This window comes from Podarcis cretensis, assembly GCF_951804945.1.
Source record: "Podarcis cretensis genome assembly, chromosome: 12".
NCBI classification, from domain to species: domain Eukaryota; kingdom Metazoa; phylum Chordata; class Lepidosauria; order Squamata; family Lacertidae; genus Podarcis; species Podarcis cretensis.
In genome coordinates, this window is record NC_137181.1 from 23370087 (window position 1) to 23623620 (window position 253534).

Sequence of the window (253534 nt, forward strand, 5' to 3'; positions counted from 1 at the left end):
GCACTTTGACGTGCTTTCGAACTGCTGGGTTGGCAGGAGCAGGGACCAGCAAGAGGAGCTCACCCCGTCGCGGGGATTTGAACCTCGACCTTCTGATCAGCAAGTCCTAGGCTCTGGTTTAACCCAAAGTGCCACCTGTGTCCCACCCTATTCCCCTAACAGAGTTACAATTCCCAGCATTCTCTGTGAAGAGGGATTGATTGCCAAACCACTCTGGGAATTGTAAGTGCACACTTCTACAAGGGGTGTGGGTCTGCTGCAACAGCAGAGGAGGTGTTGAGATCTCAGCAATGGGATGGGGGTCAGCTGATGTGGATCTTCCATTTCCAGTTGTGCAGCCTCCCTTCCCACCTGGCTGACACGCCCCCCCCCCGCCTTGCTAGGGAATCTCACTGCTCCATGAATGGGGCAGAACAGGGAACCAACGGGACTGTCTCCCTTCTCCAGACCTAAAGGCAGAGGGAGCATCCTTTCTGTCAGACTGCTCCCTGCCTATTGTGTCTTTTGCACTTTCCTCCTTTCTTAGCAGACAGCAACTCTGGTATCTTGTAGCAAGAAGACTCTCATGGCAGAACCAACCAAACTTTTCAAAGGTGATGGGAGATGCTGTTGGTGGCAAGTTATAAACAGATATAAATGAAGAATTCCCTGGATACCAAAATCCAGGTTTCGGGCAAGTACTTTTTGGTGAGAGAACCCTGACAGAGATTTAAAATATGCAGAAAAATAAAGTGTGGAAATATAGGCTGTTAGACCTTTAAAATATGCGCTTTATAAACTGAATTAATATGTTTCCCTCTTCCCCTAGCATAGCAAAAGACCACATGTTTGGTAAGTTAAGAATTGGTTTACTTACAAACTCTTTTCCATATAGCATTCAGAAAAACCTCACAGGCATTAAAACTTGGTGAAAGTTCCTAAATTATTGGTATGGGAACTCAAGAGTAACTTGTGTGCACCATATGGTCTGAACTGGAGCGGCCGGCTCAGATGTCCTCAATTGTTGACCTTCTCAGGTAGACTGGAGGGGAAGAAAAACTTGATTAGCCAACCCCTCCCAAGGTGAGTTAAGCCTGGCACGACAGCTTACTCTATGGTCTTAACCTCTTCATGCATTAATATGATCTTAACTCCTTCATGCATGCATGTTGGTTATATGAGGCTGGTTATTCCACAGATGCAGTGAGGTCTCACCAAATATCTCAATGGGTAGGCAAGTTAATCTTCCCCTTGCCCTGCTTTCTTCTAGTTATGTATGTCCTTCTTCCAGCACAGACAAATATATGCTGTAGTCCTACAGTTCACTTACCTTGGGAGTAAGTCCCACTGACCTCACTGGGGCTAACATATGAATAAACATGCATAGGCTTGCACTACTAAAAGGCAGCCAGAGAGGGTGGAATAAAGGCACTGCCCCATAACCACTAACCAGAGTGACCTTCATCTTACATGAACCAGTCTCCAAAATTCCATCACCAAATGACATACTGCCACCCTCTTACTTTGCAGCTGTATCTAGTTGCCAGATGGTGACTGCAGCTCAATATATCCAAGACAGCATCAGAGGGGCCAGAGGCAAACCTGATACAGGTCTGGATCTCATCTTACATCAAAGTTAAGCCATGAAGGCACTTGTACTCCCTGTTACTTCTTGCAGTGTGCAGAAAGGGACTCTGGAGTGAGGCAGGCAGACTCCAGATGTGTGTGGAGCACATACTTATCCATCCACACAAGGGAGAATAATGGGCTCCTTTTTCACAGGTCACAAGAGGCTCTGGGAAACAGGTGCACAAGTCGCTCTTACACTTACTTTTTGAAGCTTCTTGCAATGCCTGAAGCAGGATGCACAGCCCTGGAAGAATGGCTTTGGCAGCCGGGGGTATTTCCAGAGGGTCACTTAATTTGCAAGTGGGTCATTGGGATATCATAAACAGGTTGTCCGCAACCATTTTGGTTTTGTGTATTTTTTCTTATTGGATTCCCACGCAAAAGGGTTAATCCACGGTAAAGGGGGCAGGGAATAAGGACTAACAGAATGATTGGAAATGTAACTGTGGAAAGCACTTGGATTTTTTTGTACTGGTTGCTGAGTTGATATTTCTGCCCAGATACTCTGAAAAGGCCTCACGTTGGGAAAATCAGGCCTGAGTTACTGCTTAGGTGGCTAGTCAGCTAGCTGTAGTAGGCACAGAAGTATTGCTATTTCTCTAGGGATTTTTTTCATCCTTGGCCACCAAAAGAAGAAAAAAGAGCCACTATTACTATGAATATAGTGAGTACTTTAAAACTGTAAAGGGTAATTTATTTTTTCAGGTCACTTTAAGCACAGCTTTATTTTTCAGCTCAACAACTTTGGGTGGGTGCTCCCCTAAAAAAAAAGGGAGTTCTGGCACCTCTTTTTCTAGAAAAAAAACCTCTAGACTTTAAGTTATCTATTTTAAGTTATCTATTTCCTTATTGCTGGCTGGGTGGAGAACACAACAGAAAGTGAAAATCTAAGAGGTCAAGTCTAACTGTAGCTCATAGTACAACATTCTAATATTTAGCTCTTTAAGGGTCATACAGGCTTATTTTTTTCAGGACCACAAGTAATTATGGGGTGATTGCAATCAGGAAAAAAAGCATCTCCATCATGAAAGTCTTGAGTGAGCAGGCTTTTCAGGACTCCTCCAGATGATTTTTCTGTTGCACACTTGCCTTGCCTTATTCAATGAATTTTTCAGAGGGTCTTGTTTTTAATTGGCTGCTGTTCTTAAAACAAGCTGTCACTCTTTAAATGGAAGCTGCCATTGTCTGTCATGCCACAAATTAAAAAGACAATAAAAAACAAACAACCTAGGCAAGGGTAAAGCACAGCTTCATTGCCGCACCATGGCTACAAGTCTGAATTTAAAGCACATTTAAATAGCCTTCCCCAATGTATCATGGGGTAGTTTGCTTGCTTGCTTGCTGGGAATTGTAGCTCTGCAGCTGCCACAATTCTTTAAGGAGAGCTATGTTCTTTTACATGTATGGTGTGGATGTAGGAGAGCAAATAGTGAATCAACACTGGATCCCAAGTGGCAAACTCAGTTACTCGGACAGTAACCCGGGGCAGGCATGCAGAAGGATCCCAGAGAAAGCAAAAGACAACACAAGGCAGAGGGGCTGGAGATGCATCTGTGCCTACCCAACTACAGCAAGAACCAATACTGTAGTTATCCTGCACAGCAGAGAGAGTTTTAATAGCATCTCCCACTGAAGTCCTGCTGGCTTGAGAATTAGCCTGCTCCTCTGGAGTTAAATGGGGTGCGCTTTGCAGTTTTCACTTTCCCAGTAAATGTCTATTGCAGTCTTATAGCTTGTTCCTACGCACGTGGTCTTGGCTTTTTAATAGTCTTTCTGCAGGCTGCAGCATAACAATTTCTTTAAGAAAAGAAAGGCAATTTATGAAAAGATGAAAAAAGGACTGTGCCTCATCGCTGTGTACTAATCCCCCGGTCTGAATGTATAAATAATACTTCGCTGTCGGAAACGATCTTAAGACATTGCTGTGCTATGTTTAGGTACAGCTAGATCAACTCACTTTGCAAAGCAGCCTTTCGCAGGTGTCTCTGTGGCGCAATCGGTTAGCGCGTTCGGCTGTTAACCGAAAGGTTGGTGGTTCGAGCCCACCCAGGGACGGTTTCTGTTTTACTCTGCTAGCCGTCACAATTATAATACTTCGTTTTATCTGGGTACAAGGAGTCGGAGAGGGAGGAGGAGGAGCACGGGAGGGGTCTGCGGCAACGGGGCAACAGCTGCGTCACGTGCGTTCCCGATATGCGGCGGGCTGGGCGAGGAGACGCACCCACCCACCCCGTGCCTCTTCCTTGCAACACCCGTGTGCAAAATGGATGCGTGCATAGGGAGCCCCGACTGCCCAGGGAGCTAGAGGAGAAGCTGCGGTTGCACTGCCGGCTCCCTCCAGAGCAAGCCTTGGGCGCTGGAAGCTGGCGCTCGCCTGCCTTTGCAGCTCCCCGGGGAAGGGCCCCGCAAGGGGGGCTCCCGCTCCCGGGCCCTGCTCTTCCGAGGGTGCCTCGTCGCAGGAGCCACCGCTCCTCCCTCGCCTGCTCTTTCTGCCCTACGGAATCGGGGACGTTTTCTTCCACTCGCCTTCCGCGATCGCAGGCAGGAGGAGAGGGGGACCTTCTACCCGGCAGATGCTGCTGCTGCTGTTGCAGCTTCTTAGGCAGACCTTTATTCCACCCCTTTGCAGCAAACGGTCCCTCCGGGTCTTGGTCGCCCAGCATTTATTTACCACCTTCCTCGGTGTTGGCTAGAGAACGAAAGGAAACCCCCAGCCGGCCCTCCCTCAGCCCAATACTCCTCCCCACCCCCCTTTGAATGCATGGCGACGTTAATAATTATTGGCATATTGATCGAAGTGGAGAGAGCTGCGTTTAGGCGATGGTCGCTCCGCTGCGCCCGAGCTTGGCTGCAGCCCCGTCACGCAGGCAATTGATTCTCATTACAGCGATCGGGCAAATAATCAGCTGCAGCGCTCGGTGGGGCACGTCGCGTGTCACAGGATACGTGTGTGTGTGTGTGTGTGTGTGTGGAGAGAGGGAGGGGGGGAGGCGGAGCAAGAAGTGGGTGCCAAGAGGAAGAACACTTATATAACAGGATCGATAGGAAAACCGAGCCAAATTCGCGTTCAGTTTCGTTCTCTCTCTCTCTCTCTCTCTCTCTCTCTCTCTCTCTCTCTCTCCCCCCCCCCCTCTGCCTCAATTCTGGTTTGCTGCTGCTGCTGCTATTGACTGCCTCCTCCAGGAGAGGTTGGGATCCCGGCTGCACTTTGCACAACGAAGCTGCAGTTATTTTTCAGGCCAGTCGGCCACCCCTCCCCCCACTTTTTTTTCCCTCTTTAGCAAAAAGTTGGTAATAGCACAATTCTATGCGTGTCCACTCTGATGTAAGCCCCTTTAAGTTCAGTTGGACTGTAAACGTTGCGAGAATTGTAGGTGTCCCTGCAAAGAGTGAGGGAGCTCCGTCTACATTTTGCAAGCTTTTATCCCCCCAATATTCTTTCAGTTCGCAAAAAAAGGGGTGTGTGCGGAAAGTATTGTCTTTTCTGGTCCTCTCCATTCCTTTGGCCAATTTAAAATTGCACTCCAGGTTGTTGTTTTTGGCTGGGGATGAAGACGGAACTGAGTTCCACATTCGCATAAGATCTCGTTTACGCCCATGGGTTTTTATTCTTCAAACTTCAACCCGTGCAAAGTAAAGCTCTTATTTCGCTCAGGAAAAAATGCATAATTTAAGAAAATTATCGGAATTCCCCATACAAATCCACTTTCTCCCTTTACCAGCCTCCTTTTACTTTTCTTCCTGTTTTATTTAAAATAATAACACTGAAAAGGAAGTCGAAAGGGCAACAGTTACAAGTCTTAAAAAGTCTCGACCTCTCATAGTTTCAACTTCCTATTTTTTATATTACAGTACATTTGTTCTCTAAAAACAGTCTTTGTAGGGGAAACTCCCCTTTTAAAGCAGAGGTTAGTTTTGTTTCTATTCCTTCCCTTTTTATACGCCTTTTTTCACCTTGGAGAAGAGCTATACTGTCAGCGCACAAAATGTTTTTAAAAGTGTCTGTTTTCATAGAATTCCAAGTAAATGGAAGGATAATGATTAACCCATGCATCCAGTCAGAGACATTTTATATTTCAAGAGAGACACCGAATAGTTTTGACACAAGCTTTCATGGACGACTGTCTTCTTAATCAACATACAGCTGCAATGTATATAGTCCAAGGAAGTTTATGCCATAACCAGTAGGTTAGGCTTTCAGATCCCACAAGACTCTTCGTGGCTTTTGGTGGCGCAACAGAGTAGCTCTGGATTTTGAATACTTGGATCGCCCTATCACGCTTACGTGTTAATTTCAGCAATGGGGCAAGTGTTTGGCACCGCATAATGCTCGCATGAGACTTAACCCAGCCCAAAGGAAGCACCTCTGTGTTCAATGAGATTTACTCCTATGTTAGCATAGGTTGCTTCTCCCACTGAAACCTGCTGGATTTAAGAGTAGCTTAAGGGTAATTAAGTTACATAGGAATAAGTCTCATAGAACACGGGGTTTACTTCCGAGTAAACATGTATAGGATTGTGTTGTGAAGTGCTGAAATTTGGCAGGATATTGCCTTTGTAGTTGTGCAGTACCATAATAAAGGTATCTTTATTATATAACGTGTTTAGTTATTATGGTGCATTACTCAACACAGAAAGCTAGAACTAGCTTCTAAATCTCTTCGTGACGAATAGAAAAGTAGTTGGGAGCTTGCATCGGAGGAGCAATTTATTTTCCATATGGATATTCTCCATTTCCCAACCCCCCCTCAAATCAAATGTGTTTTTTTAAAAATAAAAACATCGATTTTGATGGAAGGGGTTTTACTCTCAATGAAGAATGTAAAATGAAAATTCTAAACTTTTGAGGTTTTCTTTTACTGCTTCAGTAACAAGAGTACATTTTAAATATCTGTGTAATGCTGGTATTGTGAAGTGGAAAATTCTCCACCCATTGTCTGCATTATAAAAAATAATGGGATAAGCGGTTTTAAACCCAGTTGATTTCACGGACTTTAACATGCTTCTCAGAATCATAGGGACCCAGGAAAATGATTTGTACCGAGGCAGATACAAATCAGGGTCCATCTAGATTCTGTATTATCTTCACTGACCGGCAGTGGCTCTGCAGGGTTTTAGAAGAGTCTTTTCTCCAAATCTACCTGGAGACAGCAGGGATTGAACCTGAAACCTTCGGTACAGAAAATAAGTATTTTGCCGCTGAACCACTGTGGGCGTCCGTTTAGTATCTGCCCATAGTTTATTTCAAGTTGATTGAAGATGTATGTGCCATTGCAGTGTGTGTGTGTACACATACAGATATGTTCAATGCTAATTAAAACCTTTTTAAAATTGCATTTACAAGGCAAAATGCTATGGATCTCCACTTTCTCGGTCCCCCCCGTCAGATTTTAAAGGGATATGACCTCCCTCACACCACTGTGACTTGTGACTTGGCAGATGAAATCGCCATTTTCCCCTACCTAGATGTGTATGTCAAAATTGCGTTTGGGAAAAAGGTGTTGAGATATATCTATATAAGTAAAGTGATTTAAAAAGCAAGTTTCAGGTAAAAACACAAAAGAAAGCCCATCTTTCCACCTGACATTTGACCAGTGTGTGGTTGCGAGGGTCCCCATTCATTTCCACTGCTACCCACCTTCCAGGTGGCTTTCCTCCAACCCTCTCGCCTCCCTTCCTCTTTCACCTGCCTAGGAATCCTATCCCCACGCGGCAGCCTCCAGTTATCTGTGAATTCTCCTGCTGCAAGTCATCTTCTGCTGTCACCGCAAACGCAGAAGGCGTTTGCAAGTCCTGGATCGCCAAGCAGCAACCCAAACTGCTTCCAGGGACGAGCATGGCAGGGAGAGGATTCGATGAAGGAAGCTTTCGCCCTTCGCCACTCCCAACCTGGTGCCCTCCAGAGGTGTCAAGATTCCCACAGGCTCCCCTGAACCCATGCACATCGGGCAACACCCCGAGGAAGAAGCCCTCTCCCCCAAGCCCCACATCTCAGCCTCGGGTCAAGAGACTCCAGAAGGCTGTGTTGTTCATTGAGAGCAAGAGATCATATGCGATCAGGACTGTGTGTGGGTATGTATATGTGGGATGCGTGCAGGGACCCAACACAGCGAGGAGCGAGCCAGGATTCCGGGGGGGGGGGCAGCCCGTCGGGAGGGTAAACGGTACTGAAGTGGGCTCTTTCCCCCATTGCTCACTTCGCTTCCTTTATGGGTCCACCCAAAAAGGCGCACGGGAGCACTGGAATGGGAATGGGACCCAGTGTTGTCATCAGCTCCCTGGAAAATCCCATTTTTATTTTTATTTTTTCTCTGGGTAGCTTTATTAAAGCTTCATGTGTCCCTGTCCGAAATGTGGCCCTTCTGCGCTGTGGGGCCCTCTGTGGCTCATTCCGACTGCGTGGGGCGCTGGTCTTCTGCCTCCCCACAAGTCCTCCTGACCAGATGGCTCCCCTCGGCCAGCAAAAAGAAGAGCGCAGCGCAGGGCCCAAGCAGCGCCTCGGCCAGGCCGGCCGTTCTATGTGCCGCAAACCCCGTGACTGCGCGTTGATTCGCTGCTCCCAGCCCGGGAAGGGATCGGATAAGCCGCGCGGCCTGGGGAAGGGCCAATGGCAGGGGCAAGTGCTTCTTCCCGCCCTTCTGGAAAGGGAGCTATAAGAATCCCGTTCGAAGATGGTGTCTCTTTCCTTCCCTTAATCGAGGCCCATTCGAAAAGGGCGGGAAGCAAGGATCAAAGGAAAGAGGTCACGCCGGCCTTTTCTTAAATCCGGGTTAGGCGAAATCAGTGCTTTTTTAATGGGGTACGTAGGGGTACGCTTACTCCTAAACGTCTTCTTTGTCCATTTAGTGTATTTATTTTTCCCAATTTGAATTATACAGTAAAATGGTGGTTTTCTTGAGTCAAAATGAAGTACTCCTAAACATTTATTTTTTTTTTTTAAGAAAGCACTGGGCGAAATAGTTTTGGTTTTGCTCCAAGGTGCCCTAATTTTTAACCCCAAAAAATAGGAAAAGAAAAAGTATAGTTTCCTTTTCTCCTGACACGTTGGCCTGGAAGTTGTTTGGACCCTTTAAAAGGTGCTATTAAGGATGCAGAATAATATGCTGAGGGTGGATAGCAGTGCAATTTGGTTAAGAAACAACAACATCTCCATCATTTTGACATGTTAAGCTGGGGGTGGGGGAAGGAGAGAGAACTTTCCAGGAACTCTTTAAGTTTCGCGTTGTTCCATGCCAAGAAGTTGTGTGGCAGAGAGAATTCAGCTTTATGATAATCAATAGTAATAATATAATCACAATAATTATTACAGTAAACAGCCATTTTAAAATGGCTTTTTCATTGCTTGTGTTGCTGTTATTCGGTGGTATTAACAAGCAGAGTTATAAGGTGGTCCACTGTCCTGCTTCCCACACCAGCAAGCCACACTGTTCCTCCTCTGGCTGTTTTCATTCTCATAATGCAGCTATATAAGGTTAATATAATGATATATGAGTGGGTTCATATGCCTGCAAGTTTCAGAACATGGGAAACAGCTATAATAAAAGGGTGCAGATAATAGTCATCTTGAATATTTTAATCCATCCCTTTCCAGGGCAGTTAAATATAAATCCTGGCTGGAATAAAACTTAATGTTTCTATTTCCCTGTTAACACTACTGAAAAATAGCAATTTGGATGAATTTAATTAAATGAGGAAGTAAGTGAAGTTTAGTTGAGTTTCATAGTTTCTGAAGGCTCTTGATCTAGAATGTGAGAACAGGCCTTTTATGTAGGGGGGAAGATTATTTACTGTAAATAGGAGCCACAACGGAGTATTCCGTGGGGGCCGAGACAACAAGCTCACAGGTTACATTACTCAGAAGGGCTTTGCTCAGTGCAAATTCTTTCCACTTTTTGCTAGTTACTGTTTTACTTTCCTTGGATTAGTGCCCTCTTTGAATAAACTTGGCAGAATGACTTAAAGAAAAATCCAAATGAGAGCCTCAAGAGACAGTACTGGATAACTAGAGGCTGCCTTAGATATGGTGCACCAGTACTGCAGTAATTCTTTCAGTTACTGATACTGCCGTTGCAAATTTGAAAAAACTTAAACAGGACCAATGTCTGTTGGTGAATGTATATGCAAGCCTCTCAGTTATGCAGGGCAGCTGTTTTTCCATTCAGTTTTTTCTGATGAAGAATTCTGTTCTACCTGGAAATTTTTGTATCCTGTCACCAAGTTGCTTTTTCAGAAACCAGTTGTGGAACTTGATTCTAGGTAAATGGTCCATGAGATTGGGTGAGCAAGAACTACAAAATAATTGGGAGGTTATAATACATCATTTGCCAAAGAAAACATTGATTCCTTGCTCTTACAGTGATATCTGACATTTCATTACATATAAGCAGTGCTTTGTACAGTAGATTGAGAACAAACCTATGATGTAATTTGGAGAACATGAGGTTGATGGGAGAGGACTTGGCTGAGCTGTAGGAATGCTTTAAGGTTCAGTGGGGAAGGCCTTGAAACTCAAAGGTCGTGGATTTTTAAATGTTGCCAAGTTAATAGTTTGTAACTGGGAGTCCAAGGTATTTAGGAAGCAAACATCACAGGGTGGGAAGATTAGTGAAAGATTCTTTTCATGATATAGTAATCAGAAAAGAAGGACTGAGAAGCACAATGGGCAAGCAGTAAAGGAAAAAATGGTTTTTTAAAAATCCTATTTTAATTCAGGGAATGTTCAACTGGTTTGGAATAAATGTGAAAGCACATAAACTATGATCCAGATACCTGGGGTTAAACTTGACAACCAAGAATGTGAACCTATTTAAGGATAATTATGAAAAAAGTTGGGCAGAGGTAAAGAAGGATCTGGAAATATGGTCAAGGTTGAAACTTTCCTTGTTAGGCCGAATTGCTACTATTAAGATGAATGTATTGCCTAGAATGCTGTTTTTATTCCAGACGTTGCAGATTTTGGACAAGATGGACTGTTTCAAGAAGTGGCAGAAAGATATATCAAAATTTGTCTGGCAGGGCAAAAAGCCCAGAATTAAATTCAAGATCTTAACTGATGCAAAGGATAGAGGGGGGTTTGCCCTGCCGGACTTAAGACTTTATTATGAATCGGCAGCTTTCTGCTGGTTAAAACACTGGCTACTTCTTGAGAACACTGACATTTTGGACCTGGAAGGGTACGACAATAACTTTGGTTGGCATGCATACTTATGGTATGACAAGGTAAAGGTGTATAAAAGTTTTAAAAACCATATTGTAAGGAAAGCATTGTATAATGTTTGGATTAGATATAAAGATCTGCTGGAAAGTAAAACCCCCAGGTGGGTGTCACCAATGGAAGCTAGGGAAGTTAAAAAGCTTAATATGGACTCTAAATGGCCAAAATATTATGAGATTTTAGAATATGATGGTGAAAGGGTGAAACTGCAGAGTTATGAGAAACTAAAGCCTAAGGTTCGAGATTGGTTGCATTACCATCAGATAAATGAGACATTTAAACAGGACAGGAAAATAGGATTTCAGAAAGAGAAGTCAAAATTAGAAACAGAACTGTTGGAATCCAATACTAAGAACTTATCAAAAATGTACAACTTGCTGTTGAAATGGAATACACAGGATGAAACGGTGAAATCAGCAATGATTAAATGGGCACAAGATATTGGTCACGATATTATGTTTGCTGACTGGGAACAGTTATGGACCACCGGTATCAAATTTACTGCATGTAATGCTTTAAAAGAAAATATTATGAAAATGATTTATCGGTGGTACATGACCCCAGTCAAGCTTGCAAAAATTTACCATTTGCCTAATAATAAGTGTTGGAAATGTAATGAGACTGAAGGCACTTTCTACCACCTTTGGTGGACCTGCCCAAGGGTTAAAGCTTTCTGGGAAATGATCTATAATGAAATTAAGAAGGTCCTTAAGTGGACTTTTCCTAAGAAACCAGAGGCTTTCCTTTTGGGCATGGTTGGCCAAGTGGTGTTAAGGAAGGATAGGATTTTTTTTATGTACGCCACTACAGCAGCAAGAATTCTACTGGCAAAGTATTGGAAGACGCAAGAACTACCTACTCTGGAAGAATGGCAAACAAAGGTGATTGACTTTATGGGACTGGCCGAGATGACGGGCAGAATCCGTGACCAGGGGAAAGAGACAGTGGAAGAGGACTGGAAGAAATTTAAAATATATCTTAAAAACAATTGTAAAATTGAGGAATGTTAAGATGTCAGGGGGTAAGAGGTAAAGAAATTGCAGCAGTAATAAAAAAAAACTAAAGGAACTTTTATGAAAGGGAATTAAGATAATGGACCTAAGGGTTGCTAAAGAACCATTAAACAAGGATGCAGGGATGGGGAGGTATGGGGAAGTCAAAAGAAAGAAGGGTATGAAACGATGAGTTGGAAATTATATTGTTTTGTATTGCTTTTGTTATCTGTTTGAAAAACGAATAAAAATCATTATAAAAATAAAAATAAAAAATAAACTATGATCCAGATTCCAGGCTAGCCCCACTTTTATATACGTGCAGATGAATTATTGTTCCCCCTCCATGTGTAAGGGCTGAATAGCTGCAGATTCACAGCCTTTAGGGGGAAATTGTATTCTCCTTGCCATACTCCATTCAAAAAGCAGCTCCATCAGCATTAATCTGTGTAAATGGTTTGAGGACTGCAGCCTTAAAGTTCTGGCAGTGAAATTGAGACAGACTTTGTTATTGTAGCTCCAAGAAACTCTTTGGGGTAGACGTGGAGACAAAGTACAGCACTGAGTGTTGAGTCCAATGTAGCATCTTATTTATATCAGTTACTAATTTGGAATTAAAGTTCAAAATGTTTCAGGTCAAAGGCATGCAGACAGGCCTAAAGGAATACTGTACTTTCCTTTACATCTTCATAAACGTTTGTTTTCATTTTGGAAAGGCTAACAAAATGTTGTTTGCCAGTCCAGTGGCCCAGATCCTTTCCATTTAATTTACGTACATGTGGGTAGATTATGTACATGTGGGTCAGGCCAAATTTCCCAATAAATACATGAAAACATGCAATCCGTATATTGGGTGATAATGTTAGAGTAGGCCTATTAATTTCATTGGGTCTACCCTGAGCATGATTTAGTTGGCTATCACCTATTTAGATTATTTTTCTGTGTCATTTTCTTTTTCACAGATATATCAATCTATCTAACCTAGTACCCTTCTTTCAACAGTGGCCATCTAGATACTCCTGGGAAGCACACAAAACAGGGCATCACTGAAATAGGTAAGTATTCCTTGAACATCTCAGTCAAGAGGTAGAGTGCCTCTGAACAGAGAGGTTCTGCTTTAGCTATTGTGATTGATAGCTGTTGGTAAACCTCTTTTTCATGAACCACCAACTGAGAGTATTTTAGGTTGCAGTCCTCTAAACACTTGCACATGTACCTCGTGAGAAGTTCCATTGAACTCACTGGGACTTACTTTTTTGCTTTATTTTTTAGTGGACATGCTTAGGAAGAATTGCACTCTTCCAGTGCAATCACAGAACCATAAACCTAAGTACTTAAATAGAAATAATTTAGCCCACCTAGATAAACTTGGGAAACAGTATTCATAATGTTATTTGCCCTAAGGTAGATGGATTGTTGCTTGTAGTAGTAGCAGCAGATGAACTCTGCTACCATGGAAATTGATTGTAAATTTGCTAATAACAGAATGCACCAGTATACCATGTTCAGCAAACAGTTAAGTTATTTACTATACCACACTTTATGTGCACTTTTGGATTCTGATTTGATTGAAACTCATAAGATCAAAGAAAACCTGTGGTTCTAGCGAAGGGAGCAGCTTATATTTGGGTATTGTCTTTTCTCTCCCCCCCCCAATGAATTTTAAAGGTGCAGCTTATATTCAGGTGTGGCTTATATTCGGGCCAATACGGTATATATTTTCTTGTGCTTTTTGAAAGTCCTCCATGAGAAAAGTTGCACCCGAAGTCTCTCTATTGAGGCTGATGCTGCAGAGTAATGTATCTGTGGCTTGCAGAGCCAAACCATGAATGTTTTTATACTATTCCACTCTCATGCCTTACCAGAATTTTATTATTTTAGTCCCTAATCATAGTTTCTTATTTTTGTCCGTCATAGGCTAGGAATTTGGGAGAGAATGTTTTTCTCATTCTGGTTCCAGAAATGAAAAGACGCAAAATAGTTAAGGTAATATTATCTTACATTTGACTGAGGTCTGTTGAAAATGTAGTAATTAGGAATTTAAATTGGAAAGAAGATAAGGTTTGCTGCAGTAAAATTTTATTAATAGATAACAAGTAGGTCAGTTTTCAAGAGCTAAGGGAGCTGCGAACGTTATATAACAGCTGGATAGAAACCCAGTGAGGCCAGCTGGGCTGCCTTTGGAAATTTTTAGAAGAATTTGTCAGAAATGTGGAACTGCAGCCGGCTAGTATAGGTTCATAGCCTCTGTAATTTTTTCAACAACCTTAGATGGAAGAGGGCAAGCAAGCACAGCCAGATGGCAATTCCTGTATCTTTTGCATGAAGTGTCTCAGGCCTTTCAGACAGCTGTAGGAGTTGAAATACAGTTTGTGGCTTTATATTTAAAGCACATTAGTTCTCCTCAAAGAATATTGAGAACTGTAATTTGTTAAGGGTGCTGGGAATTGTAGCTCTGTGAGGGGCAAACTATAGTTTCCAGGATTCCTTGGGGGAAGTCATGTGCTCTGAATGCATTTTAAATGTATTGTGTGTATAAGTTGTCTCTGTGAGTAAGTGTGACGAAAACACACATTATTGACCCTCTATCACATCAGTCCTTCTATAAAGAGTTCTGTAGGAGGCATTCTAGTCTATCAAAACAACACCAACTACTTTCCGTCTAATCTTATAACTTGCCTTACGATGGCAGTGAGTCTTAAAATTGCTAAATGCTTTGTTTGAAATGTCGTTTCTGTAGGGGTGTGACTTGATATTAATGGAAAAACTGACCCTAACAAAGCCTGAGACCAAAGAAACACAAAATCAGACAAATTTTTATAAAACTTTGTTGAGCTTTATTTCCGACACAACAGCAAAAGATATATATGGTTGTAGCCGACCAACAACTTAAGGGGACATATGTAAATATACCGTACTTTTATTTGAATGAGCAACATTTGTGTGTATTTGAATGATACTGGGACTGCGCTTGAGAGGTGGGAAGGAAGGAGTTTTCCATTTTGATTATGTTTATTATGAGCATAGCTGTCAAGTGTCCCTTATTTGAAGGGACAGTCCCTTATTCCAGTGCCATGTCCCGCTGCTGATGGATGTCCCTTAAATGTCCCTTAAATGATGTCCCTTAAATTTCAAAGGAAGCAGCTCCTCTCCTTCCCTCCCTGCCGGCCACGGAGGAGGGAGGCTCCAACTGTGTTGCTTGGCTGTGTTGCTCACCCAATAAGAAGTCTAAGAACGACTGGGGGGTAGAGCTTGCATGCCTTGTGTGTGGCTAGTTAATGCAAGCTGAGGGGTTTTTTGAATGCTGGACGCCATTTTGTTGCACGTGCTGCTGCAAACTTTGCAGTGCAAAGCCAGGCCGGGGAGCCATCTTAAGTTGAGGCTGCATAGGCCTTGTCGTGCATGTGACTCAGATTCTATTCAGCTGAACTTCTGGTTACAAAGTTGGTTGGACAGTGTTCTCGAAGCTACCCAGCATGAGTTTGACCCGACTGCAGGAGGACAGGAAGACTGGAGTGCCTGGAACAGGTGAGGCTGCAGGTCCCTTATTTTGGCTGTTGGTCCCTTATTTTCAAGGCTGCTGGTCCCTTATTTTCAAATCTGTAAGTTGACAGCTATGATTATGAGATGATTTTTAAATACCTTTAAAAAAAACACCCAATAACCCTAGTTGCTCAAAGATACACAGGCTTTAAAACAACCCCAACCAACTAGCTAAAAGTCATTAAATTTGCTGCCTATGAAATGAATTTCAGGAAATCCATTAAGCCCTCCTTAGGCACTAGCTAGGATTGCCAGAGCACTGAATTCTTTAAAAGCAGCTAAGAAAACATACCTGGCTAAGAACATTTCCCATCCTTTTCAGGGAAGGGAAATATTTTGAAACTCTGTTTGATGTATTATTATTATTATTGTTGTTGTTGTTTAAAAAGCCTTTTGAATAGGAGGTTAGCTCCAAACTAAGGGAACTGAGCTTTATGGGACAAGTTAGTCAGAATTAATTCCCTCCCCTGCCCCATTGTCAGTGAAAATGTGTAATCCTAACCAAGCTGTCTCAGAATAAAATTCTGTTGAGTTCAACCCTGGGTAAGTGGAGTTAGGACTGCTGACTTTGAATGAAAACATTAAAAACAGATTTAACGAGCACATAACTTCCCCCAAAGAATCATGGGAACTGTAGTTTTTTAAGGTTGCTGGAAATGGTGCTTCTGTGCAGAGGAAATTATGGTAAATGTGTGCTGAGTATGCTTTAAATGTGTAATGTGGACTCACAGCTAGTGCAGCTAACTCAGTCTAGATCCATCCCATTGTGTTCTCTAAACATCATATCACTGATGATCTCAAATCACTCTGCACATTGTATGGAGCTGGGCACACACAAATTGTTACGTTATTTGTCCAGAAGCAGTCGGGGGCTCTGAGGAGGATGTCAGCCATTTTAAGAGGTTGACATTGGAAGAGGCTTTGCCTGAGCAGCTGAGCCCAGTCTGAACATTTTTTAAAAAAACAGAGGTTTCTTTCCCTTTATAGCTGAAAGGACAATCCAGCGTTCTTAAAATCAATACGTGTTTTGTAAATTACTATAGCAGGATGAGGACTCAGGCCTGAGTTCAAGGCAGTATCTAGCTTTACATAAGCAAGCAGCGCTGTATACCCATCTAGGGATAATTCAGTGGGCTATTCCTTTTCTTCAGCTTTACCAACCTCGCGTACTGAAAGGTCTTCTGCTCTCTTAATTATCCTGCTTTGTTTTCCATTGATTATCTGTTCTCTCCTGCTGCCCACAGGCCTGGAACAACACATAAACAAACAAACAAATCTCCAGAATCTGCAGGAATCACCCTGGTGGGAGTGTGCTGGTGAAACACCCAGGATTCAGCTCTGACAGTTGGGTGGAACTGCCTTGATGGGAAGGATGACCTGATGTCATCATGATGCAAGATGATTGATAGGTAGATGGCTGGTTTTTTATATTTTATATTTAAAGTTTTGTTTTTTTAAAAAAAGAAAAATAAGTGCAAACATAGCAGAAAGAAAGAAAGAAAACAAAGAATAAAAAATATAAATCATAAAGCGTCAAAACCTATAAGGACAAAAGTACAAAGATACAGCACAGCTCCAAAGGGGCAATAGAAGTATTAACTCATACAAATATTCCTTTTACAAATAATACAGATACGTAAAAACAGAAGTATTATCTATCTGTGAGTTCCATCATCACTGAGAGCAAAGGTTCTACAAAGTCTTAGCTGAGCAAAGGTTTGCGTAACCTAGTGCCACTGAGCAACCACATGGCTCGATATTCATATGAGAAATAAAATCATGCCATACATTAAAAAAGGTCATTTGAGCTCTAACCTTTACATACTTTTAGTTTATGAGCTATCTTTTCAAGGAGGGCAATTCACTGATCCCTGGAGACTAAGTAATCCAAATTATTAAGGTGGAAGGTTTTCCAGGATTTGGCAACTGAGCCTTGGGCTGCTGCTAAGAGATGAGATATAAGTTCTTTGTTTTTCACATCCCATTCTGTTTCTATATAATGGTTCAAATGTGTCTGGTGGAAGCGTGGAGTAAGAGTTTGTTTCTCGAGCAAAGGGATCTCAGTGAATACCTTATTCCAAAATTCAGCTGCCTTTGAGCAGTCCCACCACATATGTTTATATATACCCATTCTGTGGCAGCCCTTTAACACAGTGAATGTTATACCTGGATATTATAAAGGAGAGCTCTCGCAGAGCAGTGTACTAGCTATGTACAGTGGTACCTCAGTTTAAGTACTTAATTCGTTCCGGAGGTCCGTTCTTAACCTGAAACAGTTCTTAACCTGAAGCACCACTTTAGCTAATGGGGCCTCCTGCTGCTGCTGCGCCGCCGGAGCATGATTTCTGTTCTCATCCTGAAGCAAAGTTCTTAACCTGAGGTACTATTTCTGGGTTAGCGGAGTCTGTAACCTGAAGTGTATGTAACCTGAAGCGTATGTAACCCAAGGTACCACTGTACTAACTTTAGTGAGAAAGCTCAAGCTGAACACTTGTCAAAGTTGTTTTGCAGGGACAGGGAGGACAGACAAAGACCAGGCAGAAATGTTATCAGTAGCCTTATACACCAAGTACACTCTTTCTATACCAGTGGAATAGCCACTGTACTTTACACATAGTCAACTCAGAAGGGGGAAATGAACAAATAAAAGAAACAAAAATGTTGTTAACCTAGCAGACATGCCCATGGCATCCTTAGAAACATCACGAAAGCCCACCAGTTGGGCACTGGGCCAGCGATGATGGCCACATGCCCCCCCACATATAGGAAGACAATGACATGATGGTGACGGGAACACACCCCTTAATCACCACACACACACACACACACACACACACAACACAAGATGACACCATGGGACCCCGCCCCAGCTGCCCCAGTGATCCTGTCACTTACTGCTGCCACCAGTCCCTACGGATAGACATTCAAAGCCTGTCAGGCTGCCGTAGTTTGGTAGGATAACACACTATGGAAAGGGAGTCCTGTAGAAGACAGCACCTGCATAACCCCTTGGGAAGGATTCTTGTAGTGTAGAGCACAAACATATCCCCCTATGCCCCTCTCCCCAGGGGATACATCTTGTATATATATTTTTATTGTACAGTATAAGATATGAAAAATCCATGCAAGAATAGTGACTTAGTGGTTGCAAAATTGGTACCAAGTGTGCCTATACAGTGATACCTTGGTTCTCAAACGCCTTGGTACTCAAACAACTTGAAACCCAAACACTGCAAACCTGGAAGTAAGTGTTCTGGCCTGTGAGCTTTTCTCGGAAGCCGAACATGCTCTGTTTTGAGTGTTACGCTTCTGATTTGAGTGCCACACTTCTGCTTTGAGTGTTACACTGAGGTCTGTCTGCTTTTGCTATTTATTTTGTGTTTTTGTGGCTCTTTTCTTGTTTTTGTGACTGTGTGGAACCCAATGCAGCTACTGATTGATTGATTGTGTGACTGCACTACATTGTTTATTGCTTCCATTTTATGGATCAATGGTCTTGTTAGATAGTAAAATTCATGTCAAATTGCTGTTTTAGAGGTTGTTTTTAAAAGTATGGAACGGATGAATCCATTTTGCATTACTTTCTATAGGAAAGTGCGCCTTGGTTCTGGAACACTTTGGTTTTGGAATGGACTTTCGGAACGGATTAAGTTTGAGAACCAAGATACCACTGTATTAGGCACTGCTCTTTCAGAATGACTATGCACATTTGCTTATCATGACTCAGTGCAACACCTGAGTTTGTAAGGTCTTTTGTTAATTGATAGGGAGGTAAGTGGTATAGTTAGCCACATATAATAGCCATATTTGCTATTATTCATATTTGCAGAATGGGCACAATTATCATAATAATGCAACTACCTGTGCTGATTAGTACCACTTGTAAATAATAAACTGAGTTATGTGAGCAGTGAGTCTTTATTTGATCTTCTTTTTAACTACATTAAGATTCATAGCTTTGTAAGGAACCAGTAATAATTTTGTTTTGCGCTATATTCATTACAGTGCAGCTCTCTGCATCACTTAGGCAAACTATTGAATGAATGAAGGATTATGAGCTTGGGAGATACAGCATGCTTAAGGACATGCGGTGAACACATGCAGAGCTCAAATTTGAACCGGAGACTAACTGGCTAATGGCTTATGTTCTTAACCTCTTATACTGATTTATTATTATTATTCCAGGCTCCTAACAAGTTTCCAATGGTGGTTGGCAAAAGTGGTTAGAATTAGATCACAAAGACAAAAAGTTAAAAGAAAATCCAACCAGCTTGTTTCTGGTAAATCTTGATTTGCTTGTGTGAGGTTGGAATAGTGCAGGTCACTGGAGAACTTAATCTAATTTGATATAGAATATACTGTATTTTTCGCTCTATAAGACGCACCAGACCATAAGACGCGCCTAGTTTTTGGAGGAGGAAAACAAGAAAAAAAAATATTCTGAATCTCAGAAGCCAGAACAACAAGAGGGATAGCTGCGCAGCGAAAGCAGAGATCCCTCTTGCTATTCTGGCTTCTGGGATAGCTGCGCAGCCTGCACACACACACTTCCCCTTACTTTTTAGGAGGGAAAAAGTGAGTCTTATAGAGCAAAAAATACGCTATGTCAGAAAATTGGTTATTAAATATTAGCCAGTTTTTATCTGTTGTACCCATCTCTCTATTTTTAAATTGGTTTTTGATGTGTAATTATATTAATTGCCAAAGCAAAATGGTTATACCCAACCTATCTGCAGTCAAACTACCTCCCAAACCATGGTGTTGGCTGGCTTAATAGGCAGTTTAAATAATGTCAAATTGCAGGAGTTTATTAAGCTGCTGTGATAATGTACGCAAAGCGCTTTGAACATTTAAAAGGTGCTATATAAATGCTAAGGGCTAATAGCATTTATTCCCATGAAATAGTAATGACTTCTTGGAAACAAAAGGATGATTTATTCAATTTATACTCTGCAAATGAGTAACGGGGGCTGATGAATATGATAATGAGGAATAGATCGGTTTCAATTCCCTCTGGGATTTGGGTCAATCTTCAAGCGCCGTAGGACACTAACCCCAGTCCTTAGCTGTAGAGGCCCAGAGATGACACAATGGTTAATACATGCTCTGAGCTCTCATATTCCCTATAACCAATGCTGAATGTGTGTGTGTGTGTGTGTGTGTGTGTGTGTGTGTGTTAGTTAACCAGCCTGACAGGCCCTGGGTGCTATTATTTTCCTGGTTCTCTCCAAACCATCTTAATAGCAAACCAATTGACACCCTTTCATTTCCGGTTCTCTTATTAGTTTCCCTGCCTCTCCCTTTCATGCCATTTCCCTTCCCCAATGCAGTTTTTCTGGTGAGGTCAGGTGATGGAGGCACCCCCTGCTGTTTCTGCCCATTTCCACTGCCTGTGAATTAGCTCTTGTGGAGGCAGCATTTCCTGTCAGTGAGTGACAAGAGGTGCTGTATCTGACAAGATGAATTCATTCTCTCTTTCTCAGTCCCTCTCTCTTTTCTTCTCTTCCTTTCTCCACCAGCCTCTCTCTACCTCTCCTTTGTTTTTAATTGCTTTAGTCCTCTCCCTCTTTTCTCCTTATAATCTCTCTTCATTTCTCTCTCTCTCCCCCCCCCCTTCTATTATCTCTCCTGCCCTCCTTTGTATTCTTTCATTCCCAGCAGGGCTCATGCATACAAATTGACCCCCTCCCAGCCAGTAATGGGACCAAAGCTCTTTGTGGCTCCTACAATCTCTATGGTAACTGTTCAGGGGTGGTGGTGGTGTGGGGCGGGGAGTGTCTCAAGAGTGGCGGTGTAGACCCAGCACTTAGGCCCAGATATTTTTGTCCCTCCTCACATTGCAGAGCATCCATACAGATCACCTGGCCACTCTTTAAAAAACCCACAGCTGTTCTGTTTTACACTCTTTGTGTCAATACCTTTAATGAACACTAATGGTAGAAAAAACCCACAAGGTTTAGGGGAGGGGTGGTGATGTGCAAATCTTTTTCCCCTGATAGAAGATATGTTGCCTTCAGAATTGTGTTCCACTGGGCAGAGCTTTTTTTTTTTTTTTTTTTTTTTTGAAAAAAAAGCATTATATCGAATAGGTACCATCCGTCTATCATCCTAGAGAGAGTGGCTGCATTCAAAGGACAACATGTGTTTATATTTCGGCAACAAGCAGCAGCAGCGAGTCTAAATTGCTCAGTCTAAATTGCTTGTGGGGGGATTAAGTCTTTAAGAGGTTTGGATGCCTTTTCATCAGAAATGTGGTTTGAGTTATAGTTTTTAAAATACCTGTGAATCAGTTCTGCCTCAGCACTTGAAGCTGCTCTCACTGCTGCTTTAATCTTCCTGGCTGCTGCTTATAAGTGATCAGTTTCCTGACAATAAGTAAATAAATAGGTGCATAACCTGCTAAACATTGCCTGTACCTTCCTAGTAAGCCATGCTGTGCCATTGGGCTGTTTCCAAGAGACAACTCTGTGGGTGAAGAGACTGAAAATATGGCTTTGAAAAAGAATAGATTTTTTGCATTCTTAAGATCATGTTGTATAGGTTAATTAATCCTTGAACAGCCTGTCATCCTGACACAACCAGGGTGGTTAATATGTCCCCCACAATCCTTACAGTACATGCATAAGGGTGCAGAGAGGATAATAATCTGCTTTAGCAATTCTGCGTATGAAACCACAGGACTGCCATTTTCCCCAGATTAATTTTTATAGAGAGGAAGGTGGAGACCTTGTGTATATGACAATTAGATTTCATTTGGAGCATTAATTTCCATAACCAATGACTAAAGTGAAATGGACACACTGTGAATTTGACAGTGGTGGATTTCAAATATCACTTACCTCTTAACCCGGCTCAAAGGGTTGTATTCAGAGGCTATCCACTGAACTTAATGAGCCTCATAGTAATGCCCATTAACTTCAATAGGTCTACTCTGAGTAAGGACTAGCATTGAGCATCACTCAACCAAAGCACATGCGGGAAGTACTCCATCATTTTAGGATTCATGGCCATCACGCATCCCTTCTGACTGAAAATGTGGGAAATTATTTTATAGTTTAACTCTGGGCAGATTCTGCATTTCCCCCCTTTTCTATGTTTGTTTTATTCATCCCAGGTTGGCTCTTACCATTTAATATCAAATATCACTGTAAGAAACATAATATTTATTAGGCAATTAAATTTTATTGCCTCCACCACTGCTGGGGGGGGGGGAATCTATTAGTAAATCCACAAAATCTTTCACTGCCCTGCCACATACCACAAACCACATGACATTCAGCACTTGGTGATTTTATACTGATCTTTAATTAAGAACATTAATAAACACCAGTACTGCTAAAATAATCTATAGATAATGGGAATGTTTAATGAGCCACATTGTCCTTATATTCAGGCAGTTTCTGGCAGGAGAGTCAGCAGTCAAATAGTTAACATTGTGGGCATTTAAGTGGTCATAATTAACAGTCTATTAACATGAATAGGGGAAGTTCTCACTTTGGACAGCTATTGTTTCACTCTCTGTTTACAGACTCCACTAGACAACAGTGCATAGCTTTGCCTTTGTGCGTGCAGATTGTTTAAAAAAGAATCAGGAGAAATAGACATTTCATCTTAAAATTAAAACCAAACCTAAAAGGCTGTACATAGCAAAATTATCAGTCTTGTTGCTTCTTTATTTTCTTACATTTGTACCCCACTTTTCTTCCATCATAGGATCCCAAGAAAGCATACATGTGGCCCCCTAAGAAGTCCCCTCCAATCAATGCTGGTGTAGACCAGACCTAGACCTGCTTAGGCTCAGTAAGGTGACAGCCTCCTTTATTTTCAAGCCATGCCCTGTGTCCCATAACACTTTGTGTAGGAAGCCTCATTCAGATCAGGGGTCAGCAAACTTTTTCAGCAGGGGGCCGGTCCACTGTCCCTCAGACCTTGTGGGGGGCCGGACTGTATTTTTTTGGGGGAAATGAATGAATTCCTATGCCCCACAAATAACCCAGAGATGCATTTTAAATAAAAGCACACATTCTACTCATGTAAAAACACCAGGCAGGCCCCACAAATAACCCAGAGATGCATTTTAAATAAAAGGACACATTCTACTCATGTAAAAACATGCTGATTCCCAAACCATCTGTGGGCTGGATTTAGAAGGCGATTGGGCCAGATCCGGCCCCCGGGCCTTAGTTTGCCTACCCATGGATCAGATCCATGTAGCCTAGTGTTTCCATCTCCGATTGGTAGCAGCTCTCCAGCGGGAGGTTTTCTTCATTGCTTAGAATCATAGAATTGTAGAGTTCGAAGTGACCCTGAGAGTCATCTATACCAATTCCCGGTAATGCAGGAATCTCAATTAAAGCATCCATAAGAGATGGCCATCCAACCTCTGCTTTAAAACCTCCAATGAAACCACAACCTCCCGAGGAAGTCCGTTCCACTGTTGAACAGTTCTTTCTTTCAGAAAGTTCTTCCTGATTAGTCGGAATCTCCTTCCTTGTAACTTGAATCCATTGGTTCCCTCCAGAGCAGGGGAAAACAAGCCTGCTCCATCTTCCATTGATGTGACAGCCCTTGAGATATTTGAAGTTGACTGTTGCATCTCCTCTCAGTCTTCTCTTGTCCAGGCTACCCAACTCCCTCTCTAGCATTCCTCATAAGACCTTGGTTTCCAGACTCCTTGATTGTCTTGGTTGCCCTCCTCTGCATTTGCTAGTTAAATGGAGATGCCAAGAATCGAACCCAGGAGCTTCTGCATGTAAAGCACATTCTGTACCACTGAGCTGTGGCCAGCCCCACAAGCAGACAATCATTCTCAAACTGCAGCATGATACTGTGCCTCAGGAAGAGCTCCTTGTGTCCCATGAGCCAAGTTGTCACAACTGTCCACTGGGTATGTGCAGCAGTGGCAGAGGAAGCCTCTTGGGCACCTGGGGTGGCGTGCCCAGGGGCAGGGCGAACTGCCCATAGAGTGGCACACCCTGTGCCTTCCCTATGGCTGCCGCATGCCCTGTCCCTATAGGCACCACACGCCATGCCGCATGGGGTGTGCGGCGCCCATCGGGAAGTCATGGGCTGAGACGTGTGGCGCCCATAGGGATGGGGCGGGCAGCACTCTTAGGGACGGAGTGCACCATGGGGCCTTAGCCGCCCTACAGCTGGGGGGGAGGCAGCGGGTGGACAGCGCGGAGCCTGTGGGTGCCAAGACGCGTGGCTCTTGCACGCTGCAAGCCCCGCGGCAAGTGCCGGCCGCCATTTTGTCACCCCCCATCAGGGTGGCACCCAGGGCGGACCGCACTCCCCTTCCTACGCCCCTGATGTGCAGGAATGTTTAGGGCAAGGCTAGCACATGCAGCATCACCTCCTCTACATGTTTTGCGAATCTCTTCAGCAATAAGGCATGAACAGGGCTGTTGAGGCAAGGTGACCAGTCATTTCTAAATCAGGTGGTGCACATGATCAGGAAAAGGTCGTACAGAACCTTTCTTGCATCTTTACATTAAAAAAAGTCTTAATGAATTGCTTCATATGAAAAAGGGTGGTGTCTTTTTCTCTTCCTCTTTATTTTAAAACAGGCCTTTGACATGTTACAAGCAGAGTGGCCGGCATTTCTCCATAATGCAAGGCTAAAATCTTATTGGCAAAACAAAAAGTCTAGCAAGTGCTGGGAAAATGCAGGTGGGTAGAAAAGGTGCTCAGCTGAAAAAAATATCTGTGTGTTGTTTCTCTCTCCTGTGGAGATCAGAGAGCAAGCATGGCTCCTGTTCACCTCCAAATTAGAGCAAGAATTAGGAACTCTTTACTATCCAAGCATATATTCCTATAACACGCCTCGGTCATCATTGTGATTGCTTTAGGACTAGAGAGTGCTCATACAGCAAATATTCAGATTACAGCCATCTTCCAAGCCAGTCTGCTAACTCTGCAGAGTTAATCAGCACAATTGACCACCCTAGCAGCATTCAACAGGGAGAGCATACCACCCTGAGACAAGCCCCTTCTCACCCTCCAGCCCCCTCTCTTGCTTCTTCGCTCCCTCCCTGTCAGACTGCTGCTTGATTCCAGCAGCCCCTTTCTGTGGCTTGTCCCCTGCTGAGCACAACGTGTGTAATATAGCATATCTGCATCCTGAAAATTTTGAGAAAAATGCAATAACTTCCCTCTCTAATATATTTGGCCTAAATTATTGTTCTGATTTTCATTTTATTAATTGAGTCTCTGCTCAAAGTACCCATGCATTATAAAATGCAGATAACAATATAATGAAATAATGATATAATGAATGAAAACATGAATCTAGCTAACATCTGCAGTAGAACTCCACATGTAAACCCATTTACGCTCCCTGCCCAGCAGTAGACAGATACAGTATAAGCCATTATTATTATTATTATTATTATTATTATTATTATTATTATGAGATAAGCTATAGTAGAGACAGTACTTGTCTGTCTGCCTAGGCTGATAATCTAAAGGGACCTGAGATACTGCTTGTCTTGGGATGTTGTTGCACTGCCCTGTTTGTTGAGGGCACAGGCTCTCCCTGGGTGGCATGCTGTCAGAGCAAGGGTCTTGCCCTCTAGCTAACCTGGCCAGCAGTCAAGGGAGCTTGCCAGGAAGACAAACAGAATGTTAGAGATAATTAAGAAAGGAACAGAATACAATACAATACAGGGAATCAGTGGTGCATGCACACTTTTTGCACTATGCGTTATCCTGGTCTGCTCAGAACAATTAGCCAGTCCTTGTTAGGTAAATTATTCCTGGTCAGAAGGACGCCATTGCATATCCCGGATTATTTATTCTGGCTTTCTATAATCCCTTCCACTTGTTCTATATTAGTCTGCAGGCAGCAGACTCTGACCTTGATCCAGTGCCATAGATCACCTGGATCTTTCTGGGAAGTTGAGTCCCTGGTAAAGTCTAGGTCTCTAGAGAATGCAGATGTGGCTTTCATTTCGGAATGTCTCCCTTGCCAACATTGCTCACTAACTGCTATGTAAAAGCAGCAATTCAATAGGAGCTTGAAGATTTGGCAACGGGAAACTGCACCTGCTGAATGTTTGCCTGGCATCAGACTGATAAAAGGACAGCAAACATCCCGAGGTGGAGAGTAGCAACTTTAGCTTAGTTCTGAAAAACTGTGACTCCTTGGTGTATTTTTCTATCAAGCCTAAAATTCCATTTTGGGATATACCAGGACATTTCTTCTCAGTACCTGCAAACTGGCTGGGAAGTACCTCTGAACATGTGTAAGGTGCTTTTTGTTTACTGCTGGGAGATTGCAAACTCCTTGGGGCAGGGATTGTTCCCTCATGGGTTGAATACACTTTACAAATAGGAACAATGCAGCTTTGTCCCACACACCAGAAGTTAAAAGCCACAGGGCTTAGTTCAGAATATATTGTTTCCATATAGGCTTCAGCCCCAGCATTTCTCTTCTTCCAAAGTAACATTGCCCTCTAGTATTTGATTAAAATCCCTCCAAGGTATAAGGAACTTGCACAGGTGGCAGAACGGTCCTGGGAATCTGCTGCTCAAGTGTTAAAATATACCTCTGGTTTGCCAGCCTCCCAGGCTGGTATTGGTTGAGTTGACCTTGCCCAACCCCTTAAGTCCTAGGGCTCCCCTGTGGAAAAAGTGAATCTTATCCTATACCATCCTTCTCTTTGTTCTTACCTACCTGTTCTTTTTGGGGTTTTGTGTGGTCTCTTCCAACTCTATGATTCTGTGTTTCTATGTTTCTATATACAAGTGGAGCCTGCAACTATATGTTGCAATGTGGCCTCCTCCTGCTCATCATATTAGTCAGCCCTTTCCTGGATGACTCCATTCCATTACCCTTCCCCTCTGGCTTTCTGTTCCACCCCACTCAGTCAGCATTTTGTGGTTACAGAGTATGCTTGACCTTCATTGTTCTGCCTTGGGTTCTCCCCACACCATTGCCTTAGAGCAGTGGTGTCCAAACTTTCTTCAAAGAAGGCCAGATTTGATGAAGTGAAGGGCCGTGAGGGCCAACCAACGTTGTTGACCTTTGAAGGATTGAAGTTGTTGAGCTTTTTTATGATTTTAACCCAGGAAATAAACTGCCACAGGGGCCGGATTAAACCAACTGGTCAGTTAGACCCCCGAAACGGACTTTGGACATTCCTGCCTTAGAGTCACCCCCAAAATATTTTGGTACTCCTGCAAACCTTGAGGATCCCCCAAAGCCTGCTGGTATGCCTCTCATGTGGGTGGGAATTGCTATTTTGGCTGCAGAGGATTCACCCTTAGAGAGCGGACTATACTGGAGGTTTTCAATCTTTTTGAGTCAGCTCAGTTGGTTGGAGCGTAGTGCATTAACCTGTTTCCCCAAAGGCAACCCATACAAGTAAGGTTGTGGATTCGATCCCCATCTGGGACAGCTGCATTTTCCTGCATTGCGGGGGCTTTGACTAGATGATCATCAGGTTCCCTCCCAACCCCACAATTCTATGATTCCACTGCTCCCTTGACCAGTTACATTCTTTCTGCAGCTTCCCTATGAACAGTCTCCTTATACCTGTTTAGTCAAATATATTCAACTGAGTTGCATGGGGCTTGCTCTTACTATGCACTGGACTGCAGCTTTTTTTTTTTTTTTAAAAAAAGGTCAGTCATAGGGAAGCAAGAAATAAATAAATTTTAACAGGTTTCTGGCCCATCCCAGATAACACTTCAAATGCATTGAAATCCCTACTTCTCTGCCAGCTTAACCTGTTTCCCCAAAGGCAACCCATACAGGTAAGTTTTACAGTGCTTCTAAAAGATGCTCTGGCTTAGATTTTGGAGAGGCATCATATGAAGGGAAGCCCTAAGCTGGAGTCTCCCATGCAGAAGTCCTCTCTGTGTGAGGTGCGGAGAGCTGAGACTCTCAGAGGTGGTGTCTGTTAATTGGGCATCATTTTTTTTATCAATGTAGTGCATCTGTTCCGCTCTGTGTTGTTCATCTGTCTGTTCCTCCAATCTCTTTGGCCTGATCCCATGCCAAGCAGTTCAGGCAAAAGGCTATGGCAATGTGAATGATTATTTAATGTATTTTGGGGTGTTTCTTACGTGAACTGTGTGTTGATTTACATGGATCCGTTACACTAATATGAACTGCAGCTTGCTCTCCAGACTGTGCAGGATAATTAACTCTTATGCCCGTGAAATGCATTCCCCTTTAGGTTAATGTTTTACAGTTGAATAAAAAGGGGTTTCTGACCTCTTCATTTAGATGAGATGAGGACATGGCCATCGTTTATGAAATAGGCAGATCATAATGTGAGATTTATTGGGACAGCTGCAGCTTCTGCAGTCCATTTGAGACATGCAGAGAGTATGTTACTTTCCCTTCCGTAGTACAAATGGATTCTTCCAGGGCTCCTTTATGGCAGAGATATCTGCAATTTGCTGTTGTGTTATGGAATATAAGATGCTGCCTTATGGCAAGTCAGACCATTGGTCCTGCCTAGCTCAGTATTGTATACAGTACGCTGACTGGCAGTGGCTGTCCTGCCAGATTTTAGACAAGTGTCTCTTCTGAACCAATGTAGAGATGCTGGGGACTGAACCTGGGACTTCTTGCATACAGTGGTACCTCGGGTTGAGTACTTAATTCGTTCCAGAGGTCCGTTCTTAACCTGAAACTGTTCTTAACCTGAGGTACCACTTTAGCTAATGGGGCCTCCCACTGCCACCAAGCGATTTCTGTTCTCATCCTGAGGTAAAGTTCTTAACCCGAGGTACTATTTCTGGGTTAGCAGAGTCTGTAACCTGAAGCGTATGTAACCTGAGGTACCACTGTACAAGCTATGTGCTCTAAGAAGGGCCCTGCTCATGTAATGTGAGGGTGGATCTGAGGTTTGTTCTACTGAAAGAGAGGAAGTAAATATTATTTAGGACACAGAAAATAACCAAAGGAATTATGAAATTCTGCTACCCTTGCGGTATATTTGTCAACTTCAGATATCAATCCTGGTGCGGTGAATGTACAAATTGATGTTAGCAGGGGCGACCTGAGGTTTTTCGCTACCTGAGATGAAATATCCCTCTGCCGCCCCCACAATGAGCGGGAAGACTCCATAAAGACTCCCCCCCCGAGAAGCCCTTATGGAGTCTCTGCTATGCCAGGGAGAGAAACCCTGCCACACTGCCCAGTGGTGGTGGGAAAATCTTTCCCAGCCCCTTGTCTGACAGCAGGCATGGGCGTGGCCAAGGGGGGGGCAGGGACAGGCTGCTGCCCCCCCAATATTTTTTTAAAAAAGAAACACATAGCAAACTGAGGTTCTGCCCCCCCCAAAAGAAATATTTTGCAGGGTCTCTTTCCATGTAGCATTTGGAAAGAAACACATAAATGCATATCCTCCTATTCAAATTTACATGCAGTGGCCAAAAAAACCCAAGTCCTGTGAATGACATTCTGTCACAGAACTGGGCTCTTCTCTCACCCCCACAAAAAGACACTGGATGTTGCTGTGACAACCTTTTCCCTTCTCTCTAACAGATTATGGTCATTGTTTTGCATCAAAAGAGTATTTGCATAGCAGAAATCTGTCTTCAATTACCTCTAAAACAGCTTCAGAAGGGTTTGGGTTGAGAATTTGGGTGTGTATGTATGTGTGTGTTTTACTTTTAAAATTTATTCTGCATGAAATTATCTTTTTTTGGAACATTGTAGAACATGGCACGATCCTCTGGGGAATGAATGACTGACAGAAGCCATACTGTTGCTTTTGTGGATAATGCCAGTTACATTATAGGCAAGATGGCTGTCTCCAGGAAGTGGCTCTGAGTGAGAGAAGTGTGTCTGCTGCCTGTCTGGTTTCACACAGAAGTCTAGTGTGATTTCTATGTAGCAATGTGCTTTAACTCTTCTATGCTGCTTTTTTTACACACCAGTGGAATCATTCCCTAGAGAATAATTTCTTATCCACTGAGTAATACTGGTCCAAAAATTATTCTCTTAATAACAGACCTGTGTGTCTTCTATTGCAAATGCTGAATATTTGTTTGCTTCTTTCAGAGCTGCCGAAGGCTCAAAGCTCATTAGTCACTACAAAAACCGAGGGATGGGAGGTTTTGAAAGCTGAGTTTTTACACTGTAGTCCTATAATTCTTCAGAAGTAACTCCCACCATGTTCAATGAAGTTTACTCCCAGTATGTCTTACTTAAGTATGCATGGGACTGCAACCTATATGTAACTACTCAGAAGTAAGGCCCAGTGAGGTCAGTGGGGTTAGTTTCTCCCAGGAAAGTGTATATAGGACCACAGCCAAGCAGTGTGAAATTCTTGGGGTTCCAGGTGCTTACCCAGGGTTTGTGTTTCCTTCAGAAATTAGGCACAGCAGAGACTGTGGTGTCTTTATAATATATGGCTTTATTTACACACATATACAACCTGCACCTAGATGGAGGGATGGCAGAACATTCACACATCCTATGAGGATCTGGCTTCGCCCTTAAGGGAAGCAAAAAACTATTCTCTGCGACTCTTAGTTTCACCTGTCATCCCCATCTCACATGGAGTTCTTCCCCAAATGACTCCAAGGACCCCCCCCCCCAGCCTGCATCATTCAAAGTTGAAACCCTAAACGTGGCCTTTGCTTCTTCCCACTAGCACCCCACTCCCCCTTGCTTGGCAATCCTGTCTTCTGATAGTTTCCTTGATGAGCCATTACTTTGCTTTGTTCCTTCATGACTTACACTCAGACAGGCCTCTCTCTTCTTAGCATAAGCTGAATCCAGGAAGTTCCGTGTTTGGCACAGTTTAATCAAACCTTGATTAATTCTAACTTTTATTGATTCTAATAATTATGGGGAGTCTGGCACCCAGGAATTTAGGGGAATCTGCCCCCTCCAAACCTCTAACAGTATCTTATGCTTTTGGTTTCACCCATTTTCTTCTAGAGCAAATTTGGAAACATTCATACATAGTGTTGAGCTTGTACATTATTATGTGACAGTGTGTAATACAGACACATCATTAGGTTTTATATAACTGGCATTCGTATGTATTTGCTCACAAGCAAGTTCCACTGAGTCCAACGGGGTTGGAACCAAAACTATGGCTGACATATTGGGAGAGTCTGGAACCTACTTATGAATGATCATGCATAGGATTGGATTCTGTGTGCATTAATTCCTGGTGCTATTTACATTTACAGTCATACCTCGGGTTGAATGCGCTTCAGGTTGAGCGCGTTCGAGTTGTGCTCCATGGCACAACTCCGTTACTTCCGGGTTTCGCTGCTTGTGCATGCGCAGACACTCAAAATGATGTCATGCACAGAAGCGGCGAAAAGCGATGTGTGCGTGCGCAGAAGTGCCGTCGCTAGTTACGTTTGCTTCTGGATGTGAACGGGGCTCCAGAACGGATCCCATTCGTATCCAGAGGTACCATTGTACTCCACGATTATATGAATAAAAGCACCATTGCTTAAAATCATATGTCATACAAGTTGCAGACCCGTAGGGATAGGGAAACCTGCCCATTTCCATTTCTCTCAGATTCTCATTTTTCCATCCTTAAATTCCGTTCCACAGTTTCCCACAACAGTTTGCAATTTTTTTAAAAAAAAAGTCTTCATGAAAATTCATCAGCATTTTAGTGTGAATTTCTCCTAATACACACATTTTTTTGCAAAGTAATTTAATCTATTATGGTGCATTCTTGTAATTTCCACAAATATATGTATTTTTAGCCATACTTAGCCCTAGTATATGTAATTTTTGTACACATTGCTTGGCTGGAGAACTGCACTGTAAAATTAGGAGAGGTGGAAATCACAAAGAATGGCTGCATTTCAGTTTTGTATTTTGTATCATATTGGAAAGTGCCCAATAGGTAGGTTTGCCTTTAAATGTAAATGGAATTGGATTTCTTCCTCCGTCTCTAGATACCACAGAGGTTCCATGAGGAGGGAAAAGTGGGTTATAAAATGTACTAAAAGAATATGACAAGCATCAGCATGTGTAATGATGAACGTTCTGGAAAACTGCTGGCAGAATATATAAAGCCACTCACATTTATTCTGCATGCTTTCTCCTGCCCATGCAGAATTGCTTATGAAGAGGTCTTCACTCTTGCAAATTCTACTGAATGTTTATTGGGCACTGTTTATATATGAATGCTCTTGAATGGAGGTGGAGCAGCAGTTCGGCTTGCCAAACCCCTGTCCCGCTTGATCTCATTGATAATGGAGCCGAGTGAATAATCTGGAAATCATTTATGTCAATAGCCTGTTTCTCTGCCTGTGCAGTATTTGTCATTACACCACAGTTTCCACAGATTTATTCATTTTTTTCCTGTTGTCTTTAAATTTATTGGACTTTCAGGCCATAAATATTTCAGATGTATGTTGTCTGATTTACAGTCTGATCCAAGTCAATGGGGCTACATTGGCCGAAATCCAAGTTCTTTGGCTTAATTGGGCCGCGAATTGAACTGCCCATTTTTATTGGACAGGCTTGTCAATTGGCACTCTCCGGTTTCATGATTGCATGGAAACGTAAGACGCGCAAGTACATTTTGCAGTGTGCGTCTGTGTATGTGTGTGTTTGTGGGGGAAAAAGAGATAATTTAAACTTTTATGCCTCCAAATAAATTCTTTTGTATTCCTTTCATTGTCTCCTGATCTTCTGAGAGTGAGAATTAGCTGTCAACTTTCACTCGGTATTTAAATCAGTGTGTTTATCTCCGCAGACTTGTTTATTTCCACTGGAGACAAATTGATGTCACAGCTGGTCTTGCTTGTTTGAAAACCCCTTGGTGCTGAGAGCTGCCGAAGCAATTTTACCTATTGCTAGAGCATGTCAGGAAATGAAATACTTATAGCCTTAGTAATTTCCAAGCAGCTACCAAGTTTGGCTGCTGAAGGAATCACAGGAATCATGCCACATCACAAAGTTGCCCATTCTTGCTGAATCCTTAAGCCTACCTTGCATGTTTTGAAAAGGCTGTGTTAGTCACAGAGAAGGGAGACTTGTCGTGTTTTATGCTTGTGTTTCATCCCCTCCTGGGGATTAAACAAATGACTCTAAAAGCTACTGAAGCCATGTCCACATCAGAGGAAATTTGAGAACCTCATGCAGACTCTGCCAGAGTAGGACTAGAGTGGGATGTGTCTTCAGATGTAATGCAGTTCTAACCATGATGCATTGTAACATCTGAACCAACCTCATCCTCCAACAAATAATGATTTGCCATCAGGCCAGGATTTAAGACGTGGTTGAAATCTCGTTTGCGAACCATACTTTGGGCAAAATCATAGTTTGATATTGCATTTGAATTAATCAAACTTTATGAACTGTGGGGCAGTTTAAGCCTTCCTATCGCTCTCCCTCTTCCTCCTAAAATGTATGGACCATGAGGACAGCAAGTAAAAGGTAAAGGGACCCCTGACCATTAGGTCCAGTCGTGGCCGACTCTGGGGTTGCGGCGCTCATCTTGCTTTATTGGCCGAGGGAGCCTGCATACAGCTTCCGGGTCATGTGGCCAAACATGACTAAGCCGCTTCTGGCAAACCAGAGCAGCGCACGGAAACGCTGTTTACCTTCCCGCCGGAGCGATACCTATTTATCTACTTGCACTTTGACGTGCTTTCGAGCTGCTAGGTTGGCAGGAGCAGGGACCGAGCAACGGGAGCTCATCCCATCATGGGGATTCGAACCGCCGACCTTCTGATCGGCAAGTCCTAGGCTCTGTGGTTTAACCCACAGCGCCACCCGCGTCCCAGGACAGCAAGTAGTTGACTGTAATTCACAGGCTGAAGGAGCAAGCCTTTATAGGATGTAGCCTACCTGTGTCCTAAAACTATTCGTTCATTTTAAAAGGGAGCCAATAGGCTGCTTCATGGATTAGCAAGTCTTCATTCTCCTAGTTGAACCATACGCACATTTATGGCACCAGGCAACTATGGGCTGAGTGAGATCCAGCTGTTCAGCCTCTGAGGACCTTAGTGGGAGCTTGGTGGCAACAGCCAGCAAAGGAAGACTGGTCTCCATCATGGGCCGAGAGAAATCCAGCTGTCCAGCTCCATCCTTGGAGGACATCAGGGGGAGCTGCTGACTGATATGACACTTGGAAAGGACAAGGGCATATATGGATACTGTAATTTCTGTTCCTGTGCTAGATTTGAGTGTAGTTTTATTTTGAGAATCTTTTGTAAATAGCTTTCACAGCTAGAAAGCAGAATAACAGTATCCTGTGGTATGATCTTTGCATTTAATACCTAAATAGATTTGGTGAGCACTTTTGAAGCTCAGTTGTAACCCCTACAACATGGTAACCTTCTTTATGAACCCCAAATGGACTTGTTTCTAGAGGCTGGTTTTATGCCTAACTCCTCTTGCTTTTTACATCTGCTTTGAAGAGAATAAACTTGTCACATTTTCCCTGCCTTAGAGCACAGCTATGTAGTGGACAATGCAGCTGATCGTGACTTTTCCCCCTCTGCCCTTTCCTCTTTCTCTACCCTGTGCCTCACTGAACTGTTTGGCAAGGAGTTTCCTGTGCACATTTGCTTTGTGGCTGGCTAAACACATGCAACTATCACCGCAAACAAGATGAAGTGTTGTGTTTGCTACTGGAATCATCTAAACTGTGTACACACTATATACCTTTAGAGCACACTCAAAGCACGTTCTTTCCCTCTAAGAATTCTGAGTACTGTTACGAGTTGCTGGGAATTGCTAGTGCAGAGAACGGAGGCTAGTCTGCTTGTGGGGGCAAACTACCACTAGCATTTAATCCTCTGCTTGCAGGATTTGCACTGGCTGCAAATCTGCAACCAGGTCAAGTCAGTAAAGGTAAAGGTAAAGGTACCCCTGCCCGTACGGGCCAGTCTTGACAGACTCTGGGGTTGTGCGCCCATCTCACTTAAGAGGCCAGGGGCCAGCGCTGTCCGGAGACACTTCCGGGTCACGTGGCCAGCATGACATCGCTGCTCTGGCGAGCCAGAGCCGCACACGGAAACGCCGTTTACCTTCCCGCCGGTAAGCGGTCCCTATTTATCTACTTGCACCCGGAGGTGCTTTCGAACTGCTAGGTTGGCAGGCGCTGGGACCGAGCAGCGGGAGCGCACCCCGCCGCAGGGATTCGAACCGCCGACCTTTCGATCGGCAAGCCCTAGGCGCTGAGGCTTTAACCCACAGCGCCACCTGCGTCCTTTAGGGTCAAGTCAGTACTAGCCTATAAATCCCTATACAGCCCAGGACCAGAACACTCTGGTTTGTGGGAGAGTTTCTCTTGCAAGTTCCAAAAATCTCAGAAGCCTGTGACTGCCTCTGCTCTGTGGAATCACATTCCTGTCAAGGTACAACAGGCATCCAGAGGATTGGCAGTTGAAATCAATGGAATATGCCAAATTGGCAAGTTTAACAAGTAAAATTAGAAATCAAGCTGAGGCAAAATTTAAGGAGAATTGGAAAATGTTTGTAGATTATTAAAAAAAAAAATTGCAAGTAGCCTCAGAGTAAAAACAGCAGTAAAATTTAAATTTGAAAATATTGTGGAGAAGATAAGGCATAGAATAACCATAATGTGCAGCATTATTTGGTAAATTAGGGAAACCATGGAGGTGGGGGTAGTCTAAAGCCAAGTGATTGTAAACTGGAAAATGTTATAAATTCTTTTGAAATATATAAATAATATATATATTTAAAATGCAGCAGGCATTCACTATCTGTACTTTTCAGAAATAACCAATACATTTTTGTTCCAACAGGCTTTCCCAACTGAATAAATGTGTCTTTACCACAAGTCTCCACTTGTTAGAGTTTTTGTTTTGTTTTAAACATATTTGTTGCTTTTAACTGTTTTAAATTATTTTATATGTAAATGTAAATTTATATGGAGATGGTGGTTTAGAAGGCAATTAATTATTATTATTATTCTATATTTATTTATTCCGTGATGTTTCCCCTGACGGGATTCAAGGCAACTTACAGAGAAACATCAGGCATTAAAGTACAATTAGACATTGACAGAATTAAAAATATATACACATATAAAATCTATTAAAACCATACCAATAATTACAATAGGAACATCATGGCACCATCCTATTCAATTTCCAAAGGCCTATAGAACAAGAAAGACAGTAAAGAGAGAGCCAATCTAGCTTCTTTAGGGAGGGAGTTCCGAAGTCTAGGAGCAGCCACTGAGAAGGTCCTTACAATACGTGCCTGTGAGGGTGGTGGGACTGAGAGAAGGGCCTCCCCCAGAGATCTCAAAACTCAGGTTCGGATGAGGGAATACAGTCTTTCAGATAGCTTGGACCTAAGCTGCGTAATAAACCAATGATAGCTTTTCTACTTTATTAACAAAGTGGGTTTTGGTTTTTTTAAGTACAAAACTTTTTTGAGGTTTTGGAGAAGGTGTCCTAGCGACATCACTGGTGCTGGCCAATCAGTGCCATGCTTCTGCTGTGAAATTGATGTTTCCTTCTCCCTGCTACCCCAAGGCTTAACCCTGGAGGAGAATTAAGTATATTTGAAGTGAATTGTGTTGAGGCTGCCATATGGCTCTATACATGCTTCATCCTTCTCCCCAAATTTCTAGTTCTGGCTTGCTTCTGAACATGGCATCAGCATTCATACAACTGGCTCCACATGTGGCAGCACAAACATGAAGCACCTAAAAGCACAGTGACCGCATGCAAATGGGGTCATTTGCTAAGGCTCTTGTTTCAACAGAATGTGGTTGGGATTGCAGTGTTTAGTAACACATGCTTGGATCTTTAATCTTGGATCTTTATACCTTTCAGACATTCTTAAGTGTTTATGCACTAGTTAAGTAGAATAAATTCTATTGATATATATAGAAAGATTAATTTTATTTGTCTCAACAATATAGGAGCATTAACTGGACTTATTGTGAGCAGCTAAACGTTAATTTAGGAGAAGAAGAGATCATTAGCTCTACTTCAAGGAGGAACATTACAGTTTAATGAGAATTAATAATTTTGCAGTGCATAGGAGCATATTGCCTCAAGCAAGGCATGTTGCAAGCACAGTATTACAAATAGCTATTTAAAATTAATGCCCCGATACTATCACACATTGCTAAATTATCCATAATGATTTTATGCTGTCCTTGTAGGTAAAATGTATACTCAGGTCATACTGGACATTAACGAATGCTTTTAAGACATGGGCACTTAGATCTTAAACACACTAATTGAAAATCCCATTGAAATCAATGTGACTTACTTACAGGCAATGTGGCTAGGTCTGAGGTTACTGTCAGTAATCTATAAATTACATGAGAGTCAGGCTATTTGATTTAAGTCTATTTAGTTCCACTGAACACTTGAATTCCTTAGACCAGTCTCCCACCACCTGTGGCCTTCTATATGATGTTGGACTACATCTCCTATCATTCCTGGCCATTGTCTATGGTAGCTTGGACTAATGTCAGCTGCAGTTCAAAACATCTAGACGGCACCAGGTTAGATCCTCCATTGCTCCATAATCTTAACTTTGATTCATGCACACACCCAGACAGACCCCTGGAGATGACAGTAAAGGGGCCATGGAGCTGCCCTGGGCATTTCTTATTACTCATCTCCAACTCAAAATTCTCTCAGGATTAGGAGATAGAATATTCCTGATGGCATCTAGGCGGTATAAACTGCGGAAACACTCTTGCAGCTTCCAGTGACAGCAGGATACTCCTGGTGGTCTATGCTGGTTCCTCATTGTTCATGTGGCAGACTTGATCTTATGGGTTCTACAGTGTTCACATGGCTGGCTACTCAAAGAGAATGTGGGATGATCTCCTTCGTTATTTCTTTTTAATTTACTACCTGCCCTTCACCCTGGGTATCTCAACCTCTAATGAAGACCCCAGTGACACAAAGTCTGAAGATCTTATGGGGGCCCCCTGTCTCCAGTGCTACTTTGGGAACCTCCAGCATCTCTGGTGAAGCAACAAAAGGCCCATCTGCAGCAGAGGACCAGGAGGGACCCTGGCTCACCTGGATGATGATGATGATGATGATGATGATGATGATGCACATACCGCTTACTTGCCAAAATGGCTTCTAAGTGGTTTACAAGTAAAAAGTGGATAAAAATATAAAACTGTAGCAGCTCCTTCACCTGTGCAATTGGAGGGAGAGATTGAACATCCCCTCTGCCCCAGGGATAACCAGTGTCAGAAAGTGCAGGCGCAGGCAGTCCATCGTTGATGGAAGGCACACTTCAAGACCCAAAAGAACCAGGATCCTCGTGGCGGACAAGATGCAAGTGGGAAGGCTGAAAACTGGTGGTGAGCGCAACAGTATTCTGCCCACCTGCGATTTCTAGCAACACTTATTCAAAGATGTATTGACTTCTCCAGAGATCCATGCAAAGTGCAGCTCTATTGCATTTCTAGTCCCAGTTCTGTTCCAAAGGCAATATTCAGAGGCCAGCCATGATCAGAAGCCATGTAGTCTTGCTGTGAGGTTCCTGAATGGAGAAGAGAGCTAGGGCCAACCTGACAAGCACAAGTAAGGTAAAGGTAAAGGTACCCCTGCCCGTACGGGCCAGTCTTGACAGACTCTGGGGTTGTGCGCCCATCTCACTTAAGAGGCCAGGGGCCAGCGCTGTCCAGAGACACTTCCGGCTCACGTGGCCAGCGTGACATCGCTGCTCTGGCCAGAGCCAGAGCCGCACACGGAAACGCCGTTTACCTTCCCGCTGGTAAGCGGTCCCTATTTATCTACTTGCACCCGGAGGTGCTTTCGAACTGCTAGGTTGGCAGGCGCTGGGACCGAGCAGCGGGAGCGCACCCCGCCGCAGGGATTCGAACCGCCGACCTTTCGATCGGCAAGCCCTAGGCGCTGCGGCTTTAACCCACAGCGCCACCTGCGTCCCTGACAAGCACAAGAGGGCACCCCATTTCAGTCCATGTGCAGAAGCCAACTAGAGACAGGCGGGTGGATCTCATTTCACCTCTGGCAATGGGGCAGTGTCCTTCACCACAACCAAGAGCAGCAGACTAGCTCAGGGCAGCACAGAGCAGGCCAGCTAACACACACACACACACACACACTTCTGTCCTCTAGCATAGGGGTGGGCAAGCTCTCACCCTCCAGATGTTGCTGAACTGCAGCATCCCTCCTGACCATTGGCTGTGCTGGCTGTGGCTGATGGGAGTCAGGGCCCAACGACATCTGGAGGGCCACCTGCTTTAACACCTTGATGCCACTCCCCCAGGGCATCTACCGTCTGAGGCAGCTGCCTAACTCTGCATCATGGTAGGGCTGGTCCTAAGAGCCGTGGTGCTGTCGGCCCCACTTCCTTTAATCTTTTAAGGTTGGGTTATTTGTGCTGTGGTGCATGCAACAACCCAGTCTGCAAAGAGGGCAGTTTGCACGGGGCTCAAAGTGATGTCGAGTCCAACGGCAAAGTCTTGTCAATTTAAAACTGGGAACAATTCCTGCTGAAGTCTTGGTGGAAAAGCTGACTTGAATCCCATCCTTCTTGCCCCCTCCTGCCTCTCCTGTCACCCTCTCCCTCTCCCTTTGGGGCGCTGCTGTATACTTGGGCACAGAACCATGACACAAATTTGCATATGCTAATTTACAAATGCCTCTGGGCAAACAGAGGTGGTGGGTGGGTGGAGCCTCCCAAACACCATGCTTAGCAATGTGCCCAGATGCCCTGCAACCCTGCAAGCAGAAATTATTATTATTATTATTATTATTATTATTATTATTATTATTATTATTATTATTTTAAAGAGAGAACATGGGGGGCTTTCACAAAAGATCTGGGGCTGCAGCTTCTCCCTCTTGCTGAGAAAGAGAGAAAAACAGACAAGTGGTTTCCTCACCCTTTTCCTGGAGCTTAATTAGCTCCTCTGCGTGAGTCCCCATTGTGCAAGCTGAATGCTGCGGCAGGCAGGAGGAAGGGAAGGGAAGGGTGCCGCGTCATCATTGAGGTCAGACCTGCTGTCCAATATAGTGGCCCGAGAGTTGCAGAGACAAATGCCAGGCAGCACTCAGAACTGCGAAGGCTCTAGTTGCATGTACATGTACATTTAAAGCACATAACTCCCCGTCCCCCCGAATACTGGGAACTATAGTTTACCCTCACAGAACTACAATTCCCAGAAACCTCACAGAACTACAGTTCCCAGGATTCTCTGGAGAAAGTCATGCTTTTTTTGGATGTATGATATGGATCTGCCCTCTTCTGGGAAAATGCGTTTTCTCTCTCTTACTCTAGCTTATAAGGCAGAGAAGATGGACATTTTTACTGTCGTGATGTATTTTGTCAGGGGGCTAATGTGTTGAATGCTGCCTGTGGCCAGAGTTGAATGAAGCCAAAGCCAGAGCTGCAAGTTGGCTCCCGCTTCTCTCTTTCTTGGTCTTGGTCTTTCTCCCCTACCCGTCTTCTCTCTCTCTTCCACCCTCTCACCCACCCAATTTCTCCCCTACTTGCCAACTACATGAAAGTAGGCCCAGGTGCACTGTAATATACTCTCCATAACAACTGTACATGCAGATAAACTTACAATGTGCTGCTATCATAAGACAATACTTCAATCTGTCTTTGATGTAAGCATCTTTTTAGTCAACTGAGCAGCAAATTAGCCATGGTGCTCCCCTGAGACAAGAACAGTTTGGAGGGAGTGTCTCCCAATGGGTCTGTTGTCATAAAACTGCAGATTCTCCCACAGAACAGGGTCCTCCTTGTTGCTCTCCCCACTTTCACAGGACATACGTTGGTCCTTCTTAAGAATTCAAGAAGAGCCCTGTTGAATTGGGCCAAAGGCTGTCTAGTTCAGCATCATGTTCTCACAGTGGCCAACCAGATGCCCACGGGAATCCCGCAAAGGAACCTGAGTGCAACAACATTTTACTCAATTAATAAATCTTCCTTCACAGGCATCTGTGGTAACATTAAACAACTCTAAAACATTTTCCATAGTTTGCGCCTAGCAATTCTAAGATGCGTTCAGAAGTAGTGACCCCAGTTCAAAGTAGAACCTGAATTCCAAAAAAGCTAGATGAATAGGACTATGGTAAGCATTGACTGGAGGGCGATGGTATTATTTCAAAGCCTGCTCGTAACCAATATTCTTTACGCTGTTTTACTCATCACTGCTGCTCACCCAGAAGGGTCCAGCTTTCTTCCATAGGCAAGATGTCTGAATTTACTCAAATGTCATTTACTGTTCCACCTTCTCATCAAGGGCACCAGAGTGGCTGACATAGTTGCTCTTATGTCCAGCATCCTCTTGTCATCCTCTTGTCCAGCATCCTCTTGTCATGGTAGCCTATCAGATGCCCCGGAAAGCCACAAAGCAGGACCTGTATGTCCAACGTGCGGCCTGAGGGCCACATACAGCCCTCAAGGCCTTTTTTGGTGGGCCTTGGCAACATTTGATGCCCTCGTGGTGCCTTCCCAAAGCTGGGTAAGTGTGCTGGGGTTTGGGGAGGAGGTGTGTGGGCTCTGACAGGGTTCCACAGTCTAAAGCCTCTTCCCAAAGCCTAGTTAGCACTTTCCTAGCTTGGGGAAGGAGCTAGGAGGGCTCTAGGACCATGCCAGAGCCTTCCACCTGCTTCCCAAAGCCCAGGGCCTCACTTAGGCGGCTTTGGGAAGGCAGTGTGAGGGCTGGGGGGTGGGGCGTCACATTTTGATCTTACTCCCCAGCCCCTGCACAACAAGGCAGTGTGCGCACCCTGAGGGGTCCGTGTCAAAGTGCCCTTGCGGGCCACTTGGTATGAAAAGTTGGTCTGCCCTACAAAGTGAGCCTTAGCAGCCTGTGCTACTGGACTTAAGGTATATCAGTAAACGCATGGGGACAAAGAAGGAGTGTGGTGGCTATTGAAAGGGGAAGGAGCAAAGAAACTAATGCATGCTGGTCACAGAGGACATGTCCTTCATGTGTACAGGTGGCAATGATTTAACACCTGCTCATGCTGTCTGCAGAGTGTTCGTGTATGGACACTTGCAAAGCAATGTCTACAAGAAGTGCTTTTTGAAAACCCCAAACCACAGCGCTTCAAATGCTGAAGTGTGTACACAGCAACATTCTCTTCTGTGCCGGGATCTAATGCCACATACAGACTGTTTAGCATAATTGGTTAATCCAGGACTGTCCTTCAACCTTCCCCCTTTTTGTCCACGTGGTACCGTGAATAAAGAAAAAAGGGTCAAGCCAGAGTTATATGCTGTTTTCCCCTTTGGGTTAAACCTGGTCCATAACTTTGGTTTAACGTTGGTTCAGGATTTAATTAAAGCACACCAGGCACCAGCAGTTGTGCCCTAAATCATCTTATCACCATCTAGCTACTTAATCTTATAAAATGATTAGCATCTTATTACAGTTCTTTATTAAATATTGATGCCAAAGGTTTTCCATTCAGCATTTGCAAATCCTTTTAGTCAATTAACAGTGGAACAAAAAGCATTCCATTACGTGCAAGAGCTGCTGTAATTATGTTTATTTTGTACATTAGTACAGTGTGTTTAAAATATGTATGTTTGTATTTGTGTGCAAATGAATATACATATGTAACTAAATGGGTACCATGAGCAAGGCCCAATTTTCTTCACTTACAGATATATTCACTTACTATATATATATATGCATGCTTATTGTCTTTCTTACGTATTCCTAAGGCACTTTGCTGGAAAAGATTTTGAACAGCTCATACATTTTCAACTCTGCACTAATCCCAGTATAACAATAAGAATACAGACATGATTAAAAGTCAATAGTAGAATAATTGCTGGTTGCATATGGTTCATGTTGTTCACAAGACAATTTTTGGTCCAGTTGTTATTGTTGTTTTATCTGCACCCCTATGTGTGTGCTTGTACACCCACCCCCACCCACCCTTTCCAACTGAGGACAAAACTTCATGTATCCAATAGAGTGAGCTATTCCATGAAACCTTATGCCACAATAGATCTTGTTAGACCTCAAGACATAACAAAACTGTTTTTTGTGTTTGCTGTAATGGGTGAATGTAATGGATCTTTTTCGTGACCACCACTGGAAAGCTTTCTATAGATGTGTTTATACGTGCACGGACAGAATTATTTCCCTCTTCCATTGATGGAAATAACTGTGCTAATCTAAGCAGCTAATTAGCAGCGGTAATTAATTCCTCTTAGTAATGGAAATGCATTCTGTGTGTCTTTATATGGCATGTATGTTTCTTAGTGATCCCAGCGGCTGCCAGCTCCAGATTTTGGGGGGGCCCTTGTGTCAGATGCCTTCAATGGACGCCTCCCTCCGCTCTCCATCCGCCATCATCTTATCTCTCTCCCTCTTTCTGGGTCCAATTCCCACTGAAATCTAAGGGGAAAGGGCAAGTGAGTGCCCTTTGCCTGGTTCCCACCATTCATTGTGCTATCCCTTAAGGACAGAAGGAGAGAGCTGCTAAGCAAGCAGTAATGGCAACAAGGCTCTCATGATCAGGCGGTGGGGAGTCCTGCTCAGTAGTAGGTGCCAGCAAAGCTAACTGCTGATGCTGGCCTTGAATGCAACAACCCCTGTGCCCTGACAGCAAAAAACACAGGTTTTTCCATGGATGTTTTCTGGGTTCCATACTTTTTCTCTGAGGCCACTTAAGGTTGATGCCGGGGGGGGGGGTGTATACAATTTTTATTAAATTTTCTGTTTTACAATTTGAAATACTCCTTTTTACATCCTTAAGATATCAATGACTTCCCTTCTTCTCTTTCCATGGTTCATTTTACATATCATAAGTCCCTGCATATTTTACAAAAACTACCATTCAGTATTCCATTATTATGTCCATCGAAACATATTTACACTGTTGAATTTATCTTAATGCTGCCAGTGTTTCCAGCTGTAGACAGTTATTTTCCATATATTCAGTAACCATTTTCCAATCTTCTCCAAATGTATGTTCTTTTTTGTTCTCTTATTCTATAAGTTAAGTTTGTAAAGCTGCGCATAGTCTGTCAACTTAAATTGCCGTTCTTCTTTGGTTGGGATGTCACTCGTTTTCCAATTTTGGGCTAACAAAACACGGGCCACAGTAGTGGCATACATAAACAACCTTTTTTGACGCCTGGGAATTTCATCTGAATTATCCTCTCTGGTTTTTTTGGCGGCTTCAGCCCTGGCACAAAACAACCCTGCAAGTAATAGATGAAACAGTGTTCAATGGGCTGTTTTACTCCTTTCTAAATTTCCCCCCACTGGAAAACTTTGACAACCACAACATGTCATCCATTGATTTGTTCAATGATTTAAAATGTCTTGATAGACTAAAAAGGAATTGTTCCTTATATGTGAGAGAGGAGGCAATGATTGAGATGATCCTTGTGTGACACATGCATGAATAAATATGTATAGGACTGCATAACTAAAACACATATATGTATTTAAAATAAATAAATTCAAGCCACCTTTAAGGACAAGTCCTTGCAAGGCCGCTCAAGAGTTAAAATATGATCACCATTTCAAAATACCTAAGGTAAAGGTAAAGGTACCCCTGCCCGTACGGGCCAGTCTTGACAGACTCTGGGGTTGCGCGCCCATCTCGCTTAAGAGGTCGGGGGGCAGCGCTGTCTGAAGACACTTCCGGGTCACGTGGCCAGCGTGACATCGCTGCTCTGATGAGCCAGCACCAGCGCAGCACACGGAAACGCCGTTTACCTAATAAAAACCAGCAATGATTTTAAAAACACCCCTCCAGCCCAAACTACACAAATCTAACAGAACATACAATCAGAACCACCAGCAGTGTCATAAAACAACCCTAACAAACCACTCCAGGAAAAGCCAAGGGAAACAAATAGGTTTTTAAGGCCATCATAAAATGAAAGGGTGATACTCAGCTAAGATTTCGTTAATCTGGCGACAACCTTAGAATCTGGAGATCAGCCCAGCACAAAAAACTACTGGACAATGCATCTGTAAGGTACAGACATTTGTTCTTCAGACTCTACTGTTATTCCTTTTACATGAAAATAGCATTATTCAGAACCGAGGAAGACTCTCAACCCTACCAATTTCATTTTGTGGCAGTCATTTGGGGACTTTCCAAAAAAAAAAAAACTATTCATTGGAGCAATGAAGATGTCCTTATCAAAGGTTTAGTTATACAGTGGTACCTCGGGTTACATACGCTTCAGGTTACATATGCTTCAGGTTACACACTCCGCTAACCCAGAAATAGTGCTTCAGGTTAAGAACTTTGCTTCAGGATAAGAACAGAAATCGGGCTCCAGCGGCGCGGCAGCAGCAGGAGGCCCCATTAGCTAAAGTGGTGCTTCAGGTTAAGGACAGTTTCAGGTTAAGAATGGACCTCCAGAACGAATTAAGTACTTAACCCAAGGTACCACTGTAGTTTCTTTGAGATAGCCCTTAGTAGACCTCAGCATCCCATTTCATTGGAAGTGGAACTGAGGCGATGACAAAACACATTTATTTCTCTGGTTACCATCATACAGATTTTCTGTGGCAGAGTTGGAAATGGAACTTGGGGCCTCTGAATCCCAGGACGGTGCTTAAGGAATGAGATGATCACCCTCTGCAGAGCACCCCCCCTCCCTTCCCACCATATCTGGAAAGACAGGCCCAGCTGTTAGTTCTTTTTATCCCTGGCGCCTGCTTTGCATCTCCAAGGCTTTCCTCAAAAGGAAGTTAAACACATTTTTGTTAACATGAAAGCTGAGAATCTGCTTTATATTTCTAATCAGGGATCCAACAGGTTGCAAGGGCCACCAAGGCCAGCTTCTAATCTAAACTTCACAGCTGCCTCCTCTGTTCCATAAAAAGATGACCCTCAACTCTTGATCCTAACTTTGGAGGTGGGCGTTTGTGAGGGTGCATGGATAGAGAGCTCAGCTTTGCAGCTGAAGGCTATCACAGCAGAAAGGGAAAGCATAATCATAAACAGGCTCACATGCATATATGGACTTGGATGCAACTTGCGGCATTTACAGGTGCGATTGCAAGCCCTTGGATCATGCCTGCCGTTTCTCTTAAACTCATAGAGGAAGCTGTATGACAAAAAACAAACATTACAAAAAAATTGTTCAGTAGCACCTTAGAGACCAACTCAGTTTGTTCTGGGTATAACCTTTCGTGTGCATGCACACAAAAGCTTATACCAGAACAAACTGAGTTGGTCCATAAGGTGCTACTGGACAATTTTTAAATTTTTAAATTTTTTAATTTTTTATTTCGACTGTGTCAGACCAACATGGCTACCTACCTGAATCTAAAAAAAAAAATCATGTGTAGCGATTAGTTCAGCTGAATCCCAAGAAAGCATACACAGCACTGCAATCTTACTGAGCAAAGACCAGCTCTCATGGAATAAAATAAAGCACTTTATCTAATTTTTTTTTTTACTCTGTATTTTCAAATTGCTATGGCTGTGGGAGGACAACATATATTTAGTTGTCCGTCATCCGCTGTTACAGAGGCCCAGCTGGCTTTCACTAGAAGCTGGGCATTTTGTACCACTGGTCCAATGCTGTTCAACACTCTTCCAGCAGAGATGGAGCAGACACTTAGTTGTTTTCTCCAAGGCCTTTGACACTGTTTAATTTTAATTTTTGCTTAGCTAGTCACCACAATGATTTGTAACCCCCCCCCCAAAAAAAAAAACCAGGTGTTTTGTCTGATCAAATCTTGCTTTGTGCCAATCCCACTACTGTTCAAATGGCATCTCAACAGCAACAAACACCTTGATCCGTGGTGGTGATGTGTGTGTGAATAAAACAATGTAGGTTTGGCTAGAGGTGGGCTGGTTTACCCAGGTGTGGAATGGCCCTCTCTGATCTCCTGCACAACCATTTCCTTTGTTCTCTTTTGCATTGTTCGCTCCACTGTTGAGAACTTCAAATGCTTCCCAGGTTTTTACATATATATATATATATAAAATCCACTTATGCTGCCTTTGGTGTCAAGTCTAACAAAATCTCTCTCTGAGGTGAAATACACAGGGCTTGCCAAAAGCCATCCAACATCACTTGGAGCTGAAGACGGAAAACATATATAAACATTTCAGCTTCACCTTTTTCTTTTCCTATGAGAATTTATAATAGGAACAATGAACTTGACCTGGTGCATTTCCTGTGGGTATAATGTGACCCGCAAGGGTTAATGGCCTGTGGGTTTGCCTTGGGCTATCATCTCCCCCAGCCACTGATTAATCCTGAGCCCCCATCATTATCCCTTAAATGGAGCCTTTGAATTGAAAATTATTTTGGAATGGAATTTGCTGCTACACTGAGCTTCATTCATCACACTGAACTTGCCTCCTCCCTCAGAGTTAGATGCATTTGCTTGGCTGAGGGTAACTGGTTGGACGGCCTCTGCTAATTATCTTAAAGAGTAAATAAAAGGAGAGATTAAAGGGCTGGAAAAGTAGAGTGCAACATCTCTTACTTGTCTGCATTAGAGTTTCACTGGTAGCCTTCAGTATATACTGTGGGCTATATTCTTCCTAGTACAAATGCCACACTTCCAGTCTGCTGCTATGGGGAGGGGGGTTTGAGATTAAACAGCTCGCCAGCAAATTCAGGTTGCACAATTAAAGTGGATTTGGCACTCTTTGGTAACAAACTTGATTCATTAAAAAGTCCAGACTTCAGCAGTAAGGAAAGTGATGGGGAAATGCACTGGAAAGTGTGGGATAACAGTTGCTTGACATTGTATAATCTTCCCACAAATAACCCAGAACGGATGCTAAATAAACACTCGATGTCACATAACCTCCTTACAAATTTAGTGCAAGCAAGCCAAGATGAATGCTTAATGAACAGGTCTGGAAGCCCTCAAAAAGTCTTGTGGCACCTTGAAAACTAGCAAATCTTAGTGTGGCAAAAGCTTTTGTAGATCAGAGTCCGCTTCGTCCACTGTATGGCTTGTGATGCTCAATTGTCAGGAGGGTAGGGGCACAAAATGAATATGGAAAAGTTGGAATAAAATGGCAATGGAATGCTAAAGGATAATCTGTGGGTGATTCCAGAATGAATTCTCCTAGTACTAAATCACTGCTTTTCTGATATAAGCTACAATTGGAATTGCAATGGTCAGCAGTTTTTTGTGTGCATTTGCTATTTTCTGTTTGTACCTATGGAACTGACCATAACTGTGTGGGCAGCAAAGGGCAGTTCCTTCTCTCCTTACTGCTCTACCTCCCCTCTTTCTTCCCTCATGCTGTCCCTAGCTTTCAGAGAAGGGGTCCATAGATGTCTGATACCTGGGAATTTGAAGAAAAGGCATCAGTCCTTAAGTGACCCAAAATAGGCCCTGAAGGTAAAGAGGAGTGCTGTATGAATGAAAACAGGGTTCTTGAAGAGGATGGATAAGAAAAAAAATATGTCGCTGAATCACGTGGCAAAATAATGCAGAAGATGATTCTGAATATACCATTTTAACAAAGACACACAGTTAACACCAGCTGTACGCTGAGGGGAACCCCTTTATTATGTGAATCTCACTGTGTGCTTCTCCTCGTCATGGAGCTTCCAGATCACTGGAGGTCTAAGTGAGCAGGAGTCTTGTTTGTTCCAGCCTCTGAATAGTTTTCTTCCCAAGACTGCTGGGATAATAGAAGCTTGTGGAGCAGATGTAGGAAGCTCTTTTTAGTCTAACTACACCACTGGTTTTAAAGTGGCCAGTGGGAAGGGAACCAAGCACATATATTCTTCTTTCTCCCCTTCCCTGCCTTCCACCATCTCAAAGACAGTTCGCACATTACTTTAATTTCAGAGCATCCATAAGCAGAACACCTTGAGTTTCCAACACTGAGCTCTGTAGGACTGTAACTGCCATTTCTCATCCCAATTGGGTTTCAAGGAAGCCATTGTGGTATACTGTATGACCCTTTCCAAGGACATAATCAAAGAGGTTCAGACACTACCTATTATATATACGGGGGAAATTGTAGCTCACAGTATAGGAAGGATGTTCTGCCATTGTGACCAGTGCTTTCCCCACGAAGCTGCCTGCCAGCATTCATATGGATGCTAAGGCTGCGTACATGCAACATTTTCTTCTAGAATTATCAATTCCAGCTTCAGTATCTCAGTGGTTGCCATTAGTGGGACTGCTGTCTTGTAGGATGACTATGGATGGCTACTGGCCATAGCCTATTTAAACAATGCAAATGATAACTGAGGCTGAAACATTTAGACAGCAATCCTACATATGCTATGCACAACACTCTTTAGATCTATCTAAAAGGTGCTTGTTTATTGGGCAGCACCTTCTTTTGTAAGTTTTGAAATTACTTTGAATATACTGTATAGGTATTTGCAGGGCTTTTTCCCCAGCTGGAACTCACTGGAACTCAGTTGGGTACCATTGCCATTATAAGAGAACATGGTGAGTTCCAGCATCTTTTTTTCCTAGCAAAATAGCACTTTGTTTGCAAACAAACAAAATACCCTTGATGTCATGAACTGGCAGTACAATGGGGAGGTGGAAGATCCTGGGTGTAGGTGTGACTGGCGATGGAGAAGGAGAGGCTGGTGTAGAAAGTACACAACGGACACCCACTGTTCGTTATTTGAATCTGTCGCTTATGTATATCCTGTGTAGTATGAGTAAGAAAGATGTTATACAGCCCAAACATTGATTGTGAATCAGGTCCCTCTGCTGTAGTATCCCTGGGAATATATTTACCAAGCCAGTGGTGGCATCTCCTTATGTGATGGGTTAACTGGGATTATTTTCCCGGCACTTGCCTAGAGCAAAGAAATGTATATCCCAGTTGAATATCCCTTCTTCCTATGGTTTGATGGGGCCAGAGCCTCCTGGGGCAAAGGTACAGCTTCCACCTGTGTTTTAATCGTGGCACATCTGAGTTTACAGATTAAACACTGGAGGTTGCCCAGCTGGCTGACATGGACAAAGGGGCCACCCACAACTCCTTAACTTTATTTGGAGTGCAGCAAGCCTAGCATTGCGCTGTGTACAGCCTTTTGTGTTTTGGCAAGGAAGCTGGATTGGGGGAGGGTGAATGCAAGGGGAATCAGGAAGACGAAAAGGAAGCAGGGCGATCGAAAAGATGCTTTCACTTTGCAGACGGTTCTCCGTGATTACAAAACTAGTACTTAAAACCATTTGTACAGCGTTTTGACAAAGAGAGAGGGAGAGATTTATATTGTTTATTGGGGTCTTTGATAGAAACTGAAACTGAGGTTGTTATAAGAACTCTGGAAATAGTAAGCAATTAAAACGAGACAGCTGTTACTCAAGTCTTTTCCAGTCTCCCAGGAACCCAGCTCATATTGCAGCCTGAGTGCATGCTGCTTTTCATTGGCTCCAGGCCACTGTTTATGTCACAGCCAAACGGGCCTCAATTTTAGTTTGGCCTGAAGGAGAGTAAGGGGAAAAAATTCCGGTACTTGGACAGCATTTTAGAAGCGCTGAGCCACAGTGCTTCAGATGTAAAAGGCACCCCTCCCCGAAGTGGTTCAGTTTTGAAGAGGACACTCCTCTGTTTGCAAGTCTCCCTGGTCCAAGTCCAGTTGAAAGATAAAAGTTCCCTAAGCAGCAGCAGGAGGAGGAGGAGCAACCCTGAAGTCGCCTATCAACAGTTAGCACTTGGGCAGCAGACTGAGGTCACAGTTGCACCCAGGGCTGGCCCAAGACATTTTGGCACCTCAGGCAAACCACAAAATGGAGCTTCCCCTGCCAGGGAAGAAGGGGTGGATGAAGATCTACATTGGGAACAAAGGAATAAATATCTACATTGGGGAAAAGGGGGAGAAGAATCAAATCAAACCTTACCCAACAGTTGAAGTGGGAATCAAAGGCTGTCGCGGGGGGTGGGTGGGTGTGCTGTGAATGTCACTAGGTGGGTGCAGAGTCCAAGAGGCCCCAGAAATTACCATGTCCTCCTTAGGAGTGGGAGGAAACCAGCAGCACTTTCTATATGCTGAGAGGCCACTGTAGAGGCGGCATGCGGGAACTGCCAAGGAGGCAGCAGATCTGGCCTCTGAGGGACGTGCTGTGGCCATAATTGCTACTGTGGTCATGGAGATGGCAGAAGGTGATGCGTTCCTTGGCGGCTGGAACTGCTGCCCCCCTGGGGCAAGCTTGCATTGCCTCATGGGTGTGCCAAGCATGTTCCCAGAAGAACCATGTTCCCAGAAGAAGACCTTTCTAGATCAGGCCAATGGCCTATCTAGACCACAGTAGTCACCCAGATGCCTGTGGGAAACCTGCAAGCAGGACTTGAGCATGAGAGCACTCACTCTCCCTGTGGTTTCCAGAAACTACATTGCTGCCTCTGACCGTGAAGCTAGTAGCCTTTGGTAGCCTCATCCTCCATGAATTTGTCTAATCTTCAATAATAATAATAATAATAATAATTTATTTATACCCCGCCCATCTGGCTTCGTTTCCCCAGCCACTCTGGGTGGCTTCCACAAAGACCAAAATACACTAATATGTCATACATTAAAAACTTCCCTGAACAGGGCTGCCTTAAGATGTCTTCTGAATGTCAGGTAGTTGTTTATCTCTTTGACATCTGATGGGAGGGCGTTACACAGGGCGGGTGTCACTACCGAGAAGGCCCTCTGCCTGGTTCCCTGTAGCTTTGCTTCTCGCAATGAGGGAACCGCCAGAAGGCCCTTGGCACTGGACCTCAGCGTCCAGGCAGAACGATGGGGGTGGAGACGCTCCTTCAGGTATACTGGGCCGAGGCCGTTTAGGGCTTTAGAGGTCAACACCAATACTTTTAATTGTGCCCGGAAACATACTGGACAGCTGTGAGTCCAAAATGACTCCAGGCTGCGCACCTGGTCCTTCAGGGGCACAGTTACCCCATTCAGGACCAGGGAGTCCTCTACACCCGCCCGCCCCCTGTCCCCCAAAAACAGTACTTCTGTCTTGTCAGGATTAAAGCCATTCAAGCTGATGGCCAACGCTGCCTTGTGTGAGAGCAAGTTCCATAATTTACTATGCACTGTGTGAAGAAGTACTTTCATTCATCTCTACTGAATCTCTGTGTCAAAGTCATGCTGAGGGCAGCGCATGGCTCACAAATGTTTGTCTCTGCTTTCTAAGTTACAGGGATCCCCGTGGGACTGCAGTCATCAACATACTTGGTCAATTTACTTGGGTAGTTTTTAGATGAAGCGATGGACAATTTTGCCACTTGGGTCATGTCCCCGGAATGAGTTATATAACCAAGTGTGAGAAGAAACTTTGCACAGTTGAAGATCTCGCCCTTAGCAAAAAAATGTAGATGGACTTCAACTGAAACTGATATTTATTTCGTAAAAGGAAGAAAGGGAAATCTGCGAGCACTGCTGCCCACAAAACATGGCTGATGTTTGTGCAATACTCAGATTCCAATCAGGCCCAAATAGTGGTGGTGATTTCATTTTATGGAAGAACAAAAATTAATCTGTCTAAGATCGCTTTGTCGTGAAGGGTAATTTCAAAGCTTTTGCACAGGACAAAGTAAGGGAATGAAACAGACTGAAGAAACCCCTTAAGGGAGGAAGGGAGGATGAGTGTCTCTGTGCTAATGCATTTGATGAGCATTATCAGGAAACAGCATGTAGCTCGAGTCCCATGAAAAGTAAAATAGCACCAAAAAAGGGGGGAGGGATTAAGTGAAAAGTGTTGAGCACATTACAGATACCATTACCATTCTGAGTGACAAAAAGTTCCTCAGAGACCAAGTTCTCTCAATGTGGTAATTTCCACGAATCTTCTTTCCAGCCTTTTTGCATTTGGACTATGGTCAAACCACAGTTGTTTTATTCTTCAGATCTGTTGGCCGGCAACTGCATTGGCTGGAGGACTAGGTTGCTAAGCCTGGAGCAGCAATCTTAGGTTACAGGTGGGATTGATGAAATCAAATTTGGTTGATTGGATCACTGCCCATGGCCAGGATGGAGAGGCTCCAGCCTCTCCGATGTTACTGAACTACAACTTTCATTACTACAGAAAGTTCCTCAGCCCTGCCCTATGGTATTGATCTTTTCAAATAAACAATTACTCTAAAATGATCCATAGTCCCCCCCATAAATGCAAGCCATTCAGCAGTCAGGTGGGTGCTCCCTTGCAGCCTTCAGCATCCAGGGTCCCTTACAAATGTTTTGGACTTCAACTCCCAGCATGCTCAGCTCAGTGGGGCTAATGGCAGCTGCAGTCCAGAAACATCTGGAGGGTAGCAGGTTACTGAATGACAACTTTCTTTCAAAACAATGCACCAAACATTCTGCTTTCAAGTTCCAAAATGGAGACTATTTGTCTTAACTGAAAACAGCTATCTTCTTGGAATTAAAACAAGTAATTAGAGGGCTGTTTTGAAATACTACTCTCTTTCTAAAAGAACAACAGCAGCAGCAGCTGTAACTACTAGGACTGCCCATCACTATGTTTCACTGTGAAAGCCAGAACAAAATGCCATCTGTTACGGTAAAATCTGGGTGCGAGGCTGCTCTGCCACCCAGCTCGTCGGACTAAGTCCGCGGGTCCCTGCGGAGGAAAATGAGCTCAGCCGGAGGCAGGAGCAAGCTGCAGAAGATCCAAGTTTATTGCGCAACAGGTTCAAGGCGAGATTGAACAGCGAGAAAGGGGTGACATGAACTTTTGAAACTTCCCTCCATGTCCCAGAATACAGTGCAAAATACATCCCAGTTACATCATGAATACATTAAGAAGAGGTTGGGTTACACAGATTACATCATGAATACATTAGGAAGAGGTTGGGTTACACAGGATTAACATAGGGAGGGGGGAATATGCAGAGCTGGAGATATGCACAGTTAAGCACATCCTGAGTACCGGTGATGAGAAGACAATGGTCCATGTACTGGCATTGCCCGGAGGAAAGGCTTGGCAGAGTGATTTGACAGGATTAGGGTCTTGACACCTTGCTTGAGGGATTATGGAGGACAGGGGAGGTGTCATGGAGTCCTAGAGAAATTGAGCAAATTGGCACGTTGAGTTTCTATGAATTTTATAGATTTTAGTCCCTTTTGACATTGACAATTGGAAATAAATGGATATATTGTAGCGAAGAAGAAGGTGAAGAAGACATGCCCCCCCTTCCGTATCACATCAAAGGGAGATGCGGCAAACTCCAAAGTAGATCTGGTTTGCTTTTTTTGCCTCTCTGAATAACAGAAGTTTTTACTAACCACTTAAAGAAACACTGAACAGGAAATATAAAAATAGTTATGCGAGAAGCCCTTTCCCTCAGAAAATATTATTTTAGCATACCTTGTGTATAGTGTAATAATTCCAAACGAAACATTGTTAAAAGTGCAAAAATAAGCAGGCTTGAAACATGCTATGGAGCATTTCAGGGTGATTAATAGCTCAGGATTGAAAAAGTGAGTGACAAGACAGAGAGAGAATGAGAGTGAAGGATGGCTTAAGGCAGCTGGGAGAGTGCGGGAGAATTTACAGCTGACTAGGGATGGACGAATCTGCTGGGTTTGGTTCTCCCAGTTCCTGATTCCACCCCCACCCCACCCCCGGTCTTAAATTCAGTTCTCCATTCTGCAGCAATTAGAGATAATAAAAAAAAGATCCTCATGGAAATTCACCAGCATTTTGCTGTGAATTTCTCCTAGCAGACACAGTTTTGCATGTTGTTTTGAAAATATATACATTTTAAAAGCAAGTTACTCTAATAATTTTAGTGTGTGTGTGTGTGTGTGTGTTAAATTTATATACCTCCCTTCATCCAAAGATTATAGAGTGAGTTACAATATATACAACATATTTTATATATGCATATATGTTTGTATGTGTGTATAATTTTCACTAATATAGGAATACTTTAATATATGCATATTTGTACACCTTACTTGGCAGAAGTGACTGCATTGCAAAATTAAGAAAAATGTTAATTTTGAATGTTATCTGTCTTTCTGTTGCATATTGCTTTGGAAAGTGTTAAATTAGGGAAGTTTGCCTTTAAATGTGAACTGAATTTAATTTCTCCACCATCCCTACACCTGACCAATCTGATTTATATGTTTGGAATTTTATTATTTGTTTCAAATTGTGCAGTGCTGCCCTTAATTCAGAATTGCTTCAGCTTTCACATATGATCATGGTTTCAGTGCAATCAATGCTATTGATTAGTAGATAAGGTGGTAGATAAGATTTGAGGGCTATTTCATACATTATGCAGGATAAACCTGGATTTACCTCCTAGTGTACACTCAGTGGGGAACTGTGGCTAATTCTGGTCCCCCAGTGGGTTTGCTTATTTGATGCAAGTGTGTGAAAACATTAATCTTTGTCACATTCACACCTTACACTTTTAGGTGAAAACATATTGGGAGTACAGCTCGAAATAAAACAAAACAAGGAAGGCATGATATAAAACTGCAAAATAAATACTGTTTAATGCAAATGTGTGTAATGAAATCAAAATAGTTTTTTTAAAATTAAATAAAAAGTCACATCAGGAAGCTGCTGTTTTAAGGGTTTTTTTGTCTCTTTTTGTTTCCTCAAGATGCTCCCTCCCCCAGCGAATTTACAGGTGTGTTTTCATCCCTGTAAATTTACCCTTGCGTAGTTGGTGTTGGCATTCTAAATACTAAATGCGCACTAGGAGATCAAAGAGTTTTAGGATGCCATCGCCCTCATTCCTTTGCTCCAGTCCTCTGAGGCTGCTTTTAATTTGAAAACAAATACAACAGAGACACACACTTGTATGTAATGTGTAGTTTGGCCAAAAGATTGGGCTTTTGTTAGTTTTGCAGGAATGCCATAGTTGAGAGGCACAGCTACCAAAAATACTGCTGTATGTATCCTTGCAGTCCTGAACAAGAAGGTGTAAGACAATTGTAGGACTACATTCTGTATTATTGTTAGCACGTAGCTCAGAGGCCTGGTGAAAAAGAAATGTTTTTGCCTGGTGCATAAAAGCATGTCATGATGGCACCAGGTGAGCCTTCCTGGGGAGAGCCCTGGAGTGCAACAGCATCTGGAGGTCCACAGGTTTTCTATCCATCCCCCATCCATCTCCCCTATTCTCTCCATTTTCCTGACTACAGATCCCTTTTCATATACTGTATATGTATTTGCCTGCCAGTTGATGTTTTATCTGAACAATGTTTACAAGGTGTTGAATAATAACTTGATCCTCATAAACAGGAAAGACAGTGAGAACCCTTTAAAAAAATCCCTTGCTTTGCTTTTAGAGAAAACCAACAAAATAAGAGAACTAAATAACCAGTGCCATTAGTTATTTTGATCAGATTGGAATCTTAAATGCCGAAACAGTAAGAATATCTGCATAGCACAGTGTAGCAGAATATTGATGGTGTAACTATCTTCATGATGGGATGCGGGTGGCGCTGAGGGTTAAACCACAGAGCCTAGGACTTGCCGATCAGAAGGTCGAATCCCTGCAACGGTGTGAGCTCCCGTTGCTCGTTCCCTGTTCCTGCCAACCTAGCAGTTCGAAAGCACGTCAAAGTGCAAGTAGATAAATAGGTACCGCTCCGGTGGGAAGGTAAACAGCGTTTCTGTGCGCTGCTCTGGTTTGCCAGAAGTGATTTAGTCATGCTGGACACACGACCCGGAAGTTGTACGCCAGCTCCCTTGGCCAATAAAGTGAGATGAGCGCCGCAACCCCAGAGTCGGCCACAACTGGACCTAATGGTCAGGGGTCCCTTTACATTTAACTATCTTCATAGCTTTCTACAGCATTCCTGTCCAGGTAATTATTTTGAAACATTAGGTTCTAACAATTTATTATGAGGCCTACATTATGCAATGTTTTATAATAATGTTTTGAACAGGGAGACCTGAAAGACAAATAATTTTTTTATTAGTTCACTCAGATTTGGATGTTTCATTACCTCACAAATGGGTAACCTAATTTGTATCTAAAAGGCCCATTGTGGTGATATCCTGGCTGAATTATTTTATCCAATGCCTGACACTTTGCTATTGATCCTTCTGTTGTGCCATATGCTACTCATGGTACAACTTGTGTTAGCGACAAAACGTGCTTTGTGACAAGTACAACATTAACAATATGTGGTGATATCATGCATGGCATGGCTTTTGCCTGGCTTTGGCACATGGGGAGAGAAAGGGCTCTTGCAGTGCAAAGCTGCCAGGAATGATTGCCAGTGCAAGAGTTTTCCATAACTGCTTCCATAACTGTTCCTTGACTGTAATTAGAGCAAAATGTACAATTAGTGCTGCAGTTACAATCTTTGTTTACTACCTACAAAGCAAAGCAAAACTCTCCTGTTAACAGAATTTCCTTTGTAGTGGCATGAAACTAAGGTTTGTTGCACAAAACCAGCACAAAAAAACCATTGGCACAGGTTTGGGGGGATAGGACAATCCTACGTTATGAATGTTATTATAAGTTGTTTCAGTGGGATTGCTTGACCACAATTGTCCATGCATTGGTGAATTTCACACTGGACGACTGCAGTGCACTACATGTGGGGCTATGTTTGAGGTTGGTCTGGAGGTTGTAGGTGGTGCAGAACGTAGTCACCAGGTTCCCTATGGGGGCAAGCTCCTGACAGTATATAACACTGCTTGTGGGATTTGCACTGGCAATCTGCTACTGGGTCAAGTTTGAAGTGTTACTACTAACATAAGAGACCCTATGCAGCCCAGGATCAGTGTACTTGAGAGATGGCCTGATTCCTTATGCTATATATACCCAGCAAGTCACTGCAGTCTGTAGGACAGCTTCTCCTTCATTTCCCTATTGCTGTATGTTTTTTGATAATGACAGATATTCTCTCTATCACACTGAACTGTCCGGCAAGTGATAAAATCATAGAGATGGAAGGACCTTAGAAGCCATCTACCCTGCACAAAGAAACAGAAAGTTGGTTTGTGGGAGGAGGAAAACAAATTGATGTATTTTGATGTAACACTAAACCATATTGTTACATGAATGAGATACAGTGGTACCTCGGGTTACATACGCTTCAGGTTACAGACTCTGCTAACCCAGACATAGTGCTTCAGGTTAAGAACTTTGCTTCAGGATGAGAACAGAAATTGTGCTCCGGCGGCGCGGCAGCAGCAGGAGGCCCCATTAGCTAAAGTGGTGCTTCAGGTTAAGGACAGTTTCAGGTTAAGAACGGACCTCCAGAATGAATTAAGTACTTAAACCGAGGTACCACTGTACAGGCTTATGTGAGCTTTAACTTATCTGAAATAGCTGTGAGGAGATTACTGGAAACATTGCTTCCAGTTTAAATTAATTGCAATTTGTTATTTCATCCAAAATGGAACAAACTTAGTAAGTTTAAATGATGGTTTATCTAAACAAGCCAAGTTCAAACTGTGGTTTCTGATCTTAACCTGTTTGAATATATACCATATTTAAAACTAACTACATTTCCTAGTTTGGATGAAACGATTGACTGTGACTAAATTAAAATGGAAACAGATGCTTCTAATCTGCAGCCAGAGGAGGGAGGAGAGCAGGCTTCTGTATGTAACACTAAACTATGGTTTAGTCACTATGGTGCTACATCCAAATGAGAGCAAGGCACTTGAAATGAATAATGGTGGGAGCAAAAGGATATTGGAAGCTAACAAACGCTGCTAGTAGAATTTTAGATGCTTTCATTCAGAACCAAATGTTCCACATCAGATTTTCTTTCTTTGAAGCATTATCACTGATCATGCTTCTTATGATCAACCAAGAATCAGGAAAAATGTGACTTCCTGATGCAGTATCTTCTTTTTATTGATCCCTGTTGTATTTTATATTTCTCTAGTTGGCTTTTCTAGCCTAGAACATTTCTGAAATGACACACACGCCTCACTGGGATAAGCGCAAAATGCCTTGAGGACCACAGTTTCTAATCCTTAACATAATTTTCAAGACAATCCAATTGTATATTAGCTCTGAAGGAAACCCCAGTATGTTCAATGGGGTTTACTCCTAGGATTTATTTCAGACATTTGTAGGTTGCCCTTCAATTTGTCAAAACTTCCAAGGCAGCTGACAACAAAATAAGACAATATCAACTGCACATTAGAATTGAAGGCACAGTGGTAGGAGATAAGTTGTTGGTATAAAGGTTCTCCTCATGATTTTAACTTGCTCCATATTTCATCTTAATGGCAAGGGAAAAAAAACCTTTAAGAGAATAATTATGTTGTGAACTGAGAATGGCTGAGAGAAATTTCTCCTTGCCCCCTTGTGGTCAAATGGTTTTTTTTAAAAAAATAATACTGCAAATATCCATGAATCTTACATGAAAACAGTTGTGAAATTTAAGGTTCGATTACTTTAAAAGCTGGAAATGTAGGTTGGTGAAATGAGTACTCTAGTTCAGAACCAGCTCCTGCTTTAAGCAAAGATCAGTCTTGTGGGGGCCATTTTCTCTTGGTGGGCATTGGTGGGTTGAGCTTGTCGTGATGGAAGGCAACAGGAACATCAGGTAACTGGAGGCTGCCGTTATAATTTCCCACAATGCTCCAGAGTGATACCATTTCTGAGGCATTGTGGAAAATGAAAATGTCAGCTAGGCACAGATGTTTGCTGCTGTTTGGAACACCAGGCCAATGTGTTTGTTTAAAGGAGGCCCAGGACAGGTAGCAGTGATGGTTGCTTCTGTGACATTGGGGCCTTGGCAGCTGTCCAAGGATGTCAGGAGCGGATACCAGGCCTGCTCTAGCTAGGCTTGGTATCAGCTCCTTAGACAGGTAGGAGCAGCAGTCTTTGGGCTGAGGTATTATTGCATTGGGACGCAGGTGGCGCTGTGGGTTAAAGCCTCAGCGCCTAGGGCTTGCCGATCGAAAGGTCGGCGGTTCGAATCCCTGCGGCGGGGTGCGCTCCCGCTGCTCGGTCCCAGCGCCTGCCAACCTAGCAGTTCGAAAGCACCTCCGGGTGCAAGTAGATAAATAGGGACCGCTTACCAGCGGGAAGGTAAACGGTGTTTCCGTGTGCGGCTCTGGCTCGCCAGAGCAGCGATGTCACGCTGGCCACGTGACCCGGAAGTGTCTCCGGACAGCGCTGGCCCCTGGCCTCTTAAGTGAGATGGGCGCACAACCCCAGAGTCTGGCAAGACTGGCCCGTACGGGCAGGGGTACCTTTACCTTTACCTTATTATTGCATTATTATGGGATTATGTTGGCCATTTGGGTGGGATTTAAGTCTAGGCTTTTCGCAGGCAATTATTTTAAATTAATAGAATGACTAGCTCTTACCTGTTTGGGTAAATGAACACCTTATTTGTGTGCTATTATTTAATTCCCAGACTTCAAACAATGTGTTCTGTAGTATGTAGATTGTAGTCTAGAACAGTTGTGTTCAAAATGTGTTGGGTGACCTTGAACTTCTGCCAGCAATTCCTTCGTTAGAAGTCAGTATTGGTACATTGTGGACAAGCTTCCCTGAAAGACAGCTTACCCCCCTTACCCATCTTCCTGTCAAGTCTGAACTATTTGCAGTTGTTGGAGGGGAGCAGAGTGTCACATGCAGTGATATGCACAGAACCACATTAGAGTTAGGAAGAGCATACTACTCAAGCAAGGTCTCAGCCTCAACAGGAAGCCTTTTATAGCCCTTCCAGTCCAGGAGAAGGGCAATAGCTAGTTTGGATGGGTGACCCAGGCAGCTCCTGAGACTTCTACTACTATAGTTGTGTTCTATGAAATATTTTCATGGGGCATTGATGAGACCCAACTGCCCTGCCTCTTGGTAATCAGCATGAACAGTGTACGCTGTAGAACTTGTTTAAGAATGCTCAGAGGTGACCAAGTTTTTGATTACTCATCATTAAGAGATCTGATTATACAATAACTGTACAGTGGTGCCCCGCAAGACGAACGCCTCGCAAAATGGAAAACCCGCTAGACGAAAGGGTTTTCCGTTTTGGAGGCACTTTGCAAAACGAATTTCCCTATGGGCTTGCTTCGCAAGACGAAAATGTCTTGCGAGTTCCTGCGGGGTTTTTCCCCTCCCCCCCTTTTCCTAAGCCGCTAAGCCGCTTATCAGCTGATCTGCTGATAAGCCGCTTAACAGCTGATCGCTAAAAGCCGCTAAACGGTTAATAGCGCTAATCCGCTAAGCTGTCAATGGGCTTGCTTCGCAAGACGAAAAAACCGCTATACGAAGAGCCTCACGGAACGGATTAATTTCGTCTTGCGAGGCACCACTGTAAACAGGAGTTGCCTGTTTGCTATGTGTTCCAGAATTGCTCAAAATATTTGCACGCAAAAGGTTCCATGAAAACTAAGCGCCATGTAGATTGCGCTTTTAGGATTTATTTCACATAGGTTGCCAGCGGAATTCATAATGAAGTTTGCCCATTGTCCCTCAATAGCCACCAGCATGGCCCAACATAGTTTCCAACATAAGACGTTGTTATGCGATATTAGTATTACTATTAAGTGTGATTTAACCAACAATATTTTTAAAAGCAAGTATTCATTGATGGATATTTATCTTTACCACAAAAGTTTAGAATGTGATGGTAATATAATGGCTTAATAATTGAAATTCAAAGCTATTTCTGTTACAAATATTGTGTTGATATTATAATCCAGATTTAAAAGATATATTGTCTCCCTTTAACTGAGCTTTGTCAGATTCAGATAGTCTTATGATTACTCATCATTACACAGCAAATGGATGTACAGTGGTACCTTGGGTTAAGTACTTAATTCGTTCCAGAGGTCCGTACTTAACCTGAAACTGTTCTTAACCTGAAGCACCACTTTAGCTAATGGGGCCTCCTGCTGCTGCTGTGCCGCTAGAGCATGATTTCTGTTCTCATCCTGAAGCAAAGTTCTTAACCTGAAGCACTATTTCTGGGTTAGCGGAGTCTGTAACCTGAAGCGTATGTAACCTGAAGTGTATGTAACCCGAGGTACCACTGTAATGAAGCGCTATCACGGGAGGATGTGAATTTGATCAGAATCTTTTCTTCCTGTGAGTGGGAAAGTAGCATAGGAAAGACAATTTGGTGTGTGGGGCAAATCGCAGAGGGCAAAGATTTAAGATTACACATACACCAAGACTCCTGTGGCAGACTTCAAAGCTGCTTTGGCTGCTTTTCATAAAATACACTTTAAGAAATGCAGGGGAGACCGCAGTATTAATTCTAATGGGCTTTTACTGCAGAACATCATACTGGTTATATTTAAAATACTGGATTTAGACTGTACCAGCCCAATTAGATATTTAATACATCAAACAAAACAAAAAACAGTTTCTACAGATGTATCTTTGGTTAGATCCTACTTCTAAAGCATGTATGAAATGATGGCCCATCCCACTCCACAACTTTATGGATCAATAACTCCTGATAAAATAAGGGAAGTGAGTGGTGATTAAAAAGCCATAAGGCACAGTTTGGTCTATTAATTTTTAGATTGTGGGCAGAACCTGCTTTTATTGTACCATGCAGTAGTAATTGTTGGTAATAATAACAACAACAACAAGAGCAATCACAATTAGGTGCTTTATGGCTATGAACACTGCACCACACAATTCATTCTTGGTTTTGTCTGGATATCTGGCAGCCTTTTAAAATACGTATTTAACATTCATGTAGTGAAGCCTGACAGCGATTAAGTACCACCTGAGAATGAGTTTTAGCTGATAACTGATTTACTAATTTTTGTTGAGGTAGATTTACAGTAGTGTTTGGAACTTTATACTCATTTTAAATTCCTTTGAGAAGATAAAAGTGTGGCTAAATATTTATATTTGAGGTTATGGAACTCCGTCACAAATGACATTGATGTCCTCATTTAGGTGCAAGGTGAAAATGTTTTTGTTCCACTCTACACAAAGGAATTAAAAGTGAGCACATTTCCAGGGTGAGTCACAACAATTTAAAATACAGCATTAAAAACAGTTTAAAACAAATTAACAACCACAAGATAAGTAACTGTTTGCAAAAAAGTGAAGGTGGGCAGAGCTTTACTGACTTAACATGTCTAATATTATGCACATCTACACTGATAGATTGGTACTGTGACTGTGACGCAAAAGATCTTGGGGTCATAGCGGATAGTTCACTGACGGCATCAACTACAGGTGCTGCAGCAGCAAAAATGGCAAAATCAGTACTGTATTAACAATGATAAGGAAAGGGACTGAAAACAAATCAGCAATGATCATCCTAGTGACAGTTACATTATGCAAAACGATTGTGTGGGCAGAAATAGGTCTCCTTTGTGTAACGTCATATGCTTTCCCAAAAATCTTCACGCTTTTCCAAAATCAGTTGGTGAATAGAGGCACTTGTTAAGATTCATCTATGACAAATCCGTGAAAGCGACAAAGCTTGAATCATCATTTGGAATATAATTTCCTTCTCTCTCTCTGAGGCCTTTGCTGAATAATACAGTAAACTCTGCTGCTATATTCGAACGATTATCCCATTCGTATCTCCGCAGCAACCTAGGGAGTGTAGGACTAGCGGACCGAACCTAAGATCCACCCAGCGAGTTCCGTGTCTTGAGCTAACGTGTGAATCCACGCCTCCCTGGCCCGGCTCTATCGCAAGCTCCCCTCTGTCACGCCGTCGGGAAAAGTTTCGCAACAAGAGCGCGGGAGGCTTTTTTGTGGGCGCTTATCGTTGGCTGTGTGCCGTTGCGAAGGACCCTGTTTTGTTTATAGCGCGAGAGAGGCCTCGTTTCCCCTTGGATGTGGGGGCGGCTGGCAGCTGCCCTCCCCTCGCAGCCTCCCTGGGCCTGGCTGGAGGTTTCTTTTCTTCCAGGCCTTCCCAAAACACAAGCCTCCCGGCTTCGGCCGGTTGCTAGGCGTCGTGACGACAGAGGTGCGGCGGGCGGCGATTGGCGGAGGCCCTGCTCTTCCCCCCGTGGGATTCGCAAGGGGGAGGGGCGGAACCGGCGCGGACGCTGGAGCATGCGCAGTGGGAGGCGAGCGTCCTGCCCGGCCACGTCTGCCGGGTTCTGCCGCAAGCGGCTGTGCTGAGGAGAGCCCGACTGAGGAGGCCAGCTGCTCGGCCCCATGGGCTGCTCCGCGCGACCCTCGCCGGGGCTGCGCCGGCGGCCCCTGCTGCTGCTGCTCGCGCTCCTCCTGCTCGCGCAGCCCGCCTCGGCTTGGGAGAGCGGAGACTTGGAGCTCTTCGACCTGGTGGAGGAGGTCCCGCAAAACTTCTACGTCTTCCTAGGAGTTGAGCAGGTGAGGGGAGGCAGCGCCAGGAGGAGACCCCCCCCCCCGGGCGGGCACGGGGTCCGGTCCGGCCCGCCGTTCCTGCTTCCCTTCCGGCTGGGCCCGGCTGCGACCTCCCCTTGAAACCCGGGGCTCGGGCCCGGAGCGTTTGGGGCGGCCGAGAACCGGGACCAGAGGGCTCCTGAGCATGTGCAGATTAACTTCTCGGGCGGCGGCTGCTGCTGCCTGGCTCCGCGTATCTGGGGGGAGGTTTGTGAAGCAGGTCTATAGTGTGGGTTATAAAGTTGTGTGCGTGTGTTTCTAAAAGTATGCAGTGCTGCCTCTTCTACCTCTTGTAGCTTATTTGTTGCCCACTCACAGCCGTTTCTCCCTGTGGTGAGGAAACCCAGCTTTCCCTTGTCCTCTTCTTCTCCCCCCCCCCCCCACAATTTATTCCCCTTTTTTGATGTTTGCATATTTCCCTTCTGACCATCCAGCTCTCTTCTAAAGTTGCGGTGTTCTGTGTTTGGATCCTGCAGGCTCCATTGTGCTCTTTCCTCCTTCCTTCCACCTTTATGTTAAAATGTAGTTGCCCCTTTTTATCTCACTTCTTTTCATTCCAAACCTCTGTAGGAGACTTCCCCTTTTCTTTCAAATCTAGGCCACCAAACCTGCAAACATATTCTTTTCTCCCCCACCCCACTGCTTTTATGGAAGTGGCCTATTTCCCTCCCCCCCCCCTTTTTATAGTTGTTTATCTTGATTGTGTACTAACTTGTGAATCCATTAGATTAAAAAGCAAGATATAAATGACATACATACATACATACATACATACATAAATGCATGCATGCATGCATGCATTGGATGTGTGGCTGGTATTGAGGAGCTACTAGGGAAACTTAAAAGTTATCTTAAGTTTGTATTAGGAAATAGTGTCCAGCTAAACAGTATTGTAAAAGATCAGGTTAACTATTCTGAAACAGATTTGAATGGATTTTACGTTTTGCTTTTTAAATAAAGACTGATGTAGCAGATCCAGCAGAACCTAGTCAGCAGGTGGCTCAGCTTATTTCTGCTCCTGGTGTTTGGACAGGAGTAGCTACTTTGCTTGAGGATCAAATTTTCCTTGAAGCGTGTGGTATAATTTCAATTTGAAACAGGCATAGTTGAGACCTGAACCGAATCTAATCATCATATCCAGTTCTGATTCAGACATTAATGTAAAATGATGAAATAACTGGTTCTGTTACGATGAACTTATGTTTTGCAGACTGATAACCAACCCTTCTTGCGGAGTAAGTCTAATGAGAGTGAATATAATGATGAATACTTAACTAGAGAACTTTTTATATATTTAAAACATGGTGGCGGATCCAAAGAGCCATTCTTCTTCCTCTGTCACTCCAACTGACCTTAAAAAGGCTCTTCCCTGAACAGCATTTGTTGAAGCCTGACAACTTGCAGTTGGAAGGGGAACTTGTAGAAGCCCACATAATTGCCAAGGTGCATGCTTGAGGATCATTGGATCTTGACTGTTTTCACACACAAATACCACATCCTGTAGAATTCTATCATTGTACAATCAGAATGAATTTCAGGAACCAAAATGCTTTTTCTGTGAAGCCTGAGCAGCAGCAGTGAACAGTTACTTATTGCTGCTTGTCTCTGCTTACCCCACACCACCATCCTGCTCACAGTTGTGGAAAATATTTTTACGTTATGAATGGTCCGTGTCACCATTAAGAAAAAGAAGTAGGAATATGTGGACTGTCCCTGGATCAGGTGACTCTTCTTCTTTAAGTTCTCAAAGTCCTTGACCTACCTCAATGTTGTCATATGAACTAGCCAGATGTTTAACTGATAATCAATCACAGTTAGCCTGTCATTTAAAAGATAAGACTTTAGAGCTGTCTTGCCCAACAAGGTGCCTTCTAGATGGTGTGTACTATAACTTCTGTCAGCCTTAGCCAATATTATCAATGGTCACCTATTTGGGGAGCTGTGGAACTTGTTGAGTGGCACTATTCTTATTCTTATTATCATTACTATTTACATTTAGTAAATTTGTATCCTCCCTTCATCTGTAGATCTCAGGATGGTTCACAACATAAATTTACAACATGAAACCCAACCATAAAATAAATACATAAAAAGATAATGGAAAACTAATTTCCCTCTCTCACAATACATTGTTAATCAACCAAAGGCCTGGTTGAAGAGGAATGTTTTTGGCTGTCACCTAAAGGCATGCAATGAAGCCACCAGTTGAATCTCCCTGAGGAGAGCTTTCCACAAATGGGGAGTCAGTGCAAAAAAGGCCTGTTTCTGTGTTGCCACCCGCCGGACCTTTCATGGAGGAGGCACACGAAGAAGGCCCTCTTAAGTGTCTGGGTGGATTCATATGGAAAGAGGTGGTCCTTTAGGTATTGCAGTCCTGAGCTGTTTAAAGCTTTATAGGTCAAAACCAGCACTTTGAATTGGGCCTGGAAACTAATTGTCAGCCCGTGCAGTCAGGCCAGGATTGGTGTAATATGCTCAAACAATCTTGCCCAGGTGAACAACGTGGCCACCAAATTCTGCACCAGCTGAAGTTTCTGAACCATTTTATGAGACACCCCTATGTATAACACTGTTGCAGTAATCTAACCTAGATATTTAATCTAACCTAGAGATTATCAGAGCATAGACAATGGTAGCTGGCTTGTCCCTGTCCAGATATGAGTGCAGCTGTTCCACCAACCAAAGCTGATGCAAGCTGAAATAGGTTGGGGAAGGCTGTTTTAAAGATTCCAGTGCATACACATGGGCAAAATGCAACCAATGAGTGTAGTATGGCGATTCTAATTTGTGGGGAAGTGGGGGGTCATCACAGTTCATTTCTGGATTAAATATGAAGAAAAATAGCCTTTCGGCATCATTGTCAAATCCAGCACCATACGATGGCTGGGCCATTTTGCCTGTTTGATAATTTGGCCCTGGTCGAAAGAGCCTTGAACTCTGTCATCAGAAAAACAGTACAAGTATTATTGTCTGTTCCACAGTCTTTCCATGGACTACCTGAATCGAGCTCACAGATCATCAGTGGTTAACAGAACAAAGTATGAGATAAGGGATGAGGTACTACTTGCCCCAAGAGAAACTTGAGGCATATTATTTGCTTTTTTATTCAGGAAGTAGCTGCTTGGCCTGGCCGTTCTAAGAACTGGATATTTCCCCTTCTAAGCTATGCAAATAAGGGCTGGCTCAGTTCTCAGTGGCTCCCATTCAGACTGGGACATGGTTGAGGGTGGAATAGAGGCATCTTTCACTCCAGGTCATCCATCACCTGAGCAGCAGCATCTGAGTAAACCCATTTACTTTCTCTTACATAAATGAATGACTGCTCTTCATTCATAGGGGAGAAAAATAAAGTGCTGTGCTTGAGGACAAACCTTACCTAGTTTATGACCCTGTGGCTTGATGTGTCTTTCTGCACAGAAATATGCTGCACCTGTGGGTTCTTCAATATACAGGCCTCTTTCCCATGCGTTCCATTGCTCATTATAATGACAAGCATTTCAGTAGAAACAAACAGATTGATCTAAATCCTATACACTCTCTCTCTCTCTCTTTAAAAAATGCTTTATTTTAAACAAACTAATTTATTGTTAGCCCTTCTGCTAGAATATGAATAAATGGAGGATAATTGCTGCACCTTTAGAAAATTAACCTGTGAAGTAGTTCTGTTACCTGGATGTACATTTAAACTACGTGTGAGCTGAAATGCAACTTCTAAAACTTGACCAAGCACATTTTCTATATGAAGAATACAAAACAATAAAATCAGTCAGTTTTCAAGGACAATGCAGATGTTGTATTGTTTAGACCTGAATAACTTTTTCAGAACTTGATGATGACATCTGCTTGGTCTGTAGCTATAGCAACTCCTCAATGGCTTCCTTTCTAATTTTCACATAGAACTGACATTTTAATAGCTCATTCAGAGCACTTTATGACAAGAAGCCCCTAAACAGATCTGCAATAGATTAAAGAAAAATCTGTATATGGGACAGTAGTTTTTTAAAAATCCGCTTCATAACTGGAGGCTTAAAGATAATAGTTTTTCTTACCAGCATATGTAAAGTAATTTCTTAAACAATTAATATATTCTTTTCTTTTTTGCAATGGAAAAACACCGAGTTCTTATTGGAACTCAATCAACAGAAGTTCAAGCGGTTCTTGAGGATACTGAATAACCTTTAAGCAAACCTAGACATAAGTACCAATTAGTCATAACTTCCTTGGTCTCCAGCTGATGTTTACATTGTATGAAGTCTTAGCTCTCCTCCTTGAGGCATGGAGGAAGATCTTAAGTTTTGTTTTCCACATTCCACATTTGTGAAAATGTTCTGGCTAGCTCCCTGGTCTATGCCAGTCCTAGTTCTTAGACATGTTGACCACTTCCATAGAAGAAGTTTTAAATTGCCTTGGAGCTCTGCTTTAGGATGTTTTTGTGAATGTCTGATAATTCTTAATGTGGAGGAGAGTCCTTTGTGAAGTGCACAATTTGAACTGAAAGAGTAAAAACAATGCAGCATTTTATCTGTAATTGAAAAAGTGTTCTGTTATATAACACAGTGGTGGGAAGGGTGATTCCTGTTGAAGGAAGATTTAATTTTCTTTCTTTAAAAACCTTTCGTCATAGGCTATTTTGTGCAGAGTTATCACCTTTTGTATTTAGCTGTACAATTCTTGTTCTGGGTATACTGTCCCTGGTCATTTGACTTGGTTGACTTGGATAAGTGGTAGAGGCCAGATAGCGTGAACAAGGGAAGGCTTAGATTAAGCTCACTCTTCTACACCCATGACCAAATGTGAAGTTGCCTAATATTTGGTGTGTAATCAATTGCTGCTTTTTGAGAATGTCAGTCTAGTAGACATTGTGAAGTACTCCTGTAAGCATGCTACTGATTTCATTTGATTCTAACATTTGGTCTGCCAAGATCTTTTCTTGTTTCCCTTAGATCTGCTAGTGATCTTGCCAGTGTTTGGCCTTGTAGTGCAGATTTCGCTCTAGATGGGACGGGGTGGTGGTGGATAGTTTTGCCTGATCTCAGTTTTATCAGGCAGCTTTGTAGACCTGAGTAGGTTAACAGCTGCACATTCAACTTATCCTTGTCCAATGACAGCATACACAGAATCAGTTGCCTTGTCTGCTCCTGACGACTCAACGTGTGTTCTCTCTCTGAGAAAGATATGACAAATCCAGGGAGATTTGTCATATCTTTCTTAAAGCACTAATGCTGGCTTGCTGTCAGTTCAAGGTAAGCATGACTTCCATTCTTTCCAAATCCTCCCTGCATCTTTCTGAATTATGCCCTACATGTCAGGGTCGCAGCCTAGGTGTAATCTTCTGACCTAGTGTGCCCTCTTTACCCATGGCTATTCCAGTGCCTTGTTCTGCTAGCTGCTACTGCAACTGATGCAAGCTTTGCTTTGTTCTCTGTAATGCAAAGCTTTATTGGCTTTTTAGCTTGATAGAGAAATATGTAGACTTGTGCGCATCATTATTCTTGCACTGCATGTCTGTCCATTGGTTGCAAAACCAAACACACGCCTGCTTTTGCTAACCACAACATTGCTGGTTCTATATATCCTATATATGTTTAATAGTCTTTGGTGGGATTTGTAGCATCCAATGCCTGTGAATTCCTCCAATTAGCTGTGTGAAAGAACTACTGCTTTGGGGTTATGATGGAAAGCAATAGTGCACATGTGAGTGGTTGCCTAGTAACTGCCTGCATGATTAATTCCACCCTTGTGTGATTATGCCTCCCCTATCCTGTGGGCATGAAGCAGGCTCTAAACTGCGAAGTCACAGCCAGGGTGGCAACTCGGGAATGAGGCTTGCTTTTGTTGGCAATTTTTCCTGGGTCACCTTTAGTCTAAAAGTTGCGCTGTACTAATTATTAGCATAGGGAGAAGTTAATATTTCCTGTATTTTTCCACCTTTTTATGGCGTCTTGGATTATCTTTGTTTTAACTGGCCATTAGGATATAAAGTGGAGATCAGTGATATGGGGTAAAATGAATTCCCTTTTCCTTTATATATTCTCCCCATGGAACCTTTTTCCATTTATCAAAATGCATTTTTAATAAAAAAAATAATGTCTATCATGAATGGATACTATATTTGTCAATTTGAAGGGTAATTTCAAACTTGTAATTCTGTTGCTCCAGAAGACTATTGCTAAGAAACAAGTTGAGAAATGGACTAGTATCTGCCCCAGTTGGGAGAGGGAGGGAGTAGATTTACTTCCTCATTTCTTCAGAACAGCTGATGAACCCAATTGCTGCATTTCTAAGAGGGTTCTGGGCATGCACACCTAAGTCAGCTACTGGATATGTCCTTAGTGAATTCTGCTATTTCAAAATTTCCACCAGGGTAAACTTGGCAGTTTGTTCCTATCCATTTAACTGTTGAAGCTCTGATCTTAAGCGGCACAGGCAACTTTCTTTCTCTAGCTGTTGTGTTATCAAAACTACTATTTCCAGCAGACTGGATGATTTCCAATTCAGTATTCCACTTACCTGAGTAGCATTGATGAGATTTTTCTTTCTGGCTGTTGACACAATGGATCCCTAATTCGTTTTCTTTTTGGGGGGGTTCACATTACTAAGCTGCAGTGTACTTTTGCCTTTGTAGACTTTTGGATTAAATTTGGCCCCCAAGAATTGCCAATATTTAAAATACAGCTTAGAACATTTGACGTGGGTGGCACTGTGGGTTAAACCACAGAGCCTAGGACTTGCCAATCAGAAGGTCAGCGGTTCGAATCCCCGCGATGGGGTGAGCTCCCGTTGCTCGGTCCCTGCTCCTGCCAACCTAGTTCAAAAGCACATCAAAGTGCAAGTAGATAAATAGGTACCGCTCCGGCGGGAAGATAAACGGCGTTTCCGTGCACTGCTCTGGTTCGCCAGAAGTGGCTTAGTCATGCTGGCCACATGACCCGGAAGCTGTACGCCGGCTCCCTCGGCCAATAAAGCGAGATGAGCGCCGCAACCCCAGAGTCAGCCACGACTGGACCTAATGGTCAGGGGTCCCTTTACCTTTACAGAACATTTGAAAAGGGATATGTGTAGATTGGGGTAGCCAACATGATGCCCTCCTGTTATTGGACTACAGCTCCCATCATACCTGATCATGGACTGGTTGATGGGAATAGTAGTCCAACAGCATATGGAGGGCACCATGTTGGCTATCTTGGGATAGGTAGCCAAAGAAGAAACATCTGCATTAAAGTAGTGATCTGTCTTACTGTGGACTTGCTCCTTGTTTATACATGGACCCCATTTGGATGATTGGAAACTTATTCACCTAGACATCTCTATCCCCAATAGGATGCTTCATTGCTGTTTTCGGCTCTCCCCATTCCCCAGAAGTCAGTTTAAAATATGCTCTGCAATATTTTTAATATTATAAGCACCATCTGTTTCCATCTTTGGTTTCCAGTGAAGCCCATTCCAGTACAGGGCCAGCTTATCCCAATATGTTGTTCCCTAGTGCCTGACAGATCCAAACCCTTCCAGCAAACACCGCCATTTAATTCATGCAGCTTTACCTGTCTAGCTGGCCATGCAAGTGGAACAGCTGGGATTTAAAACAAGAGTTTACTTGGAGGGTTTGCATTTAAACTTCCTACCTGCCAGTCTCAATTTTGCTTCTCTGGTTGGGCAGGAAAGAAGTGCCTTTCAGCTGAAATCATACTGACTCTAAAGGGTAGGTGGGGAAAGGAAACGAAGCAGGAGCATAATCCCAAATGTCTGTGAAAAGGATATGTCAAGGTGGGGGAGCATAGTTAACTAAAATGACACAGGACCGTCCTTCGAAGAAGGATAAACGTGTTTGTGTAGTTCACAGGACCGCACATTTCTAGCTACCTTAAGATTTTTTTAAAAAATATATTGAATAATATATATATATAGAGAGAGAGAGAGAGAGAGAGAGAGAGAATATAATGTATATTTTGTTTTGCAATAATGTTACTTGTAACTGAGAGATATAACTTGTGTCGTTATATTTCTTAATATAATGTGTCATTTCATGGATAACGCTTCTGTTTGTGGCCTGTGTGTGTTTCCTGATGGGACACAGCTCATATGTTTTAATACGTTATTTAAGAACTGGAAACAAGTAGTTCTAATTCATCTCTAAACAGTGTCCTTATACATCTGTATTAGCCTGACCAACCTGCCCTGACACTTTAAAGGAGATGTCATTTTAAAAAACAAAACAAAAAAACCCTTCAGTTTTGGCTTCTTACCACTTGATGGCAGTGAAGGAGCTAATGTTGCCAGGAAAGGTTCAGGGCAGGATGCTATTATGAATAACAAAATGGGAGGTACAAAGGAAGTTTCTGACACTTTGATATTATTCCCATTTCCAGGCGATTTTGCAAGTGACAGTAGTGGAGTAAAAGCCTCTAGATGGAGCTTCAGCACTTCCTAAAGGGGGGAAGAGAGATTGCCAAGCCTCCTTCAGGGGAACGCTACATAGTCTGCTTTTAAAACTTGTATCAAACTTAATTTCTCTTCTTCGTGTATGTAGAATGCGTGCTGTAATGATAAAAGCTGTTGGTTCACCTAGAAGCTGCCTAGTTAGTCTGCCTTTCAGTATAAACTCCTAAGGCGCAGAGCAAAGATAAAACTAACTGAAGGATATAATAAGCAGGAAGAGTACATGCAACAGCTAATAAAACCAAGTAGATATGTTGACCAATAAAAAGCTTGTCTAAATAAGCCGGTGTCTAAAGCCTCACCAGATCATGGGATTGGGGGGGTAAGGAGGGAGAGAGATAAGAGCAAGGTAGGTAGATTCAAGTGGTTAAATGTCCAAATTATAAGGAGAGATGTAGCATTTCTGGAAATATTCAGTAAATTGAATTATTGTGGCTCTGACAATCATTTTCATGGAAAATCCAGGGGCATCTTACTACTTTGTAAAAGTTCTGCTCCCTCCCCCTGTATTACTTTGAGGCTCACTGCTTTTCTTTTCTTCTTCTGTAACTTGGGGGCCACCACCAAAAGAGCCCTTTCTTTGGTTTCCACCTATTATCGCAGGGTGAGAATAGACTCTGGCCTTTTGTACAGTAGGTTATATTCCAACCTCTCAAAAGTCAGAGGTTTCTGTTCCACTCCACCTCTCTCCATCCTACATCTAGCCATGAAAGAAAGAAAGAAAGAAAGAAAGAAAGAAAGAAAGAAAGGTGTCATCCCAGTTCGGTGATGCATTTCAACCTAGCAAAGGGGAGGGGCAGGACTCATGAAGGCTTGTGACTAGAGACTTGGCCTTGGGAGCCAGAATGGAGGACCTGAGGTTTCCCACTCCTGTTCCATCAAAAGGTGATCTGTGCTAGATCCTGGCGTGGAAAGATACATATGGGGGAAGTTATTCCCTCAATATATGACTGTTCTAAACTCAAAACTATGTGTAGTCTCCAATGCACAAAATCTGTTTTAGAGCCATTCTTCACAGCTAAAAAATCATCAAAGTGTGTCGTTAGATAGCTGTCTATTTACCTGATGGTTTTTCCTCCCTGAAATATTTTGTGAGGGAAGGTAATGAAAGGATTTGTCAGTTTAGAAGCTGTCAGTGACATGGGTTTTGGGGAAAAGTTTCCTATATGAATTAGGGTAATTTTAGGGAAGTGGGACGCAGGTGGCGCTGTGGGTTAAAGCCTCAGCGCCTAGGGCTTGCCGATCGAATGGTCGGCGGTTCGAATCCCTGCGGCGGGGTGCGCTCCCGCTGCTCGGTCCCAGCGCCTGCCAACCTAGCAGTTCGAAAGCACCTCCGGGTACAAGTAGATAAATAGGGACCGCTTACCAGCGGGAAGGTAAACGGCGTTTCCGTGTGCGGCTCTGGCTCGCCAGAGCAGCGATGTCACGCTGGCCACGTGACCCGGAAGTGTCTCCGGACAGCGCTGGCCCCCGGCCTATTGAGTGAGATGGGCGCACAACCCCAGAGTCTGTCAAGACTGGCCCGTATGGGCAGGGGTACCTTTACCTTTACCTTAATTTTAGGGAAATATTAGGAGTATTAATGGGAACTTTTATCTGATATCCTAGAGAACGATCTAGTTTAACATGTTTGTTGTACCAAAAGCTTTGAAACTGCAAAGCATGCCTAATTCCATTTGACATCCATTCATTGTTACTAACGAACATATGATATTGAAAATTTTTGTGGAAAAATAAAGCACTGGAAAACTTTCAGCTCCACATCCTTGAGTACTGTACTAAAAGGCATTGGATGAATAAAAGCTGGTGACTGCAAGGGAAAATTTGCTTAATGCTTTAGGAAAATGTTAACTCCTTTTGCATTTTTTAAATGTGGGTCTTACCCTTCTACAGTAGATGAGTTTCTTCATATCAAGCAAACAAGAAGTGTTATTGGAGTTCAATGGCACAGAGGAAAACAATCAAGGAGGGTTATCTGGCCTCAGGACACTCCCCAAGCCAAACACCTTCCTGAGCTACACCCCTCAAACAGCAAAATATTTGGGAACACTTGCTAGGTCAGTGATATTAGGTAATGTTGAAGAGTGTGTTAGCATACAGAAGCCCCCATTGGCATTGGCCTTATGTGATATTTGAGAGCCTTTCTGCAGTCTTCCCCACCGTGGTTCCCTCAGGATGTTTTGTGCCATAGCTCCTACCAGACCAAGGCAGGATGGCTGGTGGTCAGAGATTATGGGATTATTGTAGTCTCAAACAACTGACAGGCACTAGGTTGGGGAAGGCTGCTCTATTGCAGCAGTAGTCAACTTTGCATCCTGATGGTCAGTAAGGCAAGAACAATTGTTACAGTTTTTGACAACAAGAAATAATACTCAGAGAATTATTGAGTTCCATTGGTTTTGCGAGTCTCCATGGATGTTGGTCCATGCCAACAAGGGAATTGCATCATCCAGAAGTTTTTATTTATTACTTTATGAAAGATCACAGGGCAGTTCACGACATAAAAATGCAAAATGGAAACACAAAATACATAACATAACAACAAAACCCAAAGATGAGACTATGGTAGCTATTACTCCAAGAGTGACATAATGTTTTAGACTGGTGCAAAACACTGAAGCAGTCAATGCAATTTAAACTCATAATTGTAGGTAAAATGCTGTATCAGAATATGAATTCCAGTCATGAAGTGGAGTGCCTCTTCTCTTGCTTTCTGCACCTGTCTTGCACTAGTCAATTTTATTCCAATGCTCTTTCTAGAAAAGTTGCATTCTTTAAGAAGAGCATGTAACTAATTTTAATTTATAGTGGGCTTTTGGCTGTTTCCTGGGTTGCCCTGCAGGCTATTTCAGCCCATGTGTAACAACTCTGTGAAAGAAGATCACAATACCACTTGCTTAGCTGATGCTGTATAAATTGTCACCCTAAATCAAAACTGTTCAGAGATTTACGACCATGAAATACTTGGTGGTGCTAAATTTAGTGGTGGAATGGGTAGTACTAACTTTCGGGGGGGGGGGTGTGTAATGTGTAACAGAACTGGTTGTGCAAGTATAGAAAGCTAAAACATATAGACCGGTTTTCTGTTTTGTTAAAAAATAATTCAAAGTCATGTACGGATTGGAAAACTGATTAAAAGAGTACATAAAAATAAAATCAACAGCAGGAAAACAAGTGGAGCAGCAAAAGATCAAGCAGCAATTATCAGAGCCAGACTTTAACAGCCTTGCCAATAATTGGCTGGAAAAGCTTTCCTGGAAAAAATAGATTTTCCTATCTGTCACTGACTTTAGGAAACGGCACTTAGACCTGACAAGAAATAAGTGACTGTACCCACAGTTAGCCTAATAAAAATGTTGCTGTACTATATGGCTACATTGGTGTTGGTATTTGCTGGCATAACTACAGCCAGTAGAATATGGCCAAAATGTGGGTGGAAATTTACATGTTCCCTTTGTAGTGTGAGAGAGAATCAGCCTGCTAAGGTACCAAATAAATCACCCATCAAATGAAAGCATGGAGTGTACAGAAGTGTTGGTAACTTTTTTAAAAGAAATCTGACAGTACTTTGAACCACCTAACTCTGTAATTTGGGAAATCTGTGTGGAAATAGGGAGCTACTGGTACGATTTGTGATGAAGGACCTAGGTGGGTGGGTGTTTTTATGAAAGGGAACAAAACAGTCATTCTCCTGGCTTGCATAGTCACTTTCTCTTCTCTATATTATAGATGAACTCTGCTGAACTATAGCTACTATGTTCACTGGTGTTTTTTGTTTGTTTTGTTTTTTAAGTTTAATGAAAGGAGCTTGGGTGTTTGTGTGAATGCTACTAGAGGCTAGGGGACTGAGCTACAAGTCAGGAAGTCTTTGGTTTGAATCTCATCTTTGCCATTAACTTGCCATATCTTCTTAAGTAAGCCAAACTTCCTCAGGCTTCAGTCCATTCTCAGTCACCCATCTGTGATATGATGAAAACACTGACATCCCTCACAGGGTTTTGTATCATCTGGTTATAATACTTACAGGTGAAGCATTGCGAACACTTGAAAAATCTCTATATAGAATATTGCCATTATTAAGGAAGTTATGTGTGTCTGATGCTCCTCCACCATGATATTTTAGTGCTCTTCTCCAATGCAGTTCTGAACTGGGACAGTGGTTCTAGTATTTGCATTGCATAGTTGCAGTGCCCACATTCTCATTGGCTATCCCTGGATGTTGTCAGAGAAACAGGATGGAGTTAAAATGGCTAGTTGGGAGAGAGTAGTTCTTTTTTCGTACATGCCTCTTGGGAAGCCATTTATCTTTATCTCTGTTATTTGGGAAATTCTGCTTGAGTGGAGAAGCCTCCTAGATACTTTTTTTTTAAAAAAAAGAGAGAACAGGCTTGTGTGTTTTCTTTCATCAGACTTGGAGGCTTTGTTGAGCCCAGGAGCATCGAGAGATGTGCAAGTGTTCTTGGGTACAGAGGGCCCCATGCTTCGTATCTGGTGAATGTATTATCTGCTTAGATGAAACCTTGAAACCCATTCAGTCAATAGATTTGTGCTGTGGGTTTGATGTAATAAAGCAGTTTCCAGAAATTACTTACTTAGTATTCTTACAATGTATGTTTTGCTCATTTTTCTTTAAATATGTGTTTCCAAAATGCAAGCCATGTTCAGTTATTGCGTGTGTTGTGTTAAAATGAGGACTGATAGACACATGCCACATTCTGACACACCCAATTTAGAGAAATAAGAGTTCTGAACTAAAAGGGGAGAAATAACGCTGAGTTGTGAAATGTACAACTTGGTGCTGGCTAAAGGACTCCTGAAAACAATGTGTGTTTGGCTGTAGAAGACCTGGGACCCAGATGTTGAGCTCAGAGGACATCTGTGCCTGAAGTAAAACAAGATCACAGGCATAGGTAAGACTTAGGTCTGAGTTCAGTGGTTTGCTAAATACATTCCTGGGATACGCAGAGAGATTGCTAAGAGAGTAGACATGACAATGACTAAAACCTGGCTTGTAGGGGATCCAAAAGTGATCCAGCATTATGAGGTTGTTAAAGTGAGGGAATGAAAGGGGATTAGGTAAAATCCAAATAGGTGTACTTGGGCTTAGGGGAGCAGCTTCAAGAGAGAAAAGACCCCTGTAATGTAATGGGGAATGTTCTGGTAAGGGGTAGATTGGGCCATGTAAACAAACAAGGAGGACTCGTCTGAAAGTTTTACCTTGTGGCTGGGTCTCTTGAATGGATTTAGCTATCAAGAACATTGACTATGGTGAGTGGCTTCCTGGCGAGTCATACTGCAGACACTGTTGTTTTGTCTGGTGTGTAGTGTTGATGGAGGAAGCCTGTATCTCGTGGAGCTGTGGATGCAGCTGCTTTTAGATGCAAAACCTGCATCTGATGACCTTTTGTTTACCAGGCATTTTATCTTATTACTATTATTGCAACCTAGGTCCTTGGTGAGTCAGTCTGTGAACTTTCTGGTTCCTCATGACCTTACTGGCAAGAAGGTCAAGCACAGAGAAATCTACAAGACTGTACATAAGGTCAAGGTGTGGGGGGGTGTTGTTTCCCATGGTCCTTTGCTTTTGCCAAACCCATCTTTAGTTCACTGTAATTGGAGGTTAACAGTGAAAGCCTTGTAGCTGTGTGCGTACCAAATATATAGCTATTTGATTATTTTAAATGGTTTCTTATATTGTGTTATAATTCTTGCAACCTGCCCTGGAACCCTAGGGTGAAGGATGAGTAACTCATTAGCTAGCTAGTATCACTTGTTTGCTGTGAGGCCCTCTTCCATTGGATAGCCTGCTGTGATGTGTAAGAATGTCCATAAGGTTTCTGAGGAGCAACAGTTAGTCACATGATGTTGACATATAGTGTAGCTGCTGTGAGAAAAGATGTCCCTTCCGAAACTTGAGTGGAAGGAGACCCAGAGAAGTGGAATGGCAGATATTCCCGTACAGCAGTTCAGTTTTGGAACTCCTCTATGGCAAGTAGCAATTGGCTTTCCAGGAAGCAGATGGATGGTAAATAGCAAGGCTGCTCTATCTGCAGGCAATCATCCCACCTTGACCTGACCCCACCCCACCCCAGTTTTTGGCCAGGAAGGAGGACAGATTAAAAATGGCTCAGGGAGGCATTGGCCGGAGAGTATAGGTGGAGAAGAGTTGAGCATACTCCCCTGCATTAATCCCCCCCAATCCCACTTAACATTTTGTTGCAGCCGAAGTCCAATCTATTACCAAAAACATTTGGATGTTAACCACTGCAATGTGTAGAAGTGATTTTAAATTAGTCATAGTGGTGAGAAAGTGTTTGGGTTGTTTGTTTTGTTTTGTTTTTAAAGCAGGAAAATGACAGCATTGCAAATGGAACATGGAATATCCCCCCCCCCAAAAAAAATATATTTATTTTTTATGTAAAACTAGTAAATGAAATTAGTCTGCTATGATTAAAACAGATCGATAACATGAAATGCAGGCTTGATCGATGCTCACAGTGAACAGAAACCTATTTTACAACAAAGTCTGGCTTTGTGTAGCAGCATGCACTTTAATCAGCAACGTGATGAATGCTTGGCCACTTGGAAGGGATGCCGTTTACAAGGGTGGGGAGGAGAGGAAGGATGGAGAATCAGCAGTAAGTATGTTGATTACAAACCTGAAAGTAAATAACAAAGGTACTTGTGAAATTCCCATTGTCAGCTTAGGCTGAAATGTGTAGCAGTCCCCTCTGTGCCTTGGCAATAGGCTGCTTTATGGAAGTGATGGTGATGCTGAAGATATCAGCCTAGTTCTCTCTGATGTGGTAAATCTGTGCTTGGGCTATGCCACTTGAAGCTGCAGGTTAGGGGCTCACTTGATTGAATGAACCTACATTCCCTGCCCCCTCCAGATAGAAAACTTGGTATTGGGGGCAGGGGTGGGGGAGAGAGAGAGAGAGCTCACCCTCAGCCCTTCCCATTCACATCTACTTGCCTATTCCGCAAAGATGACATATTGCTTTTTTATGGAGCATTCAATCACAGGAGTCCTCACCTGCAGTCTGAAGTGGTAGGGCGCAGACAGATTTACCCTTAGTGAGAAATAGTCCTTAGACGTAACACCAAACCATATCAGAGTTGATTAGAATGCTGCCATTTCTGTACGCTTTGGATCAAGCAGTCACCATCAAGCTTGCCTTGTGCATTATGCCCAGGGGACTGCTGAACTTCTGTGCCTACAGTCCACAGGGAGAAGCAGCTTCTTAGGGGAAAGGCATTTCTTGCTATCAGTTCTGGATTAGCTCCAGGATGCCTGTAGATTGAATAAGAACAGTTTTCTTTGAGCATTTAGCATACAGTCATGGCCATGCATACTGGAAAGAAAGTTCCTCTGGAAGAGAGATTCTAGGTTTTTTTGTTTTTACCATTATTTACTGAAAGACATAAATGAAATTTAGTGTGGTGGTGGTGGTGTTTAAAAACCCCCCCAATAATAATCAGAATCTAGAGCCAAAATTTTGTGGTTACTGGAATGACTCTAAGTTTCAATTTGGCATTGTACATACTTCAAAAAGCAAGATTAGTGGAAATCTCTCCAAGGTCTGGGGTTATATGGAAGCAGTTTATATTTGCCTAGAGTGCAATAATATAATTTAATAAATATGATAATTATTTATTAACAAATAATAGGTAGCAACACAACAATATTCTTACTGTAGAAACCAATTAGCTATTACAGCATTGACCTAACTTTGAGGCTGGTGTAGACAAATAACTGTTGCCTAAACAAGGCACCATGCTAAACATGAATCTTCACCCTTGCTGCCTTCTCCCTCCTTCTACATCCTCCCCCACCCCTTAGGGTTTAATCACAATTAAGTGACAGATGCTGAACACAATTTGTCCTAGTCTAATTGACTGCAAAGTCATGGTCAATATTGCATTGGCTAACTCAACTCCTCACAGCCATGTCCAAACATAATGAAATTGTGTTAGTGAGACATCTTGCTGAAGCTGGAGGTGGAGGTGCAGATTTCTAGCCCCCAAATTACTTAATTTACATATATAGCATGTTGGGTTTCTGTGTATAAATAAAGCCACTTTCCCCTTCATACTTGCATTCATAATTGTGTCTCCAGAGTGAACTAATTTTGCATCGTTTTCTCCTTTGCTGGATCTGAGGAGTAGACTCTTGAGTGAAAAGATGCACAACGTCTAACTTTAATTTTCTTTAGGTGATACAATTTCAATACCACAATAAGAAAAAAGCCCACACTCTTTTGCAAAAACAGGGTGTATTAGAATAATCAGAAAGGATGTTGAAATTAATTATCCTAAATATAACCTAAATTCCTAAATTCTGTTGTTGTTGTTTTTTTGTCAATTTCTTGATGAAATCTGATGCATGTTTTATCAGAGTGAAATTCCACCGTGTTTAAAAAAGGCTACTCCTCAGTAAGTGTGTTGTGGTTTACAGCTGCAAAATAGATTGGGGATTTCAGCAGGTGCTCATATCTTGCCTGTGAAAATGCAAAAATTTTGCCTTGGTGATGATATCCTGAATCTTGTATAGTTAATAGTCTTTTCCTGCCTGCATCCCCTCCCCATTACTCAAAGCAGTGAAAATGCCACTTCAAATATCATGCTTTTTCTACACAAAAAGCCCTTTGGTGTAAGAAAAAGCATGAGGCCTGCATGGAGACAGTCATGGGTGAGTTCCATGCCTCTGTTTCAAAGCCTCTGTGTTCTCACAGCACATGTAGCACGCATGTAGCAACACAGAGACGATTCCTCACACATGCAGCACACTCCACCCGATTATTCCCTTCTGGCCTGAAATGTTTTGTGCTGAATTAGGCTTGTGCTGTAAATCTGTAATGAAAACAGTGCTTTGTGCTGAAGGTTTGACAGGCTAATTACAGTGCTGCTTTAATTGTCTTATTTTTGACTTCTTGTAGTTTTAGAACCTCTTCCAGATTTGACCCACAACAATAGTTTGTGCAGATGTAGTTCTAGAGAATGATGTATGGGAGAGGATGTGATACCGGTATATATCCCGCTTTATTACTTTAATCCGAGATGAAATATCTCTCTGAAACCAAATCCTCTTGCTTAGTTCACTTGACAAGACTTTCACTTTATACCAAGCAGTTTCTTAGGGGTCGTTAGGATACGTTTGTTTGAGGCTAGACTATCGTGGTGGTTATGTAAACGCTCAGCATACGTTGCCTTTGACATGTTGGCCATTAAACTAGTTGTTTTCAGGGTATATGTAATGATACTTTGTAATTTAGACACAGCTTTGTTCCTCTAGAGAAGAGGTAGGGATTAACCGTAACATCTTTTTTTGCCGGGTGTTCTTAGAAACTGAATTTACTTACGCATCTGTGCAATTAATACAAAACACTTGAGCTTCATTTTTTAAATAATAATAATAATGAAAGTGAACTGAGATCAGGGCAGTGCCATTGTTTGGTTGCACTTCTGCAGTTTCCTTCTCGTGAAATGCAAGCCGACGCTGCTGTGAGTGAAAGCCCTCTTACGCAGACAAGCAGAAACAAAGGTTGCTTGAATTCTGCAAGAAATTAATAGAGATGTAATTTTAATATTAAGGGCACCACATTAGCTGAGGCCTTGCAACTTGTAAAAATGAGCGTAATAGCTGAAGAAAAAGGGAATATTTTAGAAGATACGCAGATGTATTAATTTTAATTTGTCCTTTTGATCTGTTAATTACCGCTGAAGATTTATTGACTAATTTTAAGGAAGCAAGTGTTTGAAAGTTTCTGGCAAATACTATCTTCTTGTAATGAGCACATGGCAGTGAAAGAAGTTAAGAGGAGAGCAAAATTAGATTGACTGATTGTTCAGTCATGTGGGCCTGGCTCGCTGCATATCCCGGCTGAAGAATGATTGCTCAAATTACATTGCCTCAGGTCCCCGCACTTGGTTGGCTGTCTTCTCAGATCTTAACAAGGTTCTGGGAATTCATTTCTGACAAAGTTTGCTTTGTGTTTTTCAGGATGCTTCATCGGCAGACATTAGGAAAGCGTATCGCAAGCTTTCGCTAATATTGCACCCAGATAAGAATAAAGATGAAAATGCGGAAACCCAGTTTAGACAAGTAAGTGATGCATATACAAGCATTAAAATGTATCATGTGATCATTAAAACCTTGAATAAATATAATGGTGATTGTGGGGTAATATTTTTTGAAATGATTAACCTGGGGAAGTTTGGAAGCTTTTGTTGCCACTTTACTATGGTCTAAAGCTTTCAACTCCTACAGAAATTTAAAATGGGTAAAAAAAAGACACCACCATGTGCTGTCAGAAGTGAAACATACTTAGATAATGGGAATGCTTAGGGTTGGGAACAAGACTTGGTGGACTCCTTGACTCTGTTCTTGTTGTTGTTGTTTTAATATAGTGCCACAACCTGCGTGTTTTGCATTGCAATGGAAAAACATTTCATCAAACATGTTAATGTTTAATGTGTATAAAATTAAGCTTTACTCTGTGGGTGTATTTTTCAAAGAAGGCCTAATATATGGTTTTTCAACAGTTGTTCACTTGGAATTTATTTGGAAATTATAATGAATACTAGAGAAACAGTAGAGCATGCTTTGAAAGTTGGATGATGATGATGATGATTTGTTTGTATCACAGAATAATTAAATTGCTACTATCTTGAACAGAAAATTACTGAAAACGGGGAAATATTTAGTTTACACAGAATGACCTGAACTGATTCTTTGATTCTAGGAACTGTTATTCATTCTTACTTTTAAGAGTACAAAAACGCCCAGTATACTTGCAGTATTGTGGCAAAATATTCTGGCTGTTCTGTTCACGGTTGCTGGTGTGTTGATGTTTTTAGAAAAATAAAAGTATGCTTTTATTCTAGTTGGTGGCCATATATGAGGTTTTAAAGGATGAAGAGAGAAGGCATAGGTGAGTTTATTTTGTATATATTTCAAAGCAGAGTTTTTCCCCAGCTAAACTGAACCAGGTTAGCCAGAATTTTATAGGCTCTCTCATATGTGCTAGGTTCTAGCCTATGTTGATAAAAGAACCAGGTGATAACTTTATAATTTGTAATATAAATATGAGCTTTTAGACTGCTAACACATGCTTAGTGCAGCAGTTCATTCCCTCTTAATTGTTAAGCTGATACTCAGATTCTCCAACTATAGAGTAAGACCTGTGGATTTTCACTGTGGCCAGTGCAATCTGATTGTGGGTATTGCTGCTTTGCTCAAATCCTTTAAGTCTGAAAAGCCATCTTCCATTTTTCAGGATCTCACCAAAAGTTGTGGACTTGGGTTATTTTCTCCATGGCTACTGTAGCATGTGCTGACTAACACACACACTCTCTCTATATATAGATATATATCACACACACCTTTAAAAAACCTAAATGATATGACAAAAATAGGAATATTTGAAAAGGCTTTTAGTTATTGCATATTATTCAGACACTTTTTTTCTTAAGTACAAAACATAAGTATTCATGTACCTGTGAGAACATAATTTTATCAGGCAATTGCTTGTGCTTGGGTTACTTTCCAGAGGACTGTTGTATTTTACTTTGGACTTGTGGTTTATTAGGATGCTCACTTTACTGTTAGTGACCCAGGTATTTTGGCCAAAGAAAAGAAGGGCTTGCTGCCAGCAAATGAGTTCTGTTTAAAATATCTCTAGGTTTTCAATTCTCTGAGTAGTGATGCTGAAAGTTCTCCAGGAGGTTCTTGGCTTTGTGGAAACCTTGGCATGAGTCCAGGTCTCATAGTAGAGATTATCTACTTTCAGATAATCCTCTGTGTTGAAAGAGCCATGGAACAGTGTTCAGAGGAGTTTTGGAGATTCTGTGTATGGTTTTTACCCTGCCTCCCACTGCAGTCTTTCAGCTTGGAGTCATAGATCAAGGAAGTTTAGGAAGTTTAACAATAGGGGGTCAATGTCTGGTGTCAAATGGTTGCAAAAGGTATGAACTAGTTTAAATGCACCCCCCTACACTCACACACACACTTAATTTTTTTGATAGTGTTTATTTTGCATGTTCACTGTTCATGCCTTTAATACTAAATAACCTGTGTTTTTGTATGGGTTTATTTTTACATCTCCCCAGTACATCTGTGTACTTCCACAACCACACTGACCACTGCCATGAAATTAAATTATTTAGGGATTTCACATAATGTGTATATTGGAAATCATGTAATGAAATTATCTCAGAAACGTGTTTAATTGAATTGGTGCAAGCCTTCATTATCTTGTGTAAAATGAGTTGCTGTAAAAATGATTTTTTATGGTTATTCAGCTAAATGCCTAAAAATGGCTCGTGATGATCCCTGAATGTTCCCTGACAGCAAGTATTCCCTTTAAAAAAAAAAAAATTTTAAGCCCAACAAATTCTGCTTTGAGACATCTCTTTCCAGCACTCTGCCTTTGGGAATTCTTGGCCGCTTGGATTACAGATTCAGTTGCAAAAACTGCACTAATAACAAATATAAAGGCTATTTCTCTTGCATTAAAATTCTTGTTGCCTCTTGATTAACAGTTATTTTAGGTGGGCTTCCCCCCCCCCTTCCTTAAACCATGTGCTTACCAACTAATTACCAAATAATAAATTAGTTTCCCTTGGTCCTTCCTTCAGATTCATGTGCTCCAGGTTTGGTGGTCCCTGACTTTGTTTAACTGTGGGCAGATGCTCAATGGACCATCATCTCCTCCAAGCACTCAAGTTTCTCAGTCTTCCTTAGCAGGTTGTCAAAGCAATTTTCTCAGTATGTAGCAGCTCAACCTAACTCCATCTACACAGCAGTAAAAAACGTTTCAAATTTGCTCTTCTTTTTTAAAAGTCTCATACTGAACGTCAAGGCGGTGATTAAAATCAGCATGTTTTGTGCATACACCAGAATTTTCTTTTTGGAAGGGTTGTTTGTTCTGAAGCTGCCCACACAGTACCTCCAAACAGCTGTCCAGCCTCCCCCCAGCTCAGAAGCGATTTGAGTATGTGATGTGAAAGAAGTATAAAGAGGCTGGAGTGAGGGCCGAATTTTTGTTTGAGTTTTCTTTTCAGCTCCTCTTGTGTCAAACCTTCAACCTGCTTTTTGAACTTGGGGGAGGCTAAAGAGCAGTTTGAGGATGCTGTTTGTAGCAGGACCCATTGGGCTCTTCTTAAGATTTAATATCCTGCGCTTTGCTATGTTGAGTAGGCAAATGAGCAGGAGATGAAACAATATATGTAGTTTGATATTGGGAGCTACTCTTAATCCAGCTGCATTTACTGTAATATTACAGAGTAAATATGTTGTTGCTTGTCTTTAATATGTAGTTGGAAATGGTTTCATTTCCAACAGATTCTTTTCTTCCATTAGATGATAGAAAATATAATCTGAACAGGCTGGTGGTGTTTTTGTTTTTAAAAAAGCAACCCTAATGACAGATCAACAACTTATCAGTTTTAAAATCATACAGCTTTTCTAATTTAGAAAAGTGTTTTTAAATGCTTATGGATAGATTACTGGAACCAGTAGTTGGGCATCAAAATAAGTGATCTAACACCAAGGTTGACTCCTATAGCACCTTTTTCATAATGAAGAGGTTTCTACATGTACCATATAGAAAGTATATGAAGCAAGTACATTTACATTATTATTATTTTTTGGCAACAACAGCAGGATGAAAGGGAGTGTTTTCTCCCCCTTTGAGCTTAGATTTTAAAACCTAATTTCTCTGCAAGTATTAGATGGGAGTGAGTTCCATTGATTTTGCAGAAAGTTCAATTTAAATGTGCGTAGATTCAGAATTTTGAGTTTTAAAATAATTTAAGACTCTAAAGATATATGTTTGAAACAAGCCTATAAAAGTTGGGAATTCTGAAGCATTGTGTTAAGCTAGCTAGACTATAGTGGCATTGCAGCATGCTGCATAAAGCTGAATATGGGTGAGCGAAATATATTTCTTTGTCCTCTTATAATTTCATCTTTACAGTTTACTTGAAGCTACAGTTGTGCTGTAGAATAATCAACTAGTTTTGGTCTGTGGTTTTAATACCAAATTTCTGTTTTGAATATGAGAACTTATTTTTGGCTAGCTTTAACAATAATAACAAACATAGTGATCTCAGGTTTTACTTAATATACATTTCACAATAATAGTTATCTGATTGACGTGTGTGCATTATAGACCTAGCTCTGTGTTGCCCATATTTTGGAAATGTGCAAAATCAGAGCATGAATAAGATGCAAAGAGGACATAAAGGCAGTCTGCTTTGTGATTTCCTTATTTCCTTAATTCTTATGCATGCCTCTGAAAGTCCATCGTAGGTGATAAATTGATTTCTGCAAATAAGTACTTTAATGAATCATCTGTATGCTTCCTAATTAACTAATTTGCTAAATGTGAAAAACAAGATTTAAAATTATCAGAGGATTCTGAGTAACTTAAGGATCATTGTTCATATGCGGTCCTAAAAATTAAACAGACATCTTAATTTTTAAATACAGTGCTCAATTACCATAGAAAGGAGTGATTTATTTTTTGACAGTATATATTCTAAAAAGTGGGTTATAATAGAAGCTATCTTCCCTTAAAATAGCCAGTCGTGTGAGCCATAATGTTCATTGATAGTAAAATCAATAGAGCATTGATTCTGGAACTAAATCCTTGGAGACTTTTGTTCAGAATAGCAGACGTAGCCTGGTAAATACAGAGTGTGTTTAGTGCATGAAATTTTCATGTGTCAGATCTGGACGCATATAGAACAGATTTTTAATATATTGTGAATTTAAGTGTGGATTATCAAGGTCTATGATAGTTCCAGAAGATAAATATTTAGCATTTCACCCCCTTATTAGTACATAACCTTTAATGTCTCTCTCTCTCCCCCCCCCCTTCACTCACTGTTTGGTAGCAGTGATGGGGAGATGTTTTCGGTTTTAGTTTCAATAGTTTTAAAGGGGGAAAAAATCTATTTCATGCAAGCACAATATAAAGTATTTTAAAATTTTATTATTTGTTCACCATTTTTACTTCTTACTTATGTTCACATTTCAAATTACTGAGACATTCTGAAAAACCCCATGGTATTGAAATAGCTAGTTTTCTAATTCTTTTTGTTGCTCACACTAAAACAATTTTTCTAGGACATTTGAGACCCCCCCCCCTTTCCCTTTTTGGAGAGGAAAAACAGACATACTCCTATCATTATAGGCACGGCTTAAACACTTTTAATCTTTTATAGTGATGGCTTAAACTAGACCCTAATAAATACGTTTTGTTTCTGTTTTTATATTGCACATAACAACCAACAGACGTGGCAAAGTTATGTAATATTTATCCTACTAATATTCAGCAATGCAAATTAGCAGACTGTTTTGCTCTGACCAACAAATAACTAACCATTTGTTTAGAACAAATGAATCAGAGGGCATCTTAATTTTTTTCAATGAAATCTACTTTATACAAAGATGTAGGGCTTTTTTTTTTTTAAAAAAGGCAATTTTTTAAAAAAGAAATTATTCATTAATCTATCTCCAAGGTATCAATTTAATAACTATCAAAGTAGCTACTGCAGTTGTTGCATTTAAATTGATTTACACGTCAAGGCTGGCAGTTTAGCAGCTGCGCTATTATTCCGATCGGTCAATTTACTTGAGAAAAACCTACTACTGAGTCCTACTGACCTGCATGACAATATAGGCCCTATTTCTATTCCTGTAATTAGGCCTGCGACTAACTCAGAATATTTTTAATTAAAATATTTTGGTCAATGTGTTGCACCAAATTAGGCTTTTCAGTGCCGATTTAATTCTGGAAATAGCGTGATTAGAATATTCAATGAGTCGTGCTCCATTTAGGATTAATTTTAACATACAGTATTTTAAATGCCTCAGTTCTAAATCTTCCTAATAATAGGCTTGTCAGGTTTCTATACTAAAAGTTATCTACTTCAGTGGTTTATGCAGTTAAGAGTTGTGTGTGCGTAAATGATCAGTAGTAGAACTGATTTCAGGAATAATAAATGTAGAAAGAATTTATTTCTAACAAATGGCTTTTTATATGAAACATGCACACAAAGAAGGCAGAAAAGTCGCTAGAATAAAATGCAAACTTAGCAGCCTATAATGTTTTAAATTTCATTCCTTTAAAGAAAATGCCAATCACTTGTACATTGCAAGTCATTTCTAAATTAGTTTTCATGTCAAAGGAAAAAAGTTTAATAACGTTACACCTCTGTTCAACAGGAACAAGGTTGTTTTTCCCCTTATTTTTCTAAATTAAGGAGTCAAAGCTAGCAAATGGATTTGGTGGTTGTTGCTTCCCACTTAAAACCATCCCTTTGTAATTCTTTTATTCTGGGAACATGACCAATGATTGACAGGTAGGTTGAACATATGGTTCATTGTAGAGTAAAAACATTTCTCAAGTGAATCAATTGGGGGTGCTGTTAGAACAGTAGAGCTACCCTTTTTATGCAGTCGCTGAAGAAGATTCTGTTTACCAGGAGCCCAGATTAAAATGTTGTTGTTGCTGCTGCTGCAGGAATTTAATATTTTTGAAAAGTGGATAAGTAAAACAGAATTTCCATACTTTTCTCTCTCTTTCTCTCTCTCTCTCTTAAAAAAAGCAAATCGGTTCATTTTAAATGCCTCATGAAAGCTTGTTTGTTTTTGCCACTGTAGGTATGATGATATTCTGATCAATGGGCTACCAGATTGGCGACAGCCTGTATTTTACTACAGACGAGTGAGGAAAATGAGCAATGCAGAGTTGGCATTGCTGTTGTTCATTATCCTCACAGTGGGCCATTATGCTGTGGTTTGGTCAATCTACCTGGAAAAACAACTGGTAAGCATCGGAAATAAGTTTTATTTAAAATCGCTGCAAAAGTGTTCATCACACCCACACCCTCTAAATTAGTTTCCTAGTAATTACAGACTGACAAACATTCCTCACTTGAATCCAGTAACTGAGTATGAACCCCTCAGCAAAGAAAAAAAAGCCTTTTAAATGATGTGCAACATTTAACAATAAAATGCAAACCATTTCGCTTTCTGTATTGGTGACTTTCAGGGATCTTTTTACCTAACCCTCCTTGCAAATTGCACAAATGCAGGTTTTGGGGGTTCTTCCCCCCCCCCCAGCTTCCATTCTTGATGTTTGAAATTCATACTCGCCTGGGCTTTTAATGTCTTAATGGAGGGTCCCTCCCAACACCCAAATTGAAGTGTCTTTCAAATGTGATAAATGTTCCAGGGTTAGAATGGTAAAATGACAGAAGCAAAAGAAATGTTTTAAATGTTGCTTCCTTCTTATCTGCCAGAAAGCAAAAGAGCAATGATTATTTACATGCAAAATTTGAACTTTAGCATCTGTTTGTTTGATTTTGTGTTTTCAGAGCTACCGTATTAAAGTTGTCATATGAGGAAAGAAGTTAATTTTTTTTTAAAAAAGAGAAACTTTGCTTGCTGTAGATATTTGCGTGACTGGCAGAGCTGGACTTCATGTGTGCTTAAAGAGTGGAGATGCCATGGCAACAGTTATTGTTAGATGATTTTACTTAATCATGTAGCTCCCCCCCCTTGCATTTGCATAAATGCTGTTCTGTTCTGCTCTTAATTGGAGAATCTTCCTAACAATTGCAGAGCACATGTTTCTGATAACCTCTAACAGTCCCCCCCCCCTCCTCTCTGTATTAGGATGAGCTGCTTAGCAGGAAAAAAAAAGAGAAGAGGAAGAAGGCAGGAGGGAAGAATATGGAAGAAGCGAAACTTGGTGTAGACAAGAATGAAAGGTGGGGAAGGAAGCGCTGAAATAGTTCTTGTCAGGCAGGCACATAAAAGTAGCAACTTCTGAATGTTTTGACACTTGGAAAAGAAGCTTTGCAGTGTTTGTTTAAAAAACACACACACAAAAATAACTTAAGCAATTGCCATTAGTTCTAATAATTTTTGAAACATAGCTGTGGGTTGATTGTATGAAATTAATACATTATTGGGGGGCAGGGAGGAAACCAGCAGAAAGTGTGGAAACTTCTGCTAATTTAAATTTTTCACTTTGAGGGGAGGAATTAACTGCAAGGAATTTATTGCATGCAGGATATTCAACGGGATCTTAATTTTCCAGACTTATCTGCTGTTAAGGGTAGCGTAGGTTATAAGCTGGCACCGTTTGGCCTTAGAAGCAAAAAAAGACATTAGGAAAATGTTCTCAGTCCTGTGATACAGTGCCCCCCCCTTCTTTAAAGCCAAGAAACAACATGGGGGGAAATAGTGACATTCAGAATACTCCGAAAGATACCACCATTCCTTCTATTGATTCATAGAAAGAAATAAAGGGTTTAAATAGTTCACACAGCAGGGGCATGAACTGGATCAATGCAGGATGGAGAGCACAGACCATTTTGCCTGTCTTCAGTTCTGATGACATCAGTGAGTAATGCTTCAGTGAACTGCAAATGACATTAATTTTTATGTATTGGTTTGTTTATGCTACAGACTTCATATCTGGTTGTCAGCGCTTGTGACTGGTTTGGTGGTAGTTTCTCTCCCTCCGCCCCCCGTACTGAAGCCGTCAAAAAGTCTGAGGGGTTTATTTTGTGAGGTGCAGGCAAGCCCAATGTTTAGGAAGGCCCTCTGAATATATTTGTTTTCTTGATTACGTTCTACATGGAAATATTTACATGGTTCCCATGCTGGGATGCTACTTTCTTTAGCCCTCATGTTCCTCATTGGAGGCCTTCATCACAGTGTATGCAACAAGACATATACACATAAATTACTAAATTATTATTGTTATTATTATTATTATTATTATTATTATTTCTCTAGGTTGCTAGAGAAGCCACAGTGGCAGGACCTTCTTCCATGCAAGCTGGGAATATGGTTCTGTTTGACAGTAAAAGCACTGCCTCAGCTATTTCAGGTAAAAATGCAGAGTTGTGTGTTTCCTTTTGTTTCCTTTTGTAGTTTTGGAAACGGTTCCACTTTTCGTTTAATTCTCCCACAGAACAGCATTTGGTTTTATTTTTAGGAGTCTTCTGCCTTTGGCCAAGTAACTATTTTGAGCCTGGAGAATGTTTCATAGTTGTAAAAACAGTGGAGCCCCAATGGTTCCCATATAGCAATGATAAACACTGAATCATTGAGAGCTCAGCTAAATAAATGGAAAAGGAGGGGAAAGCGTCACTCCTAAAATGAGACTACTGAATCAGCAGCAGTGTGTTGAAAGACTTGCCATGTATATTGGACCCTAAAGCATTAAAATATGAGTAATTGCTCATATTTTATAGCATTGGTATATGAGTAATAAAAATACATAAATGTGAGCAGTAATAATTCAGGTTTCAAAAAGGTGGGAAAGCAAAGTATTATTTAAAAAGAGTGCATTTATTGTCATTACTCTGGTTTTTCTTCTTCTTCTTCCTCTTTACCAGAGTACAATTTTAATAAATTATTTGAATGTCTTAATGCCTCAAACTGTACATTATCCCTGAGTTAGGGAGATGTTCAGAACCTAATTTTGCATAGTCTGCTGAAGTGTGTCTGTGTGTGTTCCTAAGACTTATAATTGGTTCTTGGCCAGTGTTATAAAACAGTACTGTACAGTATTACAAGATTGGTGCATTTGTGGTCAATTTATTAAGAAATTTATTAAATTTGGTTGAGGTGAGAAAGCAACACTTCTGTTGCCTAAGGTATCATTGTACAAGATCTCCTTTAATAGCTTATTAAGGCATTTTAATTTTACACACACTTCTCTGTATTTGGTATAGACCATGCAGAGCAAGACAGGTTAAGTGTCAAATCTGCCCATCATTAGCAACCTATTAACCCAGACCTTGATACTGTGCCGGTATCTACATGGATAACAGAGCTCTTACAGGCTGTGCTAGTGCTGGCAGATGTAAATTAAAAGCTAAGAGGACGAAGCAAAGGAGTAGAGGAGAAAGTTTTTAGCCTCTAAATCTCCCATGTGTGCAATGGATAGTTTTGAGCTTGTGTGTGACTGCAAAGCCTCCAGAGAGCTGGAGGACTTGGTAGATCAAGTTTATTCGACCCTTTGCTAGATAGACAAGCTCATGAAGAAACTGCTGGTTCCTGGTAGGACTTGAAGCAGCGATGTCTAGTTGGAAAGCCCCTCTTGTCTCCTGCTCCTGACTCTGTGAGCAAGTGAGAACCGGCTCTTTGATTGGTCCAGAATGCATATCTTCTAGCCGGGGATTCTATTTTGACTTGTCTGCAATTGAGAAAGAAGTGTTGATAAGCACCACCACAATGTTGGCCTTCTAGTGTTGCCTTCCAGTATAGATCATAATGGGGATGTGTTGCAGAGACTGCTTAGTGGATAAGGAAGTTTGGTTAGAGGAGTATGGCAAGCTTCAGGGCCTGCATGGATGCAGTATGAGGTGTGTGTGAAAACCATTTTTGTACTGGCTCTCTGGGTCCAACCTGGGGAGTTTGGAATTCTGGATCTCTTAAATTCCTCCTTGTCCTTAGTGCTGGTAAATGCAAGATCGGTGAATAGATAATTTTGCCTCCAACCTAGTTGGATGAGATAAGTAGACCTATACTAGCCTAACTTGTGTCCACCATCAACTTGGGCCAGAGATATATGAGGTAGGGATGGTCACAATGCATTGTGGCTATTTTACCGTATACAGGTAGACTGGTCTTGATTGGTTGCCCTGGCGTTGGATACCAGGGACTAATTTGGGATATTTCCGGCTACGTAGCATTCTTTCAGCTGGTGCAATCATCTTGAGACTGCTGTTTGAGATGCCCTGATGAATTGTACTGGGTCACTCCAGTATACATGTTCAGACCTCCTTGTCTGGTGCAGTTCATGACACTTTGTGGCAGTTGTGGAGCTATGCCAGTTTGTATTGGGCCTTGCACATGTAGAACATGTGCTGGATTTGCTGTTCTGAGCTGGACAAGAATCTGTTGACTGGGATAGTAAGGATGGTCTACATTTGAAATGTTATGGATTCTTCAGGTTTACAGAATCAGAATGCAGCAAAGGAAGTAACAAGAAATTCTGGAGAGAGGCCAGTCCACATCTTGGTCATTATATGGCATAACTGTTCACTGGTGTGATCAACATAGAGCTCCCCTCCCCTAAGTACTCTCTTTTTCTCTTTTCCTCCCCCGTCCCAGATCTCAGCTCTATAATGAAGAGCTGGGATACATGGTACTTTGCAACCTGCTGCATTAGGTGAATATATCTTGCTAAGTTCTCCTAGTTGCTGTGTAGGCTCTTAGGCTCTGATGGATGGTGATGCAACTTGAGTTTTCCATGACAGTTTTGCATGATTCTTTCATGGCAAATTGCTCATGTATTTCCCAATTACCGCAGTAAGATACTGCTGTTCAGTCAAAATCTATATCAGAAATGTTGAAAACAGCCTCTTCTCTAGTAGCTTGTTTGCATTTGATTTGGGTTCCCTCAGCGATGTTGATGCTGCTGAGAGTTGTGGAGGCTGTTGCATGCTGTTTGGACTCATGGGGAAGACCAGTCTGACCAGACAGTGGTCATCTGGTTAGAAACATAAGTGCCTCATTGAAAGACGTTTCCTCCTGCTTAAAGGATAAGGTGGAAAGTTGGAAATGTGAGCTCAGCTTTGTGGGAACAGGCACATGATGATGTTGTAAATGCTGTTCAGTGTTGATATGAATAAATGGTAGTCATTTGTAGCCTTAGGAATAGGTGTCATCAGTATGCTAGTGTCACCCATCTCTTACTTTCCTGCAACTCAGTTCTGCCCTTAGTCAGTGTAGGAGGTGATAGTTGGGTGGAGGAGGGTAAATTCACTAGGCCCAATGCAAGGTGTGAGTTAAAGCCTTTTGAAGCCCTTTATGGTCTGAGACATTCCCACCTTAAGACCTAACTCCCTCTGTACCAGCCCCTGAACCACTTGCATTTGACAAGCCGGGTCCATATATTCTTATAACATGAGATTAGGACATCTACTGCTAGGAGCAGGACCTTGATAGTAGTGGCCCCAAGGTTATAGAATACCTTTTTGTTGAGGTTAAAGGATTTTCCCTCCACATTTTGATTTTTTGGGGGGGAAATGTATTGATCACTATTTTCATTTTTTTGTAAGAACTCTTTATTTTGGCAAATCTGCTCGATTTGACTTTCGTCAAGGAGCGAGTGGATTTGTTATTGAAGAAATTTTTAAAAAATTATTACAGTGGTACCTCGTGTTATCTACCGTCCCCCTTATGAATGCTGCGGGTTACGCACTCCGCTAACCCGGAAGTAAATGCCCCTTGTTGCGACCTTTGCCCCAGGATGCGAGCAGAAGTCGTGCTCCGGCAGCGCGGCAGCAGTGGGAGCCGCCATTAGCGAAAGTGTGCCTCATGTTATGAGTGGTTTCCTGTTACAAACGGACCTCTAGAACGGATTAAGTACATAACACGAGGTACCACTGTACAGTGTTTTGTTTTTACCTGTATTAAGCTTCTTCCAGCACAGCAAAAGAAGCACTTTGCTGTTTGTTTAAGGACAGTAAAATTCGCAATGGTGAGAGAGGTTGGAGCATATTTTTTTCCAGTGATTGGGAGGATGTTTGTTACTCCCTATGCCTGATGGAAGCAGAATAAGGAGGGAAAGTACATTCTGCAGCAGAGAAAGCTTTCAAAGGCTAAACCCCACGCAGAGAGTATTTGTAGTTTATCCTCAAGGTTACAAAGGCAGCGATGATAGCAGCAAGATTCCAGTCTTCAACATGAGGAGCAGGCTGTTGTAGCCAATGTTGTAGATAAAGGGGGCTCCTAGCAGCCAAAGCCGTGTGCTCCCAAGAAATCAGTCATGCACTGGGGCAAAGCACAAAATAACAAGCGTTATTTACCATGCCTAAGCTCACCCCTCATTAAAGCACATTTGTGGGGGTTGAGGAGAGCAAGGTTACTTCCTTCCTTCAAAGTTCTAAGCAGCTGAATTGGTTTTCTTCTGACTGTTAAAGGACAGAGATGATTCTTTGTTCTTGAAACCAAGCAATGAGTTTCCTCCCTCCCCTGCCTCTCCCTGCCCAATTAAAACTGTGTTTTGACGGTGATTTGGTTCTAGAGGTCTCCTGCGAGAGTGGAAGTTGCCTCTGCTTGTTCATGGGTGATGTTTTCTCCTTCAAGACCCATCATGCCACTTCATGCCATTCTGAAAGGCTTCTCTGGAATGGCTTTTGCATGCATGGGGGGCTGTGTGGGGAGGACCAACATACAGGGCTGAAGCAGAATTGGGCGTTGGTAACAGTGGTAACGGGGACACAGGTGGCGCTGTGGGTTAAAGCCTCAGCGCCTAGGGCTTGCCAATCGAAAGGTCGGCGGTTCGAATCCCTGCGGCGGGGTGCGCTCCCGCTGCTCGGTCCCAGCGCCTGCCAACCTAGCAGTTCGAAAGCACCTCCGGGTGCAAGTAGATAAATAGGGACTGCTTACCAGCGGGAAGGTAAACGGCGTTTCCGTGTGCGGCTCTGGCTCTGGCTCTGGCTCTGGCCAGAGCAGCGATGTCACGCTGGCCACGTGACCCGGAAGTGTCTCCGGACAGCGCTGGCCCCTGGCCTCTTAAGTGAGATGGGCGCACAACCCCAGAGTCTGTCAAGACTGGCCCGTACGGGCAGGGGTACCTTTACCTTTACCTAACAGTGGTAACAGTCACCCACACCTACCCCTTGTGTTTGAGCAGAAGCGCTTTCCATTTAACTCAGGATTGTTTTTTTTTTTGGGGGGGGGAGGTCTTTGGATCCAATCCTCTATCTTGTTTAATATAACATAAAAGAAATGTGAGTGGCAGGATATCCATTTACATGAATCACGTTGCAAAGCTGCTACCCGCATCTGATTGTCATTTATCCAACCACACGTTTTTCATTGCTCCTGCCCCTTTTCTTTTCCCCCTAACGGGGGGGGGGGGTTGCGTGAGGGGGGTGGGGGGAGGAAGGAGGAATACACGAAGGCACTTAAAATAATTAAGGTAGTTCTTTACTTGAGAAAACTGCTTTGTATGCATGTCCACAGGTTAGCCATTGTCATTTTTACTGTTCTCTGCTATGCCAGCTGTTCTCTGCTCTCTAGAGTTGGAAGAAAAATGGTGTGCAGGTTTCAAAGCATAATTTTTTGAGAGCTTTATTTTTAATTATTTTGTGGAGGATGGGGAGGAGGTAGATTAAGATGGATTTCTGATGCGCAGGGAACTGATGTGTACGTTTAACAAGTGGGGGGCAGCTGAAGTGCCATTTAGGCATGCTTCCAAATCTTTGCCTCTCAAGTGAAGGCGTCTGCAAGTCTTCCTTGCACTGGGATCTCGGGAGGGCATCTCAGGTGCACTGATCTCTCTGCGCATGAGATTTGCAAATAGTGGCACTGGAGGTCTTTCTCTGCAACCTTTCTTTTGTTTAATTTAGATGCTGAGGTCTGAACCTGGAACAGGGGTAGGCAACCTAAGGTCCATGGGCCGGATGCGGCCCATCGCCTTCTAAATCCGGCCCACAGATGGTCCGGGAATCAGTGTGTTTTTACATGAGTAGAATGTGTCCTTTTATTTAAAATGCATCTCTGGGTTATTTATGGGGCATAGGAATTTGTTCATTATTTTTTTTCCAAAATATAGTCCGGCCCACCACATGCTCTGAGGGACGGTGGACCGGCCCAGGGCTGAAAAAGGTTGCTGACCCCTGACCTGGAAGCATTTCCTGGCAAAGCTCTGCTATGAATCTCTGGCCTCTAGAACAGGAGTGGCCAACCTTTGGCCCTCCCGGTGGTGCTGAACTACAACTCCCATCATGCTTAGCCTTTAGCCATGTTGGCGGGAGCTGATGTGAGTTGGAGTCCCAGCAATCTCTGAAGAGCCAAAGGTGCAGGAACTTGGTGCAGGGAAATGACGTTTCCCCGCTCTGTGATGTGTTGATCAGCTGTCCTGCCATGTCCTGTGTAGAATCCCCTCAGATAATTTGGATGGCCTTCTATAGGCTAAAGCTACATCGGGGTGGGGGGTGGGGAGAGGAGGTTGGCCTAGCATTCCAAAAGTGTATGCTCTCAATTTTAGTTAATTACAAAAACTGCCTAGATAGCTGACCCAATGAAGCCAAGCAGGGCAAAGGGAGCAAAAAGATATTTGCTAGTCTGAAGTTGTAAAATTCCCCGCCCCGCCCCCCCATCCTCAGATTTGGTGCTTAGGTATAGTCTATTCATAAAGCACCACTAGCTTTACTGTGCATTGAGAAACTGGTAAGCACACTGCAACACATGAGGGGACTTGCAGAGAATTCTTATGCTGTGCTTTCCAAAAGAGAATTTCCATGACACTTTCCCAGCCTGAGCTTTCCTTCTCCCTCCTGCATTGCCACAGTGTCTAAGGAAGTGGGAAGAATTCAGCACCACACACTTCTGAATCTTCTGTCGGTGCAAGCATTCCAGCTTGCCGCACAGAATGACCCCCCTCTCCGCCCCCCCAGTGTGGTTCCAGGAGTTCTCATGCCTCCCAACCAATTTTGGGGCACACAGAGGAGAAGGAGAGGGGGAAGCCCTGTTGTCCAACTGGAAGTCTTACTCAGGGCTTTTGCAGATGGGACTTATCTGTTGAATCTCAACCTCTGTTTTGTTGGGAGGGGAGGAACCCTTTTTTTTTACCTTAGTGTCCCTCCTTTGAAGCACCAGTGAAATATCAGGTCCTGCTAAAAACCTGGTACTGTAAAATACCGTATTTTTCGCTCTATAACACGCACCAGACCATAACACGCACATAGTTTTTAGAGGAGGAAAACAAGAAAAAAAAATATTCTAAATGAAATAGTGGATATATGGTTTTTGTGGTTCATGCTGTGGCCACAGACATGTGATCTGACAGTGAGTTTGGAGTAGCCCAATGCAAAAATCCTGAGGATCCATGTGGATCCATGCTTTGTAACCACGGAGGAGGGAAGGAAGGGGAACCAAGGATCCTCTGCTCATGACTGCAGCAGATCCCCCCCCCCCGCCACCCGCAGGCATTCGCTCCATAACACGCACAGACATTTCCCCTTACTTTCTAGGAGGAAAAAAGTGAGTGTTATGGTGCAAAAAATATGGTAAGTTATAGGAAAACGACAAGCTGTTCTGTTGCTGTGTGAGACAAGAGTAATACTGCCACACATTGAGAAGTGAAAATTGTTTGTGAACAACTGAAAAATGTGCATAGTGTTGAGATGGGTTTTATCCTTTTGTGTGCTTTTTAAAATAATAAATCTGTATTAAAAATGCAAATTGATAACAGGTTCTTGATCTCCCCCTTTTAATTGGGGTAGAAAGTAATTTTTTTAAAAAAAAATCAGAACAGTTCATTTTGAAAGCAATATATGGGTGATAGAATTGACTTCTGCTTCCTGCAGATTTTATATGAAACCATTAAACATTAACTTGAATCCCATAATGCAGAGTTAGTGTTATTGCTCACAAAGGCTGCAGTCCTTAGCACTTCAAAGCAAGGGCCATTGACTTCATTGGGGCTTGTTTCCAAATAAGCCCAGTTAAAATTGGGTTGAAAGTCCATTAAAGAGCCTGGTGAACCAGAAGTGGACTTGTTTAAAGGAAACCAGTGCAAACTGAGAATCTAAAACAGAACACAGCTGCTAGTTAGAATGAAATCTGTAATTAACTATCCGTGAGTGTAGTTGCTTCACTAAGCGATGCTCGTTGCTTCACTAAAACGAATGTTAAAACTGTGTCTTCCAAGCATGGGTCAGAGGGAGTGACTTTAAAAACTTGGATTTCTGAAGTACTATTGTTTTCCCTTTTTCTTTGAAAGAAGTCTTCATTTGCAAAATGCAAGCTTGCATTCACTTTGCATCAAATTTCTGGATGCCAGCAAAGCTCCACTATGCATCTTTTATTTGGGTTACTACAGTAATGAAGCAGGAAAATTGCTACCTGGTTTCTACAAAAATGATAGGCCTTTAAAAGAAAATGAAGCTGTTGCATTACCTGCAGATCTTCAGCAGTGAGGTCTAGTGAAGACTTGGGGGGAATATACACCACAAATGTCTTCAAAATTCCCAGTAAAATGAATGGGAGCAATGAAAGAGCATGGCTGCGTAATTTCTGGAGCTAGGGCAGAGTAATTTCCTATTGGATTTGTGTTGGTAGGAGGCAATTGCTTCCACTTTATAAAGAGCTGTATAGACTATATAAATACAGCACGGTGTGATATAATATACTCTGCCTCCCAAAGCTGTTTCTAATTGTTTTAATTTATTGTTTCACACAATTCTTAGCTGTCTTACAGAAAGGCAGGGTATCCATTCTCTTATAAATTAAAGGATGGAGATGGAAGAGGTTAGTTTTTGTTTTATTTTTTAAAAAAGAAAAGAACACAATGCACACAACCAAAAAACTTAGGCTTGTATTCGCTAACAGGGAGGACTGGGTTAAACACTCTCAGTTGATTTCATGTAAACCTGAATATATTAATTATTCTTACGCATGTACTAGCTGGATGCTGTTCAAGTCAATGACCTGTAGGTGTTCTAATTTCATGACAACATTGTAATTACTTGGGAAAAACATTAATTCTGTAGATACTCGCCACTGTTCTGGAACAGTTTGCTGTTCTTGTTGTTGCTTTTTTCTTTTTAAAAAAAGGAACAGTCCAGTTAGCCAGCAGTCAGATTGTTGGTTTTGTTTTGTTTTGTTTTAAAAAGAATCTTAAAAAGCTGAAGCGCATTGTCCTTGACAAAGCTGTTTAAAATGCCTCCGTTTTGCATCCTTAGCTATCTATTTGTGTGTTTCGTTTTAATTTACGCCTCTCTTCCTATTGTGATGTGAGGCAGATGGAAGGATTATATCTAAGAAACACATCGAAGGAGGGGCCCCTCAATCGTTACTGTATACTCAAGTAAACAAGACTATTTTGCAGGGAGTCAATTGTATTTGAGCATTGTTATTTATTTATTTTTGCAGTCCAGTAACTTGAGTTCTGCACTGTGTGAGACAAACCTTTCTACCTTCTGTCTCGCTCAGTGCAGAACTAAGAAGCTGGGGGATTTTATGAAGGGAAGATAATAGTTTTGCTTGAACTTTGGGTGGTCAACAAGGAATATTGTCAAGGTTGTCACTGGCAGCCTGTGGACCAGAATTGCTTCAGAGGCTAAATCCAAATTTTAATCAAGACTTAGAGGTCATACTTTTTTGTCCATCGCTAAATAACACAAAATGGTTTTAAAAGATCAAAATATTACGTATCTGGTTTTATTTTGCATTTAATATCTTTCCTTTGGCATTGGTTAAAAGTAGAACCTGGGAGACAAGAGTTCAGAGGTCACTGGCTGACCTTGAGCCAGTCACTGTCTCTAACCCCAACCTACCTCACAGGGTTGTTGTGAGGATAAAATAGGAAAGGAACAACCCCCACTTTGAGCTCCTTGGAAAAAAAGTGGTATATAAATGAAGTGAAAAAATAACAATAAATAAAAATTATAGAGCTTGATCATCCATGAAAGAGCCAAGCAGTGCAACAAAGTTTATTTATTGGTTTATTTATTGCAGTTATACCCCACCTTTTTCTCCAAGGAGCTCAGTGTGGTGTATACACAGTGTTAGAAACTGAGATATGAAAGCTAGGAGCTAAATGGCAGATTAAACCTAGGTTATGGGCACCGCAACGGAGGGTCTAGGCACGGTTTTTTAATAACAAGAATAGAAAGCTGAAAATGAATGAACTGCAGCTAAAATATTGTGTTCATTTTTCACATGGTCTAGTTCTTCCCCTGCCCGCCCCCCTAATATTCTTAAGAGGGTCTCTTCTCCAGTCTTCAGAGAGCAGCTGGAAGTGGGGAGGCAGAAAAAGGTCCTCCTTTCATTCCAGTAGTGGCAATACTGCGTCCAGAGCTCAGAAACTGATCGCATTAATGAAATTCCCAGTCGCAAAACGTGCCTAGAACAATGGGGGTTTCAAATGCTGGGTGTACATGGTTCTCTTCCTTTCTCCTTTAATCCCTGTGAGGTTGATTAGTCAGAGAGGCAGTGCCTGGCCCAGGGTCCCCCATTGAGCTTCATGGCTGAGTGGGGATTTGAACCCTGATCTCCCAGGTCCTATTTCAGCCCTTTAACCCCTACATTACCCTGGCTCTCTATCTCTTATCCATCTCTAACCCAATATTTTGTACACCGGTTCTCAGCACTGTCTAGGGAAGAGTATTTTGCATCTCCTTGGAATTGTCTGGTGAATAATGAAAGCAAACCGCAACAATACAGAAGTTGCCCATCCTTGATCTAGTGAAATGCATGGCAGAATGAAATGATGTAATTGCCATGAAAGCAGCAGTGGTTGTGGGAGAATCACAGTGATTGTTTTGAGTTTACAGTACATGTAAAGATGTGCATATAGATAAACCACAGCTCGGTAGTAGTACACAAAGCTTGCATGCAAAAGGCCTGAAACCCTGGATAGCTGCAGCCATGCAGTGCAGAGAATACTGAGCTATGTTGGCCAATGGTCTGGCCCATGTATAAGGCAGCTTCCTAATTCCCTGTGCATATTTTTATATGATATATAAATTCTGATACTTATCCGGAACAGAGAGAACATACGTTCTTTTTCCATTTTGATTGCAAATTTAGGGTTATAGCTGCTTAGGTTCATTACAATAATTAATATGGATATCATGATATGATGATCCAGTATTAGTTTGTGAGTTCAGACTCTCAGTAGAGAAGAGACTCCATATTTTAACTGTCTTCTGCTTGATCAGAAGAAAGTGAAAAGATCCAGCTTCATAAAACAAAAAACCCACATTCTGCATTTGGTCACTTAACATGCGATGGTGACCAGTCAAACTATAAGTGTATCACAATTATTTATTTGTGTTTGCCCGCTTTGACTACTGAAGATTCTGTTTGGTTTCCTCCTCCTTTCTGTCATTCTCGTCTGAGTCTCAGTTCCAATTGTTTCATGATTGACACGCCAGCAAGATTGACAGATACCCCTTAGAGTCTGATGTCTGGAGGTCGCATAAGCAATAATAGATTCTGTTCCAGATTTTAGCATCAAATATTGGCTTTCAGTGTCAAAGGGGTTAAAGTTAAATGCTGATTGACTGTGTCTAAGCTGAAGCCACAAGCAAAAAGCATCCATGGGATCTTGGTATTGTGCATTTGATGTAATCTCCGAAACACCATGTGGAAGATTTATAAATGATCACATTTTGGTAAATTACTACTAAGTGAATAAAATGCAACACAGTCAGGTGTCCTTGCACATGAGTGTGAAATAACTTTGATTGGAAAAGCCAGAATTTATTATATAAGATAGTATCTCTACATTTGTACATGTTTATGTACTTGAATCTGGAAAGGTCAAAATGCATTTAGTTTTGTTTTTTAACTATGTAAAATACAGTGTATTTTTTAAAAGTTTCCTGGGCTATTGCTTATATGTGCACATGATCACTTGATCTCTGAAGCCTCGAGCGTATACAGTGTCTTTATGAGATGAATTTATTGTGTTCACAGATAAGATATTCTGCAGTGGGAACGAACTAGATAGAATATCCCAGTTTATAGCCCATAGCAGCAAAACCTCTAATCCTCAATGGCAGAAACACTTCCCTGTTTCTTACTCCACCTTTACCCCTGCTCTCTGCTGCAAGATTGTCAGGTTAGCCTGACGACACATCATGCTTGAGCAGTATAAACCAGCATCTATTACGCGAATGCACTTCACAGCCATGGCAAAGGAGTCCACAATGCTTTTGGCTGGCCTTGACAAATGCTCACCTTCTGTGCAACTCTGTACATGTTTGCTTGGAAACAAGTCCTGCTATGTTCAATTGGGTGGGCCGGCAAAGCTTTTATTTTATTTAGTTATTTTTAAAACATATGTGTATATATAGATCATTTTATTAAAAGCAGTTTACAAAAATGCCCACAAGCAAGTCTTAATACAATTTATTTGTAAAGTTTTTTAAATTATTTAATTCTGTAATGTATCTAAAACAGAACAATTATAACGGATAAAATTAAAAGTTGAAAAACAAAACTATACAATAGGAACATTGAATGAGTAGTTGCACATGAGTCAAAGTAAAGACTGTCAACATTATCAGATCATGGAGTATCGTTCCTGAGTTTTCAGATCAGAGTTTCCTTTCTCCTAGATGGGCTACCTTCCCAAGTTGACAAGCCCCATTTGCCCCTCACTTCTTTCTACAGCCATAGCTGCCAACTTTTCCCTTTTCTTGCGAGGAATCCTATTCGGAATAAGGGAATTTCCCTTTAAAAACGGGAAACGTTGACAGCTATGCTCTACAGCACATACAGAAACTGCCCTCTTGGCCATTGGACCAACTATTCATCTCATCCACTCAATATGCCAGAGCCTATAGCCACATGCTGGGGAAGTCCCTAATTCACCAAGGGCTTGAGACCCATAGGCTACCCTCACTTGGTTTAACTGGCCAGTTGAAGCTGTTTCCCAGGGTGTGTTAGGGGAGGGGTAGTACCTCTGGTGGGAGACAACATCATGCTCTTTCAGGGGTAGTTTGTCCACCTTTGGCCCCCACCCTGCACTTGGCTCTCACCAGTGGCTCCTAGAAGCTGTAAGCATGCAATCAAATTATGTACTTCTGTAAAATACCTCACATTGATCTGTGCAAATAAGCAACTGAGTTGGAATGGTGTCTTGTGGCAGCCATTGATAGCATGCATTTGCACACTGTAGGAAGCCAGCAAGGAACGTAACATTTCAAAATCTGCAAACACAACATTTTTAATGATCTCAATTACATTTTCATGAGCTCCAGTGCAACTTCTTCATAGTTCCACTGTTTTGACTATGTCATGGTGCACAATTGTCATTCATGCTGTTTTCTCTCATGTGTAATGAATGTCACTATTTTAAATATTTGATTGAGTCAGCACAGGAATACCCACCCTCACCCAAAGTGATTAATTGATGGGGCTTGAATCTAATCATATAAAATGGTGTCATTGCAGCCAGCTGTTTTGAGATGCTAATATCACTACATTTCTTTTAAAGGATGCCAGACAACTGTATGTAGAATATAAAGAAGCAAAAATGAAGGAGAAAGAAGAGGCCCTGGCTAGAGCTGAACTGGAAACACTTCAGAGTAAGTTTTTATTTTTATTCACAGTCTTGATTACATATACCCATATATGACTGATGGCGGGGTGGGGTAAGATCACAGTTTTTCTCTCACAAATGTGTCCTCTGTGTTGCAGCAACTGCAGAAAACAAGATTGCTCTGAACCGACTTCACTGTAGTATGAAGTTGCTGCATAATAACATTTGGATTTCTGAATTCTCTGTAGAAATTTTAATGCATGCAAACAAATGGGTTGAGTAACAAATAACGTTGGGCAGAAATGCGATAGAAATACTAATAATTTGCAAGAGAAAATACCTAAGAAGTCTGCAGTGAAATAGCAGACACCGAGAGCCTGCCTTGGTTTTGTGGCTGCCTGGAAATAATTCAAATAATTGGTGGTGCATTTTATAGCAGTTCCAAATTGGTTTGACTTCTAAGTATTCTAAAATGCACTCAAAATTATATGCACCTGCAGAAATTGTAGATGCAAAACTTATGAGGCAAAGCTGTGACCCCTTTGATATTTTGAATTAGAACTTGGAGAGACAACTCTCCTGACTGCTTAATAAGCATGATTAACTGCATTATATAACTTACCAACCCATTAGGAAAAGCTGTGACTAATTTACTTTTTTCATTACAACCCACACATTTTACAAATTTCGAGTTTTCAATATTCCTGTATATATTATTAGCTTTTTGTGCTATTGTACACTTTCCAGTTTGCTTCATTTTATGTCCGTATTTTGACCCTGGAAAATACCTGTTTTCATCCTTTTCTGTTATAGGACAAACATTATGCAAAGTAACTTCAAATTGTAGCTGTCTAGTTAGCACTGTCCTGTGTGGCTTTCCCCCACAAAAAGTGAATGTTAATGTTTTTGTCCTGTATATAGTAGAAAGTAGGACATGAGGTTGATTTATTTAGAGGGATTTGCACTGGAGTCTGAGATAGCTTTAACTGGGTTAATGATGCTTATTATCTCAGCTGATAATGATAAAACGAATTGCATGGCATATCTTATTTATATAATTACACAATCCCACCCAATTTTCCTCCAAGGAGCTCCGAATGGCTTACATATGACTCCCACAAACCCATTTTATCCTCACAAGAACCCTGTGAGGTTGGTTAGATGGAGGGATGAGTGTCGAAAGGTCATCCTGTGGCAGCTTCATGCCTGAGTGGGGCTTTGGGCTTTGGGTCTCCATGGTCTTAGTCTGACAATCGAGCCACTAAGCCACATTGGCGGTCACTGCCAACTGTTTGAAAAGAACACTGGAAGAATGTGGATTCTTTAAAACTTTTATTTGGAATTACTTTAAAAATCTTAGCCGTTTAATTTACACATTTTCATATTATGGGTTTAAAACTTTTATAAACTGAAAATCCCTAAATGCCCATTCCATTTATCCCTGTATTCAGCTGTAAAGAGTATATCATGCTTCATATTGAGCTATAGAATCCATTTACAGTGGTACATCCGGTTGCGGACAGGATCTGTTCCAGAGCTCTGGTTGGATCCTGAGGTTTCCGCAACCGGTGGGACTGCTTCTGTGCATGCGGTAGAGTGCTTTTGTGCATGCACACATGGCAAAACACTTCCGGGTTTGCCGCTTTTGCAACCCAAAGTTTACGTTACCCGAGGGTAATGTAAGCCAAGATGCTACTGTATATCTCTTACTGTGAAGCCTCTCTATTTAGAGTGAATCCTGCTCTGAACTTGAAAACCCATCCTGTGTTGTGTTGCTTGGGTATACTAGACCAGAGCATTATAGAATGGCTGTGTTTGGATATAACACTAAACTAGAGTTTCGCGTTATGTGAACCTTGGGCTTGTGAATTCTCTTCCTCTGGCAGGTTGTGAGGAGGAGCTTGGAAACCTACGCTTCTGATTTCAGTTAACTGCATTGTGATGCGTGGTATGGTTACCCTGGCAAATTCTGGTTAGTCTTAACTATGGATTAGGGAAACAAGCCAACTTCAAACCAACTTCATTTCTTGGTCCTACAAACAGTGGGACTAACCACACTTCTGGGTTCAAACATACCCCACAAACTGTGGTTTGTTGAAAATGGAAGCAAAGGTTTTCAATATTTTGGGAAGTGGAGAGGGAGCACCCAGGTCTGAGTCTCATGCACATAACACAAAACTCAAAACTATGGTTTAATGTTATGTCCAAACACATCCATTGTTGTGTTATATTAAAAGCTTTGTGTGCTGCAGGAGCTTCCTGCAGCCTATCAGAAGCCGCGCTTGAGTTTTCAAACATTTTAGAAGTTGAACGGACTTCCAGAAAGGATTCCGTTTGACTTCCAAGGTGCGACTGTATAAGTCCTAAAAAGAGAGCATTCTGGGAGCATGGCATGGCAGCACCAAAGAGAGCCCATTCCTCAGGCCGTTCAACTCAGACTTGTGAAATACCGTCCTGGCATAAAACACTATTTTAAAGGCTTGTTTTCTATCTGCCAGGCTTAGGCAGAGAAGCAGCAGCATTCCCACTGCTGAACAGGGTTTGGTTCTGGTTACACCAGCTTAAGTTACCTCAGCTTGCTTTATGCCAGCTTTTTGTGAGTAGGATTGCTCCCTGCATGTCTAAAATCCAAGTTGTAACCTCTTTTTTTGCAGCTGTGATCTATAAGCGTGACAACAGCTTTATAAAATTTGCGTTCAATAGGTGTTTAAATCATGTTTCTGGGCAGAGTTTGTGACTGTAGGTCAAATTTTGTTTTGTAGAGGAAAAGAAACCTAAAGTCAAGAAACCAAAATCTGAATTTCCTGTATACACTGTGGCAGAAACAAATGCATTTATACCATCGTATGATCATGGCGCTTCAATTGAAGAGGTTGAAGAACAGTTGGATGATTGGTTGGAAGAAAGGAACAAATCACTAAAAAGGAAGGCAAGCATATCTATTTTTTTTTTTTAAATTAAACAAAGTGTTTCAAGTCCAGGCAAGAAATGGATTGCTCAACACTGTCTTGCCTTTCTGGACAAATCAATAAATACCAATAAAATAACAACAACAACATCTTCAGTAAAATAGTCTTAAAATGAGCAATTGAAAAATAAGAACAGCCCCCTCAAATATTTTATTAAGGGTGGGGCCAAAGGGACCTTGGCCCCTAGGAGTTGGCTCCTATGTGGCCATCCCATTGTTGCTAGCGTAAGGAAGTGTCTGCACCAGTCGTGTTTTTTTCTAGGAGTAATAGATTGTAAGAGCAGTTGCTTTAAGTTTTGCAATCATATTCCTGATTACTGAGATCATGCTTTCCAGGCAAGGAAGGGACAAAAAAGAAATGGTTTCTTCTTTCCGGGGGCAGGCGGGGGTGGCAAATGCGCTGATGGAACTAATTGCCATTGAATTGAGTTCATTTTAATCATCGGGGAAAAGGCACTTAAACCCCAGTCCTATGCATTGTTTTGTTTTGTTATCTGGACTTTCGATTGTATTTGTTGTTGCATACTATATCTACATGTTCATTCTCCCGCTGTTAAGAGTGTTGCACTTTAATGCATGCAAATTCTCTCCTTGTGTATGAAAATCCATGCATGTTTTTGTGAGATTGGCTGTGCAAATGTAATTTCCCCCCTTTTCTCTCTCTCTCTCTTTTTAAAAAAATTAACCTGATATACACATCAGGAAATGGGACTGGTTTGCTCCAATAAGAGCTTGTTCCATTGGTCCTTAGGGCAGCTGTGTGCTAAATGTTCAAAGTTTAATTTTTCAGTTTTCTGTATTCTGCAGTGCTTACATTAGATTTCCTCTTGTAAAGTTTTGTGGGTCGGAGGAGGGTCCTTGGCAGGGAGGAAGTGCAAGAGTGAGTGGTTTGTTTGACATTAGAACAAAAAACTCTTCAAAGTGGGCATTACTAAGACATGAAAGACAGATGGATTCATAGGTGTGTGGCTCTACATGAGCCTAATAAGGCAATTGTGATTGGCAGCAATTCATTTACCGCACATTGAGGAAGTGAGTCTTGGGCACGGCAGGGAAGCAAAAGTGACCATTATCTTGGATTTGCAGAGCGTATTGCCAGTTACCAATGCATGAAGGAAGCCCAAAATTTTACACATTTTAGAAACCTTCTAATGAACCATGTGATTTTTGTTGAGGGCTTTATAAGACTGTGGCATCTGCTGCTTTCCAGTGACCAGTGTTGCTCATCTGCAAAATGGGAACCTATTGAAATTCAAATTCATTTAAATGTGTGTGCATATCCAACCAAGTTCTACTCTGAGAAGGCCCACTGAAATTAATGGACCTGAGTTAGTCATGGCTATTAATTTCACTGTGTCTACTCATGAGTATGACTACGGCTGGATGCAGCCCATGGTCAAACACCTGCAGTTGGTGGTCTAAGGGGACAGCTTTTTGCTTTTATGTGAAACCCGCAAGAATCTCTTGGCAGAGCTTGCTTGTTCGTCCGCATCATATTTTCTCGTTCGTTTAAATACGTTCGAGTTGCTGGCATCGTCACAGAAATAGCAATCAAAACAGTGAGAATGTGTTCAGCTTGAATCCCAGATCAGGTTTGCCAAAACATGCTCCCTCTCTGCTCTGACTCCAGTTAATAATATGGTGGCTCCTTAGATGGACAGCGGGAAGGTATACAATTAAATGGCAACAGAGTAATATGATAGGTGTCTTAATAGTATAGACAGAGCAACAAACCCATTTGATGAAGCAGGCAAGACAATGACATTTATATCTCTAAGTATCCCTTAAACCCTAGCAACAGCCTTTCCACAATACCATTCAAAGAGAAACCTGGCTGCAGATAAATACTAAGTAGAAGCTCACTCCAAACAAGGTGAGCTGCCTGTCCTTGCCTTCTCTGAACTAGAGCTAAAGAAAATCCCAAAGTAATTGTCTAGTGCGCACACAGCAGAGGAAACAAAATTGTACGTGATCAGACGCCGCCACCCTTTAGAGAGCTTCCCAAAAACAATACATTACCCTAGAAGAAGCATCTTGCAAAACAAAATCATTTCTAGTTCACCATCAATGTGTTCAGTTTGTTACAGCTCTTGTCTCACTTGCCCTCTCAAAAGGGTGTCATTGTCGCTTGCGAGGGAAGTTGCTTGTTTTTGAAAAGGGCAGGTTTTTCAGAAACTTCTAAAATTAAGTCCAAATAACATTTTATTTTTTACCGATTATGAAAAAGTGAAATGCTTAGAGAGAAGGCATCCTTTCCCTTGTAACATACCTCCTTCCTCTCTGCAGTACTTGCATAGCTCCAGTTGGTAGAGCACGAGAGAGAGAGAGAGAGAGAGAGAGAGAGAGGGATGAGGAAGAGGATATGGGAAGAAATTAGACACTTTGTGGGAAACTTATCAGGCCTTCTCACTTCTTGGCTTTTGCTGTTAAAACCTTTAAAAGAAAACAAACACTCGGGCTTTTAGTTAATTAAATTGCTGATTTCCCTCTCGGCTTGCTGCTGCCATATATGTGCATGTTGTTTTTGTTTTGTTGCTGTTAAATTTTGATTTTGTGTTTTATTTATTGCAAGTTTGTACATTGCCTCAGGCAACTTGTCGCTAAGGTAAAGGTAAAGGTACCCCTGCCCGTACGGGCCAGTCTTGACAGACTCTGGGGTTGTGCGCCCATCTCACTTAAGAGGCCAGGGGCCAGCGCTGTCCGGAGACACTTCTGGGTCACGTGGCCAGCGTGACATCGCTGCTCTGGCGAGCCAGAGCCGCACACGGAAACGCCGTTTACCTTCCCGCTGGTAAGCGGTCCCTATTTATCTACTTGCACCCGGAGGTGCTTTCGAACTGTTAGGTTGGCAGGCGCTGGGACCGAGCAGCGGGAGCGCACCCCGCCGCAGGGATTCGAACCGCCGACCTTTCGATCAGGCAAGCCCTAGGCGCTGAGGCTTTAACCCACAGCGCCACCTGCGTCCCGAACTTGTCGCTAAGCATAATGTAAATCTGAAAGCTTGGACCAGGAACTCCTAGTCTCTTTCTAATGTGATGATTGAAAGAAAGGTGATTTCAGAGGGTTTGGGTAAGGATGTGAACCCTCCTGATTGTGCCTATTTCCTGCATTTGAGCAGCCAGTCAATAAGTTCTGCCTGATCCCCCCCCCCATTTGCCCATCCTAGTACTTCATATTCTGCAGAGTACCCGCAAACATCTCACCTCACTGTCAAGCAGTTTCAGGATAAACAGTAATGCTCCATTTTTATTAAGTGCTGTGGGTGCCTTTGCAAGATTCAGAGATGCCATCAGTAGGTTCATGAAGAATTAAGTGAAGTTTCCATTGCAGAAAGCTTTTGGATTGATCTCAAATAGTAATCCCTAGTTTAAAACTACTACATATTTCAGAGAGTCTTCAGTGGGTTGGTTTTCCCTGTTTTGGGCTGAAAAAAGTCTGGCTGTCTTCCAAACTGAGCTCAATATGGAATCTCTATGTGTATTTAGTGATTATTATATCATCATTGCCATGCTAGATTTTGGATATTCTGTTTTGACTTGGATTTAAGAGTAGGATTTTTTAAAGAGCAGTTTATAGCATCCCATAATATGTAGATGTAGGTCTGCCAAGGTCAGTCAGTGCTTTCTTGCCGGGTTTTTTTTTTTAAATTATGTTAACTAAATAATTCACTAACATACCGTATTTTTCACCCTATAAGGCGCACTGGCTCATAGGACGCACTTCGTTTTTTGGGGGGGAAATGAATAAAAAAAATTTATTCCCTACCCCAGCCGCGGGGCTGGGGCGGGGGAAGCCCGAGCTTCCCCCGACCCCAGCCCACAAAACAGGCTGCCGCCCCTAGCCTTGCACGCCCGTTGGGCGCACAAGGCTTGCGCACACCTCCCCGAAGCACGGGGCGTCCTCCGGAGGGCGCCCCGTGCTTCAGGCTGCAGGCTGCCGCCCCAAGCCTTGCGCGCCCGGCTGCATTTGCCCCATAGTACGCACACACATTTCCCCTTCATTTTTGGAGGGGAAAAAGTGTGTCCTATAGGGCGAAAAATATGGTAAATATAAAACATCTGAAACACTAAACCATTCTTATGCTGACTTTTTTCTTTCAAGTGAACAGATAACAAGCAGTTAGTTTATTTTCGGCAGCAAGTTGTGTGTTTCGCTTCTTAGCTCAACCAAACCAAATTGATGATGATCTAAGGGTAGATGTTACAAATGACACAGAGTTGCTGCTGAAAAGGTCCTTGTTTTTATAATCTAGCCAATGAAGATTCCACCTTCTTACATTTATGCCTGTAAGGTCTGTTGGGTTCCTTATGCTCCACCTCAACTACTGAGATCTTTCAATGAGGTTTGAATTCTACCAGGGACTGAGCCTTTAGTGTGACAGATCCTGCCCCATAGCACTCCTTGCTGGTTTGGCAGAAGTAATCTCTTCCTTTCAAGAGCTGTGTTGTTCAGAAAGGCCTTTGGAAAATGTTTTTTTTTTTTTAACCAACTGTTCTTTACTGGTGTTTTTATTGACGTTATTGTAGTTTTATGTTACAATGCTACACACAGCCCTGCTATACATTTTATGTATATATTATAAAGTTTATAAATATTTAAGTAAATGTGGTTTATATAGTTGGCAGGTACTGTCTTCTGTGACCTTGTTTAGTTCTTCTTTTTTATTTTAAAGCCATTCAGACAAGTAGCCATCACCACATCCTATGGGAAATAAATTTATTTTGTGGGATGTGAATGTTTCATTTTGGTGGTGTTGAACTGACGTGGGTGATGTTGACTTTTTCTTATGGGAGAGTGAGCATGACTTACCAAAACTTGTGCATTTTGAAAATACTGCTCTTGCTATAGCCTACCCGCACCTGCCTTATGACAGGCCAAACACAATGCAACCTATGGATTATTTGATCTACATGCCTGAGTGTCCTATAATCAAATTTACTAGAGTATTTCACATCTTTTCTGAATTAAAACAATTGCCTGGAAGCTAATCAGAAATAAATGAGTTAATGCTTTCTGCTAAGTGCTACCAATTATATTGGCCTTTCAATTAAAAATTGCCTTTTAATTTCTTTTCCTTAAAATGGACTTGAGTATTTATGAACTATTTCTAATTGTGATGCTTTCTTTCCTCTTGAGCACTTGGTGCAGCATCAGGAATTTATGATTTGCAGAACAATAGGAAACATCTCTCTACATTGTTGTTGTTTGCAAAATGCAGCATATACTCCAATCTATATACAAATAGATATTTTTCAATTTATTCCTTTAATGTTTTGAAAGTGAAGAAAATAACATTTCTCTATCCACTATTGTATGAAAAATGTACTGTTAGCACTAAATAATAGCCACTTCAAAAGCTGCTTATATTTTGAATTTTTCCACAGTAAATTTGGCTCCCAAAGGATTTCTTGTGACTTGAAGCACTGAAACCACTTTTATGGCTCTGTGCTCATACTAGAACCCAGCCCTAACACCCATACATTATTCCAATCCTTCTTCTAGCTATGTAAAGCTTTTTCACGGCACAGGGGGAAGGGAGCTGCTTACATTTAGCATTTTAATGTAAAAGGAGCTAAAGAATAGTTAAGTCCAAGCTGAACTACTATTTTTTTGATGGACATAGCCAGGCTAAAATGGTGATGGGGAGAGGTGTGCCTGGTATGGTCTATTGGAGGAGAGGCAGCCAGCAATGAATATAATTGTTTTGTGCTGAATAAATGACAGGCCATGTGAAGCACAAGATATAGGTGAGGTCAATTTTTTTACTGTTTTTGGTCGAGATCGGAATATATTGAAGATCCATTGATAATGCCAGGCTGAACCTTATGGCATGCTCAGTATGTTAGGCTACATAGAAACTAAGTTTATTCATCTTGCTATTCACTATTTCTCTTGCTCCCTGCCTTATACTGGAGGTTGTCTGGATGCTTTTGATCACTAGGGTTGACCTTTCCCAAGCTAGGAACTCCAGCAACATGTTCTAAGGTTTGTGCAACTGGGAATAAGGCAAGGACAGAGGCCGGCTCTTGCATCCAGCAGCAATCTGCTGGCGGCTTCCCAAGTCCCATGATGAAAGCTTGAAGGCACCTCAGTGGCTTAGAGGTTTATGAGCTTAGATAGTGGTACTATACACGCAGGTCCCACTCTCTGAACTCAGTGTGTTTGCAGGAAATTGTTCAGTAGGTGAGCATTTGTATAACGAGCTGGTGCTTTCTGTTACTTCCTATGGGGACATTTCTAATCCGTGATTTGTCTGTTCTCTCTCTCCTTTCCTCCATGCTTTCTGCTGACAACTGCTGCAGCCAATCAGCAGAAGCCAAACAAAGGAAAAAATGGGTTTTTCTGACCCCTCTTGCTCCTTGATTTGTCCAGTCTCTCCCCCCGTCCCCGCCTTCTTCCTTAAATGGCAGGTGCAGGCAGATGACTCCATGACACCAAGTCCTGTTATAAAATCCTCACTGTGTGAAACCACGTCATCCGTGTCTGGATTCCTAGGACTTTCAAACAGCAGCTAGTTAGTATGAATCATTTCAGAGCCTTTTGGTGAAAACAAACAGGTAGCATTTGCTTCTTTTTTTAAGTGGTGACCGTAATACATTAACATTGGCTGGTTTGGGCTTTTGAACTGCATCCAAGCACCAACATGTTGAACTTGTGAAACAATTTTGAAGATTGTTGCATCTTTTTTTAAAAAATAACACTGCGAGTTCATAAATGTTTCCAATAGGACATGTAGATTTTTGTATCTGTGCTTTGGTATGTATGCTGTGGCTCTGCATAGATCTTTATATTGCTACCTTTTACTCTCTCTTTTTTATTATTTGTTTCCATTTAGAATAAATTATGACAGAGTAATTTAAAATAGCAGTTACAAGATCAGAAATCAGTGAGTTACGTTTTAAATTAATCTAAAAATAATACTTTATTCTTCTAGAACCGTGTCTGAATTTAGCCAATTTTTTTCATTCTTGCTATAATAAGCATCTTTACCGTAGATGAAAAATGAGGGTTTGTGAAATAAATACCAAGGTATAATTTTGTTGCTTGCTAGCTAGTGTGTAATGTCCTCTGCAATTCTGAGAATATGAAAATGGTAAACAGGGGTGACTAATTTAGCATAGCAAAGACTTGCCTGGTTAATAATTTGCACAACTGGGCTTTCTTTGTGATCCTAATAAATCTATATATGTTCTGGTTCTTCCTACTGATAGCCTTTTTGTCATCTGCCACATGCATATCAATTGTAGCTGACTTGGATGAGGTTTAAGAACAAGATGAATGAGTTGCCAAGGGAATCTGGCCTTAGGTTTTTTGTGGGTTTTTTTTTGGAAATTAGTTTTGTCTCAGGACTACAGCAAATACTGAGAATGAGCCAGGACTAAATAAAGCATGCGTATAAAATCGGACCAGTGCAAATATAATTGTGGACACACTATAGATCTGGATAATATTACAAGGGCAATGATTATCAACATTATAAACAGTTGCCATTGACGAAAATGCTGTAATAGGCTTATTCTACATAATTGAAAACAACTACTATAAATTAATCTGGCCAACATTGTAAAGTATTCAGAAACAGCATGGCTCAGAAATAAGCGTCTTAATTACGCTCTGTCTTGAGACTTGGTGGGGATACTCAGGAGATAGGAATGTCAGAATTGATATGTACTTAATTGGCCTAATTAATAATAGCCTCAAAGTAAAAAAAAATGTGACTGCAATGCCTGCTTTAATAGATTAAAAAGAAGCAGGATTTTCCTCATAGAAACTGTATTCACATCAATCATGTTTGTTGTACCAATCTAGATCAAACATGACTAAATGGGAGATTTTTATGCCGCAATGTCACAGGCAGTTTAGGCTGCCTGGTTAGATTGGGATAAGGTTGTGGATAGCTGGAAAGTAGCTTGAGTGACAGAGAAAGCAATAATTCTCCATCTCACTAGAGCTGGATGAGTTCTTTATGCTGTCGTAATCCATTGCTTATTACTTGTTTGGGATTCATATTCATATTCTCTCTTCCTCTTTCCCCTCTGCTTCTTTTAAAAGGAAAGAATGGGGGTGGGTTTTTCATGCAGATCCTGTTATGTTATTAGCCAGTTTTGTTCTAGTACTTGCAAATTTGTATATTAAAAAATGCTTGCTAAATTGTACCTTTCAGGGGAGGGCAGGTATAACATCTGTGACAGTGAAAGATGCTGTACATAGCCAGGACCGGCAGGGATTGCTGAGTGTAGCCTTTGATCCACGCTGCCTAATAAAGGATTGCTGGGCCAGTGGCGAACTGGGAGGGGCGTGGGAGGGTTAGGTAGAGGTCTAAGCTGCTTTAGTGCACACCTTCAAAACATGCACTGAAAACATCAAACCCATGCAGGTATACCTGCCAAGTAGCAATGATTACCTGCCTCTTTGGCAAGCGTACCTGTATGAAGAAGGCATGGGCTTGATCTTCTCTGTGTATATTTGCACAACGCCGTGTACACGCTCCCTGTGAAGTATGTACTTCATGACACCAAAGAATATATGAAATGACACTAGGCTGCTAGATTGAATGTTCAAGTCCACGGAGCAGAATCTCATGCAACCAGAGCAGGCACTTACTGCCAAAAAAACCTCACAAGAAATCTGGTAAAAAGGATCGGTGGGATGATTTTTACGTGGAAATGCAGTAGAAGGACTCTTTCCTCCTCTCCTTTCCTGCAGCACTTTCAGCTCCATTCAAATCACTTTTCTGCTATGTAGATGGACAGGCAGAAAGAAATTGGTGGAGGAGGGTTATATTACCTACCTTCCCGCTTGGGAACCCCCCCCCCCCCAAGGCTAACAGGCATTTGGTAGCAGCTTAGATTTGAAGACTCAGATCTGCTGTTGCTTGTAGTTTCTTCCTGATAGCCCTGTGCATCTGCTTTGGATAAAACATGAGTTCCAAGGCAAAGCAAGCTGCTTCGGAGGTATTTGGATCATGTCTGAACCTCAGCAACTGATCTGCAAGTGGTCGAAACCAAAGCAGACTGCTCCCAAATCCTTGGACCTGCTTTAGTGGGTGGTTTGCTTCTGTAAGCCCCACTCAATACATTTTTCTAAAACTTCCTGCAATCATTCCATAAAAGGAAAATAGCGGGGAGGGGAGGGAGAAAAAGTGGGGTGTAGTTTTGTGAGTGACGGCTCTGACTTCAAGTCAGGGAATGACTTCACCAGAACTCTCCAATCACCATGCTTTGGGGGAGGGATACTGAAGAGTAACATTGGGAAAGCATTCTGTTTTTTCGCTGCCCTTTGCTTGTTAACACTCTTAAGAACAGCAGCATTTGAAAGAGTTTGGAGAAGTTGGTGGTTGTGTTTTGCTTGTGCAATCTTCCCTTGTTCCAATCCTTGCATTACTCTTACTGTTGTCTGTGCCTGCCTAGAGCATTATGCCCATCTCTCATTCTGGCCTTAGTAGCATTTGACTGAGCTTGCATTAATTGTCGGTCTCCGTGTGTCTGTGAATGTATGTTATTAGTATAGCATCTGTCTGTTGCCGTGTTCTTTTTGTGATTGTCTGTCTCCCTGCCTCTCACAGACTCTCCAGTGCTGTTACAGAGCGCGATTGCACCAAATGGCACTAAATCTCTGGATAGAATAATATTTTCAATAAAAGTTTCAACTATCTCAGGTTTTTATTGGGAAAACTCAGGTTGCCCACAATTTCTGGGAGGCAGTAGAGTTGGCGACATCAGATCTCACACAACCCATCAATGTTTAGATGAGCTTCACACACACACACACACACACCTGTGCACCTGAAATTTGGCTCTGTCTTCTCAAGATATGCCTATGCCTGTGCACCCACATCCACCCATATTCTGTCTCAAATTTAAAACATTGGTTGATTTATCCATTGTAACCAGCAGACAATATATCTGAAGGGCCCTAAAATGAAACAATGCAAGAAGTCACGTGCAGTGTCAGTCTACAGCTCTGAACTGAGGTAATCCACTATCTGAAGTGGATTCCAAACTGATTCCTGCCCTGATGACTTTGTTTCATAATGGAATCAGGAAAAGAGCTGATGGATCAGTATTCTCTCCCCCCACCTGTCACTTGCACCACCTTTAAGTGAAAGCTAAATCTCAGCATTTTGATTCTGAGTCCCATTTTCAACTCCTGTGCCTGTTTGGTTCATTGATGGCATATGCACACCACTGCTAGTGTATTTAGAGGAACTATTGGGGGCATTAGGTGGCAGAAAAGCACAGTCAGTTGTTGGTTTCACTTCTGTGCAGTAGCTATATGCTAGAATTACTTTGTTCAGCTACTGAATATCCTGACTGCTGCATCGAGTGGAATTTAGAACTACTATTTTTAATTCTGTACTTGCTGCCTGTGCTTTTAAGGTCCCCCCCCCCAAGCAAAAGGCACCTCCAAATCTCAAACATAATAAAAACCAAAACACTGAACTTGAACATTTGGGGGGGGGGGAGTACAATACAATTTTCTTTAAAATCTCCTGCAGAAGTTTAAACATATATCAGTGGCTTTGGAAATATCTTCGGAGACATCTGCTGAAGTTGCTGGCTGCTTGCTTTTGCTTTGCAGCACAGGAACTTCCCCAGCCTGGTGATTTGGTTTGGCCTGCATTCAGGGGAATCATTGTTTGGCTCTGGAGAATTGGGTCCAAGGCAGAGCTGTTGGCTTTCCCCTTTCCTTTTTTCAAAGTGTAGGAGGAAGTCTGCCCCAAAGCAACTTGTACGGAGGCTGCTGTTTTCATCTGAACACACAGCTTCTGGCTAATTGCCCCTGAGGGCATGCTTAGCAGCAGACATAAGCTATGCCTGGCCTGGTCCACCCCACCCCCTGCCCGCAAGGCCTCCCTTGGATTGTTGCTGGTGGTCATCCTGTCAAGTCAAGCAAACCTCCTCATAATGCCATTGTGAAGTGGGCTTTATTATCGCTGCTTAAATGGGAAGAAGGCCCAGGCACCATGGATGCCTGTCTTTTTCCAAGGTTAAACACCAAGACAGATTCCAGGTGTCTTTCCTGTTTTGGCAACACTGCTAATCCCGGTATCATTGTGCACCCTTTGATACTATTGTCTCGTGTTAGAAGTGTATATACAATAGTACACTCTCTAATGCATATTTCCAGTGTTTTAAAAACATCTAAACGATTCCTTATGAAATCTCAATTATAGCCCTGTGCCTCCTTCCTCCTTTGGTCTCCTACTCATTCGGCCTCCTGGATTTTATTCGTCTGCCTGCAGTGTAAATAAAACCATGCACTGCACCATCTGTCAGCAGAGTGGATGGTTTTTAAACAGTAGCAAAGTGAAGTTTGGCAGCTTACTTTGATTGGAGATTATATTTTAAAAATCAGTCAAAACTTTTTATTTTTTGAATTTTGTATCAACTTTGGACCCCTTATGTTTCTTAGTCTGGGATAATCCTGGTGGTGGGGTTTTCATAATAAACATTTCATTATTAAAATAGTTCATTTCTGGAATCCCAATGGAGCTTGTACAGTCATTGTGAAGCTTTCCCCATAATTGTATTTCCATACTAAAAAAAAGTCTTAACCTGATGAATTTCTGCCTCCCATACAGTTGTTAAAGTCACAAGAACCTTGTCTCCCCACCCCACCCCAGTGCTAAGCCTAAACCAAAACATAGGCTATCCCTTTAAACATAGAGACTTCCATGTAGTTCATTGAACTGTAAATTAACTATACAGTGAATTCTTATGAGTGTTTCTTCTTTAGTTCCTGCACACCAGCAGATGTCCCTAAGACTCTGCAAAGTTTTCACATTTGCCTTTTGGGGGAAGGAGAGATTTTTTCACATCCACCCACAATCATTGTATAGTAGTACTCACATAGAATAACTTCTAGGGACTACCTGATCTCAGACAAGCCCACTACACTGGTACCTCAGTGTACAAACAGCCCTGTTAATGAACTATTGAGTGAACGAACTCTGCAAAACAGGAAGTAGGTGTTCCAGTTAGCGAACTTTGCCTCGGAAGACAGATGGAAGATGAATGGTGGAAGGGCACCGGCTGCGGGAGGCCTCAGTAGGGAAAGCACGCCTTGGTTTAAGAACGGTTTTGGTTTAAGAATGGACTTCCGGAACAAATTAAGTTCGTAAACCGAGGTACCACTGTACTGGAAATATGTGTCCTGGTTACTAGGGAAAATATGTGTCCTGGTTACTAGGCAAACTACAGAGATTCTTAAGGATTAGGGGAGAAAAAAAGACAGATTTTTTGGGGGAGGGGGACTGCCATAAAGGGTGGTGGGAAATAGTTCTTTAGAGCTCCAGGAATTCCTGTTGACTGGTCTCCAATCAATCACTTATCAAGTCACAACTCTGACTTCACTCCTTTGTGAACCTGTCAGTGATTTCAGCTGTCAGGCTTGACTCATTTCACAGAAATGATGAGGACATTTTGCTTCATAACTTTCTTTCTAGTAAACAATTGAATTCATAACTTTCTTTCTAGTAAACAATTGAAAGCAGTGGCCACGCAAGGAATGTTTCCTATCAGCAAAAGCAGAATATCTGGTTGAAGGCAGAGCTCATACCAAGCCCACAGACAGGAGGCAATGTGCCCCACATAGGGATGAAGAAGGCAAAATTGGAGTTGTAGAAAGCTGAAAGCTATGTGGGCACCAGGATTAAGGAGCAGAATTTTTTTTGGGGGGGGGAGCTTAGCACAAGGTGTAGAGCAGGGGTCACCAAGCCGGCATCTCTTGGCTCCTGCAATGGCCTCTGCTTGAACAGTTAGAATGGTCAGGAATATTATCTCACCTGGCTGTAGCTGCTTTGAACTACAACTCCCATCAGCTCCAAGCAACACAGGAGTCCAAAACATCTGAAGAGCACCAGGTTGGGGAAGGCTGTACTGGAGGGAGCCAAAATAAACTGGCAGGTATACAGTAGAAAGGTGGAATGTAAATTTCTGTGTGGATAAATAAATAGTGTTGTAATTAAATTTTTTTAATTGTAAATTGTTACCTCAGGAACGAGCGCTTTCCTCTCTATTAAAATGCAGCTGTACTACAGCTGTCCCCAGTTGTAAACCTGTTAGTAAATGACAGGTTATAAGAGGGCAGTGTGTGAAATTTTAAAACATATTTGCTGTTTTCTTGGAATATTTGAAATGTGTGTGTACGGTATTTAAAAGGTATTTGGAGCAACCATAAGAGCAGGGAGCACAGCACCAAAAAAACTCCCCAGTTAACTGCTAAAAGCTTATATTCAGTATGAAAAAATCTCGTTCAGTAAATTTCTTTAAAATGTTATTTGACCAGCCGATATGAATATTTATAGCTGTGAAAGTAATCTGTTTTTAATTTTTGTGTTAAAAACGGTTCCTCGTGTCTGTTTGCCTCCCCCTTCTTTTGAGTGTGTTGTGTTCAGTGTGGAGAGCAAATCCCAAAGCACTGTCTTTCTGATGTAAAATCTGAATGCTTGTGTAGACACAACAGCTGTCCCCTCACCATGTGGCATCTTCCATCACTCTACTGTAGAGATGAGTTTTGGCCCAGTGTTTCAGCAATATTGGACAAACATGGTTTTAAGTGGCAAAGGCTTATGCTTACACATTCATCTGACTCTGGCTCCAGAGCAGTACAGGGAGAATAAATTCACAGGGTTGCCACCCTCCTAGCTGCTTATAGCAGTGGAGTCACAGGGGGTTATCTTAAAGACACCGTTTACTGTTGTGGAAGAGCTGTAAATTCACCAACCCTTAAGAAGAACAAAATAAAAGCCCGTGCCTGTGTGTGTGTGTGTGTGTGTGTGTGTGTGTGTACGTGTACGTGTACCTGCACCCGCATGAGTGTGTACATGTTTATGTATATAGAAGGTGGATGTCTATGCTTCCAGGGTTATGGAGGCCTGTTCTTTTAGCGATTAAAAGACAAGCTTTCTTTATTTCTGAATTTGTTTTGGTAAGAAATGGTCAAAGCAACATATGAACCAGTTTACTTGAATGTAAATTCAAATATACAAATTTCAGCGGCTCACTTGAGAACGAATTCTTCTTTTAAAGGTGTTTCTAGGAACATAGAAGCTGCTGCTTTATAACGAGTCAGCATCATTGTTCCATCTACACTGATTTGCAGTTATTCTCCATAATTAAAAAGAGAGGGTTCCCTACCTAGAAAAGCCCAAGGTTGAACCCCAGACTTGCAAAGCAGATTCTCTATAGCCCTTCCCTATATTCCTCTTGTCAGTGCTGTAGATGTTTATTATGCCAGTTCAGTCATAGCTAAATCCTAGCTGTCAAGGTTCTACTTAATACTTTCAGCAACATTCTAATAAACATGTTTCTTTTGTCCATAGACTTTTAAAAGATCTCCTGCCCCCTGATTCAAATGTGATCTTTTAGCCTAAGCCATTCATAGCCCACTAAATAGCCAGACTAGTCCATTTAGCAGTGTTGGCTTAAATGAAATGATTTAACTTTTGGGGGAAATGTTGAAGATTTGGAAGAAACTTTTCCCCTTCTTTTCAGAATATGGAAACTCATAGTTTAAATTGAGGGCTTTGCTTAACTATTGGTATGTTGATTGTAGTCCCTGGGGCTCAGAAGTAATATATAAGTTAGGCCTGGCATTATATCTTCCAGATAGTGAAGGAATTTGTGCTTGTAAGGAAGGAAGTCGGGAAGTTTAATGTTTTGGGTATGTGTGCATCTCCGCCTCTGCATCTAAAGGGTTCAAGGGAAAGTTGCAATCTCTCTGTCTCTCATTTTATCTCCTCCTCCACAATCTTGTGAGAGAAGCTGGGGTGGGGGGAGGAGAGTGAACTGCCCAAGGCCACTGACTGAACTTTGTCTGAGAACGGCTTTTCTCTAAAATATTATGAGCTCAGCACATGGGACTGCTTGCTTTTATGCTCAGGGCTTTTGTGGTAGGCTCTCCTCCCAGGGTCCTCTCACATACCGCAAAAGCCACTCTAGGGGTTGTATCCCATAATAAGTCCTGTTCCAAGTAGGCGAACGGGAACTAAGGAATGTGGCTAATGCAGATCCATTTATTTCAGTGGGTCTGCTCTGCGTATAATTCAGTTGGGTACAAACCCTGTAAATCAGAGACCCTCTGAAGTGGCATCCTGCACGCTGTGATAAGCAGCAGCTGCAAGGAGAAATTGGTGTAATTCCAAAGTATGTTGAGAAGCACTTTAGGTGGAGACGGGAAGCTGTGTCCCTCTAAGAGTTGTTGACTACTGGTGACCTTGGCTGAGGAGCTGGAAGTCCAACAATGTCTGTGGAGCCATGGGATTCCTATCCTTGACTTCATGTGTTCTTCAAATGCTTGCCTTTGATAGTACCACCTATCTTTATTTTTAACAGTGTGGATCTGTTTGTCACTTAACTTTTTACTTGGAAAGGCAAATCTAACAAAAAAAAGTCTTGTCCGATCAATATTTGTGCCGAGAATTCAAAGTGGGGAATTTTTCATTCAGCGTGTTCTTTTGAATACACTAAGTTTTAAGTAATGATGGGCAGTTAATTATTAGTGTTAGGAAACTAGGCTGCAAAGCAACTGTCTCTTGTGTTCTTAAATGTCGTCTGTGTGAAAGACAATTTGTGGAATTGTTCCATTTCCTACTGTCTCCCCACCGTTTCAGATTGTTCAAAAGCTTTGCAGACTTTCACACTATTAGACTTATGTTTGGCTATGTGGTATTGAAAGCTTTTGATAGCAGTAAAAAGAAAAGACAGTTTCTCCCTGTTCTTTTGTTTTTACACTGACTTCTCGGAACACTTATCTCCGCTTGAAGAAATGCTGAATAGCAACAAGCACACTTGACATACTTTCTGCCAACTCCCCAGGTAATGGTATAGGTCAAGATCCAAGAGCCACATTCCTAGCTCAAGGGACCCTGCAGAATTTCAGTGTCTCCCTTTCTGACAGCATCAACCCCTTCCCCCCTCCTTGCCCCCAGCCAAATCTTATAGCAGCTTCACAAACCCGATATAGTGCAAATTGCTACAGGAGCAGTGGGATGTTCGAAATCCCACCAAGTACGTAATAAGCCATTGTACACATCTGAGAGGGCTTTTTGGATCCTGGCCAACAGCACATGATACTTGGGTAGTGAATTTTACATTAAATATCTATAAGTGCCTCTTTCTGGGGGGGCGGGAGCATGGTGCAACAGAAAGATCTATTACTTGCACTGGAAATTAGCTGCCTTTACCTGATCCAAAGCAATGGCAGTTTCCCACTGCACTGTGTGTGTGTGTGTGTGTGTGTGTGTGTGTGTGTGTGTATATATGTATGTACACATATTTCTTTCTTTCCTCCTCCCCAGAAAAAAGTACATCCTTATTGATATATACGTCTGTGTGTCTGTGTCTCCATCCACCCACACAGCCAGTCCTGAATTATTATGGTTGTACAAAAAGTCGCACAGATATGATTTTCAGCATTTGGTGAACAAAGGCATGCACGGACACAAAACAGGGGATGATTGATAAAATCCTTCCTACTATTGGCTATTATTTACTGCTTCTTAAGCGGCAGGCTGTATATTTATGCCAATTTATCTGCTTCAGGGAGCATTCTTGATAGCAGGACAAAGTGAATAAAAGTAGTTTGCTTTGCAAATGAATGCAAATGGCAGAGCCTTTGGGAAGCCTGTTAAACAGGGGCAAGGCACTCTGATTAGGAGTGAAGCTGCCATTTGGACATGGTGAAAAGAGCACGCTTGAGCCATTGATTGGGGGAGACAGTGAAAAGTCAGGGAAGGGCCCCGTTTAAGCTTGTGGTGGAGCAGGCGGACGTCAGCGTGGTTAGAGCACAGTGGGAGAATGACAGGCAGGATTAGTGTCAGGGAGAAGCTTTGCCGTAGCTGTGGAGATGGTCTCTGGGGTCATTCACCTCTGAATGTTGTTCTGTGCTGATGGCTCTGTAATGCAAACTGCTTGGTGCCTGCCTGTTCATTATCGGAAATGGTGATTAGGGGAAGGTATTTGTCATAAAGGGCTCTTTTTAGAAATAAATAGAAATGGGAAGCTGTTGCTTGCTGCCCGTGCCAGTGCAGAGGAAGCCTGGTGCAGATGGCTTTTCTGATGAGAAAAAAAGGGGAAGGTGGAAACAGCTGCTTGCATGTGAATGAATGTTAAGGCTTCTCTATATAGAGCCCCTGCGCTCCTGCTTCAAGCTTTGGGGGCTTGATTTGTCATTTTAAAAAAAGAAGAAATTGGAGTTTGGGTTTGCAATTGAGGGAGCATGTCTATTGGTCTCTCTGGGAACAGCTACCCTGCCCCTAAATGTGCTGTGCTCAGGAGCTATTCATTCCAGGTGCTTCCAACAGATTAACCACCAGACGTTTAAGCAGACTTTGGATGGCCATCTGTCATGCATGCTTTAGCTGAGATTCCTGCATTGCGAGGGGTTGGACTAGATGACCCTTGGGGTCCCTTCCAACTCTACAACTCTGTAGTACTATGACCACCTCCACAAATCCTTTCCTTGTTGGAGAAAAATCTAGGCTACACCATTAAAAATGCAACAGTGTGGTACTGTATTGGATTGTGTGATACACACAACCACAAATCCAGGGTCTTTCGTAAATTCACTTCCCTGGGGAATTATGGATTTTATGCACAATTTTGTCATGTTAATACCTTAAAGCATCTGACACTATTAAATATGTTGCATTTGTAGAATTTGTGCGCACCCGCACGCATGTGTGTCCAAATCATTATAAATAAACTAGACCTGCTAGGTATATGTGTTCCTCTATTCAACAAGCAAGAGTAGGAAGTATTAAGCAAGCTATAAAATAATTGTATTTGCAATGAACACCCTTTGCATGATTACTTTGCTTTAGTCTTGTGCTCAGTGTCTCTACTCCCTCCTGCCACAGACAAACCCTCCTTGTGTAATGAATGTTCTTCAAATGTTTTACAGGCACCGGAATGGACGGAAGAGGACCTTAGCCAACTGACAAGAAGTATGGTTAAGTTCCCAGGGGGGACGCCTGGTCGATGGGAAAAGATTGCTCACGAATTGGGTCGATCAGTGGCAGATGTGAGTTCACTCGAATTTGCATTGTATGGACAAACCAGAACAAGACAGGCAGTGTAGAAGCCAGACATAGATGGGGTCCAACATTGTCTTTTGAGAGAGGCTGCAATCCTTTTAGGACCTGGAAGTGAACCATTAACTAACTAAGCAAGAAGCAGATGTCAGCTGGTCCCCCTGCTCCACAATTAACAGCTGTAACTGATCAGCTATATGGGGATTCTGGCGCTTAGAGACTCAAGCTACTGTAACCCGATAACAGAAAAACAATGCCAGTTTTAGGCTTTCTAGTAAACCCTCTTTGCTGGAAGAGGACATTTGTGAGACTTAAGTAAAGATAATATTTCTGGTTGGGCCAACCCCCCCCCCCTTTCAAAAAACCCTAAATGCAGATCAGCTAATAGTGTTTAGACAGGTGGTATCCATTAATTAAGCTTGGGATCTCTCTCTCTCTCTCTCTCTCTCACACACACACACACACAATGATGGGCCTACATCCTAACACAGAATACGGTGATGTGTAAAATGACAAATTTTAGCACTTGGTGAGGCAAAACATCCACTGTTGTTTCTTTTTAAAATGGACTTAAGGAGTTGTAGTTCTTGAGTATTGTTCTGGGAGAGAAGAAATTGAATTCTCTTCAGTTCAGAGGCATCAGGGAAAGAGCATGAAAATTAGTTGAACCTCATCAATGGTACTTGGCTGTTGTCACATCTGGGCATTAAGAACATTATCCCATTGCTGGGAGAAGAAGCTGACCTCCGTAACCACTTTGTGTAGCATTGATCACTATCCCACTAGGAACAGTGTCACACTAGGCAACAAGTTCTTTAATGAAGTGTGTCTCCTCAGAGGTTGAGGATGAGAAAACTAGTACTGATCCTGAGAGTTGGTGGTTTGAACATTAAGAATATGGGTAGTTGGGTATACAATAGGCAGGGTGAACTGTCTGCCTAACACGAAGGTTGCAGACAACCCAAGATACAACCCAGATTTTCAAGGAGCAGCTGTCAAATGTGTCCAGACCACTGTAGTTGCTAGCCTTGTGACTGTGTAGTCAGAGTTCACTTTGTCTTTCCAGGGATGATAAAGACCGAGGGTATTTTGAAGGAACATAGGAAGCTGCCTTATAATGAGTCCACTGGTCCATCTAGTTCAGTGTTGTTGTTACTATTAATTATTATTTTTATATTGTTGTTTTTGTTCAGTATTATTGAAGCCTTGTACGTCTGTTAACCAAAATGTGGGTGGTTTGAGCTAACCCGGTGTTGGCTGTGGGGAGGATTCCTCCATTGCAGGGGGCTGGACTAAATGACCCTGAGGGTCCCTTCCAACTCTATGATTTCTATGAAATCTATGACACTGATAAGGAGCAGGTGTCCAGGATTTCAAGCAGGGTGTCTCAGGCCTCCCTGGAGATGCCTTGCTCTGTCACTGGGCTTTAGCCCTTCCCCCCAGTTTAAAAAAACAACCCTCCTTTTTCTCACCTGGTTTATGTTAAGTCAGCTATAATAATCTAAGAATTGCCTTACTGGAGCACAACTGAATTTAGACATCTCCCCAAACAATGGCCAGCCAGATGACGTCCCAGACAGGAAGCTCCCAGGCAGCACACAATGGTGGTAAGGATCCCTCTCCAGTGTTTGGTAATTGGCGATATTGTGCACTTGAATATACATTTATTTGGCTACTGTTATCCCACTTTATAGCCCCGAGAGCCCTCTCAACCTGGCTTAGCAAAGTCAGAAAATTGCACCCAGATCTAGTACAGGAACAGAAAATGCAGGTGCCTGCATGGAACCAGGGTCTCTCTGGTAGCCTTTTCTGATGTCATAACAGGCAGCAGCTACCACCAAAAATTTCTAAGGAACTGAAATGAAGGTCAGCCACCGAAAGTTGCTCAGCCCATGATAGAAGCAGTTTTCTACTGCTGGAAGTTGGCAGTTGCCAGGCAACAGCTCCAAGTAAGGATCTCTGAGGAAGTAAAGAAGCTCATTCAGCTGTCATGGCTATCCTTTGTCCATTTGGCCATGACAACAAAAGCCTATGCTCTAATGGTTTTAACATTTTAAAAATAATTTTTGTGTGTGTGTATATGTATATATGTGTATGCGTGTATGCGTGCGCGTACACACACACACACACACACACACACACACACACACACACACACTGAGCCAGACCATTGATCCTTCTACCTTTGTATTAAACACATTGACCAGAAGCGCCTCTCCCGGGTTTCAGGCGGGGGGTCTCTCCCAGCCCTACCTGCAGATACTGGGGACTGAACCTTCTGCATGCATAGCAGATGCTGTGTCACTGAGCTACGGCCTTTTCTCACTGTCCACCATCTTAGGCCGTATTTACAGACAGCAGATCACATAATAAAACTTTTCTGGACTATGGGTGGTTTTTTTTTGGGGGGGGGTAGGTGAGTCTTGTGGCTAAACAGTCCATTGGAAAAAATCTAACTGCACACACTGTACTGCAAAATGGTTATAGACAGTGCTGTTTTTCTAGGAAAAAGAGGTCCTGAATTCTCCATGAATACCTCCCTTATTCCCTTATCATGGCAATGGTGCCCACCTGAGAGGTGCCAGAACTGAGTTCCAGTGAGTTCCCCCTGGGGAAGAAAGCCCTGGTTAAAGAGGATGTTGTTCACTATATGGTGTTATTTATATAAAGGTCTTTATGAACAATGTCAGTCTTGATTTTGGCTGCAGGAAAAAAGGTCGTTAACATGAAGTGAGTTGGGTTGAGGAATATTATGTTAGCTTGTGTTCTTCTCTATTTGTGTTAGCTGCCAGGAAATTGAGAGCCAGATTTGTTGCTTGTTTGTTTATGGCTTATAGATAAACAAATAAATAAATGGTTACTACTAGTAGTGCATATAGAAAAATAGAATATTAGGGAATATGTTGGCTACAGTGCTCCCCCTCCCCCCGATACCACTTCTGTAGTGAAATACGTAAATGAACTATGCATTGTGTACCCCTTCCTTCTTTCCTGAACCTTTCCTGATTCATTGCACAGGTTCAGCATGGGGAGCAAATTTTTTTGCACTACTACTTTTTCCAAGCTGGTTAGATTTTTAAAATGAGGTGTATTCGGATTTTAAGAAGTAAGTAATTAGCTTCTCTAGCTTCTGAAGTAGTATTTTACTCCAAAACAATTTTTCATCAGTGGCACTGGAGCCTGTTCTTGTTCAGTCATGTGATGTGTTTTCTTTCCCTTTTTGTTTTCCTGAACCTTCTCTCAATTTGTATGCATTTTTTAAAAAAGTATCCTGCCCAATCTTAATAAGATTGGTAGTTTTACAGTGCCTTGGTGTGAAATAAGTCAGGTAACCACTTTATTAGAACACCCCCCCCGTCAGCTTAGATCTCCTCAACTCACAACTTACCATGTCAGCTTGATTGTGAGAAATAGTCTCCAGAATCTAAACATTTGAAGCAACTGTGTAACGTCTAAGCCGCTTCACCTCTCCTTTCAAAACAAAGTCCAGACCAAAAACAAAAATCCTCTCAAACCAATCAGTATAATGGGATCACATTTTTATTTGTAAGTGGAAAGATAATGCAGCATTTATTAAATTACTTTCCTGGTTTGGGCTTGTGGTATTAATTAGATTTGTTTTTGTCAAGCGTTTCGATTATGAAAGGGAAGCCTTCCAGTTCTCTTTAATCAGAGTTCCTGCCAGCTGACCCGGTTACCTGTACCAGCACCCCACGTCTGCCTCCACACATCTGTTCTTTGACCCGTTTACCCCTTGTTGGATTTTTGGCTCTCATTCTTGCCCTCTTACTACTAGAAGAAATAGTTGAACATTCTTCCCCCACCCCTCCTAAACACACTCCCCCCTTCAATGGGTGAGCTCTCCCTGGTTTGGTTAACGAATGGCTCACTTGTTTCAGGCTTCCCCAGCAAGATGAGCTCATTGACAACTGGCTATACTGACTGGGGCTGATGGGAATCGGAGTCCATCCACATCTGGATGGCCACAGGCAGTGTGGTGTAGTGGATACGGAACGCGGAGCTTCTGTTAAAGCTTATGCATTGTTACAGGTTGAACCTATGCAGTCAGAAATAAGCACTCCTGAGTTGGAAACTGCATAGAATGGCAACAGACATGCATCTGAATATGTATTTATTGGGCTATTGTTATCCCACTGAGAGCCCTCTCAACGCGACTTACCAGAGTCTGAAAATTGTGCTCAAATCTAATACAGGAGCAGAAAACGCCTGGCGTTTGTATGGATCCAGGATCTCTCAGGGAGCTTTTCCTGGTGTCATAACAGGCAGCAGCTACCACCAAAAACTTCTAAGGCACTTCTGAAAGGTGCCTTGGGAATCATGGTCATTATTTTTTAAAGTTTTTAAAAGGACGCTAAAAATTGTGAAAACAATCTGGTGTTTGTGCAAAGCAGACTCCTGGTTGTTTATTTTAACGTGGTTATTTCACTGTAAGTTTTTCAACTGGCAGCAAAGAGCTCTCTGGTTCCATTCACATGAAATAATATCATTTGCTTGGCTAAGAGGATGTAAACTGATGCTGCTTTGCCTCTGCAGTCACTAATCTCTTATATTCAGGTTGCAATAGCAGATTGATGGGGGATTTGCTGCCTGCATGGAAAAGGCCCAGGTAGGCAGCAAAACAACAATGGAAGTGATCCATGAAGAGAAACTGATTGCTGGTCTTAGGTTTTCTGTTAATTGTTTTCTATTTAAATAAGAGTTTATCTTAAAGAACACTGATTAACTGTTTTGAAAAAACAGTATACAATTTCATGCAAATCATGATGCTGTCCCCCTTTTTAAGAGCAAGGTTAAGAGCATCATCTGGGTGAAATAAGAAATCTTCCTCTTTTCCCTTTCTTATTGGAGTTGGAGCCCTTTGGCCTATAGAGAGAGCCAGTGTGTTGTGGTTGTTTGTTGAACGACTTGTTACACTTATACCCCATCCTTCCTTTTAAGCAGCTCAGGGCAATGTCCACAATCCTGCCCCACTCTGCTTCTCATCTGGGAGGATTGTTCACAGTTTTGCTTGCAAGACATACACCAGAGCCCATGTTTATTTAATAAAATATTTATTGTAATTATATATCATGCACATTGGGCTTTTAGAATAGCTGAATAGGGATGGAAATGTGCAGCTGGTCTCCGTCAATAGTTCTGGTTATTGGTATTCACTGGACTCTTTGTCTTGATCAGTTTTCTTTGATGTCTTCTTTTAAGCCATCTTACAAAATGTATCTATAAATTAAATGCTTTCTCTTCCTTCCTAAACAGGTCACCATGAAAACCAAACAGATTAAAGATTCAGTTACGTGCGCTCCTGGTAAGTTTCTAGTGCTTCTGTTATTTGTTTCTTGATGCTTGGAGCATAATTAATCTGTGTTAAGTGAGACTGGAGTACATTCAAGCTTAAAAACATTAGTGCCTTGCTGAATCAGATAGTAGTTCAGTATTCTTTCCAGCAACCAGCAGCAACTAGGTGAACCTCCAAAAATTTGCCTTTCCTCACTTGCCCGCATTCTGCCCACCCCTATTTTGGCCAGTTCTTGGGTCAGATCTCACCAGCCAACCTTTTTTTAGAGAATAGGAACTCCTGCTCCAGCTATAACATTGCCGCCATGCAGGGTCTCAGCTTGCCCCACCAGACTCATGGTATTGGGAAATGGCAATGCAATCTCTTCCCATCCCTTATCCCTGCAATGACCTGGGAGTTGAGTGTTCAAGTCAAGCCATAATGTTCGAGTGATATATCTGCAGAATGAAATCTCACAATCCTTCCTCCACAGCTTTGAGAAACTCACAAGAAACTTAACTGTACTGTCTCCCTCTTCTATAAAATGATCCAGGGAGAAAGGGACTTGTATATATGCCCTTATTAAGTGGATAATATGAGGCTCTACCCTTCAGTGGTTAGCAGTGCAAATGACACAGAATAACTAAGGGTACCGTTAGCAGTAGGGGCAATGCAGTTCATTCATTTCAAACCAGTGGAAATTGTGCAGTAGCAGGTGCATGTTAACAAAGGAACCAGAAAACAATGCCAGATGTTTTAGCATCATACCTAATTGATGCTATTTCTGGATTGCTTAATTCAGGTGTGCCTACCATGGAAACAAGGGAGGAAGCAAAAACAGAAGCCCAAATTCATTATTTTTATGAACCCTTGATTTTTGAGTAGATGTATCAGAATTTTTTCAAGGGTTGACTCAACAATTACTTACTGGGGGGTAACAGTTGCAGAATAAGAATACTATAGGATCAGTTTCCCCTTCCCTGGCTTAAATCATGCTGAAAATGATACTGTTTCCAACAGGTATCGTTAGGCTGTCAGAGCTGAAAATGTTGGCCCAAAACTCCAAATCCAACAAGGCCAGTGTTAACTTGTCAGATCACATAATCACTCAGCGGGAAAAAGAGGAGGAAGACCTGGAGGAGGACGTGTCAAAGTACAGTTGTGACCCAGAACCAATAGATATGGCAACAGCAGATCAACAAGAGACTGCGTTGACTGAAGCCAGACACCGCAGGAGGAAAACAATACCAAAGAGCCCTGAAGTGACACTCCCAGTGATGAAAGAGGCAGCAGAGGACAAATGTAGGGGGAAGCGCCAGAAGGACTTTGACACTGCAGATCAAGAGGAATATAGCGACGAGGAGGCCAGAAAAAGAGAGAGATGCCGCAGTTCTGAAGACTTGTGGACTCAGAATCAACAGAAGCTTTTGGAGCTGGCCTTACAGCAGTATCCAAAGGGAACCGCAGAACGCTGGGATAAGATTGCCAAATGTGTTCCAGGGAAAACTAAGGTGAAGTCATGCTCTCGTGTAGGGTTAAAGCAGTCTGCCGTTGGGTGTGGTGTGGTGGACTAGCTAAAAGCTGAAGCCGCCTCCTTGATTCTGCCAGAAGTTCAACCTGGGGGAGGGAATGCACTTCAGTTTTCAGCAAATGTTGCTGAGAATGAGGTGTGGCATATGGCTAAATGCTGTAGCTGCTAACATGCAGCTCCTTTCAAGGCAGGGCTTTTGGAGGTTTGGGCTGGTTCTGTATAGCATTGCTTCTAAACTGGTAAAACAGTGAAGTTAGGTCCATTCGTGGACGACTCTGGGGTTGTGGCGCTCATTTCGCTCTGTTGGCCAAGAGAGCTGGCGTTTGTCCGCAGACAGCTTCCAGGTCATGTGGCCAGCATGACTAAGCCGCTTCTGGCAAACCAGGGGGAAGCACTGTTTACCTTCCTGCCGGAGCAGTACCTATTTATCTACTTGCACTTTGACGTGCTTTCGAACTGCTAGGTGGGCAGGAGCAGGGACTGAGCCTGTCGCAGGGATTCGAACCGCCAACCTTCTGATCGCCAAGCCCTAGGCTCTGTGGTTTAAGCCACAGCGCCATCCGCTTCCCTGAAGTTAACATAGTGAGGCCCAATATTAGTTTCTGGCATTTTGAATTTTATTTTATTAGGGTTATGCAAAATGCCACATGAATGTGAGCAAGGTTGTTTCTTTTAGATAGAAATAGAACTTTTTGCATAGTTTCTTTGACAGCCCACAGACAGCAAAAACAATTGGTGTGAATGTGTTGGTTGGTACAAGCAGTGAGTCGGTAGCTGTGAAAAGTGGACTTGAAATCTCTGCAAGGACCTAGGATCACACTGTATGGCAACTTGTTCATGCATTTTCCCCATGGAATTGTCTCACTATGGACACATTTACACTGAGAAATTCCATAGCATGAACTATTTAGGATATTTTTCCCACTGTCAGTTTTCCATAAAATGCCCCTTTAAATTGCTAGCATACATTTTCATTTAACAAAAGTGAAATATCCTTTAATCTCAATTCTGCTTCTCTGCCTGCAGGAAGAATGTGTGACTCGATACAAGTTGCTGGTTGAACTCATACAAAAGAAAAAAATGGCAAAGAGCTGAATGAACATTCTCAAGAACTTTGCTTACTGAAAATGGAGATATTTTAAACAACATATGCAGTAACTTGTATTTTTGTACCTCAGTATTTCAGTATGTCATGTGCCTTAGTAAAAAATAAATCAATACATTTTATGCCTTCCTTTAAAACTTGTGCTTATAAGATCAGTAGAATTTTTTTTGCCAAGAAAAGTAAGTATGTAAGAACCGAGTACTTAAACCTATTAGTAAAACATGGCCTAAAAACACCCTAAAATCTGTAGTCCAAAATCTCTACAGGGAGGGATGATCAACATGGCGCCCTCAAACTGTTGTGGGACTTCAAGTCACAATAGTCAAGTTTGGCGAGTGCTGTGGTCCAGTAATATCTAGAGGGTGCCAGGTTGGGGAGTTAATAGAACATTTAGTTAATAGTGCCATTTTTAGAGTGTGCTGCATGGGCTCCTACCAGATACAGCAAATCAAGCGAAGCTGGAACTTCAGATGCCGACTTTAAAACATGACTTTTCGTTCACACACATAACGATGTGTGTAATACAATCCAATGATAAGCACATCATAAAAAAACTGCAGTTGGAAGAAATAAGTTGGGTTATGTTTACAACCATAAACAATATTAAAATTTATTAACCAAAGCTTTGTACATAATCTTTATATAAACTTGCAATTTTACATCTAGCAAAACAGCAACAATTTGTACAAATTGTTACAGAATATTAACGAGTGGTTTAAGCAAATTAAACCACACTGATTTACTTTAGTAAATTATCTACAAAAGTGATTTGTGACTTTTTAAAAAAATTCCCATGAACATATAAAAATAAATTATTCTTTCATTTTCAATTAAATCTACCAATTAGAAATATTACAAATCAAAATATCCACCTTATGAATTTTCCACAATACAAAAAACTGTCACAAAACCTTATTTACAGAAATGAGGTAAGAACTGTGCAATGTTTAACCAAACGATATTGCAGAAACAATAGGTTCATCCAATTAAGTACACAGTGTAGGTCTAAAGTATACTTGAGTATTTTCCACTAATAATTCACACAAATTCAGATTAGTGGCCATTAAATCCCAACCTCAATCTATGTTCTGCTATACTGCATAGTCATACCATGAAAAGCAACTATTCAAAGTGAAAATATTTTTTTAAAAAAAATTCCACCCGTTTACACCTTTTCCTCAGAAATGTGTTATTCCTTCTCCCCCCCCCCCCCCTTTTCTTTTTTTGGTAATTTATTAGTGGAAAGCAACCCAGATAACAATTTGCCTGAGCTATCTACAGTGACAAACACTTCTCATAAAGGCAGATCAATGGGGTACGGCTGCTGGTGCAAGGTTGAGCACACTGACGGCTTTCACAAAGACTTGTTTAGTGCATGCCCAGCTATACAAAGCAATTCCAACCCAACAGAGGTAAGCAACAGGCACTTGGGTTAATTCAAATATTACCAGAACATGAGTTGCCCTCTCGTCTGGTAAGATTTATCATCTTTGAACTGATCTGTTTTTTTCCAGCAACCTTAAAAAAAATCCAGTTGAGCATTAGCCACCATTTGTCATTACTTGAGACTTCTTGCTTTAGCAAAACATCCATTAAAGTTAACTGGGGGTGGGAGTAAAAAGTTTAAAACCTGGTTCTTTATTGGGGGGGGGGACTGGTACCTCTTTTATAAAAAACCACTGGTGTTTAGCTAAACAGTAACAACTTGCCATTGGCAGATACTGCAATTTGGCTTGCTTTCTTCAAACAAGTAATGGATCTGGAACAGGCAGGGACAGACAGTCTGTTCATTACCACTCTGGTATGTTAAAAGGCTACTAGTTCAGCAGCAGAAGTCAAACAAATGGCCCAAACTGACAACTCTAATATGCAAAAATACTTTAAAAGTTCCATGAAATTGGAAGAAAACAGTTAAGGTTCAGTGCAACAAAAAGCAACAAGGTCAAAGCCTTACAATAAATGTCTTCAGGTAGATTCGCTTTTCCAGTGTGCAGTTAGCTCCTTGTTGCATTGAGTCATACCTGCAGAGAGTCTGCAACTTGCAAACTGATGAAGTGCTCTCACAGCAGGACACATAATTCTCATGTTTTTATTTCTCCAAATGTCAATTCTTTTCCGGTGCAACTGGTCCACTTTTATCATTGAGTCTCTGGAGACGAAATCAACATGTCATGCCAGCGTACAATTGTGTCACATTATCAGGGTTTTTAAAAATATATATATAAAACAAAATGGTAATGCATCAAAAGAGAGAGATGTTTTGTGGTTTTTCCGTATGGCAAAACTTCCTAAGGTTGAGAAGCAACATAAAATGAAAACTTTTGACATAAAAGGATGACATTTGGTCTCCAGCCTGCACTCCCCTCACTAAGGGGGGGGGGGCAAACCACCACCTAAAAGCTCTCATAAGCTGCTTCTGGATTCAGCCAGTTTATGTTTTCTCCACAGTACACAAAATTTGAATTAATATCTACAGGATTTTTAGGAAACAAAGCACACATTTCATTATGAAATAATGAATGCAGATATATTCACTGTTCATTTACTTCTACTGTTCCAACTGAGAAGCAGCACCTTTACAGACAGTTTGGGTTAGGTATGTGAGGAAATAGGGGGGGGAGGAATACTAAAAACGGCCTTTCCTATTTGTTTCTGTCACTAAATATCACATTCAATGAGTTTTGGGAAATATGCAAATAATTTGCAATACTGATTAATTGATCAGGTAATTGCTGATTGGTTACTAACTCTTTAAAATTGGTGGCTAGCCCTATTTAAAAGCAGTGGTTAATTGCTAAGACAGGAAGGTAATGTTACTGAGCCAAGTCCTATCAAAGGAACAGCATACACAGCTTTTCTGAAAAAAAAAATAAATTTGGAAAACTAGACAACAGTAATGGGCAATACCAACGCAGAAAGATGGTTCTTTCCTCTCTTGTGCTAATGTTCCAGTGCTAGAGTTCACTATGCTGTGGGTCTTCCAGTAGTTTATTGAAAAGTATTGTAACTAGATGGTGCTAAAAGCGCAAAAATACCCCCACGGCTAGTACAAAGCAACAACGAGCAGCATGTGGTCAAAACTCAGCAATGGCACACACACAAGTGCAACTGTAGCAGCAAATGCCCTTGCTGTCCCCTGGAAAAGTAGAAGAGCTGCTGATTATCCTGCAACATTATCCTAGTGAGGGGGGAGCTTGAAGGCTTTACCAGGCAGGGACCAGAGGGGTTCGCAGTCTAAGGACTGGATGCCAAAGTAGATGTGACAGTTCAAGCCACTCATTTCAGTCATATACTTGTAGCTGAACAGGATTTCCTCTCTCCATTTAATCTTTAATATAAACATTTCCCTTGGGGTTGGTATTTTTAACCTTTACCTAGTTAAGACCTTCTCCTGCACTTGAATTTGCTTATATGAGCACTACATGTATATACTTACAGTTACTTTTTGAGCTGTGTTATCCCCATGAATGGTAAGGAATGGGTTACTCGTAGCTGTATGAAGTGGGGATGCCTGATTGCCTGCCAGCAAGTTATTGATGGGAATCTGTGTTGCTCCAGAAATCTGCAACTGTTGTACTTCAGGCTGGTGGTGTTGCTGCTGAACTAGTTGATACAGAAGAGCCTGGTGCTGTTCCTCAAGTACAACGGAGAAGGACAGTTTTAGTCATTTTATGGGTGAACACATTTCTTCTTGCATTCAGAAAAATGAGTAGTCAAAACTGGTGAAAACTAAACTTGTGAGTGAAGTAACTCCTCCCTTATCCAGGATTTACACACACTTTTCTGTAGTTTAGATTTAAAATGACTGTAGTTGACTTTTCCACAGCTTCAAGGCAGAAGAGCAGCCAGAACTAGCCTCTTAAAGCTGCTGTTGGTAGAGAGGTCCCTTGCCTGCTCAGAACTAATGTTTTGCCACAATTAAGAGCAGAGCTTTGATACAGGGAAGTCCAGTTCACATCTCTGCTTAAGTATGAAGCATACTGGCAGGCATTGAATAAATTTATTGCAAGAACCAAAACACAACTTTGACCAGACAAGTGGGATGCAGAAACAAAGATGTGAACCAGGAAAAGCAGAAAGTCATGCTGTTGACTGCAAATCTAGGGGAGAGAAAACTTTAAAGGGTAGTGCCACAGAGATATCTGAAAGCCCCTGTCTTCTTCCTGACTAAGCCAATCTAAGAATCCAGTATGTATGTACAAAGCAAAAGCATTTATGTCAGAAGCTAAATGAAAAAAGTTCTTTTGGAGAACTAACAGGCGGCAGGATCTAGTAAGCACCTTTCTAAAGAGCTATAAGATAAAACATTACTTGTGTATCTGTCTTCAGTGGATACTGGATTGTGAATGTAAATGATTGATTAGCTTCAGGGTGCTTATAGTCTACCCCCACATCCTGGTACCCCGTTCAAAAATGTATGCATGTGAAAGAGAACACTGCCTGCAAGTTTGTATGTCTACAAATCTCTCAGGAATATCATTGCCTCTTATTTTGTACCAATGCCATAAACATCTTTCAAGCTGAAGAGAAATCCTTCCAGGTTGATGCATGTCGTAACAGTTCTGCAGTAGCAAAAGATGTTGAGGAGACCATCTCCTCTTCCAGTCTGACGCCCACTCCACTTCCTGTGGAGCAAAGTGAGCCAGCCCTCTTTTCTCCAATAAATGGGAGATAGTTAGTGACGGGTTGGAAGGAACGAGACAGGCAAAGCCATGGGTGCACTGTCTTTGCTCTTCTAGAGTTATGGGAGGCATGCATGACTTGTGTGGTGAGTTATTGGAATTACATTTGTTCCAACATCCACATCTGTACAATTGAAGGTATGGTTGGCCCTTGGTAAAGAGGTGGCAATTTTGTGATATGGTTGGATAGTGCCCTGCATGCTTCCTTCCAGCAACTCCTGCAGCCAAGCTGGTGCCAAATGTATTGCTCTGCTTTCCTTTGGACCACATCAGAGAGGCTGAGGGGGGTCTTGTCATCTGAGGACCTCCACTCAAACACACACACTGCCCAGGCCTGCACCCGGGGGAGGTCACTTCAGTGCTGCTAACACAGCAGTTTGACTTCATTTCGATTTAGGTGTTTACGAAAGTCCTTTTGATGATACCTCAGGCACCAAAATGCATCTGGCCATCTACTTCTTCTTCTCATCCAAGATTCTGAACTGCTTAAAGCTCAAGCGGACTTTTGTGCTTCTCTTAGAGAAACTTTTAAAAACAGTTCTATAATTTTTCCTGGGTCCCTCTCTGTGAGCACCTTTTTGAAGCTTGTGACAAGATTTAGAACAAGACCCAAACTAGCTACATAAACATCAACACTTGCCCCCGAACTCTGGAAATAAAAGGGACGATAAAAAAAGACTCACTGGTGTGAATTGTTGAGTATTCAGTAACTGCTGAAATTGCTGGTGCTGTTGATGTAGCAGGAGTTGTCTCTGTTGCTCCGGAAGAAACCCAAGTCCAGAAGCACTGCAAATTACCAACAAACTCTTAACTGAAAATGCATTTACCTGGTGAATTAGCTCCTTGATCATTTTTACGGCACTCTTTCAGCAAAAGTTAAAAAAAAATCTAAAACATTAAATATATGCAGATTAACATGCATGTGCCTAGATGCATTTGATTATACATCCCACTAAAATTATTTTAAAACTTTGATGTATCTTAACTTAGGAAAAACAAAACTAGCGTTCTTGTCATTTCAGATTACATTTATAGATCCAAGTATAAATGCAGCCAAACAAGGGAAGTACTTAATCCCCCCCCTGAATTCTGAAGACAAATTAGCAGTAGTTCTTTTTCCTTTTTCGTTTTTGCATATTTGCAAAACCAAATGCAGGACTAAATCTCACCCGCATTTTGCATGCACAAAAACCCAGCGGTGGGAGAGAAGGATGACTTCCTAGTGTTTACTTGCAAGTTTGAAAAAGTACATGCACTCATCCTGCACTTTCTAGAAAAAACACACTGAATGCTGTTTACAATGGGCAACACAGTCCATCCATGAACTTGAAGCAGACATGGAGAGTTTCTGTGCCAGGGGTGCCTCTACTGCACTATCAAGGTGCTACCAGTAGGTAGAGACCTAGCAGGACTGCCAGCTATGGGAAGTGCAACTGATGAAACCAGGGCGGAGCTGTGGTGGAGGCCCTGGCTTTGTGCTGGCTGCCAGCAGTGCTTGCTCCAGAAAGGAGAACCCAAAACCTGGATGCACCCATTTCTCCAACATCACCTAGTAAGAAACCAGCACTGCTCCCAGGTCTCAATAACATGTCCTTCTGGGACCAACAAGGCCAAAAGAGTTGCTGCTTAGTCAAAAGTGTTCCTTCCCTTGCGATTGCAAGACAGATACCGTATTTTTTGCTCTATAAGACTCACTTTTTCCCTCCTAAAAAGTAAGGGGAAATGTGTGTGTGTGTGTGTGTGTGTGTGTGTGTGTGTGTGTGTGTTATGGAGCGAATGCAGGCTGCACAGCTATCACAGAAGCCAGAACAGCAAGAGGGATTGCTGCTTTCACTGCGCAGCGATTCCTCTTGCTGTTCTGGCTTCTGAGATTCAGAACATTTTTTTTCTTTGTTTTCCTCCTCCAAAAATTATGTGCATCTTGTGGTCTGGTGCGTCTTATAGAGCAAAAAATACGGTACTTATGGAAAGGGGCTGCCTTTAAAGCAATATGCTAAAGAAAAAGACAGAAAGGGCACAGAAAGGTACAGTGAAGAAAAATAAATATGCCAGTGCAAAACACAGGATAAATGAAGTTATCCAATACACTGAGATTGATGCTAACCAAACAGAGTGTTTCATATGGTGTTACTGTTGTAGCAGTCAAAAAGGAACTGAGTGGGAACATACTTAGAGCATGTGCAGACAGTAGGAGAAAGCAGTCTGCCAAAATGCAAGCCTAGTTCTAGACTTTTCCAAAACAAAGTCTGTCCAGGTGTAAAATCCAGGTGACTGAACGTAGGACAAGCACAGTCAGCAGAATTGTGTCCCTTGTGGCTAGCCATTTCAACAGCCTGATTAACCAGGGAACATGGCAACTTTAGAGCATGACATGGAAATAGAATAGCTGCATCACATATCCCGTTGTCCAGTCAACTCATGCAGTACAAGCCCCCAAGCTAAGCTGGAGGGAGAGCATATTGTGGCAGTGCAGACGGTTAAGAGGAGAACTTGGGAGAAAGCATCTAAACTGGGAAGTGACTGTTCAAAAAACAAAACAAACAAGAACATGCACAGATGAACACACACTCCATGCTCAAAACAAAATCAGAGAAATTAATCCTATGTTTTAGGAGTCAGCTGCTGCAAGAGAGAATGACTGCTTAAGTTTCCTATTCACATGCAAAAGGAAATTTGAACACAGTAAGCATTTCTTTTAAGCTCTTCCCTCAGTACCTTCAAGAAAAAGCAGTTATTTTAGACAGACTTAAAAAAGGAAGGGGGAGGGATATCAAATATGAGCCAAAAAGACAAACAAGAGCAAAGGCTTACCTGCTACTCAGTGTAGTTGGCAGAGGATGTGCTGTGTTTGGTGGCCCAGTTGCGTGAGCGAGAGGAGAAGGGTTCTGCGATATTGTGGCAGGAGTCTGAATTACCCCATTTAAAGCCCCAACAATTCCATTGATTGCCAGCTGGTTACCTGGCAGAGCTCCAATTATTCCACCAACGGCGGCAGGAATGGTGGATGTTACAGTTTGCATTCCGCCGGCAAGTGCCCCCACTGTCACGCCATTGACCTGTTGAACTCCTGCGACTCCGGTGCCTTGCTGAGCTGGACTTTGCCCAGCAGGTGGGGGAGTGGAAAGAGCAGAGGAGCTACTGGTGCTTTGTCCACTGGAGTTGATCTCCTAGTGAAAACACAAAGGCTCAGCTGCATCAAACTTCACACAAAAGCAAATAATCGAGATGCACTATTAACCTAGCAGAAGTCTTAGAATGCATGGAAAAGAAAACAAACAGTACCTGATTTAATACGGGAAGGGAATTGTCAGGTAGAAAGGTGCTTCCCAGATGAGGGCTCTTGCTGCTGTTCAAAGAATCAGTGCTAGCAGCTAAAAGCAGGAGTTAAAAACAAACAAACGAGAGTGTGAGAAAATCTCTGTTTCTGCGCCCAAAAGGCATAAAACCTAATTCAACGTGGAACACTTAAATAAAAGTGAATTAATGTTATATTAAATATATGGACTAATAGTGATCTACTTCTGCTTTTTTTGCTGTTCAATATGAATCCACAGCCAGCAGAAGTACTTAAATTAATTTCATCTCTTAAGTTTCACCTGGCCAACATATAGTCTCTTTAAAAGTGTTCTCAGAAATTACTGATTTTACAGGTCAAAATATAGAATAAAAACAGTAGAAACATTCAATTTGCTTCCTTCTCATACAGATTAACAGGCAATAGTAAGAGGCCAAAAGCTTTCTGGAAGTTGTGACAGAGCTCTGCATTAAAAACAAAAACTACTACTGTTGCCTTACCAGCCTGAGCTGAAAATGCATGTATTTGATGTGAAGGACTTGGATTGCAGGTTATTGTTGGGAAAGGAACTGAAAGCTGGGCATTTAGTAGCTGGAGGCGTTCCTTTTTAGCAGTCAGGTTTTTAATCTGTTCTTCTAAGCGTCGGTTCTCAACTTGAAGCTGGTGCAATGACTTCAGCATACCTAAAACTGACCAAAATACGACCAATCAATCCAAGTCCCTGAAAAATTCTAATTAAAGGTGCTATTTCTTAACATAATAACTGCATACATTGTTCCGGCTTGGAATAATTTTTTTTAAAAAAATCTAAGACACCACTAGCAAATCAGTTACTAGAGAGTACTTTTTACTTCTCTAGTAACTTCTTTTTAAGATATGTCCTTATCAGAAAGACAGGCAAAGAGGTGAAAAATGCTCTAAATTCCCTTTGAAGTTAGGCATGGTGAGAACTACAGGGGTCAATTCATACACATCTGTTTATCCCCATCTCTGCTTAGTGTGTGCATGCCTCTGCAGTCACATATTCTGGAAGCCCCAAGTGCATAAGCTTCTTAATATGGGACACATATTTCAGAGGACCAAGTCTGACTCCTGTACCCAGCTTAGCGCGCAAAGAATTTTGTAACTCACTCTCATTTGTCCCTACCAATGGCCATAAACAAATGGCAGCGCACACACTTTCAGTTTACCATCACTCTTCTAAAGGAAAGATTCCTTCAGGAGCATCCACTGCCAAGTAATTGTTCAAGAACAAGATACTCAGTTTGGGTTGTACAAAAGTTTTAAATGCTATTATGCTCTCACAGAACAGTTTTGTAGGGTTTTCTTTTTCATTTTTTTTGGGGGGGGGCTGATTTGTTGACTCATTGGCCAAAAAACCTGCAAATTTATGTAATCAATGAAAACTTTTACTCTGTTTTTATTGCTTTTAAATCAACAGACTCCAGCTGTTTTCAATGTCCCTCTAAAGAGCACCCAGCAGGGAGCAGGAGGAACCCTGCAGTCTCTGCCCTCTCCCTGCAGATAAAGCACATCCACAGCCAAATACCATCTTCTCGACTCTCAAATTTGGATTTTGGGTGAATTTTGGGACTTTCGCATCAGCCTGCATGCAAGATAGTTTAGCGATTAAAACATGGTAAAAGCTACTTTTTAAATTGTAAATTGTACTTGTTCAACGTGACCTCTGGGCCTAATACAGACGCCAGTCTACTGGTACAGGCACATCTGGTCATTTCCCAAGGATTTAGCTTTTTTATCCCTCCTCTTCAAGAACATACAAAGGAACTCTCAGTGTGCCCAAATGAGATGCAATAAGACTTAGCTAAACCTGTCCTCCAGCTATCATGTTTAAAGGATTATCCCTGCATGAATTTCCTCACAATTAGCATTTTTGTCAGGGTACCATTCATAAAAAAAAACAAAATACCAACTAGATGGCACTTCTCTCACTATCAACAACCAGGGAAGCACGCTCAATGTTTTATTTGTTAATTGTTTAAAAATATTAATTTTACCATTTCAAATATTTAAATGCTTGGCTTACAAACAGAAAATCACTTCTCAAAAGGGGCTCAGGCAATCATTTAGACTACATATATAATTTATTATTATTATTATTATTAAAATGTTCCCACATCTGCTGTAACCCACTAACCAGATCTCCCCCGTTGTCAAGGTTCTGGAGCAAAATGTCATTGGCCAACATTTCAGGCAAGCATTTTTTCATTCCAAGATGGAGAGAGGCTGCCAGAACCATGTTTAAACACATTATTATGCTTTAGCAATGTTTATCACTGTTCAAACGTAATTAACGCACACTCACCAGAAAACATTTCTCTGTTGGATATTACATAAATGGGGCCATACATGGTTAACAATGTTCAGTGTTTGAAACAGGCAAGACAGTATGAAGTACTTACTGTCACTAGGGGTGCCCTGTTCTAGCAAGAACTGCTGCCCTTCACTCCATTGCCTCTCCAGAAGTTGCTCTATAGTAACTGGTACCGGGGGCAAATGCTCCACATTGCTATTCCCTGGCTGATCATAACGAATCTGTAAATTACTTACAGGCGACCTGTAGGAAGATTATAAATTATATTTAAAAGGAAGAGGAGGGAGGAGAACCCCACATAAAAGACCCAGCAACTTTCTTTAGCTGCTCCTTAACCCCTTGCAAATCAACATTCCTTAAGTTCCCTTACTGGCTCCCATTAACAATGGTTTAAAATAAAACCCCAGCATGACAACAGTTCTTAGAAAATTTCTGTTCAAAATACAAAGCTTCTCTTATTTGGATAATCTAATTTAAAAGTGCCCAGATGAATGCAAACTTCATCAGCTGATGGAATGTTTTGCTGATATAATCAACCACAAGAGCTCTACAGAAGATATATATGTATATAACAAGCAACACCTTTATACAATGCCAGGCAATAAAATACTTGTCAAATTCCTGAGGTCCTCTATAGTTTATGAAATTTTGCACAAATACGCTTGCGTGAGATTTTAGGAAGAAAATGACTGTGCCATTCAAATCCTTATGGCTTATGTTTTGATCATCAAATATCTTTGGAATCTCGCCCAATGAATAGCTAAAGAAAAGAGGAATGTACCATGCTATTAATCTCTATTTAAGAGGCAAGGCTTCTGTATGATGTAGTATAGGATCTCTGTATAACTGAACCAAGCGATTAAGTCACTATACTAAAGAAAAACCTTAAGTATAACAGCAGTCAATATGACATACAAGAAATTAAAGGCACATGTAGACAGTATAGCTAATTTAGGTCACAACAGGAAATCCTGATCAGCATGTAATGTGACAGACACTTTTACAATTTGGAAACTTTTGTTTCTTAAAAATTAACACACACAAACCGAGAGCACATTACAATTTCTTTGAAGACTGTGACCTCATTGAGTCTTTTGAGTGCCAAGCATTTCCTGTGTCAGAGTCAAGAGATAACATTACAGCAGCTTCCTATCAAAATTATACTTCAGACATTTTTAAATTCATCTTAAAAATTAAAAATACATATAGACCTAAGATGATGGTGAATTCAAATACTTCCTGTCCACTTAATTACAAGAATATTGCAATTTCCTTCTGACATTCACAGTTTTCAAGTATAGATTCTTGAACATGACAGCACAAAGCATTTCCCCCAGCACTCTGCCTTAGCTGGAGTAGAGGGCACGTAAAAAGCTACCTACTATTTAAAATACATGTAACTTCTGTCTTAATGCGGCACCATTTATATCTGTATCAGGGCTGCTTTGAATTTAACGGGCTTTGGATTCAACACTTCCTATTGCCATATTGCATAATCTCTGTTGTTTTGACCAGGAATTCAATATTCAGCCTATTACTGCATGTAACTAATGAATCTATGCCCCTATTTCCAAGTAACAAAAATAGTTTCATCTCACATTTACTTAATCTAGTTTAAAGCACATAGAAATTAAGCGAATTGCTGAGAAACATGCAGGGGAACTAACACAGTAACAGAAAGCAAGACCACAAAAGTCTTGTTTTCTGGCCTGGTATGTTTTTTTGTACTGAAAAGATCACCAGCAACATCCTGCATTGGGAAATATTTTGTTTAAAATCAAAGCTGGTAATCAGAAGAAATAGGCAAAAAGGAAATGAACACAAAGTGTGAATTATTTCATAAACAGCTAACATTCAGTTGGACTCTAGATCTTCTGCAGGACACTATCAGTGAAATTACTCAATAAGGAAAGCAAGTGGCAAGTGACAAAGATCAGATTTAAAAGTATCTTATAATTTTTTATTCCACTTCATTTTTACGCCCTTGTAAACAGTTAAAAGCTGTTCTTAAAGAACAAAGCAAGTTAAAATAAGCAAACGGAAATCTCATTTTCACAAGTGGGTATGCTGGGGTAAATCCTAGCCAGAAAATAAATAACCTAAAATTGTGTAAGTGGTCCCCTCTAAGTCAGCAAATCTTGATGATAACTAACTATAGAGCTGAAGTCAAGTGAAATGGGATGCTAGAAAGCATTAAGGGCGAGAAAAGACACAAAGAATTATGTAATTCTGTATAAATCCACATTATGAAAGTACACATATTATACGAAATATGATTTTTTTCTAATAAGAAATTATATCTATGGAATGCTTAATAGCACTACTTGAATGCAGAACATCTTCCATACAAGATTAAATCCAATCAAAAATTACACCATTTGAAGGAAAATTCAGAGCTTGTAGTATGGAAATGTATAAGATCATAAACAGGGTTAAGTAGATATAAAACTGCTATATACTCTTCAGTACAATGCAAGAATTACATGACACCAAATCCATTGTTCTTCCTTACAAAGTATACTAAATCTACAATTGTATCACAGAAGTGGGGCAATATACTACATTGGTTAAAATACAGCATTAAACATATTAATCTGTGGTTATTAGCCAATGTGACCAGAGCAGCACTTCTGCACATAGTCTCAAATGGTGCAGAGTCGACTGCTGCACAAACCTCCATTCACTTATTTGGATGCATTGTGGGAGATCTGCATAAGCTCTATGTTAATGATTGTGCATTATACAGGCATATATGCTTAGTAGACTGCACTAAATCTAAACCCTTTGAATGTCAGGAATTGGGGGGGGGGAGGTGCAAAGAGCAGATCATCCCATACCTGCATATTTCCCGAACAATTAGACAGGGCACTAGGTTTACCAAAGGTCACTGGCTAGATCTAAACTGGCAGTTTTTATATATAAAATAGTGGAGTGTGATTAAAAGATACATTGTCCCTTTCCATTGTTTCATGTACAATGTCAGAGACAGATGTGTTGTCTTACACACAATTTTGCACCCTTTTTAGTGTATTATAAAACAGAATGGGATAAAACTGAAGGGTTTCATAAAATCGAAATACTTAGAATCTTAACACATGTTTAACATGTGTTTTATATCTACAGGAGTGCGCATATGCCAAGTTGTTTCATATAAGCATAGATAGCATTTTATTTGCAAGCGTATGTTAATAATGTTTCACTTTGTTATAATTACATGTAATCCATAAATAACAAATATATCTGAAGAAGAGTTGAGTGCTAGGCCATAATCCATAAAGACCTGAAGCAAACCTAAATTCCAGTGAAATCAATGGTACTTAAACAAGGAGAATTTCTGTGTATTCTGTGTCGTTATTCCTCTATTTATGAAAGAGTTCTGAAAAGGGACAAGACCCTAATAAAAATACTTAAATAAAAAGTTTTCCAATAATCCACATGTTTACCAGACCAAAAAAAAAAAAAAATTGATCAAAAGGCTTAATATGCTGCAACACTAATAATAAGAAAATACATTACATTATCCGTTTTATTTAATTTTAACTAACTAATGCACAATGGAACCCTACAAACAGCTCCAACAGAGATAAAGATGTTTAAGGAAATAGATCTATATACGTAAAAGGCTTAATTTGCAATCTGTCACAGTCCATCTTCATAAGACTTTTGAGGATTTGTCCCTAAGACAATACTGGCCTGATTCTTCAGAAGTGAATATATTTTCAGTCAGTCTTTGGGATTTGCAAGCTCTTGAAAATCAGGCCACAGATCACTAACATTCACTTTACAGTTCATTTACTCTTGTACATGACACAGCACTTCTGATTAGATATGGGACATTGACATGCCTCCACTAACAATGTTTTTTATTTATTACCAACTTATTAAATGACTGCTGATACTGCAGCAGCAGCACATAGTGCTATTCTATCATTAAGCAAAAAGTTTAAGAATGCCAAACAATAATTATGAGATTTTTTTTTCCACTGAAGTCAATATACAAGCAGTGCAATACCATCTTTACATGACACTTAGCAACAAATACTATTTCTTTAAACAAAGACACCAGCATAAAGTGATTAAATTCTGGTGACCAGTGTTTCAGTTCTGGTCATGTCTACATTTTAGATTTCATTGCCTTTGGAAGAACTTTCCCTTTTCCTGAACCACCTATCTTTTTCTTTCTTTAACACATTTAAAAAACACATTTAACATATAAAATGTTTACATTTAACATTCTTTTTTAAAATATATATATATATGGACATTTGGTAGCTGCTGATACACAGGATTTTACATACAAATAATCAACTAGCCATATAGGTGAGCCAAGATTATGTAACAATTGGAGGGATGTGGAATTCCCCAAAGCCATTTTCATACCAGAGGTAAAATATATTATTTTATTAGTTAATCCTGTTAAGTTGATATTGGGAACATTTTTCTTTACCCCTCTAGACACAAATCTGTACAATTCTGTTCAGCCTAAATGAAAGCATGGCTGATAAGAGATAAAAGTTTCCATGCCTTAAAGAATATTTCCTTTGCCTTAACTCAGGAGTGTAAATACTGCTTACCGTGGTGAAAGGCTTCCTCTGGGTGAACCTCCCCTGCCCACAAGGCTCCGGCTATTGTCTCCAAGATCTTGATCTGCAGAGTAAATATTTCAAAGCCAAGAGTGACTCTTTCCGAGATAATATTTTAAGATGCTGCAGATAGGGAGATCCTTTCAAAATGTAATCCAGTATCTGGGAGTTGCTAGTAACACTAGAGAAGGTTACCAGTTTAAAACTGCTAACTGCAGTGGGGAAGGCATTGTCCGCACACATTTCTCTGAGCGTAGCAGGCCAAGGATTAGCCTCAGTCCTTTCATTGCTTTCAGTTTTATAGCACAGAAGCATGGCTTGCATTTCCAGTACCCTCCCCTCAGCCACTTTTAATTTCTGCAGCGAAAGTAATGAATCACAGCTGTGGACAGCTAATCTGTATGCTTATCACAGCAAATCCCCAGGCTTTGTATTTTTGTTAACACTTTGCATCCCAGGAAAACCCATAAACCGCCCTGTATATTTACTTCTTATCAGTAACTTCCCCCCCCCCCAGAAGTTCCACTAACAAATGTTAAAGCATACATTATTTTTCTAAAAAAAAGTTAATGCCTATTACTTTAAAAGTGAAGAAAAAAAAAGATGGAGAATATGAGATGTGTTTAAAATGTATCATTAAATACATGGAAGCGTCTTGCTTGGTAGGACTCAAAAGGGTTATTTTTCCCTATGGCCTCTCAATAAAATAACCCTATCTGCCCCCTTCAAGGTTGCCCTCCCCCTATTCTGCAGCAAATGACCTCTGGCCTCTTAGAGGGCAAGACATGACTGATCCATTCTTGGTAAACTGCTAAACTCATTCCCTTCCCCCAAACAGGCATGACTATTATGACATGTCAACAAATCCTTAAGGATGGAATGAAACAAAGCAAATCCAGCAGCTCATTAGATATTTTTTTTTAAAGCCAATACTATTAAAAAAAAAAGCATCATTTTTAAAAACACTGCGAAAGTTTGCGTAACAGGATCTCGGTCACACAAACTTGTATATTGTGCAATTTCATGAATTATGCAAATAAAGGTTTAAACTATTCACAACAAACCCCAGCGCTGCTCTCCCCTCATTGCAGAGAACTAAGAGAACTGAACGCATCAATCACAAAAGTCACAGGAGACATTGTTGCATTCCTGCCTGCTCATGGCTCTGCTTAAACATTTACATTTCAGACAGTGGAAGATACACAGCAATGACTTCTGCAGTAAAGCAGCATTCATTTCCAAAATGCAGCAAGCTGTTAAACATGCAGCTGAACCAAAAGCAAGAAGGAATTAGCTAAAAAAATCCTTTTAAAAGATACGGTGCAAAAGAGACATTTTGAAAATCTTTATCTTGCCTGTTTGACTGTTTTCAGACTGAGATGTAAGTGCTCCCATTGTTGAGGTGGGGTTCAGCCTATTGCCATATGTATGAGATGGAGGCAGGCTGAGGGAAGATCCAGGTAGGGTATTTGCCTATACAAAAATAAAATTAAAATATGTTTATACTTTTGCAGAGAAAAACCTAACAAGGCATCACCTGAAAGTGTCACAAACTCAACACGGGCAGTCAAGAATATCACACACGTACAGTCTTCAAATCAGGCTTAGAACCAAATAAATATATTTGAAAACTAAACAAACATTTCCAACTTTATGATACCATAGAAGAGTGTTTCCCAAACTTAAAATAATAGCGGGACAGATGATTTGGGGGTAGTTTTAACAATACATATTTTTGAAAGCTAAAAAACAACAAGAAAGTCAAATAAAAGAATTCTGCCGTAAGCCTTGCACACACATTCCTGGGGATCCATGTATCACACTTTGGAAAACACCGCTGTAGAGCATTGCAACGTCCAAACTAATCCGCACCAGAAATGGCATGAGCTACCATTTCAAAGTAACTGCTACAAAATGTTGGGTAACACAGAATTGCTCACATTTCCAAAGGACGCAGGCAATACCAGGGCTTGGCGGCATGGTGACCGTGTGGTTTTCCTAATTATTTAATCTTATTAAACCATTTACAGAATAAGGGCAGGTAGACAACAGATGTCTCACAAATGCTTGGCTTCCTTACATCACAAGAAGGCAATGAAGGTCAAAAGATCCAACTTCCAGCTTTATAGTTTAACCGCATAGAGTCATATTTCCTTTGTTGTGCTCTATCATTAGTAAAACCTGAACACTATTTGGTTACTTCCTATTTCATTTACACGAGGAAACCAAGTTTTTGTTTTTGTTTTATTTTACAGAAAACACAGCCATTACAAGTACGTTTCTATACAACGTTGGGCTCCGTGAACCACAGCTCTGCCCCAACCCCCTTATAAGGAAGTTCAGTTTTGGCAGCTGGCCAGTTCAACTTACTGAAGAGCTCATCCAAAATTGTATTCATTCATGTTGCTAACCACAATTCTGAAGTTCTCCGCTGGGACTTGTGCCAAACAAGCAAAATGAACCCTTGAAGAGATAAAACTGAGGAGGCTGGCAGAACTTTTGTCTAATCCGGAGTAATAAAAATACCTTCTTCCCTTAACTCTGTTACTTTCTACTAACATAACTCATTTAATACTCAATTTGGAAGCTTGGTGAACTGCTACCAGTTCTTCAGAGAATTGCTTTTAAGAAGAATATATTATAGATTTCAGCCTCATGGTATTGACGCAGAGAAAGTTAAACACTTAAAAATTATAAATAGTTTTAATTTAAACTCAAAAAACATGAAAATTTGTTTTTGAAGAAGAAATTAAATTTTAAGGTGTAATCCAGCCAAAGTTAAGTGTCTGATCACAAGCACACTTACTAGGGAGTAAGCCCCACTGGAAAATAACTTTATCATAAGCATACTTGAGATTGTACAACACAACCCATTGAATTCAATGGAATAGTTAAACTTGTGTTTAACATTAAGATCAACAGATTTTTAAAATGCTGAAATTGGACAGCTTGTCCCCCATTTAAAAGAAGGTTGACTAGCTGCACACAACATAAATACCATAAGCAAAATATTACAAAGTATAAGCTGCATCTTTAAAAGAATCTTTGGGACGCAGGTGGCGCTGTGGGTTAAAGCCTCAGCGCCTAGGACTTGCCGATCGAAAGGTCGGCGGTTCGAATCCCTGCAGCGGGGTGTGCTCCCGCTGCTCGGTCCCAGCGCCTGCCAACCTAGCAGTTCGAAAGCACCTCCAGGTGCAAGTAGATAAATAGGGACCGCTTACCAGCGGGAAGGTAAACGGCGTTTCCGTGTGCGGCTCTGGCTCGCCAGAGCAGCGATGTCATGCTGGCCACGTGACCCGGAAGTGTCTCCGGACAGCGCTGGCCCCTGGCCTCTTAAGTGAGATGGGCGCACAACCCCAGAGTCTGTCAAGACTGGCCCGTACGGGCAGGGGTACCTTTACCTTTACTTAAAAGAATCTTACTCTGCTATTAGGCTTTGGCCTCCAGCCAACATGTTAAGCTTCTACAAATGTATACATTTATCAACTATTTCAAAAGAAAGTCAATAGCCCTTGCTTATAAACCAAGGGAAAATTGTGCCCCAAAGCCACTCTTCAAGTTTTTCTATTTTCATGTGCAAGCAAAGCACTGACAAGAAATCACACACACACACTTGAAAATTTGGTGATTTAATGCATTGGAAGATGTTCATTATTAGGGTGGATGTACTGAAATAAATGACTTTAGTCCATTTATTTCAATGGGTTTAATTCAAGCGATGACTCAGCTGGATATTATCCAGTGCTTTATCTGCTACCAGAACAGAATATTTTTACATGGAAGCATCAGTAAGTAAGTCAAAACCCAAAACAAAGACAAAAAAAGTATTTTGCACAAAATACCAAGGAAACTTGGGATATGAGAGAAGAGACTTATGAAATACTGAATTTTCATTATTAATTTGTGGCGTAACACTGGCTAAATCCAGAGCGCAGGTAATTCCTATTATTCTGTAAGAGAATCAAAAGGGCTGAATCCTTTGAACATTTTAACATGTTAGAGATAAGCAAAAAGGAATGAATTACTTAGTCCAATTCATACAATCACTTGCATCACTTGATGGCTCTGTGCTTACAGTTCAATCCTTAAAGTTCAATCAGTGACAGACTTCCTGGCAAGAATACTTAAGACTGCCAACTAGATTATTTGCAGCTGAATGTGTGAAATGGCTCTATTGAAAAGAACCGGGGCAACATAGATCTTTTGGTGTGCTGCTGTAAAATGGTTTAAGGCAGCACTTCCCAGTTTCTTTCCTCTACAGGCCACTTGAAAATTGTTGAGGGTCTTGGTGGACTTAATGATTTTTCTGCCTGTTGTAGCAATTGTGATGCACTTTGCTAGATGCTGTATGATTTTTTAATTGTATTTTTATTGCTTCTTTTAATTCTTGTATTGTATTTTAATTTGCATTTCATATAACTGAAATTGTAATACATTAAAGTATGGTATAAGAAATAAAATAAGCAATAAAAATATATAATTAAAATCAATATGGATATTTAATACGGGCATGCCATGGACCACCCGAGTGAAGCTCATGAATCACTGGTGATCCACAGAAAACAGTTTGGGAACTCCTGATTAAAGGTGTTTGGTTTTACGCTACTTGTTTCTTTAATTTTCTTAGATCGTTTTTAATACTGCTGTTTTTAATTTAATTATATTATGCAAGCTACCTTGTGAAGATTATGCACTAAATGGCAGCCCAAATTAAGTATGAATGAGAAAGTTCTCACTGTGGTAGCTGTTCAGTGATGGCTCATTCACACACACAAGTTGCCACTCGATGCAGTACTCAGTGAATATTCATGGAGTTGAATTATGGATTAGAAGAGCAATTTTGAATTCATTTGTATAATCATATACATGCAAACAATATTCTTAAGAAAGCTGGAATTACACGAAATAAAAATACTTTGTAGGTTTTGCCCAAGTCCTAATTCATTTACTGTCTTCTTAATTACTCTCCCAAAAGGTCCTAAGGATTAAAATGCAATAAGAAGGCAAGTCCCCGAGAATTTGCAGAATTTATACAAAAAAATGCAGGTCTTTGCACTTAACTCATTATTCCTCCTAGCACAATAAAAGTACTATGCCCATTTCCAATACAATAAAACGCACTGGTGAAAAGCAGAGAATAATGAGTGCTTAGTTGTTTCCCCATCCAAATCCAACTTTTTGCTGCAAGCATTTTCCTGTGCTGATTCTAGACATAGCCCTTGGACAACAGATCCACTGGCAAAAATCCACAGAGATAATTTCTGACAAGCCCAGTAAGGTTTTTGACTCCCCCCCCCCCCCGCACGGAACAGCAAGACCCCATGCTGTAACACAAACTGCTTTTGAGGCCCAGCCCTTTCAGAAGCAGTTTGCTATACTGAACAAGGAACTGCTCAAGAAACACAAGCTCCTTGAACACATAATTAGGAGTGTTGTTCTTTGGATCCTATCCATTGATTTCACAGAGATTTAGCTGCAAGTAGTAGGTTTTTTATCTCATCTTGCCAAACCTGCAAAAATTGCTGGTACCTTTCCAACCATGGTAGCTATCCAACCCACCCACTAAAACAGGACAAAAGAAAATAATATTTTTGAACATTTGAAAAGCGAAACTTTTTTTTTTTTACTACACACACACACACACACAAATTTAGACCCATTCAAATTCAACATTTTGCAATATTTTATAGTTCCCAGAGATGTACACATTATATTTCAAATATTATTCCTAAATTGCAATAAAAGCTGTTTTAATCAAATTGGTCATTAATTGGGAAGTATATCATGAACCAAAACACTGTCAGGGGAAAAAAGAAATTAGAGGCAGGATTACTATTTATATAGGAACTTAATTTGGACAGGAAAATAAAGTATTCCATTGCTGCATTGTTTAAAGGTGAAGTAAAAGAATCATGTTTCACTTGAAGTTGAAAAACACTGAAGAAGCGTTTCTTTAAAAGGCAGACTCATCCTATCAATACGTTTAAGATAATGGGTTCAAACATGTACCAATATGCAGTTCTGAAACTGCATTTCAATTTACTTCAGCTAACTCAGTTTAATCAGAAACATCAACTCAAGACTGAAATGCACTTTCTACCCATGTGAAACTTAACTTTAAAGATGTTTCAGCACACAGATTCTGGACACCTACAAAATGCCTTTTATTTATAGGTAATGCAATGTACTGAAAACAGAAGCAGATCGTGGAAGGTATACCTTATAAAAATATCATTGTAATGTTCCGATTAAAGGCAATACAGAGACAATACAGAGAAAGGCTCAAGAGAGCTTTATTTTCCCCCCTCCCCTGACTACATGCATGCACAGGCAGCCAGTTAAGGAGATGGTAGGTCTGTGTTTGCCTTCCATACTCCCATCCTGCCCTTCCTCTCTGGTCAGGGCAGGTTACTCATGCTCAAAAAGCCTATTGTGTTGCACATGCAGGTTAAGAGTAGGGGAAAGGTGAATGGGTCTCCATTGTGAACAGACACCCTATGCACATAGGAACTGTACCAACAGGAGAGTGGGCCGTGCCCTAAGATTTTATTAGTAGTTATTTCTATAACTAGCAAATAACCACATGATGTGTCCTTAAATTTTAAGAAAATCAATATGTTAGAACAAAACCTGGCAGGATACTTTTTTGTAAATATGACAGAACCCCTATAGTCTTAAAAATCAAGCACAAGCACCCAGTCACCTCAACTTTTAGGATATTTAGTATTTTCTGATACAGCCCCCATTCCTGTCTAAGCTCCCCACGACTAAGGTTTTAATACTCAGCGTGTGATGAGAGATGAAACCAAGTGTGAACAAGTTTCAGGTCCCATGAGTAGGCTGACTGTTGAAGCTGTCAGGTTCAATTGCATCATTCCGACATTATTCAATGCCCCAAACTTCACTCTAATTGTTAGGGGCTTAACATATTCAAAACCATTGTTTAGGCTAATGCTGAAATGCCCACAGTTGAGTTTCCATAAAGAAGGGGGAGGGATTTAATTGTACTTAAACCATTACTGAACTCTCCTTCATTCATGATAGGACAACAAGAAAGGCCTGAGCCACCAATTCCAAAGCTGCTTTGTAAAATCAGTTTATATCTAATAAATACCTCATGGCAAATTAATTTTTTTGTTAATAATTGTTGAGGGTCACAATTATTTCCATACTTTAAAATTAAATGAAGAACAGCATCACTATTTGCTTCAGACCAGAAATATTTTCTTTTATTTTTTTAAATTCTTTATCATCGAAATTTGGAAAAGAGGATACAAAGATTATCAAATATATTTTTGCCAAAGCTAAAATGGAAATATATTCTCCATATAGATGTACTTTAAAAAACTGAACCGCTGTAATTTTAATTGGAGATCCTTCGCCTCTCTAAGATGACAAGTGCAATTTTTGTTCCCTCTTCTAGTGGAAGTTGTTTCAACAAAAAACACTCAAAAATGTCTGATATCCTGTTGGTATTTATGTTTTTTTTTTTCCAAGTGCTGTTCATTTTACACAGGGTTTACAAAGGGCAATTTGCTGTTAAATCATAGCTATAGCAGGGACAAACAATCTGTGGTCCTCCAGATGTTGGGACTCCCATCAGCCCCAGGCAGTGTGGTCAATAGGTGGGATGATGCAAGTTGTAGTCCGGCAACACCTGGAGGGCCACAATCTCCTCTGCTTCATACAGACAAATAAATCTTAGTTATTTAACATTACTGAAAATTTAAATATCAAAAAAAGGGAAAGCTGATGTACATTTTAAGAACACTTTGTATTTCCCACAGAAAATAACATGTAGCCATATACAATGGTACCTCAGTTTAAGAACAGTCTGGTTTTAAGAATGATTTGGTTTACAAACTCTGCAAAATCAGAAATAGTGCCTTGGTTTGAGAATTTTAGCTCGGTCTAAGAACGGAATCTGAACGGTGGAAGGGCACCGGCGGCGGAAGGCATCATTAGGGAAAGCACGCCTCGGTTTAAGAACGATTTTGGTTTAAGAACGGACTTCCGGAACGGACTAAGTTCATAAACCAAGGTACCACTGTAGTTACTTATAATATAAGCCATGAAGTCACTAGATGCAAAGCGCTCTAATCAGTACTGTCTAATCATTAGCTACTAAATAGCTTAACTTGTCTTCTAAATTATCTGATACCTTTATTCCAACATTTTTAATATTTACTGTTAAAAGACAAAAGATACCTGCCAGATACTAGCCCTCTGATTGTTGAAAACCCAAACAGAACAGGAGAGTATGTCTAGGATCAAGTGGAGATACAACTTTACGTTGAATGCGGCTTCAAAGCTTTCTGTCCTCCAGCCAAATGCATATACTGTGAAGACACTGCTATTACAACACCGCTCACTCTCCAACAGGAACTTTGGCAAAGTCAGATAATCACTGGTGTACATTTTTTAAGCAAGCAAGCAAGATTATAGTCAGGCAATGGCATGGCATATTACTAAAAAAGCCTGACACAGCATAGTCAATTGCCCCATAATGCACACTAGTCAATTTCAAACACTGTTCTGTACAAAAATGCTCAAAATTCACAGTATATTTATATAAGGGCTTTGCACTATCAGTGAACTTTGGCCACTCCCGTGAAAGGTTTTGCACACAATCTTTCCAAAGTTATATCAAAATTCACGGAAGTATTTTGACATCTTTTCATCGCAATGTAGGCTCTTACCAAAACACGCACACAAAAAAACCATTTTTCACATTCACTGCCATTACTATTGTCTCAGGAAGCTAAACTGAAGTAGTGCTACACTCAGTTCATCGAAGAGGTCAATGTGCCTCAGTTGCCTGGAGACTGATGGTTGCTACAGCAGCACCAGATAAGCCCAACTAAATAAGCTTCAGCTCCAAGGCAGAAAGCATTTACTGCTGGACTGAAACATTGAAGCAGTTGTCTCAGCATGCAGCAGTGTGCACAAAATCATGCAACTGTCTGTCAACCTTGCTAAACCGTATTTATACAGGAGGCCTGCATTACTGAAATCAGTTTATTAAAAAGTAAAGATTTTAATTGGGCAAAATACTACCACTATGAGCAACTATGATTCCTTTGTTCTTTTAGTAGAGTCACATGTTGTGTGGAATTTTCCCTCTGGCAGTAAATTCTTCTCTTCCACCCCAAAGTCCCCAGTCATAATGACAACGAAATAGGATTTTGCTTAGTTTTGTCTAGTATTTGATAAAAACTGTTCAAATGCCATTTTAAAGAAAAACAAGACAACACTTTAATGGAAATCTTTCTACATTCTGAAACTTTTACTCAAATATAAACACCACTAAGTGAAAATATTATTTCTGAAGGAAGTCAAAAATATGATATTTCTGTTTTAGGATCTTTACATTAAGGGGAGGGGGGAGAGAAAGTGAATTAGATATGGCTGCTTTTATGCCTGCCAGCCAGAGGGGGTCACTGCAGAATGATACAAATAACACTTTTCAGAAGCACACAGGAACTCAGGACAAAGTTCAGGGCATGACATATGATTCTCCTATACACTTGTGCATGAAGCTGCTGCACACAGCCATAAACCATTAACAACTTAAATAAGCTAGATGACACTGCTGCTCTATCACTCCTTTCAGGAAAAATATTGCAGGCATGCTTCACTTGTCTACCAGATATGTTTTACTTGTCTTCAACAATAACGTTTAAAGTTTTGAGAACATAATAGGCAATGCAAGTATTCTGAATGCTTTCAACCAAGCCAATGAGAAGCCTACTTGGGAGCACACTCCGGTACCTGTCTACTCAGGAGTACAGTACATTGAACTCATTTAGTTTAATGGGGATTACTGACAGGAAAGTAGATAAAGGAATGCCACCTTGCAGACACATTTTATTTTACTATGTTATGGAAACAAGCCCAAAGGGGAGCACACATTTGTTACATGTAATTCTATGACTTACTATAACTACACACGTTGTCTCCTTCTAACTATCTGACTATTTCAGCATAAGGTACTGAATGATATGTTGCTCTTTATGTACTATTTATTTACACAATGAATATTATTTAAGTACATCAGAAGCTGGCCAGAAAAACAGTAAAACTGGTAACTGGCAAAGTTATAAGGGAAGGAATTATAGCAAAACAATGAATTTGTCGCATCTTCATTACAAAATATCAAGAAATATCAAACCCAATTCATTTTTCTTGAGTAATATATCACAGTAGTCATCCAAGCCTCAATTGCATTCTCTAAAGTAGTTGTAAGTTTTCAACTATTCAGAAAACCAACATGTTTAGAGTCAGCTTTTGTACTATGTAGTTACAAGATTTCCAGAATCACTTAATATGAACAAATTGACCAATCATCTGTCTTGAAATGGTAAGAAAGATTTTTATAAACAGAATTAAGGATGTGGAAAAGCAGCCATGCTGAAAGAACATCAACATACCTTTAACCAGAACATGTTCCTTAAAAGTTTAGGTTTTGGCAGACAGAGGTATGTATGGTATATATTCTGTTTCTGACCAAGTTCTTTGCCAGACACATAAAACTTAGCAGCTATGGAATAACTTAAGATTCTGTTATATAAAAAAATTATATTGGGAACTGTTAAAATGACAGGAAAACCAAAAAGTGGGTAAACTGAGAGTTGTCAGAGATAAACTGTGTGGCTTCACAAGGGTCTGTACTGAGAGTCGGTATTCTTCAGGTCAGCCTTCCCCAGCCTGGTGCCATCTTCCATGTTTTGGTCTAGACCTTATCAGGCCTAGTCAGCAGGGCTGCTGTGGTTCAAAACATTTGTGGGGCACCACATTAGGGAAGTCTGCTTTAAAGTATCTACAAATGAGGACTTTTTGGTTGGAATGACTAGGAAAAGCAAATAAATGGGTGAATAGGGCTCAGTTTTCCATTCAAGCGCTTGAATTCTGACCAGCCTCCAAGAATTTTGCACAAGTGTGGTGGGTTCCTTCAAGTCACCTGCATCTATTCAAAGCTAGCTAGGGCACGACAGGCACTTTTTTCCCCCAGCCTTCTGGAGCAATGTCAAGAAAACTGCTACCAATTCTCTGTACTTATTGTATCATGTGGTTTTTTGTGGGGTGGTTGTTGTTTTTAAAGCAGTAGTACAACATGTGATATGTTATACATTCAGATTTGATAGATGGCTACAGATAATATACCCTTTCAGGCTTTCACTTCATCCCAAGATACCATCCCATAGCATACCATGTTTGGAGAAAGGTGTTATGGGTATTTGGTCCTTACAACCATTCAGTAAAACCATACCACTTGCCCACAAAATTGTCTTCACAGTCTGGCCATCTGAAAACTTCAATTTCTCTGCTAGTGCATTATACCAGACAAAGTTAAACTATTCTTGTGTCACACATACACCCTTATTTTTGCAACACCTTGCTGTTAACTTTTTGCAGCTACCAATAAAAAAGTAGTTGCAAAACAAGATTTAGAGTTCTTTAAATTGGTGGTTCTCAAAAGGTGTGGTGCACCATACTCATGTGGCAGGAGAGAATGGCAAGTGTGGTGGGAAGATTCAAGGACAATCAAAGAAACATTTAGACATTTCATTCGTGCTGATGAGATGAGAGTTTGTCTCAAATTAAAGCTAATATAAATGAGATTAGCCAATGAAAGCAAGTTCACACCTCTCATCAACTTAAGGTAGGAGGATTGTTTATAATTACATTTTGGGAAGGATTCATGTTCTTATGTAGCTGCATTATTTTACACTTTCTGGATGCCCCATGATCATATTATAAAGTAGCTGTGTCCTATGTTATAAATCAAGTACTGCTAAGAGTACCAGTTAAATTTTTTTGGTGTGGCACAATCAATTTTTTATTCTGAAAGTGTGGCCCAAAGGATGAATGTTTGAGAACCATTGCTTTAAATGGTATCATTGTGCTAATCAAAAATAGTCAGATTTTTTTATTAAAAAGAATAATGTATCCCAACCATTTTTTACACTTACATCAATACCTTATCAAACAATTACCGAATGTATGGACACCCCAACAGATATCATAGTAATAGATCAACAAGGACATGGTGGGACAGGGTGTACCACCCACCCCCATAAAAGTAATTATGACTGGCAATATCCACATTTGGGATTGTGTGAAAAAGTAATACAGCAATAACCAGTAAAGTACAGCACAAATGCCAAACTGAAGCAATAAATATAAGCACAATACCAAATAATATATGGCTTAGTGTTATATAACCTATTTGTTAAACAAGCCTACAAACTATTTAGCATCTACTCTCTCTGCTGCATCTCCTTTTATATGGAATAATGAGACTAAAAAATTATGAATACCTTTCCAAAGATTATGCCTGTTTGTTAGCACATAAATAACAAACAAAGTTTTTCATTATATATATATGACTACCAGAAAGAACAGCCCTATGAAACCATGACACACATGCTTGCAAAGGCAGAAATCATATCATTGGAAGCATCTGTATACTGCAACAGCTATAAGAAAAAAACTCAATTGCAGAGAAGGATAAAAATGAAACCAGACTGAATGAGGAAAAGAAACAACTTTTTACTTACACATAACTGTTTGAAGAATCTTGCAGATCTCTGTATTAACAGCAACTGCAGCAATTATCTATTTTAGTAGAAGGGTTTTTGTACCTGTATTTATTTCACCTGTGGGGCCTGGAAGAAGTGTTTTGTTAAAGGGGACTCTCTTTAATTAACCCCTTTGGTGCTGAATTTAAAACTTTTTATATTCCCTCACAATGGATGGTGGTTGTTTTTTAAATGCCCCAAGCTTTTTAAAAGACTGCCTTTTTATGTTTTAGGCACAAAAAGCACTGCCAAGACAGCAATTATGATAGAACATAGTAAGCATTTCATCCAATCCAGTACCAAAAGGGTAAAGTATTAAAGGGTAAGCAGGTGAAGCTCCATCCCCTTTTCTCATGTTGTCTTTCACCTAGCAGAAATACCATAATGTTGCCCATTTTCTTATTCTTCTGGCAAAATTTACAGTGAGATGATAAGAAGGCTTTGGTGCTACTAGCTGAGGTTCTACTTTCAGCTGGAGATAGCAAGAGAAACTTTGTTATGAAATTTCTGCCTTCACAAGGAATTATGCTATTATTTGGAGGTTGAACTCCAAAATGAATCATAAATAATCAAGGCTAGCTCCTTCTCCTAAAAAGTATGTTCTAAACACAACTGAATACAGGGGCGGCCCAAGACATTTTGGCACCCGAGGCAGATCCCAATGAAGAAGAAGGGTTCAAGGAAGAACTATGCCAGGAACCAGGAGGAAGTAAGAAAGATCAGGTTCCATGATCTGAAGTGAACTTCCAATTCTGAAACCAATAAGTAAGGAGAAAGATGCTCGACTTTGGTGTTCAGTCTCTTCATGTGCCAATGAATATATAGTAGGACTGTGCTGTGAAGCCCTGCCCCCAATATTGCACCTCCATACTTGTGGAGTCTTCCTGAGTGGTTTAGAACTCTTGCTTCAGCCAATCACCCTCAACCTCATGTATTGAGCTGACATGTTCAAGGGGCAGAGCTTGGAAACATGCCCCCATTTCTCAAATATTCATTCCCACACAAGGAGCCTTAACAGCAGAAAAGGGCTCAAATCAGAGAGGGGAAGAAGCTTGTGTGTGAGCCTAGGGGGTGAAAAACCACAACCAAACAATGCAAATTGCAGTGATAACTTTTTGCTTATACATTAAATTGTGGTGTTTTTTTGTGTGTGTGTCACTTGTGATATTGATTTATTTTTAAATTTGTTCTTGTATTTATATTACCCCCCCCCCAATGATTATTCTTAGTCAAAGCAGAGTACTTTTCTTTTAAGCCCTCAATTTACAGTCCTAAAGACATTTTAGTACAAGGGTTTTTGTTCCTGTATTTATTTCACCTGTGGAGCCTAGAAGAAGTGTTTTGTTAAAGGGAACTCTCTTTAATTAACCCCTTTGGTGCTGAATTTAAAACTTTTTATATTTCCTCACAAAGGATGGTTGTTGTTTTTTAAATGACCCAAGCTTTTTAAAAGACTGCCTTTTATGTTTTAGGCACAGCATACATCTTCATCATTGTGTATGCTGACTTTGGGGGCAATCTAAACTCTGGCAGAGAAGCAGCAACCCACATTGACAACCCTGCTGGCCAGGGCAGAAAGTGTGGGAGATCAGGCCTAAACTGAGTCTGATGCTGCCACATGATGGCAGTGGCGCTGGCTTAGGCATATCCAGCAGATCCCAGGCTAGTTCAGCTGCTCCCCAGGTACATTCTGGGCCTTTCCACTGGCTGCTGCTAGTGGGGATCCCACCACCAACATTTCTGCCCACCTGGCAAACAAAACAAGCAGTTCCAGTCTGGCAAAGTGATGCTGACTTTACCACGCAGGCAAAAGCCAGCATGACTAGATAGAGGAACACTTCTGCCCAATCCAAACCACTACCACCCCCAGCCAGGAATAAAGGGGGTTTGGATTGCAGCCTTAGTTATAACCCAATTATAATGTCTACTTTCAACGGAGATCTTATAAGGCACTTATTGAAAGGATTAGCTTTGGAAGGCAAACACTGGCACAACGGGGGGGGGGGGGGGTTGGGATGGAAATCTGTCGTAATGCTAATATTGAAACCACAGTGTGCAGACGCTCTGAATACTATTTGCAGAAGTTTTATGAAACAAGTGAAGAGAAGCTAACGGGAAGTCACAAATATGAGAAGGTTAGTTATTGAAGTACTTTTATCCTGCCTTTATACATAAAATATCCAAGGATTTTAAGACTTAACATATTATATTGTTCAAATATTTGTATTTAGTTAACTGAAATACAAATAGCCAATATGGCTCATTTGTCGTGGCAGAATATCTCACCAATAAAAAAACCCAACCTACCTGAGTTGTAGCAACAGTTGTAGTTACAGAAGGCGTAGAAGACGGAGACAAAGTTCCCACTTGCTGTACGTGACCAGAAGACTGCTGAGGTAAATGTGAACTGGAAACAGGAGTGCTAGATCCTGAGCCAGACACTGTGTTTGGAAAGGACACTGCTACATCATTGCTGCTATAAATGCCTGAAAGAAAGCACACGTACAAATGTCTTTCTGGATTCATGAACCAAATTAGTACTACATTAGTTGGATCTAAAGAAGGCCCTCTACTGCATTTTAGATAAAAACAAGGAGTTCATTAAAAGGCATATGAAACAAGAACAAACCTACTGTGAAGTGGCACAAACAAATTTACAACTGTTTGCAGGTAGGATAGGGTTTTTTTTGTTTGTTTGGCTTGAGGATTATAACCATAACCTGGAAAATATTTTAAGGTTAAAAGGACAATTATTTAAACAATCATAAATTGCTACATTGAGTAATAATTATCACCCACATAGGTTAGCCCTAACTCTTCCTATAACGGGTTGGTCAGAAACTTAAAAGTCTAGCTTTTAGATTCTAAAATGTACCGGCAATTGGTCAAGCTGGAGGAGAATGTTCCATTGCACAATGAGAAATCTTTGCAGTGTTGAACTGTTGTTCTTAGCACTACATTCAATACAACCCAATATCATTGTGGAAGATTGGTACAAAAACTTAGGTAGAAAACAAGGATGACACCTTCCTAGATCAGATTACCTACCACATTCTCAAAGAGGGGAGAGATGGTAGTACAGTGGTACCTCTGATTACGTACTTAATTCGTTCCAGAAGTCCGTTCTTAACCTGAAACTGTTCTTAACCTGAAGCACCACTTTAGCTAATGGGGCCTCCTGCTGCCGCTGCGCCGCCGAAACACAATTTCTGTTCTCATCCTGAAGCAAAGTTCTTAACCCAAGGTAATATTTCTGGGTTAGCGGAGTCTGTAACCTGAAGCGTATGTAACCCGAGGTACCACTGTAATGGAAGATTCCAACTCTGTAGATATCTGTTGGAAGGTGAACATTGCTTAGATTTAAAGGTCTAACAAATTCCTGACCTATCTTGGTGAAAAGTTTATCTTCCACAAAGTAAAAGAAGAAATATGGGGACCAGCTACCATGCACCTGATATTCATCAACCATAAGAACTTGTTGGGCTGCTGAGGTGAAACAGCAGAAAGTGTAAGTGACCACAACATCTTGGTATTCATGATACTGAAGAAAGAGAAAGCTTAACCTAGTCAGATGTGCACCCAAGACTTTAAGAAACCTGATTTCAGTAAGTTTTTCTCTTACTGATGTTGATTCCCTGGATGACACTGGGTTTGATAACCTTACATGTGGAAGTGATCTAGTGATTTTAGTATACCACATGCTACATATAAGTCAGCAGTATGATGTGATAGCACAAATAGCAAATGGAATTCTAGGTTGCAACTAGAGAAGTATAGTGTCCAGATTGCAAAAAAGGTACTACTCTATTCTGCTTTGCTTATACTTCTCCTGTGTCCAGTTTTCGATACTGCAGTTTAAAAGAACACTGACAAACTGGAATGTGTTCAAAGAAGGATGAGAAAGATGGAGAGAGGCTGGAGATTTTATGAGGCAAGGTTGAAGGATGTGCATGTTTAACCTGAAGATAAGACTATTAAGCAGCGTCATGCAGATGAAACAACCATTTTGTTTTCTGTTGCTCAAGATGGTGGGATCTTAAGCAATGGATTCAAATTTCAGGAGAAAGAATTTAGACAAACATTTGGAAGAATGATTGTTTCAATCAACAAAAATACAGCTGTTAAACAGTAGAACAGATTGCCTGAAAAATTGTGAATTCTTCTTTGTTAGAAGGTTTTTAAGCAGAAAGCTGATGGCAACCTATCAGGGATGCTATAGTAGTGGGTTTCCTGTATCAGCAGGACGACATTAGATGAAATGAATTGTTGAGGTCCCTTTCTACCCTAGAATTCTAAATTGCCACTTCTTCCCTACTAGCTATAAATACATTATCAAAAGGCCAGAACCAATATTCAGAACATTTCAGGGACACACTAACTAGCGCCTAATTAAAATAGTTGACTTTTAGCTCTCTGAATGCCATTGGGGTGCAATCTTGGATTGCATAATGAACTAAGGAATAATGTTTAAGACTAAATATCTTTCCATGTATTTTTTTTAAAATAATAGCTGGTCAAAAGTGTAAGGCAGCTTGAGGTATACCTCCGTACTGCACAGCTATGAATGGAATCTAGGAAAGCCCGTCACAAAAATAATTAAAGAGAAAAAAGTGTTAGTAGTAGAATAACACTATTTTCATTTTGCTACACACAAAAACTGTAATAAAAGGAACCTGAGGAACTATTGACCTATCAGCCTCCTGCAGGCATCTACAAAGTTTTCACTGAGGTACTGAACAATTGACTCACTATAACCTTGGATTTCATCCAATCAATAGAACATACAGACCTTCAATCAGAATTTTGCACAAAAGACTACCTTTTGTGATAAATGAACCTGTGGAGAACATTCTAATATAACTTACCATCCTCTACAGTATTCATAAACTACAAGACAGCTTTTGAGTTTGGAGAAAAAGAACTCCATGTTAAAATTGTTTTAATACACACACAAAAGAATGTATGTATAGATGTGGGTTTCAATGAAGAAGAATACATCTCTCTGCTGCTATTGCTCTGATCACTTACCTGTAAAAAGCGTTTTCTAACAGCTATTATATTGATTTTTTTAAAGGCTTCCTGAGTGCATTCAATCATATTGCTTATTTTATGAATGAAATGATAGTATTAGAAAACATATCTGAGAAATGTTATATAAGTCATGGATTGTTTCCCTACAATAACTTTCCATTCAGCAATATGCATATTTTATTGATATCCATAAACCTTCAAAGAAGGTTTTGCCTTTATTATTATGTTGCACCAGGTTTTACTTTCTATCATTCTATATTTGATATGTTTATTAAAAGCTATTTTATCTGTAGGCATACATTGTGTATTTTAAATCATGGCAGGCTGAGGGCATATTGACTTAGTGACTTTGTGACACCAGCAACTGCCACAACAAATTTGTACACCCCTTCATATCTATTTGCATGATTAAAATTCTCAGTATTAAATGTAGCTACTGTATATTCCTTACTTAACACTGTTAAATCAAAACACCATTAAAGTAAAACATTACTCTCATAGCATTTGTTAAGAGTCTTAGACCAGGACCCAGAAACCCAGGGTTAAAATCCTTACTCAGAAAAGAAGCTCACTGCCTCTCAACCTAACATAGTTCACAGAGGGGTTGTGATGATAAAATGGAAAAAAGAGAGCCTTGTATATAAATCTTGAGCTCACTGGAGGAAAGTGGGATATGAATTTAATAATAAATAAGACAAATATACTCAAATATTACAGGCTTTTGCCAGGCTTATAGCACTTACAGAATCACATTACTACTACTAATGATGTTTGGGAGGGGAAAAATAAGTACATTAAAAATTACTAATGGGAAATTACTTCTGATGAACATGCAGGGAGATGTAAATGAGGAAGAAGCAGTGGAAAAATGAGGAAAAATGCATCATAGCAATCTTGGAAAGTGGACTGAAAGTGGACTCAGAGGTGAGCAACATAACAGCTATTTCTGGACACACCGAACTTGTGGCAGCATGAGTATATAATGGAAGATTCTGCCAAAGTAAGGGACAGGAACACAAATTCTGGTCACCGTGGAAGAACTTACTTCTTCCAAACACTACCTAATTTGGTGTGAATCTCAATAATTATACAATACCTTGACCATGCATCCTTAAGATAATGCCTTTTTCTCAGGCCCCACTAGTCTTGAGGCTGAATAAGAGCACTGGCTATATATGCAGACAACGAATGTGTGTATAGACACATTTTTGATGGCTGCTCTACAAGCCTGAGAATAAGCACCCTTCATTTTCAGCTACCTTTCAGTGATAAGAGTTAATAAAGAATGAGAGAGCATTCCTTCCAAGGATGGCTTCAGAAATCGAAACATCCTGGAAAGCACAAACAATCTTTTTGTGCGTGCGTGCGTGCGTGCGTGCGCGCGCGCGCACACACACACACACACACACACACACACACACACTCTGCAACTTACCACAGTCCCTCTTTATTTTAGGACAGAGCTTTCCAAACTTTTCATGTTGGTGACACTCTTTTTAGACATGCATTATTTCGTGACACAGTAATTCAGTTTTACTAGCAAACCAGAGGTTAAATTAACCCCCTTCCAGCCCCAGGAGGAGGATGGAGAGCATTCGCACGACACACCTATACACTGCAGCCAACACACTAACGTGTTGTGACACACAGTTTAGACAGCTCTGTTCCAGGATGTTTGGCATCCTCCATATTTCTTACCACTTTTGGAACCATGCAGTTACATACCAGGAAGCTGCCAGACACCTATGGAAACAGCACCTAAGACTAATGTCCAACTATCCAACAGAAAGAACTAGGCCCAGTTAAGTGAGGTGGCAATTCTTTTGGATTTAACATGATGTTGTATAAAACGTAATTTTTCTGGAAGTAGTTGGTTTTAAACGCTGTAAATCCTGCCCCTCCAACCTTCAGGATATGGTTCACAACATCTAGAATTTAATTACCAAACTTTGAAATATTTCAGGTTCCCGGTGTATTATTTTCCTCCCACTGGGAATTGATCAGGTGGTAACATTGCTCCGCCTTCTAGATGTTTCACCTTAAGGCAGCCTTTGTCAACCTGGTGCTGTCCACATATTTTGGACTACAACCCTCATCAGCATAGCCAATGGTCAGGGATGACAGGAGCTACAGTTCAAAAGGTCTCAAGAGTATCAGGTTAAGGAAGACTGCATTAAGGAGGGTCATGAGATAAAGGAAAATACAAACTAAAATATTCTCTTATTTTCAAATCATGCTGCAGTGTATGCAACAAAAACATAAAAGTTCCTGTCTTAGTCCAAGAGTTGATTACCCCTTAAAAAAAGGTATACATTTTATTTGAAGTCTTGCAGAGTTATCTTAAATGGAAGTTGCACAGTGGCATGCTTCAATATTGTGTTTTGGACAGCCTTCCCCAACTGGTGCCCTCCAGATACTTTGAGCTAAAACTCCCATTATATCTGCCCGCAGGCAATGCTGGCTGGGATTAGTTGACAGCACCAGGTTGGAGAAGGCAATGGTTGTGTTTTCAAATATATTAATTATTCAAACAAGAGGCAAAGTAGAATCTTCAAGCATCACTGTTTGAAATATATTTTCCTCTGCTTGTTGTGAATGTAAATATTGCTCAAAATACCAGCTTGGGTGCTTTTGTATTTTTTTTCTCCCTACACATACCCTTGTCTGAATAAACCTGAACATTCACCATTTTGAATATTTAATACCAATGTTTAGCATCACAGGAGATATTATATAGCATCCAAAATCATCTTTATATGGAGTCTTAATTTTCCTTTATAAACCTCAAACAACATATTTTGTTTTTTCTTCCTCAACAACTTTTTAAACAGGCTTTTTGAAGTTAAGGGCTGATTGCTATCTTGCAAATGAGCTACCAGGAATGTGTTCTGTGGTAAATTGATTCCAGATGCTCAACGATGATTGATCCTAAGAAGGCGTCTTAACTTTTATTTTCTTAAGAAATATTTACAAAAAGGCAGTTGCCATTTACACTTTAAGCAAGAGCTATTTCTGGGAACTGAAGTACTTATAGAAAACTGAAGAAATGACACATCATAACCCAACTGCCTGTTCAGACTTGTACTAAGTTTATATCCCACCTTTTGGTCTCCCAGATCAACAAGGCAGCAGCAAGAGAGACTGCTCTTTGGAGAGTTCAAAAGGAGGGTACCACTATTGAGAGAGCCCCATAAACCTAGCTTCTGATGGCTGGGGCACTAGAGCAGAAGACAATCTAAGTTTATGGCATGGATGGTATGGGAAAAGTGCTCCCAAATGTTTAGGGCATTGAAGGTAAAAAGTAGTACCCAAACGGTAAGTAGCAACAAGTGACATTATTTTAATACTGATGCAATATGTTCCTGGTATCTATCCTCCAACTACCATGTTTTTAGCCAGTTCGGAACTTTTCAAAATCTGCAGTGGCTGCTTCATGTGCAGCACATAGAATAGTTTGAAGTTACCAGAACATATATAATAGTGGCTAGATTATTTCCCCCAAAAAAGGCACATGTGACAAAGGTAGACCTGGATACAGATGCCACCTAGCCATCCAATCTGCAAAACTGCTCCTACTGGGTAGTATGGCCCCCTTTAGAACAGGCAAAACATTTACAAGACTGGGCCATCCATCATCAACATCTCCTAGTATGAAGATTACATGTAAATTAATTCACCCCATCTGGCCTAGTAGCAATTCTAGGCATCAGTTCCGAAAATTTTCTACTACACTTCAGTGTCACGTTTCATCTGTTGCTGTCCTGCAACACTGTTGCAGGACAGCAACGATGCCTCCCCTGGATCTAGTGGATGTGCTGGAGGTGATGAGTTTTCCCGGGCTTTGAGCCCTTTTCAGCTTCACCAAGGCCCAGGAAGTGGATTGCAGCTTGCCTGCCTATTTATAATTTCAGGCTTCAATATCTTATTTACAACATCTTTTTTTTACTATGTTCTAGGTCTAGGACATAGGAAGAAATATAGATACATCTTTCTGTTTGTTTATTTTAAAAAGGTAGATTTCCAGGGGGGCACTGAGTATTTTTTTTTACTGAAAGGGGGGCGGAATAATAAGTTTGGGAAACTCTGGTCTAAGGGACTGAGGAAAAGGTTTCCTCATCCACTTAACGTTTTATCATTCTCTCTTACAAAAATGTGGGCAGTATCCCCACATTTCCTTGGGGGACATTAATTGAATGGCACCATTTTTTAAGTAATACCCCTAAGCTAAGCTAAGTCTAATCAGCTAAGTCTAATCAGCCAAAATGAGCTATATTAGGGCAAGCAGGTGGTAGGCCTAAGCACTCCAAGAATCTTGTACACATCCTTGGGTGACAAAACTGCAACCCACCCAAACAAGCCTACTAATGGATGCAGTGGATGTGTTGAATAGCAGACATGTACACATTGTACTGCCCAAGATAGAAAGGATATCAGGAACTCTTAAGTGCCTTGCAAATAACCACAGTAAATTACTGAGGATCTCCCATGATCACATTTCTAACCTGGTTATGAGATATCTCTAACAGCAATGAAAAGCTCTGCATTTGTGTTATCATCCTAACTGCCTCATTAGGATAGCATTTGTGCTATCATCCTAACTGCCTCATTAGTCTCAGCTCTTCAAGAATCAGCTCCAGCAAGCAAATAATGGCAATCACCTGAACTGATTCCCTGTTCCAAAGGTTAGTCATGTTTGTTAGTCAACTGAAAACTTCCATTGAGCTTTCTGAAAACCATCAGCCACCAGGAACAGAAAATTTTAATCTCTCTGCCATTGTTTACAAATAACTAAGGTGCTGAAACGCCAATCCTCACCAGATGTTTACCTGTTAACGACAAAAAAGGAGTCAAAATATTCCTAACTATAAGATCACCAACATCCTATCAGCAGAGAGTATCAAATCTGGGGCACCTGCTATGTACCTGCCCAACTATACACTGGGAGAGCTCCAAGGTAGCCATTAAGCCCCAAGTTGTTTCTTCTGACATTCCCCAGTCTGAGGGGTCCACAAAACCATTTCTTAGAACACCTCAGCAAGCTCAGTCAATTAGGAAGCCAGTTGGGAGTATATAAACAGAATCACTATTTTGTGTCACAGAGTGTACCTGGTGTTAGACTAATTAGTAAAGGCAGGATTTGGGGTGGAATATCTGGCAAGTAAGATGGAATATTTGAAAACCACAGAAACTCCTCCACCCTACCCTGTCCCACAACTGATGCTGCAATGAAAACACAGCTAGGCAAAACTGGATTTCCAGCCTCCACTCTGCACAACATAAGGCCTACTCTTGTGAAACATTAGTGGGCATGCAGGAATTTCAATCATTATGCCTACAAGTGTATTCAGAGCTGTTTTGCTAGAAATAGTTCATGTATGCCTACAAACCTGAATGGTGGAAGTTGTAGTAGCAGAAAATGAAACACATATGGAACACATTAGCACACTCAAGATGCTGTACAAGGATTTAAAAAACTACTAAAAACAAGAGGGGGTAAAATTATCCTCTATAAATTCAAGTTGTTATATATACAATTGCTGTTGGCATGCAGTATTTCTCCTACTTGCTTCTATTTCAAGGACATCATACAAGCATCTGTTTGGCCACTGTGAGAACAAAATGCTGGACTAGATGGGTCACTGGCCTGAATCACCAGGCTCTTATGTTCTTATAGCCATGCACTGATTTCTACATTTGTATGTTGGCCTTCTGAAGGTGGCCTTTCCACGCCAACCTCTTATGATCTCTAACAAGTATAGAACTTTGGAGTGCCAATCATCACAGTAATTCCCATGTAGGAAGCACTCAGCACTCTATGGACCATCCCCACATTTTTTATTTGCATTTTCTCAATTGTCATTTCCTTTACCACTTTCATGTTTCATGTGTTTCATGACTACAAAGACTTGTATGCGTGATTTAGGAGTGGACAAGCAAGACTGCATGTGAAATAGATATATAAACATGACTAATAGCCACTGTATGTAACAATACAACATCTCTGAAATTCTCAAATGGTTGATTTCCAAATTCATCACATTATTAGACCAAATCTCGTGGATTGTATCCTGTTTCATATTTCATTGGAAACAGTGGCGTAGCGTGGGTTGTCAGCACCCAGGGCAAGGCAAGTAATTTGCGCCCCATAACCCGTGGATTTGCGCCCCCTAACCCTAACCCCCAGATGTTGCGCCCGGTGCGGCCAGCCTCCCAGCACCCCCCACGCTACGCCACTGATTGGAAAATATATGGAAAATATAGTGCAGATGATAGCTGAAGGTCCCCTTGTATGTTGTTTTCAAAGCAGTGTTGATCCTGCTTAACTGATATAGTTCCTGCATAGGTACTTGATGAATCGAGCTATATCCCAAAGGGCTTTCTGCTCCCAAAGACCATATTCCAATGATAACATTTCCAAATATAATAGAGGGGTAACAACACTGTGTTGTTGCTCAATCCTGCCAGTGTGCCTGAAAGTGCTAAACGTTGCATACATAAAGACATTTTAAATATCAAGGCTGTCACAAATTGGAGGGGATGCTGGCAGTGTAACAGACCTTGTACTTTCTGCATACTTTTCAAATTCCCCACATCAATTTACTTTATGTGCCCAAACTAAAATACACACAAATGTCAGGTCCCCCCCCCTTAAAGTTCTATGTTCTTCAAGAACTGTTAAGCAAGAATAGCCAACAGTGACTTCCTGTGCAGAAACATTTTTAAAGTTTGATAGGCAAGAAATAAAGAGTTGGAGGAAGAATAGTTTTGGAGAGAAAGTTCAAACTCACATACACAGGATATTTAAATCATTCTTTAAAAGTTACAGTTGCAATTATCAGGGAAGTGGTTGGAATTTTAAGGAAGAAACAGCACATCCAGGAAAGATAATGCCTGTTAAAAAGCCACACAATGCTGTTGACTGCTTTCATTCTAGAGTAAAGGAAACTGTACGCTTAAAATAACAGCAGTTTTGGTAGCTGCTTCCCAGTTACAAAATATCCGCTTGTTTGCAAGCCAGAAAGAGGAATTCAAATAGCTGTTACCTTCTGCTACTATATTCCCCTAGTCTTTTTTCCATTAAAATATATCCTGGCTTGTTGGAAATCTCTTATTGGAAACAGTAGTGAATTTTCTGGAAAATCTTGAAATCCAAAAAATAAATTCATCTATCTTAAATCAAAGGGTATCTGAACCAAGTAAGTCTGACCTGGTTAAATAAAAATTAAAAAGTCGTAATAATTTTACTTACTGTTTAAATATCTGAAAAGTTCTCCAAATAGTCAAATTAATTACATTGCTAGTTAATTTTAGAAACTAATGCATACCTCAATCTGAAAAGTGTTCCATGGGAAAATATAACTGTGGGAATTTTTCCATCCAACACCACTGATTAAATATTTGGACACAAACTGTAGGAAATGTCTTTTTGTGGTGCCTCTATAAAGTATACCTAAAACCCATCCAGTTAAGAAATTATTTCATGCCTCCATAAAGGCTTTCTAGTTTATAGTCTTGCACTGAAATTCTAACATTTCTAAGGATTCTACACCTTAAAAAAAAATAAAAAATCACAGCACCTGGTATTCTAAACCCCTCAATCCAAAGCCAAGTTCAGGTATTCAATCCTAGGAATTCTTGAAATGGGTCTTTAGTGGCCTAAACATAAGTAGCACCGAAAAAGAGACCTGTAACAGACACCCACTAGCCCTGTTAAGGTGACTGCAGAAACAGTTTTCAAGAATGCTGAAGAAAACTAAGCACATGTCACCTTTACTTTTTCAACTATTTGCAAAACTTTAATTTTGATTTTTTTTTTAAATAAAACTTGAATAGCAAAGCCAAATGCCATTACAGAACAAAACAATTATCTTTGGATGTGTCTATCAGGAATCCTCGTGAAACACTGAGAATATTAATAAAAAGCAAAGAAAGTCATTACACATTTTCTTAACAGGCATTATTGGATGAGACCTCAGTTTGTTTCTAGTTATAAGAATTTTAAGTTCAATCTTTGTTAGTCATTATTCCAAGCAGGTGTATAGTGTGATGGGGTGTGTGTTAATTTTTCTGTTTTCAAGATAGCCAGTTTAGGGGGCATCAACTTAGACTGAATGTATATGATCATTGAGACCATAAGTTCCATGTTATATTATATACTCAAACTTTTGATTTCTAAAGTAAAACATATGCCTACCTGAACCAACAGGGGAGGAGCCAACACTGAGACTTTGTAGACTTCCATTCCTAAGCAACGTTGGAGATTTTTGCAAATTAGAACTGGTTATACTTCCTGCAGCAGATGCCACAGATGATGTTGGGGAGGCAGAACAAACCGATAGGTGGGAAATATTCTCCTGACTTTTATTTCCTTTTGGCCTACCAGGCCCATGTTTACACTGCTTATTTCCTTTCCGCTTCTTTTCCTTTACAGTTTCATCTTCTGTCCCAGAGGACTGAACACGCTTGTATCCTGTTGATGTAAGGCTTGAATTACCCAACTCTCCAGGTGAGCTGTCAAAAATATTAGGCTGGGAGGCAATAGTTGAGGTTGAAGGAAGACCAATTAAGGAAGTAAAACAATTCACACCCCCTTCCTGGCTTCCAGTCTCTCCTTTATGTACATCTTTGGTCAACAATGTCTGCTGGGAATGAGTATAGCTGTCATTACGTAGATCCGAGTCTGTAAAACTCAAAAAGTCCTGGGGAGACTGAACTGAACTTCCGGAAGATGACTTTATACTACTAGGAGTTCCCAAAAAACTTCCTGGAGAAAAGGACAAAAAAGAGTGTTAAAAATAAAATAAACTGGCAAATGTGTAAGCACAGCAATACAATTAGCACATGTATCTTGTTGGCAAACAAGAAGTTACAGCAGCTTTGCTGTTTGTGTTCTATAAGAGTTTTACTCTGGTCTTTGTGCCATCTAAAAGGGGCAGGAAAGTGGCAAAGTTACAGCACATGTTATGTTCTCATATTCCCAGCCAACCTTCATTTCTTTCAGCTCTTTATTGGCCTGGACAGTAATGACTGAGACTGCACTAATAAAATGGATAAAGCCCAAGTAAATCACAAAGTAGAGGTTCTTATCACTCTGTAATTCAACTTTGGCACCTATGTTCAAATTGTTTTATAAAACTGTTTTATGATATCGTGCCAATGAAAATCCTCTAGAATATAATTTCTCAGCCACAACTGCCCTGGGGCAGAAAAGATGTCAGGGTAACTGGGGGGATGCGGGGATGGCAGTGTGCCCTAAGTTTATCCCTGTTTCTATCACTCTGACTTGCCCTTTCTAGATGGCACTGACTAATTCCCCACAAGGCAAATCTGTATGAACAAAACATTTATCAGAAAATGTAATCCAAACATGGCCAATATGTTCGCTTCTAATTATTAGTTCTACCAGTTTCAGCAAAACCATAATAAATAAGTCTCAAAATAACTGAAAATTAATCACAAAGCTTTCCAATAGGAAAAGAATATTCCTACAATAAACATGAGCATTGTATTGAATGCCTTTTGAAATACTTTGCATATATTTCAAATGCTTTCAGTACAGAGGCAGATGAACATAACTGTAAAAAGTGAAAAGAGATGGTTCAGATGTCATGACAAACCATAGTTTAGCATTATAACTGTGATCCTGGGACTCAATCAGTGACTGCCAGGTCTTGCAAAGTCCCTACTTGGCTCCTCAGAAATTTACAGTCAACTGAGGGATTACAATAACAAGTCTCAATCTCATATAATTTTCCCTTCTCCCTCTATTAGGAGCTCAGAAACTTTAGACTGCATTGTAGATTAACTAGAGTTTGCCACTCTAAACTGTGGTTACTCTTAACCATAGTTTCTTGCAACAAAGCAGCTAAGATTAAGCACAGTTAATTTTGGTATGATTAGCATGACCAGCTGGCCACTGTGAGAACAGGATGCTGGACTAACAAAAATTACAGCATGCAGTAATTCCTTGCTGGACGAAAAGGGGTTGGCAGCTGGTGGGCCTTAGGCCAAGACAAAAATGTAAAAAGGCAGGACCATAAAAAACTGCACATGTTACACTATACAATTATACACAAATCAAAAATTAAATAATAAGATAAACCAGATTCTGAAAACAACAGTAAAATGCAAAATCTACAGAAACTCAGGAGATAATGTGACTGAACAGCATAATGCAAATTTTAAAAAAGCTTCCAGGTGCCAGACAATAAGATAAAGTTTCTGAATAACATGATGAAATGCATTATATTTTATATGACAGAAGAGAGTGGCAAATGATTTCACAGCTGCCAAACCATTCCCTCCCTTTTAGGTGTCTTGAAACAGCTTCATATAAAGGAAAGATAAGTTAGGTTGACAACTAGTGTGATGTAGAGTGCTGCACTAGGAGGCACACCCATACCCCAGAAACTCAACAATTGTTGCAAGGATAAAACGTGAAAGGGGGAAACTATCCATACCACCTTGATGATAGAAAGGTGGGGTATAAATTGAATAAGAATAAAAAGAAGAAGAAGAAGAAGAAGAAGAAGAAGAAGAAGAAGAAGAAGAAGAAGAAGAAGTGCATAAATGACTTAAGACACACACTTGTCAGAGGTGCACTCCAATCTTTTCCTCCTAACTCCTCCCCACAAAAGGAGAATCATAAGGAGAACATCAGGTACATTAAGAAGAGAGGGAAGCCTCTAATCCCTGTTCGCTTCCTACCAGCTCCCATATTTAAGGTAGCATGGAGGGAAACCGGGAAAGTGGGTATAACTGTCTAGCCCAATGGCAAAGTAGCCTGCCAGTAAATACAGTGGTGCCTCGCAAGGTGAAATTAATCTGTTTTCGTCTTGCGAAGCAAGCCCATTGACGGCTTAGCGGATTAGCGCTATTAGCGCTATTAGCGGCTTATCGGTTTAGCGGCTTAGAAAAAGGGGGGGGGAGGAAAAAAACCCCGCAGGAACTTGCAAGACATTTTCGTCTTGCGAAGCAAGCCCATAGGAAATTTGTTTTGCGAAGCACCTCCAAAACGGAAAACCCTTTCGTCTAGCGGGTTTTCCGTCTTGCGAGGCATTCGTCTTGCGGGGCACCACTGTAACTGCTAATCAGGGTATTTGAAGCCAAGTGTTCCCAATACACTTCTAAAATATAGGTTGACATTCAACAGAAGGAGAAAATTAGGACACTATATTGAGGAAAATGGCCAAGACAGCTTTTCTTACATGTCTAATTTCTTCCTTGTTTGAGCACTAATCCTTTTGTCTTTATTCCAACATGCTCCCATACTGTGTAATGTTTTTGCAAGTTGAGGGCAGATATTATAGAAAATACAACAGAAAATCACCACAAGGTAATCCTGCTCAATATCTAAAGGAATAGTCTCAAGTGTAACAAGAATAAAGAAGAAAAATTGTTCGTACTGCCCCAAAGGAAGCTGACATTCACATTTCATTTAGAGAGCTATGCATGATTACAAACAGTATTTCTTATTGTACTTAAATATCAGTATTTATCTCAAGTACACTCAGGTTACTATCCTATGCATGCTTACCTGAGAGTTAGTCATATTGAACATAGTGGGACTTATTTTTGAGTAAACATGCACAGAACTGCACTGGAAATGTGCATGTGTTTTGCATTTATATCTTATACTAGGCAGTTTATGTCCTGTATATAATGTGGATAATATAAGCAAAATCCATTAGGAAGGATTAGATTTTTGTATGTGTTAACACACACTTGGTATTCACCTTTCTAGCCCACTTGAACCTATGAAAAGCTGCCTTATACAGAGCCAGACGATTTGGTCCACCATGACTAATACTGTCTACCCAATATTGTCCACCCTAACTAGCAGCATCTGGCGATGGTCTTTCCCAAGCTCTACAGCCTGTGTAACTGGAGATACCAGGGATGGAAACTGGGACCTTCTACAAGCATGTTATCTGCTGTTTGATCTATTGTCTTTTCCCCACAAGCCCAGGACAGGCAACAACTACTTTTCAAACAGGCTGTTTTGAATCTGGAAGAGATGCCAAGGTATTTTGGCTTCCCACCTGTACCAGCTGTCTGGAATAAAGCCCAGGTATACTGAATAACTGCAGGGGTGGAAAAACAGGCATGGAAGGGGCTGTTTCTACTTTATAGCGTCACAGAAAATTGAGGAAGGAGAATTGTAGAAATGAAGAGTTGGAAGGGACCACGAGGATCATCTAGTCCAACTCCCAGCAATGCAAGAATCTTTTGCCCAACGTAGGGCTCAAACCCACAAGCCTGAGATTGAGTCTCATGCTCTACTAACTGAGCTATCCCCCATCTCCCAAAAACTAAAGTAAGAGGAACAGAAAGAAATACCACAGGAAGTTTGCAAAAACTGTTTGCTCGTAGGAGGGAATGGGGAGTGATAGGCCTGGAACTCTTAGGTTCATCAGCAGAGACCCAGGGTGACTTTGGCTTAATTCAGATGATCCTCCACACCATGAGTTGGAAAATCAAATCAAGTCTGGATTGCTTATTCTCACCTACACAAAAGATTCTCTCCTCTATTATAGTACAACCATAGTTAGTTGTATGTTACAGCTAGGTTTCAAGCAATTATTTGAAATCATGGCTTTGAAAAACATGATTCAGAGGTTAGTATTAATCATAGTTGCCTGATTCTTCTGTCGTGGCAGAAGAAATCCATAACTACATTAGGGTATCTGTGTGCAAAAAGAGTGGATCATAACATATGGAAAGGATAACTAGAATGAAGTGAGCTAAATACGGTGTCAAATATTAAAATATCACCATTTAAACAACCATTGATTGTAGACTGTCCATTATTTAGTAAGTAGTATGAACAGTTTGCTTTAAAAAAAAGTGTTACTGCATGCTGACTAAAGAAATGTAGTGATTGATTAAATGTAATCCACAACCTGAAAGACTGTATGAATACAAAATCATTTGCCTGTGTCTTAGCTGGAAAAACAGGGTTCATCCCCGCAGATGGTTATATTTAATAGATATAAAAATATTCCTGGAAAGGAATATTCTAATCATAATAATAGTACTTATCTATTTCAAGAAAAGATGCATTACTTCTGCTAGCTGTCCCAAAACATTTTCTCTCAACTAAATTAGCATACAATTCAGTTGTTGCATTGATCAAATATAATACATAGAAAAGTCCATCTAAATTTGCAAAGTTTTTAACCTATTTAATTCTTGGCAGTCATGGAAGTTATATAGTATTCTTGAATAATACCTTGCTGAAAAGTACAAGCTGCTGACACCGGAGCTCCAGGAGTCCTTCCACCACCAGGCTTTCTTCCCCTCTGACCTGAATTATGACCTGCGGACTTCTTCCCTTTGCTCTCTGAACCTCTGGCCTCTGAAACATCTTTACCACTTGAAGCATGTGCAGACACTTCCTGGAAATTTGCATTTGTAAAGCGAGCTGCGGTATCTTCCAGCCTCTTCAAGGAGCCTGTCATAGAGTTGTTGGTAGTGCTTGTGTAAGTCTAACAGTATTGAAGTGGGAAAGAGGAAGTTGAGAGAGACAGTTAGACCACAATAAATTAACTGTACTCCAAAAGACACACAATGTTGTTTCAATTCAGAAACATAGATGTGTCCCAACATTCTAAAACAGCATAGAGAAAGTTAAAGCTAACTATGTTATAAAGTTGCCACTTAAAATAACTGAGCACTTTAAAGGTGGGTTTAAAAAAAAATATTAAACTGACAGGGAAGTATAAAGAACAAAATACGCTTACTAATATATCAGCAAGATATCAGCTGTCAGTTTTGCAAGCATCAGATTGCAGCAATTAGTAGAAGTGCACATACTGGCCTCCCCTTACACTTAATCATGATACTTCTATTTATTAAATACAAAAAAATGTCAGCTATTTTTCCAGACACTAGTTCCTGCTGAAATGTATGCTTTTGCAACATGTAACAACAGGTTATTCTGTAAGTTAATCTTTATTGCCTCAGATTTGCAGATATAAGCTTTTGTAAGATAGCTTTTTTCCTTTAGGTTGTTCAGACTATTGTAATTTGAAAGGTAATTTTTAATTTTCTGTACAATGTATAAAAGAAAATACAATATGATGAAATACAATAAATTTACACCAATATTTATACATACCGGTATTCATTAACACATGTATGGATTTTTGTCTGCAGTGCTGCTTGTCATTTAAAAATTAGTAACTAAATCTTAATTTATTTATTTTTTAAAATATTTTATTAAATTTTCATAGTACACAATATACATACAAGATCCCTTCACCAAAAAATAGTACACAAAAAAGCCAGAACAAATACACCAAAAAACAATATAGAAAGAAGGAAATAAAAAAGAAAAAAGAAAAAGAAAAAAACCAACCATTCAATACAATTTTTTATATATATAACTAACTGGACTTCCTCACATCTCCTTTACCCTGCATTATTTATATTAAAAATATCAGCAAATTATTACCTTGTTTCATACCTTATTTTGTACTTTCCAAATATTATACTTCTAAATTTAAGATAATTTTTATCAGTTACTCATACCTTAAATTTAAACATATTGTTGCCTTAAATATCGACCTTTTCTTACTTATAACTTAATTTTCTATTTTACAAAATCTATTTGCTGGAACTGAGATTTTCTAAATCGTGCAGATACTTAACATTCATACAACTTATATTGTTTTTGTAAATAGTCCTTAAACTTCTTCCAGTCCTCTTCCGTTGTTTCTTCTCCCAAGTCTCGGATTCTGCCAGTCATTTCAGCCAATTCCATATAATCCATCAATTGCGTCTGCCACTCTTCCAGTGTGGGCAAGTCTTGTGTCTTCCAATACTTTGCAATAAGTATTCTTGCTGCTGTTGTCGCATGCATAAAGAAACTTCTGTCCTTCTTTGACACTTTCTGGCCGACAATGCCCAAGAGGAAGGCCTCCGGTTTCTTAACGAAGGTATATTTAAATACCTTTTTTAGTTCATTATTGATCATTTCCCAGAAGACCCTCACTTTTGGGCATGTCCACCAGAGGTGAAAGAATGTCCCCTCAGCCTCTCTACATTTCCAACATTTATTATCAGACAGGTGATATATTTTTGCAAGCTTGACTGGGGTCATGTACCACCTGTATATCATTTTCATAATATTCTCCTTCAAGGCATTACATGCCATGAATTTTATTCCGGTGGTCCATAACCTTTCCCAGTCCTCAAACATAATGTTATACCCAATATCCTGAGCCCATTTTATCATGGCTGATTTAACAGTCTCATCCTGTGTGTTCCATTTAAGCAGCAAGTTATACATTCTCGAAAGTACCTTAGTCTTTGGTTCCAACAGTTCTGTCTCTAATTTCGACTTCTCCACCTGGAATCCTATCTTTTTATCCAATTTAAAAACCTCTTGAATTTGAGCGTAGTGTAACCAATCTTGCACCTTATTCTTTAATTTCTCTAAGCTCTGCAACCTCCATTTGTCTCCAATTTTTTCTATTATTTCCCAATATTTCGGCCAACAGGCCAGTAACTAAATCTTAAATTAACTGGAGAAAATATTTTTGTAAGACACAAGCTTATCATACAAAATTCAAACCTTCAAAAAAAATTTATTTGGCAGTCCATAAACAGGCAGTACCTTTTTCTTTTTTCCTATTTCCTTCATTGTACAATTTAAGTTGTGTTTTACAACCCTTTTATAACTGTATCCATTTCATTCACTCCTGATTTTTCTTTTGACTTTATTATGAAACTCCTTGCGTTTAACTTATATGATTTTGTTGTTAATGTTTGTTTTTCTCTTCATGTGTACTATCTGTCTTTGTTGTTCAATAAAAATTAAAATAAAAAATTGTTGTTGCTTATCTCAAACATCATAGTGCTAACAGTGCAATTCTATGGATGCCTATTCAGAAGTTCCCTAAGAGTTTCAAGAACTTAGTTCCAGATAAGAAGGTATAGAACTGCTGGTGAAGTATCAAAGACTAATGCAGAGACAAGCTGATTTTCTACTGGTAAAAATTTAGTAGTTATGGGCCAGGATCTATAGAGCTCTATAGGTAAAGGTAAAGGTAAAGGGATCCCTGACCATTAGGTCCAGTCGTGACCGACTCTGGGGTTGCGGCGCTCATCTCACTTTACTGGCTGAGGGAGCTGGCGTACAGCTTCCGGGTCATGTGGCCAGCATGACTAAGCCGCTTCTGGTGAACCAGAGTAGCGCATGGAAACGCTGTTTACCTTCCCGCCGGAGCGGTACCTATTCATCTACTTGCACTTTGACGTGCTTTCGAACTGCTAGGTTGGCAGCAGCAGGGACCGAGCAATGGGAGCTCACCCCGTCGCAGGGTTTCGAACAGCTGGCCTTCTGATCGGCAAGTCCTAGGCTCTGTGGTTTAACCCACATGCCTAAAATACTTCCATATATGCACAAATGGATTGCATATTTTCCCTTCTAGCTGCACACCCTTGAACCATATCAACTACTGCTCAAGAAGGCTTCCCCAACTCTCAAGTACAATTTTTTTTTTAAAGGGACAGCAGGTGCTGCAGTACAAATCAGGCCTTTTTTAAAGAAAAGAAAATGTGTGTTTGCATGAAACACCATTCACAGCCCTATGAATTCTTGCCAAACATTTTTTTTTAAAACCAAAACAGGACACAATTCAGCCAACCATTCAAAACTTAGGTTTCATTCATTTTAATGGAAAAGATTTGAACATCTCCTTAATGCTCTCTAATTGAAGTTCAGTTGAAGTGCTTAAATCTGGCTGAATTGCACCCCTAATTCTGCAACAGAATTCCTATGGGGTTTGGGGGTTGGGGTTTGTTTTTTGTAAAAGCCATTTTTGGAAATGCTTCAAACATTTTTTTCAAAATGGCAGACGTAAGCCAGTGAAACAAGTGCAGTATGGTTTCACTTCATTAAGTATCAACAAGGACTTTGTCCACTTAAAGTTGTTGTTGTTTAAATTTGTATACCACTCTCCATCTGAAGATTCCAGTGCAGTTCACAACATTAAAATACAAAATGAGAATGCAAAATACATAATAAAACAAAAACAAACCAATAACCCCACTCCCACAAACGCATTTAAAAAGCCATAGAATGTTAATCAGCCAAACACCTGGATGAAGAGAAACGTTTTTGCCTAGCGCCTAAAGACATGTAATGATGGCACCAGGTGAACCTCCCTGAGGAGAGCATTCCACAAATAATATAAACACATTTCACATACTGATTAAATTAAATCACTGCTTAAATATGAAGGCCAAATATATTCGAATTTACTTCACACATTCTGGAAAAACACCAAATATGAATCTTTAATTAAGTTTTTAAAAATATACCCCTGAGAAAAATATTGTGCAGTCCTAGTGAAACAGGTAGCAAGTGGCCATATACAATATAATAAAGACATAATAGAGAAAATTTATTTTTTCTAGTATTTCCACAGGGTCAAAGGTGTTGCATGTTCATGAGTGACAAATGAAAGAAAGCTTTATTCAGAAACTTGTACCATGTTGGAACTTATTTGAGGTCCTCATTTCCCTTTGGGAAATTAATAAAATTAAACCATGTAGAAGCCATGTTAAACTTAACACCTGATGATTAAACTTCATCAAAGTTACTGCATTTTACATTAAATATGAGTTTCTCCAGTTCCATGGGTGCAGCACCCAGAGGAATTCCCACAGGGTATCATCAGGCCTCCACCCATGATCTTTTGCTCTAACTGGGCAGAGACAGAGGCCTCCTATTTCTTTTAGCAGCCTGCTGTGCTGACACACTCTCCTCAACCTAGTCAGTCTCATTTCTAAGGGAGATGCCAGAAGCCCCACCTTAGGGATTTCCATCATTCCTCTATCTGCATTCAAATCTGGGACAGGCAAATGTGTTACAGGAAGAATGAAGGACATTCATAGCTTGCACAGTTCCAGTGGCAGCTGTTATTGCAAGTCTGGCCTCCCAAATGAGTACGGATGGCAGTGGAACTACTGCCCATACTTCTCCTTCCCCACCTCCTGCAACTGTCAGGACAGAAAATGGTTGTGCACATGTATACACAATCCATTTCCTGATCTTGGTCCCCTTTTATTTTTATTTCTAATGCTGCACTTCTGCAAACCTGAGTTCCCCTGTGTCTTCTGCTGCCTCTCGGGTGGGTGGGTGAGGTGCCATTTTGATTCTATATGTATCAGCATTCATCCCATAAAATAAAGGGAATGTTTTCTTTAAACCAAATGAAACCCAGCTGAATCCAAGAGCAAATTTAGAAGTGATAAATACCAACAAAGAGTAATCAGTATAATTCAAAAGGGTGACATTTTGTTATGTACTTTGGAAATGCAATATAAACTTTCACGTAAAAGGTTAGCTCTGGCCAGTTTTCTCAGGTGCTGTTTACACTTAACGCACATTTTTCTACAAACATATTCAGTACTCCTAGAAGCTGTCAGCATGCGATAGCAGCTGCACCCGAGGAACAGCTTTGACTGGTCGGTTAAACCAGGTGAGGGTAGCTCATGGGTTTCAAACCCTTGCTGAGTTACTGACTTCCCCTGCATGCAAAGATAGGCTCCGGCAAATTGAGCGGATGAGACCAATAGTAGGTCCAACAGTCAAGAAAGCAGTTTCTGCATGAGCTGTAGAGGGAAGTGAGGGGCAGGTGGGACTTCTCTGGGAGGGTAGCCCATCAAAAAGAAGGAAAATTCTGATCCTAGACATCCACTGCCTTGCAGAACATCTTTGGCAGAAGAAAAGGCTCAGGAGTAAACCCTACACCAATCCGAAGTAGAATCCCTAAGACGGTTCAATGGCACCTTGTATGCTTCCTTCCAGAAATTCCTACAGCCAAGCTGGTGCCAAACATAGTCCAAAGGAAAGCAGAGCAATACATCAGCGAGGCGGGGGGGGGGGTATTGTCATTTGGGCAGCCCAAGACCTCAATACATACTGCTCAGGCTTGCGTCTCGGGGAGGTCACTTCTGTGATTCTAACGCAGCAAACATAACACAGGAGGCAGCAGTTATGAGTTACCAACACAGCAGGTGCTGTGCTTCTCCAGAAGTTTGACTTTGCTCCTGGAAATGCACTCCATTGTCTCTCAAGACAGACGGATGCCAACAAGTATTTGAAGACGTTGTACATTATACATTGCTTAGAATCAGGGTAGCTGAACAAATGCATTTTCCTACATTAAACCTCCCATGTGTAGGTCAGCAAATGATGCTTTTAGATGCCCTTGACATATGTGGTGAGGCTAATGGGAAACCAGAGGCCTTTTACAGCAAGGATGCCATGTCTCCTCAGACAGGCTCACCTGTGGCTATTTTGCTATCCTTTGGAACCAGGAAAATGTCTTTATGTTCTCCCAGACCTTTTAAAGACTGTTTTAATCTGCTGCATTTAATTGCTGGCATTATTTTTATTGCCTGCCTTACTCTAGTTTTGTATTGCATTTTGTTTTTATTCTGAGTATCTATCTTTTTTTAAAAAAAGTTGTGGACCATCTGACGTCAAACAGGCAAGCCATTGTTTATTCTAGGTGTCTTGTGAGGTAAGCAGATTCAGTTGTGACTAATTATAAACCAACTTCTATTTTATAATAGGTTTAAAAAGCTAATAAATTGTGGCAAAATTCCATGAAGCCTCAGAAGTGACAAATTAAAGCTTAGCATTCCAGAACAGGGGGCGGAATGGGGGGGGGGGTGCTTACTGACTGAAACCTAGCTGAAACCTAGAAAGTGCCTTTCTAATTACAAATCATCTTTCTCAGACACTTTCCTAGGACATTTTAAGAATCTGGCCATTTCATTAGATATTATTTATCCTCCTTTGAATTATGGTGCTGGAGGAGACTCTTGAGAGTCCCATGGACTGCAAGAAGATCAAACCTATCCATTCTTAAGGAAATCAGCCCTGAGTGCTCACTGGAAGGACAGATCCAATACTTTGGCCACCTCATGAGAAGAGAAAAGACCCTGGAAAAGACCCTGATGTTGGGAAAGATGGAGGGAACAAGGAGAAGGGGACGGCAGAGGACGAGATGGATGGACAGTGTTCTCAAAGCTACAAACATGAGTTTGACCAAACTGCGGGAGGCAGTGGAAGACAGGAGTGCCTGGCGTGCTCTGGTCTATGGGGTCATGAAGAGTTGGACACAACTAAACGACTAAGCAACAACACCAGCATCTTCACTATTCCCAAATGAAGTACAGTGGACGCTCGGGTTGCGAACGTGATCCATGTGGGATGCATGTTCAACACCCACAGCATTCGCAACCCACAGCAGCACGTCTGCGCATGCGCAGGTTGCGATTCGGCACTTCTGTGCATGCACAAAGCACAATCTAGCGCTTCTGCGCATGTGCAACCGTCGAAACCAAGAAGTAACCCATTCTAGTACTTCCGGGTTTTGGCTGTCCATAACCCGAAAAAACACAACCAGAAACATCTGTAACCCAAGGTATGACTGTATTGCATTTTCTCATCCATATTCCACCTTTTTCAGGAGAAAAAGCCAACAAGCAAATATTGCAATTAACATGTATAGTTATTTTATTTGATGCAACAGCTGGCTGGGGTGGAGGGTGGGATAAAGATGGGGACCTCAGCATGCCGAAAAGAGTAGTTGACCTTCTCGCCCAACAACTCCTCCACCTAAGGCTGTCATTGGTGTCAAGAACAGGCTCCCCATTGGGACAAGCATCAGCTTCAGGGAAAACATTTTTGTCAGGACCATGATGGGGGAAGCATTAACTCCTCTCCTCCTGTGCCATGGTCCCAATCCCAATTACTCCCATCCTAAACAGTTCTTTAAAATAAAGGAACAAGATTCATCCAATGAAAGCACACAACACATAACTTGCCCAGCTTCAAGATGCAATTCCAGAACAGAACTTGTATCCCTGGTTAAAAGTCTCTACCAAACATGCTCGTAGTGGTTATAGTTCAGTATATTTTAATTCTTGCATTATGGAATGTGATCCAGTAGTTTGCCCTTCATACTATGCTAATAACTACCACAGTGCTGAGCTACCCCATAAGCCCAAATATCTTTGCTTGATTCTATTTTTCTCTCTCTATGGTGTCAAATACCAAACACTACTTCTTATTTTATTTTATTTTTTGCTGCTGCTAATATACTATAGTATATTAAAAGTGAAACCATCAGCTGTTTGTAGAACTAAAGAAAATAGTGCCATTTTATTAAACCATTACCAAGGTACTTGTAAAACAGTGGAGTGTTTGAGAGTCTCTGAATTGGCTATTATCTCTCCAGAAACATTTTTTAACCAATTGGTAGGGAGAAATGCAAAGAACACGCAACTGTGTAAGTGCATTCACATTTGAATACTGGAATCCCATCTACATAAATTATAGAACTGTCATCCAGCAAGAGATTCTAAAACTTAGGAATTTTCAGTTACAAAAGGAAGGTCAGTGTCGGAACTTGCTGCTTTGACATGAGGAATGCTAGGTCTTTCTTTCTAAAAGGACAAGGCCATGAAGAGAGAAAATACTGGTGATTAAGATAGTCAGGTGACTGCATTACAGACTAGCATCACAGACTAGTTTGATGAACACTTATGAAAAAGTGGGGGAAATAGTACCCAATGTTTTAATCTATTTTCTCTACACCACTTGAGAGAGAAGTATCTGAATCTTCCCCTTGGGTATCATTAGGAAACACTCATATGGGTATAATTTCCAGTTATACTTCTGCTTATATTACAAATTTGTTCAAACAACATGGTGTTGGAATCAGAAAGCTAACTCCACAGCCATGAAATCTAGAAACACATTTTGTGAACAGAAACATAAATTTAAGCCTACTACCTACATAAGAAACCTTCAAAAGATAGGAGCTCCATATGACCTAAAGCACCAAAGGAAAAAAAAATCTCTGAATGTTCCTTTTATATGTAAGTCACATAACTTGCATAGAAACAAGATCCTCAGGTGAGAGATATGAACACATTTTGACATACAAAACAATGCCCAAATGCCAATATTTCTGCTGATTTTCTTGCAAAGATTTTATTTTTAAAAAATCTGGAAGCAAAAAATTATTTTAGATATCATCTTTGCCTAAAGATCACTAGGTTATGGAGACAGTACTGTACAACTCTTTTAGCAAAGAGGGGGTGGGTACAATAACCAAAATGATACTTAGCCTACTGGATAAAATGTCTGCCAAAGCAGAAGATGTGTTACGAGCTCACATAAGTAGACTAAGGACAGGAACTCTACAGCATCAAAAATATAGCCCAGAAATGCAGTGATTTGAGTCCAATAATCTGTGAGTTGTATCCAGTGTTAGTCATATGTACAGTAGACCAATTAACATTGATTTCAGTGGGTCTTCTCTTAACAGAAATTAGTTGGAAAACTCCCAGTGACTTTTGGGTTTGAGACCATACTTCCTACTCTCCTTCGTTTCTTTTTGCTGTAGAGGTGTCTAGAACACCCATCTGGTTATTTTTGTGTGAGATCAGTTTGAGTTATTGCAGCCTGAGAACGTGGGTAGGAAGGTTGAAAGGGTCAAGCCAAAGACATGTTATCTTGCCCCTTGCCCAACATGGCCTGTGAGATCTAGTCAGAAGGGACTGACTGGGTGGGTTCACAAGGCGGTCACAAGGCGGTTAATGCCTGTGGAGATGGATTTACCGCCCAACACTTACTGTTTCTCTAATACTGCATAAGTGAACCAGCTAACTGAACAAATTACTTGGAAATATTGTTTAATGTATTTTAACTGATTCAGTTGTGGAGGTTTCAACTGACTATGCTGTACTATACATGTACTGTATTATATACATGGTACTCCAGGGTTTGTTAAACCAGAATTTCCTCTAACATCCAAACCATGATATTTACTGGAAAACTATAGTATAGAATACAAATGAGAATATGAAACTTTTAAAATAATTGAGGCTATTCTACTATATTTATTTATGTAAGCATCAGCGTACTTTAGCAGAATAGTAATATAGAATCAATGATATCCCATTTTTTAGAAAACACGTACATTTCAAAAATCAAGTTTGTCATATTACAAATACCTAATAGCACAGCTGTTTGATCAGAAGCACCGCTAGTCATCAATAGGGGGTTCTCTGTGATAAGCAATTTAGGAACAGCAGAATTCCTCACTCCATAAAACATACACCAAGAATATAAATGTCATTCTAAAGAAGATGTAGGAAAAGCTCACTTACTTTCTCTGTAGTTACTGTTAGAGAAGGAACCAGAGACGGTGAGGATTCTGATTGCTTCTTGTGTTTTTGTTTATGTTTATCCTTTTCTTTATATTTCTAACAAAGCATGAAAGCAAAATAAAATGCAACATCAGGTTTATGCAAAATGATTTTTTGTCATTTAAATTGCGTTAATATGAGCTGCTACTAAAAATTAATAAAGGGTTGTATCCAACAGAAGTCATCTCATTTACATAAAGACTTCTGCATTGGAACCACCTGACCTTCCCTCTCCTCAGTGTTCCCAGCACACACACACAGACACACCCAAAAAATTGCTCTGGAGAGTTGTGGGGAAACTCCAGAAGATATCTGGGCTGGGGGAGGAGAGGGGGGAAAGTTCTTGCACCAACAAGACAACTCTGTTGGATACAGCCCTCAGTGTTTCTGATGTATAAGAAACTATTATTGTTTTATTGTAGTGTAATAAATGCAAAGTAGTATTGTTAATAAAGAAGATATAAAAAAATAATGTTGTCCATTTCTCCTAAAAACATGAATATACATCGCATCATAAAACAGATATCCACACATCTTTTGCTTGGCTTGCTAGCCATCTTTCATTTGTGGTTGCCACCATCCACCCAGCTCCAACTTCTCTAGTATGTTCAGCGAACTTGGGAGAGGGTCAATAGTTTATTCTACCTCCTGCAGGTCTTCAGAGAATGCAAGCAGCAGCATGCATATTACTTCTTCCCCAATGCTTGTAGTTAGGAAGTGGGGAAGTGGGATGTGTCTGTTTTCCTTCACTATGATTTTACAGAGGGAAACAAAACGAAACACCCTCTCCTTCTTCATATTTGCAGAGAATCCACTTGCCAGAGAGATGGTACTTGTCACTGGCAAAATGAGCATTTTGGCATAATCTGCCTTTATAAATTTTGCATTTATATACTTTTTGAGCCATTTTTGCTGGAAAGGCAATAAATTATATCATTCAATAAAGTATCTGAAAAACATGGACATAGGAATGCAATCTTTTTTAAGGTTCTGGATGAAATCCTTCTAAAAAAAAATGTTTGCTGTTGAAATGTACAAGTTTAATAATCAAAATATCATTCAACCAATAAGAGCGACCACAAAACTTCAGCAGCTATTGCAACCAAAATAAAAAAACCAACTATATATATATATATGCACGTATAAACTATACGTGTTCCAACAATTTTCATTTGCAGTTTTAATCACTCCTGTGCCTCTTTACAAAGTCCCTAACTTTGGAGCCAATCTCTACTGCAGATGGTATGCAAAAGCCACCTAGGAGTAATATAAATCCTGAGTTTTTCCACTTTTTCTTTCCCTCCCTTAGCAGAGCAAAGCTTGTGCAAAAGAGCCAAGGAAGGGGGCAGGTGTCAGTCATTACTTGTTTTCCCACCTGGGCAAGAGTGAGTGAGAAGTGGGTGAAGAAGGCATCCCGGGGAGTATGATAGCTCTTCCATCCTCAGCTCTTCTTGTCTGGAGGTCAGGGGCACCAAGTGGAAGGTGAAGCAGCAGCCCCAAGCAAGAGATGAGAAGATAACCCTGTCTCTGCTGTTCCAGCAGCAACCAAACCACTCTGTCCCTTTATACCATTGCAAATGGTTCTTCCTTCCTCAGAAGCAGTTCAATGAGCCACAAGAGGGATGCCAGCACCATTAGCTACGGAAAACCTCTGCACTCTGTCACCCTACCAGATAGCCATCACCAGGAAACAGTGTAATAGTGGATGTATTAGAGGAGATAGAGATGGGTAGCTTTATTTAGAGGAAAGGCAAAGAGAGCATAATCTCAATTGGGCAATCTTGTTTTGATATATGAATGCCCCCTTCCCCCCCAAAAAAACAGGTAAATGAGCATAGTATCTGACAGAATTAACAGTAGCTGCAGAATGAAATCTAAATATTTATGCCTATGCTCTCATTTTTTTGTATTTATTTGTTCTGTTGCTGTAAAAAACTTTTTAAAAATCATAGTCTTCCTTAGAAATATGCTTTTAAAAAAATGTACTTTTCTGTTTTCATATTTATTACATTCGCTTATGTAATATTATTTACATACCATAGGCGTACTCTCAGGTAAATTCATACAGCCGTCTTAAAAAATACTTTAAAAACAACTAATATTAATCACCAATCCAGACAGAATCAGCAAGCAGCACTTTCTTAAGCTTAGTTAAGAGACCAGAGCAAGTTTTCATAGAGTATATATTTTGCTGCTGCAGCCAAACAATTTGTTTCCAATTTCTTAACGATTGTTAAAGGATTGCCAGCATGATCTGCAGAAAGGCTAAAAGCATCTGTTGCTGTGCTACACTTTAGTAAAACATTGCCAATTATCATCAGTTATTTTTAAACAAATAGACTGCAGTGGTGCTATCCTATACACATTTATTCTGGAGCTGAACTCCATGATACTCCATTAATTGTGAGTAGACATGTATAGGATTGTACTGTTATACTGTTTGAAATCATTATTTTATTTAAAACTGAGGGAAAGCTTTACTTCCCCTTCTTTGTCCAAAAAACACATTACCAACTACCATTTGGACATTAAAAAGTCATAGTAACTAACTAAAAACAAAGGTATTCATTCTGCAAGCTCAGAGGAGTAAGATGTGATATGTCTTTACTACATGCAGAAGAGTTATGCCATCTGTGGAAACATTTATTGATAGAATTCAGTATCTAAACCAAATCCTGAACTGGATGCACTTTAATATAATCAGAAGAACTAGCTATGAAAGTAGGTAGTGCAGTGGGCAATGATAATTCTATAAAAGATCTATATTCAAAATAATATTTGGCAGATTGGCTTTCTTTCTGCTGAGAAAATAGTACAGTGGTGCCTCGCAAGACGAAAATAATCCGTTCCGCGAGTCTCTTCATCTAGCGGTTTTTTTGTCTTGCGAAGCATCCCTATTAGCGGCTTAGCGGATTAGCGCTATTAGCGGCTTAGCGGCTATTAGCGGCTTAGAAAAAGGGGGGGAGGGGAAAACTCGCAAGACTCGCAAGACGTTTTCGTCTTGCGAAGCAAGCCCATAGGGAAATTCATCTTGCAAAGCGCCTCGAAAAATGGAAAACCCTTTCGTCTAGCGGGTTTTTCGTCTTGCGAGGCATTCGTCTTGCGGGGCACCACTGTACCTAAAGTACTACTAAAAAATGGCACAAATGTCTAGCTGAATGCTGAGGTACAAAGTATATAATGGACTGTAAACCTGCTTTCCTGATAAGGACAATAAAAACAATAAACAAATCAACATCAAGGGAATAATGCATGTTATCATATAAACACAATAACCCAAGATTACAACTACCCAATCTTAAAAACTGAACATTACGTAATAATATGTTTTAAACATGGATGAATGAATTTTCACATTTATTTACAAATTCAGCAATAACATTTGTACAGGAAAACAACTTGGCATGGTCTATATGAATCATTTAGTTTATTTAAAAGTGAAGTAAATACTCCCAATGCTGTATGCATTCGGCTGGCATGATATATTCCCATAGTTTATTCATCTCAAATTTAGAGGTGAGGAAGTACCTTAGATTGGCTTCCTGCAAAATTACAGATCAAAAGTAAATACTTTCAAAAAAGCTCAAAGTAAACTAGAGGACAGGCACAAGAGGTAGACACATTGAGCTGCTTTATGTGTAATGCCAAATCACATCTTGGCAGTACATGAATGAGCTCTGTACTCAGGTACTCTGCATCTTTGTTTGATTAAACCATAGTTTGCCATTACATCCAAACTGGCAAACGAGGACTGCAATCCTAATTGAAGTGGAATACACAATGGAGGATGGACCAAGAGGGGAAGTGGATGGGCACAGGGCTTCTTCCCATAGCTCCAAAGCATGGGAAGAACTCATATGGGTATAATTTCCAGCTGTTGGTGTTACATGTGAACCAAACCATATATGGAAGACAGAATGCAATCCGTTAATATTAACAGATTTGTTTTGCTCCATCAACATATAAATGATAAACTAGGAATTAGATATCAATATCAGCTTCAGTGCTCAAGAATTCAAATTCCATCAGCATTAATTTAAGAAACACTAGTGGGAGAAATCTATTCATCAGCTCAAAACAATTTATGATTGTCCATATTATGCTTGATGCATAAACCGCTATCTCAACAGATCCTACCAATTTCAGCAATTCATATAGAAACTGTATTTGAAGACGCTGAGCTCTTTCAGAACTAAAGAGAAAAGGCTATTAGAGACTTCTACTGACACTTTAGAATTAAAGAATGCCAGTTTTTAAGCTGGAAAAGAATTAGTGCAGGTAAACACAATCTGTATGTGAGAGTGACAAACATTTGCAATCACAATAATATACGACAAAAAGTATATTTATGTTAACACTTTCCATATACTCTGTTACACAAACCTTAAGTATCAGAAGATAAATTCCATCCCCAAAGTAACTAGAGAATCACATTTCCACAATCCTAATTGAAAGGAGATTTCAGTCTCCAGTATTATTCTTAAATATATATAGAACAGTAACTCTAAATATGGCAGTTGTAGATGTTCCGGGCTGAGATATAGTGACTATTCCAAGGTCACCATATAAGCTTCATAGTTGAATGTGGGTTTACACTTGGGTCTCCTCCGTGCCAGCTCTGCAGCACTCTAAGCGCTACAGCACCCTGTCATGCAAACCTAGCTACACTTGATTTAAAAAAGTGTAGACAGACACACAGTAATCACTTCCCATATCTTGAAGCTACTCCATGGTAAAAAAAGTTATGTGCTAATTATCCAGCATACAGTTATACAAGTTCATAGGAGAAATTAAAATAGGATTTTCTTTCTCTCAAATACAGAGAATTCTTGCAGGCAGTGCTATTTTTCTAGAAAAAGAGGTGCCAGAACTCACCGTGAATGCCTCACTCATTCTCTTATAATGGCAGTAGTGCCCACCTGAGAGATGCTGGTGAGTTCCAGTTGAAAAAAAGCCCTGGTTGCAGGTTTGGTTCAGACATTATTCTGATTGAGTATCAAACCATGTTTCAGTGATTAGAACACATCCTAGTTTTGTGTACCGCTTCTCCCTCCCATGCATATTTTCCCTCCCTTTGTGGCAATTTAACCAGAAGAATTTCAAGGCTAAAGAAGCAATCAAAGGAGACCTATAATTTATGAGTTTCTCTACCCAACATCTTATATCAGGATGTTGTAACTGGTATATAGTTACTACTGACCACCACTGGTTCTCAAACTAAACTATGGAAACTAGGCGTATATCCCGGTTTAATTTAGCATCGTTTTATTGCTTGAGAGCAAACTTTTGTTAGCAGTAGCTGTGATTATGCTGGTTCAGATACCCCAATGAATCACAGTCATTGCTAAACAGCGAAAGGCAGTGAAAAAGTAAATGAGTCCAAAGGGGAACAGGGAGTGGGGCGTGCAAGCCTGCAGAGCATTCTCAACCACCGAAGCACAATTTGGTAAATACAGTAACAGGATATCTGAATGCCACAGTCTAGGCAAATGTTGCAAACTGTGATTTGAGGAGCCAAAACACTTAACTGTGTTGCTACATCCAATGTAACAACCAAGTTACATAACAGCCAATAGTAGTAGAAATAATAAATAATGGTTTTCTAGACATATATTCCAGAGGACTGGCTATGTTACTCGGTTTTAGCAAAAGCAATTTCTGCCAGTACACTTTTTTGTAGTACTGTATACTTTCTGTAACTAGACTTCATCTTGTGCAGATTATATTGCAGTGATGTAACCTCAAAGTTAAGGGGCACGGGTGGCGCTGTGGTCTAAACCACTGAGACTTGGGCTTGCTTATCAAAAGGTCGGCGGTTCAAATCCCCTCAATGGGGTGAGCTCCTGTTGCTCAGTCCCAGCTCCTGCCAACCTAGCAGTTCGAAAGCACGCCAAAAAGTGCAAGTATATTAATAGGTACTGCTCCGGTGGGAAGGTAAACAGCATTTCCGTGCGCTGCTCCGGTTTCACCAGAAGCGGCTTAGTCATGCTGGCCACATGACCTGGAAAAACTGTCTGCAAAAGCGGACAAACACCGGCTCCCTCGGCCTGTAAAGCGAGATGAGCGCCGTAACTCGAGAGTCGTTCGCAACTGGACTTAACTGTCAGGGGTCCCTTTACCTTTAACCTCAAAGTTGTGGAAACAACTGAAACCACTGCAGGATTTCAATAGGAAGGTGAAAAGTAATACGTCAGGATTCACCTAACACACTCTGTCAGTGAAAGTCCTTCTCCGACACACATGCACACAAAATTGGCTCTGGGGAGGTCAGGAGAACACCCAGAACAGTGTGGGGACTGTTTGTAATAGCATGACACTGAATTCCACCCATAGCCTTCTGATCAGGCTGTTGCAGCAGAAATGTGTTTCCTACAATCTCTTCCTATGGAAGGGCAATTTAATCAGAATCATCTCAAGGCTTATGAATTATGGGTCTCCCTACCTTTTCCTACCCAAGTGCATTACGATTCTGCTCCAAAGATAAAATATAAAAACTACAGCTAGTTGTAGTGCTAGCAAAATGGCAGAGCACGGCACTCAAATGTCACTATCCCCAGATACTTCCCTTGGACTTCGTGGAAGACAGGAATGTTGGCAAGTAGTTGTGTGAAAAGGGGGCTCTGGCAGCTCCTCCTCCTCCTGTAATTCTTTCCCTAGGCTACTGCTCTACATACCATCCCTGCATAGACATATCAGCTGAAGCAGACTGAAAACAAACAAAACCAAGTAAGAAAACCCAAGCCACACATTCCAAAAATTCAGACATACCGGTACATAATATCTCAATTTTTATTACAAATTAATATTGGAATGGCTCCTGGTTCTATCTTCATAATTCCCAACATAAATTTGAATAACTGAATAATTTGGGGTGGAGGAGATAAGACTCACTCTTACTCTAAACATGTAGTGTCTTAGGGTAAAGCATACTTTAGATGTGCATTAAGTCATATGGAAAGGCCAACACATAGTTGAAGGAAAAGTCACCAAGTTAACCTAAATACAGACAGCTGAGTGCGAACCAAGAACATAACTGTCCCACCAAGCCATTTCCAACTGAGATCAGCAGAGGAAAAGTCTGCAGACTGTGGCATAGGAAGAGACTTCTTTTCCAGCAGTGATGCCATAACCACTGCAGAGCTTTCATCTCCAACTTCAGTATGATGTGACTCCCAGCTGTGCTTTAAATGTCTGCTTGCCCTTACCTGTTCTCAGTAGAAAAACACTCAGGGGCAGCCCTGTCTTATAGTCAAAGGACAGGCTGTTGTTCTACAGTTCAATCAGTTTGTCACAAAGGTTACAATGAAGCTCACCCTGTGCTATCTTCCCAGTGTCCAGCAATCCTGCACGCTGCCTATATCTCATAGGACAGAACATCCAGGTTTTCCACCAACCTGAAAGGGTCACATGAACTCTCAAAAGACCATCAGACTACAACTATTAAGTCTAGTTTATTTCCTACCAACTACTAGGCTCATTACAGAATAACCATACTTAACTGGCTCAGAGAAGCATGTTATGGGGTTTTGTCAAGCTTTTGAAAAACAGCAGTAGCAGTAAGCTGCTGTCTTGTTTCCATTTATAGTGTACAGCATATTTGAATTTGAGTAGAGGAAGTATGCCTCCTACCACAATGCAGCTCCCTCCTATGCACGCAGCTGGCAGGCATAGTAAACCTTGTATGTGGTGGCAGAAGGGTGGGAAACATAAAGTACAAGTAACCACACAAATACAATCTATTCTGTGTGGCTCAGTTTTCCTTTCCAATGCTATGTAAGATCCCTTTCAAAGCACAGAACCCACAGAACTATGCAAGCCTAATTACACGGAGCCACAGTATTTTGAGAGCTATCTTAGAATAAGAAATGACACCAGAAAACATATTGGCCTAGCAAATATTTCAGCAGTTTCAGGCCTGGTAAATCTAATTTAAGACCAATAGAAAAGGAAACTATGGCAATGAGTTGCCACATGCTGATTTGGGCTTCTTTTGGCAGCTTATGGACTCTGTGGTTCTGTGGGGAGATACCTTTTCTAACGATTCCAGGAGTCATACATTATTTTAGGCAATTGGAAGCATAAGGGGAAATTCCAAGCACACATTTTGGTTGCCTGGGAAAGATTATATTTAGTAACTTCTGTGGTCTTCAGATTGCTATAAAACAAAGTATTTTTTAAACACGATGCTAGAGAAGGCATTTTTAAGCTATCTCTTTTGTAGACCATCATTTAGTTTGGCTACGACTTCTCCCTTTGCAGTATGACTAGCTGACAAACACAAATTCATTTAAAAAAAAATGTAAATTCACTTTACATCATTCCTTTATTTTTGATAATTGGAATTTTGGAGTTAGTAGATTTTTGTTTCTTTCAATAAAAAATTCAAACTATATTATAGTGTTAATTATCGGTATCATGACATTTTAAATTTATCTTTAAAATTACAGTAAGAGTTAACCATGATATATGTTTGTATAACATGTACACAGTTCAACATGTCACAATTAAAAAGCACTGTCAAATATACCCTGGTAATATCCAGCTTGGCCAAGGGAGTGCTACACCAGTGACCTCCCCCCAGGGCGCAAGCCTGGGGCTTTGGATATAGAGGTCCTGGGCTGCCCAGACGACAAGACCCCCCTGTTGGCCTTGCTGGTGTGTTCCAAAGGAAAGCAGAACAGTACGTTTGGCACCAGCTTGGCTGCAGGAGTTGCTGGAAGGAGGCAAGGCAGTGGAGGTTTAGGATCAGAGTTTTCCTTCTCCTTGATGGGTTACCTTCCCAGGTTAATGAGCCCCATCTGCATCTCACTTCCCTCTATAGCACATGCATAAACCACCTTCTTGACCACTGGACCAACTACTCGTTTCATCCCCTTACTCAACCAAATCCCGTCATCGCATGCAGGGGAAGTCCTTGATCCACTGAGGGTTGAGACCAATCAGCAACCCTCACCTGATTTAGCGAGCCAGTCAATTCCATTTCCCGGGGTATGGCCACTGTCACATGCTGGCAGCTTCTAGGAGCCACAGGTGAGAGCTGAATGCAGGGTGGGGACCAAAGGTAGCCAAACTACTCCAGAAGGAGCACAACATGTCCCCCACCAGAGGTACCATGCCTCCTGTCACACCTGAAATGTGCTCCAAGGGTTTGGAAAGTGTAGCTGATGCAGAATGGTGTGGCAAGATTGCTTCCAGGTACATTTTACAAAGATCATGTCATTCCCTTTTTGTTTGATCTCATTGGCTCCCAATTTGTTTCCAGGAACAATTCACGGAAATAGTTATTATATGGGGCTTGGGCACCAAGTCCACCGTTCTGAATGACAAATTTAATAAAGTAAAATATCAATACTGCAATAAATAAATATGATGATTTGAAAAGGCAAACTTCTAGCAAATGCCAATAACAAAAACATATAGCAAAACCATATATAGAGCATGACACCTAAATTAGATATTCAGAAGTTTATTATGATCAACAGGTCAAAAAGACAAAATACAAAACTGCAGCCTCATTGAAGCAAAATGTTTAACACCTGACAGTCTAAGAACAAGAAATATGACGCCATTCAGATATTTTGCCACCTGCTCTGTAACAAGATCAACTAGGAAGCCATCATATAAAAGGATATACAATACATTCTCTAAGCTCCTGATAAAAACTACAGTAAAAGAACACATGAAACTGTTTTGGTCTTTGTGTGGTTACATGGACAGCCTCTATCTTTAAATGAAAGCTCTCTAGCAATTCTGCCATCTAAACTCTTTGAAGAATTAATATTAAAATGGTCCAATAAAATACTCTTCTGTACTGAGGCATTGGTATTGACACACCATTATTAGAAGCAGATGAAGCCAGGACCAATGACGTACAGTAGATGTTCCCCTAGCTAATAGATGTAGCTCTTGCCCGCCTATATATTTATTCTCTATTCAACTACTAATTCCAGTGAGAGCAGAAAACAGGAGAAAAACCAACAGCAGTTTTTTTCACTTAACTCGCTTTTCCAGAAAGACACAAAGCAGCACCTGACAGACCAGAGAGTTGGAAGAGGTAAAGGAGCAAATTTGAAGCCAATAATGAATTGAGTATGTCCATGCCAAGCTACTTAATGAGCTAAAACTGACTTCCAAATTAAAAGCAGCACCAGCAACACATTTAGGTATAGTTCTAAGAAAGGAAGACTGAATTCCTTCCAAAGAAAAGTTGAGTCCTGGAAACAAGATTGAGGCTCCAAACAAAATCTGGGTCACAACTTTTTGCAGCCTACATACATATGGTTGCTGAAACAAATTTACTTCCTTTTGTGTAGAAAAATCCAATTAATGTTATTATTGTATGCTTTGCTTTGACCTTTGCTAATTTGTCCTGCACTTCCTAACTGGTAGATTCATGAAACAATATCCCAAGATACTTATCCATACCCATGGCTGAAGTTCACTTGGCCTTCCCTTTTGGAAAGACCATTAACTTTTGACTTCTCATAGTTAATATTTGTTTCAATAACAATCTGCAATAATCTGCAAGTCATCTAAGTCCCAAGTGAGTTTGCAAGGTTAAAACAGCATCATCTGCATATAATAAAATGTAAACAGCTGAATTATACACATTGGACCATAAATTTCACCTAAAACTCTTAAGAACAAGCATCCATTTAAAAAACAACCCCAAAAGCAACAGCTATGAGATGAGAGCAAATCAGCTATGATACTACCATTAATTATAATAAAGAATAAACGGTGACCCAAATGTAAATAGCCATCCCTATAAAGCCAGCTTGTTCATCAATCAATGAAAGAAATTGACACAACAAATCTATATGTGCAGTTTCACAGACAAAGGGGAGACCAAGAAGACTTCAAAAGTATCTCTATTCCCCTGCCCAGAAAACCCCAGCATCAAAATGTCACTTCAGCATACAAAGACATACCCCAAACATAATATCAACTGGTGGTTAGGCTCTTTCCCCTTCTAAAGGCACCAATTTTCTAGCCAGTGTAATGTAACAGGGAGATCTTAAGTCCTACTGTAAACCCTGAAAGGACTTTCTGGCACATCTAACACAATGAATTCTTCATTCTATCTGCAGCATCAACATTTTCTTCAGTGCAATACAAAGAGATGCATTTCACAGCAACAAAGTTTTAAATAAGGAAAAAAATGTTATATATCGTTTTGGTTGGTTGCTCTTTCAGTCAGTTTTATTTTGTTCACATACTGCATGTTGTCTTCATACAGTGCAGATCGGCTTGGTAGCTCTTCCAAAGAGCTGGAAATGCTTGTTGAACAAGTGTAGCAAGGAGTTCCCCACCCACGTTTTCATTATGACTTGAAGAAGGATACACACTAAAATGAACAGTTCATTAATGCCTGCTCCTCCACTGCAACACAGCATAGGCTTTTAACTGTAAAACGTGTCTCTCATGTTTGCAATTATGGAAGAATCATGACATTTTCAAAACTTAAATTCATCTATCAAGGGATTTTGAAATTTTGTAAACCGAAATTAAATAAAACAGATTTCTTTGCAATTGCTACTGTTAAGAACAAATTGTTTACTTTAAAAACTGAGCTCTCAGGCTATAATCATTTAAAATGGTTTAGAAACTACCCAACAGACAAGCAGGCTCCAGCAATGTTCTATACAAGGGGACCTGCAAGAACATTTGGCAGTGTGCAGTGCTTCTGTTAAGGGCTCCAACCAGCCAGATATGCCCTTTTTCAGGATATTCTATATCAAATTCCTCTCCATCCCCCATTTTGCATTACTCCTCCTCCTCAAAAAGGCACTCTTCTGTGACCACTGAGCATACTTAACTGGCAATTGGCTCCTTTTGGATTCCCTCATATGCATGGATATTGCCACAAGGAACTACACTCCAGGAATGAACTCCCTATTAGGTTCTATTATTCTAATGCTGCTAGCTTTAGTAACATAATATTAAAATATCCATACATCAATTTAAAATACAACTGAGTATCACGAATACCCCCCTCCCTGCAACAGTGGAAAAAACTGATTAGTAGTCAATAACTTGGTGTGACAAACGCACAAGTATATTCAAACTGCTCAGAAAGGTGGGGGGGAATGTAACTAGAATCCCAAGATAAAAGCTTCTTCATATTATGTATGGCCTAGAGACATGGTGAGGGAGGCAAAATCAAGAGCCTTGGTCAATAATCTTGAGAAAGCCTCTAATTTTTGGCCTTCTACCCACTTATAAGATAGAAATGTCAACACACAGCTACTATGCCTCTTTCTGCATCATTAGGATAATTAGGGTTATCTATGGATGGGAGCCAAAGAGCCCTTGTGCATATCTAAGGTACTTGCACACGTGTGCAGAGAAGCTGTTGATTTTAAGGGCAATCCTAACCATAAGAAATAAATTATATTGAATTCAATGGATATTACTCCCATTGGGATTAGGATTGCAGCCTAAATATTTGAAAACAGAGTTTCCACTGTGCAAATTTATCCCATCCAACCAGTGTGTCTAGTTCTCAGGCTGGCCTACACACAGGTCCTTTGTATTTCTTGCTCTGAGTCTGAAGGAAACAGTTTTTGGTTGTTGAATGGGGAGGGGAAGGATTGTATTATTTTGTTTTAGTGTGTTGACTCACTGTTTGTAGTTTTTATTCTGAGTAGAGGTCTCAAAAGTTGGAAGTGGCCCAGGCCTCTCTAGACCTCTGAGAGGAACTGTCCAGAAGTACTAATGAAAGATGAGTCTATTATGCCAGTCATTTTCTCTCCTCTGACTCAGAGAACTCCAACTCAGAAGTCTTAACAGAACCACAGACTCTCCCAATCTGTCAAGGCAGGCTGGATGAGGCACCTTGTCTCACTTAAGGTGAAACTAGTAACTCAGATAGAGCTGCAGCTTCTATTAAGTCTGAACATCTGCCATGCTCAGGCAACATTTAATCTCTACTGTTATAGAGTCTCTAGCCTGAGTTTTGCACTGAGTTATCCAGGGTGCCAATGAATCTTGAAACCCTTGCATTGCCGTAACCCAGAGACTTTACCCTGCCTTGACTTCTTACTCTGGCGGCCTAAACCGGATTTTTTGCCTTGATTCAGAACCCCTGTACTCTCAAAGCTATTGCCTGGAACAAAACAGGCACCCTCACTTTCACTATGTCTGTCTGCAGAAACATACTACTTGTTAGTTGCAGATTGGATTAAAGTGAATCTAATTTAAAAGTATGTTAGCCACATTCTTTTCCACGATAGGATCGCTCTACCTACAACAAATCTATGGGCAGCTAATCACACTTCATCCACTACAGAAGTCATATTTATGACTGATACAACTTGAAACTACTCAGATTGACTGGAATTTTATAGATTTATTTATTTGCTAATTACATTTTATGAAATACAATTTCAGGATTGTGCCCCATCCCACATCACCAGCAAAAAGCTGAGCCGAGTTCAATGAATACCTTTCTGAATCCTAGCAAATATGGCCAAGTTGGAAAAGCAGAGACGTTTCCCGAACAAATAGTTCACAAAACAAGGTAACACTGAACATAGGCTTGGAATATCCAGACAGAGTCTACTCTCCTCTTATGGAGGTTTGAGTTATATCTGCTGCTTTAGTTCTATGCAATGGAAAACAAATAACTTAAAGCAATTATAAATTTGGTATTGTGAGCCAAAAATTTGCAAGTATTCACTTACCAACACTGAATCAACCTTCTTCCCTAAACTATCTAAAATCAAAGTATAAGAAGAACAAGTCAACAGGGATGCAATTAGTCTTTAGTGATTTATTTTTTACAATTTACTGAGATTACAAATTTCCGTATAAATGATAATAGCATCGTGTATGTAATTACAATGCAGAAAAGATTGCAAGTACCACCAAAAGATCAGCCAACAACTTCTAGCTAGCTTTCTTCAACAGAAGTGAAATGGGTACATGAAAGATTGCAATAATAAGATATGCAGAAACTGATATTTTTAAGAACTAGTATGCTACTCATATAGTCAAATGAAAACCAGCTTCACTCTTATATTAAAAAATCTACAATAAAATCAATTGCATGCAAGAAACCCTACTCTAATCCCCTTTCCCCGCAACTTGAAACAAGGACACTGGTAGAATGAAATGTAAGGAACAAAAAGAAGAGTTCCTCCACTAGGTCTTGTTATCGCTGAATCAACATGCACACAGTATTAATATAGCTGTTTCCCACACTGAAGAAACCAAACATCCTCATACATTTAATGATTACTGATTAAACATTTCGAAGGTGCTAACACAATAAAAGCAGATGTGTTATGTAACAGATCCACTTACTTTTTTCTCTTTCTCATGGTGCTTATCCTGAGAGTGAGAGGAAGAATCACTTAAACTTTGATCATATGACCTATTAGATGCCCGTTTGCTCTTTTTCTAAAAAGAGAAAATATATATACATATATATATATATTCATGAAATTAATATACGTAAAAGCCATCTACACCATGTCTGACAAGCACCTTATCAATCAAAACACAAATTCCTAACTCCAGAGCTAACCAAAACACTCATAATCTAAACAAAGCTGTTCTGAGGAGTATGAAAAGACAAGAATACAAAGCCTGCTATCTTCACTGCCACTATTTGTAAAGGTACCTTTAATAAAGTCGGTATCATAAGATTAAAAGCATTATTTTGCTGAATTTGCATATATTAAGACATGCTTATGTGAGGCATGAATAAACAGCACCTTAAATAAACAGCACCTATTAGTAGTTCCTAGCCTAAAGAATTAGCAACTTCTATTCATTTGCTCATTGAAGCTGACAGTTAAACAGCTAAAGAGCAGCTGCTTCAGAATCAACCTATTTCAGAATCAACAGTATTTCTAGGTAATCATACCTTTAAAAAAGTAGCAATATTTAAAGAGTCAATCCAAGTATTAAAACATTTCCCAAGAAGCAGAATTTATATTAGACTGGTATTTTTTTTATTATCTATGCAGTAGTTATTTGCATAGTGCTTAAAAATAACAAATAAATGCTTCAAGAACTGTAGCCTCAATAATCCTCAATATAATTCTGGCAAATTACTTACTTGGTACTTTTATAGTGCTGAAGAAAGTAATGCACAATTCAATTTTTTCTATGCATTGAAAACCAGAAAATGCAAGTTTGAGTACACTGCAGAATTCTGCAACCATTCAACTAATGCTCTCTTTCTTACTTGGGTAACACATTTTTCCGTGGACTTTCTGCCGTGCATGAATTTTATTGTTTCAAGGTATCATGTCACTGACTGGAGAAAAGTGGGGATTTATAAAATACTGCAGAACAACAGGTGTTTAAATATATGAACTGAGAATTCATGGGGAAAGCTGTGTCTTTCATTATTAGAAGCCCAGCCACTTAAAAAGCCCCATCCTGTACTTTTTCAGGCATCATTCCATAACAAGGAAAGCCACAGAAATTTGAAAAATTGTAATGATTCTATGGCGACTACTGATCTATACAGAGGTTATGAGAGCTACAAGTGCAAAGATGTCTGAGGCAGATAGTGCTGCTAAGAGATGAAGTTTTACACCTAATAGATCAATTGGTCCGGATGGCGTTCACTTGCGAGTTCTCAAAGAACTCAAATGTGAAATTGTTGATATTCTAACGAAAGTATATAACTTGTCCCTGAGAACTAGAAAGCAGCCAGTGTACACCAATTTCTAAAAAGGGAACTGGGAGAATCCTGGAAATTACAGGCCAAATAGCTTAACGTTTATCCCAAGAAAAATGGTGGAAAGAATTGTCAAAGACAAAATAATGAAGCATATAGAAAAACAAGCCTTGCTGAAGCAGAGCCAACATGGCTTCTGCAACAGCAAGTCCTGTCTTACTAACCTATTATGGGTCTTTGTGAGAGATAGGAAGCGTACAGATAATGTGTACATGGACTCTCAAAAAACTCTGGCTCCTGACCAAGCTTAACAGTCATGGAATAAAAGGAGAGGTCTTCTTGTGCATCAGGAATAAATGGCAGTTGTAGAAAGTGGAGGCCCCCTAGGATCAGTATTGGGACCTGTGCCTCTTTATTCGTTCACAAACAATTTAGAATTAGGAGTGAGCAGTGATGTGGCCATGTTTGCTGATAATACAAAATTGTTCATGGATATTAAAACAAACTGAGTGAATGGGCAGAAAAATGGCAATAGTAATTCAATGTAAACAAGTATAAAGTTTTGCATGTTGGTACAAAAGAAATCTTACACACACACACACACACACACACACACACGATCCTGAGGTCTGAGCTGGCAGCAAGTGACCAGGAAAGAGACCTTGAAATTATAATGAATAGCTCAATTAAAATGTTGACCTGGTGGGCAACAGCTGTGAAAACTGCAAATTCCATACTAGGGATCATTAGGAAAGGAATGGAAAATAAAACTGCCAATATCATACTGCTGTTATACAAATCTATGGTATGACCACGTTTGGAATACTGTGTACAGTTCTGGTTGCTTCACTTCAAAAAGTGTATTCAAGAGTTAGAAAAGTTTCAGAAAACTGTGACCAAAAGGATCAAGAGGTTGGAAAAACTCCCCTATGAGGAAGTTGCAACATTTTGGACTTTTTAAATCATAGGAAAGGTGAGAAAGAGGTGACATGATAGAAATTTATAAAATTATGCATGGCATGGAGGAAATGGAAAAAAGGTTTTTCTCCCTTTTTCATAACACTAACACTAAACACATTATACTAAAACTTGTAGCCATCCAACACAAAAACTTGTAGCATTCCAATGAATGTTAGAAATTTTGGGACAGTTAAAAGAAAGTGCAATGCATAGTTAAACTATGGAACTTACTTCCACAGTAAGCAGATATGGCCACCAACTTGGATGGCTTTAAATGGGGAGTAGACAAATTAATGGACAATACAGCTATCAGTGGCTAGTAGGCATGATGACAATGGTCTGCCTCTACAGTCAGAGGCAGCCATGCTTCTGAATACCAGCTTCTGGAAGCGACAGCAGAGGAGAGTGCTCTTGTGTTCAGGTCCTGTTTGCAAGCAGCCCATAGGCATCTGGCTAGACTAGACGGGTCTCTGTCTTGATGCAACAGGGGTTTCCTTATATTCTCAAAGAGAATAGGTAGTTGTACTTTCATGCCCCTGGATCTACATGACAGCTGCTCATGAGATATCATGTTTGCATAGGAGTCTATGTGCATAAAGTCATAGAATCATAGAGTTGGAATAGACCACAAGGGCCATTGAGGCCAACCCCCTGCCAAGCAGGAAACACCATCAGAGCACTCGTGACATATGGTTGTTAAGCCTCTGCTTAAAGACCTCCAAAGAAGGAGACTCCACCACACTCCTTGGCAGCAAATTCCACTGTCGAACAGCTCTTACTGTCAGGAAGTTCTTCCTAATGTTTAGGTGGAATCTTCTTTCTTGTAGTTTGGAACCGTGTCCGCTTCTCTGGAGGAGCAGAAAACAACCTTTCTCCCTCCTCTATATGACATCCTTTTATATATTTGAACATGGCTATCATATCACCCCTTAACCTCCTCTTCTCCAGGCTAAACATGCCCAGCTCCCTTAGCCGTTCCTCATAAGGCATCGTTTCCAGGCCTTTGACCATTTTGGTTGCCCTCCTCTGGACACGTTCCAGTTTGTCAGTGTCCTTCAGTGTCTAACACAAGTCAGCCCTATATACCACAAAACTGAAATTTACAAGTTGCACATTTTAGGTTGTGGCTGTGTACATCAATATGCAAACAAAACATCCAATATTTGACTGCTGAGTGGGCTGGGGTCAGAAAGGGTCCAATCCCCTTACTATACACAAAACATTTAAAAATGCACATATTACATCAGAAGCCATACTGTCAGCTCCACTGCATGATCTCAGACATGCAGGTTTATAGAGTCTTGACTGTGCCATTAGTAAACTGTGAGATATTAACATCAGTACTCATTTTACATAGATAAACTTATTTTCTATCAATGCAAGTACAGTAGTCAAATGCAAACAACTGAATCAGTGGAGTTATTCCTGTTTATGATGTGGAATTTGAAACCTTAACTCCACTTTGATCAGAGATCCATATAAAATATTAAGGCTGTCAGGGAGGAGAAAAGAACAGAATAAAATCCTAATCCCTAGTACTAGTGTTCAAGTAAAGCCAAGTAGCCAAGGCAACTCCAGTTATAGTTGTTTCTAGTATTTACTGATAGCAGAATAAACAGTCCTCCTGCTGATACTAGCGCTATAGGGAGGCAAGCAATTCTGAGCTGCCATTCCAATCCAGAAGACATGAAGATATCTATGAGCAAAACAATGAAATGCAAGCAAGATGACTAAATCCACATGGCAAAGCATGGAAAAATCCAGGAAAAGAAAGTGGGAAGTCAGGAGGGTTTACAGTAGCAGCAAGTGAAGATCAGAAGGGAAAGGAAAGGAAACTTTGGCAGAACTTAAGTGTGTCCTGGGAAGGGGAGGGACTGAGCAAGGATAAATATCAGGCATCCTACTGGGAGTCCATTGCCTGTAAGATCTGAGAAATACCAAATTCAGGTCTAACACTTTAATATGCTAGAGTGGGGAAAACCTGTATACACAGCAGAATCCTCACTAGTCAGCTCTTAAGTATATATACCTTATGAATAAGTTAAATCAGATTCATTCCACATCTCTGGATCACATTCTGCATTGACAACACTTGCTTATCTTGAATCCCAAAGGAATCAGAATCTAGCATTTAAATCATAGGTTGTAAAGCCCAACTTTTGGTGAACAACCTGCAGGTGCTCAGGAATATCTGTTTCAGGATCACTTACAGCTGTTATTCTATACCAGGGGTGGGGAAGCAGTGGTCTTCAGGCCAAATCAGCCCCAACATGGGACCAAATTTGGCCCACAAGGCACTTTCCGCAAACCATGCCCACCTGCCCACACCTGATGTCAGCTGTCATGCAGGTAGAGATGTAGCAGCAATGGAACAATCTGGAGCCTTAATCTACACCCTCAGAGTACAGATAGAACAGAAACTGACAACAAGCACAGAAACTAATGGGAGCTGTTCAGAAATACTCAAATGTCACTTGAAATCCTACATAGAAAAATAATTTTAGGAGAAGGACAAAATATATAAATTAGGAAGCTCAGAATTGGAAGAGAATATAGCTATATTTGCTGCATCAGAAACCTAGGAGAATATTGAAAAGTCAACAGCATGTGATTATCCTCACCTACAATTTTTAAAGCAATGGCATTAGTTAACTGAATAAATTAGAAAACTTAGAACATAAAGTTTATCCCCAAAATCCAAGTAAAAATAATAACATATGGCTATTGCTCTAATAGTGACTGACAGTATAAATCCTATGCATGTCAGTTCAGAAGCAAGTCTCACTGAATTCAGTTAGACTTACTCCCATTTAGGCTTGTAAAATAGGCTAAATTACAAAAAGGTTGTCAGGGATGCAGCTAAGGTTGGAAATATTATAACAGGAAACTCCATGAAATTTCTCAGGGGGTGGGGGAATCGTATCACAATAGGCACAAGTTTTCTAGAGACAATAAATGACTCCAGATGGGATGGTCAATCATGGAACTCACCAAAAAGAAAATTTATGTATTTAATCCCAAAAGGTGAATAGGATCTGGCAGAAGATGCAAACAATGAACACAATACAATCATGCTTAAATATAGTGAATATGAAAAAATGACCAGAAATTCCCTCAGTCATATTAAACTGTAAAATGGGGAATTAATATTAATATTATGATGATTATTAGGTAAAAGTAAGCTAAAACATACATAGTTGGGAGAGCCAAATCACTTCAAGAAGCTTGGAAATTATTTTAAACTTCTTTAATAATAGCTACAACAGGTGAAAAAAGGCACCAATAAATCTGAAAAGATGCAAGGGTAGTTAAATAGCAGTATCAAGAAAAGGGGTCCTTTGCACCAGTAGCCCCCCACTTGTTGAATTCAGTTTCTAGAGAGGTCTGCCTCACACCTCCCCTGGTAGGTTTTTCCTCCCCACCTGAAAAGCCTTCTAATTTTCCCAGGCCTTTGAACATTGTATTTTGAATATTATTTAATTCAGTGAACTTTTATTCCACTGTTTTAAATTGTGAATTTATTTATTTGCTCTCTGTTTCAATTGACTGTTCTGATTTTATTGCTGTGTTTTTATTGTACTTTTATTGTAACATGTATTTTTATGTTCAAAGCAGCGCAGATAGTTTTTGTTTTAGGGTGGCACATAAACAATGCAAATAATAAAGAATGCTATAAAAGTCAAGAATTTTTCTTTAAAAAATTGCAGGGCTTGCCTGAATTGAAACATAGTGAGAGACACAAGAAAAAGTGCTCTGACAAACCAAATGTACATCAAACAAGCCAGAAAAAAAGAATTGCTATTTTTAAAATTATTAGTTTAAATAAGAGCAAGAGAATCAGGAAGCCAGCAAGTTGCTATTATTATGTTAGCTAAAAAGGAACCTTACTATCTATGGGGAACAGAGATCAGTGCATGGCTATTACCATCATGTTCTGAGTTGGGGCTTCCCAGAGATATCTGGGATGGTGGGGGGCACTGCTGCAAGAACGACGGACTGGATGACTGTCTGATTTAGTTAGGAAGCTTTTTCTTTATAAGGCAAAGTACACATCTAGTATTAAAATGTGGGTGCTCCTCAGGCTATTCCCATAACAAAGATTAAACTCACTATGAAATAAAACTGGAAAGTCAAAATTGTCATTCACTAAATTTTTTTAAATGACCAGAAGATTACATTTTAGTCACTATTTAGTAAAAGCAACACCTTGTTAGTGGCCAATTGTTAAGTGTACATGTTATTAGTAAAATACAATATTTGAAACACTAAATTCAACAGATTCTTACCAGCTTACTGAAATGGTATTTACAGTAGCCACAATACTGTACGTTATCTGCACCATTTCCTTCTTCTTCACAAAGAAGTCCTGCAAACTGTGCACTGAGAAGAAGAAAAAGAGAGGAAGAAATCAGATACTGAAGATGGAAAATGTAACTTGCTCAACAAAATATTTAGGAGAGGAATCCCAAAGTTGTCAGGGGGAGCGATATTTGGTAGAGAGAACGCCACTTCCTAAGCTCTTCCAGCTTGGGCTGGTCAAGGTGGAAGTCAGGAGCTGGGAGGCAGAAGTTCCACTCCATTCCTTTCAGCCTTCTAATTTTTTCCCCTCCCATTGACACTCATGGGAAGGGAAGTAATGAAAGGGGAAATAGTTTTTCACTCTTTCTGTTCACATGTCTGGACAACAATGGGGTCTGGGATCAAGTGGATGCAATGCCTTCCCCAATATGTCCCAGAAGGCCCTGTTTCTCTACTATCCTCAGAACACTGCTGGTAGTAGAATGACAGCAACAGAACTTATGCCACCATACTAGGGAGGCCTGTGCCCACAGACCTCCCTCTCCACAGCATCCTACAACCTCTCAGCCTCCCTCCAGGGACACACAGAACTGCTCCCTAAAACAGGTTCTTATTTAGACAAAAGATAATCTTTCAGCCGAGTGTGTAAACATGCACTTGAAAATCTAATCAGAAAAATGTCTTAAGGTTACTGCTTATTGTGAGTAGGGAGGACATCAAGCCTTTTTTCTGCACTACCGCAGCACAAATTGTACAATGAATTATAGAAATAATGGTTAAGTGAAATGTACTTACTACAACCATGCTATAACAAGTGATTATTTTAAATGGAATCATTCCACTATGGAGCCACATCTACCAGGGCAATAAAACAATATAACTTGGAGAGAGGAAACCAGGAATGCACGCAAGTGGGAATTGCTTACTTACCATGTTACATGGAAAGCTTGGCGGCATCCATGCTTGTTACAAGTCATGCAAGCGCCAGTGGCTGCTTTACTTTCTCTGCCTTGCTCATCACATATATAACATGTCTATTGGGGAAAATAAGACAGTTGTAAGAACACTATTACCTTTAAATGGACTCAAACTCAGCAGCAAAAGTAAGAGTAATACTCCTTTGTGCAACTACAGCAAATACAAAGCAAAGGCAAGACTGAACAGTGCTTCGGTTCTCAGACCTGCTAACTGGAGTCACACTCCAATATTCCAGAACGACTGTATGTTATGCAGAATGCTTTGTGTGATTAGCTGTTCCCGATGCTACCAAGATGCAGAGCTGTAGCTACGGGGGGGGGGGGGCTAACCAGGTTCTTTGCCCCAGGTGAAGCCTCCAGAGGGAGGCCATTGAGGCTCCTAGTCTCTCTCTGTGTACACAAATGCGCATAGGAGGGCATCAAACTAATTTTCTGACCAGGGTGACATAAAGCCTAGTTTAGTCCCTGCATTATGTATAGCATTGATAAATACAGGGCTGGCCCAAGACATTTTGCCTACTCCCCTGATGCCTGCCCCCTGCAGATCTGGTGCCCTACCCCCTCCCTCCCTCTGCTGTCACTGCTGCCCAACCCATCACCACAACTGTGGCTGCACTGCCACCACAAGACCACAGCAATGGCGAGGACACAGTGGCAAGGGGAACTGCACTGGATCCATAGCATGGAAAGTGCTGGCAGCAGTACAACAGTGGGGGCGAGGAGGGGGAGGGAAGAGAATCAGATCCACCCGAGGCAAATGGCTTCGCTTTGCCTCATGCACAGACCACCCTTGGGTGAATGCAACCTACTTCTTTATCATATGGTATGTCTTCACATTAATACACTACCCTGGAGGTTGGTTCTGGCAAATAAAGCTCCTTGGCTATGAAGACTCAGAATGAGTTTACTGAGGCTTCATATCATGTTAATGGCAAGGAAAGGCATTATGGGAAAGTGTTCCTGCATAGTAATCAATGACTGACATTAGGCCTCAGATGCAGTAAATAACATTACTGTACTAAGAAACCTAGAATAACTTTGCTACATGATAAGTGCCCTATAATTTACATTTCTTCAGATCATTGTATCATTAAGATTTTCTGATTATTTTAATTAAATTCGCTGTAGCAATGTGGAAGACCTCCAGTGGGGCCAGCAGCATACAACACACATACCCAGATGCACAAGCACAAAGGAGTTCTATTTAAAATATGCAAAGCTAACATTTTAATATTTTTCAATAAAACCTGTTGCTTTTGCAGGTCTAACAAAATACTTCTAAGACAACATTCTTGTGAAGTAAGATTATCTCAGTTTTCCTTGGGCTGCTGGCATTAACTGTTTTGTATCAATGGCTACCCTGCAGAATTGAAACCCAGAAAAGCATATCAGCAATCACAAAGCTATAATGGGGGCTGTTTCAAGGCTGCCAGAGGATTTCATAAAAATGCACACTTCTAGGCAGATTCAGTAATTCCTTTACCAGCATGGAGATTCACAATAAACCTAATTTTCAAACAAGATTTCTAATATTCACAGAAAATTGTTATATTCTTAAAATAATCTCAGTCTCACAGGATGCATAGCTGGGCATTCCTAGTACTTATTAAATACAGTACAATTCTAATTCAAAGAAATATTTTAACTCTTGCAATACCTCTAGCTCTTCAGCTGAAAACTCAACAAGCTTCATGTTTGGGGACAGCAAGGGTTGTCTGCTGAAAGGAGTTGGTGTCTTACTTGTGGTACTCCTGTACAATCGTACCTTGGTTCTCAAATTTAATCCGTTCTGTGAGTCCGTTCAACTCCCAAAACAGTTCAAAAACCAAGGCACCGCTTCCGATTGGCTGCAGGAGCTTCCTGTAGCCAATCGGAAGCTCCGGAAGCCACACTGGACATTCAGCTTCCCAAAAATGTATGCAAACCGGAACACTCACTTCCAGGTTTGCGACGACCAGGAGCCAATTTGTTCGACAACTAAGGCATTCGACTACCAAGGTACAACTGCATTGACCGTAGGGTGAAACTTTCAAAGGCTGCTTACAAATGTATTAATAGACTCTTAGAAAGCATTGTTCAAATACTGGTGCCCTTAGCAACATACAATCTCATTTAATCATCTCATTACAATTTCATGACATGAAATGTTTAATGTAACCAGTCACTTTCCACAAGATAATGAACTTTGATACTGGCTTATTACAGTCTATCAAGTTCTCTCAAAAACATTTGGAACTCTTATTCTAACCCATAACCAACTATTATTTGCTCCCTCTAATGACAGACTCCTGTTCTACCTTACATCATATAATGCTCATATACTCATCTCTATCTTATTAGTAAACACAAATCCATCTAACAACTTTTTTCATGTAAGAGTCTGTATTCTACTCGACAAGTTTACTACAGAAATCTCATGAAGATATTTGCTCATATGTATCTGACATTCATCTTTGTTTTAGATGTGAAAGAGGGCACACAAGTCCCATCAGGTTTCTACTCTACAGATCCAGTGTTGAGCAGCCTACTGTTTTCAGCAATGATTAAGTAGTCACCAATAAATGCCCACTAGCAAAGCCTGAAGCTGCACCAAAAACAAAAACAGGACTCCAAGGGTCCCTTCACACATTATCCAAGTTAGTAATATATACCTGTTAACTACAGAAATGTCATATATCCATTTTGTAACCATACGTATATGACATAGGTATGGTTACAAAATGAATGTGTGACATATCTGTAAATCTGCTATAGAGCATACACATGGACAAAAAGTGAGTCTCTCACACATTAAGGGGAACACCACAGTTGCATATAAGCACCACAGTTGCTTATATATAAGCATATCCTTTCCAGATTTACATACAATATGAATCAGTCTTATAAAATGCCCATTAAAATATACATATTAATGGATCTACTCTGAGTAGGCCTTAGACAACTGTTTTTCAAATATCAGTTCACACTGCAAAATGGTTTTCTACAAATATGATAAAATAATGTGTCTCTATGATCTCTTGATCAACTGCATCAACCCAGTCCAGAGATGTGTAGTAGACTAAACATGCCTGACTGGATCTTATTGATCACATGTTCAGCTTTTACAACATCAAGTTCCAGTGCCAATTACCTGAGCATTACAACCACACACAGAGCAACTAATTCTTCTTCTATTGAAGAATCACTGTCACTGGATTAGGGTGAACATGTTATAAAACACCAGCTACATGTTGAGCAAATTGTGAGGAGCAAGGACTTTAAAACAACAACAACAACAACAACAACGAGGTTTTAATGTATTTCATGACTAAAACACACTTACAGAAAAGAAATGATGAGCCAACAGAATGTACCACAATATTTTTTTATGAATGAGAATGAAAAAAATGTAATGAAATGTAGTCACTGACAGCATAACAAAAACCAAAAAAATAAATGGTGGTGAATTGTTGAGAAACCACAGAAACAAAACTATGTCTAGAAAAGATAGTAAAAGTCTGAAAATGCAAGTTAACTTGCACTAACTCAACTAAACTGGCTTTTCTAACAAACTCTTGATATCGAACTAATTTTGAAACCCCTTTCAGTTTCAAAATGTTTTTCCATACAACCTGTAGTTCTGCCGTTCAAGAAATATAAAGCTGAATTGCATCCCCAATGCCCAGTTTATGAAACTAGTATCATAAACTAGTTCTTTAAACTGGCCTATGTGGGATGACATTTTCTGTAGCCTTAACTGTAGCTTTGTAATACTGTGCTTGACATCTGACAAAGTTAAAAAGAACTATAAGTTAAGTTAAAAAATAAAATTAAGACAAAACAGCAGATCGTGAATGGTGACAGAGGGAACAGGACTCAGATTTCTGGAAGTCCTTCCCATGCTGTGCATCTAACAATGTCCCTACTGCCTCCATCTGTCCCTAACCCCATACATTGGTCCCCCAATTGAAAATGGGAGGCTGGATAAAGAGTTAAAGATAGAGTGCATACAGATGACTATGGCACATCTTCCATGAACACTGTATTAATCCCCAGCTAACGTTCAAGACGCAGGTGGCGCTGTGGGTTAAAGCCTCAGCGCCTAGGACTTGCCGATCGAAAGGTCGGCAGTTCGAATCCCTGCGGCGGGGTGCGCTCCCGCTGCTCGGTCCCAGCGCCTGCCAACCTAGCAGTTCGAAAGCACCTCCGGGTGCAAGTAGATAAATAGGGACCGCTTACCGGCGGGAAGGTAAACGGCGTTTCCGTGTGCGGCTCTGGCTCGCCAGAGCAGCGATGTCACGCTGGCCACGTGACCCGGAAGTGTCTCCGGACAGCGCTGGCCCCTGGCCTCTTAAGTGAGATGGGCGCACAACCCCAGAGTCTGTCAAGACTGGCCCATACGGGCAGGGGTACCTTTACCTTTACCTTTAACGTTCAAGAAAATACATGGCAGGGATCATGCTGGCTTATTCTGCAACCCTTTGCCCCTGCTCCAAGATCTCAATGATATTGCATGCTGGGTATCATATATATATCCGTTTTTAAGCCGTATGTAGGTTACCAAAACCTACTGCTTGACTGTAATAAAACCTCTAAGCGGTTTACACACAAGGACCAGAATCCCATAATCAGTACACTCTGGTTTTGTCTACTGGGCGCTATGCATGTACAAATCCAATAATATAGGTGCCCCCCCACACACACTTACATATGATTGACTGCTGTGTAACCTCATATACACGCAGTACCAGAAAATAATTAAATAATTCAATTCACCTGGAAATGGCAAGAGAGTTGGAGCGTCCTCATGGCTAGCAAGGAGAACCTCCCAAGAGCATGAAAAGGACATCAGTGAGGGCGGAGGAAACCCTGAAGAGACCCTGAAGAGGCGTAGTGGGGCTTTGTTTACACTGCTCAGCCTCCCCACCTAACAGCTGCATGTGCGGGGTAGCACAGCAGCAGCTGCTACTTTCATGAAAGTCCTCCAGCCTCCTGCCAGCCCCAGAACTTCAATTATAGCTGTAGATATTTCTGGATACAGTAATTTTGGTATAGATTGAAGAGAGAGCTACAGAAAGGGCATTTAAAGGTTTTTTTAGAGGGTACTCCCTTCTTTAGCCAATTTCAATTATGTGTGCGGGGGACCAGAATGTAACCTCCGCATAAGTGGGGAGTCGCCTGCACTTAACTTGTGAGTCAGCATAATCTAAATCTCACAACACACGTTCCAACTGAATTTCTACACTGGTCTATTATGTGTAAAGAACATGAGTGGGTGGGGAGCTCCTGCTGATATTTCATTCACTTTCTCAATGGCAAAACAATGTTTAACTACAGATGCTTCCCTAAAGCAAGAGAACGAGAACTGTGAACATTGTGCTATAAGAAGAAAGGGAGAGAACAACAACAATAACGGTTGAAAAATTCAATTCTACTCTCAATTAGCTTTTAATAAGAACCGTATCAAGGAACTGATCAACAGTAATCTGCTGCTAAATATAGTGATTACTAATAAAACAGGAAATGTCATAAACCTATTTGATCAGTTGGTGATGAAAAACATTAGATATCTAAGTAGATATTACCTCATGCTATAAACTTCAGTAAGACGTAAATAATTTTACTCATTTTCTTTCATACAAAATGTTCTTTAAAGAAATACAAGCCCTTCAAAGCAAAATATGCTTGGTTTTTTTAATGAGATGTGAAATATATAGCATATTTTTCAAATACGAAATTATATCAAGAAAATAAGTCATAGTAGAATTATACCTTATTATAGCGATCATGAGGAACAGACTGCAACACGATAGGTTCCATTGTAGAAACATTTGCAAATTGCACCTCGGGAATGTACAGAGCACAAACCACATGAGCCCAACCTATAAAAAGTTAATTACATTTTATTCTTAATGTCTTCTGACAATACAAATAGAATAATTTCAACTATAAAAAGAACATTTCATATCACAATATGTTACATGTATTTTCAATTATTTAAACACAATGTAAGTATCTAACACATTCCTTAGAACATCACAGCATATAAAGATAAGATTACATATTTTCAAAGAGCTGTAAACAACTAATATAAATAATGATTTTGCAAAAGTAGAAACAAAACACTTTTAGATTGTACCTAGTTCTTAATTCACATTAAAATTAACGGGCCTACATGCTTGAAATTGGGAAGAAAATATGCAGATAATTAAACTATAATGGTTTCTCTTCACACCTTTCCATAAGAATGAATTTTTTGCTTCTTTTCTTGTTGCTTACATCTAAGACCTGACACTATTACTTTTATATCTTCCTGTGTGGTATCCTAGAATGGTATTTCAGCATAAAGCAGCATATATTTTTAGCTTTCTTTCAGTAGCTTTTGATAGTATTTCATAGACCAGTAGGGTATTTTTTTCTGACAGTTTTTTCTTTTCAATTTCCAAGGATTCTTGACCCAGATAAGAGCCTGCCTAATTTCAGGTTCTCTGTGGTTCCCAAGAGAGTCACCAATTTGTGCTTGCCAAAGAAAACAATTTAACCATGTCTGCTACTGTTTCATTGCATAAATAGCTCAGCTTGAAAATTACTTTGCTATTCAAGAGCTGCCCATATTCTGTCCTGGATTACTTTATACAGAGAATTCCCAGACAGTTTGATACACCAATTTCTCAATATGAAAAGCAGCAGAATAGTAGGAATGTTCAAAACGTAATTGCAGCCTTCCACAAGAAATTAGGTCCCAATCTTCACACACACTCTATATCTGTGTTAACGTCCAAACATGAAGAAGGAAAAAATATCACAGGGGTACACAAAGTACCTGTTAGAAATATCACATATACAACTTATCTAATCTTCATACAATGTTATATGGCTCCGCTCTACTTATTCCGTGTATACTCAGTTGCTTCAAACCATGCATGAGGTAATAGATCGTGTTTTACATGGCAATGCTGTGAACAGCAAATATTACGTAAAGCTGAAACAGGTTTGCAAACATTTGGGGCCATGAAAGGAGAAATATTTGATTGTCTACAGCTCTCTGGAACCTGCTCCAGAACTATTTATAAATATCTGCAAAACAGAAATGAATTGTGGTGTTTACAGCATACATACTACGCACTGGTATATATGCAACAAACAGCCTTGCCAAAAGTCTGAATCAACCTATTCCAGCATGCAGAAATGTTATGACACACACACCAAAATCCACAAGAGAGAATGTGTGCACAAGGGACAAGGTTAATATACTCTCAAGGTCAAACTAGACATGCCACTGTGCACGTGACTGGCCCCTGTTTACTTTGTTGTCTTTCAAAATCTTTACACCCAATGGCAGCTTCCCTCTGAAGGCAAATGGTAACCACTGGGCAAGTCCTACCTGTATTGGAACCACGAGAAGAGCAATGAATTAAATCCCCCCACACACTTATCCCCACATCAATGTGCCAATCAGGCCTCCCTCAGCAATATTTAACACAGGAAAACCAAACACACAAGTGCCAATCATGTGTACAACATTTAGTGCTGTTTCCCCCCCCCCCGAAGCCTTTTTCTCTCTCCAAAAATGGGGAAATTGAAAGATGTTGGGCTATGACATGTGACAGGGTGGATAAAATTTGTTTCTATCCAGGCAAACCTTTGATATTTAAAAGTCCATAATAAATATGATGACAAATATGAAGAAGCATAAATGGACTGAGATAGCTCAGAAAATGAGATTGATTAAATTTCATGAAGTATTCATTGAGTCTTGGCTCTGCCTTCTCTCTGCCCCCTCCCCACCCCCTCACAGCTCTTTTTATGGCAATGAGTGCATTATGTCTGCTTGACACTATGGAGAACAGAAGGAGACAGAGTGGTATTCAATGCTAGTCCTACTTAGAAGTTAAGAGACATGACTAACATAGGTCCCTAAATTTTAATGGGTCTACTCTGAGTAGGACTTCGTCAAATATATAGTTTTCTTATTTTTACTATAATTATCATGGTTTCTCCTGTTTTTATTGTTTTTTCCATTCTCATAAACTGACAAAACGAAAGGGATGCTAGACTCCTTACAGTTCAGCAGCTTGGAGCTCCACTTGTAACAAAAAAAATGAAATCAATTAAAAATGTAAATTCAATTTGCAATGGACAAAATAAATTGTATTTTAATATACCAAACATGATAATCTAATGGCAAACCATATTATACAAAATACATGTTATGTTCCTAAAGCAACAAAGTGACATTTGATCTGTAAAAGCGGCTTTAAAAAGTTGAATTTTTTTTTCAATTGTCCACAAATTTCCACACCCCTAAAAAAAAGGAAAAAATATTCTCCTGTGGGTTCAGAATTTCCAAAAAAATTATATCTCTAGTAAGAGTTGCATCTACTGCTCCACCCAGTATTTCCTCTTGCCCCACCCAGTACTGGAATGCAACATCCAGAAGGTTTTCCATAAGATAATGTGACCTGACCCTCAGGCTGAAAAAGTCTCCACACTATTAAGATAAAGCCTTAAATGATAAATGTATTCTGGTTGGTGTGCTGTTAATAGGAGGAGGAAAAAAGAGCCCAGGATTGATACATGAAGTTACACTGAAATACCACTTTGGCTTTAGTTATTTCTGTTGCTATCTGCTGGAAACAATGTCTTTGTGCTCCTAACAACCAAAAAACTGCTGGGAAATTAATTTTGCTGTATTTCAAGTAGCTAGCTGCCCACAAGAGGTTATGGCAAACTGAAACACTGATTTATGTAGAGCAGATTATACTAAAGTGGAAGTTAGGGCTATAGCTTTCTTTGGGGTCCCAGAAAGCCACTAGTGTTCATTTTTCAGTTCCCCTTTCCACAGGAACTCATAACCTTTTATAACAGACGTTGGAACTAATGCATCCCATCTGCTTTCTGCCACTAGAAATAACGTGTTCTTCTGTTCAGGGTCCTAGAAAGTGACCTGCTGCATTCCTGGCTAATATTGTTTATGCACACTGCTCCATTCAAACAGCTTTTTTTTCATGAGCTAATCATTTTTCAGATTTCCTTTCTTCCAAACCCTTAGATACAAACCCCATGACATAACACTTGCTTTTTCAGGGAATGTTGAAAGCAGCTGGGATCTCTTTGGAAACAGAAATGTCCTCTTAACTGAGCAAGATAAGGATATTACTTCCCACCCCCCTCAAAATTTTAGCACATTTGCACCAGATAAGTATCCAATATTATTATGTGTTAAAAAACCTTGGGTTCTGAATAGGCAACAACATTAAGTTCTAACACTACTATGCGCTTACAGTGGGCAGTTAGCACCCTCTGAATGCATGTTACTTAAGGAACTCACTAAGTATTGTGAGAATTTGCGTTACACTGAAGCTCAGTGTATCTGACTGCAGACCATAATCCAGTCATCTTGCAAACAGAACTATATCCCTCACTAAGATAACAGCAGACAATTCTGAACAGTTCAGTTGACAAGGGCCTTCCAAGTATTATATGCTAGGATAATTTATAGCTTAAATGATGCCATAGGTATGGAAGTCACACTGGGTGACATCCTGATAGCTAGTAAGGCCTAAGGCCTGCCTTTCCATCTTCAAGGTAGCAACCATAATAGCTGGGGCTGAGAAGAGCCCTTCCTTGCACAGCCAGTGCACCTCAGCATGAAGTGTTCACAGAACCGCCATCAAGAGCCATCTAGAGCCACCAAGAACGTCTTGGCCACCTAGAAATAACCAAAGTAGCATCTAATCGTTCTAACTGTCATAGGGATTACAGAAAACAAAAGGACTAAGAATACATTTGAAAGGCATCGTCTGCTTTTTCATAATTCATGTCTGCACCCACATTTGGTCCCTAGTTTGCTTCTTCAGCAGACATGCAAGTCAACAACGGGAACCCAAACATAACTGATCAGAAGGAACCTCCAGAGTTAGAGATCGTTCCAAATGGCCTATTTTCTGCCTGCTCAACTACCATCCAAGCATTGTAGATGCCTCTCAGATACCTGGCTGTTGGAGGAGTCCTGCTTCACTCAACAGAAGGCATGCAAGGGCTTTCCATAGGTAGGACACAGCTTCCAATAAGCTTTTTCACATGTATTTGTTGGTTTGGAAAGACACATTTGTTCTGTCCAACAGGAGAGCAAAGGTTCTGAGAGTCAGACAGACCACTCAGAACTCTAGGAAGCTGATGCTACAAGATGTCTTACAGTGTGACCACAGCGCCTAGATGAAGAATTATTTGAAGTGTGCTTCCCACATAGGTAGGCGGGCATTGGTTACTTCTGAATATACTATGAGTAAGTCTTTGATATGTACACCTTTCCACCATAGTCCACTGGGATATTGACATTTGAGTTCCTGGGTATTCAGATATGTGGGTTCAATCTTGATGCAATTTGATCTTGAAGATTAGCAGGAATGTCTGAAGAGCTCAGACATGTAGATAGGCCCAAGAAAGTCAGCTGAAATTAAAACCCATCATTTCCAACAGTCTGGCTAAGAGTTAAATCTCCTTTGACCAGAGATAACAGGATTTTCCCTCCTCTAAAAGAAAAGAAAAACAATTGGCTTCCAGAAAGAGTTATCAAAAACATGTGCCTCTGGGGCTTCTGTACAGTAGTCTGCACATGTTAAAGACACAACCAGGTAGTCTTACAAACAGGAATAAAACTTATACTCTACCATCTTCAAGTAAGTCTTATTGGTAACTAGGAGCAAGGACAGGAAGAAGGAGCTGAAGACAGAACAACTGGCAGTGAAGTGCAGAAGGAACAATTGCAAAGTCAACGAGGCAGTTAGTAGTACTCTATAAAATTTATTCATGCAAGGAAATCTTAACAATACAGGCGTGCAGAAATAGTGCGACCCATCTCCATGCCAAAGCGTGGAGATCTACGATCTTTCTGAGGTCTTCTGATTTCTTCAATATACTGACAAAAATATAATTCACCTTAAAGAAGTAATTATCCCTCTGGAACTAGCTCGGAGTCTATTACTCTTCTCTCCAGAAAGTATTGGATAGTATTGGAATAGTGTTGCATCTTTCTTGGGTTGCCTGAGCAAGGGAAAGTAAGGGATGGTCTCTAAGTATGCTTGAAGGGGGAATAACTTTCTCTCACTGTTTGCAGAACCCACCTACAACATGGCCCTTCAACCACATATCTGAAAGTGTTAAGAAACTAAGGAGCCTTGAGTCAAGAGGAAGGGTTTCTCCCCAGGTTAGGGCTGATCAGAGTTACTCTTTGGTTTGGGAGAACTTTTGGAGTTTGGTGTTGCTTCTCTCATGGTCAGTGTTAGAAACTGAGATATGAAAGCTAGCAGCTAAATGGCACCTTAAACCTAGGTTATAGGTGCAACAAAGGAATGTCTAGGTGAACTTTTTTATAACAAGAATACAAAGCTGAAAATGAATGAACTGCTGCTAAAATATTATGTTCATTTTTCACATGGTCTAGTTGTTCCCCTGCCCACCCCCCTAATATTCTTAAGAGAATCTCTTCTCCAGTCTTCAGAAAGTAGCTGGAAGTGGGGAGACAGAAAAAGGTCCTCCTTTCCTTCCACTCTGCAGTTTTAATCTGAAATCTTAGGCACAGTTCTGCACCCTGAGCTCAGAAACATCTTGCGCTAATGAAATTCCCTGTCACAAAATGCGCCTAGAACAATGGGAGTTTCGAAAACTGCTCATGGTATCCCTGAGATGGATGGCAGAAACAAGAGGAATGTCTAGAACAGGAGGGTATCTTGTTCATAAAACAAAAGGAGAATAAGGTAATCACCAAATACTGGAAAATGAAAGGCAAGACCAGAGTGTGTTTCTACTATGTTGGTTTTTGGTTTCTCACTCCCTTTCTCTCATTGTTTATTTATTATTGTTATTGTTATTAATAATATCCACCCATCTGACTGAGTTGCCCCAGCCACTCTGGGTGGCTTCCAACAAATTAAAACACTAAGCACAGTAAAACATCAAATATTAAAAACTCCCTACACCTTCAGATATCTCCTAAAAGTCAGATAGCTGTTTATTTCCTTGACATCTGACAGGAAGGCATTCCACAGGGCGCGACTACCGAGAAGGCCCTCTGCATCCTTCCCTTTATGCAGCTCCTGAAGAGCGCCACAGTGTCTTCCTATACAAACAGATAGATGACTTGGAATAGATGGAAGGTGCCAACTTCACAAGAAGCTACCTTCCGAATTCCTGGAAACAGAACTTATCTCAATATTGAACTCCCTTCTCTGTACAATGAATGAAAATAATTTAACAAAAACTATTTGCTTTTAGAAGACCTACTAATTTGTTTTATCAGACCATCTTTAGTATTCTTTTTATTTATTGCTTACTATACAACACACCAGTACTTAGGTGGTGTCGAACATGCCCTACTCTCAGCTTTAATCAGGAAAGAACAGCCACAAATCAGTCCAAGTTTGAAAACAGATGATTCAACAATCAAATTAAAGTTGGGTATCTCAACACTAGCATTATGAAGCGGAGTTCAATATTAAAATCTCACATTTCAAAGTAGCAGAAGGGTTATGTTGTTTATATTTATTAAGTAATTTATATCAGAATCCGGCTACAAGCAGATATAAGTACTTAATACAATATATTAGCAGTAGTCGGTGACAGCACTTGGGTAACTTAAGTTTGCATTAGTGCTTTTTCTTTTAACGTGCAGAGCCTTAATGAAATTCAGAGGGAGAAAGCTGCTGACTCAAAAGCTGGCATGTGACATTCCTTACAAGCTTAGGAGATCCCCACTCTAACCCTTAAAAAAATGACGACACTATTGCATTGTTAGTTGGCTTTCAACCAAGCAGCTGCCTTCCAGAAATCCTGTTATAAAGCTGACAAAGAATGCTGATGCACAACATTCCTGATCAGCATCCAGTTGGAACAGATTTCAATCCAATAACTGGTTCTAAATATGCTGAACTAAAAAGCTTTGTTGTGTACAGTGCAGGCTTCCAAACAAAACCGTAAAACAAGAAAGATTGCAAATACTGGGTGCTTTGTAACAGTTTAAAAGAACCAACTCCCTCACAGCTTTTTAAGTCTCTTATTGATTTATTTAAAGCACACACATACAAACACAAACAACAACTAACACCCAAATGTTTTTGCAGAGATACTGAGCTTTAAAAATGAAGTGTCTCTGGTATCCATTCTTACTCCAGGGCATCTTGCTGGAGATCAAAGATGTGCAATTTAAGAGTAGTAGAACAAACAAAACATAAGGTCAGTTGTTTATGCAGTGATTAAGACCTCTGCGGAAATCTTGCAAGATATGCATTGCCAGTTACAGCAAGCAACTGGAATTTAAATTAGTGAATCTAATACACAAATAAAAAGTATCCAGCTTCTTAAGAAGAGTAAGATACTATTAGACAAGAAACTGATGCAGAAGGAAAAACAACTGTATAATGCAACAATGCGACGGGGCAATTTACAGTAAGTGGACATGACGAAACCTTGGTATAGCAACAGTTAGTGATATTGTCAATTTCAAGTGGAGTTCCAACAGGACCACCAAGGTGCAGTCTTATGTTTGGATTCTGTCAGGCCCCTCTGCCCACTGAAACTCTTGTCTTTATCTTTGCTTAATGCCTCAAAATTTGAACTTTTGTTCTTCTACTATTGTTATTCTGAGATTATGAATGGAAGAGCTCTTTCTGTTTGCAGCAGGAATAGGAATTCAGAAAATGCTGCCAGGGTGCAGTGCAGGGTAACATTTTCCACTACCCTCTCCTTCCCCCCAGCAACCCCTTTCTCATGGTGCTCCAGAATGTCACCAAATGGTGCAAACCACAATTTTGAGGAACAAAGGGGATGCAGGGGGAAATGGCAGAAAATGCCACTGCCCCCCCCCCACATCCTAGTGGGAGCTTCCTACCAAATGAACTCCACCCACAGGTTGTTCCCACCACCAGAACTTTAGTTAAGATCTAATCCCAAATTATTATTATTTTCATTCCTTTACATGCTATTCTGTTTTTAATATAGTATAAATTCTGTTAAAAGAATACAAAACTAAAAATATAACATGGTCTATGATAATTTCCTCGTTCAACGCTAAATAAGCTACATGTCATAAACACAGCTTGAAACATAATATTGTAATAATGAAACAATTTTTATAATGTCTTAAAATATGAGAAAAATAGCTTTTCCCAGGGCAAGAAAAAACATGATTTTCCTGGCAAAGCCTACCCCTAATAAATACCATGCAAACCCTACCATTAAGTTGAAAGTAATCTTCATTTTAGGCAAGCATTATCCAGAAGCAACTTTTGAAAATAGTTTTAAAGGCTTTATTATTTTTATAGCATATCCTCCAGATTGCTGATAATAGGAGGCTGATATTTTTGCGTAGATAGCAATTTAATGTTCGGCAGCTCATTTATATTTATTTTTAAATTGGTGTGCTGCCAAACATGGTTCCTTGGATCCCTCGGGCTGGCTAATACCATATCATAAATATAAGAACAGTACCAATTTAAAATACAGAAACATAAAACAAGGGGGTGGGGAACCTATCTGGCAGGTTCCAGAAACATTTAAGTGTGTGTGCCCTTTCTTTAAGACTTCACTCCCTCCCCTCAAAGCCTGAAGCAGGAAGGATTTCATCAACTATCTAAAAGTAAAAATTGAGCTAGTCATGTTGTAACAGGACTTTTATGACTTGAAAAAGCTCCAGTGGATGGCACTGTGCAGATAAAACAGTGGTGAAGATAGGATTTCTTCAAAGACACCACCAAAGAATCTGTGTTCAGCTGAACCTAACTTGACCTTTCCTAAACCTTTCTACACCTCATCATCCAGTTCCTTCATTGTTCTCAATTGCCTTGAATATCTAGAGCAAGTCTGACCAGGCCTGATGGGAGTTGGAGTCTGCCAACATCTGGAGGTGCACTGGCTACTCCTGTTCTACAGCCATCATGTCCAATACTCAAGTCGGTTCCAGCGGGTGGTGGAGGAACAATCTTGTTCTGCCAAGGGGCCAAATTAACCCATGAAGCAATTTGCCCCCAAACATACCCACCTGTCCACCAGCCAGTGTCACTGGGTAACTTCAGCTGATGGATAAGGGAAAGGGTAAAATCCTGCTGAGCACTGTGAATCCTGTAGGCAGCAGGACTACACTCTCTGCTCACCAACTGGAGGGCAGGAAATTCAGTCTTGCTGGGATTTGCTTTGCCAGCACATTCCCTGCAGGGAATGAGCTTAGGAAGCAGACCGCTCCCTGCACTGCCACAGGAATTCCCACCTATCAGTCAACTGACATGTTGTGGCCCACTCCCCATCAAAGTTGGGCCCCAGGGGTCGGGGGAAGATAAAGATGAGGCCTATTGAGCTAAGTAGTTATCCACCCTTGAGCTAGAGCTTTGACAGGACAGTCTGCCAAGTGCACCAAAAATTGCAGTTTGGAAACCAACTAGATCCATAAACTTTCAGATGAGAACAATCCTTATTAGTCTGCCACCTCTGCAAGACTTGACAGATACTCCCAGAAAGTCAACTTTCCATGACAATGGAGTAGTTGCATCCCCCAAACAGCATCCTCTACTCACTAAGAGAGTACCCTAATCGATACACATATTCCATGTCAGTAACCACAAGTTCATGGAAGTTAACACCTTATTCATTGTGGTAATACAACAGCAGAGACAAGGCTGAATTGAAAACTCTTGAAGTATATGAGCTGCTTTTCCATACAAAGTAGCATGAAGGCAAGACCAACTTGTTTCTTGATGCATATTTTCATCTCTTACACTAGACTCCTACACACAATAAGAGATAGCTTTACATCAATAATAATCCACGTCCTATTTCAAGAAAATTATGCTAATGAATCATTAGGCAAATTAAAGCTAAGCTAAAGTAAGCAATGCAGACTTTTGCTTTCTTCTAATAAGCACATTTGGGGCTCTTAGCCAAAATTTAAAAATCATGTGTTACTGATTCCCTCTAAAAAGCATTATAGCAAGAAACCTGGCTTGTAAGTTAAAATGAGAGTATAAATATGTTTGTATTAGTGCCATGTTTTTATCTTTTATCCTATTTCTGCTTTTTGTAAGCCACCCCAAAAAGTCTCAAAAAGAGATGGGTCTATAAAATAAAACTTTATCATGGAACTATGGAAAAGGAAAGTAATCACCACGGAAACCCAAATTAAGCCTTCACAAAAATGAAAAAAATTAAGCACAGATAAGTTTCCATGTATTTTAATACAAACAACCTGCATTGGCTCCAAAGTCTAATTCAAAGTGCTGATGACCCTAAATGGTGTGGGTCATGGATACATCTCTTCTTCTACATAAGCCTAGCCACAAGTTTAAAGACCTTCTTCAGGAGCCCTTCTCCATATGCTCCCTCTATAATGGATGGGTGCAGGGTTGGGCAAGCTAGTGTGTGCTGTGTAGATATTGCTGGACTACAAATTTTGCCAACCCTGATCATTAGCCATGCTGGCTTGGGGAGAAGGAAACACCATTTTAAAGTCAGGTGGTATCATCAAGTAGTTGCTTGTCATATTAAGTGTGCCACTTGAGTTAGCAAACCATAGCCACTGAAGGAATTAAATAACCTTCACTGTTCACTTACACTGAATTATTTTTGCATAAAATTAAAGTCTACAATTTATATACAGCCCTCTAGCATGATGCAGTGCTCTCATTCTCCATGTGTAAGAGGAAGATAAGATTTCTCATATACATGCTGCAAGAATAAATACATTTTACAGTGATGAGCACCTAAATTATTAAATATACAAACCCTGAAATACCTAAGGTTCAGAGCTCTTTAGAATAACAGAATATTTATATGTGGGGCTCCAAAAATCTTAACCACACAAGCTATGTTCCAATTTTATCAGTTTATGCAACTGAACTGCAGAAAAAGGAACAAAATCTTTAAATTACTAGAGACTTTTTTTTGAAAAGGTAAAAGACTTACCCCCATTATCAGTCCTTTTCAAAGCACCATCCTTATGAGGGCATAATTCGCATCTCTGCAGGAAGGCAAACAGTTATTAAAACAAGAAATAAGGTACCGTTCAAATATTTTCTGTAGTTGACCCATTTCCTATTTGTCTCCTTTCTCATAAATATAGACCTTTCCTTAAGTTAAAAACCTCTCTCTAACAGATATCTATGTCTTAAACCACAGCTCAGTATCCAACATTTCACACCCATGGTTTCTATTCATCTAAAGCTATTTATGAGAATGGCCATTTCTGGAGCTCAATTTCTAAATTACAGACAAGCCAAACCTCCAGAGCCTTTAAGTTCTGTATTTACAGGAACAACGACACAAATAAGACAACCATGTGTGCTTCTGCATACACACACTGCTCCAAGTGATAGTGCTAAAAGCAACACTGTTGTATCAAAACCCACAAGATAGATCTGTTCTGCATGAGCCACATAATGTTATGGCCTAAAAGAATCAATACCAACGATTATTGCAAAACTTTATGTTGAAACTGTGATGTTTAGTACAATACTATCCATATCCAGAATTCAAATTAAAGTTGGTTATCTCCACACTAGCATTATGAAGCTAAGATCAAACAACCAATATTAAATTCAATACATTTGAAAGTAGCAGGAGAGTTATGTCGTTTATATTTATTAAGTATTTTATATCAAAATCCAGTTATATCAAAATCCAGAACTTCAGTTCTCCATAGATACTTCTTTTTTACTTCATTGCCAATACAGAATTATAAGAAAGCTTTATCAGTACTTGCAAAAGTATCCTCCAAGACTGGAATTAATAATACCCCAAAGAAGTTCATGTGTTGAAGCTAGAGCATTGCAGGCAGACTACAGAGCCAAGCTGATTTATCTCTCTTTGGTTTACAGTGTATTCTCACAGTGGGGTGGTGGGTGTCCAAAAATCAGAGAGTAAAACATTTATCAAGATAGCAGAGTACCACACTTCTGGTGGCACAGTGTTTGTGTCTGGCTTCTCTCTCTCTCTCCCCTTGTTGCAGGGAGTCAATGGGGAAGAGAATGAAGGTTAGCATTCCCTCACAAGATCCTCTGCCATCCTTTCCCCTCACCAGAAAAAGGTTGTGGTGGTGGGAAACACAACTATGAAGCATGCAGTACAGTATTTCTGCAACTGTTAGCCTCTGAGCAGCACTGAAAATCCTGCCTAGTTCTCTCTGTACTTCCATATTAAAACTAGAACATGAAAAAATCCAGGCAAAGGAAAAAAAATGAATTTCTATGGCTTCCAGCGGATATATGCCCACTGTTAACCTGAGAATGAGAAAGCTTCAGCCCCTGCTAAGAATAATACATTTTGAGCATTTTTGCTACCAAGATAAGAACTAGATTAAAACATGCACCCAAGTATTACAACCAATTCAAACTTACCACTCTAGCTGCTCTTTCCTGAGATTCACATTTTCTACAAAACCAAGGTCCAGTAGGTACTTGTACAATTCCATAGCATGCTATTTTGGGAGAAAAGAGCCAAAAAATCATATTAAAAATACATATATTATACAGAAAAATAAGTCCTGCAATACACACATAGGTAAGTGCAAGGGTCATTCTGAGAGTTCATTTGCAAACTGGAGAAACTGTTGCGGGCACCACACATACATTTCAACCAAGCACACACCATAATGTATTCTACTGGCTACCATAGAATGTTTCTTTCAAGTCTTAACTTCAACAGGGGGAGAGGTGGAAGAGAGGATGTTGTGGGAGCCCTTGGTCAACGGGTAAATAAATTTTATTTCATCTGTCTAAAAATCACAGGTTATCAGTTTATTTTAGGGTTGTGCATTGGATTCAGAAGAACCCCAAGCTAAAATTTGATGCCTCAGTAGTATTGTAAGCTTACCTAGGTAATGACAGGACCTGTGCAAGTCTGCATCAGTTAAAGCAGGGACCCTAAACCACTCAATATTGACTCAGTGATAGACATTTTAAAAATGCTGCAGACAAGTGTCTACTAAAACTGAAGATAAGCTTCTACGCTTACCACACAAGTTAAATGCCAAATCATGAGGTGAAAGGGCAACAGGTACACTACAAAATTGAAATTTAGCTCGCCAAGCTTAGGAAAGAGGTCAGTATAGAATGGGATAGCTTCTTCACAAAAGACAGGTCTAGCTTGTAATCATAAAGCAAACCCCTTTTAGTTATTCCTATGCCAAAATCCATTTTTATAAGGTGTATCCCACCTATCTGCCTGCAGGGTTCGAAATTAGCAGGGCACCAGGCACATTTTGCAACTACAGATTCTCCATTTGCGAGCACCTCAGAAAGTCTAGGTGCCACTTTTTGCGCCTGGCTGACACTTAAGGATTACTGAAATGTATGTGCTTTAAAGCCTCAAAGTATATGTTAAGGATAGACAATCCTTAATTACTTAAGAAGTTTAACAATAAAGAGTAGAGTGTTTGGAAAACCGAAGTATAGTACCAATATTTTTATTTCAACACCAAATTAAACATGTATTAACAATTTCCTGCTAAAAATGTGATATTAACAATATGTCTCTTATGCTTATCAAAATAATAAATTAAAAGTGTTGCCGACCCCCACCCCACCTCCCGACATTCTGTTTTGGCACCCAAAACCCAGGTCCCAGAAGCCATTTGGCTCCTAGCTTTTCTATCCTAGCTTCTAACACTGCTTGCCTGTAATTTAGCAAGCATTATCCACTCTACAAGGGACGCAGGTGGCACTGTGGGTTAAACCACAGAGCCTAGGACTTGCTGATCAGAAGGTTGGCGGTTCAAATCCCCACAATGGGGTGAGCTCCCGTTGCTCAGTCCCTGCTCTTGCCAACCTAGCAGTTCGAAAGCACGTCAAAGTGCAAGTAGATAAATAGGTACTGCTCCGGCAGGAAGGTAAACGGCGTTTCCGTGCGCTGCTCTGGTTCGCCAGAAGCAGCTTAGTCATGCTGGCCACATGACCCAGAAGCCGTACGCCGGCTCCCTCAGCCAATAAAGCAAGATGAGCACCGCAACCCCAGAGTCGGTCACAACTGGACCTAATGGTCAGGGGTCCCTTTACCTTTACTATCCACTCTACAGGGACCTAGTATGCCTACAGAATTTGTTAACTTCTGTCAAAAGTGGGGGGGAGTGTCTCTCTTTTTTTGCCCATTAATGAATGAAGGGAGAAACATGTGGACTAAGACAAACCTACAGAGCTTCTTGAACCAAGGCTGGCTGTTTCCTATAGTATCAAATCTTGTGGTCTAAATGTGCATGCAGACACACACAACATACACGCACCAAAAAGACCGGATTCAGTCAAGTATGGTAAAGAAAGAAAATTCTACTAATTTCAAAAGGCATTTACAGCCAAATGAGTTTATAACCGACACTTGCACAATTCTGGGTGCAATCCACATCCTATTGAAATCAAAGACAGAACTACCATTGTTTCCAGTTACACAAATTGCATTTTTTTGTGTTACAAATAAAAACATTGTATAAAAACAGCCTTGCAGAGCAGACTGCCAAATTTAACAACAACATGTAGGTGTCACTATAAAAACACTATCCAAAAACATAAGGAGAGTCATTTTTACACTCAAAAGTATGTCCATTTCTAATCAGTACTCTTGTTATCTAATATACCACAACAGAGGATATGTGCAGCATTATCACAGAAGAAAACATATTAGCCCAAAGATGCAGTCTCATCTTGAACCTGAATTCTTGTTTAACAATGGCTGCACTCACACATAATAAGCCAAGAACTGTGGCTAAACAACCCATGTTGCATGTGCCCAGTTACTTCTGTTTCACTCCATGCTTCCTGCGAGTGCAAAACCCGAGAAAAGGAGAGTTAACATTATATCCAAACCCAGGATCATTAAACCTTGGCTTAAAATTGACTTAAGTTTGGTTCAAGATACTTGGTTTACAGACCTGGCTTGTTAGGGAGAAACAACCCACGATCCCAGGTTTGGAAGTAATGCTAAGTTAACCCTTCCTAGTTTGTTTACTTGCTCATGCAAAAGAAGAAACTAAGTGACAGCAATCAGCCTGCATGCACTAGCATAAACCTCCTGCACAGTATGGTGTATAAGCCAAGGTTTTTAGCTTACAATTATATGTTAAATGTGGCCACTGAATCACTGGCACTTGAAGGCGTTCACCCTTATGTGCCTGATCTTTTCCATGACTCCTCTCTAGTTTCACACTTTGCTGGAGATAAAGCCTCCCCCAATTAGACCCAAATCTGAAGTCTAAAGTTAAATAATCCATTTGACCTTGCATACCTAAGCTCCTGTTTGTGCTTCTCAGCCTGCCATCTCTTGTGACCTGCCTCCTGTTATGCCTTTTACTCTTTCCACAGTTCCTGCTCCCAGTCCTTCTGAATAATCTACCCAGCTGTGACCTTGGCTACTATCAGTTGTGATGTTGGTTCTTCTTTTGCATGTATGGTATAAACTGACTGCACTGTCTCTCTTCTGACTCCTGAGGTCTGGTTCCTCTTTATGCTTTGTGCCTTAGACTTTTTTCACGGTTCCTGATCCCTCTCTTGTCTGGCTCTCATTCCATGGCTCCTCAAAACCTGCTGTTTGTAGACTCTGCATATCCATCCAAAGCTCTAATTCTGCAGCAACAAGCTTATCAGGTGTAAACCCAATGAAAACACCCATCCCTACAACAAAGTGCTCACCAACTGAAGCACTCTGTACTCATTCCCATGGGCATTTGGGCCAAAAGTGTAATTTCCCCCATATTGGGAAGTGTGCCAGGGACAGTCCCTTCTGGTCTTAAATGGCCCAAGAGGAAGATGAGATATTTCAGATTCCAAGAAAGACTGCAGAAGCAGCAGGAGGGGACAAGTGAAAGAAATACAATAGAAAACACCCATGTACTGCTCCAGAGAAGAAGGAAATTAATCATTTTACAGTCCTTATCGTGTCTATCTACTCAGGCAATGTGAATAGCCCTGCACACCTGTGCAGTCCCATCCTGATTAATGAAACTTAAGAAGTCAAATCTATACTCAAGTACATATTATTATCCCTGACATTTATTTATATAGCACCATCAATGCACATGGCTCTTTAAACAATTAAAGTGAGAAATTCTGGAGCTCAAAACAGGTATATGTACTCAAAACTGCCTTCCATCAGCATTTGCCAATGCTGGTTATACCTTTTATACTTGCTCTTAAGCCTCAACAATTTGCCCTCACATAATTTATGATGAAATGCTACATATGTGGAAGTCTCTCTAAATCCATGTGTCACAGGCATGACTGAGCTTAGGAATTAATATTGCAGAGACCACTGTGCAAACAGATCAACTAGCCCAAGGCTTTATATAGTCCAGAATTCAACTGCATCATAAAACTAAATACCCTGAATATGTGCACAAGCAGAGAGCATGTAACAAAACAAAGTTGGAACAGCTGATCGTATAGAATTCTACTTGAGAATTCATTAGTGCATCAGATCAGCACTATATCTCTGGATAGCTTGAGTTATACAGCACACTATGATCTTATGTGTATTTACTTGGAAGTTAAATTGCATGGATTAAACTGGGTTTATTTCCAGATATGTATGCATGAGACGGGGCCTTAGATACACTTTGCAGTGTAGGCTGAAGCTCCCAACCAACCACAGCTGCAGTGGCTCCTGCATCTGAATTAATAAAAATCTTGGGTGTATTGGGAATGTTTTCCAAAACAGAGCCGAATATTTCTATCACCTAATTAGCCAAAGTGATTTCAGAAATTTTTGGAAATGGTGTTGTCAGCATGTCCAAAAAGATGGAATAAACCTCATGATGCCTCTAACCAGAACAAAAAAGAAAATACAGGGTCTCTCTTAATACATAAGTTGTGCAAAAGTAACTGGCTTTCTTAAAGCAAATTTCCATGCTAGCAGCCCTCTCCTTTCCTTATCTAGAAGAAAATGTTTATGTCCTACTCCATTTACTCCTCAGTGTTAGGACACCATCAGACGCCATGCTTAGTCTCTGTGTCCTAGGCTGCCATTACATAAACAAAGAGGGTTAGTTACTTTAGAGGAAGGGGATACTTATTTCTGTACTGTTCACATACTTTGCATGTATAAGTACATTCCCCACAAGGAGAACCAATTCAAATGGAATAACTATTCAGGTGAAGATTGCTCTGGTTTTCCTTTTTAAGGTGTCATCTCACGTTATTTCTGCAGCTCTACAAAAGTCTCCCACAATTTCAGATTCCTTTACTTAACATGCTGTCACTGAAGATTGGAGCACTAAAGGAATGACAGCTGTTTCTCGCTACTGTCCTGCTGCACAGTCACCTGGCTTCTAGGTCCCCTGGGGAAATAGCAGCTACTACAGGAAGAGGGGGGCCCTAAGCTGTTTCTTTTCCACGGATGTCTAGCTCCCTCCAACAGGTTTATTGGTACACATGAAATCAATAATAGAAGTTTGGGAGTGAAGTTTTCCCAGGTAAAGCTTTCCTGAAATATAAAGGAAATAGTACTTTGATTTTCCCACAGTATATTAATAGTATTTAATTTAATTTCCATAGAGAGAGCCAAGCCTTATTGCAAATAACTTTTAGGACCCTAGTGCAGACCCAAACAATGATATAACAAAACAGACATTTGCAGCTATTTTTCAGATAATGTAAATTATATGTGCATTTACTTGGGAGTAAACCCCACTGAACTAAATGGGATTTACTCTGAGAAAACATGCACAGGATCAAGCTTTCTGGTGCTTTTTCTGAATCAAATTACACACCTAGAGTGCAACTGTGATTTAAAAGCAAAACAAGTACACTAATCAATATTAGTCTCACATGAGTACTTTTGTACTGTAACTCCTCCTATAAGTCTCCCTATTCCACTTTCAATTTCTTACTTACTTCCTATTTCCCATTCTCAGACTATGTCTTAAAGATTTTGCAAACTCATAACCACATCAACAGAAGAAAAAGCTGGGTTAGCTGCATGTGTGGGAAACTGAATAAGAGCACAGATGCCACAGTCTCTCACTTTCATTAAAAACTGAGACTTACTATAAATATAGATATCAATTTCAGTTTACAGAGTACAGAGGATTCCACAAACAATATACTGTAGGGTGCACGTAAACTAAGGTTTTTCTGCAATCCAATAGTCATGCTGAAAAGGGATGGGGCACATCTGCACCACTTTGTAATAGGTCACCATCTGCGGCCCATTTCCTGGTTGCTCACATGAAATCTCATACCTCTAAACACGCATAAGCTTTTGTGAAATGAGAGGGGAGCTGAAGTTTCACATTGCCCCTTGACTTGGACAATGTCCCATCCCTCCTCTTTCTCTAGCACATGCATCTATTCACCCAGACACCTTGACCCCTTTTTCAATGCACTGAATCAAACACACAGGTACACAGTTGCAATTCTAAAGATTTGGCATTTGCTGTAACAAATAATAGTAAGCCCAGACCTGAAATTCTAGAAAAAGTACATGCATGCACACTGGAAACATAAAAAGATTAGTTCCAAGGTGTCACCCTTCGGGTGGAAGAGAATTCCTGAAGATTTTCATGATAGACAAGTTCACATGAAGGAATGACAGTTTATTCCATTCTCCAGTGCTCTTTCTGACTAGTCACAAACTATGTAGCCCTGCAGCCACCTCTCACAAATAGGATTAAAAAACAATCTGGATCAGCTGGATCTTTTGTACTATCATGCATGTACTCGCATACTCTAAGTTACGACCGCAACAGTAACATATTCCAGACGTAAAGGAAACTCATACAGCTCATCAGAGACAAGCAGAGACACACTGTGCTCATTATAGCAAGCAAAACAGCAACACAGCCACTCAGCTGGGCACCAGCCAACTGCTCTCCCTCCACTAATCCAAACAAATCTACCATCAAAGGATAAGTCAGTAAACGGTGCCCCTTTCCTCCCCTCCCCCAACACTCTCCTACCACAAACAGGAAGTCTCCTCATTCAGCAGACACCATCCAGCCAAAGGACGCTCCGGCAGAGGCAGTCGGGAGGAAAGGGGCAGTCACATGACAGCTAACTCTCTCCCTTTGACAAACACGTTTTCTGGCTTCTTACCTAGGTTTAGGAGACAGGAGGAGGAGCAAGACTTTTCGAGGACGTGCCAAAAAGTGCAAAGGGATACCGACGTAGCAGGCAGGGGCAATTTTGCTAAAAGCAAAAAAGCGCACGTTGCCCATCCTCTCTTAAGCTCACGTCGAAGTGTTTTGATACTGCTCCGTACCTTTCCCTTCCTGCCTACTTTCACTACTAAGGGCGGAGGAAGGAAGGAAGGGCAGGCACTCACACAGGATGAGGAAGTAACGACTAGGGCGACACACGCAACTTACTCGTTCACACACAAGGATAGCACACCTTGTTTCTGACATTGCTGGCCACCCCTCCTCCAAAAGCACATGCCCGGCCGCCCTCAGCATCTTTGGAGGGGGGTCCACCCATCTCCCTTTTCCTAAAACGGGCCCGCCTCCTTGAGTTTTAAGCATCCACGAACACAGCCAGCAACAGAGTTAAGAGGAGGCAGGGGGACGGGGGGAAGGCGACCCACGCCTGCAAGCAAGGAGGGGAAAGACGTGGATGGCGCACTCCATAAAGTGGTGACTTGTGACGCGTGTGTGAGAGACAGAGAAGAGACATGGCGGGGGGGGGGGGAGGAAAAAGAGACGCCTCCGAAAGCAGCCCCCCGGCCCTCTCTCTCTCGGTGTCTTTACCCCCCACCCCACCACCGAAGCAGGCCCGTCTCACTCACCTTGATGCACTGCGACATTGCAGCCATGCCCGTCGCAGTAAACCAGCGGATTCTCGGCCCAGCCCCTCTCGTCGGAGCAAACGCAGCAGCCGCCGATCATCTCCTTCATACTATTGGAGAACTCGCCCTCCAGTGACACAGGCAGCAACAGCGGCTCGCTAGAGACCATCTAAGGGTTAAAAACACCGTCAGCACGACACCCCCCGGCACCGGAGAGACCCCGGCCGCCGCCGCCTCAGTTCTTGCCCCGCAGCACTCCGCCTTCAGTCGCTCAGCCACCGCCGCCGCCAGTACCGCCTCCATAGCAGGGACGTGGGACCCATGGCCGCTGGTGGCGGCGGCGGCGGCGGCAGCAGCAGCAACAGCAACAGCCGAGCGGCGGATAAGGGGCTCCTTCCAAGTTCCTCGCTGGGCGCCGGCTCGGCCGGGCAGGTACCCAGTCCGTCTTGGGAGATCTCCAGCAAGGAATGAAGGGCTTGCTGGCAGCGGCAACAGTCCTGCGAGCCGCACGGACTGGGGGGGGGGGCGTAGAGAGAGAGAGAAGGCGAGGGAGAGAGAGAGACAGCAACGCGAAAAAGGCAACAGAAGCAGGGGCCTGCTGCACGCAGGCGCACTGCGACGCCTCCTCGGCGAAGGCCCCGCGACGCGGCAGCAGCAGCAGCAGCCTTCGCTCTCTCGCTTTTCCTCCTCCTTTTCCCCCGCGGTGGCTCATGGGCCGACAGCAGAACACGAGCTCGCTGGGCGAAGTTCTGCCTCGCGCGCTGCCCTGCTGGCTCTCAACCGTTTTGGTTTTTTTTGAGCGGGTGCCCAGTGAGAGCGTGCGCGTGACGGGGGCGGTCGAGGTGGGGGGGTGGTGTCCCCTGGGGCGGAGGGCCAAGTGACAAATATACACTCCCGCTGCCGGGCTCCTCCTGCCTTGAGGGACTCGTGCTCTTGTGTGTGGTGCGAGTGCCAAACTAGGCCCGTGCGCCTCCTCTCTTACACGTGTTAACTTATCATACAACGACGGCATCACACACTCTTCTGTTCCCGAGGGATCCCAGCGCCGCCCCCGCGCGCGTGTTTTTCGTCAGTCTCTCTTTATTTCCCTCAGGCCGCTGTGACACCTTGAGGAGCAGCGGGATTTATACTTTCCCGCTCCTCGCTCCGTCACACGCACCGCATCCTCTCGTGTGTTTACGAGGCCAGGCAGCTGAAACAGCTGGGCAGAGTCAGAAGCCTGAGTGAAACAAAAACGATTGCGATCACCTAGAAATTTGATCAGTTTGGGATGGCGGGGGGGGGGGGGAGTGTACGCACACATGCGACCTGCATTTCTTCTGCAACAGGCTCTTCTTCTTTTGCATTTCAAGGGATGTTGAATTCCGTTTCTCTGTTCTTGGCTGATGCGGCGGGATTCCTCTCCCACCCTGATGATCCCAAACTCCTGGAACAGGAATTCCTTTCAGGGGCACTTCCTTCCTGCTTTAAGGGTCCCCAGCCTCAATTTCGGATTGCTAGCTAATCCTTCCAAAATTCCCCCTCTTGTTTGAATGTGCTGCATTTCCAATATATATCGTGTCTATGAACAACAGTGGGCACCGTGGCATCTAAAAATACTATTTTATGGTGACAAACTTTCCCAAGTACTCTCTGGAATTCTTTGTTTTTATAGAAACAGCGTCTTAATCTCTCTGTGTGCACATACATACTACTTAGTCAGACTCTATTACCCTAGTTGCTATAAAACACGGGTAATATAGCTATATCCCTTTGGAATTCGGTTTCTCTTGCATCACTTTAGCTGCAAGGGCAGAACTGATACATTTCCACTTTTCTGTTTGGCTAACCTAGAGACCACTGCACAAATCCTGCAGAAATGCTCATGTTCTCCTTACCTTCATCCTGGCCTCGCCATATCTTTTAGTACCATGCATGCAGAGGTCTTTCTGCATGGCTGTTAAAACTAGAACTGAGCAGACAACACAACCAGGGAAAAGACAGGCTGCCTTATCCCTCTAGAAATATGCACATCCCCCTAAACTTAGATGTTTTTGTTATCTAGATTAATTTAAAAGGACATGTTTTCCAGATTTTGATCAATGATTGTTGGGTTTGCTTTTATATATTTCAAAAAGCAGAGTAAAAAACGAGATGGTTCAGGTTATCAGAATCCCAAGCTTTTCAATTATCCACTATAAGCAGGTAGAACTGTAGCAGAAGGAACTAATTGTGGCTACTGTTAAGACTGAAAGGAGATTAAATGCAGCTTTGCAAAATTCTCCTCCTCCACTAGCCCCAGGGCTGCTACTTTTGTGAAGGAGAAGGTGAAGGGAAAGCCTTACAAGTAAAATACCATTGATTTTTCCCTATTATCATGCTAAAGTGACTTTATGCATAGACTGGTAAAATTGTATGATTTTGCAAGACTGCATTATTGCCTGACATGAAGACAATTTAAATCAAGTGTACAGTATTAAACCATCTGTATTGTCCTAAGTGTGTGTATGTGTGTGTTTTAGAAGTTGTGAAATAAAGAACAGTTTAACACATCTGCAGATATGTGGGCTTGTGAAGAGCTGCTGTTTAAAGAGAGAGGAGATGTGCATAACTATTCTCCTTTGGGATATCAGAGCCTGCAGTTTATGAGAGGGATATCTTGGGTCAGTTTTTGCTGTCCTTTAAAGTCTGAAGTGAAATTTTCTAGATAGAGGAGGAAGGACAGGGAGAGGGAGTGGTGAGTGTCATTTCCTACAGAAGGCATAGCTGAGCACTTTGATTAACATAACAGGGTCATTGGAGTGTTTGTGATCTGCCAAATATTCATCTGTATGCTGCATGGCAATATCCCCCCAAAGTCCAGTTTTAGCATTTTGAGGCAATAACTTTTGACATACCATACAAAAATGCTTCACAAAGTGCCTGTATTTCCATGTGCCTGCTACAGCAAAGAAAAAATATGTAGAATGGAGAGTGATATTTAAAATCCTAGAGCCTAAGTACAAAAACATGTATTGTCTTTCAATCATGTGTATTATCTTTCAGTCCTTCAAAGATATGGAAATTAGAACTATATTGTGTAATTTATTAATTTCCTTATGTTCTGAAAGCTACATTATTATTTAAATAAAATTATTTAAAGGATTAGATTCCACTTTAATAACTGTGTTCCTATCAAACCAAACTACTGTTTTAACTAATTCAGACTTTAAAACCATACATGCTTACTTGGAAGTAAGCCCTACTGAACACAGTGGGACTTATTGTAAGAAAAAAAAATATAGGATTGCAATGTCAACTCTATTGACCCATATACACCTAAATTATTCAAAAATTAGCCTGTTCCTATGCATATTTACTCATGAGTAAGCCTCACTGTATTAAATGGGTCTTCCTTGAAAGTGTAGATAGGGTTGCAGCTTTAAATGAGTTGTGGATCTGAGTGAAGAGTATTTCAAAGCTATTTTTGCTTATTTCAGGAAAATGATATCTAAGTTCTAAAAAGTATTCCCAGTGATATTAACCCCAGCATTAGAACTGTGGCCTAAATTGAACTCTAGTTTGTAGACAGTTTGTTGCTACCTTACAGACTAATTTAATTCTTGTTTCTTCATTGCCCTTTTCATTGGAAATTTCCCATACACACTATATGCCTTTTAATGGAGACCAAATAAAATGTTTTATTTAAACATAAATCATTCCTCATATTTATTCTTTTTTAATGGAGACCAAAAGAACTAAATAGATACCAACCACTTCACTACAAAGTAGACCCAGAGTGACTGAAGCAGCATTATTCAACAAGTCAGTCTGCATCTACTAGGAGCTATTGTGGGAGACTGAATAAATACAGATAGGTGCACTGACAGATGGAGTTGGACTTTAAGGTAGCAAAGGGAGGGTGAATGTCAGGGATGCTGAGGACTTGGAAATTTCAGAATTAAGTAGCACCAAGGTTCTGCTGTTTAGCAAAGCATACAATGGACAAGAAACCTAAGGGATACAGTACTCTGGAAAAGTACATTGTAATAAAATTGCAGCCTATGTTTCCTTCCAGTTTGTAAAAGCTTTGGACGTATTTTTACTTTTGAACACTATTAAGCTTCATATAGTTCTACAGTTCATTTTTCACATTCAGTATTATTTAAAATTTGGCCCTTCCTAGAATGTAGAGCAATGCCAACTGAAAATCATGCTAAAAGAACTGCCCAAACTAAAATGTATATGTTAGAAATGTATTTTGCAAAACCTTTGGATGCATTTTAAACAAATCTCTCTTTTTTAAAGTATATATGCTGTATATTAACAGAATGATCAACATAAAACTTTGATTTTGGCACAAAAACTCCCAGGGTAAATTGTATTGCACTATAATAATACATTAAACTTCATTTTAAATTGATTGTACTAACTTTAGTTTCATTTAAGGAATTGAAATATATAGACTGAAAGAGGGACTATGATCCTATTTTAAAACATTGCAGGGAACTTGATGACAAAATGTAGATAGCCTCTTGGTGGTTTTGTAAAACAATGCATTTGGAAAGAACCATTGAAATGCAAAATAGGAAGAGAAAGGCTTTACGACAATGTACTACACACATAGTAAGCCATTAACATCCATATGATATGAATGTGGAAACCTTTTGCATCCTATTCCTAAGCACACTACTTGAGGCAAGTTTGAAATCAATGAGATTTACTTTCAAGTTACAGTTTTTAAGTTGGGGTGTTAGGGTGTGTTTTCAGGAATAGATGTAAAGGCTGATGATAGGGGGAAATGTTTTTGAATTCACAGCTTTTTCAGACCCAGAGATAGAAATATGCCTATTAGAAAAGGAAAACAGGCAAAAATTGAATTACTCTGTATTTCAAATTGGTAGTTTTTTAAAAGATACAATGTAGACAACAAATCAATCCACATATTTTAAAGGTACATGTAATTTTCTACTATTTTATAACTTTATTTGTTTTAAGCTGCAATCCTATACACACTTACCTGGGAGTAGGTGGCATTGAACTCCATAGGATGTACTTCTAGGATTTCATGTTATTTACTTTTATTTTAAATAGGAAACAGACTTTTAAATGTTAGGTGGGGGGGGGGAAAGTAATTTACAAAAACTTTTTCAGCACTTTTAACGTCCTGTATCACCTAAATATTTAAAAATATTTTAAAAACAAGTAGCATCAACCTAAAGTTCCAATTTCCTGAAATGCCCTTTATGTTTTGCATGTGGCTAATAATTCTAAACATGGATTCAGTAACACATCCTGGGCTTGTTGAGCAAAAGAGCCTGTATTACTTAATCACCTCTTTGTCACAATTAAATCAGGTGTAATTTTCTTATTACTCAATAAGAACGAGCATGTGAGATAAAATAGATATATAAAAGCAAAACCAAAAAAATCTCTTCAAACCCAAACATGTCTTTTTCATCCTATGTTGAAAACAATTAGGAGGGAAGGAGGGATAAATGGAGGAGGAATAGAAGAGTTGTGTCAGGGCTGTTTGTTTTTGAAGAGTGAGGGTAGGAATAGATGCTTGCCTAAAGCCATTAACAACATGTTAAGATTTTAAAACTGAATCTTTGTCCAAACTTAAATTTTATACTTTACCCAAGCACAAGCTATAATATTCATAAAATAATGTGCCTTTTAAAAGTTCTGATAAAAAAACTTGATATTAAGTATCTTCTTATTTGTGTTTATTTTTTTTTAAAGCACACTTTCTTTACCTTCTTTGCTTGCTGAACTTGAATATAGCATTAATTTAAATGTTAATGCTGCTATTTGTTTAATCCTAGGAAATGAAAGCATAATGGTCAGTCCAGTGTGGAGTGCGACACTTGTGATTTGACCCATACACACTACTGCTATACAGTATTTAAAACTATAAGGTATAGTGGTCTGAATTCAGCAAATTATTTGCCCTTGCTCAGTTATGAAGAGCATAACATTTTGTCCATGTTTTTTTACTCCCTATGTTAATCCTGTTGTGTTCAGTACTTCAGTCCTAAAATCTACTTTCCAATTGGTTTAAACAGAACTTACTTTAAACAAAATGTGCTTGTAGAGTTTCTGAGTAAAGCTACACCAGTAAAAACATATATATTTTTATTTTGTGTGTGTGTATGTACACATAACCGCAGGAATACTTTGCAGCAATATAAATACCAGCTTATATGCAGTTCACCTTTCATCTGCATTTTTTAATGTATTTACACATTTTCCAATTTGTACATACAAGTTTTAAGTCAGTTGTGTGCTGACCAAACTACCTATTAATGTAAGTATAACTTTGACAGTTAAAACTGTGATGGCATTGTTTGAATCTTTCTCAGAATCTAGCCAGTAAAACCACTAATTTAACTGGTAAGTTGTTTTTAAAGCCTCCATTATATTGTTTTAAATTGCACTATCACCTCAGGAGGCTTTGGGCAAATGCCACTTAACTAGGAGCACCAGTGGATGAAATAGTTGTTTTCCAAGTACTGCTTCTGTTATGATAATGCTAGCATTTAATTGTTAATTTCAGCCTGAGATGTACTGTAAACATGATGCAAAAGAGTGTTTTTTACATAAAACCCCTAGATTAAATATTCTAAGTAAATATTACAGCACAGGATTTTTTTTTAGCATGGTGGGTAAACATACCTTCAGTTTGAGAGGCCCAAGGTTTACATTTAAGAGCTAATTTATAAAGTTATTCATTGGAATATAGTTAAGTGCTACTTTCAGCTTATATACAAATATAATTTATTATTAAAGGTTTTTTGAAAATTCACATTTAATATAATAATGCTGTACTAATCAGGGGGAAAGATAGTAAACTTTAAAGTTTAGATTTAATGTAATTTAAATGTAATGCAATGATTTTCTTTGCAGTATCTCAATAAAGATTTGGAATTTTGCTGTAACTGGTTTGTTTCTGGCAGTAGGGATATTTGAAAGTAGTCTTTCCCTTCATCCATACACACACCAAAAAGCACAAAAAACATGAAATATGAGCCTATATTTGAATAGAAATCAAAAGTTTATACTGGTTCATATTTTTGTCAATACTCCTAGGTTGCATTTCCCCTTTTTATTCATTCTTGTTCTTCTATTAGAAAACATCTTTAATTCCCTATCATGCATCTAAACTATAAAGCTATTTCAGAATGACTGTTATCACCAGTTAGAAATTATCCATAGAAAAGGGAGGAAAGCAGTTTTGTTAAATATAAAAGCAACTTGCTATACATGAAGCAGATCTCCAGTCAATATCAATTATGTGTCTGGTTTGGGCAGAATCATGTTACTTTTTTTATTTAAGGAGTTTTCTCCTCAAATGGGGGCTACTACCTCCCAATCTCAAAAACACACCCAAGAATATGCTAATTAATTGTATTGTGTCTATGAATGGAGTAGCCAAATGCAACCATTAAAAAAAAATCTAACAATGTGTGACGTTTCCTGTTACAGGACACACTTTTTTTAATATTGATATTACAAACGTAAGGGCACAGACGATCCACGTACTAATTTTAAACCATTAAAAACCACCTACTAAACACAGAGAAAAGCTAACATGACCGCATAGGCGGGGAGTATCTTGGGAAGCTTAACATTCCGAGCGAATTAAGGGCACAAGCCTCGGATCACTTTTTGTCAGTCTCACTGTGGCACTTCAGAGTCGGAATGTGATTTTTTTACATCGTGCTACTCTCATTTTTTTTAAAAAAAAATTACCCATTTGGCAAGAAAGATGGGAGAAATGTTTCTATTTCGGAAACAAGAAAAGTAGTATGGAACACTGAGGAAAAACCAGACATGCTATTTATCCTGTTCCTTCAGCTGTATTTTTTCTTCTGTAATACAGATTTGATTTTAAAATCCCTGTATACGTATTGCCTTATATAAATTATGTGTGCATCTGAAGGCCTTCTCACATATATATATATTTCAATATTTTTCTAATTATTTGTTACTAAGGATTCGTGATCATTAAAGATTACAACCGCCAATATATTTTTAACTATGGTGATGTCTCAAAATATGGGAATTTTAAACTCTGAAATTATTTTCAAAGTGAGATTTGCCTTATTCTTCTGCATTGGCATTTACTATCTAAAGGCTCCAAAGACAGCAAGTTTTATAAAGAAAAGGAGTAAACACAAACGTATTTCAACCCTGTCTCCAGGAAAGCTACCAACAGTTTTCTGCTCCATGGTGTTCAGAAATACAGCCCTGTTGAGTGCTTTACTGAAGTTCAGAACTTCAATAAATTCCATTTCCCCCCAGAGAACATGGAAATACAATATTTAGAAATTATTCTAATCCGCCTTTTAAAATTCCCTCAAGTTGCATGAAACAATGCTACTGTATTGCTAAGAAGCTATTTTACCAGAAAAATAGTTTCAAGTCTATATATATATATATATATATATATATTTAAAAAGAATGTAGACACGCTTACCTCCCCCCATCTAACAAGGCTGGTCGAGTAAACAGCACCCCAGGCGCAACATTTAAAAACAACGTATTATAGACACTTGTTGGATTTTTTTTTAAAGATAAGGTTAAGCAGTTTATTTTCCTTCAAGTAATTAAAATGACCAAAATCAACTCAAATTAATTGAATTGTTTTTAAGGACAAATGCATTTTGTTTTTGTTTTTGCTTTTTAAAGAGAAACACTTCAGAAGGAACAGGCCTTTCGTTTTAAGAACTTTTATTTTTGCCAGCCTCTGAAAGGCACAAGACACGGTTTTTCCAACTTCAGCAACAATTTTTTTTTAAAAAAAGAACCCGCTCTTTTCCGAACCCACTCTCCCTTTAGCTCCCTCTTCGTAAAATCCAATTATTTCAGCATTTAGTGTTTTTCCTCCTCGAGTTGTTTCCTGCCCCTTTCCCCCCTCCCCTTCCCTCTCAAAAAGTCCTGTTCTAAAAATTCACCGCTGAACAGATGTTTCCCTTTGTATCAGGCGAGCTTTTTCTCCCTGGTGGGGTCTTTTACCTTCGGTGAGCTATAAAGCCCCGTGAATAAAACAGCAGCACTAGAGGAAAACAAGGAAGAAGAAGAAATAAAAAAGTCCTCCCTACTTATGGACCAGATAAAACTGCTGCTGGAAACCGGGAGGGAAGAGCATTGCAAACTCGAACCGTACTCCTTCCACACACACCCCAACAATAAAATAAAATAGGGCTTGGGGAAGCTCAACCCAAAAAGCAGAAGCTCGTCCCTTTTTCCTTCACAGCTGCGGCGAGAAAACAAGGGGAGCCTTCGCGCGAAGAAGGGCGGCAGCGGCAGCTTCCCTACGAGCAATGGGGGGAAAGGAGCCGCGGCTCCCCTTCCTCTCCCCTCACGGAGGCCGGCCTACCCCGCTCGCTGCTGCCCCGGCCCGCCTGCTGCAACCGAGCACCTTCCCTCCAACTGCACTTCCTGCCTGAATGAGGCCTCAGCTCCTCGGCGGCAGCTGCTACCGCCTTTCGCAGCTTCCCCTCCCGCCGCCGCCGCCGCCGGCAGCCCCTTTCCTTCCCCCCCTCCGCCCCCCAGATCTCGTCAGGCGGCCTCCCAGCTCCCCCTGCGCTCTCTCGGCGTCCCTCGCGGCTTCTTTGGTGGGGCCCAGCCCCCTCTGCTCCTGTGGCTACAGGCAGGCAGGCGAGCAGGTCGGCCTGTAGTTAGTAGGCCCGGCTGCGAGCCTGGCTGGGCTGCTTCTTCCCTCAGGAGGAGCGGCTCCTTCTCTGAGCCCTCCTGCCAGCCAGGCTTAGTCCTTGCACAAGCAGGCCTCTCAATTGACTCTCGTTTTGTAAGCGACACCCACAAATTCATTATTTCACCTGCTCGCCCTCAACCTCTTTCATCAACGCAAAAAGGGCTTTGAGGAAGGGGAGAGGGTGGGGGTTATTGGGTTTGGCTGCCCGCCAAGCTCCTCTCCTCTCTTCCTTTACACACGAGGGTCCCGGGTTCCAATCAGGACGACCTTGCAAAGGCGCCGTGCAAAAAACCCTTTTGCTGCCACTGCCTTGCCAGCTGGCCCCTGTCCTGCTCACTCGTCCTTCTTCGCAGCTGCAGCGCTGCCTAGAGGAAAAGCGGGCGCTCTGCGCTCTCCTCCAATGCAGCAGCAGCAGCACACGCTGCTTTTTCTGGGGAGGGCTTCTGTGCCCTAACCAAAAAGGCAAACTTCTTCTTTTAAGCAGCCTTTGCAGCGGTTGGTTGCAGGAGAAAAGAAAGGAGGGGGATGGGATAGATCATCAATCAAAACAGGACAAGTGCTGACCACAGACCTTTCTCAATTTCTTCCAACCCTGGTAAAACTACTCTTAGGAAAGCTTGGATCCACAACCGATAGAGTGGAGCTCTACTGTCCTCTCATATATGCGCTTACTCGGAAGGAAGTCCCAATGAAAGGGAATTAAGCCGATTCTCTTTGCAAAACTGGCTTCAATCCAAGAACTTCGGTTTAACGTCTTCATGACTTGAACTCTTTGCCACCTTGGCTCAAACTGTCACGCTCCTATTGCCCTGCTAACGCTGCCTTCTTTGTTCGCTGAGAATCTTTCTACAATTCTCAATAGTTTTACCACAAGACAGCAGATTCACAAGATGCTAACCTCTAAAGAAAACAAAAAGCATTCCTCTTGTTTTTAACAAATCAAACTAATACAACTAAGAGCCACCTAGACAGGCCCTTTAAAACAAACAAAATGCATCTTTCCTTCAACTTCCTTACCTATAATTTAACCATGAGCGGAATTGTGTTACATTTTGGCTTTCTTTTAGTTTATTTGCTATATTTTGGAGTGTGAGAGGATGCTTTGCAATTATTTTATTGTAAAGAAAACCTTTTCCTGCTTTGATATTTTTTCACATAAACATAAAACTACTTCCCACTTTTTTAATAAAAAAGAGTATTTTTTAATTATTGCACCATGAGGAAGTGTCTCTTTTCAATCTGCTGTTGATTGGTGTGTTTTTGTTACAAATAAAATACGTTTCCCTTATTTTCTTTTTAAATGAGCTGGTTTATATTCCGACAACTAAAATCTATTTGTAACCAATCCACTGCTCATTGTAAGCATGGCCCAACCATGGGATACAGAAATCCAGATATGCTAATTAGGGGAAATTATAGGCACTTAACTGGCAACTCGATTTACAGCCCACTTAAAATTGGGTTCTTTCATGTTCACTTGCAAGTAAAGCCGACTAAGTTTGTGGGACTTACTCTCAAGAAAACCTGCATACAATTGCAGCCGATCACACAACATCAGCTACTGGTTTCTAAAACACATTTAACTGGCAATAGGTCACTGCTTCTGTTGTGCTTGCCTTCTAAACAAGTGTCAGGATTGCAACCCCAGAAGCACACTCAACAGTCTGTTTATTCCAGAATAATCCAAAGAGATTGATCCAGAATAAATTGATTATGGATGGCAATTTAACATCTCAAATAGTAAACTTAAGAAATTCAAGTCATGTCATGGAACTCACTTCTAAATAACGCATGTAGCATAAGAGGATTAATCAATTTAATCGAAATACTTGGCATTAATTGGTATCTGGATCGAAATTATCAGGTGCCTAACTGGGATGCTGTGTGTAAAAGAGAGAGCAAGGGAAAGAGGTTTAAATCCACTTAAATAATTAAAATACCACTTTATCTTGTTTTTCCACATTTTGACAACCATGTTAACAGTGTCAGAATTTTATTTTTTAAAATATTTATTTTACTCAAGACCTGACAAGACCCTTTTAACAGCCCGATGCCAAAACCTGTTCCAATCGAGTATTTGGCGAATAGGCGCATTTTGTCTGGGATAGAAAACACTTGTCCGTCATATTCAACAGGCAACAAGCGGCTCCAAATCCCCCTTCTGCCCGGTGGACAAGCGTCTCTCTCAAAACCTTTAGCGGGATTTGACAATTCATGGAGCGTCAGTCTTTTATTACCATTTAAGGGTGGCGCGGGGACAGAATCTTTTTGTTCCCTTCTACATGATTTGTTTGTATCGATTATGTCGCCAGCAAGAATCTCCCAAGAAAGCCGTGTGCAATGCATTGACACTCATTTGCCTAACACGGCCATGCTTTCAAACGAAAACCAGCCTCGTAAAATCTCTTCTTTAATATGCACTACAATCCCGCCTCGCTGTTCGGATGGATTCCTGTCCTCCCTGCAACCTTCCGCTCGTATGCAGCAGGTCACCGTTTGGGTCGCCACTTTCTACGTCTTGCTGCTTTTGGGGAAAGCTGCGATTTGGGAGGCTGCCCCAGAAGCACCTCTTCCCTCCCCCTCCTCCGTCTCAGAGCCCTCCGGAAGCTCGGCCCACGCCTGCTCCTAGCCTGCACTTTGTTCTCGCAGTGATCTCGCAGGTTGGGAAGGCTTCAACAAAAACAAAAAGCAGGCAGCGATCTGAAGATATTGCAGATGGCCGGGGCTGTCTGCTGCACGTGCATCTGAACGCTACCGGTTCTGGGCCACGCTGCAAGCTCTGCAGATCCGCAAGCAAGGCCGAGAAAAACACTTCCCTCTCGGCTGCAGCTTTAGCTTAAGTTCTAAAGCTCTTCGTTAAAAGAACTTGTTTCTTTCCAGCCTTCCAAGGAGGGGCGAGCGGGATTTGATCTATTCAGATATTCTTAAGAGTGAAAGGCTGTGCCATTTGATGGTAGTCCCCTCATGCTTTAGACGGAGACCATAAAAACAGTCCTCGATCTCGAGTCCCCCCCCTCCCTCTTTTCCCATTTAAAATATTCTTTTTAAGGAAACCCAGGAGTGTCATTTTTCTAGGGCAGAGAGAGAGAGACGCTAAAAGCTGAAGGATGAAGAAGCAAGTCACCCAGTGACCTGTTTTGCTGCTTTCCAGTCCCACCGACCCAACCCCGCCTCACTCACATGGTCAGGAAGAAAAGCAGAAACAAAGAGTTCTAAACCTTTTTCTTCAAAGCCAGCCCTTTTGCTTTTGGGGGAAGGGGGAGGGGAGATGATGACTTGGGGCAGGAGATGCTGAGTAGGAACTGCAGTGACTCTTCATCCTCGAGATAGTTCCCTAATATTCCCTTCAACTACATTTCCCCCATATTGGGGGCGGGATGTGGGAGCTTTGAAGTCTAGCTCTTTGCCTTATGGAAGGGGAAATCCTTTACCACTCTCCCCCTCCTTTTCTCCCAGTTTTAATCGCCCTGCCTAAACTTTCATGAACTTTTCTTTTCTTTTTTCCTCTTCAGCCGCATTACCGTCATCGTTGTAAATAATCCTGATTTATGACAAGCGTTAGCTGTGTTCAATAAATGCAATTAATTACTGCTGTCGGAAATTATAATTAATAATTACCTATAATAACGTGGACAGTGATACCGGATGTTGAATACGTGACTTGAAAGTAATCTGCACCAGTGTCAATGGGACCGTAAAATTAGTGTTTGGAACTGTTTTATAAAGGGCGTTATCGAACCATTATTATTATTATTATTATTATTATTATTATTATTATTATTCATAGAAAGTATCCCGCGGGCAGCTAATAGCACCCTCCCTTGGAAGCGGCTGCCCCTAGCGCCCACGAGGGGAGTTGCAGTAGCGGCCTCCGCCAGGAGCTGCCTGCCGGCCTGAGATTGGAAGCCGCGCGCCCGGGAGGGGAGGGGAGAGAGAAGCGGAGTGGGCGGGGTTGAGAGGGGCGATTACGAGAGACTCGAGCTCGGCACGAGCGCGCCCGGCGCGCTGGCTTCTGGGTAAGCAAATGGCCGAGCGGCAAAAGGAAACGCCGAGGGGGGGGAGGAGAAGGCAGGAAGGCAGGAGGTGAAAGGTCACCGGCCCGCAGGCCCCGCCCCCTGCGCCCGGGTAAATGAATGGAAAGAGCCCAGGCGAGAGGGGGAAAGGGAAGCTGCTGCTGCTGCTGCAGCGACGGTGGCGGGTTCCTCGTGCTAACTGCGCTTGCCTGCCTGCCTCCTGCCTGCCCGCCACTCTTCTTCTCTGGGGGGAAGGAGGCAGCGACGCCTTACATTGGCGTAAGGAGACGTTGGGCCCCTTCTCTCCAGTCTCCTCCCCCCGCTGCTCCCGGACAATGCAGCCGAAGGGGAGAGCTATAAACATTGGACGGGGGGGGGATCCTCTGCTGCTGCTGCTACGCGGGGACAACTTAGGCAATGCCGCCTCCACCTCCTGAGCTTGGGCCACAACAGGCCCCGGGTTCTCCCTGCTCCCGCCGAGGCAAGAAGCGCTTTCTCGGCTGCAAAGGACCTTGCAGCCTCCAGTTCCCGCTTCCCCCTTGCCCCACAAAACCCCAAACAGGGGAGCTGTTCGTGAAGGCGCGCTGCCTTCCTCAGCCCGCGCACGCACAAACCTCGCCGGGCCCTTTTTCTCCTTTGCTCCCTGCAATCGGGGGGCGGGGAGACCCTGATATATTCCCTACGTTTCCTTCCTGGGCCGCTTTTCCGAAGGCGGCGGCGGCGGCGAGATTTTGCGTTTTAAAACGCAGCCCCGTTCCTTCTTCGCGCGGCTCCTAGCCGTTTTTTCCGCGCAGAGCAGTCGCTCGAAAGCCCGGCCGAGCTGGAGGCGCCGGCTCGCCTTCGGAAGGGAGGGTTTAGGTGGTGTTTGAGTTTTTTTCTTTTCGCGGCCGAGACGGCGCGAGCCGTTTCTCCAGTTTCAGCGCCGCTGAATTGGCGGCGGACCCGTTTGCTGCAGGCGGTGCGAGGGAGGTGGCGGCTGCTGCTGCTGGGATCCTTCTCCCTTTCTCTTTTGAGTAGTATTTAAATCCGCGCGCCGGTGGCTAGTTTCTCAAACGCCCCGCTCGCTCCAGCCTTTCTTACCTAAAAGCGAAAAAGTTGTGCGAGTCGCCTCTCCCTTCCCCCTCCCCAGTGTCTCCTCGATGAGAAATGGAGGAAGAAAATGCAAAACGCTTCATAGGGAGAAGTGGTCCCCTTTGTTCTGGCATTGTTTCTCCACGAACTGGCGGCTACAAGGATAAAACACTTACCTTCTCTCCTTTTTGCTGCGAAATCCAGACGTTCCCATCGGCTGCAAAATACACAATCCACCTTAGAAAGGGACTAGAGATGTAGAGAGAGTTTGTATTCCGTTCTTTTGCGCGCTCTTCCCATTTTGGGGCAAGATTAAGTTGCCGAGCACGTTGTTGCAAGCTGTAGCCCCCCGCCTCAGTGAATGGTCACGTTTAGGACCCTCCAAGGCCATCCTAAGTCTGCCAGTAGAATCCGAGGGTATTGAAGGTCTAAAACTTTCAAAAGGAAAGGGGGCCTGGAACTAGCCAGAGAGCTGCAAATATACACTAGGATGCCCCCCGCCGCCGCCACTACACGCACATACGCACATGTTTGCCCCCCTCCCTTAGCTTTAAATAAGGAAACCTTCCCCGGTGAGAGTTTAACGTGAAAGAAAGAAAAAGTTTGCACTTTATTAATTCCTTAAGAGCGAATGTGTTAAAAGCCGATCCCTGTCTGCATTTGAAACCCACTACCCTTCTTGCTCACCCCATGTGGCAAAAGTTTTGAATCTCGAAATAAAAACAAATGAGCCGGCGGTAGAAAACGAGGTTGGGAAGTTTAGGTTATGGTTGTAGCTGGGAGAAAATGTGTCGGAGGAGGAGGAGGAACAGTTTTTTGTTTTGTTTTTAAGAGGAAATGCTGTTGGTGTTACTATTTTGGTAACGCGATGATCAAGCGAGCAAAAGAAGCCCATTCACTGATTTCTGCATACTCCAGGCGATGTTTAATGCTCAGCCTCGCAGGTATTAGTGTCCAAACCTGCATTTAATCTGATTATGATGAGGTTTGCTGATACAATGGATAGTTGAATAGATCCTTGTGTCTTAGCAAATGAGGTGGATTTTCGGCGTCCCTCAGTTTCCGGGCATGAGAGGAAATAAGGCTCTGATTGTCCACCGACATCTTCTGGAGCCCCTCAAACATCTTTGGGTTTTGGTTGTGGGTGGAAATGAGCATAGCCCCCTCAGCGCCATATTGTAACACCGCGCTGGATGTCCCGGCTCTTTTATGGCTAGACCTGAAAGTTTCGCTCTGTGTGTGCAACTGGAGAAATGAAGAAAAATAACAACAAATATGGAGCAGGCGTCTCTGGTGTCTTTTCTGTCCCTCATGTAACGCTCCCCATTTCCTCTTTACCACCCTTCTAAAAAGGTGATCTGCTGCATAGGAAAGGAATGAAAAGATTGCAATAAAAGCAAAACCGAGTAAATAAGGTTGAGGGCAGAAGGAGAGGTTTTCTTTGCCAGCCTTTAATTGCCACTGAAACATTCTACAGTTGTAAACATTCCTTATTTATTCAGCCCAAATAGGCAGGCATTGTCTTGCTTTTATCGCA

The 253534-nt window shown here is 40.9% G+C and overlaps 2 protein-coding genes and 1 long non-coding RNA gene across 9 annotated transcripts; 1 reads left to right on the forward strand and 2 right to left on the reverse strand.

Moving 5' to 3' along the window:
- Window positions 1–24926: 24926 nt before the first annotated feature.
- On the forward strand, window positions 24927–134025 carry DNAJC1 (DnaJ heat shock protein family (Hsp40) member C1). Of its 2 annotated transcripts, XM_079947848.1 has the most exons (13): window positions 24927–25029; window positions 28025–28116; window positions 82913–83014; window positions 83797–83843; window positions 89582–89747; window positions 90599–90693; window positions 91730–91823; window positions 104910–105000; window positions 107717–107883; window positions 125830–125949; window positions 131234–131282; window positions 132273–132763; window positions 133810–134025. In XM_079947848.1, the coding sequence occupies exons 1-13, from the start codon at window positions 24936–24938 to the stop codon at window positions 133876–133878; spliced, it is 1677 nt and encodes a 558-aa protein (XP_079803974.1). In that variant the 5' UTR covers window positions 24927–24935; the 3' UTR covers window positions 133879–134025. The 2 variants fall into 2 exon arrangements, with proteins under 2 accessions (XP_079803974.1, XP_079803975.1); XM_079947849.1 differs by lacking the exons at window positions 24927–25029; window positions 28025–28116 and adding an exon at window positions 64181–64440.
- On the reverse strand, window positions 131015–237975 carry MLLT10 (MLLT10 histone lysine methyltransferase DOT1L cofactor). 6 transcript variants are annotated; one of them, XM_079947828.1, is made up of 21 exons: window positions 237235–237971; window positions 229869–229948; window positions 228439–228493; window positions 217261–217370; window positions 211463–211566; window positions 210520–210613; window positions 203944–204039; window positions 189598–189693; window positions 179627–179882; window positions 174590–175159; window positions 163672–163850; window positions 150139–150256; window positions 148775–148847; window positions 144289–144443; window positions 142366–142554; window positions 141853–141941; window positions 141382–141737; window positions 139254–139356; window positions 137325–137522; window positions 134324–136037; window positions 131015–131225 (listed from the first exon to the last, which is right to left on the reverse strand). In XM_079947828.1, the coding sequence occupies exons 1-20, from the start codon at window positions 237401–237403 to the stop codon at window positions 135993–135995; spliced, it is 3135 nt and encodes a 1044-aa protein (XP_079803954.1). In that variant the 5' UTR covers window positions 237404–237971; the 3' UTR covers window positions 131015–131225; window positions 134324–135992. The 6 variants fall into 6 exon arrangements, with proteins under 6 accessions (XP_079803954.1, XP_079803958.1, XP_079803955.1 ...); XM_079947832.1 differs by lacking the exon at window positions 131015–131225 and adding an exon at window positions 236411–236546 and having other exon boundaries at window positions 135390–136037; window positions 237235–237372; XM_079947829.1 differs by lacking the exon at window positions 131015–131225 and having other exon boundaries at window positions 135390–136037; window positions 137325–137516; window positions 237235–237975.
- A 7936-nt stretch (window positions 237976–245911) lies between these two features.
- On the reverse strand, window positions 245912–248046 carry LOC307227141. Its single transcript, XR_013843829.1, has 2 exons — window positions 247485–248046; window positions 245912–246253 (listed from the first exon to the last, which is right to left on the reverse strand). It is a non-coding gene; the product is annotated as an uncharacterized lncRNA (long non-coding RNA).
- Between the last annotated feature and the right edge of the window lie 5488 nt (window positions 248047–253534).

Excerpts from the sequence above, each read along its gene's own strand:
- DNAJC1 (XM_079947848.1), top strand. The coding sequence starts at position 24,936 with ATGTTACAAGCAGAGTGGCCGGCATTTCTCCATAATGCAAGGCTAAAA. Across the intron at positions 83,844-89,581 it reads GATGAAGAGAGAAGGCATAG|GTATGATGATATTCTGATCA; the intron begins GTGAGTTTATTT and ends TTGCCACTGTAG. Across the intron at positions 132,764-133,809 it reads GTGTTCCAGGGAAAACTAAG|GAAGAATGTGTGACTCGATA; the intron begins GTGAAGTCATGC and ends CTCTGCCTGCAG.
- MLLT10 (XM_079947828.1), bottom strand. The coding sequence starts at position 237,403 with ATGGTCTCTAGCGAGCCGCTGTTGCTGCCTGTGTCACTGGAGGGCGAG. Across the intron at positions 175,160-179,626 it reads AGCTTGTACTTTTCAGCAAG|GAAGTTTTTTGGGAACTCCT; the intron begins GTATTATTCAAG and ends CCTTTTCTCCAG. Across the intron at positions 148,848-150,138 it reads GTCTGAAAACAGTCAAACAG|ATCAAGATCTTGGAGACAAT; the intron begins GCAAGATAAAGA and ends TTTACTCTGCAG.